The sequence below is a fragment of the Bombus terrestris genome, chromosome 10 (assembly GCF_910591885.1).
Source record: "Bombus terrestris chromosome 10, iyBomTerr1.2, whole genome shotgun sequence".
Taxonomy (NCBI): Eukaryota; Metazoa; Arthropoda; class Insecta; order Hymenoptera; family Apidae; genus Bombus; species Bombus terrestris.
In genome coordinates this window covers 1097749-1386106 of record NC_063278.1, presented here as the reverse complement: position 1 = coordinate 1386106, position 288358 = coordinate 1097749, and the positions used below count along the sequence as shown (strand labels likewise).

Genomic DNA, 288358 nt, shown 5'->3' with positions numbered 1-288358 from the left:
TTATCCAACTTCTCCAACATTCACAGGAAGTAATAATTAATCACCATTGCACAATTTTAACACACAATCGCGTATATTTCTCGATACTGTATCTTCGACAAGAAAAAAATATCAATCAACATTCCAAACTCGGTATTTCCATGCACTACTCATTATACTCTGAAAATCCATCGAAGCGTTTCACAATCGTTCCAATCAGCTTTTCTTTCGCAAGTTTACGGTTATCCTCCATAAACAAGTCTTCCAATTACAAAATTGTATATTTACTCGCGCGCACGGTCGCCACCCACGCGCTCGTGCGCGGCTGAACAGGAAGTCGAGTAGCGGCATTGCAGATGAGCGGAGGGATCTACCCGCGGCGATCCAACCGATCGGGCGACGAGAAAATCCTCTCGAAGGTGTCGCGGCACCGTTTCGATCCTGGCTTTATTAATTTGCATATGCATTTTTCATCGAACGTTCGCCACGAACGCGTCCTCCCCTATATGGACCAACGCCATGCCGATGCCATCCAGGGTTCGCCAACTTCCCGATCCTGCAACCTCGTTGGGATACATCGAAATATACTTTATATCTCCCGAGATACCATCTGGGAGAGGACTGATTCCGTGTAATGATCCGGCGTAGCCACGAGCCGGAAACCTCGTCTGCTTTCTCTTTCGCTGCCGGGTAAGGACACTGACTTTTCATCGTTCGAGCCTCTTTCGATGGGCTCGTTGATAAGCACCCGGGATTGCTCTTTAGATCTCTGACGCGTATTTCTTTTTTTTTCTTTTTTTTTTTTGTTGGATCGGCGTGTACGTGCTGCACTTGGTCGAATTCGGGCCACGCGGCACGGTTTGGCAAGTCTCGCGATAACACGGAAGAGATAAATTATTAGGTTGGTGCATATGAAATTATGTTGCTTTTTGTTCAAATAAAAATTTAATTGTGGGGAATTTCTTTGGAAATGGCATATCTTAGTCGAGGTATGAAAGCCACGTAGATTGCAGAATGTATTTTTTGCTTTATCAATGTGATAGTTTCTTTTAAAGTAACTTGTACTTTAAAAAGTTACGCAAGTGGAATGGAGGATGTCTTTTCTAATTATTTATGATGGAAACTTGACGAATAGTGTTATTTTGCCAAATACAAAGACGCTATATTTCATACGTATCAACCTAATATTTTTGCTATTATAAGGTACACGATCATTAATTAAAATTAATTAATACACAGTCTTCTTTTTTTGACACGTTTATGAGCTAGAATTTTAATTAGTCAAGCGTTGGTAGTGTTTGAGTTAAGAAAGTTTGATGAACGTCGTGATAAAATTGAGAAGAGATAAATAATGTTTATGTCGTTTGAGTAACAGCATAATTTTTTATACTATAATGCTCTGCATGAAAATTTTATATCTCTCTGGTACTTAAGAAATAAAAATCTGACACCCGAAAGAAATGAATCTACAATGTCAAGAAACGTGTTTTTTCCCTCGTGATCTTTACGATCCGAGCCGACGTACTCGACCAGATTTTTCCATCGAATGTTCCCGATAGATCGTAAAGATAACAATACAAACAGGTGGAGCTTTTACGATTTCGTGTTCCCCTGCGTTCCAATTTCAGGTTCCGTTCGCGATGACGTTACTCCAGAAGTATCGCGACGAAAATAGCTTTGATCTGATCCATCAGTCGAATCACTCGTACAGAATACAGAAAACAGCCACCAATTTTATGTAAAAATATTTTACCGAATTATACTAATTCCGAACAATTGATTCAATCCTTATAGATAAAAGCCTACAAAAAACGTTGTGCGTCTATTATTTCCTCATAAAACGAAAGAAACTTTTCGGACAACCTAATATTTCGAATCACTCGCTAATTTAGTAGAGTTCTAATCTGTTGAGTATCCTATGTTTTAAACGATGCAAACGAAGACACATAATTTGAAAGGATACGACACAAATAAATTTGAAAGAATGCAACTTTCCAAAGGAAATTGATTTACAAACGGAACGGAATCTTCGAAGAGGAAATCAAATGCAGAAGGATGCCAGAAGTTTGATCTTCCTTGTAACCTAAAAGGTGGCTGCGATTAAGCGCTCGGTACAGCGTCCGTAATTTATCGCTACCATTTAAAGCGCTATATAATAATACTCTGACGTACGACTATTTCTTAAGGTCTCCGCGGCATCGTAACAAACGCCAGGGAACGGGGGCAGAACGAAACTCGGTGGAAAGCGGTGGATGCTTAAACGAAGATCTTATAAAGTACAGGCACGTATGCATGATAATTACCGGGGAAAGTTATTCAGCAAGATGATCGTTTTGAAAAGATCTCCGAGCTTGTCTTCAGAGATTTTTACATCCTCTTCTTCTTTTCTTTCGTCCTACTCTTTCAGTCCCATAAAATATTCCATCTTTAATTGCAGATAGTAGGGTAATTTCGGGCCAGGCAAATATCTCTCAAATTATATATGTCAGTCCTGTTTTGTTGTAGCGACGTTAAACGAACCAGTCTGTGAATTTTACATCGCGTTTTCATAAAATTTTAATGAAAATCAACGTTCTTACATCTGGTATTAGCGTAGCCATTTTTTTGCACCGTATCTGATGAGGTTTTATATCAGTCCCATGAAATAAGGTTCAATAACACGTTGATACAATTAATGACTAAAGATAATCTACAATAATTTATTCAGGATACACGAATATCGATCACAAATCTCGCGTGATAAAATTTTAAACTTTAAATACTATAGCATCAAAATAGAAGAATATTGAGATAAAGAAATTTTCTGATATGGAAAAGTTTTCTACCTATGTTCCACCTTCATATTTAATCGACAGTAACAGAACACATCGTCCATCTCGTGAGGTACAGGTACTTCAAGAAATACCTCGATTTACAAATCTCATTTTCAACCTTATGAAAAATTCAAATACAGAATGATCTATCGAATTTACGTGGAAGTGAAAAACAGCCGTTTAAGCATTCCCACCGCAGCTTGGCGGAACGCCTGCCAATTACACAGCCGCGTAGACGTTTCCAAACGCGTCCCATTAACGGACGCGATATAAAGGCAATCGCGCGGTATCAATGCACGAGAACCCGTTACTCCATAACCATGAATTCACACGAAGTTCAGCGCACTTCCGCGAATTCGACTGCCTCGAACCGCCCTATCACGGCCATCTCGACTTTGTGTGTACTTCACCTTCTTCGCCGCGGGGCGCAAGCCATTGCTCGATAGTGGCTCGTGTATCTGGCACCGCGTCGACTCGATGACTCATTAATGAAGCTTGTGCATCGCGTATTGCGGCATGCACCACTCAACTCGCTGTATATAACGCTTCTCACTCGTCGCACACTGGCGCGAGTACAGACACCTACACGGGCGGTATATCGTACGCTGTATAGGCGCGTTGCATCGTTCGTAAGATGGACACGTTCGCAGGCCGGTTGTGCACCTTTTGTACGTGGCGGCGGTGATTGGACAGCGGATACGAGACGACCGTGGGTAGATCGCTGCATTTTACCGCTCATTGCTTTCCGATCCAGCGGCTACCGCGGTAAGTAGATCATGTTCTGACGTTTCCAAGTATCGCGACGTACGCGTGCAGCGAACCTTATTCCTGGATCGAGGACCGCTAATCGTACGCTATCGCGATCGAATCATTGATATTCGCCTTTGATGATCCAGCATCGCTTCAACGGCAATGATCTAAATTCGATAGAAAGCAATAATTATGCCGTTAGCTCGCACGCGCGGGCTTTCAAGTCTCTAAAGAGTGGCGCGTTCGACACGTTGCGTTGCGCTCGATCAGAAGATTTTTTGTTTTTTGGTTAATCGAATAAGAGTTTCACTCTTGTCGAATATTTGAGTATTTGATAGTGTTTTGGCTTTATTTTAACTATAGGTGTTCGAATATTTGAGAATGTTTTAACATTATTTTCACCAGAGGTGCGTAAAGAGATGATTGAAACTGAGTCAGCTTGAAATTGTGATTTAAGCGCGTGATTGTAACTGTGAATTAGTAAATTTTCAAATAATTTGCAATTTGAAATTCCAAGTACATGGTTCAAAGAGTTCTATGATTTCTGTATTATTTTCGGATCATAGTGTCTAATAATTATATCGAATCTATATTCTTACATTCTTTCATTAATATCGTATATGTCTTATAATAAATATTTAATACTTTACCAAATAACAACAGCGCAATGAATAGTAATCTGTACACCGTAAAAAACCAGTGGTACTACTGGACCGAAGAAAAAAAGTGGAATCGAATTCCGTTGATGATGGTTGCTCGCATATTTTGCACACCTTCAACTGGTTCGACAACGAATGGCATATGCAAATTGGTATCGACGACATCAGGCGATTATGCAAATTTTTTACTGCAACATTGTCAGCCACGATTTCATATCGTTCGTTTGTTGGCGCGTTCCCTTGTTTATCTTCTTTCGTCTGTTCACTTTGATACGTATTATGTATATTAATAGAATATTCCTCGAATTACTCTTCGTTTAAGATCGATGGTATTATTCTTCGTTTAAGATCGATAGAATTATTCCCAATGAATTTCTATCTTACAATGTTTGCTTCAAATTTTATGGAGAAGAGAATTTGACAAAGACCTGCGAAGTTAATTTAAAAAATGAACGAAAGAAAATTTGTGGAGTAATATTTCACACTTGGTGGATTTCAGATTTCTACTTTTCTGTAATTTGCATATAAATATTTCTCGAGTTCTAGCTACTTTACATTTTATTCGAAATATAATTGGCTTACAAATTCAAATGAAAAATATAAATAAATTTAACAGAGATATAATATATTTCTTTCGGCTTTATATCGCTAGAAATGTATTAACATTAAGGTTGAAGATTCGTGACCTTAGGATAGAAAGAATTTACGAACATAGTCCATAAAATATACTTATCTCTCGATGTAGAAACGAGTCTTTTCTGTCATTTTTCCATCGAATGTAGAATTTTAAGGAGATTCTATCGAACCAACCGCTCGACCAATCTCGTAATCGGAAGAAGGCATTAGCACACATCGATTCTACGTAATAAACTCCTAATAGCAATCCGATGTTTCACGCGAGACTATAAAACACGTCGCTGGATACAGGAACATCTATTTTCTCTTTCGTTCAAAGAAATAGAATTTTAAATGTTTCTACTCTCTGTAAATCTCGATCTTGCTTTCACGATTGCAGAAGAATCGCGATATAAACCTGCTGTTTCATACATAAAGATGACCATACTCGTGCTATTATTTAATCATTTAAATGTAATCTTTGTGCTGAAAGCGACAAGGATGAAGAGAAAAATGCGAAACGAAATCAAATCTGATGGAAGAACAACACTTTCCTTTTGTGTACATACATAAAAACGCTTAAATCACAATATAGTATGTTTATTAAATTGAAAAAATACGCACGTCATTGAAACAAACAACTATCCTAACGAATCAGGAGAATATAATTTCTACGATTTCTTAATATTAGAATCTACTGCGTTTAAAATATATTACCTCGACATTAATTTCACGAATAAACAATTTCTACAAATTTCTCTAATTTAATAAAAAATCTAAAGAACGGGATAGAAATCAGTTCAATTGCGAGCTTTATTCAAATTCAGCATATAATTAGCATCTAAATCTTTTCTATCGATCTTGCAATCAATTCCACCAGCAAAATCAACACCTGTCCTTCTAAGGAACATCTCTTAACGATTAGACTAGAATTTATTACGTTTAAAACGCACCGCCTCGAGACTGATCTCAAAAATCTCAAAACAGAAAAAGAAACCCAACTTGGCCAATCTATCAAGCATAACCAACACCTAATTATTTTTCAATCTTACAACTAATTCTACTAACTATTCCTTGAAAGAACCAAATTTTTCTATTACTTGTTATTTTCAACTATATTAAATTCCTTATTTCAAACACACGTTCCCAACATTAATCGGAAGAGTAGAAGAGCAAAATAAATAGTCACAGATGCAGGTAGAAACTTCGTTCACTTTCAATAAGTGTAAGCAACGTCTAACCAAAATATTTTTCATCGATCCAACGATTAGTGCTACTACGAGTATCGTGAAAATGTGGCGTTCAACAGGTTCGCCTTTTCCCTAATAAATCGTGACGGAGCAGGTTGATCCGTAACGTGTCGTTTATCCGAAACCGTTCGTCACCGGCGGCGACGACAGCGTGGTTCGCGATGCCCTTATCCGAAAAAAATACTTTCGCCAGTCTCGCGGACCGCCGCGGGCCTACGAGCTCTCCGGGGCTCGTTCGTCGCTCGTGGTTTTTGGGGCCGCGACAAATTGGAAATTACCCTTTCGCGCGCACGGTCGCCTCGATTGAGATTAATTGATTTTTTTCGACGGTCAGCCTCTCGACCGTGCTCGCCATTTTCGGCCTGGGACGTCGGCGATCGAGATCGTGAGAACCGTGACGGAGCGCTAGAACGCCTCGGGACGAAGAAGCCCCGACGCGAAAGAGGAAAGCGGCCACCTCTCGACGCGACTCGCTTGCGTCACACGAAAGTCGGTATCGAGCGGATACTACTCGTGTCGATGATCACGATAATCACGATAAGATGGGGACGAAGAGGGACACACCGGTCAAGAGAAGGAAAAAAAAGGGGGCCAATTGGCCGTCGTTCGCGACGCTCTCTCGGTCGCCTGTAATTGCTACTTGCCGAAATTGGACCCGGTCCGCTTGACTCGACCGCCCGACTCGTCTACGAAGTACGGGTGTCGACCGTAAAGGATCGTCGCCACGATCGTTTTCCACCGTGTCCGGGTAATTAAGAGATCATTTAAGCGACGAATGCTCGGGCACCAAGGTGCCGTTGTTGGATAGAGGACTCTGTAGGATGTTTCTTTCGCCTTCTTCCTTTTTCGTGATGATAGGTTTTTTAGCCGTTCGAGGTGAAAGCGGAGGGACGGTTTAGGGAATTTGGTTAAGAGGTGCGGATAAATAGCGGCCTTGATCTAGTTTCGACACTTTAGGCCCGGTGGATGGATTTAATACGAGGAAATTACAAGACCAGGAAGCGCTTAATTTTGTGTATAATTGTAAAGCGGAAGAGTGAAGAAATTTGTCGAGTATATCGTTGGTCTATTTAGATTCTTTGGGAGTTATACTTTTATTGGCGAGCCTATCCCTTTTTGAAGACTCGTAGTTCTAAAAATAAAATATTCCGAAATGAGTCATAGGTATCTGGCCGTATATCGTAGAAGGATTGGCATCATCGAGAATCTCATTGGCTTTCTGGGAGCGATATATGAAGCTAATGCCAAGTATCAATTCGAACGACTTTAAAATTGACTACAGCATCGAAAATTTGCAACTTTTTCTCTATTCGCTAACGATACAGCACCGCGAAAGCACAAAAGCGCGATAGACAAAGTGAAACGTACAATAGTTATAAACGATATGTGTAAACTTTACGTGAAAGTGAAAAATAGAACAAAAATAAAGATAGAGTGAGTCAATGCGTTGCGCAATGCCTGATTATACTTTGCTCTTCCTTTCTTCTTCTACGATTTCTTTAATTCTAAGGAAAAAGTAAAAGATATAAGTTAAGATTTGCCAATACTTCGTATTCCTTTATACCGTAACTTTATTTGACAGAAATACGTCAATATGGATATTCATTATGAAAATACGAAAATACTTTCAAATTATAGTCCACGGAGTATAAACCAATTGGAATAAAATGTCGAATGCATCTCGAGTAAGCCCGCAATCGGAAGATTAATCAAACTCAACTGAACACCTCGAGCAGCCATTACGTATAGAATTCATCTTTCTCCAAGATCAACAAATTATACATTACAATAATTCACTTCTTCCAGGGAATACGGAACACAAACTGACATTTCGAAGCGAGGAACGCGCAAGCATACATACAATGAAACCTCTCTCGTCAAATCTTGTGCAACTCGATATTTTATCGTGTCTCGCATCGATTCGGATTGCCCAATGGGAGAAGGAAGAAGGGAAGGAATAAAAAAAAGAAGACAGGACGGCCGGAGCCGAGAGAAAAACTGTACAGTAGTAGCATACAGATGAGGTCGGACGTAACATTGAAAGAAGCAAAGTTTCTCGCTGGAAAGCCGGTAATTTCCCATTCACGCGACGGGTTGCTAAATGAAGCGTCGTCTGAGAGGCCGCGAGCAATCCACATACACGCGTAATTTTATCCCGAGCGATCCTTTATTCGGCCGCGATTCAACACACAGAGGAAGCCTGGCCGATTAGAATTGCACGCGGAGCGGCTTGTTTCGTCGGTGCCACGTCCTTGATAAACGAAAGCTGCGCCTCGTTTCCAGCGACGTGATTCGCGTACGCTTCTCATCACCTTCGTCGTTAACCGAACAATCTGGTTAATAGTTATCGTCTGCGTTATTGCCGTCGTCGCTCATTACCGCGTTCGTGTTCGCGCGAGCGCGCGCTCACTCGCGAGAAGCTACCAACGCGAGGTGGCAAAAAGGAACGAGCGAAGCAGGGCATTCCACGGTACGATGATTCACCCAGAATCTCTTTTCTTCCCTCGTCCCGCTGTTATAATCATTTGACGAGCCACGCTCGAGTGCGCGACGAACGCGATGGCGCTTGCCATTTATTATCGAGCGACACAGATATTATTACGCGAGCCCACGGGAACGCTATGCTCGGCCCATTCTTTTGCTGTAAATTGAAAATTGAAGACGCCACAGATGCTTTGCTCTTGATGGGAGGAGCTCACCCTTTTTGCCACCTCGCGCACGCTTTCTGTGATTTTTGACAGATGTTTCTGAAACTTTAAATTGATTTGAAAATGGCAATTGCTCTTAGGACGGATATATATATATATATAGTAAAATAGTAAAATGTAACAGAGGAATTTTAAAACATCGATACAGATGAGTTTTCAATTCTAGTCGTATTTTTGGAAATACTTTTAAACGTGTAAGCTGGAATTAATTTCAAAATGGCGATATAAATACGAGTTGTACGGTAAAATGTAATGGAAAAATTTGAGAGATATCGGTATTGATATTTTTGGAATTCTATTCTCGAAAACATTTATTTATTTTCAGTTTTTAACGGTATTTTGCGAATGTGCTTTCACTGGATATTCCTTTGGTCGATATGTCATACAGGTGGAATTTTTACATAATCTCAGAACAGTGAAATAGCAGATTTTTGTAATAAAAGTTGTAAAAATATCTTGTTCAGATATTATTCGTGACGTGAAAATATGTACGAATAAAAATATGTAGGAAATAATACTAATGATGCTCTACGTATATACGAGATAGTGAGTCACAGATGGTTGATTAACGCTCATTGCTGTATACTTTCCTTCGGAGAAACATCATCAGCTGACTTTGTTTTCCGAGAAAGCGATGAGTGTTTGGAAATGGCGATACAAAAATTTCGAGAAGAATTCCAGGTACGAAAAACTGGTCCGGAAGCGGTCGGAAGAAGTAACGTACGTAGAATTTCGACGTCAGAATAGTTACTAGGAATTCTTGCAGATAAAATCTATTTAAGAAGACTTCCTCGTGCTACGTAGTATGTACGTTCAGGAATTAAATAACGCACGATCGAAACTTGCACATGTCACGAAACATCTGTTCTAAATACCACATCGCATCGTCTATCACCACTCACAATCGAGCAGTATTTTCCACACGTACGTACCACAAACTTTCGATGCTCGAATTTTCCGTGCACCTGCAACGTCTCACGAAAGCAGCGGCCATGTTCCTTCCCACGCAGCAGTGGCGGTACACATTAATTGAAATGTCACTCCCGCCGCGACATTTTCACCTGGCATTCGCCAGGCGCGTTCCCTGCCACGGGCTCGGTGTCACTTCCTGGTGTACCTTATTAAACTGAAAATTAACATAGACGGTTGATATGGTCTCTGGAGAGAGAGGCGAGTCTGGTCCGAGGAGAAGCTACCTCTCTCGACAACGAGGGAAAGAAAACGACAAGGAGAGAGCAAGAGGGAGACGGAGAGGAATCGTGCACCGCCAGGGGGAAATTTATCACCATAGAAGCAATTAATGGGATTTTTCTGAAGCGTGCGCCGTCCCACAGCTCACGAGCACGGGCCCCTGCTCCGTGCTCGTCGTGGTCACGTCTTGGCGCATACACCGATCCTCTTGCCTCTCGTTACTTTGTACGATTACACGTATTCGTGAGTGTATGTATGCGAACGCGGCTTATGTAACGTCCTCGTCGGAGGACCGATATTAAGGCCACGGCTGAGAACGCCCGTCGAAATCGTCCCGCGGTTCATTAGGGTGTCTGAATAATCGAGCGGCCGGTGTACCGACGCTCGTCACGCTGCTCGAGCTTCTTGCGTAGCGAGATCTCAGGGATTTAACTCGTTTAATTGAGGCCTCCGGGTGCCACGAGGTGCGAGCTCCGCTGATGGATTTTAACCTTTTCCGCCGTGGCGAGCGTGTAGCCGCTTGTACGCTGGCTGAGCTCATTAGGGGTCTAAGTGATTCTCCGGCTCCGGCGAAACCCGCTCGATGCTAATGTCGCTGTTTAGCGTCGGTGGCCGGTTTTTAGGTTGATGGAAATCGCGTGTGTATGTTGGACGAGGCGCTGACAAATTAGGTGTTACGAGTTAGGATTTGTAATTCTTTAACCAAGGATTGTTTCTAAGTTATTTCACGGAAAATTTAGGTCTCGAGACTACTCGGGCCTTTGAGATATTAAACGACACACTGAGATTGCTTCAGTTCAGTTTCACGTGTTTTCTAGTGGTCACGGCTTACATTTGGAAGCCTCGAGTCTTAGCAGTTGTAGAATCAGACTGTGAACGTCTAATTTTTTTACTCATATTTAAGTCCTTTTGAAGGTCTGATGAATTACGCATTCGATCTTTACCCACGTACATCACATGCGTTAAACTTTTTAAAGATAGTTGATTTACTTCCGTAATGTTATTTATCGCAACGAAGCGATGTAGGATTATAGAGACGATTATTTGTTTAATAGATGAGCTTTGCAGAGATGAAACGCGAGTGTGTAAGATACTGCGATACCATCTACAACACGATTTAAAGCGCAGATAGAAATTGATAAATACATCAAGATGGAATCGATGACAACCCTGCATTTCATCGTCGACTGGTAGGCTCAAATCAGAGATAAATAAGTAACAGATAAATAATTAATTACTAAATGGCTCGACCGACTGATCTCGCGTAACAAAAAAACATCGAAAGGAACGTAATGACAGGTGTAACGCCCTAGAAAACAAAAATAGCGAAAATATGGAAAACGATATACCTACGGCAATTTGATCCACGCTATACCAGCTGAAAGTTAAAGCCATAACGTTGGAACTGCAGAAAACCAATCAGCACTCCATTCTTTCCACCCCTAAATACTTATCGTCAATCTTTATCATCGTTTTAAATCACGCCATAAAGGCTACCATTCGAAGCACCCTCTCTTCTCACCTCTCCTAGAGTCTTATCGATCGACGAAGCAACGCCTCGCCGGCAAAAATGACGAGCGTCGCGTGCTTTTGCCTCGGCCAACACAGCTTCGTATGTACGTGCACGTAAGGGTGCGCAATCTTCGCGCGATAGCATTCTGAGCGCGACGTGCCGGCCGAGTTTGACGTTAATTGGCTGTAATTACGGGGCGAACCGCTTAATTAGGTGGACCCAGGTCGACGGAGGCGCCAATTCCGAAATTTATCGATGCACCGAACGCTTGGCTGCCGACCGGCTTGAGATCGGCCGTCGAGCCGACCGTACGAAAAAACGAGCGCGCAAAGCGCGCAGAAAGGGGCAGAAACAGCTCGAAAGCGCAAAGAGGGAGAGAATCTCGCGGCAGTTTCAGCCGCTATCGCGATCTCGCGATCTCCCTCGTGGTGTTACCGAGGTGCTAGGCGCATGCGCGATTCGCTCGGCGTTAATTAACCGACGCCACCGCTAGAGCCCGCACTCTAGCTTGTGCGCGCGCGCACGCGTTCGACCCAGGCGATCCGATCGATTTTTACGGGTGAACCAACGCGATTTTTTCTCCGGTGACCCAGCCACGGCCCCTATCTGCCGCTCGGAATCGGAAGCACCGCTCCACAGAAGAGCAAGAATAAGCGATGGAAGAATTCGAGGCGCGCGAAAGCAACGTGCGACCGACCCGGTCCCTTGTACTCGCAAGATAGCCGTATCGGGGCCGGCTAATCGCGTCTCGCCGTGTCCACCCATCTCTGCACCCACTACCGGTTCACGCTCAAAGGTATCGGCCGAGGATCGGCCGCATCGATGCCGACCCGCGCGCGATTTACCGGTATCTTGCGGGAAATTACCGGCCTCTCGCGCACTCCCGACCATCACCCTCGACCAGCCGAGTCGTGAGAAATCCGCCGGTGTTTTAGACACGCGAAACGCGCTCGTCTATGGTCTATAGCAGAGCCAACTTCGTAACGTGAGTAGCAAGATTGCTAGACGACGTGCATCTTGTTTGATGACGCTTCAGGGGAGAAACCTCGAGGTGAAAAATGAAGTGAGTAGTTTCCGAGGAAGGAATTTTGCAATTTCATTTCATAAGTCATTGTGCCACCTGCGCCTTTCCTTTCAATAATTATGAGTTCGAGTAATGAGGTAAGAATTACCGTCGCTTCAAACGTTCATTATCTCGTTGTGATTCTTTATTGACAACGCTGAGAGTAATAAAAGTCTCGTGGCATTCAAGTGCGATTGGTAGAGCCGATACTTGGTGGATAGGAAAACGCGAGGTGAAACGATCGATCGTCGTCGATCACAGTTGCGTCCTGTGGGCCTCGAGGATGACCTGGAAGCCAGAGACAGATACCGGTTAAATGTCACTATGAGGTTTACTTAATCGGCGGATCGGTTCACACGACTCATCCCATTTCGTTTTCCATCGCCGTTTAACTGGTCTACCAGGACCATTATCCTCACGCGATGGCTCACTAAGCCTTTAACGCCCGGCAGCGGGTGCGAGCCATCGGTCAGGGACGCGTGTATTTGACGAAGCGAACTAAGCAAAGTATTCGAAGTTTATTTCTATTCTTTTTATACTCTATTATCTTATATTCTATTTATCCATCGATATGAAATACATAATTCGACGCTTAGCGCTTGTTCTGTCAGCATTTGATAATTACAAGTATAAAATGGTAAAGAAGTTGTCCTAAAAGATTGACGCATAAATACACGTGTTGTGACGATACTCTTTAGTTTTTATTTTTCTATTCTATCCTATTCTATTCTATCCCTACCAGCAACGAAAAATTACAATTCGTGAGAATATCAACCCCTTCGAATCCCTTACGTTCTTCCTACGATCGCCACGATTTCCTAAGGTCGTACGACCGAACGTCTTTTACGCGATCGGCCCGCAACGTCCACGGAAGATAGACGAACTCGTGCACGTCTTGTAAAACGTCGGGACGTCATTCGTTTTGACGGTTAACAAGCCTGTGGCTGGCGTTGGACCGCCGCCAGGGAACACGAAACACGATCGTAGATCCGCCGATCATGCCGATCGCAGGGCAAGTCACCACTCCTATGGGTGACTCACAACCGATTTTCGAGTCGCTTATCTCGGATAAAGAACATGGAAGGATAAAAGAAAGAACTAAAAAAGACTTTACGCTTCCCACGTTCCGAAACTCTCGCGTTGCGTCTTGATTCGACCTGGCCCCGGGCGATATCTCTCGTCTGTCTCTGGACCATAAATCGATTTCAATCGGACATCGATAACGTCCGTGCCGTGGATCGAGGAAATATTTCAGAACCTCCGCCTTTGGGGGCAACGCCTGACGATCTTTATCGCAAAATTTTATTGTTTCGGAGATAATAAGTCGTTCGAAGACACGGACCACTAGCCTAATCGCCTCGAAGATCGAACATAGACGGGTGATGAATTTTTCGCACTCTAGACGATCGATGTTCGTTCGGGTTTTAGATCGATCGGGTTTGCTATATAGGTTCGAACTTGAGACGAAGAAACATCGAATTTTGTGGATGTAGAAAGGTTTGTTAATTCCATTAATTCAATTTCACTAATAATATTTAAACTGCGGATATTTATGCAAATTCGTATCTTGACGAACATCATAATATTAAGTTGAAGAAACAACTCCAAACGAAAAGTAACCTGCATCGTCTTTAATAACCTTTGTAACAGCATTGTGGTCATTCAAAGGAATAACAGTCGACCTTTTCCTGGCAGTTCGCGTATAATTGTATCCTTGGTGCTTTCCACGGCGATTCTCGGATTGAAAAATTCGCCTAACCGGGTGACTGGGCAGCGTATCTGATCGTGAACGTAATTGCGTCCTGATGGTGGCGGACGATTGCGCGATTTTTCGCTCGTGGGGCTCTCGTGGCTCGATCGCGACGCAGATTAAACGGCGCGCGAGAGTGCAACGGCCGCGTTCCGATCGCTTTCCATATCGCTCGTTGGCGTAATTTATTAAAGGGATCGCGAGAAACGGTCAAGGACCAGTTGGAGCGCGTTCGTTCGTTCTCTCAGGGCCGTGAAAGTTCCTTGACAGCCATGGAACGGCGCATCATGAGAAACTGGCTGCAGCACCGGCGTCCTTTCGGAATCGGGAATGCCCCGCGAGTCGATTGTCGTCGCCGATACGATGTACTAACCGCTGGCAAACCGGCCGAGATCATTCTCCAACCCGAACCGACTGCTATCGCTTCATTCCAAGGAAGTTGCCAAGTGTTTCGCCCCGGTAATAGAGATCCAATGGTTCGATACGATACGTGTAGTAACTTTGTACTTGTATGTTGGATCGTGTCGTGATCGGATCCGAACCGTTTCGCGTGGCGCCAAATGGTTCGATTCTACCAGTTGTATGAACTTTCGTTCGTTCATCTGTCACGAATGCTCTCTTTCCATTTAATATGTATGTGTATAAGATATAATACACACGTTCCCATATATTGCGATACCTATTTGTTGTATTTATCGAAGAACTTTAATAAATTGTACTTTATTCGATGTTCTATGTCGTAAGACGGATATATTTGTAATAAAACAGCTAGAAAATAAAAGCGTCTACTAGAATTTAATTTTACCCATAGTATTTGTTAAATTAAACATTTTCTTTTACGCCACTTTTTCCTCAAACTTGTCAGATAATTCTATTGTACTTGCACGTATCGTCCTCGTCAACACGTCGCCTACTAAACGACCCTTCGCGTCCCTTGTCCAATCCATTATACCACATGACACATTGGCTTGTCACAATACGCATATTACAATTTCTATAATAGCAAAATACTACAAGTTGTTTTCACACCTATATTATGTTTTCAATATCCGATAAGTTCCTGAGAAGCCATTACCGTTGCTTCATACTGTTGCTTCATAAACGGGAAGAAATTGTTAGAAATTCTTAAGAAGACGATGGAGACTTCTAAGAATAGGAACTATCCATTAATCAATATCAAAACCATGTACTTTTATTCTAATACATCTATACAGTAAATGAGAATTCAAAGTAGAGAGACGTGTCTATATTTGAAATTTCTAAAATAAACTTTCCAAACAAACTGTAAAATAGCCTCAAGCCTTAAAGCCACACGACCACAAAGAAAGTTGCACGTTCATTAAATTACTTCACCCTTTTAAATGTCTGGATCCTAAGCAACAAACGTAAACTATTGGCATCAAGGTGTTCCGCGGAACAGCGGCAGACATAAATTCCGCCTAATGTGTCTACCAATTTCGTTCTCGACGATCATCAAGGAGTTCAGCAGTATTCCAAACATAGTCACTGGAGGCACCCTAAAATGGAGGCGAATTTATCACAATTATGTCATTTTATCGTAAACGTTGTTACGGCTGGCTCTCGCAATACTGGCTGCTCATGAATCGGAGGAGCGTTGAATCAGCGTTTACTAGTTTTTCTCACGATCCCACGATAGACCTTGCTCGAAGGCAAGAATAACGCTACGCGGGACCGAAAGAAGTCAGGAATCCCGTAATCCGCGGCATCTTTGCCGGCGAAAGGCCGGGGGTGGTGTTTATTCCTGGCATTGGCCAGCCGAAAGATTCAGCAAAACGAGTCCAGGTAGCCAAAAAAGCGAAACGCATCGTGCTTGTGTGTATTCTAAGTAACCTGCGAGACCGATCGAGCAACATTAATTGGCTGCTCAAGGCTTCTTCTTCGAACAAAGTTAGCCAGATTGTGGGATAAAAGCAGGTGCAAACGAGCAAAAAGAACGAACGTGAAAAAGAAAAAGGAATTGGCTCGATCGGGTTCTCAGCACGATTACATAAGCGTAACAGGAAGGTCGATCCACGAATTCTTGATATCGTAATTTCTTCTCTCAGAGACTTAGAGAAACGAGTTTCTTTTTATTCGCTTCCTGAAACACGTCCACTTAAGTCGGGATAATTCTACTTTTAGTTGTCATAGAATATTCTACAATTATTTTTCGTAGATCTTTCTACGTCGAATATCGTGGCCAATAGATGCGACTGACTTTCAGTTATACAGATAACGATTCCCTTTTTCATAGTCAAATCAGGCTCGATTTAACGTTCGTTACACATACGTGTGTCCTTATTTCATTAAAGCGCGAGGTAATGAATTTGTAAAATTGTAAGAAACTGATTCAATACCTTGCTCTTTATTCTATGATAAATTAGCTTCTATCACAACTTGCTTTTATTAATTTTAAAAGTAAGAGGAAATTCTTTAACCTCGTACCTTGTTCGCGCGCTTTTTACGTTACTGGTAGGTAATTTCACAATACAGTAGCCGTATTTGAAGCGTGAACATTTCGTTCCAATAGACATGCTTTCCTAATTAATCATAAACAAATACGATTAAACGGTGAATTACTTACATGACCGTTCCGCGCATCGATCACTCGGGCAGTTGGCCGGCAGCCATCGTTTTTCATTGTATGAAAAGCAACCGACTTTCCCTCTCTCTGCCAACGTTGTTCTGGTCACGGAACGATCGCTTCCGCGAGGTTGCGAAACGCGGCCGCGGACTTTCCTGGCTGTCGGCCGACGTGGAAGTTCCACGAAGCAGCGGCCGCAGCCAGAAGACAAAAGGCGCGGTTGCGTCGCCGCCTCGAGGGCGAACCGCGCGCATGTCAATGCTCCGGCAATTAAACCTTGTTTGGAGGCTCGCGCCGACTCGTTTTGTTGGCCGACGTCTCGCGCGTAACCGCGCGCACCCGCCTGTCGACCTCACAACGGGAAAGTACTCGCAGAAGCGCCGCGCTGATTTATTTCCGCTCGTCGACTAAACCTCGCCGCTCCTTTTTTCACCGAGATTTGTACGTATGTCGCCGAGGAACGCCGCGTAAGTCGTTCCTCTGCCATACTTCTTATTTCCTCGTATAAACATTGCTCGAGCGGATGGTAAACTGGAGCAGCTTTTTGTCCAAGAGCGGAGGAAAGTCGCGCGAAGAGGCCTTTTATAGCCGCTGTTCTCCGCTTCCACGCTCGCTCGAGGGGGAGAGTGATTTTTCTCTTCCCCTCGTAGATTACGCTTTTTCTTCACGGGCTCGAGACGTGTCACCGTCGTTCGTTGAATTCTCGTTGCGATTAAACGGCGATTTATCAGCTACAGATTCGTGACAGTGATGAATGCCGATCGGAGGAGCGCGCGCGAAACCGGGTCACGATTCGAGGCGATCGCGCCAGGTGAGTACTCGCCTAACCGCGCGTTCGAGTCTCCACTGTTCGGTTCGCGCCTGACGCGACTGACCTACTGTTCGACTCTTTCTCCGCGATCGAAACGAATTTCGATGCTTTTAGTTTCGATGTTGATCGAAGAAACTCCGCTGGACATAATTATTTCGCGTTAGTAACCTTGTTTTATTTGTTCGCTTATTTATTCGATTAGTGCAGCCGTTGTTTTCCGAATACGACTAGATCTCTGTTTTAGACAATACGGTTTATTTTAATAATTTTTTATCGCTTTGTTCCTCTTCCGAAATGTTTTTCTTCATATGCATAAATCGCCAAAAATACAATAACCGCATCGGCAATATATAATTAATGATAAATTTGCAATTCAGAATGATATTAAGTTATCAAAAATTGAAAGACTGTTATCGTCGCAGATGCTCCGCATTCCAGAGATCACCCTGTTGAAAGTATTAAATAACGATTACTAAACGGATAATCGAGAAGCACCGATGTAATTACCGCCGGAACATATTTGCCAGACGCGACCACGTTCCGTTCCATTTACCACAAAGTATCTTCTCGAGAATTTATGAGCAGCATGAGAGTACCGGCCCGTTCCAGCCAAAATTCCATCACCTCGAACCAGCTGGCAGGTGAACGAGTTTCAGATGCAGACGCTTCAATAAATTCTTTGCCCTTGGGTCACGTTGTGCACCGGTTAAGGGTCGGATATAGTCCAACGCCACTTTGGAACCGTACTTTGGTTCAACGAATTTTTATACGATAAAAAATCAACCATTTTCTTCAATTCCTACATAGAAAATATGAATATATCGAATTGAGATCGGACTTTTACTTTTTACATATAACTTACTTATATTTATTACTGTTAATTTCATTTCTCACTATCTATAATTGATAGACATAGATTCTATGTTAAAACACTCTACTCTAATTAGTCGATTATAACTATTTTCTGCCATAAATAAACATTAGGATAAAAGGGACAAAAATAACGAAGAACTAATCATAATTAAACAACATACTATACGCTTCTTTTACGCTTTACGAGTACAATTAGACACGGCAGCTTAAATTTCCGCAAGATCGCACGGTTGGTTCATCATCGATCGCAAACAGAGCAAAATTCCGGGCGAGTAGTCGTCAAGCGTTGATAAACAGCGTTTATCTAACGGCGTAATATACGAGGTTGCTTAGCTTGTTAACTACCAGCCTTGCTCGCGTCTAACATGCATCAAGAGCCTCTAATTACGAGAAGCCGCGAACCCCGCCACGCAGAAAAACCGATCGCATTACGCACGATAATCTTGGTGGAAGCGTAAACGACAGGCAAACGCATAACACCGTGACGTGAAAAATAACCGGTACAAATCGACCGCGTCGATCGCGTTAATCGAAACGACCAACTTCTGTTTTGCGATTCCGTTTGACGAACTAATTAGCGTAATTAGTGGATAAATCGGAAAGTGGTCGGCCGTCACGATTCATCCTGAGCAACGAATAAAATCGATCGCGAGCATGCGATATCTTCACCCCTCGACGCGCGTGTCTCTTTATCGCGTGAACCAGTTGCGATCGCTCGTGGCATCGTAGCACGCACGATTTCTTCGTTTAGACGTTTATTTTACTCTCGTTTGATCGCTGTAAAGAGCAAAGAGGGCACGGATAATTAATTTGCTTGTCGATGTTAATATATTTCCAAGAATATAAATTATCTATCGCAGAGAATGTTATCGATTGAAGACGAAGAAACGTTAGAAGATAAATGTACGATATTTTTCTATTTAAATTTCGGAATTTTTTAATTTTTATTTCACACTTCCAAGTTTCACGTTGCATTTCTAGTGAAATTAAAGCGTAGTATCTAGAATGTGAAACTTTGCCTTCTGTCTCCGATCGAGTTTGCAATATGATTCCTTCGGTCATAAATTATACGGGAAAATTATGATACGACTCTATCAATTTTTCTGATTGTTATTCTTAAATTTAACCCTACTATGACTTTCACGAATCAATTTTGCTCTCATTATAGCGAAGCGATGGAATCTGAAATGTTTTAACATAACTTTGAAACGAGAAACCGCGCGTACCAAAATGAAACTTTCTTCGTATCTTATTCGAAGCTGAAATATTCTTTAGCGTCGGAAAAATACAATTGAGAATGACTGGAAGAACGCAGCAGGGTTGAAAGGACAAATTTTTATACGCATATCTGGATTCCCATCGAAATTCAATATTTTCCCGCTAGATAGATAAAACGTTACACTGCGCGTCATCTCGGAAAGTTCCCGCGGATTGCATATTCCCATGGCGACGCGACGCGAGCAAACGTGCCGGTAGGTGTCCTGCGGAAATTGGACTCGAAAGCTGTTTGAAGCGCATAACCGCTAGCTTGTATTATCAGTGCCGGCAGGCTCGCGCGTTTTCTGTGTATTCCCAACGGTCTCGGTCCCGGCGTTCTTCCTCATCTTCGGCCTCTAATCGCGTATTCTGGCGCGGCCTTTCTCACAGCTCGCGCGGCGTGCACACGCTGCGTCCACGGCGATTCGTTCTACGCGTCGAACGCCGAGAGGCGATGCGTTCGCCGCGCGGAGAGAATCGTGCCGGGATTATTACACGCGCGAATAACGTGCAGGCACGTAGGCACGCGTGTCACGCGCGTGATTAAGATTTTCTCATTACCCCGGCATAACGCGCCGTATCCAGCATCCAACGTCTACTACCACCTCTCCTTTCCTACTAAGCGATGGAAGCACCGTTTTTCCATCGCGAGGACAACAAGCGCGGAACACGGCTTTTCCACGAACCGGCCTCTGCAATTATTCGCGGATTACACGTCGTCGAAAATATTCGAACGGTGAAAGCTGTCTGACAACGACCGACAACTTTGGAGCGAGTTCTTGTACCTTACACGATTTTTTTCTCCGTTTCTTTTAGCCTTTTTGCGTTCTTTCGAAGAAAGATGTCGGAGCAAGGATTGACTGCGCCGATAGATTTGGAATTGTTGCAGTGGCCAGTTTTTTTGAGAACTTAGGGGAATGTGAATTTCTTTTTTTTTTTTTTGTGAAAAAGAAAATTTTTTCTACAATTAGCCATCTATGAGAGTTTTCTTCGTTTACGTGGAAAAAATTACGATTTTCAATACCGATGGCAGAAATAGGAATTAATAGGAATTAAGCTAAAAGTTTTGTTAGATAGCAACTAAATAATATAACGTTCTAATAAAATGTGATAGATTTCATTTTTGAAAAATTAGTTGAAAGGCCAATTATAAATTATTTTACAAAAGAATGATGATAATGATGGATTGTACAGGAATCAAAAGAGATTGAAATTGTTCGGCGTAAAGATGAACAAACTGAGAGAAAATACCAACTATACGAAAGGAAACAATCCGCTATTTCAAACGGAGAATAGTATATAACAATATCATTGTCATATTGATATAAAAAAATTCATAGAAACGTAATTTCAAAACCTACAGAACTATCCCACACGAAAACTCAATTTTAACGTCTGCCGTTTTCTTTCCACGACTTCGAAGAAAATCAAGTTTCCTAATCGCGATAATATATCTTCAAGCCAAGATATATTTTCGACGTCGTTGAATGGTTCTCGGTTTACAATTCAATAATCCATAACTCACGCTTGGAAAAATTTTACATGGGGAATCGACGAAGTTCGACAGGCACAAAGCTCGTTCCTACTCGTGTCCTTCCATTGAATGACCGGGAAAAGGGTGAGATTACGTAATCGTGGCGGGAACTCGCCTATCCTGAGTCGTTCCCAGCTGCGTATCAACGACGTAAGAGACGCCGTCCGCTCGATAATGTGAGTCATTCTCTCTAATTAACGATGTCTTGAGCTATTCGTAATCCACATTTTTCAATTTATCAAACGGAGGAGAGAACACCTCGGAGAGGCACTGCGACGTCGAACATAAAGATGCTGATGCATGTTTGAAAAGTTTTTATATTTTTCGGGAAGCTATAAGAGCATAAAACACGACCTTGTTTGGAAAAATGCGTCTGACTTCGAAAGGCTGATACTAATGAACGTTTGTGTTACTTGTGAATGTTTCATTGATTAATTATTTTGCTGATATCGTTCCTGCTTTGTTTTTTCTTTCATTTAGATTAAACGTACTTGGAAGATAATTTATGGTACAAAGAACGAATCGATGAACAAGAAAACTGTTTATAAATATTCTTTGGTTATTAATATTCTCTAAAACGAATACTAAATCTATCTGTGATGTAATGTAAAAGTAACATAATAAACGTAAATAATTATACATAAATCTCTATCTCACACACAAATAAAAAGAAACACCAACATTATCAGAAATACTATGTGTATAACGATTACAAAAACAAAAGATCGAGAACCTAATTGACGACTCTAATACTAAATCCTCCTAGAAACAGAACCGAATAACTGACTCACTCACACAACCTCGTTAAAAAGAAGGTACTCTGGCGCGTCTCACAATTTCCTTTCGCGCTTCAATTGCGAAACAAGAACAACATTTAAATTTCGAATCGACAGGTCTACTCTCCGCAACCAAAGCCATTCTCTTCCTCTAATTAAAAAAAGAAAAAAAAAGAATACCGAAACAACGAAGGTTATCGATTCTAATCGCCGATTCACATTTACCACGAATGTGACGAAACACTTTATACTCTTTTCTGCCTCTCTCTTCCTCCGTATTCGTCGTACAAACGCGCACGTATGGAAAGATCAACCATATAACTCAACGTACTCCGCATTGACTCATCGATACCGGAACTTCGCGAAACCAGTGCCGATGGAACGCATTCAGTCACGTCCTTGAACCTTGCCTTCGCTCGCGTAGAATGCACGGACGGAGTAATTGAACGAGCGCACCGATCGATCGTCGTCACCCAGAAGACGGATCACCGTGGATCGTTGCGCAAGAAAACGACGTTCTACGGGTCCTGGACGATCCACTCTCGGCGCCACTTGTCGTCGCTGTGTTTCTTTACTCCGCCGTGAGAGATTTCGCTAAACGGCTTGATGAAGACGTAGCCTAGCTGCGGGATCATCGGTAACAGCATGAAATTCTAATTATCGGGAGAGACGCGGTATAATGATTGGTTGGCCCATCGGGAGATGGATGGTAGAACGTCCCAGGTGAACGTTTCGCATTGGTTTCATCGGTGGAACGCGCTTGAAATTCTGTAAATAGGTTGATTTCAATGGAGTGGTGAAGGTAAAGATGTTCCTTCGGACGAAGATACTTGGACGCACTCGTCAGGAAAAATATGAAAGGGACTTTGAAGAAGGTTTAGTTTTTTTTTCAGGTGGCATTAGGGGCAGCCTTGATTATAGGAAAGTACACGGTGAAACTCGAGAAAAGGTTAAAAAGTGTAAAATGACGCGGAATAAAATGGAAAAAACATAACGAGAAATGTAAGGAAAACATAGTATAGATAAGTGGTACCTGAGAATAAATTGTACTTACATTCAGACTATCGAAATTTACATTCGAATTGCACTTAATTCATGCTGAACTCAATTTCTTTCCCGCCGTTTGTAGAAAAACTGTTATAAATATAAGAAACTGTTATCGCTATTACTTTATCATAATCCTAAAAACTTGTTCCACCACTCGTTCACCACCCATCACGTTCACCTTCTATCAAAAACAATCACCCTGAGCAAAAAGACCATCTTTCCTAAGCATCCTCTCATCAACTTCGCTCAGTCAGACGAACAAAACTTCAATTTCCCATGTTGATAATACAATGTCACGGTAAAATGTTGCGCAAACGTACCGTGAAACATAGAAACAGATGTCGAAACGAGCAAGGGGGAAGCATTCGCCAGACAAGAGAGGCGAGGGAAGTTGAACGTCGCGTAACGACTTAAACGCAGCTGTAATCGCATTGTTTGTCCGGTAATTGCGCATTAATAGATGAGAACTGGGTCTGCGGCGGCTGCAGGGCTACGACGGACCTGTAACCTGCCTTCACTTTGCGTAATCGAAGCGAACTCGTGGCCGGTCGAAATACATATCGGCAGTTCGCGCCAAGTTCCGTGGCTTCGACTGGATAATTCGCGAATTCCACGCTCGCGAGAACGCCCCGGGCCAATACACCGACTCACGATGAACGTTTCTCGAGCTTATCCTCTCTCTAAGAGCCGTGTATTACACATTTTTCGAATTATCTTCACGCGAGGCCCCGGCCTATACCGTTTGTCCTTAATCCAGGCTGTGAGCCGCCGAGGTTCAGGAAACATTTATTATTCCTGAGAAACATGTTGCGAAGCGACTTGTCCGGCGAAACTGTTATTTCGAAGAGGTGCCTTTTCTGATTATTTTCTCCGCTTCCTATCGGTATTCTCGTTCGTCTTCCTTGTGTACTTCCAGCTCGATCTGGTTTCGGATGGAACTTGCAAGTTTGATAAACGAGAATTCGTGCTTTGCTTTGTGGACTTGAGAGACATCGTTTATATAGTTTAGAGTATCGTTCGATTTTCTAATTAAATTTACCGAAGATAAATCGACATTTTCGTATATAGTTATTATCATAAAGAATTGTGTATGGTTTATATACTTGAAATTTAAATTATCCATTGAAGATTTATTATTAGCATTGGAAAAATACACAACCTGTGAATGCATATGTACGCTGATTCGATAACATTGCTCTGGACTATGAACGTAGTAATAAGATGTGTGTTGGACAGTACTATATGGTTTGAAAAAAAGAAAACGTAATTCGTTCTACTGCATAATCGAGAACTCAAACATTTTGTAATTAGTAGACCTTTCAAATAGAAAATAGATTAAAAATTGAAATATCGTATTCAAAAATTCAGTAACGTAACCTGAATTTACACAGGCCATTTACGATCCAACGATATCAACCGAGAATTAGCTTAACACTACCATTACTCTTTCGTTAAATTTGTATATGTTTGTAAATAATGAATATAAAAGACGAAAAAGTCTCTGTTTGTAATAATAAGAAAAATGTATCTCAAATAGCTGTAGCGGATTTCTAGAATCAACGATATCGCGTAGGATCTTAAACTCAAAAGCAGGACAAACTTCTGCACAATTGAAAGGCCAGTTTTTATCGAGCAGTGTGATCCACCGTCTCCTTTTTTACCAGTGTTTAACCTTGGCGTTTAATGGATTAAAATGCCCGGTAGAAGAGGCGTAAACGCTTTACAGAAATACCCGGTGTGACGCGTGAAAGCCGCTAGAATTAGAATCGAATCACTCGCCGTGATTGAACGATTCGATCGAACAGGACCGACGCTCGTAGCTGTCATTAGCTCGACTTCTTCTAACTCGAATTATTCGAATAGTCGTTGCCAGCCAGTGGACTTTTCAAATTACGCACACAACACGTTAACGATACTTTGGATGAGAAAAATAAAAAGATCAACGATTGAGCAGAAGAACGCAAACGTCAAAACTTTTAAGTACGTCGCAAGTGATTTTATCCGTTTCGTGGCCAACGTTGATGGTTTTTACGTGCAACGTGGCCTCAACTCGTCACTTGTATTGAATATGCAACATGATCTAATTGGTCATTAATCGTAGCAAGGACTCGATATGACGATTTATCGTGCAATCTTTTCCTTCGAACGATGTTTGCACTTGGCTTTTGTCCCTGAAATTACTTTAGATCTATACTCATGCTTGGATATATCGTAAGGCAGGAAAACAAAGTACCAATATTTAATTAATCATAAAATCATAGATTCGGAAGAGATTTTTAGAATGGAAAAAATCGAGACATCGAGCACGAAAGGACTTGCGGTTATCCTTCGCGATTAGGCTTCACAGAGAACGTTTATGTAAATTCATATTTTTATAAATATTATTAAAGAAATGTGATCTTAATCGTCTTAATCTTTATCTTAACGTTAATTCACCCTCTAAACTTTACTTTGGACATTCTGTATATTTTTGCATATTTGAATATCCTATAAATACATAAACATCCATTGTAACATTAAAACTGCATCTAATTGACACTCGACCTTCATCTCTGGAAGCATTTATTTTTATCTATATTCTAAAACGCAAAAAGAACGTTCAAGAAGTTGACAACACCACGCATTCACTTTGAAAACTAAATGGTTCTAACGCTGGTTGACAACATAGCGGATTTTAAGAGTGTTCTGGCATAAAAGACAAGAAATGTGACTTACCATTTGTCATGTTTTTCGTCCGTGGACCTCGGGTGTTTTATACATCGTCGATAGTGGAACAAGTGCAAGCTTCACAGCGTTCGGCTCATCTCCGAGAACTCGTTCCTTTCCTGCTCTAAAACCCGAAGACTTTATCTCTTTCTTTCCTCTCAGTTCACCCTCGAGAAGCCGAGACTCCCACGCAGCATCCTCATTTCCTGAACATCACGTTCGCGCTTCGCTTTTAAATTCCCTCACTCCTACACAGCGTCGATCAGCGTTGGTCATCTCCGATCGTGAGCAACCTCGTCAGCCCGCGGTTTCCCAGACTGAACGCTCGCGATCGCCGCGTTATTTTCAACACCGGCGATAAACACTTTCCCCTATGAACTAATCGATTAAGAATCGGCACAACCGAGGATCGTGTGCTTCAATGACGCATCTTGTCCATCTTTTTTTTTCTACCATCGTTGATCGGAGATTACAAAGATCTACCAAGATGCAACGATTCTGTAACGAGTATCGTCGATTACTATCAATATTCGTTTTTATTCATCGAAACATCGAAAGCAATTAACTTTTCAAGTGATTCGTTGTGATGATTTATGCTAGAAGTATCAGAGTAATAGAATGATATATAAAATGACATAGCAATAATATATTTTTAATATAATAATAGTAGTGATAATAATAAAATGATAATCAATTTGCAATGTTTTATATCGTAGAAATTGTATAGACCTACAACGGTGTATTTCAGGAAATTTCAATGACTTTTATCCTAATTATATTGCATTCTATAGTTTCAGTGGATTTAAGAATTCGATTGTTTTAATGCAAACTTTATATATTAAGCATCGATGATTCTATCAGTAAAGTATCTCGATCAGATCCTGTTTCCTCAACTTCAATTGTGAAAAAGAATCACGTGGAGCAGAGGTCGTCATTGTCAGAGCTAACGATTTCATTTACATAATAACCGCGTTAAAATCAATTCTAACAGCGCCTGAAAATAGTTCATCAAGCGTTTCAAACTACGGTCACTTGAGAATAGAGTGAAAAGAATGGTTATCAGAGATGAAGAGACGTTGATAATATCGCGAAATAGAATCAGATGGTTCGCGATACGATCACGAGGCTGGATGAAAAAGGCAACTTACAGATAAAGATCGGGAAACGCGATCGATTCGGGGCTGAATCGGCGTGTGGCCTTGAGCATCCGTGAAGTGCCGAGTAAATGGCGAAGGAGGCGAAAAAGTTGAGAGCAATTCAAGGATATCGAAGGAGGTGTGAAAAAACGACCTGGGAATGTTCGATGAACAGGATCGTTCTTACATATCGCGCACATTGCTTTAAAATCAATCGAGCTGTTCTCCAATTTCATTTGTTGTTTATCGCATTCGTTTTATATTGTCACGAGGTCGCGTACGTCCCTTTGTGTAATCTTTCGAGGTTAGTAGAATAATATTTTATTGGAAAAAAATCCTTCGAACGAGAAAAAAAGACGCGTAAGCAAAGCAACACGAGTGGAAAATGAATCAGGAAAGGAAGGCCATTATATTCCAAAGCTCACGAAGAGCTATACGTTATGTGCTTCAAAATTTACGACATACGATAACATCTTTAATTATGTTGTAACCAAGTATTGTTTACCATTTTAAGCAAATTCTATTCTACTTTTTTCAATAATGATTTATTGTCTCGGTTTTACTTTTCTTATCTCGCAGTTGAAACGACTTCCGCGCAATTATATCATCGAAAAAAAGTAGCCAAAAGTTTAAAATTGTTTGGACCACTTCTCCCAATTCTGTTTGACCACTTAAGAACTTAACAAAATTCGGAATCGTTTCCATCATTTGATTTATTCGTCGATAAAGCGAGGGAATCCATGGAGGCTGTAAAAAGGCGTGAATACACGATTGGAGAGTACGATATTAACGGGCCGATATAGAGAGAAGTTTCCAATGTCCAGAATAAACTCGCGATGTGTCTGCTTTGCAATGGTAATGCGTGCCAATTTAAATCCACAGCCCTGACCCTCCGTGAGCAAGGGGAATTCTATTTGCTCTGGACTTGGTTTATTAAATCACGCGGTTTTTGCGTATTCCGAGATTTTTTTGCCGGTCATTCATTGGAACATGATTGATGGTTCGACGGCGTTACAGACTGAAGCCTTGAACTTGGATTGCCGGTAGCTCTATTCATCTTGGCGCAGTTTTTGCGGCCAGTCTGGGGCACTCGTTATCAAACCTAAATATCAAAGTCTGCCCGTGTGTAATTTATTATTTTCTTTCGAGGACAATCCAATTATCAACCCGATGAAAATTTTACATTAGCAATGTCCTATCAAAACTTCATTAATATTAATATTCGTATCCGGTAAGGTGGTTACTGGTAGCTACGTTCAATTAACGATCTATCGAACGTACCACTTGATTGACCGCCATTGAAACATGGTGCGTGCCAGCCGAGATGCTCGATCATTCTACTAACCTTTCGTCGGATCGACTCTTCCAAGTTCAAGATCCAATTTACTAACCTATTTGCGTAATGTAATGTATCGCTGGTCGGTCGCACACTCCATTTATTTGGATGAACTTGCAAATTGAAAGAAATTTCCACACTGAATGAAAATACTGCTTCTTCGATTGTAGGCTTTCGTCATTCGATTGTGGAAATATTGATCCGTAGCGTGAAATTTCAAGAGGTTCACGCAGAAATCTAAACTGTAGAACATCGTTAAAGACACCGGAGAAGAATGGCCATAAAGACGAACGTCTAAATGGTTCCGTAGCGGAGGATTCTCGGGATGGTAACGAAGCGATGTCGTCAGTGGAAGACGATCGAGAAGAGACGAAGATAGTGCGGTGATGTGCGCCTCACCGTTGCAGCGTGTAACGGTCACTGGAGGCGCGCGTTCCCCTGGACCATTCTAATATCAAGGACTCCGAGACACACGGACCGCGGAGACGGAAGAAGGGTGGGGGCGGTTCTAGCAAATGCAATCGACCCCTGACCCGGCACGCTGAAACCTGGAGGATATCTGACTCATGACGCGCGCAGGCGTCCTATCGTGGCGGCGCGTCATCGCGCGTACTCGCGGCCCTCGTCTTGCGTCTTTCGCGGTAATCTCGAAAGGGGATCCAGGCCTCGTTAATCCTGATCCGCCTAATAATGGTAACCTGACCGGCAACCTGTGCATCTCTGTATCGTTGTTGATACGTTTGTCGGCCCATTGATGAGCAAAAATTTATTATTTTTATTACTGTATTATTATTTTAGAGATATTTGGAGCAAATACGGAGATGGATTTTGGCTCGTTTTTTTAATTCTGGATAGTTTATCAAATTGGAACATTTATTCTTTATTTATCGTAAAAATATATCGTAGAATATTGTACACATAGGATGTAAAATCCCGAATATAGGAAAAATTGAATATGAAATGTTCTCAAATATAGGATATAAAAAATATACAATATCGCAAAGAACAGGATATTTCAAATTAAGATATGCCAAATATAAAACATCGCGAATATAATGTATACCAAATACACAATATTCCACTTTCCAAGCATCCTATAAAAAGAATCGGTCACGAACTTTCGACAGCCTATTTCCCAATTTCTTCGATAGAGGTATAAAAAAGTCATAAAGAGAAGAATACACGCGTGAAAGAGAAACGATGGTAAGTGTCTGTACGGTTTCACAAAGCGTGCAAAACACGGGGACGAGCGGTCTACGTGATCGTCGATGGCAATCGTACACACGCGAATAGTTACATCGCTTGGGATATGATTATTGGCCGATCGGAATAATAATTGTAATCATCGTTGGGAGATAATGACGAGGTGACGAGACGAGAACTACGGTCAGAGGAGCTCAGATGCCAGAGGTGACACACACGACACACGTGACACACGGCCGTCCACACCTCAGCACGTCGAAATGAAATGCCGCGTAACAAACTTGCAAAGGGAAACGAGATAATCGCGTAAACGAATGTACGTCTTCTATCCTTTTCTCGAAGAACGTCTCGATGATGTTACATGCAACAGAGAGTCGAGAATGTCTGATGAATCTATCTTATCCTGTAGTTCTATTAAGGATGTTTATTTTATTGGAAGATCAAGCTGTTCCCCGACTTGGTTCTCGACCTTTAAAAATCTTGTTTCATTGGGAATGGAGCTGCAAGATTGATGGCATTATAAAACTGATTCTACTGATGCAACTATGTATTGTATTCGCATTCAGGATCTCCATCTTAATTTCATTTACCAATTATTATTCAAGAAGAGGTTTCTATACTTTGTGCTGTCAATGTATTTTTATATTTATACAAATTTGGCTTTTGAGACTCCCTTCGGAAAATCCACCTTTTTCCTGTTTACAAAAATTGCATATTTTTATATAATGTAACATTGAATATTACACAAAGCTTGAAGAGATGTAATCTGAGAAGGAATTTATTTTACCTTACACTGTAACGGGTATTACATGTTGAAAATTCTATGTATTCTTGTATATTATGTTGCATAAAAATCAATTAATTTTGTCAAAAGCATTTGTGTATTTCCAATAATTATTTTGAAAGAAAAAAGTCTGAAACCAATCTCTTCGACGAACCTCATAATTTTAGCGTTAATTTCTAAACCACTAATTTTCGTTTAATTCACAGTCGATTTCCAAATCATCGAACGACATGATCGATAAAAATAAAATCGCTTAAGCGGTATGAAAATTATGACCGTGGACAGGTGTTTGGAAGGAAGGTGAAGTCGAACGGTGTCGTTGGGACGAGCCGAACACGAGAGAGTCCCGAGAGTGGCCGAGCGACCCTGAGATTTCGATCCTATCTCGGCCGATCTTCGATCGAAGGACATCTCGATTGACCGAGTTGGAAAACAATGCACCAAGCGGAGGACGAGGGATGCATCGTAGAAGAGAGCTCTTTATTGCAAATTATCCTGGCCTGGTGTAATTATCCGGCGAAACGACGATGCTTCTGATAGACAAAGGGGCCACGGTGTCGTTCGCGATCATCGATGCCTGGTATCGAACGGTACAGAGACGATTATGGAAACCTATGATGTTCGTATCGGTTGCTGAGAACGCGCGAGCGCTTCGTTCACTCAAGCTTTTAAGACTGATGAGCCTTGTTTCGACTGGAAATTACCCTGCGGCCTAATAAAGACAGTCTTCTCTGAGATTGAGTTTGAAAATGCGAAGGAGATTGTTCGATAGTAAATTGAGCAGATTTAAATTTAATTAATGGACCCTTTTTGATATGACGTCGAACGATTGCCGGAGTTTTGGCGAAGAAAAGAAGTTCGGTGAAAGAAAGCGATACATAATTTTTGATGATATTGTAAAATTAGAAGGATTTTATTTGTCTGTCTGTCTATCTGTATTGTCACTTTTTTTTTAATTGGAGGATTTGATATAGATGAAATTAATTAAGAAGACGAAGAAAAACGGAGAAGAAAACGAAGACAGCAAGTGTTTGCCTTACGTCGGGTGATTCGCATCTCGCGAACGATAATAAGCGTATTACGATTCCTCGCTCGTATATACATACATGTTAATGGCGAATCGTAAGGCGCACGTAATTGGAGAAAATTAAGACCGAGCCGAATGAGAACTGGAGATGCACGAGAGGGTCGGTTCAAAGATTATGCCCTACAAGGACCTCTCGCTCGCGGGTTCAGACCGCTCGACTACTTCGCTGGTCACCGATCTTGGTATGAGGAAGAGAAACAGGAAGAATGAGGTACGAGGTCCTCGCACTCGGGAAAGGACCCCCGAGCGGACTGCCAGTCCTGAACGCTGCTAAAGCCAGACTGGACACGAGATCCTCGTGGGTAGAACTTCGCGGTTTCATCTTCTATCCTTTTGTTGAAATTGTTCTTTACCTTCTTCTTTTATTTTTCTGCAGCAAAGAGTTTATCATTCATTTTTGTAGCTAATACGATTGTTTATATTTATCGTTAGAGTATTTGGTTTCTTAACAAATTATAGACAATTAATTCCTTTATTTACCATTGGTAGGTATCTGTATATACTCATATTGATATATGTATATCCATTTCAATTTTTTAAAGTGCAGATAGTAATGTCACAGGTATGGCATAATTTAATTTGCTATTATATATTGTACAAATGACTTTTTAATTACTCTCATTTCATAAATAACTTTTTGCTATTGGTACATTGGCATATTACAGTTTATCATTGCTATAATGAAGTTTGTACGAAGACGTATCGGAGATATATCGAGGATGTAGCGAAGAAAGTCTTATTGATTAATTCATTAGATAGGTTTGACTTTTTGACTAATTTATCATGCAGTAAAGTAGCCCTTACTTCTTCGCACGATCAGACAGGATTTTTCAATTCTATAATTATAAGTTGTTGCTAAATTCCATACTTCTAAAGTAGAATCATTAACCATTCCATTAATTAATCTAATTTTAATCCTACGTTTTAATTGAAGAAGCTTTCACATGACCATAGTCGTATTAAACTTGTAGCGAACACCTTAAATAACTAACCCAAGGGTTAAACAAGATCTCGATGATGATAGACAGGTTTAATCCCTCTAATTGCTTCGTAAGACGATGATCAACCATCTGATGATTAATTGGCAGATCTTCGACGGAAGTGAATACGTGATTCGCGTAAATCGATGTTCACCAAACACGAATCCAATGCTCGTTATATTCTGTTTTCTCCTTCTGCTACTGAAATCCGAAAGAAACTCGCGGAAGTGGTTTTCGATTTCAACGAATTTTCGACGATTTTATGGGAATCGAGGAGCCAAACTGTTTCGTGGCACGGCTATTAGCCACGGTATTATCGGCGTGCACCGAAATCTCCTGTGTCTTCGTCTTCTTTTTCGAGCAATAAATCAAGAGGCGTGTTAATGACGCTGGTGTCGGCGATTGATGCACGCACGGGCGAAAATATTGCGGAAAATAAACGACATTTAAAAAGAAAGTTACGTTTCGAAGCATAATTAAGAGACGTGCCCCATCTTTCTTTTTATTCGTTTATTCATTTGTTTGTTTATTAATAAGTATGAATCTTTTGGTATTGGGAAGTAAGGAAAAGAAACAACGAAGCGAGCACTGGTTTCGAGTTACAATAATTACTATGGATCTTTATGCATATATTTAAATGTGCAAAAATATGCAGAATATGCATAATATTTAAAAATGTACCAAATGTTTAAAGAAGGATGGTCATCATTATATTTACCGTATAAAAGGAATTTCTATATAGGTTCTATCTTTTTAATGGTATTCATAGAAATATGAATTTTTTCGTAAATAATCGTAATCTTCTCGCAATAATTACGGTGTTACATATAAAAAGATAAGTCGTGTGCTCAGCTTTATACGTACGAATACGCTGAATCTGGATTTCACTCGGTTTTTCCAAGAAGCAAAGTTCTCTTTCCCGTATACTTCGCGGAAGTTCAATTTACTCCCTCAAGTGAAGTCCAGTCACGTTCTTTGGATCGCAATATTCCCAACTGACAAGCAAATAATGCACCTTCCCTCGGACCATGTTTCCAAGATCTACTCGTACCACTTTCCTGACACGCAGACTCGATCCACGATTCGATCCAGCGATCGTACGTTTACAGTCGATCGTCTACTTCGAAGGGAACGTGTTCATTTTGTTCATACCTGCTATGCAGCCAACTCGTCCATGTGAACTATTATTTCTTACAGTTTCGAACGACTCTATACCCTATGAACTTTTGTATGGTCTTATTTAAGGAAATTATCATTCTTGAATATGTTTTCTCGTTATACAAATGGAAACAAATAAGAGTCTTCCCAACTACAGTTAGGTAAAGTAAGACGAAACTGAGACAATATTTAATGCAATGTTTTATTTTAACGATGAACCAGACATAAAGTTCTAAACATCGTTAGAAGACTTGAGCTGTTGTAGAGGAACAGTTGATAAGAAAATCAAATTAATTAAGTTAGTTTGAATGGAGAAAATTCACTCGATAAATGGTGCAAATGGATTTTTCCCCCAAGAATAGAACAACGTCAAACTCAACGAAGAAGAACGAAAACTATTTGATTAGCACGTCATTTAGCGGGAGACGACTTGCTTCTCGATCCTTCGCAGTTCCACGCTTCGAGCGACAGTTTTATTTTTCTGACGGCTTAATCGCTATCTGAGTTCTTAATCGTGAGTTCTGGTTGAGCAATATTTCGACCATCACAATCGAGCAGCACGCGATTCGCACGCCGTTAGTATACTTTCGTCTCGACCTTGGCTGTAAAGCCTGCCACGACCGAAAACGGCCACAGGAATCGATAGCAGCTATGCGCTGCACGCTAATTCGACGCTTTAAAATCGAGCCACAATCCCCGCCGCGTTCTTCGTGAGCGGCCCTGATGCGCTCGTCTGAGGTCGTCCGTTGATGGTGACATCGGACGTGCAAGGCCTAGTAAAATCCTCTGAATTCGCGAATCTACGCTCCTGGTAATCCTGCAACGTCTGACCCTGATCGAATTCCTACGGAATACCCAATCGAGAACGAGCAGTCGCTCGTTTTTTGACTTCACTGGCTGATTTGGACGATGGAATTTTGTGTTAGTTGTTGGTAGAATTCTAATCATTGTATTTTCAGTGCGAGAATGCTTGGTATTTACAGTAGAACATTTTCTTTCGGTTGTTCGTTTCAATTATTTCGCAGATTTTATATGTTATATCGTGTATCGTATTATATATATTAAATAAATTTTTGTACAGCATAGCGTTGCATGTATGCGTCGTTTCGATAATCCTCTCTGAAACAGACGAAGAACTCGAGCGGCATTTCGATTTTTTCAAGACGATACAACCTTCGTTCTCGAGCGCCCTAAAGCGGCCGATTATCCCTTACGTCATAGCTGTCGCTTTCATCTCGATTCCGCCCCGGTTGCTCGTCCGAGCGACGTCACCTCGAGAACCTACTCGACCAAGATAGCCGGAGCAAGTGGTCGTACGCTCCGGATAATTGTATCGCGTAAGATACGCGCGCGACGCGAGCCACGGTTTCGCAGCCGCCTCGTTATACGCTCCGGCGTTTATCTCGCTGCAGCATCCCCGCGGTGACGAAGCCGGCCTGTCGCTCAACCGAACACGCGAACACCTATGGAGATCCGATTTTATCGTTTGACCGCTTTCGCACGCAGCGACGACGTGGCGAATATTCGTTCCTTTTTCTCGCTTGTTTGTGAAACAGAGCGACGATAATGCGTGCGAGTACGAAGCTGAAGAGGAATAGAGAATGATGTTGAAGAAGCTTTGTCTCGTTCAATGGGTGGAGTATAAGGAAGTATAAGTAACTGTTTCGAAGTAGCGAATCTATAGTTGTATTCGTGATACCTGATACAAAGCTCGATATAGGTTGATGGAATCTATCGATGACACAGCTATATTAGAAAGGTTGAACTTGTTTTTTTTAATTTATTATTTTTTTCGCAGATATTCGATAGAAATTTAACAGCAACTGTCCTAAACATCGCTAGGACACCATGATAGGAGAAAGATTGTGTTTGCAAGCCGTGGATAGTATCGATAAGACAAGTGATTCATTCAAGTTGAATGAAAGACTAATTTGAATAATTGATGTAGTAGTATGCGATACTATTTATAAACGATCTATAAATTGATCAGGGAATAGCTCGGCTAAAAGCGTTCTATTTGATATGTACTGTCTCAAACCTGTCATTTACCCTTTCACCGTACCAAAATTTATCTCTTTGATTCTTCAAAACTCAGCCAAGCGATACCACCACCGTTCCAGAGCTATTATTCACGGCCTACTCAAAAACACGTGCACTACCAGAGCAAACAATAAGCGTATTCTATGTATTTCTACAGTAGCGTTAGACGTTATATGTACTTACGTAACGAGATTCAGAATTTAATAAAAGATGAAGCGAATCAATTTGAGGGGTTTATTTTTCCTTCTGCTATGATAACAGTAAATTGTCGACATTGATATTTCACATCTTACTTTTAATTCGAAAAATTTATGTCTTCTGATCGTTTTGAAAAGATACAATGGCATCGACTTAATAATCAATGATCTCAGTGGTGGTAAATATGTTAAGCAATTACGATCGAAGTTTCGTTATCCGAACGCTTAATACGCGAAACGATAAATGGAAAATCGCAAGAACAGCGTCATCGGTGTATTTTTCTCCTGCTTTGCATACGCGATGTTCGGTCGATCGCGGGCATCTGTTGGATCGTACAAATCGGGGCAGACGGGGACGAAGACGACGGACGACGACGCCGCGACGTCGTCGCCTGTAAAAATAGCGTTGAAAGCGAATCGGGGAGAGTTCAAGAGCGAAGGTTTGCGAGCTCGAAGGAAGAGAGGCAGACAGAGGGACGAAGAGACAATAGGTCGAATGTAAATGCGGGAACGTGAGTCCCATCTCGATGCAGTCGGTTCGTTCGACGAACGGAAAGCGTTGTTTCTGTCTCGTCCAGTGTTCGTCGTGTCGTTTGCAGCAGGGAATTCGAGAGCCAGAATCGCTTCCTGTCTTAGAGATGGCGATCAGCTGTCGCTTGGGTGAGGCCATCCGGTTCGTGAAACGATTTTTATCGCAGCTGCGTGGTAGTGACTGTGAGATTTGTTCTTAGGCGAGTAGAGGATTTTATTGTTCTATTATTTACTTATTCTTGGTGAAAAATGTGCGACTCGGCACACAACCTCTACGTTCAAAGAAATCGCTTAAGCCAGAATTCTTTGTGCGAATATTCCCAAAACCTTGTACAATTACAAAAATTCAATTATCAATCGGTTGGAAGAAAAAAAAGTTGTATTAAAATGAATTAGAAATCCTGAACGATCGTGTTGCCTAGAAATACACCGATCGTTCCTTTCTAACTTGAACCTATTACCGAAAGTGCCAAAAAATTGCTCGTAAGATCACGGAAATCTATGAAACAGCGAGCAAAGTATCAAAAGCGGCGCGTCTTAAGCGCGGTAGATGGTGCACGCGCGGATTACACGGCGTGTTTGCGAAGCCATTAGAAGGCTCGTTACGTGTCATTGCCAGGGATATCAGGCGTTCGTCGTGGTGGTGACGGTGGTGTATCCCGTCCGGTCGTTCGTCGTGTGTCCAAGCGGCGCGGACACGAAAAGCTCGGACGACTAGCGCTGCTCGCACAATTATGCATCCGCGGAAGACAGAACATTAATTTATGGTTGAAATAAGGGGCCCGGCGTGTGCGCGCGCGTGTCGGCGCGTCTGTTGCCGCGGACGAGCGTGGGCGCCGTGAGTGGCTCGCTTAAAACATTTCTCTGGTTCAGGCCCCGGTGCGCGCCTCCAACGAGACACGGCCGCGTGTTCGTTATTTGTACCCACGTATTTATATGCATATATAACTACCTACGTGTATATACGATCTCGGTTATGGCGTACCAGCGTGAGCGCGGGAATCTTTCTGGCTTGGTGGGGAACCGTGCACGAATTTCGTCTTTCCGTATTTTTCAACAATTTCATTCCAACATGGATTCCAATTTACAAGTGGGCAGATATTCAAAAACTTATCTTAAACATAAACGAATATCATCGTTTGATAATTTTGAACAATCTTTTTAGACACAAATTTTATAACGTGCTTTATTATACACGTGACTTTTATTAGATTAGATTAGAAATAAAATTTTCAGAATATATGTCAAAGATTGGATTTTCTTCGAATACACGTGTTCTGAGGTTAATTGGAATCGAGCTTCCCTTAACGTAGTCAAAATCTTCCTTCTCTTTCTGTATTTTTAAAACAGAGAAATTTGGGAGACTTACAAAGGTCGAAAATCATAACAGGATTAAAAAGGAGAGATAGAAAAGTACAAAACGCGAATAGAGATGAAAACAGAAAAACGATTCACTCAAAAAAGGGTTGACACAACGCAAGAACATAAATAAGTGACGAAATAAAATACAACGAAGGATTAAAAAAACAACAGGAATTCCTAAAAACGGTCTAGATATAATCGAATACTTGTTCATTTCCCCCCCCCCCCAAAAAAAACGGAAAAGCGTATAAAATGTAAAAAGGAACAAGAAGAGCGTTTAAAAGGAAAAAGAAAGGTATAGTTAGAAAGGGAGAGTAAACGTAAGGAAGAGTGTGGACGATAAAAAGAAAAGGTAGAACGAGATGGCCGATAGGAAGAAAGAGAGGGACAGGTAGAGTCCACTGAGCGGACGATTAATAACCGAGGTGTTTCGAATAAATTAAAGCACTTACTTATCTCGCGCTCGAGCGAAACACCGATAGCGGCGAGGCCCATAGTCTTTGTCGTAACACGACGAACATATTCGTTGGATTCGTTCTCACCTATTCACTCGGTACGCCGTGTTGGGGATTGCTTATACTCGGCTACCTGGGTGGTTTCCGCGTCACGCGGAAAAGGGGACGATGCTTCAAACGCTTCGAGAAACGCAAAACTTTGTTGTCATACATATCGTGTAAAATAAGCCAGATTAATTAAGCAAATATTCATCACGAACATTTGAGATCGATCGAGACAATCTTCGTGATACAGGGTACGTTGAAAACATACGGAATTTGAAAATTGCTCTTCGAAAGAAGGTAAGATGTAACGAGTAACGAAAATGAAAGTTTCATTCGTGAATGAGAGTTTAAACTAAAAGAGGAAACAGAAACCAATACTCTACTATAGAAATCTACTATAGAACTACTATATGCCTCTCGAACATTCGATATTTCATTTACTTAAAGAATAAAAGTAATCCCCGACAGTTTCAAGTCTTCTGGCTTCAATAAAAATCTATCGTCGACATTTATCACGAGTACCAATCGATTCCACGATAATCCACCGGTTTCTTCATCGAACGGTTCAAGATTTTCCGATAGATCGGTGAGTCCATCGGTCGATGGTAATTAACCCATAAAAGAGAGGAGAATCTTGTGAACCATGAGCGCGAGTTCGGTGACGCGTGTGCACGTGCATACGATACACAGAAGGAGAGTTCCAAGCGAAACAATGGAACGAGGCGAGTTCCAATCGCTTAACGGTATAGAAATATCCTCGCAACTCGGCCGACAGAGACAATCGCGGCCCGGGAGAGCAGGTCGACGACGTCTTATTCCCGCGGCTAAGGTCGTACCCTTATACGACCGTGTATATAATACGTATACGCGACGGAGCACAGGATGTCGAGGGGCAGAGAAGAAAGGAAAAAGATGGACTTCTCGAAGACTCTCTGCTCGAACCCAGATCGCGCAGCAGCTAGCAGGTTCAACGGGGTTTAACCTTGACGATGATTAGAAAGCAAAAGATCTCACCGACCTACGTTGGTTCGCGCGCCGGATCACGACTCGTCCTCGCTCTTGCAGGCCCCTCGCAGAATTCTAACCGCGCGACGCGACGCGACGTTACGCCGAACAGATATCTAGGCCAGTGTCTTACCATCGCGTGTGAACATCGTAGGAGTTGATCTAGTTGGTCGCGATTGCCCGTGCTTGCCATTCGTCGTTGTCGATGGACTAAGATTGGTGTAATTAGATCGTTGGTGAAGTGTTGGTACTGTTTCGAGGTTCATGGCGGAAAGAAGATGATGCGTAAGGTTGGTACTTACGAGGACTCGAATGTGCATGATTGGTGATATTAGGTCGAACTGAAACATCAAATTTTTGAATTGCTACGTTCAGTATGTTCGATAAGCTAAGTCGATATCAACGTTTTTACATTTTCTTCGAATGCCGTTCTACGAAAATTTTGTATTTCAGAAAAAGAGTATAAAGGATTACCCAGCAGAGCGAATGAGTAATTCAGATGGAGGCTTTAACATGAAACGTCTTGATGAATGTAACATGATCAATTACTATGGTTATAATCATAGGAAGCTATAAATAAGTTTAATATAAGTTGTAAAGAAATTTATCAACTTCGTATCGTATCGTTGTAACACACACAATCATCTAAGAAAAATACAATATTTCGCAAGTTTGTAAGAATTTCTGAAAAAATCTGCGCTACAATCCATTCGCTGGTATAAAGGTACTTCAAACGTCATGACATCGCAATGACACGATGGCCAACTAATTTGTGAAACGTTTCAATAAAAAGAAAAAGCAATTCCCGGAGAATAGTCATTTCTGCAACATTTTCCACCTACGTTGAAATGTCGCAACGAATACTTTCCATCAACGGGAACGTAGAACGATTTCTCGGCGTTTCATACGTCCAGTCGATCGACGCAACAAAGGAATCTCTCCGACGTTATTGCGTCGAGATCGGAATGCAGGTGGAGGCGTCGTGACCGATTGCGATCGTTTCGCACAGATTCTCGATACATTTAAATCGCTTCGTTTGCCGGATGCTCGATCCGCCATCGAGAAGAACCAACCTCGATCCCTGTTTCCTTTTTTTTCTTACCTTTTTCTGTTCTTTTTTCATTCCATTCGAATCGTCCGAGTCGTTCTTGACACGGATGACTTTTCGACCTGGTCCGGTCAATCCAGATGGACCACCGATGTTGCTCGATCCTCCAAACTGATTTCAGCGAATCACATATGGAAGAAATAAAAAGAAAATACAGTGTTTCCTATGGTTTATAGATCAAACTTTATAGAAGAATATGTTATGGCTAGCGTACGAGTATTTATCGAAATTTAGATTTTTTACGAATATAATTGAAAAAGTGGGATCTAGACACAAATTTGTTTTACCTGTTGAATATCATGGGAAATATTACACTTTGGATATTTCATACGGTTATACCAAATTTCTCATAAATATATACACTCTACGGTTTAATTAATCGTAGCAGATGGAATAACCTTACGAAATAAAATAGGATGGAGCGTAAGAGTAACAGAACGAATTTCTACGAGACGATAGTTCGAGGCGAAGGTCCTTTGATCTAGAGATGCTCGTAAAAGGAATGAGTCTAAGAAACGGTAAAATCTGAGACAATAAATTGGACCTGTCTCGTCGGTTACGTGCGATCGTACGATGAGATCGTACAGTGGAGAAACGATAATAGGTTGATTTTATGACAGAGACTGAAGATAAAAATGAGTTATAGTGGTTAAAATGTATGGTAAATAATGTAGAAGTAATAGTAAAAACGTTATTATTAGGTATAATCCAGCGGCAGGTTGTCGGTTGTAAAGGAAACCGCTATCGCTCTTTTTTACAAAAATATTGCACCTCGCTAATAAAATTATATATCGTTGAGATTTTATTATCGATTGCTTAAAAAGCATCAGAGTCCTCCGTTTTTAAATACGACGTTACCGAAATATGTCTTGATCGAAACGTGTGTGTAACGAAATATTAAAAAGTGAAACGTTAATCTCGATCGGTTATATGTGTGGCTATAAAATTGAAATACATACTGTAAGAGTGAAATGGGAGTGCGATTGTTAGCGTTTGAAGTTTAAGACGCCCACGAGAAACCATCAATTACGCCAAATGATTCTCGTAGCCGGTAATTACCGGTAGCCAGGGCCGATTTGTGTCAGCAGCTGCAGCTACGTCGCGAGCCGATCGATTGTTTCTCGCGGACGCAAAGGCGAACGTGAATTGTGCTAGCAGTCGATTGCGAGATATCGTGGAGGACGATATCTATAGCGACGATGATATCATCGAACGCAAAATTAAACATCAATTAGCATTCCAGAGAAAATTAAATATCACAAATTTTTACCTCGAGAAATCTTCTATAATTTGTTACAATATTTTTACTGTTACACAACTAAGGTATAATTAAGTAAATTAAAGGTCGCAAACTTAATGTTAGAATCATCTATCAACACCAGAGATTGCAAAAACCTATCACCTCGATTTTCTTTCTATTTGGTGGATCACCTCGCACTATTGATCGACGAGACAGTGTCGACGACCGAAAGAAACCTGTCACTTTTTTTTCTTAAACTAAACATCGATCGTGTATTTATGCGATGAAATTGAGAAACTGACAAATTAATCACGTTTATAAAAATATCAATTTGCATGTGTATCCGCAGCCTAATCGTCATAATGCCGATCACCAGGTTAAATCTATCGACGACACGATCGAACCATAATTCCGCCGGTCGAGCTTGTTAATCACGTCGTCTCACTGTATCAGTTCGTGTTGATCACTCATAGTTACAAGTAGCGGCGAAGGCAGCGTGCGTGACACTCGTGACGTCTCCTCTCTTTTTAAACCTTTTCTTATCTGGCACGAGATCGAGATCGAGAGCGCTTCTGTACAACCATCGAACGAACGAGAAACGAATCCACCTGTCGACAGGTAACTCGTTATCGTCCACGGTGATCGGTCACCTTTTGATTTAATAAGACCACCGTACGATGACGCGATCTTGATGTCTTTCTGTTACGGTACGCGGGAATCGATATCTGGCCGCGCCGGTATGCGACGTAGCCAACGGCGCGGCGTCTCATTTGAATTCCGATCGAGTATCGTTTCGCTCGATCGAAGGACCTGCTCGGTATGCCAGCTCCTCGTGAACCGCGCGTTTCGCGATTTCGACCACGATCCGCACTCTGTTTTCCACGCAATCGGCGAGCTTCGTATATCGACGCGGAGATCTGGGTAAAACGGATGTTTACCTGGGTCAGAGGGATCACCAATGGAATGTGGATAACTGGATACTGCAGGCTGTGCTAGAATATCGGCAGTTTAACCGAAGACTGGAAATTTTTTCCGTTTAATGTTAGACGTTTTTTACAGGATTGATCGGAGGTATGTCTCACTGTGGACATTTATGAGTTTATTGGATCTAACGGCATGATTTAATTGCAGTTTGGAGATCGTTTCGTGTGTTTGATGTTGAAAGTTTCGAGCGTAAGCGGGTATAAATTGGATTTAACCGATTAGTTTCCGAAAGGATTAGTTTCTAAACAGATGGCTTTGATAATGTTGGATTTAATTGGAGTCTAAAGTTAATCGAAATTGATTTGGACCAATAATCTTCGATAAATGTTTGGTTTACAATGAACTAAGTTAAACATCACGGCGATAATTCTGTTATCGTTAGACGCGCAGAATAAATTTTGTTGAGTTATTAAAATATTACATCGAACGCGTCAACGATCGTTTTAAACGAGAACTTCGAATTTCAAGATATTTTACATTTCATAAATTTAAATGAATGAAATCTATTCACAATTTCACAACAAATGACCATATTCCAACTCTGAAAATCTCCATTTATCTCGTTGTGTCTACGGAAGAGCTGTAACATTCTCGTATCTTACTCGAATCCACCCACTATCTGCATCAACGGCAAAAAAGGTAGCAAATTAGCTAATGTCGAAGATAACGACGACACCGTTCTCCACCTCTATACGTTGCCTGTTGCTGGTTCTAGAACGCGTGCAATCGTTATCCTTCGCCTCCGTGCACACGTGGGTGTTCCATTCGGGGCGTGCATTATCCCGACTGTCGTCGGCCAGTCGTGGTTGACTAATGAGAGAAAAAGCTCGAGATTTACCCTAACTTCGTCCCACATAAAATCCTTACAACCGTGTAATGAGTTCCACAGACAAGCGTGTCGTTTCGTCTCACAGGAGAGAAGAAATCGTTTCCACGCGTGATTGTTACGAGACACCTTGCGTTTTACAGTTTCTGCAGTTAGGCATAAATAGACAATCGGTTTTCATTGAAATCTGCGAAACACGGTGTAGTGCTTTGAATATATACCGTGTCTCCTAACTCTAAACCAATTTAAAAACTACCAATTTTTTAGCGTAGTGCTTAATAGGTAGTTGGTAAGAAACGCAGAGAAGAAATCATATCGCGAAACAATTTTTATCCAAAAAAATGGGTCGTCATCGAAGAAAGAAGACGAAAGGAAACTGCGTCCTATGATTTTATTGGATATAGCCGAAAAAGTGACAGAGATCTGTTGCACTTACTAAATATTACAATGGTCGCTTTAATTTAGACATACTATGTATTTTTGCTTATTATACGCGTTCTGTATATTTTCACATATTTATATTTCACACGCATGAATAAATATCCGCTGTCTGTATAATATATAAAGTATCCAGAACGATCGTTTCAATATTCCAGAGACAACTCAATCGAGAAGCCAACGAAAGCAAAGAAACACGAAAAGAAAAAGCGCACGAAAAACCTCTGAATAATACAAAGATGGCCGCGAAAGCTATGCGGGTGATGCGGAGGACTGAGCGTGACGGCGCGTAGCGGCGAGATTACAGGCTCGATAATTAATATATTGAGCGGTAATTAATATATTGGTCGAGCAACGTCGGCAACGTGTTATTAGAGAGGAACCCTCGAAAAAGAGAACCGACACAGGTTTGCCTCTTTGCGGCGACAGATTCCGCCTTTTCGACGCTGCAAAACATCGAGCGACGCCTCGAGATGAAAAGAGTCAGCTGGCCTCTTCCGCTTTCCCCCTCTTACCTCATTCGCGTCGATCGTGACTCAATTTATCATTGATCATTTGCGCGATACGAATCCATCGCTGTCGCGAATAAACGTCCGCGAAGTTATTACAGCGGCGACGGTGGCAGATACGCGGACGATCGGGAACACGCATCGTCCTTCCTCGCTGCCTTTCATATGCTTGACTGTAATTTATCGATCGACCGCCTCCGATAACTTCGTCCTACCCTCCCACCGTCTCTCTCTCTCTCTTTCTCTCCTGTTGCGCCTTTCTCGATCGTACAAGAGGCCGCCGCCGATCGAGGAGTGACGTGAACGCGAGTCGTTGCTCAATTACTCGTTTGGGATGATATCGAGAGAGTTTTTGGAGGTCGATGGAATTTTTAACGAGAGACGGAACGGAGGAGGAGAAGGCGAATGGGGTGTCGCCTCAGCTATCGCCGAGAATCAACGGGGAATTACAAGTTAATCAAAGATCGTCGGCCGATCTGGAGATAGCTCAGGCGGGAAGCCCAAGATACGAGCTTGGCTCTCGGTGTGAGTCTTTCGGAGAATGATGTCGTGTGGTTTATATTGGGAATTAAAGTATTTCGAAGTAGTGTGTTTTGGAATTTCTAACAGATTTTAATTCCTATATCCTGTGATACGTTAGATTTCCTACTCGTTTGAAAGAATTTTTATGTAAAGTGGAACGTGATTTCTGACGTGATATCGAAAGAGGTCCTCGCTTATATCGAGAACGTTCTTTAACAAGGAATTTTAGTGTAGTTCGTTCGAAGGCATTTGTACCCGAGGCTTATCGCTACACCTCAGTTCGCAGCATACATCCGCTGTAACAGTATAATCGCGAGTACAAGATTTGTGGTGCAATGTTAAATGAAATGCAGATTATAAAGTACAAAATTTATAATAAACTTCATTTTACAATCTTCACAACTAGCCAATTCACACAACGTGCAGCTTTCGTTCAAATTAATTAGAAGAATGAAAGAATTCCAATAAAAACCAAATAAAATTTTTTACTATATGTAACACATTACATATTGCGCTATTTCGACTTTGTGAAAAATTCTACGACAAACAAACAACATTTTTCAAATTGATCACTGACTTCGATTAAAATCTATCCAGGAAAAATTTTCTATCACCAGAATTCTATCCATAGAATAGAAAATCAATAGAAACGCGAAAGAGTTAACATTTTCAATGTCTCAATTTCGTGTACAAAGATACACAAATACTTTCGCGAACAGAATACCACGTGCATAAAAATACAGAATTAATCGAGACTGCACACCGAGCAGAAGTAAAAGAACAGGGAGGTCCGTCCAATTAAGCGTAAAAAGTTAATCGAGCGTTTACGACAGTGTAATTCTCTCTCGTCTGGGAAGTCGTCACGGTTCGCGGGATCGTTTCTCGATCGAAAGATCGTCTCGTACTGGACCAGACGAGCTTTCCCAGATCATTAATATGTCTGTCGACGCACCAGGTAGCCCTAGAAAACGGCAAGAAAAACGGTATAAACCGGCTAAAATATCACGCGATTTCAACGAGATCGGAACTGTTCGATCGTACCGCCGATTTTAGCGGATTTGCCGGATCTAAATCGCGACCGTTTCCTATTTAAATACGATCAAAAGAGCCCCAGCTGACCGGAATGAATTATCCGGTCCACCGATTATTTCCTTACAACACCGCCAAGCCGGCCAACCTTATTTAGAGAACTCGCGACCGCGCCAAGCTGGAAGCGTCCACGCGGATTCCCGACCGCGGATACTCCCAGAATAGGAGAAATTCCCTGACAATCGGCTTGCAGACCGCGATCCTTCTCTTTCTCGATTGGAAGATACGCGCCGCCGATTCGGAGCGTCGTCCTCTTCGTCTACGTGGAGCGTGCTCGTCTCTCCGTAGCTAGAAACCTCGAGAAATCGCGGAAACCGGGTCGATCCGAAAGGTCAACTCGGCGACATTTCGCCGCGGAGGAGGATAGCTTATTTGTTATCGATAAGTAGAATTTAGGTTGAGGAATTGGATGGAGATGAGTCAGCGCTGGAAGTTGGGTTAGGTTGTTTGGAATTGTATTTGGAAACTGTTGATTGCGGAGATTAGGGAATGAATTGTAGAGAATGTGTAAGGTATACGGAGGAAACGTTAATTGACCGTTTCGAAGTGAGATTTTGTTCTGTATGGCGCAAGAGATTGAACAGCTTTTTAATAAAATGCAATGAAATAGATAAATTTTATTAGTGATATAAGATAATATATAAATAAGTATTAGAAGTATAAACGTGGAATCTGACTATCACAGTGAGATCAACGAGTACGTAGATTTGTCTCGGACAAGTTTGAACAACCACGTGAGCAACGTATAGGATCTGAATATCACGATGAAACAGAAGAGTACGTAGATTTATCCGTTCAAGCCAGACAGAGAACGACCACAGTACGTACTATTATCAACCAATCGAACATATTCAAAGGATTCTTAAAGAAATCTAGTAGAAACTGCCATTACCCCATTCAAACTAAGAAAACGCTATACTTTATAATAATAACGTATTTTCCACATACCACGTGTCACTATCATTCTACTTACACCGTTCACACCACTCAATAACGCTTACTAACAAATTCAAACCTCACAACATCCATAATTATCCCCGATTCCGCGATACACGTCGACAATGGCATACTATAGCTGGAAACTAACGAAATTTCTCCGATTGTAAGTGGGCCGCGCGGCGACGTGTTAATTCGCCGCGTTCATTGTGCCAACGGGGTTCTATTTGTCGAGGTAGATTTACGAGCTCGGCTCGATGGATCGAGCGGGACGGTTGCGTGCAGGTATCGAGGGAGCTGTCTCGTTGCCGGGTTCGAAGGTGGCGAATGATGAAACACGCCGCCGCTACGAACAGTCTCGTCCATCAGTAAAATGACGTGGAATTAGTAGTTTCGAATGGGATGGCTGGTTGCAAATTTGAATTTCATCTGGCGGCGCGTGCACTCGTCTTCTTTCGCGGGGTTAGCATTCATTCGCCTCGGTGAAAGGCATCGAGGACACCTATATTCGTTGGATTTCTTTATCGTATTTATATAAAGAACGCAAGAAGTTTATTAATACGGAAGTCTGCGTAGCTAGTACTCGGAGGATAAAAAGAGCCGAGTGTGAAATGAAAATATGTGTGAAATTATTTCTGATTATTGAAATTATTTAACCTTGTTGCGATCCTTAAATTCTTATATTTTTCTTATTCCAACGATGCGCGATAAACATCGTATGATCTTCCACGAGGCAACGATCGTTCGGAACGCGGTGAACGCGGCTTCCACGGTAATCGCGACGCACCTGTGGCCGTCTGTTACTCGTGAGCAACTTACTCGAAAGCGATCGCATCGATCGTGGGTACTCAAGTGCGAACGAGTTGACTTTTCCGACAATAATTGCGGCCACGGTGTGCCGATTGCGGCGTCGGTGATGACTCTCGTTTTACATCTTGGCTCGCCGTGAAACGCCAGAGAGGAGTCGGATTATGCGCGTTGCTGACAAAAAGAACGAGAAAGTTGGGAAATCGTGCTATGTTTACAGGAAACTCGTTTTTTATCCTAAAGAAGCTTTGATTCTTTGTTGACACGAATGAGATGATCGCCTAAAAAGCCAAAAGGGTTTTAGAAGTCTGTTCAGACGTAAATGAGTTAACTCGTCACGCGAAATGTCAATATCTTGGATAAAAATGTTCATCCATGAGGAGTAGAATCAATATAATTGACACTAATTTTTCATCAGCTTGTAATTAACTCGCTATTGAATTTGTACGAGTACGTCCGAAAATATAAGCTACTGAAACTTGCCACTATATTATAGAAATGAAACATTAAAATTTACCATGCAACAGGTATATATTAACCAAATATTGAATAAATATATAGTCGTATATAATAAAATCTACGCAAGACAGCCACTTTTTTAAGTTTTATAGCATATCCTCACTTTAGTCAAAAGTAAAAAGTTAAGAAACGCTGCAATTAACAAGTACATCAAGTATACTGCCAAATTACAGTAACATATCGTAACCAAGAGAGAACAAATGAAGCGATGATCCTAATAGAACGAGGAGTTTCCGTAACATCGATGGGATCGGTAGGATACAGAGGTTGTTTGCGATTGAAGCAGTGGCAAAGTCCTCCGGTAACAAACACGACGTTCTTGGCCACGGCCATAGTCGAGGTTAAAACAGGAGGAAATCGAGCTTGGCTAGACAAAGATAAACGGAAGAAGAGTTTAAGGAGAGCGAGCTGACTTCTGCTCCATGAATATTTAGGGCCCTAGTGCTCCTGCAATGGAGTATTTATTCGCGAACGCCGGTTTTATATCACTCAAGCGGGACGAACCTTCGCGATACGTCCACCGGCGCTGCCGGCTTCTCAAAGGGGCTTTCCCGATGGGGGTCCGTGTGCTCGATCGCCAAGATCGAGTTTCACCGTCCACTTGGTCCCGATCACCGTTGAAATATTACCTGGATCGAAGCCACAGATCGACGATACCGGACTAATCCACGCGTTTGCTAATCGCGGATTGTCTGTTATCGCTGCTCCTTCTGTCTCTTGTCAATTGGATATTTCCACTTGCTTCGAATCTTCGTACAACGAGCGGTTCCTCGATTCGCAAGCAAAATTGGTGCATCCTGTTGCTTCTAGGAACGAATTCTTTTCTTAGGAAATACTTGGGAAGAAGCTTGAATAAATTGTAGCGATATTATAATTGAGTAGAAAGCTTCGGTTAGAGTTGGTCTTAATCTTCGATTAAAATGATTAAAATGTCGTACGATTAAACGAGTGTTTTCTACGTTAGGCGAATGAAAGAGAGAAATACAGAGAAAAGGATCTAATTTGCAAATGAATCACTCGCGACAGTGTTTAAAATTTGATGTCCAAACTAAATCATTTCTTTTCCTTCTTTAAATATTTTGTAAGATAGAACAGGTATAAAGATAACGAGACATAGGGATAACAGGTATAATAAACCGAAACGAATCGACGAATAAACAACTACTTACGATATAACGCGCAATATCAATATGTCAATGTGTTTAATTGTAAGAGGTTCTCAGGATTATTTGTCAATATATAAACTCGTTACTAGCTCAATTTACCGCCCAACAGACTCCCTTCTAACACACCTCCACACAAATGATTTCATGGAGCATTGTCATCGTAATCGTTCAATTAAGTCGATGAAATCAAGCCGGTCGCTAATTGAATGGTCGTTGATGGAACAATTAGCTGTAGCGAGTCGTTAGAAAGGGCATAGTCGACGTTCAATCGTTCTCGATTTCGAGTTACAGGTTACAGGCAGGCGATAAATTAAGTCGCGAGCCTCAGCTACGCGCGTAATTAAGCTTGCCGGCTCGAATTGGGCCCGAGTATTCTCGTCCGAGAGTTTCCCTCTCGCGGAGTTGTCCGTTAATCTCCTTCGATCCAGCGTACTTCGAGGCTCATGCGTGAAGATGAGGCGCGGCGCGACTCGGTCCCTGGATCATCGATCTTTCCGGCTCGCGGCGTTATTTTTACGCCGTGCAATTGAGTTACGTTTACGACGGATCGATATGCAGCGTGTATACTATCTTTCGACGGGATTTCTTTCTGTTTCAGGCGAGATATTACGTCTGGAAGATGGGTGTAAGATAAGATTCTTACTATTTTTATCTCTCTTCTTTCTTCCTTTCCCTTTAAAAATTTGTAAGACTTTTTAAGCTTCCCTGTTTGAGGACTTTTGAAGTTTTGTATACTCGAAGGATGAATATTTCGATTAACAAAACATTTTGCAAGTTCAAAACATATTAAGGTTGAAGTAGTAGGAAATAGAGACATATGGAGTTAAAAAACACGCGAGCAATTATTCCGAAATGATTATCGTTTCGCATTTTAATATCTGCCAGATGATGACTATTATTATCAATGTATAAAAATCAATAATGTTCGCCTTACAAGCCTGAAACAAAATACAAAACCTATCTCGTGTGAATAATTACCAAAAAAAGCATTAAAAGATCTTGAATCCGACACGAACACCATTTAAAATCCAACTCGTAAAAGTCTCACCTGCATCCCATAAAAACTGATGTCTTTTTCTTCCCAAAAAACTTCCCAAAAAAGAAACGAAACTTAACAAGTCTAGATTATGCTTCCACGCGCCTTTAACATCGGTGCGGTACAAAAGTCATCAAGAATCCGCAACCTCATTGCTAGGTACGGTGGTTCTTCCTCCGAATGGTACGCCATCAACGGATGAAATCGAAGAAAAACGAAAAACAGGGAGTAATGCGAACGAGGGCTTCTCGGAGTTAAGTGGGACGATAGGCGGCTCGAAACGGTGGCACGCGTGATTGCGAGCGATCACGCCGTCTACTTTAAAGGTTAATGCCGGGACGCCAGAAAAATGGCGGAATTAATGCGTCGCGTGTGCTACCGGTTGCGTGGCCGATCGCCATTCCCGGAGCGAGCAACGGGAAAAAAGGCGACGTTCTGCTCGTGGCGTGGAAGCGGCGTAAACGCGCGTGCAGAGAAATTCGACGCGGCTCGGAAACTATCGGGAAGTCCGTTAACGGAATCGGTATTACCGGCCCGCTGCCGGCTATAATCCGGATCCACTCTGGGATCAGCACGATTACAGGCTGCCGCCGGTTGTGTGGTCTACAGCTGGTCCCAGGGTGGTTCCGTTTCGTTACAATGTAGAAAAACAGTATACTCGTAGAACCTGCTACTCCACTCGTGTATTCTATTGTGCGCTGCATTCTGTTGCATACCGGTAGACTGTTGCGTACTTGAACTCTACTTCAGACGCGTAAATTGAATTATGTAGTAGAATAACTTGGGTACATACATCTGAATTTTTGTTTACAGTAGATTTATACGTATTATATATCGCATATAAAGAGAGAAATATATCTTCTTTGGTAGAACTGTGATTTTTAAGTGCATGATTTTGTAAAATATAACAAAATATTCTGAGCAGGAAAATAACTTTGAAAATCGAACACATTTTTTGGTATATTTTTCTTGATTTGGAAGAGGTGTTTGCTGGTTGTCCAATTTTATTGTAATTATATATGATAATCATAACTTATGTCATAACCATATAGAACGTATAGAACTCATAAACTAGTTATTCTCGCATGTTATTTATATAAAATATTAGGTCATCCCATAAGTTCGTTCCGTTTTTCGAGCGGTTATATACGTTAAGATTGTTCACATACCTTTCAGTTTCACGAAAAAATGTAATCCCCCTCTCGTTGTACAACTTCTTCCCATTTTTCAAGTGCATTGGTCCCTTATCGCCGTATGTTTATAAATCGACACATGAAATGTATACGCAAAAGTCGGCACGAACTTATGGGATGACCTAATAAAAAGGAAATCGATTATTTGGGTTATACGTTGAATTTAAAAAGTAGTTTATTTGTCTATTGGTAAAGAAAGAAAGTACTTACTTGTGCTAAATTTCTGACGCTTTCATCTTCATGTCCATCCACCTCGCTCGAATTCTATTGACACAACTATGGTGAACTATTGGCGCACAACTATCGCACAAAACTCTTATGGCAAGTAAGACTGGATTGATAGAATTCGGTTTTTATACATTCTTATTTGTTAGTTAAAAGGTTTGAATTTTCGTTCTTCGGATATAAATTGAAAGCGAATTCAGGAAAAGCTTTATATCTGGTATGCTTGAACTGCCTGATTTCTATACCAGAATCCATCCTTTATGGATTTAAGCAGATCTGATTTGGTTGTAACATGAAAGAAAGTATCTGTAATCTGGTACTTGTAGACAGGTTGATTGGTATACCAGAAGTGTTTCCTAATGTGGATTTAATGAAAGTATTCAGTGAAATTCAGAAGAAAGTGAAGAAAAACAAATGCTTTAATTTGACTCCTCTGGTCCTACAAAACCTCTGATCCTTGTTAATAAACTACTTAATTCGAAGATTTGTAGTTCGTTGGAAAAAATACAGCGCATCTTCTCAAAGACATTCATCTTTCTTATAAATTTCTACATGTTTCAGATAAATTTCTGCAACGAAAAATATAAAGTCTCGCTATGAGCTTCGTTTTATCGTCATCAACTTTCTAAACGTCATGCAGTTCTACGTTTCTTGAAACTCATTTTATTTACATATCCTTACTGTATAGCTCTATAACTATAGTACTATAGCATTTTATTGGTAGGTACATCATTCCCATAATCAATCCACTTAAAAGTGTCAAAGGATTGGGGATCTTAAGAAACCCAAAAAAATTGTTCAATCCTTATCACAGAAATATATCACATCTCCATAAAACTTTCAGCAAATCTCTACAGAAGAGCCAGCGATCAAGGGATTTCCGCAATGTTAGCATCTTCTAATCGAGCAGACGATCGTTCGGACGTTGCATCCAAGGCAAACGCCACTTAATAGTTCATAAACCCGCGATACGCGAATCGCATTGCCCGCGGCTCGTTTCGAATCGTCCCGAGGAGATTCACAGATCGTAAGAACGCGACGAGCGTTAGAGAGTCGTACTATAGTTCGTTGGGACAGGGCTGAACGAGCTTTACTCCCGCGAAGGCTCGCAACAGCGGACTTTTGACGCTCGTAAGTTCCCGTGTAATGACTTAGAGGATTGCGGCCGCCACGGTCACGGACGTGTAATTTACGCGGCTCGTAAGTCGCGAGAGGTCCGGCGCTCGCAACGGTTCGGTTACAAAGTCGCATGCCTCCGCCTCTGATAGAACGGCTCGTAATTTTGACGCTAACGATCGGCGAAACGCGGATTGGATCTCACGCGGCCAGTTCCTTCGGCCGTTCCTTCTTGCGGAAGTGCTTGGATAATTGGGAAATGAAAAGCTGACTGGATAAGGGAATTGGATGCTGGCTGAGGCTAGCGGCGAAATGAATAATTATTCGACGATGAAAGTGGGTGCGACTGGATCGTTGAATTAGCGGACACCGAGAGCATGCTGATTTGTCGAGCGAATAAGTGGGGTTTTAGTAGATGGTGGATCGGCTGTATAGTTGAGTTACGTAAACAGATGAAGTACTTAATTTTGAAGCAAATTTTAAAGTGTGAAATGCGTTGTTCGAGGCTTAAGAAAATTAATCAGGATTAATTTGTTTTTTTTTTCTAGCTGAATATTGGTCGGGCTAATACGAAAATGAATAATTACTCGACGGTGAAATCATCGATCGATCGTTGAATTAATCGTTTCGTTACGTGGTCTACTGCTTATAAAATATATACTCGTACCATTCCAAAGTAAAAGTTTAAGTTCGAAAAGATGAAACGAAAATTATAAAGCGATGAATTTAAAATAAGGTGTGTTAGCTACGAATCTGAAGCAAAATTTGTTAAAATTACTGAAAAATCGATCGCGAGTCGACTCAGGCGAGACATCGCCTCGATTACCGTCCAACACCGCGAAAAGCGTATTAGTTTCGCCGGGCGATAATATCGCCGTATATCCCTCTATCCTGTATATCTTCCGATAGTATCTCTACAAGTGCTCACACACCCCCATGAGACTCGCACACCTTGCGCTAGCCGCACCATGAACACGAGTATTATCCTGTAGAGGCGCATAAGCCCAGCCCTCGTAAGTGTATCTATATGCATCACGGCCGGTGCATCTCGAGCGCCTCTTATGGGTTCCGCTGGCGTTGTACCATAATATTATTAGATAAACGGCGCGCTGCTAGATAGTGTGCGCTTCTATATGGTTTACATAAGCGGCTGTGACCCCAAGGGGTCCTCTTCCTTTTCTTCCTCTACCTCTTCCTCCTTAGCTATTCCATACACCTTTCCTTCTTCGTTTAGTTCGCTACGAAACAACCAACTACGTTAAGCTACATCCTCACTGAAGCAACGACGACGAACTCTTCATTGACGTTTCGCGTGAAGATTACAGAGAAAAAACATGTCAAGCCGCATTTCCTACCTTTTTACAGGAAAGCAGTTTTAGAATTTACTATTGTCGTTGCGAATCAATCTCATATTACCAAACCTGTCGGCATGTTTAATTTTAGAGCCGAATATATAGTCCCCCTTAGCATTTGAAAGATATTCCTATTAAGATACTGCTCGCGTTGACATTTATACCTTTGGTATCCATAAAATCGCTTCAACGTATCGGCTATTTTTAAAAGAGTTACATCTTCTTGAACAAATGTCGTATTGAAAGAAAAGCTAAATGTCCCTCCGATTACGTTGGTTCGGTATGAACAAAATGTGTCTAAAACTTGATATTTGTATCTACTGTTACGTTACACCGAGAAGTTGCTCGTCGCTGCTTCAGTGAGCACGCAGCTTTAGAATCTCGCGATCCAACACACCGTAGAACTGGCAAGCGACAAGTGCGATCTTCTACCTTTCTCCCCTTCCTACACTGCCGAGCCTGTCCATCCTCATCCCTCTTTTAAAATTGTCCCACCACCGTCTACATCCACATCGTCGTTCATCTCCGAAGGGTTAATGGGGTTTCAGGGAAATTGCTTCGCGCCTAGCGATGGATAGAAACTGCGCACGACATGCTGCACGTACCTGCATGAGAGATGTTTGCTTGTCGTTGAAAAGAAGATCGAGGGAACGAAGGCGGAGGTTTTAATTAAGCAGGAAGATTTAGCGTCTCGTATAATTTCTTGATTAAGAGAAAGATTTACGTGGGAAGATGGAAGCAAGTGGCAGGTTTAAGACAATTTGAAACTTCTTCGTTGACACTGTTTTCTCCGTTCTTTTTAATTTAATAATTTAACAAAATTGATCGATAATTATCGATATAATAATATGGTCTTCCATTACCATTGTCCTAAGCAAATATTTACGTAGCGCATAACTACTATAATTAGACTGCGAATATCTATACAAATTTATATTGCAAAGAGATTGATAAGGAAGTGAAACTTGAATCGTTTAACAAAGATAACTTTGAAAGTACAGCGATTTAATAAACAAAATTACCAAGTAGTAATCCGAGAGACTATCAGACAAATCGGTAGTAATGACAAAAATACAAACGTTCCTAGTTAAGAGTTAATCAGCATAAGACACCATTATAACGATCCTAATCTCTATGCAACGTCCCGAAACAAATTGCAAACGATTCGTCGTCCAATTTAGGAAAATCATCTCCGGCCAGAAGACCGGATTAGTCGCACGAGCGTTTGCTCGTGATAAAGCGTCGTCTTCGATTCCCGTGCGATAGCACGCACACGCGTGCTCAGTGGACGAGATCGGATCAGGAAGTGTAAGATAGGATGAAGAATGTTCCGGCAGAGCGTCGGGTCCTTCGGATCTTCATTAATAATTGCCTCTCTTCGCATCGGATCAAGTTTCTCCGCACGAAGATGCGTTGCGTACCTAGCGATCTTTCGTGAGCGAAGCACGAGCGTGGCTATCCTGAAACACAGGGAGGAAGACCGAGGATGAAGACGTCTAGCGAGTCATTAACGAATTCATAAGGAAACTCAATTAGGCGCGGGGAGAAAATCGAAAGTCGATCGACGAGATGAGCATTCCTTCCCTGGCGCGCCTGTCTTTCACTTCCTTCTGCTCGTCTGGCCCGATGATTCCGTCTGCTTCTACCTTTTTCTGCCTTGTATTCTTTTTTCGTAGAACGCAGGTTGTCTGCATTGTGCATCCTTAATTACGAAATCTTTTTAGGCCATTCTTTCGAAACGTTTTTCTTTTATTAATTATTCACTTTTATTTTTTGTCGTTCGATTCTACAAAAATTGTTGAGGTTATTAGATGTTTAAAGAGAGAAAAACGCGTGGATAAAGTGTAAGGTAGAAAAAATATATATTTAATTTAATAGAGAAGTGTAATAATAAGTAGGAATACGATTTGAGCTGGTCCAGATCCGCACGCTAGCAGCGTTACCTTATAACTGAAAACCCCGAAGCCAACGTCGCTTGTCTACTGTTTATGGTCTGCCTTCGTGCTAGTCTTTTGTCTATATGCTGTCGATGGCTTCAGTGCTTGAGAAAACTAAAAAGACCAGACGTAGAGTTTTCGTAGAAGTGGTGACCGCTTCAACAAAAATATCTTTTACGGATTATACAAATTTTATGCGAAAAATAACTACATTTATTATTTTAACTGGCGAGTTAGAAATTCGTTACATATCCCGATGTCGTGTAGTTCTTCTGAAACTTATTTCCTCTTACGATAAGCAAGAATATCATAGAAAGGAAATCCTTGCTCCTACGTTTCAACAAACATCGTTCAAATCTCCAAAGACACGCCATTGTAAGTCCAGTTTCGATAAGAATCCTCGGATCTATCGTTTCCACCACCTTAGTAGCTCTATCGTTAAATTTACCACCCGACCTCGATAGAAAATAACCAATAAACTATCTAAAAGCAAGAAAACAAGCTTCACCTCGTGCCACATTTAACTACCAATTTCGATCCAACTTGGAGACTTTTCCACGGTTCCGTAACCTTGTTTCCATGTGAAAGATCGACGGAAAACGACGGTACGTAGCTGGATCGTGGGTATCGATCGAGGCGCGAGAGATCGTCGAAGAAGGAAGGCCGGTGGCGCGCGGCGCAATCGCGAGATTTCCGTGAGAGCCGACGTGATCGAAAAGCCAATATCTGTTGCGCTCGATCCGCTCCGGCCGCACGGAGAAACGAGCCTGATCCGCCTAATGAACCGATCGCTGTATCGATTAGCGCCGGTTAAGAGCGATCGATTGCGTGTCTTGTCAAATTTGTCAACGGGCGCGAACCGGCCGCAGACATAACGATCCCGTCGGCCAGCCTGCCGAGCTTGCGAAACACGAACCATGCTCGACAAGGAGAGCCAGACGGTTCACGAGCGGAACAAGGACGATCGATACTTCTGGCACGCGTAACTCGATTGTTTGGTCCAGCCGAAAATCCACTCGAATTTATAAAAATTTTCTGTTAATAATGCTTGTATATCTAGTAAAGATTATGTTAATATATACGAACGAATGGATCGGTTTAACGTGTTAAAATTGGGAGTTTGACTTTTAGAATGTCGATGGATCGTTTGCGAAAGGGTTAATAAAAATAAATATATCATCAATGTATAAAACGTTCTTAAGGAAGGTGTAGATTTGTTAAAATATGAGTAGAGCGAATAGTATCGAGTTGTAAATTCATAAATCGGTGACGTACTTTGAAATATAATTTAAATAAATATGTTGTAAATAAAGGGAATGATCGAAGAAACACGGGTATACACCATTATTTTTAAGAACCTCATAAATTTCCTAAAATGCTCATCCTTCGAAAAATAATTTTTGATGACGTATGAACTGAATTTAAGATTCTCTACCTCGTTTCTAATCGCACGAAGATCATTAAATCGAGTTCACTCGTGAACACGACTAGTTTCTCGGTCCCGTGTTTAGCCTCAATAAACCACCAGTTGTATCTTTGTGTAGGCTACAATCTGGTAAAAAATTTGAGCAACGGTTTGCTGGTAATAAGACGTTTCGTTTTTCCAAGTATAAGTGGCGGTTTGCTATAGACAGGAAGGAACCGCGCGTTCCGCCGCGTGCACGACCGACCACAGCACGCACCGCAGCATCTTCTTCCGGTTGTTCGAACGGCACGTCCGCGTGCACGTTCATGCCACTCGATCGCCAATTTACGATCATCGAGAGGCGCTAAAAGCGACCCGTCGAAGATCTCTTGATCGCGAAACCTGTCGTCTTATGTTTCACTCGCCTTCGGAGCATGCTCTTACGACGTGGCAGCAAATGACGTATCAGTCCTCGAATTTAATATTTTTATTTAGTTTTTTTATAATCACTCAAGGATATGTAACGTTTGATCCATTCAGATGGCGTTAACGCGATATTTGATTCGACGAGTTTCAAACTTTCGAACCGTTTTAATACTTTAATTTCGTTTATACCATCTTCACGCTTTATTTCATCGTTACTAGGTTAATAAAATATATTTATGATCCGAATAATACAAAGTTGTCAGGGACGTGAGCTGTGCGTCACATGGAAAATCCATGGAAGATGACCGATAGCAACAACTCTGTCTAATACGCAGGGTGAAAATATATCTATCAGACGAAGAATACCGTAGATGCATTACAATAATGCATTTCTTATCGCCACTATTTCTCTCCGCTATTGCTTCGTGGATACCAAGGAGTAACCCGTTCAACCACACAGTGCCCATACAGATGCACGTTTATACTAAAAGGAAACACAGAGGGGAGAAAGAAGAGACCGCGAGGGTTACGAGATACCCCGTGAACGCGGCCCAATTACTATAAATTGAGTTATAACCGGATCAAATTGCCGATAATTGGCGATTGCATAGCTTAATCGAGTGGCATCCCCTAGCCGCACTCTCCTCCCACGTATTCTCTCGAACCACTCGATAGCTTGGCCTCGTCTCGCGTATGAAGTTATTCCAGCAAAGTGGTCTCCGCCATTGGAGAAACAGGGATTAGCTTGCGAGTCCCTCCTCGCAACGATACCATGTACGTATATTGTAATAGACGAAGGAAGAGGATGAAGAATAAGAAAGAGAAACCGATAGATATGTATAGAGAAGAACGTAGCCTTATCCCTCGACAATACAAATTGCTGATTATGCGCCCGGCTTTTACGTGCCTTCTAATTGGGCCGCCTTGCCTCTTGGGAAAGATCGAACGATCGCACGATCGGCCCTCGTTAACCCCTAACGCTCTCCGTGCACGCCACGGTTCCTTCTTTTCCGCTCCCTCTTCTTCCCCTTCGTCCCTCCACCATGTCCTTCGTTCGTTTACTCTTCCTCCGGATCGTACGCGACCGGACGACGCGTATATGGGCATGCAGGAAGTCGTACCACGCGTCGCTGGACCAGTTTCCAGCCTCGTCCCTTTTGACTATCGAAATCTGGATCAGGGGACGACCGACGCGTCTCCTCGTCGAGTCGATTCTTCACTCGTCGATCGCTCCTTACGGGATGATCCCCGTGCCACGGATTGGAACTTGATCTTGCGTGGGTTTTGGACTTGTTGACGGTCAAAGGAAGATTTGCTAATGTTTGGGATGGTTGCGCGTTTGGTTTTATAAGAAATTGTTGGATGTTCGAAGAGATCGTACAGAATGGGTAGTTTTCGAAAGAAATTGAATACGAAAATCTCAGAAGGAAAATATGATAAATAGCCTTTGCTTGATTTTCTGATTTTGACCATCCTGTTTTCGCAAGATATTTCTCACGATGTAGAAACCGACTGTGGTCTGTGGCAGAAGATTAAAAAGTGTGAGTTTGACTCAAACTAATAACAACGCCGTTTTATGCACCGTACTCTACAATTCACACACTACTTCTACCTTCGTGCAGTGGTCTGACAACTAGTCGGTCCACTGATAATACAAACCGGTGTACGTGATTCACACGCGGAGCAATTGACTACACCAGCGAAATATTAAATCATTCGCGTGTTAGGCTATCGGTACATCGTGAATATTTACGCGTTTGTGAAAAATTTCAACACGCACGACATGTAAAGATATATAAAATATCTCTGCTTAGCTTCATAAAAGTATGAATTTGCAGAAACATTCGCGGTCTAGTTATCTTGGATGTATTCAAACACTTCGATTTTAAAATACTCTGGCAAAAGAATATTTTCATATTTTTCCGTATGCAATGTATCGTCTCTGTCAACCAAACCTTATCAACCAACACACACGTGACAACATTACCTGTATAAAGCAATCCTCGCTCTAGGACACGGCTCATTACTCAGCGCCGTGGTGGCCAGTCGTTACGAGAGTATACGCATTCATCGTAATCGATTAAGGCTCATTACACTCGTCCTTTTCCTCTCCCGTTTCTCTCTTAAGACTCTCCGGTCGTTAATTCTCTTAACCGGGAAATGCTATATGGAGGAGAGAGGAGGGGGATAAAAGAAGGAAAAGGAAAAAATGAAGGAGACACGAGATAGCAGGCTGTATATACACAAAGCGAACCACTTCTTATTCGACCCGCGTAGAAGAGTAAGTAATCGATCAATGGCTGGTTGCCCGTGTTCGTTGGACTTCCAGGTCCCTGGAGAGCTGTTGACATCGACCACTGGTGCGCTATGTTCACCGTTTTCTCGTATTTGAACCAGAGTTTCTCCTTTCGGAGAGAAGATCTTCCCTCGAAACGCAAAAGAGAAACGGCCACCGGATCTCGCTCGGTCGCCTTTTGTGCATCTTAAAGGACTTCCGGTTACCGCTACCGGCTTAAGAATTCCGACTATGCGACGTCGTCTCCGCGTCTTCTGGTTTTTCTTTCGTGCAGATGAACCTATCAACGACCACGTTCCTTCTCCTTAATCGATCCGGGTCGTTAAGATGTACCGCTGTACAGAATATCGATCTGGCTTAGAATTTTTATTCGGACGTGCAGCCAGTCTTTAACATTTTGTTGTCGAGCCGTAGCGAATTTCTACGAACTGGTCTCAAATTTCAGACCTATTATAGGATTCGTTACCGTCGAATCATGTTGTGGTTGCTGTGGGCTGGTTTCAATGATTACTGCGATTTGGGAAATTAATTTTTTATTTTAAACATAGCTTGTCAAGATCAAGATTTCATTAACTCTTCTTAAACAGATAGTTAGATACGACAAAATCTAAATTTGCAAATCAATTTTGTTAGTTACTTATATTTAATGGTAAGTACTTTTAAATTTTCATTTATCATACTATTAAATTTTCATTGATCTCAATCTTCTTAAACAAATAATTGAATTTTTCTACGCTAAATTGCAGTTAATTCTTTCGTTTCTAAATTTAAATATATAATTATGGAACTCACCTACAAGTTGAATCGGAAGGAGGCAAATAGAATGCAAATCTTCACCGTGAATTACGCGATCCTTTCGATCGAAACTCGATCTTCGATCACAGCAGAAGGCTCGTCCTCATCTAGATCGCTCCAGTTCCTCCTGCAGCGCGAATCGAAGTGGGCAGTGTCGATCTCCGGATGGCTGACCGGTAACCGTTCGTCGATATTTCACTCGGCAAGAGGCCGTGGAATCGTCCCGCGTGCGCCAGTATTGGCCAACTCTGCTACCAAACGGTAATAAGACCTATTATAACCTACGGCTGTCCAATATGGTACAACATACCAGCTTCACGAATGAAAAAAATTCTCATATTCGAAAGAAAATGCATCAGAGCTTGCCTGAGCATTTACAGATCAGAGCACAGCGGATACAAAAAATACGCGAAAAACGACTTAGCCAACATTCACCGCATCGACGGTCACATTCTAAAGCTAACAAGAAACCACTTCGCGCAAGCTGCGAAGATAAAAGAAAATAGCTTAATCTTCGGTTCCTTATTCCCAAACGACGCATATTACAAAAATACTCTGATAACAGGCTACACCCCCCCCCCCCGAAGCTTTTCTATACCTAGACGAAAGAAACTATCTTCAAGACCAAAATAACATCCCTATAATTTATCATATACAAAGAAAATTAGGGATGAAATCAATACAATACGAGGAAAACTTAGATGGTCGTATTGCAGACACTAGGTGGAAATACAACGTGGTCCTCCCCCAAAGGATACAGAAGACAAGCACAGAAAAAACTGTCCTGTTTTTGTGACCAGGCTTTCAGGACATAAATTAAAATATCGTACATAAGCACAGCGCAATAGCGGTTTAAATTTAAGTTAGAATAATAATATTAAAAGAAAAAGAAAACGTAATAATGCCTGGCTATGTCGTACCGTCGCGTATCGGTACTTTTGCCTGAACCACTCAACAACCAGAATTCAGCGTTTATTCTGGAAAAAACCATGTAAAAAAATATGTAAAAAACCTGGAAATAATAATAAACAAAAGAGAAGTATTGGCCAACTCTCATGCATAGAGTCATGACGGGTCTAAGCGATTGCTTATTGCTGCTGCAATCAGTCGCCTGTGACTGACGCGCTGCCTCAACTATCGGCCGTTTGTTATCCCAGATCCAGGGATCTACATGGTCCAATAGATGTTACGCTGACGTGAGACATTATCCGTATGTTTGGAACGAATTTTGCTCCTCTTAGAGCGTCCCATGATCTGGAGAAAGATCGCAGAATTTTTACGAGCGTGATGGATGAATGTAGGTTGATTTAAGATAATTTAGATGTAATGGCAAGTTAGAGTGATGGACTTTGAGTTCAGTAAGATTCGATGGCGGAGAAGGAAGGAGAAAGTAGTTTAAGAAGCGAAGTTTGCATTCTATTAATTTGAATACATAGATTCGGTTTTATAGGATTTTTTGAAATCCTTACTGTCTAATCCTTACTAAAGTTCTTACTATAAAACGATAGTTTCACGACGAGCGCTTATGACAGAGCCATAAGAAACATCCTCAAAAAGGAGCTCGAGAATTTGATTTTCAAAGTGATATATCTCGATAAAACCTTAATCATCGTCCTTCTTTTTACCAAATCTCTCGTAAATCTATTTATTATACGATAAAACAAAATCGATCTCGAACACTTAGGTAATATTCCCCGGTGAGTTCACCAGAAAACAAACTAGATACCACTGCTGAATACACGTGCTGGAAGTTTACTGTTCGCTAGTTGAACAAATCGACTTGGACGTAGCTACAATTTTTCAGGGTGTACCAGTTTTTTCGAGCGATACCTACCGCGCGCGCGGAACGCGGCCCCTCGTGTCCCGTATACATTACAGCGTGAAACGAATGATTCCCTTCGTACGAGTCATGGCGCCGTGAATTATGGCCATTTCCGCGAAATACGATCCTAGCGAATTTATTGCTAGGACTTCGGAACATAAAGACGCGAGATGTCGTCACGGTAAGAAGTTATTATTGGTCACATACCGAGGTAAATTGTGCTGAATTTTCATCACAAAGTTATTGGCACATTAGGGGTGTTAATTAAATTTACCAGTGTCTACAGATTTAGCTATTAACACATATATAGAGAAAGAAATGACTCTCGCTTGAGCTGAAAATTTACTCCGCTCGTCTAAGAGCATAAACCAAATTTACGCTTCATCCCTATATTCGCATATCCCTATATCTACGATTCGGACGATGAAGAAACAAAAACAAAATTATTCTATCAACTCGAAGATTTTCACATTTCGTTAGAAAAGTTCTACAAATTCTTGGTACGACCTATCGCGTCGTGTAACTTTCGCGTGTTACGTAAAACGATTATCGAGCGGCTTGAACGTGTGTAAGAAGGCACGGTCGATTAGCATCGATGATCGAGGCTCGCGCAAAGACGATGTGTCACGTGGAGCGAAGCAAAGAACCGCGGAAGAGGGGCACGGACGCGAGAAGGTAGCAGCGAGGCGATCGCGTGCTATCCGGACGTGGAAGGAACATTCGACCTGGCAAGGTCAGCCGCGTGGGCAGGTATCCGTAACTCGACGATTTTGCAACGCTCTCGCGCTTCCTGCTGCAATTGATTAATGGCGACTGCGGCTCACCGCGTTATATATACCCGATCGACCGTGTCCTCGCTGCTAGTCGATGCAATCGAACCACCGATGATCATCTTCAAGGTTGATACGTGGATCGGCTGCTGCATTTCCAGAGTCTTTCGCGGGCCTCTCGTGTTTTTGAGGATCAAATGATTCCTTATTTCTTCGTTTTTTATTTCGTACAATTATCGGAGCCGAGGGTTCTGTGTGTAGACTGCCTTCTTTGAAGTATGTTTTTTAAAATAAGTTTCAATTTTAGATTTCAGGAATATATGAAAAAATCATCGTCGATACACGTCATTCCAAATAAGGTTCAGATCTTGTGCGGAAGTTTTTCTTCAAATATGAAAAATTCTTTTGTTTGTCGAAACAAGGAGCAAGATCGGAAGAAAAGTGTTGGAATATCGTAACAAGTTTGACAGACACAGAGCGTATTTGTAACAAAGTTTGGTTCGAGTTGTTTGAATTCTAACTTTAATCTCCATTTTTGGAATGGGATGAAAATTTTGAATAGGAGTTATATATGGTGTTTCGATCGTGCAGTATTACGACTGCAGATAAGTAATCTAGCAAATAAAGTCGTGTGTAAGGTATTAAGAAGCCAGGAACCGGTATGTCGAACATAGATGAAAAAGAATCCGAGCCAGATCGATTGACTTTAGGGAAACCGATCGCGAAATTGAATTTCGAAAAACATTGAATTCTGAACGCGTTACTAGAAAAGAGAATACTAATTCCTACTTGGGTATATTGTTTCGTATATAGATCAGAGTAGTGTACATGAATATAAAAACAGGAATTGATTAAATTGCATCATAATTGCTCATAATAAAAACACATCAGCTCACTAATGCTATTTTAGAATCCTAGAATTACGTATACAACAACGTAGACGCCATATTCCTGTTGGTAACAAACACCAAAGGAAGAGAAGGTACTGGAAAAGGAAAACCACATAGTAAGACACCTTATAGGGATTAAACAAAAAAATATTTAATTTCGCGTTAAGTTTAGGTACTGGCCGCTCATGTTCACCGTTTACATGCTATTATGTACAAAATAAAAGAAATAAACTGATAAGGAGAATCAGGAGGAGAGAACGTCAGAATATAAAAACGTTGTGGTCCGTTAAGCGAATCGAGAGATTCGTACATCAAGCTGAAGCATAGCAGAAGCGTACTCTCAATCGTAGCCGAGTCTCCCCTCTCTAGATTTAAACGCACGTATTATTTTGTATTCCTTCCCCCACCTTCCTTTTGCTTATTTACAAGATGCTCATTGTTTTATGCACCGACGTGACGTCATTTCTCTGGTTCATTTTTATTAACTGGCCTTTCGTTGTGACAGGGTCGCGGATGCGATCGTTACCAATCGTCTTCTTCTCTGCCTTTCTCTCTCTTTCTCTCTCCCTTTCTCTCCCCCCCCTCTCTCTTTCTCTCCCTCTCTTCCTCGTACTCTGTCTCTCCTCGCCTACACACTCTTCACTATGCAAACCATTCACAACCACGAAGAAGAATACAATTTACAACGATGAATCGTGCGTAGAACGAAGATAAGATCTTAAAGCGGTTTGTTCTATACATTTACATATACAATATAGAATATTTAAAATATAAATATATTATATTAAGGCACTCCACTACTGGCCGGTATATCCACGATACTCCGATCCTTTTTATACAGTTAGTTATATTTGATACAACTTTCGCGCCTTAACACAAAGAATTGAATATCGATACACAAATCAATGATAATGTCCTCGGTCGTAATAAATTAATCTCTTGTCGGGCCGTGATCTATGTACAAATTTGAACACATTTTTGTGGTGTGTTATCGGCATTCCATTGCAGTTCCTTAGCGAAACCTGACTTTCTCCTAATAATCAGTTATACAATTTCATCGCCTTCTCGCATTTCGTCTAATTTCCTCAAATATCCATTTCTCCATTCTCGAATCCATCATTATCATACAACATCGATTTTCCTGTTTTCAGACAGACCAACTGAGTGACTAGGCCGTTCGATTCTTCCAGCGAGAACTCAACGGAATTTAGGGTGCGCCAATAAGAACTAAACAAGGCCAGGCGTCGTAGGTCTATCGAACCGTCGGAAGCTTCATAGCGATATAGGTAACTCTGGCCTCTTCACACCTAACTTTAGATCCAAGGGCTTGCTCTTCGTCGTGGGTCTATCAAACCGTCAGAAGCTTCATAGCGATATAGGTAACTCTGGCCTCTTCACACCTAACGTTAGATCCAAGGGTTTGCTCTTCGTCGTGGCTTCCTCTTTCGCAGGGCTATCGGGATCACTAGTGTTATCGTTTAATCTACTAGCCTCTTCTGACGACTGACTGGGTCCCGGAGTGCTTCTGCTCGATCTGACACTAAGATCTATCGGTTCGTCTTGCTCCACAGCTAGACCACCTGGACTGGGACTGACCAGAAGCAGGTCGCCGCCTCTGGGCGAAAGTTGAGACGTTGATGGCGTGACTAAACCAGGTGGAGGATACACTAGGCCTAGACCTTGATGAGGATGGTATCCTGTCGTCAATGTAACCGTAGCATTGATTTTTCTAGGTGGAAAATCTCTTTCGGACAAGGTCGGTGATTCAGCGCTGGTTTTGAAGTAACTCAATGCTGAATTACTCCTTGATTCGATGTCTTGACCATCAGCGCCATCCACCGAGGACGCTCCACTATCGCTTGGTGTGTCTGTTGTCCTTTTATAAGTTCGAAGGTACGGTCTGAAGACGTCCGATGGACTGCTAGGCACACAAACGCTGTCTCTTTGAGCGAAGTTCATTGGGAAAATCGGAGAGCCTGGAAGTCGTTGCTGTTGTTGTTGTTGTTGTTGTTGTCTGTAAAACGGCGGAGGTGTTGTACTAGGTGGCGTACTCGGAGGTTGTTGAGAACTTTCACCGACTCTTTCACGCTCCCTTTGCCAGGCTAACAGACGAAGTTGGTTTTGAAGAGCTACGTCATCCGGGTGGGGAGACTTGCTTCCCCTTTCTTGTTCCTGCTTCAGCATCGCCACGTGCAACAGATGCGATTGGAGGGCTAAATCTTCCTGACTAGGTGAAGCACGATCCGTTCCATCTTTGAATACCCCGCTTTGAGGTCCTTGAGCCTGAGGAAGGAATCCTGGTAGAAAGCTTGGTCCGAACGGCGAAACTGCTCCTGGAGTCATATTTTGATTTCCGTTCGTTTGTTCTTGGAGGAGACAGTGAATCTTGAACCAGTTCGAACGACGACCATACCGCGAGCCTGACTTTGACATCCCGACCACGAGACACTTTCGTAGGCGACACGCCTTGCACGATGTACGATTCTTCTTGTTGATCACGCACACGCCGCCATTCTTGCACTCGGAGATGCTGCCCAGGTTGTTATAGGTGCGCCCGAAGAACGACTGCGAACAGAAGGAAGAAAACAATGGTGAGTCGTGGAAACGAAGAGCTTAAAGAGTGGTGTCGAGCTCGCTCTTGGTTTGATTTTCGTATCGTGAAAGATGAAATACTACGGCATGTTGACAACATTTTTTTAGCAATGTCAAGTTTCTAATTGATCGATTGTTTCACGTACTCTAGAAGCCAAGAATTTGGACCCACCTTTTCAATTGTATTTATATCGGAGATTTTATTCATTTTATTATTATAGAATTTATATTACTATTTACAATAATATCTTTCACCAATCGCGAGATCTGTCTTCTTTTTAGTAATACCAATCCTTAATCCGATACATTCAACAGATTGGCGCCCCATAGCTTTTCCCTATACCCAAATTCTCCGTATTGAACTCACCTATTAACACGTTTGCCACTGTGCGTCATATACGTGACGCATCAGTTTCGCGCTAGATATCGTAAGTATGTGTGAACGAGACTCGGATTCAATGTTTGATAAAATAAAAAAAAAAATGCAGTTTTGTCTGCATTCGACAAAGATATTTCTTTATGCAAAATATAAGCAGTGGTGGATTACATTTGGCTTGGTGCTACACCAAGCGCGTTACGTTGCAGAAATTACTAAATTAATTAACAAGTACAACATATTGAATTCAAATTTCTCTGTAAATAATATAGCCAACGCGTTAAGAAATCGTATGCGCTATACTTTGTACTGAAAGCGAAATACAAGCACAACTTGAGCAAGTGATAAAAAACGAAATAAATATTTGCAATCGGGGACAATCGCACGATCTCTAATCAAATACAACCGATAGAGTATCCCAATTTAAAAGCATCTTATATTCGCCAAGAAATTTTCCAAAACTTCGTTTCAAAAAGCTGCTCTACCAAACTATGTATTAGCTTCGCCTGATAGCATCTGAAAAAGCATAAAAATCTTTTAAACGAATTTTCTCCGATTTTCTCAAAAAAGATAAATTGTTCAGACTTAAACGCGGAAATCACGATTTAAGCAGTTGTATATCAAAAGAGACCGTTCGCCGTATAAAGGTCCATTTGGACTCGTTCAGGCCACGCGCAGATTCTCTGGCGGATTACACGTCAGGCCTTAATGTTCCGCGTGTCACAAGAATTAGCATGCCTCTGTCTAGGAGTGGAAGGTCGAGCAACGGAGGCAGGATCCGCGAAAGGGTGGACAGGGTGGCGCGTTGAAGATGGAGCGTTGTATGCGGCACGGCTGGTCGTAAAGTTAAACGCCTGTCGGCCGACGATAAAACCGACTGGAAAGCGGCGCATCGTGAACTAATTTACGACGCGACGACCCTTCTACCTTGGTGCTCGCTTCGGGGTCTCGACTAGTCGCTAATCGAGTATCTCTCGTGCGCCAAGTACAACTTTTCTTTTCTTCGTGTTTTGAATTATTCCACTTTTATTTTTTCTGTTATCTCTATCCTAGGTATTTTTAAACCGTTCTATGAGGCATTTATAGTTGATATAAATATCTGTTGGGATCGTTGGAACATATAATGGATGGATATAAAGCTTCATAGAAGTAAAGCTTCTATAACAAGCCAAAGCGATTAACTCCACTTGTTATGAATTTTTGTACTTCATTATGTAAGTACACGATGAATATACAGTTGTTGAAAAAAGCGAATGACACGAATCCGTCTATCGCAAGAATAAAACTAGTAATTCAGTAAATTTAAAAACCAAGTTGTGTAACAGATTCCTGATTAACATAAAATACAATGAATCTTGACGTACACGCGAGTCTTGAGTTTTCAAGAATCTTAAGATTATAAATACGTATTTAACGTCAGGGTTAGAATTTAATCAGAAAGAAACACAGCGAGCCAAGTGTCGTCGAAAGCCGGAAAGGCTCTAACTGTGTTCCTCACCTGACGCAGCCACGTGGGCGGTCTGGTAACCGTTCGAAGCTGAAAAGCTCTCATAGCGGTACCTGTTCCAAATCGGATCGACGAATCATCCACAAAAAGTGTCCACCGTATCGATCCATGACCTAAAATTTATACTTCGATAATGCGTCCAGATTACTCGAACGTGCGTCATCAGTGAATCACTCCGACTACCGATAATCTCACGTATATTTCCAACCAACCAGGACTTTCTCGTCTGTCTTCGTACGACTGCAACAGACTCGACGAGTAAACGGGAAGCAAAGTTACACGTGTCCAACAGAAGGTCCATGCGCGATGATCGAGGAGAAACGCGGAATCGAAGGATTCCAGTGTCAAGGAGGCAGATCCGATGGCGATGATTAATCGCCGAGGTTCAGGAACAACGGCGTACACTCGATAAAGTGGTAATGATCGCGAGATGAAAACGGACCAGCGGTACCTCGGGCTGTAATCTCTCGATCTTAGATGAACAGGCGCGAGCTCGAAAAGCCTCCCGTATGCCAGATGATCCCTGGCTGTCACCGCAACTGCGTGAAAGAGGTCACGATGCCACCGTGTGCACGCGAGAGATAGTATGGTTCAAACCGATCGCTTCCGCCTACGAAATTCTCCTTGCCCGGAGATATTTACGATCGAGAGTACGCAGGATATCAAATGTTTTTTTATGTGGTAGATGTGTATATGGTAGATGTGGTAGATGGAATTTGGTATACCGAATGTTAGAAATTATAATGAATATCTATTTGAAAGTATCGGGTTTCTAAAGTATCGAGATTAGTTTGGTTCTTGTATAAAAATTGAATTAAGTTCCAAAATATACATACTTAAGGAAATTAATCTACGATATATAACCCAATTTATATAGCATATCTTTTCTCGTTATTATAAGAGATTGAAAAACATTTATTCCGGACACCTTCCTCTGACTTTGGCAGTAAAATAGTTCTACCATAAGAATGTTTACCAAACTAGGAACACGACCAACTTCATAACCTGCCACAACCTACATCCCCAAATCGATCGATGGTTGTTTCGAAGAAAACGCGAGGGTTGGAGAGCACGTTTCACGCGGTGATTGCGTGTCGCTGCGACTCACGATCAGAGTCAGCTGCTGGGCTTGTGTATCTCGACCGTAGAGAGCAAACGAGGTGGACAACGGGATTCGCGAAGAAGGATTACGTAACAGGCGCGTGTGATTCGTGGCGTTTCCAAGCGTTTTTTTTTTTCTTTTTTCCCCTTTGACTGGTCCTGGTCCGGTCGCGAATCACGTACTCCAGAAAATCAGAATCGGCGTAGAAAACGTTCCTCGACTGTCGTAGCGAGCCATTTAGGGTCGACCGCGACAAATCCGTCATGGACAGGCCACGAGATTAGCGCAAATCAACAGGCACGCCCGGAATCTCGGACCGATTTGTAACGCCTTATAGAAACGCCGCCGGGGAAAACGTTTGTCCGTGATCGTGAACGGCCGCCGAGCGCGGGAAAGCTTAACAAATTGTCGATGAAAAATGCAGCAGATCGTTTCTCCTATAGACTCGGGCAATCCTACGTACAGTTGCTCACGAAGGGATTCCAACACTTATAGACACGTTTTATTAATATATTATGTCACTTCACTAGCACCGTAATGAGACACGATTATCGTTATTGTATTGATATAATTTAAGACAAATATGCAAATATATATAGGGTATAACATAATGAGCTATAATAAAGAATAACATATTTGCACTATATATAATATAAAGAAATTCGGTATTTAGAACCATCTTTAAAATATGTTTACGATGGTTTACGTTGATACTGTATACTAATTATTTTCTAAATATATGTTTGCAACTTCTACCTTCCATGTACATTTCCAGATTAGTTTCTTTTATCGATAAGACCTTAACATCAAATTTCAAAATATTTTGTATAAAAAATAGTATGCATATTCTTCGAATTAAACTCGTATTAAACTTTACTCGCCCATGCTACTTATCTCACTGTACTTATTAAATTCTACTTACAGGAATGTTCATCTATTACAAAATAACTGCTCGATAAACTATGCTTCGATAAAAACAGACGAACAAAAAGGCTAAACTACCGACAACTGCTTAAAAGTCAACCACTTCCAAAAGCGTATTCAAAAGAGTACAATCATCCTCGCACTCCATTTCTACAGGGAGCGAGAACGAGTGCAGAGCCTCGTTATTAACTCGAAATCGTCGTTCGGCCATATACCGAACGCATCCATATTCGTATTAATCGCCGGTCGTCCAGTTCCAAGTATCGGCCGCAAATTTTCCGAACTGCCATTTCAGTCTCGTTCGAAAATTGCTGCTAGCGAACCACGTCTCGGTAGCGGGGCGATTTACAGCGTCGATCAATTTCGTCGTGTGCCGAACACGGGCAACGTTTCCTCGAGTCGGCGTCGGGAATGCGATTGGCACGGCGTGTTCGCCGCGGGAACAATTTCCTCGAGCAGATCGATGAAAAAAACGCGAGCATGCCGATAGTTTCCCGCACGTGACGGGAATCGAACGTCGACCGGCAGTCGGCGCCCGTTTCGAGTCACCGATTGTAAACACGCTCCTCTGGCGAGTTTAGCGGGCTTCGTTGCAGAGAGAAGGAAAGAGAATCGACGTTTCTGGGAACTCAATTTTCGATGGACATGTTGGTCAATTTAACCGAAGTACTCTCGTTTTCGAGCGTGCTCCGTGAATTTTCCCGATCTTCGCTCGCCTAACGTCTCGATCGTCTTGAGCGATCGTCTCGAGCGAGCATCCTCAATGACTTGGAGATTTATAGAAGCAAACCAAAAATTGGGCGATAGAAAATGATCGATCTTGTGATTTTTTTCCGGTCAGACGCTGTCAGCCGTTTTCAAACATTGTACGACGTCGCGCGATCGAGCTAAGTGAGCTTGCAAACATCTGCTTTCGTGAGCCGACAGACGGATGACGTCACGAGTTAACGCGATTAGAGGGGAGTATCCGCCTCGAGGTTGAAGTAATTTTCACCAGATACGCGAGTGTCGATTTTTAAACGCGCCTGTGGATGAACAATAAGATAGAGACTGGCATTATGTAAACGTTGAATCGGAGGTGATTAAAGGAAATGGCTTAATCGGTACGCTCGTTGTATAATACGAGACTAATACTTATTAACGGTGGAAATTTGTCACGAGTTTTGATCGATGTTCGGCATTCGAATCTTTATGTACCTACACGGAGAGGAGAATTAGGGTATTTGTATCGAAAAATGTTGTAATTCCGTGACGAATTACTCGCGTCTGAAATGTCACGAATCGTTTTCTTCGTGTTTGTACTTTCGCTGATAAATGTATGAATATAGACATTACTGTACCTTGCGCGTTATTCAAATTTCCGATCCTCTTTGCAGTAATACATCACGATAATCAATTACGCTGGAACCTTATTCCGCTGGATCAGCCGAAGAATAAACAATTCATACCAAGTCTCTTCTACGTCGCTTTCTCGCCAAGAAATAAAGATCACGTTTAGTTAAATTCGGTTAATCCATACTGCATTTTAATAAACGAAATTCGAAGAAAAGAAATGAAATTCAAAGCCTCGTGAGAATCCGACGAAAGAAAAATTCTCCGCTATTCAGTAACCAGAGACCGCGTCTTAGTCGCTTAATAAAACCTAATCCAAATTCAAAATTTGATCAGCATCGCCAAGAAAAATGCTGTTTCATCGTCATGAACTAGATATTTTTTTTCATTTTCATTCGAGAAACGCGAAATTTCGTCGGAATCTTGAATGAGAACGATCCCGGCCACGCAACCATCCACAAAACGGATGCAAACGTACGAAACCACGATCGAACGCGTGAAACCACGAGACGAGTATTTCCCCACCTCGCAATCCGAAGCGCGTGACTGGAGCGAAGCGTCGTGACCCTGATACGCGCGCGATTCAAGCGGCGGCGATTCGCGGAACACGCGTCATCCTCGTCCCAACGAATCTGTTCGCGTCCACGTTTCCTTCCTCCATGACTTTCCCAGCGAGGATGACTCGTCTCATCGCCTCGACGTTGCATCGCTTCGCTCGCTCTGAATTCCGTGGCCTGGCACCTAGTGGTACCACCTGTTTATGACCACGGATCGATCACCCAAGCCCTCGTCACGCCGGGAAATCGCGTTTTCCTCTGGCTGTCTAGCAAACGATAAAGGCCGTTCCACGTAACGATTTATCTAGATCTGCAATGCTATTTCTAGCTGTCCCGATGACGATTGCCACGCGAGAATAACACGTACCTCGTACTCGCTCTTTTATCCAAGCGCCTCGATTCGCTCGATGCATGATTGACCTCGCGGCACGATCGATATTCCAACGATTGATTCCTCCTCGTTAAGACTTCTGTTTGTTTAACGTTTAGCAGCCTTTGACCGATCTTCGTTCATATCCGATAGATCGGAAGTGAAAGTGAAAATTCAATTTTGAAATGTGAGATTGTAAAAAGTATCAAAGTTATGAAACAGCTGCTTATTGTCTGAGTTTACATATCTATATGATATTACCGAAACCGCAATAGCCTAAGTGTAACTTTATATTTAAAGTAAGAATTTTGAAAGCAAGAAAAATAAAATTGTCGGTTACGTGTCGTTGATGCTCTAATTTCACGCGTCTATTTAACTTTATCGAAGAACTAGAATAGCTTAACTTTATAAGTAATGTTAAAATCATTAACGAAAGATGAAGATAACTAGCTCAAATTCTTTAAAAAATAGTACTTTCTATCTCATCGGTATATATCTCTTTCCAATTTGTTGTTTTCAGGAGGTAGCTAAAGAATTTGGGAGAAAGACGGTTAAGCGCGGTTTCGTTGGAAGATCGAGAGGATTTTTTGGCCAACAGCCAGGGAAACCCAACTGAAACGGGATCGCTGAAAACCGACGGACTGTTTCTGACGTCATGCCGCCACGGAGACCTTGGCTGACGTGCGTCCTGCATGCTGAACACCGGTGCCACTCTCGTTTTCGTTTCGAGTTCGAGCATTGCGTCGCGTTGTAGATCGGACATCGCGATTGCGGCATCGTTCGAGTTCGATGGAACGCGATAGAGAAATTGAATTAGAGACGAAGGTTATTTAAATGTAGAACAATTTTCTACCTATGTTCCGATATTTGCTTCTCTATTTGGATTTGCTTAGGACGCTGTTTTGAGGAACTATTCTACCGTGGACAGTAGAAAATTCCTTTTAGAACATAGCCGCTAAAATGTATGTAATAATATTAAGTATAAATGCGACATGTGGATCAAGGCACATGGAAGAGTGTTTAAATGTAAGAGTCTAAAAATTGTATTTTTTAAATGAATTCCTCAACATCTCAACCCGTGCTACATACAAATAATTAGTAACAAAAGAATAAAAAAAAAAAAAATAATAAAAAATAGTTACACAAGAAATATGAGAATCATTGAAAATTTGAATAAATTTTCCTTTTAAAATTGGATCTTGACAAGAATAGTTTGAACGAAAAGATTAAGACCTACTTGGCTGATTGTTTCGAAGCTTGAAACGTGCACCGTCTTATTCATTGCATAGCCCGTGGTAGAATGAATCGAATCTCTTGTATTTCTTTCATAAAGAAATAAATCTTTGTTACACGCGATTCATGAATAAGAAATGACGAGGCATAAGAAAAAAGCGGAGAATCTTTGAAGTTATTCGACATACATAAACATGATTACATATTTTCTAATCCGAGGTATATATGGTCTACACGGAAGACAAACTCCATTAAGATTGATTGTTCAATTCCTAAAAAATTGAACGCTAATGAAGAAACGTCCAAGAAATAAAATCAACTGATTAATTGATTATTTCGATCTCGATACTTTTTCTATCGCGTGACGAATTAAAATTCTCTCGTGGAAAAGTATTTTGTTGGAAAAAACCTTGCCGATCATAGGATGGCGTCAAGTGTTACAGGGATTTTAATGCCTCGTCATTGCAGTTCACGCGGTTTCGCGCGCTTTTATGACACTGAATGCTTCCATGCCGGTGTAACAGATTGAATTGCAGATCGCGCGTCGACAGTTCCTAACTGCAGGAACAATGAACGACCGTCATTGTATGCTGATGCTTCATCGCGATTTTGTACGTTCGTTTAGCTGGCGCTACGCACGACGGAAACGTACTTCAACGGAACGACACCTGAACATGGAACTACTCTGTTTTCTAAGAAATATCTAGGTTTCACAGTAAAATCATTAATAATTTGATCGATGGTGGAAATTCATGACACGTGTTGATTTAACAGCTCGAAAAACTGCTCAAGATTGATCGCTTCGCGGAGAATGCGGTACGTTTTCCTTAATATAGTTGAGGAACTGGAACTTTTTATCACATAACTCGTTCTTGGGGTTTTCATATATTTTCTTCTTACGAACGATTGTCAAAATATTTGGAACGAGTTTTTATTGAATTTTAAAGTTTAATCATTTTATCGATTCACTTGCAAATTTGATTATTAATTTACGGTTAAAGTAATATTCACGTTCGATGGTAATTTAGAATTTTGACGAATTTGTTATTTAGTACTTTATAGGATGACTGAACATCCGATCTAAACGCTCAAAGATCGAGAATCTGTAGCACGAAGTTGAGCAAAAAGTTATTGGATAAACAGGCTATTAAAAGCGTATTTTCCGATTCACGGTGTGTTAAAGAACAATACGCGCCAACGTATTTCCTGGTCTGAGCACACGTGCACGGCAACATCATAATTTATACTTCTTTACGTACCAAGCATAACATTAGGCGGTCCGCAATTGATTATCACCAGTCTATTACTTCTATCTGAAGCGATAAAATAGCAAAAGGTTGCATTCATTTATGCTAACACGACGAGCATGTATCTAATTTATGACACATCGACTACATTCTTCGATTCGATCGAACTCTAAGAATAGTAACCGAACACCGTGTATTCCCAGAATCCTTCTATTCGTTTTTATTATTCTTTCACTGAAACTGGATTATTTTTACTTACCATATTTTCATTTCTATCGCTATATGTAAATACGTATAGAAAAATTAAAGGGAAAAATTGAACGCAGAATCTGTGCACGATATAAGCTTGATAAAATTCATGTAGCAAGTTACGTACACGTTTGTGACATCGTCTTCTTTTATTTCATCTTTTTAATAAGCGTAATACATTGTGTTACTAGTAATAGCTTGTGTCAATTTTCGTTAAAATTTATAGTATAACGAGACATTCCTTTTATAGTTTACCGATTACCTTCTTGACTGGTAAACTTGTGAAACTAACGATAATATAGAGATAGTATTAGGATGATTTTAAACGTTACGATAGTTGCTCCGGTAGAAAGTAAAAATATTAAAGGCAAAATAACCAAACGAATCGTCCAATTAAAACAGAGAGAAGAAAAAAGAAAAATCTTCTACAGAATACGTTTCTTACAAACATACATACCACTTTCTAAACCGATCAATCTCCAGTTCCACAAAATTACACAGTTAAAGATAAAAAGCAAAAATCGATATAATCGATATTCCGCATCGCCGATTCCTCCATTCACCGTTAAATCCTTCATCTTTCGATAGAAATCAGCCTAGTCCATCCTACAAGAGTCTTTTCTGTGCGACACTCGAAGCTTCTTGGAGCTCGGTGCGCGAAGCGTTCCGCTTCAGGAAGTCATCGATCTTGCAGCGGCGAGACGAGCCAGTGTTTCAATGCTCGTCGCCATCGTCTCGATCGTCGTAGCTGTCTGGAAAGCTCCTCTTGCACCGGGGGCGCTTTATGGCTCCGTGCACGCTCGTACGTCAGCGATTTTTCCTGGGGCCCGATATGGCCGCGGGGAATTTGTCTGCGCGCGAGCTATTTGCTTACATTAGCCGTCGGAGTCGAACGGTGTTCCGCGGATCCGAGCCTCGGATAGCCCAGCATGCGTGTGGATTGATGCATGGCGAATCGCGCTCCAATAGCCAAGAAAGATACGAGCGCGATCGAGCGAGCCGTGCGTCGTGTCGAGCGTACAGCACGCGAATTGTGTGTATTCTGTTCGAAACGAAGAAGAAACACAGAAGAAGAAAGAAAGAGAGATACAGAGAGCTGGAGGCTAGTATACGTGAGAAAAAGCGAAGAGAAGAAACCGTGCGGTGGATCGATGCTCGATAAAGGGAAGAATTATTTCCTCGAGCCGTCGATCGAGCCGCGAGAAAACGTTGCTTCCAACGATGGAAAAGTTATGCTCTGGCGATCGCACGCTCCCAAGTTATTCTTTTTCCTTCGAGTCGCTTAGTATCTCGCTGTATATGAGAAATAATATAACAAGATAGCCCATGATTCTGGTTTAATCGTATCCGATCTAGGATCGTGATATTCAAATTCGATCGGTTTACGAGACGACGACAAAGTGGTTTGGAGAAAGAATATGGATATACTGAATCGAAAGGGGACGCGAGAGATCTGTCGAGGAAAAGTCCGCGCTACCCGAAAAGGATAAAGTCAGAAGACATCGGAGAGAGTTCTCTGGGAGGTTCTAGGAGCGTGATCGATAGCGTACACCTAGGTGATTTATTCGTTGCGTGCGCGTGGAAAATGTCTTGCCGCAGATGTCGCGGCGCAAAGGCCGCGCGCATGCCATTATTCGCGAGATGGATTTAATTGCTTTGATCATATTCAATGGTGGGGAATGAGAAAAGTGCATGGAAAATGTCGAACGATCGACAGAGCCGGGTTGTTTCGTAACGCGCGCGATAAATCGTTAGGCTTCGGGGACTTGCCACCGATTGTTTATCGAACCGCTACCGGACCGTTGCTTAATCCTACCGTAATCTGCGATCGTTCTCTACCTACGTTCCCTATTATGTCTCCGAGGGAAAGAATGCTCGGATCAAATTTCACCTGGCGTGCCGGAAAGGGTGGATAATGAATATCCGCGTCCACGAGATCGAGTGTCGCGATGGCGTAACACTCGCGTTATCTATCATCGATTGGGGTTGAAACGTGGAATTGGGACACGAGATATTTTTAATGCGCATATAGAAAGCAGTTGAGTTAGATGCCATTGTTACGATTTATGATTCGTTTTAAGATCACGATTTACCTTATTGTATCACGTTACTCGCTTCATCTACGTTTTACGCTACGAGAAGAATCGTATACTTTCTCCAGAGACAAATTTATAATAACCAATAAAAATTTATTTACGATTCACTCTCAGTTTAATTCGCGAGATAATTTCAAATTTACTTATTTCTATCGAACATTAACAAAGAGATTACCATCCATAAACTTACGATCTTCGACTTTCCTAAGGAAACGTTTAGTATCTTCGAGTCTTTCTATCCCAGAATCTTCAACCAACGTTCTAAATCCATTGCAACCTGCTTTCACTTTTCAGGAGCCACCAAAGCCTCGACTAACGAACAAACGACGTAGATTTTCAACGGTTCACCATCAGGTACAATCATTCAACGGTAACGTGCCACGATATAGCTAATCTCGAGAAAACAATACCAGCGAGTTTCCTCGTTACATGGTTCTACCTGGTTCATGAAAGACCAAGCTCGAGCCGAAAGATCATCCACGATGATGTACACCAGGCATCGTGAATCGTCCACGGGAATCCGGAAATTGCTCGCGTGAATCTCGATCTCCGCGTGATAATCGTTCGACGAACGCTTTCCACGAGAGCCTTGCGTTCGATATTTCATCCTGAGCTCGCGTGACTACGAGAACCACCGGTGGTCGCGAGCACCAGCGACACGACGATTGTCTCGCGGACAGACAGACAGATTTAGCAGACAACGGGTCGCCGCCAACGTAGACGACGCAACCCCGAGACCAGCGTTTATTTACGAGGTTGCGAGCAGACAGCCGCGTGTCTGTACTGCGTATTTCCGGTGAAAGCAGAAACAACGTGGGAGAAGGTTATCGATTCCTTGAATTGGGCACTTTCAGATTTTAAATGCAGTTTAGGATATCGCAATTTTTATCTAATTTTGATGAAAACAATTTAGACTATTTCGATAGACATACGATTGCAGAGACAAAACGTCTGTTTGGTAATCGCGATACTTCGTTGATTTCGATAAATCGGATTTAAGACAATTTAAGTATTTTTAAAAGTTTTATATTTTAGGAGTTGATTTTCTGTCGAGCATCTGCGACAAAAAAAAAAAAAAAGAAAAAACGATCGTAAGTGTCCGATATTTAAAAAATGCGAATTTAGAAACACCTAAACTTTCTAAACTCGTATCAACCTTCACCTAATTTTCTTAATTCCTAAAATTATCATAAAATCACGGAGAAGAGACTATCACGAGGAACCATCCAGGTCACTAACTGCTTCGGTCATGTCGCATGCAAATGGCACTACGAAACACGCAATCGTTGTACCGAAGGTATTCAAGCAGCGGACAAGAAGTTGAGACGATTTCACGCCTAACTCATCACACGTCGTTTCCGTTTCAGCAAATGTCGCCGATTTTCGTCAGTTCGCTTTTGAAACGCCAAAAAGAAGCGTCGCGTTCAGAAGCCGCGTGAATCTCCTTTTTTCCCGCGAATTGGATTCGGTCTAGGGACTTCCAAGAGCGGTAAGTTTGGAAGGAATCCGCAGGTTGCGTCAATCGGCGGTTTCGCGTTTGCGCAAGCCCGATCGTTCTGAAAAGATCGGGACGTGAGCGTCGCAGGGCGTCGCTCTGAATGCCAAATGAACATCCTCAAGGGCGCGTGGTCTGTGGCAACAACGTTTGGGCGTGAACTGGGCCATCTCGATACCTTCGTCGAGACCTTAACCACCAAAAATCGTCGATTGAAGATCTAAAAAGCCGCAATCTGTCGATAATTTTGTTTCGTTGCGATACGATATAATCTCGTTTAGCTGAAAGTAATGTCTGCATTGTTAATGAGAATAAAATTAGAATTCCGAGTAGATCATCTTGATCTTGAGTTTGATCGATTCGGAATTGGCGATGTGTCGTGTGCGTCGTGTAAAGAATTTCACGATATAGTTAGGATTCCTTGAATTTGATTTCTTTGAAGATTCATGTAGGAAAAACGTTGCAAAGAACATTGCGCGTAATTGGAAACTGATATTAGTTTCAAGATCAAGTATTATCTTTTATTCAGAAATTGATATCAAATGGATTAGTATATGGAATATAGAGGAAAAATATCGTAGATGATAGAAAATAACGTGTAATCAACGAAATATATGCAATATGCAATAAATCGACTAATACTTAATACTTAATATGTAGTAATCAAATACCTATAACATTTAACATCTTTCAATATCTGATAGTTTAATAATCTGTACTCAAACAGATTGCCAATATTTAAAGCCTTTACTCGAACCTTGAAATACATTTACCCTAATCCCCCATCAAAAAACTGAAACTTCTCGTTCCATCGTCTAGCAAAAACTATACGTAATAAAAAACGAAATTACGTACAGATACCACAACTCTCGCGATGATCACGCATCTTCCAGCATTTACATCGAACTAACAAGAGACCGAATATAATCGACACTTCACCATAATCATCCTTAAAGTTCACAGCTCTCATTATCTCTAAATAAAGGCCGGCAAAAACGAAAAGTGCTCCCTGTGAAGCTACCGAAAACTATCGGTTTCGAGGTTCCGTTACAAAATCCGAATGCTTCGATGCGTGGAGAACTAACTAACTAACAATCGTAATTTGTAAAACGACCATAAATTACGACAGGTGTTAAATTATGTCACGGATATTACGCTTTCGAAAGAGGCAAAGAGGGAGCAGGTTCGCAGCGTCGGATCGATAGATGGCGATTTATTGGCTCGTAAAAGAAGCGCACAGAGCGAACGTCGCCGCGATTTGGACCACATAGAAGCAAGGTGGCGGCTCGCGGTAAGTTTAACGCGACTGAGCTACGCTAGCCACCCTGTCCGCTCGTAAATCGCCATCTTATACGAGGGACGCGCCGTGGTTCGCGGTTTCCTCCCCGTTATACGTTTTATGCCATTCCTATGTATCTACTGTCGAGGTTTCGTGTCGCTTGCGATCATATTCGCGGTTGTCATTTTCAAGATGTTACGAGAGACGAATTTTCGTTGCCTCTAAAGTAGATGCAAGATTTGTTCTACATTTTGAATGTCTAGTATCTCATGTAGATCATGATTTATGAAAAGTTTTTCTATCGATACGTTGTTGATCGAACGTACTTCGTCATTTGGGTCGTTATCGATCCGACTACGTTTATCTATCATTGAAACATTCTTTAAGTTGTGGTGAACATCGGGATTGATTTACTTACTTTATTTTATTCGTCGATTATTTTCTTTCTATCATCTTCTTATCATACGCGTAAATTATTTTGAATAACATCAAGAATCTGGTATAGATGAAAGAGTATTATTCATTGAAATAATACGAGATATTTATGTGTAACATTTTGCAATGTCCGTTTAAATAAATGCAACTGAGTTTCTAATATCTTGAGGAAACTTAACGAACCTGGTCTCCTGCGTAATTTTAAATTAGATTAGTAAAAATGATCAATCGCTCGAACGATATACGATTTCGTTAAAACGATAAACGGTGATACATGAACAAAAAGATACATCAGTGTCTTGGAAAAATTAATGACATCAAGTTAAGTCTCGCTCAAATCCATTCAGCTGCTGCTTGAAACATTTTCTCTTACGAACAGTTTACGACTAATTTAAGACGTTCGAATTACTCGACTCGCTTAATATCGTAAATGGTATCATAGATTATCACACGATAAACAAGATTTGTTCGTAACCAAAAGAGATATCGATTCTACTAAACATCCTACGAATAACGAACAAGAAGACACGCGATTCACGACAAAATGAAATTGGCGAAATTGAATGCAACCGACCATTCCAGTTTCTCTGCGTCCCCCTCGACAACGCCGTAAACTCGATTACCGAGCCAATCTCGCCGCTATATCTCCGCCGGTACAATTAACTCCCTCATAAAACGACGCTTGGTCAGCTGTAAGGTGGCGCGTGTTAACACACGCGGGGAATCCGAGTTCTTCCGCCTCCACCGTCGCAACTTTTCCGCGGTTTCCTTCTCCTCGAAGCCACCGCGGCGAAGGTGATTCGGTTCGCAACTACGTTCGCGCATCGTGCCTCTTAACTGCCGCTATTACGTCGCCTAATTGCCGACCATCTAAATACCGCTGCTGCAAATAGATCCTCTTGATAAACAGGCACCGCGATTCTCCATAATGGAACGAACGAACCGCAGCGACCTTTATGAATCTGTCCAGGTGTACGAGGAGCTGAAGGAACGTGAAACCGATGTGCAAGATAATTTCGATGGTTTTGCTTCTTATTTATCTAGACTTTTGCAAAGTTTCTTGTATTTTTTTACGTGACGATACGTACGATTTTAAACAGTGTAAGTTAACGGAGAAACATTTTATGAAAGAGAGATTTCTACTGTGATTTTAGCGCATCTTTTAAACCGAACGAATCACAACGATCTTTCTGAAGAAACATTACGTCGATGTGTTGGTTTTGCTTGTGCATATTCCGCTAATTACAATTATAATATACGTTTAAGCAAATAAAAGATAAAAGGAAAAAGAGAAAACCTTTAGCAAACCTTTTAAGACATTTGTCGCAATGCTACCAATTTTCGACTGTAAATTAGTAGTTAATATAGTTCGGTACAAATTTTTGTTCGTACCCATGAAAGTAGTTTTCTTATTACAGCGAATTGATTCACAAATTCATTCACAAATCTCATATAAAATCATAACTGAACCAGTATCGAAACAATTCAGAACGACTAATTGTCACTAGCTATATACAACTAATTGTTGAATATAAATGTTTCGATTAATTTCGACATTGTCGGCCAGTCAGCCTGCATATGTGGCTCTAATGTTTTAAATTGTCAAAGCGGGATATTGGCAAAAGTTTTCAACTAAAAATAATCGCACCTCGGTAGAACGTGGTTGGTTACGATATCGCCGCTGCGCAAAGCTAAGATGCTATTTCGATACTGTTTCTGGTTGAAGTTCTTGCTCGCCTCGTTCATCTGGTTTTTCTCAGTTTGATTAAAATCGGTTACAGAAAACACATACTGTTAGCGTTGTGGCACAAAAAGTGGCACTGTTAAGACAACATGCACACGCCATAAATCAACCATCGCGTAATTGAATATATTCATAAATTCAGTGTTCCCTGCCAAGTTGCCTTTGTATTTTCAATAACCGAAAGATTTATCACCATCAAGCGAACGTTCTTAGATCAAATTTCCCATTCATAAGCGCCGCCAGAAACGATCGAGGCTCTCCCATTATACGCAATCTTATGCAACAATGCAGCGCAGGCTTCTTTCGTAAAACGAAAAAAAGGAAAGAAAGGAGAAGAAAAATCCATAGTACATGGAATCGGATCCAAGTAGTACTTCGCGTACGTTACCCGTACGTATGTTACATCACGAAGAAGTAGATTACCAGAACGCTTTATGCAACACGTGGGGAGCACGTTCGCGCAAAAGAGAACGCTTCTTCGTTCGTTCGAGTGGCAATAATGGCAAGGGACCAGAAAACATCGGGTGAAATGTTCAATTTCCATTTTTATTTCCATTCGAACATCGTAAGGATAAATCTATTTCAGCTGGTTTCCAGAGTTTGGTTCTACTTGGTGGTTAAAAACATGTATTTTATTATGAAACAGTTGAAAAGGAGATAATTAAGTCGATATATGTATAGGAATTTCAAAAATATCGATTTCAATAATAATATAATATAGTATTGTACATGTTTTACTTTAGACTGTGAACCTTTATGCAAATTTATATGTTTTTAAACATACTCAAAGAAATGGGATACCAGTAGAGATTTGCCTCGCCCTCTAAGTACGATACGATAACGACTATCGTAGCTTGAATATTTTTGAATAGTCACATTCCCGTAAATGCATAAATATCCGCAACGTAGGTAAGCATCTCCCAAGTATCGAAAAGAATGACAGAAACACGTGATTGAATCTAAAAATAAATAAAACGATACATTTCTAACAGCTTGCTAACGTAATAAAATTGTACTTTAAAAATCTTGCTCTTGTAAAGAGTGGACATGCGACGTATCATAATTTTCTCTGCGACCTGCCATCTTCATTGCCACAGAATTACACGTAGATTTTGCGACTCGAGCACGATTAGCGTTTCTCGTCACGTCACGATCGATAGATTAGTCGACCGGTTCGTTCGATTTTTTCTTCGCCTTTTTTCCCCGTTTCTTTTTCCTGTTAGCCATTTGTTGCCTTATTGCCCGGACTGGGAGTGTCTAGTCGAGTAGAGACAGAATATATCGACTCGGTAGTCCCTCGAACAGAACTGTCACGTGCCGTATTTTATCCGAGCCACCGGTGAGAATCGGCCTCTCCTTTCGTTCCGTACACGCTCGTCGCAAATCGTAACGATTCCGCGACCAAGCCGACCGGTTACGCAAAGAGCTGGAACGCCGCGACTTTCGACGTTACCTGTGCGCCTTTGCAATTGTATCGTCGACGTTGGTTTACGAAACTCCGCACCACGGACTCGCGAGTTACGACGCAGATGAATTGTCCACGACGCGATTCCCTTTTTTCCACGAGTCATAACGGGTATAACCCAAATTTCAAAAGTTATAGCACGAGCGTTGGTATCTTAATTTAAACGATTTAGGGCAGGAATAACGATTACGAATGGTCAACGTGTTTTCGGTTATCGATAGACATTATGGACAGCAGATATTATTTTTGGTTATTAGCAATCAGCGTTAGAGTCAGATCTTTTAGAAAAATTGTGGTTACAAACTCAACTCGCTATGCTACGAAGTCACAATCAATTAACATTTGTAGTTTTCTTGCTTTTCCGACACGGTAGGATTTAAATTGGTAGATTCAAAATTATTGCTGCGAATTCTCCGATCGTCACGAGGGAAAGATCTTCATGATTGAAAGAAGAAAGGTAGTTGGTCATAATGTTATAGATATTTGAATTTCTCCAAACTTTATAAAAGCGTAGAACTTTGACGCAAGAAGAAATAGTGAAAAGAAAAGATATTTAAAATTTTCTTGAAGTTCTCTCTTATAAACAGTATTATAAAAAATAGATATCAGTTGCTTAAATTGACTAAAAAATATTGCAAATGGAACGCGTTGACGCAACGTCGGTCTTTAATGGGTCGACACCTTAAAGCAGCGTTGCAAGCATTTCAACCTACCTACCCACTCTGTGCAATAAACGCATAAAACGCACTGCTTGCTTCTCACGTCCGGAAAACTCGACACTTCCAGGCGCTAAGTGCTTTCTCGAGTACTTCCAGCGGAAGTGGTTGGAATTCCAGGCTAAGCGATCCACAGACCGCAACTGGATCCGCCTCGAAAAAAGAAAGGATCGATGAGCTCGGCGTGAAAAGCGATTTCGCCACGAAATCGGCTCCGCGTCCTCGATCCGTCGCAGCTCCATTGTCGCGCGATGAATAACGAGCGTCGAGACCCAAAACGTGAATCACGCGTACGCGTTTCGACGGGGCCACGGAGCGAAAAATTTGTCGCGATGTCGGTCGCGCATAATCGCCTCCGCGGAAAACAATGGTCTCCGAAGACGATTTGCATGAGAACGCGCGGCGAATCCCCGAATTCTCCTCCCCTTCCGGCCGAGACCGTACGCTAACGAGCGTGTCGAGCCTTGCAGATTGGTGCAGCGCAGGAGGATGGAAGCCGGGTCACGAGCGTTAATATTCACGCGCGCGTTCTGCGCTCCTCTTCGTTCGAAACCGACCGAATGGCCTTCCGATGGCTGACCAACCCGATGGCTGCCGTTTTTCATCGACACCGAACGGCTGTGGAATTTGGATGCGAATATGGCACACGACGAAATGAAGCATCGGCAAGTGGGTTTGAGAAATGTAAATCACCGTTTGACGACAGTTTAGAGGAGTTTGAGCTCGATCGGACAAAGTTTCTTGGAGTATAACAGATATCGCGTAATGTAGGATGAAGATTTAGATAACAAATTTTTACATGTACACTGGATACGAGAAATAATTGCACTTACGTATCCTTATTTTTGAGCGAAGCGCTTCTTCATCAGGTTCGACATTTTATTTTTATGATATCAAATTCTCGCAGTTGTACGAAAGTGTTTCTAAACGATACGAAATTTATCGATTAATCTCGAACTAAGTCTAAGACTTAATTGATATATACAATAAGTTCTGTAGCAGATAGAATGGTGTCCAAATATTTTTTGTATCTTGTATAATAAGCGATGGAATAAACCTAACGTACAAACGTATCGAGATAACTGCAATCTTTTATCTATAGTGCCCTACTCGCAAAAACGCACGAGATGAATAATATTCATTGAAAATATTGGACTTTGGACTGAGACGACCGATCAGTCAGACGAGGCCGAAGACTGGATCATACGTCGTCTCTCGCACACATCCGGAGAACATGATGTCACCAAAAATGGAAGAAGTCCAAGCGGAAAAGGTGGCAAGAGGTGTAGAAGGAACGAGGGAAGCCTGTTCTTCGATGTAGCGCCAAGAATTCGAGGCAGTCGTTAGTATGCTAATGAGTGTTCTCCGTTTCTTGGTTCGCTCCCGTAATGCGCGTTTCGGTAAATTATTTCAAATATTTCCCGAACTTCGTCCCCCTCCACTCTCTCATACACGCACATACATATACACGCACGCACACACACGCACATTGTTTCGGATAGACGCCTCTGGGCTCCGTGAGAATGGAGAATCTCTCTCTCACTCGCGGAGTTTCTAAGGAGACGCACGACGTTCTGTGTTGAAACGGAATAGAAGTAAAAAGTGGAGATAGATCGTGTGCGATTTGTCGACGCTCGTACCGACAATGTCAAAGTTGACCCTCATTTTTTCTCCTTTCACTGGACTATAAATGGAAAAGCGGAATTCTTTATGAACGCGCGAAGTCGTACCTGGTTCTATGTTCCCACTTGAGACTTTTTTTTTTGTCGTTTGCTGGAGAGTGTTATTGGACACTAGAGAATACCGTGTATAATCGTCACGCGTAATGGTTAAAGGTTACTTTGCTTGGGATTTCAAAAATTATTATAAGCTGGCTGCTATAGTCATTTCGTCGATTGGCAGATTTATTCGAGTAACATAAAAGTTTGCTTATTCGTAAATCTGATAAGATAAGACGTAAAACGAAAGATTATCTCTTATACATCTAGAAATATTGGATTGCCATTAATTACTATAAATTTCATCTAGAGGAAAAATAGTTTCATTCCGATGATCCTACTAAATCTGAAAAACTTTATCGTATATACTTAACGGACAAGATAAAAATCTCAAGCTTCGCTGTATGTAATTTATTCGAGCCCTCTAAACCAACTAAACGACAACGTCGTGACAAACTTCCCTTCGAGCGCTCAGAAGCGCTCAAACACATTGAACACACATACCAACGAAAACGACTTAGAGGTCGTCGCGTCGATGTGGATGAAAGATGGGTCGTCAGGACCTTTATTTCTTTGCCTTTGATTCTCACCTCTGGACTCTCGCGTCTCGATATCAGGCCCCGATGGCGCCGTTATATATCCCGGCGATAACATCGAAAACGCCGTGAGAGCAAACGTTCCAGAGCTCGGTATTTCTCTCGGGTTCGTGGCTGCCGTGTATACTTACACGGCCACGATGATAATATTAATTCCCCGAGCTGGTATATCGTTTTTCATACGATCTCGCGGCGGTGATCCACCATCATTAATTAAACATTCAATTCGTATGAGAAATTTTCACGATCGAGAGCGCCGGCCTCTCATCTCGCTCCGGGGAACGTTGACATGATCGATGCTGGATCAGGGGCGGGAAAAAGGTCCCGGGAACTCGGCGAACGGCGATTTGTCCTGCTAACGGGAACCTGGGTCGAAAAAATTCGCCTGCGATGATGTTCACCAAAGAACGAGGTCGTAATATGTGGTTCGAGGTTTTTGTATCGCGAGAAACATTAAGAAAGTAGTACATAAATGCATTGTGATAGGAAGGATAAGTAGTTTGTACAGTTAACCCCCTTCCCCTATAGGTATATCCCCTATACCTATGGTTCAGACTAATTTTTTTTTTTACCGTTCTGCACTTCCAAAAGAATCTATCAAATTTGTGGGATTCGTTAATTACATTATATGGCAGAATATGCAACGCATTAACGAAATGCTCGATTGTTGGATCGAGGAATAACAGAAAATTTGGATTTGGCGCTTTGTAAGAAAGATGGGAGCGGACTGATATTGTAAGCAAGATTCTACTGCACATACAACTGTTCGTTAAGTCGAGTGCTCAAAATCCATTTGAATAAAAATGAAGATCCTTTTCGAAGGAATTCTCGAGTGAGATTTCTCGTGGATCGTCAACGGCCTAGTTAACCCACGAAGGATTAATTACCAGAGGTCCAAGACCACATTGGAGAACGATTTATATCGATGAAGAAGTACGATAGTTTATCCCACGCAATATGTTAAAAAATGTAGAAATTTCCTTTAAATCGTTAAAAACGAATCGCTTAAAGCGATCTCGAAATATACATACACTAACGCAATAGCAAAGTGAAGACGCCGTAGGATGACCAAATCACAATTGCTCAAGAGTACCCATAAACCTAACCTGTTCCAAAAACCACACCCAGAACTTGGAACACCTCTCCGCTAGAAAACCACTAATAAACATGTAAGCGTCGCCGTCTTATCTCGGAGGTATCCAGCGTAGAACCCGGGCGAGAAAACCGTAAGAGGAAGGATGGATCGGAGCGCGTAACAGGTCGAGCGAGGAGAAAAGGCCGATCGCGGACAAGGAGGCTTTCAAAGACCACCGATAGGTATCCACACATAAATCCGTATCACGTGTGTAGGTCGTATTTTCCCTGGGTTCGTTCGATCCTAGAGTAGATCCCACGAGTAGAGAGAAGAAAGAGAGAGAGAGAGAGAGAGAGAGAGAGAGAGAGAAAGTCTAATTTACCTAAAACGCGTTATCTGGTGGCTCGGTCTGCGGGAAAGTAAACGCACGCGGCAGAAAACAGAGACAGCCCGTGGCCCGTGGTTGCCTTAATGAGGTCCAATTACTATCGGATGGGTCACTTAGTATGCGGTACCGATATTCCACGGTGCACCACATTAGTGGGACGGTAGACAAGGAAGGGGAGGGGGGAGGAAACGGAGTTGAGAGGAAAGAGAGACGAGAAGAGCAAGGGTCAACACCCTTCGGAGGGAGAGAACAGCGGTCTAACGAGAGAGACTCCACTGGCTTCGTCCTGTCGTTCGATTCGACTCGTACGAGTTCCCGCGAGCGCACGTGCGCCGAGGAATCCACCGATTGAATATTATTCGCGGTCCTTATCGATCGCTGCCGCCGCGGGAACACCGAAGGACATCGCGATGAAAGCGCAGTCCCCGCTTTGCTCTAACCATTCTCCGCTATTCTTGCCTGACGGCTCAACCTGGCCGCTTGTCGTCTCCGCGAGGTCACCATTTTTCACCCTTTCTCAGCGAGGAAATAATAGATGCTCGAAGAATAAGAAGGAAAAGAAAATCGTTTAAACGTATGGTACAAAGAAATATGCTCTTGATTATATTAACGTGGATTTGTAGACTTGTCCATTTGCATCGCGTGGCACGTTGGAGGCCGTATTTCATAATGATCGTGACACCTGTATCAATATGTATCACTTTTGTCGCAGGTGTCTTACTATTGAGATACGTGTAATAAAGATTTTTTCCTATTGATCGCTATGCCGTTATTATAAATTGTATTAGGTGTGTATGAAGTGTCGTTTTTCTGACAAAGGGTTGAGATATACTGAGAGAATTCTAAAGAAAATAAATTCGAGGCTGAAGAAAAATAATACGTGATTCGTTCTGGAATAATGGCTAAATAAATCGAAGGGAATAAACGTTTAGCTCGGTGTTAACTGTCGCACTTGTGTAACGCGCAGTCGTCACTATGAACTTTTTTACGAATTACGTGAAATCTGTGCAAAGTTGCACTGACTTTTCCTTACATTACGCCACCGTTCTTACGTTCTTACAATTTACGAGCCTTTCCCTGGAAAATTATTTATTGAAAATAAAACGCCTCTTGGTTACACGGCTATTTGCATACTGAGTGAAACCTGAAACATTTATGTTTCCACGGAATCGCGAAATGCGGCGAAATTCGCGGATAAATTTTCCATCGTTCATTTGTCTCCGGTTTTCGATATTTTTTTCGAATTTACGCTTCGTCGTAGGTCTTCTTACTTCGCTAAAACTTCCTAAACTTTCTTCCATAAACAAATTTGGAAATAGAAAGTACTAATTTCTCACAGAGGAATGGAAAGTTAAAAGAAAAAGAATTATTAAACCGTCGATCAGTTACTAATTTCTATCTCAAAGCTTGTTTAAGATATTAAAACTTAAAGTTTGTCAAAAGTCGATCAGAAATAGAGTCGATAGGAAAGAGAGTGAAACGTTTCGATTGTCAGCCGTATGGTACGCGAGAAAAAGTTTCCGCCATGTGTCACGTTTTCGAAGACAATCGCGTTATGCCCACGAAACCGTCCTCGAAGGAGGACGATCTGAGATAATCGATTAGTCGCGCTCGATTCTCTCGTCCACTTATGGATTCGAGCCGGGCGAGCGTTTTTCGCATCCATCGGAATGGGACTTTCTCACCTTCCTCGCTGATAGTCCGACGTGTACGTGCCTGTTGTTCCCTGTCGCGATTGGACACGGCTTATTAAACTTCCCGCCTTTTTAAATCGGAGTGAACGCGATGAGGCGCGACTTCGAGCCGATACCGGAGACCATAGATTGCTGTTACTTCGATCTTTCGCCGGTGATTTCAACGAGTAGGTGAAGCGCCAATTTATCGTCGAATTACGTTTTCTTATTTTCCGCATTAATATTCACAGTCACTATTTTAAAATCTTGATTCCTATCGAATAATTTTTTTAACGGTACAAAGACAGTTCATAAGTGAACACGAATTTCGTAAGTTCAATTTCCTTGTTTTAACACGATTTAACTTTCTTCTTTTTATATGTTATTTCCCCTAATGTCTCTTACGCTATCGATCGAAAATTAAATAAATAGAGAGATAAAGAAAATTTCTACCAGCTTTCGTATCGCTATTTACGAAATAGTAACAATATCAGCAAAAAATTACAATATTTATCTAGTATCGAGTAAAAAGCAATTGTTCTTTAACCAGATATTGTTACTGTATTTAATTGTCCCGTTTAAAAATAAAATAATTGGATCGGCTATGTATAAGAAGCTGAAGCCGTTCGGTAGCGTAAACCATCTTACAATACAATCTAGGTTCAAACGATGATTAAACAGATGCCTTACCTTGCACCCCTCGCAGGTGAACGCTCCGAAATGAAAACCGGCGGCCGGCTCGCCACAGACCTTGCACACTTGATTCATCTGCAATTATAGAAATTATGTTATTCGAAGGATAGCGGTGCGTCAGTCAGTTAGCGTGGCTCATCCTTGGCGAGATAAAGAGACGAAGAGGCCGTCTCGTATACCAAGCGGGGAGGAGGAGGTTAGTTGTGGAACAGAGAACGGATGAGAGGGAAGAACAGGGCGAGGAAGAGAGAGGGAGGGGTGACGAACCGGTTCTCCGCGTTCGCTTCGATTTTTATTCCTCCCACAATATCTTACGGATGTTCGAATGCTATTTGGATTACCGGGAAGAGGAGAGCTTGAAAAATTATTCTCCCTCCTTCGCGAGCCGCTTTCTTTACGACCATTATCGCCCCTGACACGGTTCAACGTTGCGCTAATGCTTCAGGCATCCTCCACTCACGACGATCGATTTCGTTCGCGTTCTCATCGCGCCTGTCTTTATTCCCGCATTGTTTCGTTCGACGTGATCTTTGACTTCGGTTCGAGTACAGTTTGTATTTCCCCTGGCAGCCTGCGCTACGAACCATCGTTTCCATCGCGCCCATTCATCGTCGCTTCTATTTAATAAACGCCCCTTCTCCGCGCGATTCGTCGCGAGATTGACGGAGGACCATTAACAGTTTTTCCGTCAACTCGACTCGACTGAAATTTTTTTTTTCTTTTTTTTTCACAGACAGATCCGTTGCCAGCAACAACCGTGAATCGAATCAGAGGACTGTGGCGTTCATAAATCAGCGCTATCTCGGTAAAAGCCATCGGCATCCGCCGGTGCGCGCGACTCGGTGTCAGGGCGATGGTCGCGTTTCTCGGGTAAAACTGGAATAAAATTAGACCATCGATGATCCGATAAGGGAACCTTACCTATGAGGGGCCTCGAACGCACCTGGCTTCCTCTAATGTCGTTATACCACGTTTATCTCGGCCAAAGATGGCTGGCTCAAATCATTCGACCGACACGCGAGGCCTTGCGAAACACACCGAACCGAGCGTTTTCTAATATACCGGCTGAAAAAGGTTTAATTACATAATTGTGACTAGCTTTTTGAAATTCAACGGGGATGTCGAAGTTTCCAATTCGAGAGAATTATTCAGGCCTCTCCCGGAGAACCGTGTGTCGTTGCTCAAAAAATGACTATATTCGGAAGAACCATGGAAAACACGATTGCCTTTAAACCGTCGATCCTTTTTTAAACGTTTCTGTACCACGATTGATTCACGACGAATGTCAGCCGAGGATTACACTGGCAGCATTCGATAACAAGAAACTTGGTATCGCGGTGAAGAGCATTGTATCGCAATAACGAAGGGTAGTTAATCTCGGCAAAGACGCGTTTTTGCGGCCAGCTCGTCTTAACGAGAATTCAAAGTGAGCGTAATTAGAGTCTAGCCGCGACACGAGCCGCTTCTAATCGTCTCCTCGTGATTGTTCTTCTAAAGGAAAGTAGCTGGCGCCCGCGAACGGTAGGCTGTCGGTATTAAACGACGAACAGAGAAACGGAGAAACGCTGTGAAGCTTCAAAGGGTGGGAGACGGTCGAGGAGAGAGGGAGAGATAGAGAAAAAGAAGAGTCGACTCGCAGGTTCGTTAAGGTTTCCAAGTTTTTTCTCGACGCAGTTGTTTGACGCCCGCTCTTTCTTTCATTCCGCTTACTGATGAGCCGAGACCATCCTCTTTTCCTCTCCTTCGCCGCGGAGAAACGGACAGAGCTATAGGTGTCTCTTCTTTTTTCCTTTTCCCCCTTTTCTTCAACGCGACCATCTCGTGCCACGACAATGACCTACTCGTTCGTCCAGACATTTTCGAATCATTATGCCGGAAGTCGTTGCCTTCGAACACGCTGTTTGAAACGGTTAGAGGAGTTTCTTGCGTCTTTGGAATCGTTTCTTGCGACGTTCGAGCGATAAAGCTAGAGCGATTTCAGGAAAACGATGAATCGCTTGAGATGCCGAGGGTAAGTTGCAACTGTATCGTACGGACGGTAAGTAAAATCGCCTAATAAAAGTATCCTTTTAGCACCAATTTGTTAATTTATAATTTTTCATAGAAACTTCACGTTTCTAAATTTTCATCACTTTTTTTGTAAAGTTGATGCGCGAATAAAGATTCCTTTTCTCCTTGTATTACTTACTTTTTCATCTAGCTCGAATCTAGATTCCTTTAGAACGAGTTGTATACGTTAGTGGTCGATAGCTTTAACGTTAATTGCTTCACGAAAAACCTGGAAGATTCGCGCTGCGGATTAGCCTCGATCAAATGGCGATCTTTCGAAAGTAAAAAATTATCACTAGTTTATTACCAGAGGACATTTCACTGGCGAATGATGCATCAAAAGTAAGACGCGAACAGTAAAAGGACGGTTATGTAATGGATTATTTATATTACATTTGATGATATAAAATACGATGCATTTGACGAGCAATGTGCTAAAAGCTGCAATATATTATACCATCTAAAGATTGTATGCATCAACGAGACTTATCTTCCTTCGCCACAGTCTAACCATATTACGTAGATTTCATTAAGTCACATAGGATTTTTCTTCGTTAATCTTTCTCGCTATTACCTAGAAAAAAGAATTTCAATTTCCCATCCATAGATACGCAATATTATTCCACTAAACGTAACACTGGATTGCTCGAAAGAAAGTAAACCTTCGCTTATTTCTCACACAAGTATTCGAATATTTATAGAAATCCTTTATACATATATTATGCGTGTCATACTAAACACTTTGAGATTTCATTAGTACCGTGCATGGTTATAAATTGGTAGCGCTGGTAGAGCTTAAAACAAACCAGGAAATGTACATGGAAGCTGTGAAAGTATCTATATGTTTCTTAGAGATCGCAAAAGTATTTAAACTTATATTCAATGGCATCATCTTGTACGCTTATTGTGTATTTCACACGGCTATTCACACCGCACAATATTCTTTTACCAAATCACCGTAAACTCGTCTCGTAACTTGTATAAATATTTGCAAATTGATTTCAAATTTTACCGATATAATCGTGTCTTAGGTCAATCAAATTTCGATATGTTTTATATAGCACACTCGACATTTACGCAAGCGTTCAAATAGCTTCATGAGCCACTGCGTACACATAGTCAATTGAAATCCAAAAATATTTCGAACTCTGACATTTGATAGCCGAGTGGAATGCTCGAAGCAACAAAATCGAAACACAATCCTGCGCCGGCCGTAATTCCATTTCAAGGCGGCCAGAAACAGCGAGCGGAACGCGTGAGAATGCTCGCGGAGAGCTTTCGGGCTCGTAAGCGAGCGAATCTTTCTCTTTCTTTCTTTCGCTCATAAAGAGAGGAGAGAGACAAGGAGGATGAAAGGTTAAGCGGCGCAAAAACGGGGCGCGGAGCTAATATCGGGACGTGTTGTTTCCATCGATGCGCAACCGCGTGAGGAATATTCGAGCCGTGGCGTGCACGCAGCCAGACGTTGATTAACAGTGGTCTCGCGATTAACAGTAAATCACAGAGCGCATCGATTCAGCCTTCTCGTAACCGTATCCGTGGCCCGTAACCGACCGGTGACTATAACCAGCGAACGGTACCATTTAAGTAGCCGAGCCTATTGATTTTACAAAGGATCTGGACGCGCGTGCACGGACCGATATCGATTCTATCCCACGAGCTGGCCCCGATTCGGGCCAAGGCTGTTCTCTACTTTGCCAAGAATCGATCTTTTTGCCCTAAAGTGTCTCGCGAAATCTGCCATGTTTACGGTTAACCCTTTCACGGTACGACGACGTAAGGAAGAATTCAGAAATTCGATTATATCTTCGTCGTCGTCTCATCTGGAACGATCGAACTAATTTGTAATTTACAAGTTGCAAATCGCAAATTACAAATTGCTAGTACTAGCGAATTTTCTTAGATGATGATAATAAATAAGCGCTGGTGAAATTTTACAAATCGCAACGCAGTTGCTTATCCAATGTTTAAGTTGCAAACGCTATTGCAGGTGTCTATAATCTGCAACTTATCAATTGTCGATTCATTAATGTTCGAGCTCCTAGTAGTTGTCTACAATGATGTGTATACTACCGTCTAATGAAATATTTGATCATTGTACAAAGGATAAGGATATAAGGATCGTTTCTAATATCGAGTAGAGAATCGTGATACTAGATATCACGACAATGGTAGGAATCCCCTGGTGTGCCAGCGAAACAATAGGAATTTCCTAAAGCATAGTCATCGACGTGCGACCTCCGGCATTAATATTCATATAGACCGAGCGAGGGGATTTACGGAAACGATCGCTCCACCTTCCGTGAAATTTCTTCCCATGGTAAAGGATTCCGGTTACCAGTGCTCGGAGCGGTCTCGAGCTCCACATCGGCGAAGAGACGCTTATCACGGGCACGAAGCATCAGATAACGCGCGAACTACCAGCCAAGGAGCGTTCCCGCGCATTTATATGCAAAAATACTCGAGGCCAGTGCGCCGCATCGAGAGAAGCAACAAGACCGACTCCATAATCTGCCCATCGACGTCTCATTGGTCCCGGCGGATGTTGTACAAAGGCAAAACGCTTCGAGGAGAAGCGGCTGGCTCGTGTATGTACACACGCGCACACCTCGTACCCTAGTTTCCACGAGTAGAGTCAATATTTGCTTGGCACTCGTTTGTTAATGAAGTCGATCGACCTGCTCCAGATATCGGTTTACCGTGCCAAGAGGTAGCTTTCCAACTCCTGCAACGAGAACGGTAACGATCAACGAAAAAGGGACAACGAATGGGTCAGGAACGGGAGAACCCCTCCTGTCATCGTTCCGCTCGTCCTGCGACGCACCACGCGCGTCTAGGGGCACGTCGAACGTTTACGCGCCATTAAACTCGAGTCCCGTATGACGTTTATCCCTTTATGAGAGTTTTTTATCTCGACGATCCCTTGGTTGACTTCCTGCCATTGTCCTTTCACCCCGAACAGTAACCCTTTACTTAACCGAGTTCTTGTATCTTTTCTTTAGGGAGCAGCGAAGAAAGGAGAAAATGGTGGCGAAAGGATGGAAGGGAGTGGCGGAATGTCGTAAGAACATCTCGTAGATAGAACTAAATAGTTGACGAAATTTTACTAGTTAAAAGATACGAGTCAGCAGTACCGATAATATCAAGAAGTTTAGCGACGCAACGATTGAAATTTTACAAGTGGCTCTAGCTATTCCACATTTGATGAAAAATTTTAAAATTCTGAACGAGACGAAATAATCGATCAACTATCCTACTTGACGGAAAATTATAACTCTGGAAAAGAAATTTACTATAACTAGTAAATTGTTATGCAAAAAAAGAGTCTCGACGGTGAATGTTGAAATTTTGTATGATGATAGCTATTTGTTATTGATATATTATGCTTCGAATTACACATGTAAACTTCCTAAGAGTTCAAACGCGGATAAACAAAGGGACTTTCTCTGTTTAACGGACAATGTGGCCTTATTTGTCGTTACGAACAACCGATTTGCCAGTCTGTACAGTTAGAGAAGAAGAACGATTTCGAGCGTTAGAAATAGACACGATTATAAGAAAGGATTATTTAGGACATTGAAGATTGACAGAAGAAGAGCGGTAGTTTAGGACGTGGTAAATCGATTCTCGATTTTCAGGTAAACCTTGTACAAAGCTTTGTTATTTATTCTTATTTATTGTTATCAATCATCGTTAATTGTTGTTTAACTCTGTATTTTATCTAAGCATTGTTACAATAAACTCGATTTTCAGACTTAAGAATCGATCCCTGAATTATCCGAGAATTGAACATTATACATATATGGATTATATACGGATTATATGTATAGCGTTATCTATTTATTACCACGTAAAAGTGTCCCCATTAAGCTTTTCAAAGAGTCAGCTTCTGTTCGTAGAAGCGTTCACTCAGTCAATTCCAACGAGGAAACAGGCTTAAAATTTTCTAATACGCGAATAATAAATTCTCACTACCGTTATACGTATTTGCAATCCAGAATCGCTGATATTTCGTTCTTCCAAAATCCAAGAAGTCGATGATATTTCGAAATTCTAGAGAGAAAGAACGATAAACGAGAATACCAAAAAATCGACACCTTCGTTCGCGTGGTCGTTCGAAGAACTGAAATCAACGTCCATAAAGTGGTTAGGCGCGTGTCGTTTCCATAGCTGTTTCGTTCCATTTCCTCGAAATTAATTTTACTGGATTGTAATAGAGGTGGGACACGGTCTGAGTAGGCGACAAAAAGCAAAGAACGAAAAGCGTGCGAGAGGATAATCGTCCAATTAAACGGTCTGGAATAATCTTTCGTCGATTGCGTTTTCCACGAGCGAGCGAGCCGAAGGAAACTAGTTCTTCGGTCGCGTGAACTGTAATTACTCGGTTGACAGGGGACCGTGATTGTTACAATTCTACCGGTCAAGTCTTTGCTAGAGAAAGCGTGGCGCGATTTAATTAATTGGCGGGTATATTAATTCGCGAATTTATGGCCGCGTTAAGAATGACCGCTTGATTACCGGGCTGCCGTTTGATATACGGCTAGCCATTTTTCTCGCTAAGTTAATGAGTTAATGAGTCCGCTCGAAAGAACGGGTCGATATATCACCGGCTCGTACTGTGCCGTGTATAAGCAACTGCGTCAAGGGAATTTCTCGCACGAAAGTCACCGCTCGGAGAGACGGTTGCTCGCGATCTTATCGTTCTGGCGCAGTTACGCGCGCGCGGCCACGAGCGCGTGGATCATGCGGCCTGGTTAAAATATACCGACGATTATGTCCGTTTATCGCCAATTAGGAGGAACAAACGGGACGATTCGGTCGCTTTTACCCGAGGCGCGACAGCTAACGCCAGCTTCCAACAAGGTCGTTTACTACTGCTTCTAGATTACCTTTATCGTAGGAAGATGGGTGTTCCTCCGCTCAAGGGAAATTCCTATGCACCTTGCTTCGCATTTGCCAATTATATGTAACGTATCGTTTTATTATAGAGGCTTCCACGAGTATTTTCAATGGAAAATGAAACACTCGGATAGAACTTTTTAATCTTCGAACAACATGTTTTTATCGTGAATTACGCAATTTGCTGAAAATAAGACCCTCGCGAAGCGAAGAATTCCAAATGATGAAACGAGGAGTTCTACTGAACGTCGACTCTATGACTACATTACCGGTAAACAAGAAACGTTTGAACTATGTATACAATTGTCTAAAAATAAAACTCTTAAGGGGACAAATGCAAACGTATTCCTGAATTACTGAAAAAAAGTTTCTAGGCATTCGAAATTCCTTCGCTGACGAGACTCGCGAGAAGATAAACTGTAACGTGGCTACGATTACTAGTCGGTCGTTGCCAGACCAACGAAGAAATACGAGAAGTCTTCTTCGTCACCGCAGGTTGCCCAGCATCTACGATCTTATGAATTGTAAAGGGATGGAGATCTAGGAAAACGGACTCGAAAGGGAAACTGCAGTGTGTTGAGAATACGGCCGGGCACAGGTCGCGCAATTTGTATCGGCCTGGATGCGTTTTTAACGATCGGTTTGATGGATGATAGCCGCGCCTCGCTGGCACGTCGATCGAGTCCTTGAAAAATGATGCTCCAGATCGTTGTATACGCGTTCAGACACTCGAATCCACGACGTGTCACGCACACTCGTATGCGTGCTACGTGTATACGTCGGTTCCGAGCATATGGCAAGGGAGGACGGCAGCTTCTTTTCGGTTAATATGTTTTCGCGATCCATAAAGCGCCCGGTTGGGAGTCAAAGACAATTAATAACCTTCCGTAGGATCATTTATCGCGACAGTTTAGCCCCACGAGGCCAAACCTGGCTTCTTCTCTCTTTCTCTCGACGTGGATGCGTATTCGTGAAGAAGAGGTTCGCTGACGGACCGACCAGAGTATTGTTCATCTCCTTGGCCCGTGACCGATCCAATTTTTAACACCGTCTATACATATACCTTCGTTGCTCTTCGAACGATTTTCCTCAGCCACTCGAAGTTAATCGACGGAAACCAACCCTTGCCGCGTGTGGGAATTCTCTTCCAGGATATCGTGTATGGAATTCGTTATGCCGAGATATGACGAGACGAGGGGAGGATTTCGAACGATATTCATCGATGTAAATGGATTAAAAAGTGGCCTTTCGGGTTACATTTGCATACTGAGGAAAGTTTAGGGTAGTTTGATTTGGAAAGTATCTCTACGTGTTTTATCGAAACCAATGATTTTAAGAAGAAATCAGTTTAGAAATCAGTTTTACCCTTGACTTTTGTAACATTAATTTCGAATTAGTAAGAAAATTAGACGGTATAATCGCAAATACTTTGCGAGATATTTGTCACGATCCAACGTGAAACTCTTGCTCGCCTAAGAAGACAGTTAATGACGTCTTGCTAAGAAAAACAGTACAGACGAAACAAGATCAGGAGAGGGAACATCGAACACGCGAGTTCACCTATTAACTAGCGCATACATTAGATCATGTGCGTGACAACGATCAAATACGGTAGAGCTAAACGGAATTATCATTAACTAAAAACTCAAATCATCCTTCGTATTTAATCCAGTTTGCAACACGAAAATATTTATAGACGGATTTCACATCTCTTTCGAAGAATATACGTAGTAAGAACAAATCATCGCGTGATTCCTCGTTTTAATCGCGTGCCAGTGATTTTCTTAAAACACGAAAAAACGAAATCGGCACATAAAAAAAGTTCCTAGACCGCAACGAGGTTTGGTAGGGTTTATTAAAAAATCCCTGTCAATTTGCTTGACATACGGACAAATCGTCGTAAACCTCGATTAAATCGTTCGCCTCCGTTGATTTATTCTCGTCGATTTCGAGCAGGGATTTTATGCGCGCGCTTTTCTCGCCGCCGGAACGGTCCGTAGGTTTGCGTCGCGAGTCCCTGCAATTTAATCTCCCTTTATTCGACGATTAAGCGCATCGTCGTTGATTTACGATATCGTAAACGCGCGACGCTTAAGGCCTCAGGAATATCGCGTTGAAATTGTCTCGGAAGCTCGAGCGTGCTCCGCTCGTTCGCAAAGCAAATCGAAAATTACGAAACTACCAAACCTGTCAAATGCTCTATGTTCGTCGTAGAATCTCGAAACTACTCGATCAGATCAATATCGTTGATCGACAAGAACTCGACCGAAATCTACTCATCTACGAAATCAATTCATCTTCGTTATATTACTGTAATTATAATCTCGTTTATGTATGTCATGTTTCAACTGTTAAAAGTATCATTCCTTTAGCTTCGTAGTTAATTAAGTTGTAACTTTATTCTCTACCGCGGTGAGTTTGCATGACTTGGAAAGATATAAATTTTTTATAACAATTTTACGTAAAATAGCAACGATGAAATAACAATAAAGTCAATTACGCGTTGCGAGTCAATTATCCTGACGTTAACTATTACGCGTTTCCGTTGCACGTTACTTGTGATAAAAAATGATCGTTAAATTTCTTTTCCACGAAAACTGCACTATTTTCCTGTGCACACACAGAATGACCAACTATTTTCCTTGACGTCCAAGAAGAGAGAAAATAAAAAGGTTGGAACACATTCTCGGTTACTTTCTAAGCAATTGACTAACTGCGTCGAACATACGCGATAAAAGCGAGTATTACCAGTGTTTCCCCATCTGGAAATGCAAATGGGAGGAAGCTACGAAGAGTGTAGTTCCCTGTAATTCGCGGATTATCGCGAATCGGACGGAGTGCATCGGTTCAGATTAGAAAAGTAACGGGTCGGCCGAATCGAGCCACTCTCTGTACCGTTAAACGCATGTTCCTGGGGACGTACTGTCGAGATAAGGAGTAACTGGAAAACCTGCCATATTCTTAACTTCTATTTTCCTGCATATTCTCAATTATTTCGATACAAGTTCAACGAATAGAGAAACTAACGAACAAATAAAACTCGGTAAAGACGTGACCGGGATCGAAGAATTTAGATTTAGAGGATCGCTGGACATGTGCGTTTCCCGCCAGAGAATACGGCAAAAAAGGAACGTGTAGTACGAATTCGTGCGAAGTTTTACGATTTTAAACGTAGAGGGGTGCACGAACGAAGGCGAAAAGGCGTTAAGTCAGATCACAACCCCAGTCACCAAGGGTTGACATGCAAATGAGGATCGACGATTCCGAGGCGGCTTACGAGATCGTGACCAAGGGAAGCGAACCGTTAATTGTCTTTAAAAAAAAAAAAAAAGAGAAGAAAAAGCGGAATATCCCATCGTAGGAATTAAAGTTGCTTGCAGATTCTCTGGCGTCGATGAAATCCTAAAGCTATTATTTATATTCACGCTTTCTCCCGATGAGACGGTCGTTTTCAAAGTTCACTAGCTAATATACCGCGAGCAACGTGCAGTTTTTTACGGACTTTCTCCTAAAAAACCAGCTCCAAGGCTGCGTAATCCGCAAGATTGTAGCCTCGAGAACACCGTGCGTCGATACGGAGCGAATTACTTCTTTCTAGGAATTACCGTTCTTTCCTTTAAAATACACAAAAGCAAACGTTAAAGGAGGCGACACGCGGTTTATTTTCAAAGGCCGTCGAGAGCTTCTCCCCGTGTACAAGTGGGTAATAACCGTATGAAAGGGTAACAATGATGGCTGACACACCGCAACCAGGCCAAAAAAAGAGAGAAGGCAAAGGTGGAGAATGGAGGGGGGCAATAAATATATTTTGACATGGGAGAACCTGGCCCGGGCACCTATGCATAATAATTGTAACGCTCCGCTCGTTTCGTCTCTCTTTCTCTCTTCTTCCTTCTCTGTCGTCGTACACGTGCGTGTGTGTACGCTTCCGCCACGTCTCTTGCTCGCCTTTATTCCACGACGAACGTGTCGGCCTTTGTGCAACTCGAATTACTTCACTGTCTACCAGTAGGCAAATATTATAGCAACAGGCAGCCACGAGGGGTGACGATAATGTTTTCATTTACGAGTAACCCCAGCCGACCGCATCGTTTCTATCGCTGGCGAGGGTTTCGAAAGCGCGAAGAAAGGACACTCGAAGAGAGGATACAAAAGGAGTTTGCGGCTGATGACCTTATCGCGACAGGATAGGAATAGAAATGGGACGTTCAGTTTGTTTCGAGAAGCGTTAGGTTGCTTAAATTCTCTCGCCAATGCTAGCTATACTTCCTGCTCACTATGTAACTCAGGAATCAATTTCAGGAATCAAATAAAAATGTATTTGGACTTTGTGCATCTTTGTAAGTTGATAATCGTTCGATAATAAACGAACACCTTTGAATTAAATCGTGAAAGATAATACGTACAAAATGCAAACGTCTATAATTGTTTCAATGTTAACGAGAAAGGATAGATTTAAAATAATAATTGGACGATAGCTCTTGACAAATTTTGTATAATATATGCTTTGTAACTGAAAGTCCTCGTACCGTTGAATCTTCCGTAATTCGGGTCGTATTGTCGGTACAATCGATATCATAAAAGAAAAATGACAGCTCTACCGTTTCTACGATACAACGGAGCAAAAGCCAGGTTCGTTACTTTTAAAGATTTTTCAATTTCGAGATAATACGTCGCGTTTCGCTTTATATTCGTCAATTTACGAACGAAGAAGTATGAAAGAAAAAAGCGATTGTAATTCTTGCAGACATCCCTAGATAAGTTTTTAAAGAGGTTACAGTTGTAATTAGTTTTAGAAATTAATTACAATTTGATCAACGTTAACGAAGAAACATGTATTGAAAAAAAAGTTTCGCAAAAGAATTCAAGGTTCATCTAATAGGACCTCTCTATCGCACCTAAAAATTCTAAATTAGATCGGATCTTCTAGAATCTAGAATTAGGCGAACGGTAACGAAGAAGAACGAGTCGTGAAATTTTGTACGAATAAGAATTCATAATAGACCTTACGCTTTATGACTGAAAATTTCTAATCTAATTGGATCTTTTACAGTACGTATCGTAGAAAGAAAAATGTCATAATTAAAGAAGAGTCTGTAATTAAAGATCACCGAGGGTCTATTTAGAAGAACTAGGAATAAACGTCATGGGTTGAAAGCTCGGAACGTGAGGAACAAAGCCGTCAATATCTTCGTTTACCGATAACACCGGTGAAGCGTAGAGCACGCGGTCTCACGGTTTCGAAATTATATTCCAATCAAAATTTACTAGTCGAAGGGGTATTTTTAACGGTCCAGGCGTACTTAGGCCGCTATTAGGTTGCATTATCAATTTCACGCCATGGTATAATCGCGAGCAACGCAGCCACTTTGGATGTAGACTTTAATTTACGAGGGATAAATGGAGCGGTGAATGGACTGTAAGATTGACGAAACGCCGGTGATTACTGGCTGAACGCGAGTGATTTATTTTCTAGTTTTTACAACTATCATTAGTCGAACCTTTTTTTCATCCCCTCTCGCTGTACCCGTGTACCTACAGTTTCTCAGCACGAAACTTAAACTTCTAGTCTCGTTTTAGGATGTTATATTTTCCTTGCGGCATGTCAAAAATTCCTTATGAACGTGAACGAGCGGCAGATCGTACGTATTAACGTATAGGAGAAAAAGCGGCAACTATTTAAGCACTAAATTTCTACAGTCACGAATCACAAACATGGATAAACTATCATGGAAGCGTGGGAGATTTCAACGCCGGTGGATCGCGCCGAACGACGTCGATGCCCGCATAGGAAATGCGATCGCGGAACGCACAGTGCCTTTGCACTTACCTTTGTAGTCAGATGATATCCACACGAGCGGGCTAACCGGTGCCTCGGTACACCACAAACTTAAACCTTGTTTCTCGATTGTCCTCGAGTCCTTTTTCACACGTTACACACCATAACCTTCGTTCATCGATATTCGACGAGCAAATAACCGAACGAGTTTCTCGCGAGAACGTCCGATCTTGTTCGACACACACTGCCCGAAAAATGTTGTTGTTCAGCGGCGATCCGTCACGTGGCGTGGTGCACCGGACACCGTGCGCGCGTTCGTTCGCTTTTATCCGCGGTATCCACGAAACGCAGTCGTTTACACGTTGCTGGGACTATGTCACGCGATCGGCCTCACCCCCTCGGAAGGACACGCGTCTGATTATTTCAGTACCGTTTCCTCGATGCAAATCCTTCGACTTCCCCCGAGTGCTCTGCTCTCGATGGTCCACGCGAATCCGTGTGTGGTTTCTAACTCTCCGCACCGTCTCTTCTTCGTCTTTCTCTCTCTTCCTCTCCCTTTTTCCTCGGCCGTCCCCGATCTAAATTTTTTTTTCTCTACGTGTTATCGTCTGTCTCTGTCTGTCTCTCTCGAACATCCACGAGTCACGGTGCGGCCACGTCGATGGACGGGAGAGAACTGGCGCTTCGCGATCGCTGCGACCTGTTCGACTGCGTCGAAGGCGCCTAAGGAGAACTACGGAGTCCCGTCGGTAACTCGATTTTCCCCCTTTAGCAAAGAACAGTCGTACCTGCCCATAGATACACGCCTGTTTCCTGACCCACCAATGGGCCTCAACTCGGCCCGATCTTTTAACCAATCCTCAGCTGCTGAGCTTCCTCGAAACCGACTGTCCAGGTACCTCCCATCGGTTCCCCACTTTGCGCGATACCACACTCCTCCACTCTCTGTTCGCCAAAGCAACACTGTTCCGCGTGCTCCGCGCCGATGATACCGTCGCGGAAGACTGATTATCGGCTGCTTAAAGAGGACTGCGTTAGCTGACTCGAGAACCTGCCAGCCAGAGATTCTTTCTCTTTAGTATCGCGTTGCCGACGATCTTCTAGCAATTTTTAGAAAGGAATTCGTAGAATTCGTTGGATCGTTTCGTACTCGTCGAGCCGCGCTCGGAATTGAATCGCGATATTTGACGCTGCGGAGGTGAGTAGAAATTTAACCGGGTTTGCACCGTTTAATCGTGTCTTTGCATCGATGTAACCTTTTTTGTATGGGATTTGAGTAAAATAAGATTTCCTTAAATTGTCGCATGTTTTAGGACAAACGGATGAATTTATCGCTAGGCTTGTCAAGATTGTATGCCGTCGTAATTATCCACTGCACGATTGACACGAGTTTTTAGAAAAATAAATTCTTGTTTATGACCCGATAGTGATCCTCATTGTCTTTCAAAATGCACAGTAAAGAATCGACCATAATCGTAAATTTAACAGTTGTCCGAGATCGAGTTTAACGTTGTTGTTTAAAATCTGCTTATGACTTGAAGTAGACTGAAAAATAAATCGAAATCAGTGACTCGACACGAAGTGACAAGATGAAGCTAAAAACTGCTGTTCGATATCTGGTTACGATTTTCAGCGTCTCTCAACATGTAACGCGTAGAGAGCGGATCAAAATCACTGGTTATAGTTTTGAAAGTAAAACGCGTTGAAAGATTTCATTGTGATGTAATGCACGTGTAACGTAATTCCTTTCTTCTTCTTCTTCTTCTTTGTACTAGTATCGAGAAAATCTACCATCGGACAAACTAAAGTTTCGTTTCTGTGATTTTTACTTTCTAGTTCGTAAACATCCGCGATACGTGATCACAATGAACGATTCTTATCGTAGAGTGTAATATCCTTTCTAAAGTTTCAACCGTAAACCGTCCCTAAACCTATCTCTTCTCGAGAGATCTAAAGTCTCGCTCCAATAGCGCGGCAGACCGCTCGCGCGCGCGTCTTCTATCTATACACAGAGCGCGCCAGGCTCACCCATATAATTTAGTCTCCGGCCAGCAAGACGTAAGCGGCCGTAATCATAGCTATTACCCGCTCGCTGCTTCAATTAACGTACAGATCCGATAAACACAGCGAGAGCGGCGAGAGCGTTGCGGCGCGGACGGAGGCGCGGAATCGTTGATCTTGTCGCTTCCACCGGTGGCTGGGAACGAATCGACCTTGCGAAATCAGTCGGAGCAATTGGACGCATCGCCTAATCGCAATCGTTGGAAAAAGGATGAAAATCGAATAATTGTACGAAGTTTGAATGTTCGAAGCTTCGAAGCACGATCTCGTAGATCGTATTTTGAACGATTAATATCGCGTAAAACTCTTTCAGAGCTTGGTCGTCGAAGCTGTCGAGATCTGAGAAAGAGATCGTAATCGTTGCAAAAAGAACTGTAGCGGCACACGAACTGAAATCATGTTGTTGTCTTGTCTCGGAATAGCAATATCGTTAGGATACACATAATGCGATAATAAATAAATTCCGGACAAAGACGAATTTGAATTTTCCGATTCTCTCCCGACCAGTAAAAATAAACGGACGCAACCGAAAAGAGTTCAGTATCTATCGGTTGACAATCAGTTATCGATCGGTTATCAGTTAGTCGCGCGAATCAGTATCTACCGAGTATCTACGAGTTATCAGCGATCTTATTAACGAATTACACACTGTCTTTAACTAGACCGTTAGTACGAGCATCTTGGCGAATATTGTCTGTATATTAATTATATTTTGAAATATATTCGACCGTTTCAACAACGAGCAATCCCGTTTTATAAACCTTTAAGGTTTAGGACTCAACTTTCAAAAGCTCGAGTAAGGAAATTAACCGTAATCCTATGATATACATACCTTATGTCCGTTGCTTATAAGCTTTGAATTTCGTTACTATTAAGATTTCTTCTTGCGATCGAAATATCACTATCACCGTTCAAATTTTTCGGAGGAGGTGTAGAGTGGAATCCATACGAGTTATAGAAACTGGTCGACCCAATAAAATGTCGAAAGGCGTTCAAAGGGGAGAGTAGGAGGGCAGGAAGGCCGGGGTTGGACGGCGCCATAAATTAAAGAAGATGTCCACCCGTAGAAATTAAACCATAGAAACTGGTTTCGAACGTAAAACGATTCTCCTCCTGCTCTCGATCCTTCGTCCACTCTCTTTCTCTCTGTCCCCTGGCTTCATCCTCGCCTCTCTGTCGTTTTCTTCGACCCCTCTACCCGCGTCTTGACCCTATGAATCCTTCAGAGGCCGCTGTTTTTTGTGGTCGTGTCTCTTCCCTCGAACAGCGAACCTATCTCGCTTCCTCGTTTAACGACCGATTTCATTTTATCGAGATAATGCTCGAGGGAAGAAACGAAGAGCGGCTACGAATCTGGGAAAGTCCGCTACGTTCGATCTGGTCGCTTTTTTCTACGATCCTGATAGCCGATGATGTCGATGTCGGACCCAATGTGGTACCGAGAACGATATCGTGAAACGCGTCTTCGAATCACATCAATTGCGTCACCAAGACTACATCCGACCAACATCGTCCTTTCGTCATCGATCGAAATTCGTGTTTTATCTTCGTCGAGTTTTAATTCTAAGACTATGTACGATTGGGCTAAGCGGAAGATATGGAATATTTAAATCGTGTTACATTAGCTTGTAATCGAACGAAGATCAAAGCTTGGTCTTCGAGGCGGACGGAATTTAAATTATCTTGGATTTAAGGTGTATCGATTCGTTGATCGAGTCATTTCTTCGTTAGAAGTTTGTATCATCACGGAACGAAAAGTTGATAAAGGCAAATAACTTTCGATTGGGTCGGCTTTAATCTTTCGCGCGTATCGTTACATTTTTGACAATTTAAATAATCGTTCGTAAAGCTTTTCCTTTACCTTTCGTTTTATTACGAATTACAAAGATACTTTTACGATGTTTTTCAAACAAACGATTTCTATATCTCGATAAAGCCCAAATCCAAATTCAGGCAGAATCATCGCGAATAAACAAGTTTCTATAAAACGTTTCTACACTTCCAACACTGCGAAACAGTAAAGGCTATAGATTTCATAGAATAGTGTGTTTCATCGTCATAAATAATATCTTCGAATGTTGGCAGCGAACAGAAGCGATGTGAAAGAGCTCCACGGTATGTCCGACGCTGTGTAGCAAACACGAGAGGCGCGGCAAGCTACGTCAGATTCGTGATCAATTGGCCGAAAATAATCCGGATGTATTTACGCGTTCGCCCGTCGGTCCTCGTCGTTTTGTCCGTGGTTGTCTCATCCCTGTGTGTCTGCTCGTTCACGCAGAAGCCCTTCTCGAGGAGACAGATGGAGCTAATATGAACTCGATTCTGCCTCCGAAGATATGAACTTATTCTTTCCAGAACGTGTCTGCTCATTGGCACGGAAGGAAACGAGATTTATCGTCCTATCTGAACATGGAAGGCGGTCACATCCTGTCGGGTGAAACGGTTCGTCTCGATACTCTCGAGAACCTGGTCGTTCTAGTCATTCTCGTGTCAACGCTACCACCTTTCTCTGACACGGCGTATTTTTCCGATTGTTTCCTTGTGACAAATGATCTGGACTACTGCGGTCATTAGCCGAGCGTCTACCGTTTTAAATTACTTTTAACAGATGCAAGTTGGTTGAAGTGAAAATCAACTTTATATATATATAGATAAATGGAAGAAATATTGAAAAAAACAAGAAATTTAAATTAACGATGCTTGTATGCTAATACAACATCGGTTTCTATGTAATAATCATATTAGGTTTGTACTATTTCCTAGCGAGTGTAAATTATATCAATTATATATCAAGATTAGAATAACACGCGAGTTATATCTTCGCTTGTTAAAAATATTGGTAGTACAGTTATCTATACAGTTTCGTACGCGTTATAAGAAAGTCATTTTTGTTTAAATAAAGCATTTATAACTTCGTATAATAACATAGCTATTTCTCAACTCATAAATCAGTAATAAAATACCTCTTAATCATCTTGGCATGGAACGCACTTTCACTCGTAGTAAAATTTTGTAACATTTTATTATAGTGGAAATATCTTTCCTATAAGATACACGAAAATTATCGTGTCTCCGGTAAGCCAAACAAATACATGTTTTATAAAAAGAAATACATAATTAATATTTCGCAGAAGCAAATTCTTGAATTTCATAAAGTCATTTTCGGTAAACAGATGATGCAAATGATAGTAAATTCTAAACTAAACCCGAGGAACTAACGTTCGTAATATCATCGTTCCACTCTACTTTCCAATTTACGAATTTGATCAATGCGTCTTGCCAACGATTCGCGTAAATATATCCTAATAAAATGTCATAGAGACGCGAATAAAGACGTAATAAAACAGCTAAATCTTTGTAACAAATATCGTTGCACGTATCGTTAAAGATGCACGATTCGCGAATCCCTCGACGCGAATCTCCGATCACGGCGCGATCAATCTCGCGGCGGCACGATCGAGCCGCGTGATTACAATCCGTTGAAATTCAGGCTATCCGTGCGACTGAATTATGACGTTCAGGCATGGTGGAACGGCGCGCGGAGTGGGATTGCCTACGGTATTCCCGAGATTTCAAGAACGCGGCGACGATTAATTGAATTCCGCGCACTGGCTCATGCGCGCACGCACGCCGCTGAAACCTGGCACTCAATCTCGTTAATCGAACGCACGGCGGAATGTCGTAAGACAGCTCGTGCCGATGTTTCACAGCCGTCGGGACGACGTCCCGACACGACGACGTCTCGACACGACGACGCACCGCGCGAATCGTCGTCGCGGTCGTACGTGAAACGCCGCTGCCGCAATCGCGCGACGTTCGTTCGTCGTCGCGGTAATCGATTACCAGCGGCGGATTATTAAGAGTCTTCCCGGGTTCCCTGCGAGCCAAGAAAACGCGCCAGGAGGTCAAAGGGACACGTACGGGACGCGACTTCTCGCCCCGCGCGTAAACCGCGACGATCTCACGGCCTGTGCGCGTATCGCTTGCGCTGGCGTTTAGGTCTCCGATAGAACGAGCGTGCGTTTCGCGTTATTAATTGCGAGCGCCTCCAGCGTTGCTAGGAAACTCGTGTGGGTCAGACGACGTGCATTCCATTCGCGTGGGTGGAACGCCGATCGATGGAATATCGGCGATTTTGCCGCTCTGTAGCAAAATTTCTTTTAAAGCTGTTAATGGAAATTGAAATCTAATATTTTCTCCGTATAGTCGTGCCAATCGTATTGGACGCATATTAAATGTTTCAACGCCCTTTCGTGTGTTCACGGTAGAAATTGCAAGTTCCCTTTTTATCAATGAGCGACTCCAATCGGTTTTGTATAGCGTTTTGACTGCTGTTAATGTTTATTTTTATTTATTTTTATGGGAATTGACGACTGCTTTACAATTGATATTCCAACTTAGAACAAGAACTTTTCTACCAAGTATTCGATAGAATAATCGATGGAAAATGTCCCGTGAATTCTTATAAACGAATACATCTGAAGACACTTGATTATGCGAGCCATCCTTCATACCAGTTAAAGCAGTTGTTTGAAACATTTTCATCGACGTGGACGGAAGGTTCTGCTCGTCGAGTTGATGGAACCTCCTCTACGTTCTTGGCTCGTTATGAATTATCAGAAATGAATATTAAATACAGGGGCTTTCTGATATTCGTCGGGTCCTATTTGATTCGCTAATAAATTACATTCTTCGTGCAGTTCGTATATAATTAACAACAAACGTTCGTTTGTGCCGTTAGAGAATTATCAACGCGATCAGAATACGCTTTCTAATTAATCCATAAATCTCTTACAACTTTATTAGAAAGCACTTAACAAACGCACTCGAACCTCTCGGCAAATAGAAATCTAATCACACGTTTCATTAGTATTTCCTCTATAAAACTTCTCACCGTGTATGATAAAAGTACATTAAGCGAAATATAAAACGGAAAGAAAAATTACTCGCTAATGAATATAAATTTTCTAGTAAATGAAAACATCGTCTCCTCTTTAACGGACCCCCCTAAAATAGAGGTGCTGTTACCAATAACGTTGTCGGTAAATATCGATAATATTGCCAAGATAACGACGAGCTAAATTTAACTAAATACGATACGCAAATTGTACATCGTGTCTAGATTGACTTCAAACGATACGCGTCATCGTTGAAAACTCGTTTCGTCGAAATAACGATCTTTCTCGATTTTCGAGACCTATAAAATTTGATGCGATGGAATACAATTGTTAGTAACGTCTCTCCACCGAAACAAAAACTAAGGGAGAGCGGATAAAATATGAGCGAGAGAGATGGCTCGTTTACCCGGAAAGGGAAAGGGATGCCTGGAACATCTTTGTGAAATTTACTGGCAGTATTGTGGGCAAACATCGTTCAGTCAGTGAAGAACCCCGTTTTCGAGTGACCATTCACTCCCAGGACACGCACCGTAACGATGATCCTGTGTCAAAGGATCATCATGGGTCACGAAAGTCCAGTTGGAAAAATGGCTCATGCTGTTTCGACGATCTCGAACGACTAACGACGTTTTGACCGGAATCCCTCTCGGGTTCCGAAAGAAATTCACGCTACTGCGAATCCTATTAGGACTCGTTAAAGCGGATTTCTTGTCGATCTGCCAAACAGCAAACTACTTCTGGATGAAATGTTCCTTAGAAATCACCACGTAACGGATATCTTGCCTTACCGACTATGACTGTAAAACGGCAAACTCCCTAGATTTTTCGTATTTTCTTCGCTTTAAATTTCTGAGCTTCCTGCGAACCAAATCTTACGTTTTAAACCTGATTTCTCTTAAGCAATTGTCAGTTGATAGTCAAGTATCGTTTCCGTGAAAGAGTATCTTGGAATAAAATGGGATTAAGAAGGTAATAACGTATCATGGCAGTCATTTTACATAACCTTCTTATATTTCAACTCGAAATTTGTCTATCTGGCCAGCGATTAAGTGATAACACGAAAGAGATATATTTTTTTGCGACCAATACCAAAGGTATTAATAATATCATCGCGATTTAACTTTCACGATTCTGGATTCACCATCAAAAATTCAAGCAATATCTAAATTTAGAAAATCCTACAGCCCCGATATAAATTACAAATATAAAATATAAAATTGTATAAAATTACAAAATAAATTACAACAATTCGATAACACCGAGCACCGAGAAAGATCATCAAGGTCGCGATACTAACGCCCGATCGCGGGGGCGCACAGTCACGATCTTCGGCTCCTTCTTCCAGCAGCACGAATCACTGCTCAACACCGTCAAGCAACGACGACCGTGATCGTCTCAGACTTATCGGTCACTGGTTGCAATCACCACGAGAATAATTCCTCGTCCGAAGGTCCAACCCGTTTCGTCGACGTCGTACATCGGCGTATCGATTTCAGGCTGGTCGACGAATTATTTCGAATGATCGGCGGGAAACAGGATCTCGAACGTGCTCGTGCGTCCTTCGACGGGAGAAGATCCTTCCGCGGGAATGGGCGTAGGCGAATCTTCGATCTCGAAACCGTGCAACTGGAAGTCAAGCGGCGGCCATATGCGACCGGCGCGACCCCACGGGAACTGGGAGTGCACCGTCTTCGTGGTATCTCGAATCTACTTTGTGTCCTTCCAACCGGGCCGTGAGCGGTGCAGGTACAGTCCGCGATCCCCGGGATATACGTTTCAATGATCTACGACTCGGCTGGGTCGAATCCTCCGCTGAAAAAGCGCGGGATTCCGCCGACTTGCTGAATCCGACTCGAATCCTTTTACCGATATCCCGCAGACACCCAGCTTTTTCGAGAAGTTGCGAGATTCGTTCGAACGGTGCACGTGGATTCTGCATCCTTACTCGTGTCTCTCGTTTTTGGCGATGTCCAAGTCTTAGGTAAAGTTTGAGACAATGTTGCGTGGAAAACGCGTGTCCAGTACAAACTTTCGTATTATCGTAATTGAGATAAAGCTGTAATCTATCAGATTGCTTGGTAATTTTATTTATTAAATCATCGTGTTACAGAAATTAATTTGATATAGATAGCTTTATATGGTAGTATATTATACACTTATATATCAGAGTATTAAAAATTCTCCACTAAATTGTGTTAACGAGATAACGATTCAAAGACGTAAGATTTGTATTTGATACATTATGGACGAATGAGATATCTCGCAAGTTCTATCTGTTTGGTAATTGTCAAACTTGTAGCCAACGACCGATTAGCAACAAGATGTCTGGTACCTAGTGCGTTAAGATGCCCGAATATCGTATAACGAAAGATCAGTCGCAAATTTAAATATACAATACAATCTGATCTTTCATATTTCATTCCAAAATCAACTTCTCCATTTTCCTGTATCAGCCCTCGATCACGAAACTTTTACAAAATCATCCCCTAATAAAAGACTCCATAGAACCTTTAACGTAGCAAAGAAAGGAACTACAATCTAGGAGCAGGGTTCTAAATGACGAATCAGCAACGACCAATCTATGATTAACATCGATCGTGACGTTCGAGTGTCGGTGACAAAGTGGCTTGGTCCTAACTAGACCTCGAGACATCTGTTCGATTTGTCACGGGTCGCTTTTCCACCTAAAACGAATACGCGCAGCCGTTTGCGACTCTACCATCCTGTGAATAATTGTTGAATACCGCTAATGAGAGTCTAGTGGTTGAACGACGTGTGCCACGCTCTCGAACCGTGTCGAATCGCGCGCGTTTTGCACCCGCCGGAAGAGAATTCTATCGGCCGTGAGAACAGCGTTTAGGCGACGATAGACCCGATGCCTCCTTTCGATACGCGTAACGAGCCTTCGCTCTCCGGCGCACTTTGTATCGCACCCTTAATCAGTAGAAATTTATGACGACCGATCAGTGCGAAGATGGAGAATCTACGAGCGCGGGCGGTGCTCGTTCCTCCCGGTTTTCAACGCCCGCGAAATCGTCGGCTTCTGATTAATCGTTCGGCAGATTCCGCTTTGAACGTGGCCGATGTGCGCTAAGTTCATGGCTACCGCCTTTCAGCTTGGGATATAGTAGCGGTTGATTAGAGCTACGCGTTGTGTGGTTTGTGAATCGGTAGACACGTACAATGGCTAATAGCGGTGAGGGATGATATGGTATGTCGCTTGTAAGGTGGCAGGATAACAAAAAAATGTATATATATTTGCGTGATAAAATAAATTCCAAGGGAATAACAAGTCTAGAATGACATATTAATATACTATTACATACATGTAATTATTTGTATCGTAGAAAAGCTTCGCACGATTCGTAATCGTTATATACGTATATTTCGCAAACGTTACACTTACATATCTGAATTGCTCGGCAGTCGAGATAACAATAAGAAAGTTGTAAAGCGGCGACACTCAGCAGGCGGTAGTTACAGCACAACACACGACAATGACGATATTTGTCTTCTTTAATCACTTGTAAAAGCGATAGAACCATATGATTCGTTATCAATTTTGTTTCGTGTCGTAGAATAATAATAATAAAAGAAGAAAAAATACAATTCTATGCTTCTAAATAGCATTAAAACTACCAAAATATCAAGTTTCTTCTACTACGCGATACTTGCTTTGTAACTAACGAAATTCTTAGGTCAACGAGGAGATTAAGATCTCAGGCTGGATTTCAAGAAATCGAATCGAATATACGAAATCGATCGATGGTTTAGGAGGTAAAACTGTTGCTGGACTGAAAACAAAAGCATGGATACGAGACCGTGGAAGGCGGCACGAGACCTGAAACGTAATCCGACGATGCGCAGGGACTACCAGGCCCTATCTGAAATTTAATATCGCGTCCTCGCGGTTTTCGCGATAAATCGACTGCCCACCGCCTACCGCCCACTCGCGAAGCCCGGCATATTTAATTACAGAAAATCGCTCGACCTTCGCGCGGACCTCCCCCACGTGTCTATAAGGTTTACGCAGGCAGCGAGGCATCTTTCAGAATCGGACGCGCTGTCCGTGAACCCCACGCGAACAAAGAGTCTTAATGAATTCCCGTAAAGGACGACCGAACGCGAACGAATCGATAATTACCGCTTTCGATCCGAGCTGCCCTCCTGCTACGGTACTCGATCCAGGCTCCACTCTCGAGACTCCGATCTTATCGAAAGGATCTCGTTCGAAAAGTTAACTTTTTCACCTCCTTCGTTCGAGTTTTCAATATACACCGACTCGCCAAAGCGTTTGAACATTTATCGTAGAGAAATTTCTGTATACATGTATTGCGCGTGTTATGTGAAATTATATCGATATTTTATCAACATTGTAACGAAACACGACCGTCGTGGTATCGTTGGAAAAATTTGAAACCAATCTGGAAATGTATATAAAGATTATGAGAAGACCACTAACCCATTTTATTTAAATGTCCTCTCGTCTCTATCGAATTATTTAAGTAAATTCACATTGTGAAGATCTACGATTCTCATCAACTTTTTCTATTAAACGCTTGAAAAACCGATGCTGACTTATTTCATCTTTACACGAGTCATTTCGAATATTTTTTTGTTTCAAGTTCGTTTCACAGGCGATAAAACCCTATAAGTTTCTGTAAAAACTGAAAATACCGAAAAAGGACAAAATACAAATTCTCTTCGTCTTGAACACAAACAATTTCAATTTTATCTCTCCGAGTTGTACGAGACAATTTATGTAAAAGTTAAGTAACTGATATCTCTACGAATCTTTATACCGCATGCAGCAAGTATTTTTATAACAAACAGAAGGTAATAAGCATTCCAATCGTATCGAAATCGAAGATAACGTTGCTTGCTTGTTCGGAAGAACCTACTTTCCCGGTCGAATCGACGACAGGACGCAATGACCCGTTCTGTCGGTAACTAGAAACCCCTCCGTCTAAATACGCTTAATGGATGACAACTATAAACTACCGCGCCAGTACATAACATGGAACCACACGGTGAATATCGTTCCGCACGATCGAGCGCTCCTTCGAGTACGAGGGTTCCCGTAGCAGCCTCGCTTTCAGGCCGATCAATTTCTCCGCTATCATTTCGGTCCCCCATTGTTTCTCCAGGCTACAAAATGCACCCTGTCGCGGCATCCTAGCGACCCTCTGGTGTCACAAATATTTCCCTAGCGTTAACGAATCGCACAAACTGGCAAACAAAACATATCGACGCAGAGAACTTGGAATTCTATTGACGAGTTTAGAATTTCTATTTGATTTCCTCGTATAAAATTGTAAAATTATATGATCAACGTTTAATATTCCGCGTAAAGTTAAATCGTGTATTAATCGCGCTTCCCTCAACAAAAATTCCGATGAATTCTTCTAAAAGCCAACTGCTCGACGCTTTGTTGCCGATAGTAGTCCGAATATAGACGACCAAGGATAAAAAAAGAACAGGGGAAAAAGTGGAGGAATAATGGAGGCAGCTCCTCTGGATGCAACTCCTCCAATATTTTGACTACCGTGTCAACGAGCCAGCATGGAGCATTCAGCATGCTCGTCGGCCCGTAACGCCATTCATTCGGCCGCGTTAGCGCTCCCAAGAGCAGATTTATCGAACGACGTTGTCGCCGCGTTGAACGCTGCGCGTCCGTGCGGTTAGATTTGTGGCCGTTGCGGTTTTGTCCCGCGGGATGAAAAGGGACGTCTCTCGACGTGCCAAAAGGAGCGCGGGCAATTACCACGGCGGATGCAGGCCACCGTGCTCGAGACGCCCGATCATTTCCCCCCAGGATTACCATTGCGCAGGGAATATCTGTTCGCGCGACCATCCGCTGCCTCTTTAGCGGATTTTATACGACGCCCCGTGGAAACAAGTCTGGCGACCAGTTTCTGAACGCCTCGCTGCACCTCGCTATTGTCAGGATCGACGAACTGGCTTTTCCTCTGCGATATTTCTTTTACCATAAAGACAGGTAGATAGGCAGAGGTTGATCTTTGACGTCGACTCGGCACTGACTCGTTGCTTTGTTTCTGACGGAGGTGACGAATTTATTTGGAAGCCAATTTTGTGACTTTTATCTTTAGAAATTAGAATTTTTCACCAAGTTTGATCTTTTTAGTTTAATTTGCAAACTTTAATGCTAGCTACAGATTTGGTCTGATATCAGGTGCAGTTGGAAGCCTCCGAGTTTCGTCTTTTCAAGTACAGTGTTTTAAACACGATAGATTCGTAAACGCACGATAGATTCCAATTCGAAACTTGTGGCTGTTACTATGGTTGGGTGAAATATTTGACGACAATTGTTGTAGAAAAGTTATGATGCAGCTAACCGAAGGGGACGTATTTTAAGAGGATGTGTTCTAAAGAGGGTCCGGATGGTTGCGAATATGGAATGCGTGGAGTGATTAGGGGTTATTGGGTGTGAATGGAAGTTTTGTTTGGTGTGCTCCGAAACGTATTGTATATTGGAAAATAGGGAGTATACATCGTGCTAGAGATTGAGTTAGGAAACCGTAAATTTTGCGCACGCACGTATATTTCTTTACAAAACTTCCAATAGAAGCAAACCGGGTTTAGGAATCGTTCTTAATTCCTTCCTCAAATTTTGAATTCCAATTCGATCGATAACGAAAACACGACAGAATTTAAATAATTGCCCGATTCTGAAAGGCAGCACTTAACTGTCCCATAAATCTTCGAAGCATCGTAATAAATCCGACACCTAGTTATCAATTAAAAGACACGTTGAAACATCGCGCGTCGTTAACACGAACGAAATACGACCAACAAGGAAAAGGCTAACGAAGCTCGAGAAAAAAGACACGTTTCGCACGATAATACGATTATTTCGAATGGTCACGTCGTCCAATAACGGAACGTCTCGGATAATTAAAATATCCAGATTTGCTTTTACGAGTCGAATCCTCTGAAAATCGGAACACTCGCTCGTTAAATAAGCGATTTCCGTCCGGAACGAGGTCGAGAGCAGTGCCATTCTTCGACGTTTAATAGTGACAACCCGTTGTTCCAGCTCTTTTATACGAACACGATGAAAATCATAAAAAACACCGCCAACGTGTTCGCGACAGGCTTTCGAGCCGTTTTAACGACGTACGCTTGGAACTTCACGGTGCAGCGCGTATCGTTCGAATTCGGAACTCCATTCGACCGTGGACGAAAAGAGTCTGAAAAGGAAGAAGGGATAAAAGGCGAGGAAAGGAAAGACGAAGAAGAAAAGGAACGCTCGTTACCAAGAGGACTCGTCCAGGCGCTTTATGCGAAGCTCGTAAAAAAGCCGAGACGATTTATAAGGCGAGCCAGCATAGAAATTGGGCCAGCTTACGACAGACGCTGGAGGAAGACACCGGTCAGGATGTATCGCTTCGTGGTATCTAATCGAGACAGGGTAGAGGGGAATCGCGTTAACGAGAGACACGTGTGTGCGTGAATTGCCTAAGCATCGATAGTTTGCTCTTTCGGTTCTATTTTTTTAATGAATTTTTTGTAAAGTTGAGATAGCCAGAGTTGATATGCAAATCTACCATTTCTCTAATAACACCGAAACTATGTATTGCCTGTGATACTTTTTGCTGAAATTACCAAATGCATACGTAGATTTATCGTTTCTCTATTGACATTCGAATTACTAAATTTATCAAAATAACTAAAAATAATAAATTACTAAAAACGTAGAAGAAATTCTGCTAAAATTGGATACACCTACAAATTGAACCATGTACTGTTTGACCAAATCGATCGAAAGCCGAGTCTTTAGCACGCCGTTACTATTCCCAGATCTCGCGTAGAATTTTCTGCTAGAGCTAGGTTTTCTTCCTTTTCCCTCGTTGATTCGAAAATCGTGGAAATTTTATATTGCAACCGATCGATCAAAAATTAAACATATCCGAACACTACGTCCGTTTCCTACTTCTTTACTTCAATTTGCACAGAGTCCATTTTTATCCAGTGAAACAGTAGCATTACGCGACGAGAAAAACGAATGGAACATATCGAAACTGAATCTTCACCACTTATCTATTAACTCTGGTCATTTCGACTATAGCACTCGAACAAACTCTCTAGGGTCTAACTCTCGATTAATCTGGAGATCGTATCTTTTGGGCGGGAAATGGAGTGGCGACCATTGGATGTCGCAACACGTGGTTGAGAATCCACGCGTGTCTCTGCGTTCAGAGAGAAGATTCTCTTCTCACGCGATAAATTCCACGCCAAAGATGGCTAAGTATAAAAAAGTAGAGAAACTAAGAACAAGGCGGACAATGCGAATACGTTCTTTGTATTTCCGGTATGTGGTGTAATATGTCGCTGTCTAGTTCGTTTTAAATAATTGGAAGACAGTTCTAAACCGAACGGTACACATGTTGAGTTTTATTTTGGAATCTGTGTGTAGTTAATAGCGTCTTTTTCAGTCGCGTTGAATGGTATATTTATATACTGTTCGAGAAGATTGTGTTGGATTAACTATGCGGTTTGAATAAGATTAGGCGTAGGAATGTTGTCAAGCATGAGTATTAGCTGATCCTTTGTAACATTGATCCTTTGTTTCGAATCTCAACATAGGGACAGGCTACGCCGAATAGTCGTGTGAAAACTCATTCAGGTCATCCATCCTTGAACCTGTATTTACCAGGCCTGGTAATTTCTGTAATACGCAAGGATTCTCTTTGTCCTAAAAGTTAAGTCCAGTAACTTTAGAAATACTCTGATTTTAGTTTGGCCGAGCCACCTGTCACCGATGAGTCATACGCCAACGAAAATATGTGTCACATACACTCTAATCTACGACTGGAGATGATACTTTCATCGTTCAAGGTCTATCCGACTCGTTTATTCAGGTTTGACAACGATCGCATTCAAAGTAACATCATTATAAGCTTCTTTAGATTTTTTACAAACTTCATTCTTTTAGCAACTGTTTATTATTTATCCAACTTGATTAATTCAACGTGTACGCCAACAGCAAGGTTGTCGCGGTTAAACGGAAAACGACAGCTACAGTTAAATTCGCACTAATGAATCATACGTTTGACATAAAGTATTCTAATCAAAAGGAATAGATAATTTAAACTCGTAGTGTATCGATACTATAAAAAGACTATAAAAAGTCATATTTAGAACGCGCAAACACTTACGACCAATAATTGTCGTGTTATAAAATAATTTTTAGCTGGAAATTTTATGTCTCATAATCTAACCCGAATCTATGCTACCTTTCGCACACGATTCTATCCTCTCCAATTTCTGCTCACTAAATTTAGAGATTTCTGGGAAGAACAAGCATCGGGCGTGTCTTGTGTCGCATCATGGTTGTTAGCAGACACGTTAATCCAATACGGAGGCTCTCGCGTTAATCGGCTTAAGTCTATGCAAAGTCAAGCGTCCTTTCGATACAACACGGCGGTGATTTAATCGATCCAGTAAATATTAAAATATTGCTCCTAAGCTCGTACGAGTCTTGTAAACAGTTTATCGTGTCATAGGATCGGAAAATTCAGTTATTTGTGATTTTCTTTTCGTACTAAGCCGAACCGGTAACCGACCAATCCTTCCTTCATGAAACTCGATCGGTTCACGGTCGCATCGCTGATCGGAAAACGCGGTCGTCGTATCTTGAACGCGTGCATCCGGCTGCCGATTAATAAATCATCGTTACATCGCAAAAGACGCGTCGTCATCGCGGTTTACATTCAAATCTGTTCGCGGCTTCTTTCGCGATCGAACGACCGGTCGCGCGTGATTGCGTCATCCTCTACTCGCGATTCATCTCTAAAATTATAACGTTCGCGGTCGGTGCAACGCGTTCGATTCTCGTTAACGCGTTGCGTTCGATGATTTTGCAATTTTTCACCCGACACCGTTCAAAAGGATCGAGTTTGTTCGACGCTTCGCGAGGTTACAGATGCGAGGTGAATTAAGATCGAAGAGTGAAACAGTTTCTTTTCTATCGAGAAAAAGAATGCTCGCCAAGCTGTTTGGTAGACGAGCGACGTTTAATGATCTCGGCTTTTGAGCAACGATGTCCGTGCAAGGTTGTGTTTAACAAATCGAAAACTCGAGTCACTTCGTGAAATGGGGCCGGTACGAACGGGGCCGAAGGTCGAGAATCAAATTCTCAAATGTTTATTCTTTGTCTAGGATTATTTTTCCTTGCTTTGTAATATGGTGGTGGGCTCCGCAGTTTGTACTGGTAACGCATTCTAGTTTAAATCCAGTTTAATCCTAGTTTCAAGTCTTAAACCGAAAATAGTTAAATACAATCGGTACGTAATTTTTCAATATTTTATTGTTGACGTAGTGTTAGAGATAAGAAAATAATAAATTTTTACTTAAACCTATCAAGTAACAAAGAAATTGTAAAGAAAACAGTTTGTATTCGGAACAAAGACTGTAAGTGGAAGATACCTGCTAAGGTACCCAAAGACCATTAATCTAAAGCCGATCCCATCCAAAAGCCACTTTTAAGAATCAATTTCATAAAGTTTGTTAGATTTTTGAAAACTATTCCCTGTGAAAACACTTTGTATATAATATAAATGATATAAATAGTATAATCTCAATTCTTTTGAACGAATCATGAAATTTTTTCTCGCCTTACTGATCAATATAACGCTTCGTATAAATTATCGTGTAGATAAATATAATAATATAAAATATAATATATAATATATAAATATATAATATAATAATATAAAAATTCAAACTTTGTCCTACTATCTCGAAAGAAAGTTTCGCACTCTAAATCCCATTGAAAATTATGGTACGATAAAGATTTATGAGCGGTTGTTATTAGATTTTTACATTCCTAGTAGAATGCGGTCACCCACAATGCAGTCCAAATTCTGTAAAGTGTCATAATTTAACGAAACAGGTCGAAGGTAGAAGGATCTACCTTTTAAAGTACTGAGAAAGGGTTGAGAAAAGGTTGAGAAAAGGTTAAGAAAAGATTAAGAAATTTCCCTTTGGTAATCAATGCATGGACACCGTAGCCAATGCAAATGTTTTGAATTGTTGGATAATTTACGATTCTTGTTACGGTAGATCAAGTCATTACTGCTGCATACGGTTGTTGTATAAACTTTTCAACCGACCAGAAATGATAAATTTGTACTTAGACCTTATTTGAATAACTGTCCTATTTTATTATATTTAAATATTTATTAACCTAGCCGAGTTAAGCCTTATTATTAGCACTCGTCTCGAGTAACTTGAAAGCTCATTTGATTCGGAAACTTATTTCGTTGAATTCTCAACTCCGTTGATCGAGTTGCTTCTTTTTAAATAACAAACAATGCATATTTGTTGTTTCACCAGACTTAAAATCATCTTTCAAGTTTGAAACGAAGTTGGGATTATCCCGCGACACTATCTTCTAGAGATCATTTTCCGTTAAATGCCTATTATATCCAAATCAGATTACCCGAAGCCAAATAATTTGACTAGTGCGATGCTTTAAGAACGATCCAGTCGGCGGCCTAACTTCTCAGCTTTTCGAAAGTTTCTCTGTCGAAGGTGACGCATAAACGTCTGCAGGGATTCGAGTGATTGATACCACATTCCGAAACGTTGCGCGCGACGTTAACGAGAATACGTGGAAAGTCTTAGCGAATCGTCGAGAGATTCGAGCCGAGTGCGATTAGCCAAGTGACGGGTTTCCAACGTTGTTCGTAGCGGAAACGCTTTAAGACGGACACCGTGGCTAGAACCGAGCGGTCGTAATTGCTGGATCGCGGCGCGTACTAGATCCAACGAGGGAACGAAGTGGAGAATCGTGTCGGCGTCGATATCGTAATCGCGTGGTCGAGGAACTCGGCGAAATCGCCGTCTCGACGCTTCCAGGAACGAGTTGACGACCACGTTGACCCGTACGATCGTCGTCGAATTTACCGTCGAATCGCGTCCCGAATACTATCGTGTTTCGCAGAAATCACGAATGACGGAGCAAAGGTACCGCTGCGAAATTTCCCGCTTTTACGCGGCTAACCTCCGACTTTCGTCGAAACAACACTCTTGCGCACCTTTCTCCGCGCTACGGATCACGCATACCGATTTTCCGCTCATGATAAAAATCTCGTCACCGTGACATTTCTAATTTAGACGAGGAAAATCCTAAATTCAAAATCTTTGCTTCGCGAGAAGAAGAAAACAAGGAAAAGACGAGAATCGTTTCACATCGTGAAATTTAAGCACAGAAAGCAAGATCTTTGTATTCTAGATACAGAGTGTCGCAAAATATGTGGCAGATATTTATAGTATTTGTGTATGGTCATGTACGTAAATGTCGCTTGAGCGATAATGTCGCTCAAACGATATCATCTCGTACCAAAATATGTCAATAATTTCATATCGTAGAAACCACATTCGTAAATGCGAACCACATTTTGGCAAGTTCTCTTTACGTTCCTGTTACTTCGAAACCTCAGCCATATACTTCTGCAGGAAGAAATTTTAAATATCCAAAAGCCTTGGTATTGCTAAATCTTCCTCATAATGAAATACAATGCATCCTGACCAAGCACCTGAAGTACCAAAGTTCCTCGAATCTCCGCGGTCAATAGGAGGTACCGAAACAAAACGAACGTCCTTCGCTCATCTACGAACCCGTTCACGAAGAGGTTCGTCCGGAGTTCTGGCTTCTGTGTCGACAATTTCACGGTGGCCCAGTGTAACAATCTTCCTTTCCAGATTTTCCTACTAATCCACGCTGTGCCGCCCACTTTCTTCTTTCTTATTAGATCCTTTGTCCACGTGGACAGATCCCATTTAAATTGGGATTAACGCGGCTGTTTCACGGGACACCACCACCATTATGATTTTGCCAATATTTCTTTTCGCTAGGAAAATCTCATGGTGAGTTCGTGGATTACTCGATCTCGGTACACGGTCAATCCACGGATTAGAGACGAACCTGCGTACTGGTTAACCAGATTGCTGGTCAAAGTCCTACAGATAAGATTCCAACAGCGATACCGCACGCGTACAATTCCCATAAATGGATAACATCGGCCGTGCCGGATTAACAGAGGCCAGAGTCGAGAGGCAGTTTTAGATGCGCAGCTTGGTTTAAGCGAATCAATGACGAGAATTCGTCTGCATCGTCGCCTTTGCTCGCCATTCCAAAATCGCATCTCCTTCGAAAGAATTTCTTGCGAATTGCGAGACTGATTGGTTCGTCCGATTCGTTACTCTCGTATTTTTGGACATTTCTCGAAGCACGGCTTATCGACGACAAGTCGAATTGGACGAAGATAAATTGTAGTGGATGAGCGAAGCGTTCTCTCGGGAGCAGATTTTGGCTTTAAATTTTCCGGCATTAGGACAGCTTGCTCCGCAGAAAGAACGAGCTGTCGTCGTGCTTTCTTCAAGGCATCTGTAACGGTTCCTGGTTTAAGGCGGAGGATTGGCTTTTCCTTTCGACCCTTCTGCGTTTTCTCTGTTAGTTCTTCTGTACATCGTGTTGCAAGAACAAACGCACCTTTAAGTATCATGTCCCTCGGGAGACACCGGCAGTACCAGCTGGATATGTTTGCCACTCTTCTTGCTCACAGATTTCCGCTTCCCGAATCGTGAACAGGAGGCGTGCCATCGATGTACTACTACCATACGCAGCCACGTTTCTACGACTGAGATTATCCCAATACTAGTAAATATACCGAGAAAATTGTCGTTGCTTGCCTATCGGTACAGCAAAACGTAGCCCGTCGACGATTACCATTTCTTTAGCACGGTTTTTGCGTTTAATTTACCGACCAAGCACGTTCTTCTTTCCGTTTTCATTTTTCTTATTTAGCGATTTTTCGTGAATTTCTATTTTCTAATCCCATGGCACAATTTTTATTATCCTCGACGCATATTTTGCATCGATGCAATTATTTAACTAGTGCCGCCAACGCAACTGTTGCGTTTTTACATTCGTGCGGCTTGACAAAAAAATTTCAACTATCGAAGAGAGCAACCAACCTTGTGTTTGAACGGTCATTATTTTCAAAGGATACGCGAAAGTAACGCAGTTTCTGTAATGCGCGTTTGATATCGATGAGCTGATAGGATTCATCCCGAAGAATGTAACATTAGAAAGGAGTTTGAGAGAGACGTTGGAAATCACGCAAGTTTTTCTTGTAATAGAGCATTGTGGTTTGAGAATTGTTCGATCTTTGGATTTCTATTTCCGCGAACAAGTACAGGTTTTCAGTAAAAGTTGCGGAGAGATTGTGTCTTCATTGTTGGATAGTTCTCTAGAGAATCTTTCACCGTGGCTTCTGGCCGTTTCTGAAATTCTACCTGAACTCTCAGCCACGTACTTATCTACTTCATCTTTCGAACACACATTACTTACCTATCCCATGTTATGCGAAAATCAAAGATAAAATACCGAGAACACTGCGGTTCGGCTATTCGAAAGTAGTCTTGTAAATATGATATTTTAAATTTCCTATCGAAATTGTCACTTGCCGGTTGATGACCGAATTCGACGACAACGCGATATTACGATATATATAACGCAATTTCGAAACGCACGCGATTACAGAAATGAAAGTTGGTATAAATCACATTTAGGCAAATTGTTTAAATAGTGTCCTCCGAGTTAAAATGGCTATGTGTTTAATGGAAGAATTTAGAAATAAAAGTCAGTTTAGAATTCTGTTACCTTAGATAACCGTTTCACACTGTAACTGTAATAGTACTCTCATGACAATATAGAATAAGGGACTATTAAACAAAAGTACTAGAAGAAGAAAAACAATCTCAATATCTTATTCGACAGATTAATCTCTATTTTTCACAACTTTCATCTATGCATTTGGAAGGAAGAATCTATTTTACTCGACAGCTTATTTTCCTCAACTACCTCTACTGCGTTGTCTAACCAAATTAAATTATAATCCTTTCGCACCGAATCGTAAATCGGTTGGCATCAAATTGTACTTTATTATGTCGGTGTGTATTGTTCAAATTTTATTTAGGGGTATCTCTGAAAGAAGGAAGCATAAATAATGAGAACAAAAGGAGGCACACCATTTAGGGGAAAGGACAAGAAGCTGAAAGAGAGAGAGGATGAGAGAGAGAGAGAGAGAGAACAGCAGGGACAACTCTTTGTCGGAATGGAAGACAGAAGGATGCGTTCGGAGGCTGGACCGTAACTCTCGCGGTTTCATCTCGTTAATTTCTGCAACAAAATTTATTTATGACATTTAGTGGACCACGTCTTCAGTTACTACGAGACAGTTCCTGAAAATCGTAAAGTTCCGATGCAGATTTCCCGAGTAGCTTTTATATGGTTTTCTTGGAAGTTATAGCTTCTTATTACGGCTCTCTAATTCGGCAATTTGAGGGTTTTTTTATTTTTCTATTGTTAATAATTATTTAATTGGCACATATATCATAAACGGGACGTGATACTTAAGACGTTTCGACCAGGCAAACGTCGAACTGTAATTCTTTGAAACAATATTCAAATTGCTTCGATATCGTTTATGATCTGCGTTATTTGTAGACAATGTACATTGTGGCAGAGAAACAATAGACGAGAAACGTACTTCGAAATACAATAAATATTCATTTAGATAACGTTTATTATTACGTTATTACATATGCATAAAAACTGTAGGATTTCTGAAGATTAGGATACTGTATTCACGAAGAAGATGGAATTTACAAGAAGTAGTAAAACACATTGAATATTGAAAGCAGATATTACGAAATTATATATCTACTTGTTAAATAAGAGAAGAACTAATCATCCGATATTCAACAAATCTGTCCAAAGCTATTTTTCAACTAAAGATACCGGATGAGTATAATCTCCGCTTTATCGATACATACTCTTTGATCTGCCGAAGCGTTAATTACGCCAGAGATAGGAAAATCGTTGCCCGTAATTTCTCCGATCCAAAACTCGACACGGTTTTCGAGCTGTCAGCTCGAAATCATCCGCGCCGAGACAAATTAACGAGCGGCTAATAAAAAAGAAACGAATCTACGTCGGAATTCAATCTCTCTTACTAGTGGCGCGTCGATAGCGTTCATGACGTTGAATTATAAAGACCGAATCGAAACCTGTAAAGTGGCAAAAAACCGAGACAACGGTGTATGATAGAGTGTCCCGATATTTCATCGCCGAAACGCGTATTAACCGACGGCGGCGATTCGCTGGATTCCGGCCGACAGGTGAAACACAACGCTATCATCATTAGAATGGTAATATATGGTAATAGAATGGTAATATTCACTTAGGAAAGCGAAATCAATTTGTCTGGAGCAACAAAACGCAGAGCAATGCGGCTAATGGGGCCGCGGGGAACGCTCCTCCCGACTCCATCGATTATTATTCATTAGAGTGAAATTTCTAGCGGTCATCTAATTGTTTTCAACCCGAGCGAAAGTCACGGTGCATAGCCGCAAGAAAAAGACAGCCCCCAGACTCGTGGATTTCCGCTTACGACTATCCTAACCGCAGAACATTGTAAATTCAAACTGTTCGCCGGTCGTTTGGCGAAATATCGCGGCACGATGTGCTGGTTAAATAATGAGATTGCATCTCTTACCTCGAACGAGAGAAATTTGACGATCTTATCGTATAAGATACGTTGATGCACGAGGAAAACGATTTTCTCAGAATTTACATTGATTTTTATATAAGAAATTTATATAAGAATTTTTTTGTAAAATGCCACTCTACCGTTCTTGATACATCTGAATGTCGAATTACAGTATGTTATTCACACGTCATTGTCGTTTGGATCGATATGAATGATCGGACGATTTATACCGATACTTCACAAATTTTTACTGACATCGGTAATGGTATTCCTTTCAACGGTTCTTCGGGGGGCTTTCATCCGAAAATTACCGTCAGAAAAAAAACTGGCACACGTTGATTCTTTTAGATCGTCCTCGTCCATGATGGATTATGGATAATGAGCTATCGATTAAGATCGATATCTGATTCAACGTCGCTATGTTTACCCCGTGTATACGTGTCGGCCTTTAATAATCGATTACGTGAAAATTGAATCTAGAGAGCGACGAATCTGAAGAACGAATACCAGAACTATCAAAGCGATCAAAATGATTAATTCTGAATTTTTTGTAGAAATTTTATAGATTTATAACGGTGCGTTTTTGAAGCTACTACCGATTCACAACTTTGTACAATACGGAGATTCCGTGGTATACAAATCACGTGTTTTGTGAAACTTACGATACAAAAAAATTAGATAGAAAATTAAATAAAAAAAGCTTGGAAAAATCGAAAAGACGACTGGAACTAAAATCTAATTGTTCTTTCTGAATTTTTTCCAATATCAAAATTTGTATGATGTTTATTTGCAAATGTTCCCTCTCGTATTATTTCCCTGAAAAGCTTTTCATTTTCACAGTTATTTCGCAAATCGCGTTATAATACGGACTCTCGCTGTTTATTCTCCGATCAATTTATCCGCAAAATCAGATCGACCACTTTGATCTCCAAATCCTCGAACCATCCGCAACCCCTAAACCGATCCCTAACCATCGCCACGGCCGCAAGAACGGCGTGCTTCGCACCCAATCGGGCGATCACGGTTCCCCGCGGCCCCCATAACCGCAAATCGTCTCGCGCGGGAAGGACGTGACCTCGAGGAAGCGGAGTACGCTCGGCAAGAGGGGAGAAAAAGGAGCAATACGGTACGCGACAGGGATGCGCGCAGCTTGTTTCGTGGCGAGGAGACCAAAGAGGGAGACGCAGGGTTACAACTTGACGTAACTTGACCTTTGCTCGCATCCTCGCGATAGGAGTTCTACGGGGGGCCACAGTAGCACCGGCCAATCCCATCTCTTCGCACCTTCGGTCTGCTTCGACCACTCTGTGTACTCTCTCCGAGAGCTGTTCCCCTATCGTTCCACGATCTCTCTTTCTCCAGCAGCTACGTTTTTCGCGATACCTAACGTCGTTGCATCTTTGCTCTAAGTTTCTTAGAGGTAACAGGCCAGCCTGCTGTTGGTCCAGGGCCCCGTTCCTGGCTCCGGATCGCTGACTTCCAGGCGAACCGGGCAACGTTTACTTTACTACCGTCACGTATAGGCCGTGGCCGAGCACGACGGAGAACACGCCGGAGGAACGATCATGTCTACGAGCGGTACCAAGCTACCAGCGGCACTGGCCAGTCACAGGGTCGGTAGCTACCAGTTGCTCGCGGCGCGCACGAGGCTAGTTAAGATAGCGATCCGACCGGGCCGACGGCGAACAATGCCGTAAAGAACCGGGGCTGCCAGTGAATCAGCCCTTATGGCGAAAACGTGAACGATTAGTGGCCGTCCGTGTTAACATGGATCCGTGAGACGCCGCAGCCCTAAGACTGGTCCACTCGACTGTACGGTAGGCTCTCGACGAACAGCTTCTTCCCTTCTTCCGTCTCGGTAATTGCGAAATAGCGCCCTGGCGATCGCCTAGGTCGAACAACAGGGTGGTCGAGCAGATTTTTCAACTTCTCGGATCGCTAGACGCGTCGCCGCGATTAAGTGTTCGCTGATGACTGCCGGCCACCAACGACGACATCGTGTACTCGATGTTGGTGGATTTAAGGCAGACTCGATGCCCTTATCGTGCGTTGTATCGAGCCGTTCGTTCGCTATTGCCTCGGTAGTCTAGATCGGGTTAAGAGGAGGAACGATGAAGTTATGTCGCGTCCAGAACTTTCTCGGAGGACGTTTCTTGTCGCGAATGAGTGGTCAGAGAGAAGGACTAGGTTGAGTTCGGAGTATACGAAGAACATGCTGGTATGGTGAAAACCCTGTATTTACAGATATAGGGTTCAAGATTCGTTATAAGCTAGAGATAATCCATATAATAACGGCAATAACGAGGGTCGAGACACCTCGAAACTAGAATTCACGAATTTTCTATTCGATGTTTTCACTAGCCATGGTTGCTATATTTACCCGATGATTCGTACAGGATATAAAACTATCTATCGTTATATCAAGACTCTACGAACCTTTTTCTTGCAACGAGGAAGAACTGTCGGTATCCCTGACACGTCGAGTTGCCAAGCGTTCATCGTCGATTATTTATATTCGTCGGAATCCATCAAGAACGGTAACGCGAAGCAAAAAGAAGATCGTGCTCGTTAATCGAGGCCACTCGAAAGGCGGCCGGAATGGAAGTTTACCCGCGTGACGGCGGTAAAGGAAAAAACGAAAAGGCGCTGGGAAGGGCAATGGCGGAGAGAAAGGACAATCGCTCGTCAACCGGCCGTCAAAACATCCCCAAGGATCCATAGCGAATCACATTCTCACACGCGGGTACGACAGACGGAGAGAAGAGTCGCAAAACGCCAACGGCGGAGGTTCCAACGATAAACGAAGAAGTACCTTGGCCCTGCCTGATCTTTCTTTGCTCGGCACGACAATGTGTGACCGCAAACAAACGAATGGCAACGATAGGGGGCGCCAATACGCATTCACGACCAGACAGACTGTCATTTGTCACGTCTTTCACGCTCTCTAATGACACGCACTGCTTTTGGACGCATTCTTATGCCAACCGTCCAAGCACCTGGCATCGACTCGCTTTATTATTTCCTTTTTTCCGCGTTCGACTCTCTTCATCCCGCAGTCGCCTATGTCTTTCTGCCCCACGTCGCGTTACGCGCCCGTTTTCTTCAGCCCTGCCATCGTTTCGTCGCTATCATCGTGCTTCCCGATTCTTTTTCCACGGTGCTCGTGCCGGCGAGACGGTTGAATTCGATTTGTTAGGATTAAAGGACCCAACGATGATCGGGCCAAGCTTGCCGGAAACGAGTGGTGAATAGCAAAGTTCGTTTTTGTACTACGCGAGACGGAGAATCTTTGTCGAAGGTTTGCTTTGGAATTGGCATTGCGACAAGTCGGTTTAATTCGAAATTGTTACGAACGCGTAAACGAAATCGAGTGATGATTATTGCTGATTATTTTATAGTCAAAAATAGGTGTATCGTGTCACGAGTCGTTGATGTCGTTAGAAAATCACCACGACTCGTGTCATTGACACATAGCTCGCGTGCTACGCCAAGCGAATCTACTCATCGCCAAATTAAATGAAATTAAGAATATCTTGGAATTTCTCACCTCGAATTTTTCTACGATAACACATCCGAGGCCTTAAAAATTGTAATCTTCCGAAAATATCCGAGTGAAACGGCGATATTCCATATGGAAGTAAATCCTCCAAGACCTCCGAATCGTTCAAATCCCATGAACCGAAATCGTGAGCTCGGTGGTCGAGAAGAAAAGAGATCGCTTTAACTGCCTGCTACCAGATGAGTGGGTGGTGCTGGGTCGTGAAGCAAGTTGCGTGGCAACCGGGATACGGGGCCAGTGCTCACGAACCCGGTGCAACATCGAGCACAAGCGAGGAGCATTCCCTAGCCCAAGATAGACCGTGTGTTGTGTTGTATGCGTGAACGCGCGTGTCGGACTTGAGCGCACGGACGTGGCACCCAATGAGTTTAAATCATGCCGACTGGCCGAGAAGAAGGCACGGCGAACGTGTCCCGAGGTGCACGCCGGGGTTAAATCATAGAAGAGTAGCAGGAAGCCGCGCGAACAGCGAAACGTTGCGAGGAAACGCGAGGAAGCCGCGAATCGCCGCGTGTCTGCAATTCGTTTCGAACGATCGGTGGATAAGCGACGGGGACGGGGCACGAGTGTTTCCCGTTCAGAGAGCAGCGAGAGCTTTCGAAACGGCCATGGTTACATCGCGAGACTGGATGGTAAATCTCGAGCGGGATTTATAATGGTGAATGAGCGCGGATCGTTAGGGCTACAATGACTGCGGTTAATGCCGCGGCTACGACGCGTTCCTCGGCTAGACTAAGGTAGGGTTACTCGGGTCAAGTTAAATATGGCATTACAATTTGCCAAATTGTAATTTGCCAAATTCTATTATGCGGAATATTTAAGTGACATTTGGAAATAGCGAAATATACTTGTACAGTGTACATTTGACAACTCGACGACCACAGTTTTCGAAAGAAAACGACCCTACCATCGGATTATTCCAATCGTTTTCTCGTTTTTGACATTTGTTCTTTCCGGGTCTAAGGTAGGCCTCGTTCCTTCGTTATTACATTCGAACTTAATATTCTAATATCGTATAACGAGTTTCATTCTATAGCGAAAGGTTTGATAAAAGAAACGCGTTACGTAAAAACGTGTACTCAAACGTAAAGTCCAAAGATGAAAAGATTAAGTAATGTCGTTGGTAAAATTTTAATTGATAAGCGCGTGCTTGGAAAATTAAAAGGTAAGGTCTCAGATAGAAAAGTCTTATATTGTTAGGAATTGTATTCTTCAGATCAATTATACTCTTCGTAATTAAACGTATCAGGGTAGAGCATAATATCGGTGGAAAGGGAAGTAACCGTATATGGTGTGTAAAGACATGGTTCGGCAGATTTGTGATGAGTCACGAAACAATTGAATTCCAGAGCGTTCCAAAGTAAAAATACTTCACGATACTCTACGAAACGATTCAAATTTAAAAATCTACGTGTCAAATTTCTGTTGCTTTGCACAACATTTTTAGTCTTTCCTTCTATTCCATCGATCCGACTAAAAAAATTCTTACACCTATAAACCCTTCAGTGTTTCAGAATAAAGCCAAACCACTATCTCTGCTTCGAATCGAACATACGTAAACCAAGGAACAGTAGTGCACAGACACGGTGGAGGAGTGAAACCGAGCTGCAGCTTTCCTTCAGAACCGATCGAAACTCCGTGAAGCACGAGCTCTGATCCATATCTGTGTGCGCGCGTGCATTTGAATAACAAAATCGTTCAAACCACAAAAGGAACAGCGAAAAGGGCAACGGATGCTCATCATCGTCTAACCTCTGACGCATGTGCTCTCGAGCAGTTGTGTACCGAACGAGCATCGTCTATCAAACGGCGACTAGAACAATGGGCCCGTGACTTAGTAGGAGCGCCTCCGCAACATGACACGGCGTGTAGAACGCGCGCGGACCGCATGCGTCCGTCTGTCGAGCGAGGAAAGCGGGCGCCTCGCTGTTCTAGCTTCCATTCTGTAATGATCTACACGAATCTAGCCCGACGTTTCGTGCCGTAGTCATTCGTGCACGTTACGACCATCTCCTCTTCCGATACTACTCGCCCACGCGTTGTTTTTTCTTTCGTTCGATCGTCGCTACGTACTTGTCCTCGATGTTGCGTGAGAAAACAAACGACCACGCGAATGGTTTCGTAAATGCCTGAAGATTTGAAACGGTTTGATCGGTGTAACCGAGGTAGTCGATGGGAATTTACGAACGTGTTTCGTCCAGGTGATCAAACCAGCTTTCTGTTTGGACGATTAAGAGATATAATATACTCTTCGGCACTCTTCGAATATTTCAACTTGGAGTACCTTCGGTCCCAGAATTATCCTATACGTGGATCTAAGAAAATATTCGCGTTATTTGTATTTCTCAGTTGTCGATCAACGCGAAAACTCAGCCGGACGATTCTACGTATCTCGAGTTAACGAATGAGCAAAGTCGCGCGACGTCGTAACTTCTGAACCGGAACAGCCAGACTTCAAGAGGCAGATACCATGTCGGACGAGTTGTTGCCTAGCGATCAGTGCCGAAACCAATCGAATATAAAGGGGGATAAAGCAAACAAGTTGCACGCTACAGTTTGACCGTATCGTGGACGCGAAGAGATCGGCCATGGTCCATCGCGCGCCGCTTCGCCCATAAAACCAGGAGTTATGGTTATTTAAAAACTTATTGGCCCGCCCATGCGTTGCGGTTTACACGGGGGTGGCTGGACACGAGGGGGAGGGAAAGCAGAGAAAAAGATAGAAACCAAATGACTAAGATAAGAAGAGAGACAAGGATGAAAGCAAAAGAAGCCGTGACCCAGCCGAGATAAATCAAAGGATATTAAGACCGTTCTGTCCTTCTTTTCTTCTCTTTTCTCGCCTGCTCGCTCTCTGGGACTCACTGCTTTCCCGTCCACCCGCTGTCTCCTTCACGTCCTCCGATTTCGCCTTTTTCTTCGCTTTCTTTTCGCTGCTCGCACGGGAGTTCTTAGCCAAACGCATTACGGGGAGGCAGAGGGCCGACATAAAACTATCCACGTTCGCGTTCACGGACACGGACCGCGTGTACCTCGTGGCTGCTTTACGTTCCGATCGGCGACAAGAAACCGGGAGCAATTCACCGGATCCACAAAGTGGATCCTTGATAAACGGATATCGAGTTTCACATGGATCTGCCTTTCCGTTTTATACGCACCTGAGAAATAAGCTTTATCCGCAAGGGGTGGTTCGACGATCCCCTCCATCGTTTACTTAAGAGTCTATTCTTTGCATTCTACAGGATTTGTAAAATTTAGGTGATTTCTTTCGTTTTTCTAAATATGTAGTATGTTACATGCCGAGTATTTAGTAGAATCTTAATCGTTTGCTTGCTATCTTAAAGTGTTGATTTATGTATAGTGGATTCCTGTATAACTCGTTTAGCTATAATGTGGCTTTGAATAGCGCAATGAGAAAATACTCTCGTATAACTCTCGTATAACCTGTTCTCAGATGCTGAAGATTCTAAAATTTTCTACTGAAAATCCAGGCTCCTTTCTGTCGAACATTGCTTGCAAATTCTACTAATGACTAGCGATATCTATGATGTTATGATTTCAATAATTACTAACGACGCGCGTATAAATGCACATTGCATCGCGCGTCATAGCAAAACAAGGAAAAAATTTATCCTGACGAAGGAAATATTTTATTCTACAACTTTAAAGCTCCGAGGAAGAAGAACTTTACGTCGTCGAAAAGTATGACCAGCCATTGTACGTGAACAAGGTACGGCACATTTTGAAATATTCGCTTTTGACCCTAGTCTACCTTCCTATATATTCTATATCTCGATATATTCTTGCATATCGTATGCATCCTGTTCATTCTTTATCGTTAAATCTCCCATAAACCGATAAACATCCACGCGCAGAAACGGCCCAAGCGCCTCGTGTAATTTGATTTCCTATATCACGAAACGTATCCCCGCGTTACACGGAGGTCCGCGTACATTGAAAAATCCGTTGAAATATATCGACGGAATTGCATTACCATTAAGCAGCAATCATCCAATAAAGTAACAAGTAAAGTCCAATCATCCCCGTTATAAATCAAAGGTGCGCGTCGGCTCGAAACACCCAGTCACGAATAAACTTCTTCGCCATCCTCTCACTCCTTCAGCGTACACTCGACACTCGTCCTTGGCGCGAAACAATCCGAAGAAGGCAAGGTTTTCCGTATAAATGCATGGTTCTCGTGGAACGAGCAGAGTTCACGCGGTGCTTGTTCCATGTCGCGTGGTCGTTCGCGAGTAATTACACGTGAGCTACGGTTCAAGATCGAAGTCGAAGGGCTCTGGAACCGCGCGAGCGTGCGCGCGAGTACGCGAGGATTATTAATGAGTGCATCTCAATCCGGTAATTTTTCCACGTCGCGGCGGGTAATGCACGAACCGCGGGGGGCGAGCAGGCTATATTGCCCGATCAATCAAAATGAGCCAGGCCTGGCAACCGACGCTCCACCGTGGCGGGGCTCGAAACGAAACCGACCGCCTTTTCACCACGACGTACCATGAAAATCCTCGACCGTGATCCTGCGCGTCCTTCGTGGATCAAGGACGTGCGATGAACGTTGGCACGGGACACGCGAGTTTCGAATCTCTTTCTTGATACGTGCTCGATATCGTTTGATACCGGCCCGGCCAAGGCTCGTTGAATCGTTAAAAACACGCTGCACTTGTACCGTGGAATATATCATCGGGACTTTTATCGTTTTATCGTTGCGTGTGGTAGAAGAACCGAGAGTAACACGATCTGCACTGTATTTCTCTATCGCGTCTCGGATATACGGGGATGTATGGTAAGAGCGTAAATAAGCTGTGGAAAAATTCGTCGAATGGCCCCGTATCGTCCAGGGCAATAAGGCAGGTTGTAAATTGCGAAGGCAAAATACGCGGGAAATTCCGGGATTTATGTTACGCTTGCGCGTAGCGCGGATTCCAATTGTAAATTCGCAAGGAACAAGACGAGTAGTGGATGTCGGATGTTGAATTTTGAATCGTTTCGTCAGTATGGAAAATAGCGCTCGATTGTGAGTTATGATTTTTCAACGCTTGAAGAAATAATCGAGGAAAATATGAAAGAATAATTATCGGTATACGTAATTTCACGCTTCGATTCTCTACTATAGATGTTTTGAAAATATTAAACGTCTTTCTCTCGGTTGAAAGTAAAAAGTTCGGACAATAGCAAACGCCAGCGTAGGTATCGTAAACATTGTTAAGAGGAGGATGAATAAAATTTTCCATAGAAAAACTAGGTGTTTAAGTAAGCGTCACCGTCTCAGGCTGGTTTCTATTCATTTTAATCGCGGGATTTAAATCATGCAGCCCGTTCACGCAGCTGCGCTCGCACCATTACGCGTATTACTAGCACGACATTAATATCGTCGGAGTAAGCTGCTTCCAAGCATCAACGTTTTACACGCGTGTAAATGACCGCGCGTACACCGATGCTCCGAGGAGAAAGTACGACATTACGCGGTAATTATCCTTCCTTCACTTTTGACTCCGTTTGACTTCTCGGCACTTGCCGTGTAAATTATTTTATTGCGCGGCCCTCCAGCGAGCGACCAATCCACCGTGGGCTCCTTGTCAAGCGGAGCCATGTTTAGAACGATCGCCCTGAAACTCTCAGACTGAGACCCGTCGAGTTTGAACTTTGGAGAAGAGAGGAGAGGAGAATGAAGAAGAATTTTCATTCAATTTGGTGAATGTATGCCGACACTTTGTAGGATAGAATAATTTATCTGCCAAGGATTGGCTCATTTTAAAGTTCAGAGGATTTTATGTTCGTGACGTGGTACGAACAGAAGGATTGGTTTATTTCATGGTAATAATCGGTAATAGAGAAATTTAATTTACAAAGCGCGTTGATATTCCTGCAGTTCAAATTTCATCGAATTTAGTTTAGAATATCCCGATCGAGGAATTAAATAATTTAAGTTTCAGATGAACAAATTTTAGTCGAAAGATTTCCAAATGAAAGTTGCAATTAAAAATTATACAGATTGAAATTCAAATTTTATGATCGCGATTTATATGTAAATTTACGATTTAACGTTAATATTAAATACGTTTAAAATTCTTAGCGTCTTGAATATTCGATGAACATCGGTATCGGTCGAGAATAAAAAAATTTAAGAAAGCAAACGGAAGTATCGATATCGAAGCGCTTCAGGAGGATCTACCTGCGACATTTAACCACGCCTACCGACACGACAAAGGCCACTGCGTGTGAAAGTCCTGGTGAAATGGACTCATTGTCCTCGAGTTAAAACGTTTGCCGTCCTTGCAAAGGGCATCGACTTTCCACCCCGTGGCAGCCAGACTTTTTCCCTCAACGTTGCGTCGTCGAAGAAAGAGCCATCGACACGTTCGAATCGTCCGTAGAAAATATCGAACGGAAGCGAAGAAATATACGAGATATCTGTTCAGTGCAACAGAACATCGAAGAAAATGGTGAAAGATTATATGGTTTTCGATAATTAGGCGTTCTGGTCTAGGGGGGAAGATTTTGATACCAGACCTGATAATTTTAGACGATTATTGCCCAATAATTGGTGAACCTGCGTTTAAACGAGTATCTCTCCGGTGGTCTGGCATAGCTTCAAACAATATAGGAATGCAATACGTTGATTGCTATGAATTATGTCCGTGTCTTAGCACATTGGAGATCGAGGATGCATCAGGTGAATCATACGAGTCATATTTCCATCATTAGCCAAAGACTCGTCATATGGGTCATTGAAAGGAACGATTACTATTAGTTAGCTCTGAGATTGCAGTTAAGGAAGTCATTCTGGAAAGACGAATCGTAAAACAAGATATATGAAGTATAATATTATGTTTAATTTTAAGATCAAATACAAGGGTTACAACGAATCGGAATAAAAATTATAACTAGGCAGGAAATGATTTACACGATCGTAGGGGCACGAACATAAATCAATTTGGAAAGCGAGATGATCTCTCGACTAATTCTCGTTTCGCCGGCAGCGAGCATTTTCGCGGTGATTACGCAATCGTTTCCACAGTTGCTCGTTGTTCACGTCTGTGAAACGACGAAGGCGGTTCCTCGACGAACGGGACGCTGTAATTTACACGGAGGAAAAGCCGCGTTTCGTTGTGTGTGTCTGCATATGTGTGCACGCGTGTGCGTGCCTTGTGTGCCGCCCCTGTTCTCCCTAATGAGCCGACTAATTGTTTCGAGCCGTGCGCTGATTTACCGTGAGAAACGTAAAACGATGCCTGGTGCATGGTGAACGGGCCCCTGCCGACTGGAAACGCGATGATTATAACGTCGACTTGTTTCAAAGAACCGCGTTTAGTCGTTTGATATTCCTTTTCCGATTCGTTCCATTTAATCAGACAAGTTTCTTGATGATTCTCTGCGAGTAGAAGTATAGTAAGTTAAAGTTATCGCGATCAAGCGAACTTCAACCTCTTAAAACTCAATCTTGAACTTTGCACAGAATAATCAATCTCGGTGTACATCTCGAGGTACCATTACACTAACATCATAACGGAAGAATAATAATTTATCGAATCGAATAACCATATGGTAGGAGTCAATGGGAAGGTATCGTACATAAACTAACAATATGGGTGACAAAGTAACTTCGAGAAATGAGTTGTAGTAATAATAATTCCAGATCTCGGCCTAATAGAATTTCTCCTGCTTTAGAAATTTTATCGCCTTTGATTCCCACAAACACATACACGTACACATACACACTAATAAATCATAGCAAACCAATAAAAGTACACTTCTCAATTTTGTTACCATAATAGCAAATCTATTTAAATCTCCTAATTGACAGTACGCGTTTACCACCGATAACGATTGCCGGCAGAATGATCAGTTGAATTACACGGGCATCGCGGAAGACGCGGCAATGGTTCGTGGTTGAAATCGATTTCACGATTCGATTTGCGATCAAGAGGGACTCATCAGAGCTATCGAAGGAGGACAACGGAAAGAAGCAACAAAGAAGACGGCTTCGTGGCCCGAGAAAGGATAATGATCCCGTACTCATTTCGCGATCATTCTATCTGATTGATCTGATTAGTCCAGGTCCGGAACAGGCCGACCGGTAAATGATCTCGGGCGATCTCAATCAGCTTCTGAAAAAAATAAAACGGCATCGATCCCTTTGCTTTCGGGCCAATCCTCCCCTACTCCCTCCCTCCCTTTCATCTTCTTCTGTATTTATCGTGTCTTTTTCTTCTGGCTCTCGTGTGTTCCACGTCTTCCCTCCCCTCCTTCTTTCTGTTTGCCGTTCTGCACGATAATGAGAGCCTCCCATGTAGAGAAAAGGGATTATTTGCGGCACGGGATCGAAAATGCCGCGCGAGCCTCATTATCGGATGCACGACTACCACGATTCTGGAGCGGCTTTCTCGTTCGTCTTCTATATAGAGGCAACCACTCGATCGACCAAAGGGAATCCCACTTCGTCGACGTCCGTCGCGCCGCTATCGGCATGGAGCCGGTGAAACAGTAAATCAACGACAAGGCCGGGTCGTAGGTCGAGGAATTGGAGCGGCTCGGTGCTCCCGAAACGACGTCGTGCAGCGACCGCGAACGCTGATTGCTTAAGCGGAACGTGGCAAGCTTGCAGGTGTCACGCGAATGGGATAGCATAGGAATTGTGTACGGGAAAAATGTCGGACCAATGTTGAATTCAAAAGTTCAGTTCTCTAAGACATTACTTCTTACTTTCTCCTTTTTTCTCGTAACACGTAACATTATATGTATTTGGTGCAACTTTTTACAGCAATCGAAGAGGATAATTGAGTTCTTTGTGAACGTTTATTCCGAGTTTCTAATTATTTTGAACTTTTTAAATCTTCCTATCATATATACATATGGAATAGAAGATTATTACACAAAAATAGTTGTCGATATAATTCTATAAATATTCACGTAATAAATTAACGAAATAAAACAGGTGTTCTATTTCGACACATCGTTCTAACATGTAGCGAGCTCTCAAAGGAACGAGCTTTTGACGGAAGAAAGAAAATTCTAAAGATTTCTTAACGTATACTGAGCGGTAAACGGTAGATTCAAACAAACAGATTCGTGCGATTCCCTAATTGAAGAAATAAAAAGGAATATTCTTTTTACTCGATTCTCTCCGCACCCAAAGATTACACGCTCTCTTCAGAAATCCCGAATACAGATTGCAGCTGCAATTGCACGTTTTTTCGCTGGCAAAAGGAGCATCGTTTGCACGTAGCTTCCGTACATGAATCAACCGCTGAAAGAGCACAAAGTTGTGTTTACAAGAACGGGGCGTTTAACCGAACAGCATTCTTTCCTTTGATCGCCGGCAGTCCACTTTGAATTGTCACGCGTTTCCCTTTCTACTCGTTTTCTACGAATTTTCAAAGGGAAATCATTGACCAGTTTATTCAGTCGTTAATACTCTGTAGTTTAGCGTCGAGTTTTAATCTATTCTCCAATCGCGTCAGTATTCAACTACTATCGAATGTGATGAAGAGCATAAAATTCCGCTTGACTCGTCGTTTAATATTCTGATTTTACGGGAACGTGTAATTGAAAGAAACGTTGGATACCTTACGTCAAAACTTTAGCCACCAGTCTAATACACGAATTACATAGTTAGCCACGGCTGATTGTACGAACGTGCTCGCGCATAATTTGTTTCTGGCGCCATTGTTTCGCACTTCTCGTAGCCTCTTACGAGTTCCAACTTTTGCACTATCGAAACAACTTCGTAGAACTAAACTGTTGCTCATTGGAAAAAATCAAAATGGGACGAAGAAGTTCAACGTAAACGTTTCCTGCTCTTTCGTTTAAAGACAAATAGATATATTTAGCGATTTAGTATGTTTGGTTAATTAGTGGATAAAGAAGCGTTTTAGCCAACCAATACTTTTGATACCTGTTAAGGTTCACTGATGGAGGAACGAGTGGATGAATTTGTAATAAAAAAAATATATTGAAACAAGTATAGGTATAGCGTATGTTGAACCAGATCCTCGCTCTTTCAGTATTACGATACAATAGGAAGTATGACAGGGAGCACGTTCATATATTTATAGCAGAGGACATTACCAAAAAGTTAATCTTAGTGTGTAGCTCTAATCGAAAGCTACAAAAAACAACAATAGAAATCTACTTCTAGCTCTTGTGCTTCTAGATCTTGCAACCCAAAACAAAATTTATATTCAAGGGCACAATAATATGGACCTCTCCTTATTTTTATTTATCTTTCAATGGAGCAGAGAAATCGATACGTTTAATGTAAATATTTTTCGAGAAAATCTTACAACCATATGTAGTGATAAGACAGGTTTGTTTACGTGTAATTGTTCGATAAGGCATTAGATTTGAAAATCGCGGTCATATGAAAAACAAAGAATGTAACTTATCCTGCATTTGCTCCGAGTTCTTCGATTACGAAAGTGAGTGATAGAAACAATTTCGGAGAAATGAAAAACCTCTCGCCCATAAATTCTCGAGTAGATCATCGTAACGAAATATTTTCCCACAGATACTTCGGCGAAGCATAATTCCTCGTAATAAACACCTTCAAGGAAGCAACATCCATCGTTGGTCGAAGAAAAATCAGAACGCAACAAAAATGTGCAGAGGCCCGACGAAACGTTCCCTCCTCGAGTGAGTCGTAACAGCCTCAAGCAGATGCTGAACGTCGACGGGAGAGAGAAAGAGCGTCTCTATTTCACGCGTCGCGTGTACACGCGCAACACGAGATCGCCAGGTCGCAAACACGCGATGCACAATCCATATTGCTCCCGCTTAAACGCCTGGCCACGTTGCGTGGTATTTCCAGTACCGTTCCGGAATTCCGTTCCAGTTCGTTTAATGAGGAACGACTTTTTTAACATTCCAACGTTAAGCCAGCGTGAGAACCGCGAAATGCGGGTTCGTGGACCATAAAATCCGTGACTTAACAGGCACCCGCCTGTGCCTTGTACAACATGCGTGCCAAAGATCACGGTGTATGAAAACGAAAGAAACCACTTTGAATCTACGAAACGCCAGATCGACTTGTGACGTCGATAGCGATAGTCGAGTTTCGTTTCCGTTTCTCTGCTGTCGTGCAATTGATAGAAAGTAGCAACACGAAGAATATCGACGGTGTGAAGTAATCCGTCAACGATAAAATGTTTATCAAAGTTTCGCTTTATTTGTATCTTTAATCGGTACGTTGGCATCCTAAACAGACGACTAAACTTTAAAAGTGAGTTTATTTTCGATCACGCATGAAAATCATAGAGCAGCGACATGAATTAAAATGACATAGTCGAGGGAAAAAACAGGTTCGTCGATTTAAAATTATAAGCAACTTAACAAGTCAAAAACATCTCACGTTTTTATCTACGAGGCAAATGTTTATCCTTTTATACCTAACGGAGAAACTAGATTTCGTAAACTAACCCTGGCAGGTACCTTATTAAGCCGTACGACTTCCTCTCCCATATTTCTCCTGACCGCGATCAGGGGAAGGACTCACCCTCTATTAGGTCTCTATACTCGTTATCTAACCGATCGATGAGTTAATTAAGACTGTTTTCATTAACATACAGATTAGTCGCCACAAGATGTAAGCAACAATCGTATACTGACATCATTTTCAACGTCACCGTTTATCATTACGTTGGAACGTATCTTAATTAACGTCCACGCAACGTTCGTATAAAAGAAGGTTAAGAGGAAAAGGGAAATAAAACGAAAAATAACGCAAGATACGTGGCAATAGTCCTTTAGAAGGATATTTAAGACTTTAGAAAAATCGGAAGAAGCTGGAAGAATTTTTAAACGCGTTGCCTAACTTTGTACGAGAGAGAAAATTAGAAATTTTCGTGTCAAAATTTCAAACACGTTCCTGCGTTTCCGACGTCCAAAGAGTCTGAAATCACAGCGACAGGTGTCAGACACGGCTCGCGATTACAGCTGGCAATTATCGATACACCTAATGATCTGTGAACCGTTGCTCGTGAAACGTCTCGCTTCGTTCCAACAGACGACACGTTTCCATAATTATTTAAACACGGTGGCGTCGAATTAACGTCAATGCCTCGACCCGCTGTCACGTCAACGATGGATCACGAAGGATTCAGTTTTGACTAGATCTTTCACGAAAATTATAGTTTTCTATGAGGCCAGAGGAGTGTCAGATTGGATCATGATTGGATCAGAATCGTGATTCGAAACCCGATCTATCGCTCGTATGATCGCTGGTTTAATTAAAGTATCCAGGCCGACGGTTCATTCCTATATATAGCGATTTAAACTAATTAACGAAAGTGATAAAATTGAATACTTCAATTACCTCGATTATAGGCTGGAGATACGATCGAAGTGTATCGATCTGCATAGTTCCTGTTTCTGTAGCGTGTACTCCATCCTTTTAAATGGAGCAGGCGTGGTAATTGTAAAGCGTAATCGATCGTAGTAAGCGAACCTTAACTCTAGACGATAGACGATCGTTTTAAGGTTCGAATATTTAAAAATTTAATCATTTAAGAATCCAAATATTAAACAATTTTTTGATTCGGCGCTTCGAAAATTTAAAAATCGAAAGCTTCAATTAGAATTTCACTGTCGACTCTAACCTTCTGCCAAACTACTTGAAACCTTTTTACTATTTGCCAGGTCAACGATCGGTCCAAAGATCATTGCCTTAATCTCCTCGACAAACAACGCTTTTAAAAGCGTTTCTTTCCGAAAACTAAACTATCAGCCGCTAAACTAATTTCTCAACTCTGTGAAATCTATTCGCAACTAATAACTAAGCAAAGGAATTCGCGAGTGAAAGACGATGAACGCGGAGGTGCGGCAAATGAATCGGGAACGCGATCGCCGGATCGAAATTAGACTCTGGCTGGCAATAATCTTGGTTGGAAGATGAGTGGTTTCATAGAGCAGAGCGAAGGAAGGACAAACGCACGCGGGAAAGAGGAATCGAAGGCTTGTCTTCCTTGGATAGAGGTCGAAGGGGATTCGAGTGGAAACGACGGAGGGGTCGATGGGGTAGCAGCGAGATGCATTTCGTGGATTAAGAAGGTTATATACCTGGCGGTCTCACGGTGAGCCAGCGCGGTAGGAGTCTAATAAGATGTAACTAAATTATGATTGGATTCATCATTGCCGCGAACGGGATTGCTATGGTCGATCGTTTCTGCTTGAGGAACGAACGACCGGACGCAACTGCCCGGTCAATAATTCATCGACCCTGCGGCATTCTATATGAAGCGTGATATACCGTGATCCCGAATGAGCGATTGCCAACGAACGGCGATGGGAGACGGAAGAGGAAGGGCCGATTTCTTCTGCGTGCGTTCGCTGCGTTTCAACGGCGGCCGCAAGGGGTTGAGGACGCCGAACCATGCCGGTACACGGATTGTTGCTTTTCTTAATTCTTACAGGTAGTTGATTCTTGGTACGAAGGGTATACGAGATCGAAGCGATTGAATATTAACCCTTAAAGTACCTGAGTTCCTTTCTTTTGATATTTTTCCGAAGAATGTTCTTATTGTACTTTAAAAATGATTAGCAGAGAACTATCTGCTACTCTTTGAACGATATACGAAGGATACAAGTGTTTCTCATTAAGGTTAAAATGTTGCAAATAATTATACGTACCTATTAGCGACAGTAGCAATTTCTGCCGATGTATCGATCGGACAAAATGAATTTGGCATTAAAAATTTGGTTCGTTTGAATTTGGTACTAAAACTTTGCCACGATAATTCGTTACTACTCTTTAGATTCTCGAAAGATATCTTTTAAAAACTTTTCTCGGTCCTTCAATAACGTATTACTATTTTATGAATTTATAACTTTGAAATCTTTTCGGTATACGATGAATTTCATAAAATTTTATATGGAACATTATCAAAGTCGTATAAAATTTACAGGTACAAAGTACGAAACATTTCTGAAATACCATTCTCGATGCCCATAAATCAGCAATCTTCCCATATCCGCTTGGAACTTAATATCCATCGAAGATTATACGGTACTTAGCGATATGAATAAAGCTACGATAAATTCTGCTCGAAGAAGTCATCGTCTTAGTGATGTTTGTATATGATGTACTACAGCATCAGGAGTTGGTGCGTGGATGTCTTAACGATACAATTGATAACTTCATAATTACCTGATTTTATCGACAATCATTAGTAGCACCTCCGCGCTATTATAGTCTGTTCGTACGTGGGCAACACGTGCCTGGAAGGGTTCGATGGTTAAAATCGATCGTGCAGCCTGCGTCGTTAAGAGTTTTCGTGGCATGTAATTAATGGCGAGCATATGGTCGCGCGTGGTGATTGAGAGTAATTCGGATCGGCAAGCTGTAAGTTCCGGCCGCTCATTAATATACGAGATAACGAAGTGCCGTTTCGTGGTAACTCGCAAAGGCTGCTGGTGCGAACGTTCTGCCGATATATTCGCTTTACCTTATTTAATTTACGAAATCGAGGAATCCAGAATCCTAGAAATTGCTCTGTTATATAAGATATTACGTAGATTATTAGGCACATCATTTTCTTCTAGAGGAAAAACTAAAAAAACGATTTCCTAACTTGGTCAAGAATTTTTTCGATTCTCCCCAATGAAATACAGATATTATCATATGTTATACGATGATCGACCATTTAGTATTATAAAATAAAGTACATATTTGACGAAGAAATTAACGCCCTCCACTTTATCTAAAGAAACAAAAGTCCGCTTAAAATTCCATTATAGTTCAGAACAATATGCTTTTATTGCTGGTTATAAAGGAATTTTGAAAAATCACTCGAGAATCTTGTCTGGTACGGTTCCTCAAGGGAGCAAAGAAAAGGGATCGACCAAGAACCGAAGAAGGAGTCCACTAGACGACGCGATGAGTAAGCGTTTATGCAAAACCCGCGTAAAACGTCCGTTTTGTTGGTTGAATTAGCCCGACCCGATCTCCGAGGATTGTAAAGGGAACAGGAAGGCAGGATCAGCGTGTTCTTCTCGAGTTTCGGAGCCCAATCACGGGCCAGTCATTCTTGGCTCAGAGGCCCTCAGTTCCGGGCAACAGAAGGGTGATTTTTGCATGTCACGTGGCCAAACGGGCACAAACTGAATGCCCGTCGTTAGGCACTCGTTGTCCTACGATGAGTCGGTTTCACGCAACGATACGTCCGGAGAACGCTCCACTTTGGCGCCCCTTTCAAGGGCTCCTATGGACGTGACTGGTATCCGCCCATCGAATGATCAACACCTTCGTGTCGTTCACCGACAGAGTTTCAGTTGGTTGTATATAGGTGGAACTATAAATTGGAGAAAAATCGTGGAAATGGAAATTCGACGTAACTTGAAGATTTTGGAATTGAAGAATTGAAACCGTTGCGCAATCAGAGTAGTGGAAATAATCCACTACTATTCCATAAAATAAATAGGGGACTGTTACTATGAACGATTCTATTATTTCAACTAAAAGAGAGAGAGTGCTACGTGTATTACAGATCGATATGCCATCGATGCTGTGATAAATAGGTTAAAAGTGGAACTTTACTTTGAATATTGTAACTATATAGTCTGGGCAACTTATTTCTACGTTCCTTTCGCTAATCTATCATTTTCTAGTGAAATATTACAAAACTGCTTCAAATCTTCAATCTGAAAATATTTAACAGTTCGAAATTTCTGCAAAAGTTTTAGATAGGAAAGTTTTACATTTTATATTTTACACTCATTTTTACATTTGTCGAATAACGGCGACATTTTCTCTACATATGGGCTAAAATAATAAACGGAGAAAAATCAGACACGATACTACAGATACGAGAATAGATTATAAAAATGAAAATGATACAAATTACAATCGTCTAACCGTCTTAGAAATGTGAATTCTTCCCTTTACCCAGCGTAATACGGTATAAATGAGGTTCTATTACAGTTATGTACTTCTAAGCTTAGATATAAAACTGATTTCTAAAAAAGGAACCCTTAAGTTTTATTTGTAGCGGCAGTGACCTAGAAAAGTTTTTAAACAAGTTAAAAAAGTTTCTAATAGCAAGATTCATAGATTCATAACAATAGAATTTATGTATATAACTAGGGATAAAATCTGTACTCGAATATTTTTTACGGTGCTCGTAATTCCTTATATTCGTATTGCTTTTCCAGCAGTAATGGTAAAAAGTTGCCTAAAAGTGGAAATAACCGTAAACAACTGCAAATTTTTGGGAAAGGGAACCCTTCTGTCGAAAGTTTTTACGACTTGACACACATCTTTTGTACCTGTCTGGGCATTTTTTTCGACTGGCGCGCGCCATAAAAATGCAAGGACCGTACGATTTTCTTTTGAAAAATAGTCGACAGGAAGATGAAAAGGAAAAAATCGGGCCTCCGTTGCTAAAAAGTCACCAAATACCGTTAGACGGTAGAAAGATAGCCGGACACCGTCCTAGAATGTTTATGCCTGCTTCTGAGGTACATGTGTTTGTTCCAGAGAATATTAATGGTTTTACGACTGCACTCAGGAAACGTAAAACAATTTCGACTAGATAATTCAGGGGCGTCTGGTGAACGACCATAGAATAGAAAAATCATCAGGGGCAGAGACATTCATATAACGAAATATAAACACCATGATTGCACAAACCATTTTTGGTGCTGAAAATGTTATAAAATAAGATTTCGAAAGTTCACTGATTTAAGACCTACGAAAAAAAAAAAAAAAAAATAAGAAGCAGTAGGTAAAAAGTACAATTTTTATACGGAAGAAAATGTGACAACGTAAAATTTTGAAGGTTTATTTATCACCAGATCTCGTAAGAAATAGAATATATAACTGACCATAATAAACATAATGATGGCACGAACGTAATATTCCATAATGTTTCCCTAAATTCCGAGCTCATAAATTTTTGCAACCTTTCTTAAATTCTAACTTTTTTCTATATTTCCGCCTTCCTATCACAACTTTACTTTTCTATCTGTATCATAGTCGATCTCCTTCGACTATCACAAAGCAATAACCAATATAATTGGAATAATATAGAATAGGCAAGGCGAATAAGTCGTAATCGATAATTCGATCGTGCTAACTCCTAAGCGGTCAGTCTTATTTCCTATGACCGCGCACCTAACATCTGGAATTATAGCTCCTTTTGCGTCCAGGCTTTCAGGACATAAATTAAAATATCGTACATAAGCACAGCGCAACAGCGGCTTAAATTTAAGTTACAATAATAATCTTAAAAAAAAAAAAAAAAAAAAGAAAAAATGTAATAATGCATGGCTACGTCGTACCGTCGCGTATCGGTACTTTTGCCTGTACCACCCTACAATTAGAATTCAGCGTTTATTCTGGAAAAAAAATCATGTAAAAAAATATGTAAAAAACATGGAATTAATAAACAAAGATTAAAAAAAAAAAGGAATTATAGCCCCGAACGAAGAACTAACAAAATCCTTGGTGCCATTGAGCTCTAAAAACTGTTCTGAGATGGGTGCGCAAGTGATAAACCGTGGATCTTACCTCAAAATTTTGTGTCCAGGTCTCGTAAAAAGACCGAAACACGTTTCTTCCGGATGAGATTTTATTTTTTTTTTTTTTTTTATACAACCTGGACTGTTTGGGGTTAGGTAAACATTTAATAAATGGTACAACTATTTTTCAAGTTTAGGACTGTATTCTCATTGAGTTTTGGGCTTTAATTTCTTATTTCTTTCTATGGCTAGTCGTACGGAAGAAATTGGAGACAATAAAACGGCGGAAAGAAAGAAATGTCAAGGAAAAGTCCGGAAAGGTCTAAACCTCTTAGTTTCGCGGAAAAAAACGTTCCTTAGACAATTTCGTAACCGTCTTAAGAACACCTTTCCTTCGCGTAAATTCTTTTCCAGTGATTTTTCTATCATTGGCAATTTTTTAGAACTACTACATGTTCAGGAATATCTCTATTTCGCAGACTTCAAGGATCGTAACTAATGGTTAATCTCACTTCGACGTATCCTAATAGAAGACACAAATCAATCGCGACTTCTCAATGCTGTCATAAATCCTACCATTGCTTCATCGCGAAACACGAATGCAAAACACGAGGATCTTGATGCCGGAAAATAACAAATCGATGATATTACAACTTTTAAACAAACCTGCTAAATAAAAGTCTAGTCTCGACAGATTTTTCCGTAAATAATACTATCTCGAAAAATAAGAAAAAGCCCTCCAAGGAAACTTTCTAGAAACAAGCATATTTGTAAAAATAAGGAAAGCACACGATTACTGAAATTCACATTGAAGATCCGCGCATAAACCACGTATCAACTATACTCGAGCATGGGAAAAACGTGCAAAACAAAGGGGTGGCAAAGGGGGACCTGGTGAACGAGCGTACATCCTGCGTCTGAACGCGGATGACGCAGCAACCATCGAGCCATCCTGTCGCGTCTTGATGAGCACGACGAGAGACATCGTCCGTCGATTCAAACTATCGATATCCGACCCGCACGACCCCCGGTTCCATGGGGCTACACGAGTGGAACGCGATATACATGCTGCAGGTTCTGATTGCTCTCCACGGATGTGACAGATCTGCCTCGTTCGCCGCGGGACACGAATTTGTCGATATATCCACCTGGAAAGGACGGAGAGGACGTCCAAGAATCGGTTGGTATCATCGACAGATCGCCGGATGTTCGTCAAACATCGCTAGACACACTCATTTGCTCGGTTCGCAGACGGTCTCGGTCGATTAAACGCGATTCAACCTGTGTACGACGTACAACGCGATGTAAGTACAGTGTACGTGGATGTTTCGATCAATGAAACCTTTCGATGACATTGTTGGATGGTTGTGGTCGGAAAGAATGGAACTCGAAGAGTTTAATTTGTCGTGTAGAAGAATTTTGATTTGGGACTATTAATTTTCTGTAAGTAAACTTTTGTTTAATTGCCAGGAAAGAGGATCGTAGTTGAATGCAATTTTTTGTTTTATAGATCAATAAGGTGCCACGATAGAGTTTCATTTATCCGAACATACAGGGGACACGAACAATTCCTGTAACTGATATTTAATAACATACAGATACGTAATTTCCAAGTTAATACTTTTATTGAGGGTAAAGGACCGTGCCCTCTCAAACATCTAATACCTGAAAAAGAAATAGAAAAGAAATAAATACGAAATACGGAAAAATCGCGCAACTAGTGTCAAACAGAAGTTAAGCCAGATCGTAGGCTGCGCAAGTTAGGTCAAAAAGCCTCGTCACGATCTAAGCGTGGGACCTACCCTCCGACAGTCGACCGACTTTCTTTTTTATTGACCGGCGCGCGATCCATCGATCTGGAGCAACAATGGAACGAAAAAAGAACGAGAAAGGAAGAAGAGCGTGTTTAGTCGAGGTCGAGCTTGACTTTCTTACGAGATCGTAAGCATAGCTCTGCATTCTTCTCTGTCCTCCCCTGAAACGCGCGCTCTCTTTTCTCCTCCCTGCGCATTTCTTCCCTTTTTTTGGACCTGCCACCCGAAGCAGCAGCCACCTGCTGAGAAAAGTGCTCCGTGACCGTTCGACGGTTGCGTCAGGACCAGACACAGTTATTTGCATCATCCATCAGCAGCGGGGGAAAGCAAACGGGGCGACCAGGTCGTGGTGGTCGCCAGGGACGCGAGAGAAATAAGAGACGAAAGAAGGAGAGAACGCTCCCGATTCCCTAGAGGGATTTCGTCCGCGTCGTTGTCCCCTCTCGGTGATATTTTATTGGCTTTATGACGTCATTAATCTGGTCGCGAGCTCCTCCCACCTAGGTCTAATCGTGGCGCATCTGAAAGCGGTGGATATTCCAAGTCTACCTGGTCCTGTCTTCTTGGGAATTTTCGGCTCGCTACCCTGCAGATTTTGAACCAGATATATGCTCCCGAATACGTAAATTATCCGGTTTATGGGCCTTCCGTGCACTCCTTTCTTTCGTGCCAGTGAACAAGCTAGCAAATCATCAACTTTTTTTCTCTCTTTTATTTTACTTTTCAGAGACTGCCCTTCGAAAGGTGAACAAGGATCTGATGTGGCTCGTTCGACGAATCGAAACAGAGAGGATAAATTAGATTATTATATAATTCTTAATGAAATTGCGACGTTTTCAGATTTCCACGGATATCTAAAAATAGGCGACTTTCAAGGCACGTCATTCTCCTAACAAACTAGCCAATAATATACGTAGTATACGCGAAGTATCAACGAGTTACGGGTATGCACGATCGGGCGTGAAACCAGCCAAACGTTAAACAACACGGCTCTCCTAATGGCCGCGACGCTACGTTTCCTGGTTAACTAAATTATTTGTACTTTCACGTTAGAACGGCGTGACAGGAATGTCGGTGTCGTGCTTAACCAGGTCCAAAACAGTCTTTTCACCTCGGCAACGGCCACAAATCGACGCTGATTGCCTGACGAGGGAAGCAGGATAGTTGCACGCGACGTTTCGTAAAATCTCGTGTAGTTTCACGTCGACACTACGTCATCGTGCGGCCGTCGTGTGGTACAAAAGGGTGTTTGCTCAGACCGTCGAGTGTCGCGCGCATGTACGTACTACACGTTCGGCCCATTCAGAGCCAGTCCGGCAACGTTTGACCGATCACAATACGAAATTAAGATAGCGATCGACACCCTGGTATCGGCCGCTCTGACAGAAACGGGCGAAAATAAATAAATAAACGGGCGATAGATCGCGTTGCGAAACGTCGCCAGGGGGACACCCCGCAGATCCCATCGGCTGAAACAACCGCATTCAAGAGCGAACTCGAGCTCGAAAGATAGATTGTCGCTGGAGGGAACTACGGGAAATGTGGATTCCGCGAGTTGTACCACACTGAAAGGCGAACAGTGTTGTTCGCAAATAGGATAAGACGAGGGTATTTGACTTAACAACTTTAAAATCAACCTTAAACTCAGCATAAAATACACAAACTTGCGCAATGGCTACGGAACATATTTGCACATACCCTATTAGTACACGATAGAAACGTGCAAATATTTATTTCCAATATTATGTAACTTCTTTACCAAAAAGTGTATAAGAAATGTTGCGATACTTGATTTACTTGGTATTTATTTAGTTGGTTCAATTATAGGGGTTAGTACTAAAAATTTGACGTAGATTCTCCAATGATTTAGGAGAAAATGGGTTACGAAGTTTGTCAATTTCGTACAAAGACAGAACTCGGTCGTGGATTTCCTTAATGCTGGATTTTTATGCATAATCGTAATATCATTCTCGGTAGCCAAAGCGTCCTGCTTTGTCAAATATCGATGTCAGCTCGACGTACGCACGATCGGACTGTAATTGGAGAGATTTCCGAGGGATGAACACAGAGCCAGAAATTACAAACAAGAATACAGAAAGGGAATAAGTTAGAAAATAAAAGAGAGCTAGTTTCTTCTATCGAGGGGAGAAATTTTTTGGCTCTCTCCCACGGGCCGCCGTTTACAACGACGAAATAAATCTTCCTGTTGAGAAACGACTGTCAGCTCTTGGTTTCTTTCTGCCTCACTCTCTCTCTCTCTCTCTCTCTCTTTCTCTCTCTCTCTCTCTCACTCTCTCTTTCTCTCTCTCACTCACTCACTATGCTAGATCCGCGCCCTGAGAAGACGTTACGCCCTCGATGATCGATCGACGTTTCGATTCTTCGCGAGGAAAGCGGACGATCCGATCCGAGCCGTTCGTTCTTCTTCTCGGTTTCTCGTCTGCTCCTCCTGCTGGTCCGCGTGCTCGTGTCTGCTCGCCTCTGAATCAGCAAATCCTTTGATATCGTTGCGAGGCTGGCGGCAGCTGCCGTGGCCGATCCTCGCGCATTATTTCGTGCCCGGGGCCTGCGCAACGCCGCCGTGAATGCCTCGCTATATACGAGCAGCATGCATGTAGACATCAGATACGCTCGGTATAATATAACTTTTGCCCGCTAAGATATTTGACGCCGCATACCTTCCGCGAGCAACGGATGCCCGGCATACCTCACAACCCGCGAAAACATATCGGTTTCGCTCGAAAATATTATTTCACCGACGAAATCGCGAGTGTTCGATCGTCATGCTGCGAATGGAATTAATCGTCGAGTGATTCTAGGCGAATATCTAAAATAATCTACTAGCGAAAAGTTTCCAAACCCATCGTGCCTCTCGCAGAAAATCATCCCAGAGACTAGATTATGCGACGAGTCCATCGACGTATGACCAAACGACCGAAACCTATACAGATCAACGTAGCAGCCATCGCTCGAAACGAATCGATCTCAGCTTTTCTACGATTCGTAGCGATTTGAAAGATTCGAGCCAGTGGCCTCACCCTGTGGATACGGACGCGTACGATACATCGTCGTCGAAAGTATCTTTTACAGCGCAGCACGAGCGGTGTACGGGTCCGTGAGCAGGCAGCACACTTCTCACGGATCCGAAGTAGTATACGTAGACAGTCGCCCCCGGTACGACCCCGGAACGTACGATTCGTATTGTGCGCGATCGCGGAACGAACGATCGCTACACGATCTCCCGCTGCTAGATCGCCAGATCGCCGATCCGCCGGTACAGCGATCTATTGATCGCGAACAACGCTCGGCACACACGGGGCACCGGCGGCTATCTTACGGCTGCATCGATATGACTACGTTTCCATCGATGCGGAAGTAACAGAGTCGAAAAACGCACATACGATGCACGCGCGTCGTCTTCGGCCTATCGAACACTCTCTCGATAGTCTTTCGAAGCCCGACCCCCGACTTCTTCTTCGTAGGCATAGAAGACCGCCGCGCTTAGAGGCCACACGGCGCACAGAGAGGAAACAAACGTAATTGGCATTCTCTCCTCGGATCACGGAACACTCGATCGGTCGTAACGAGCCGGTGCGATATGCCCGATGGAAATGAAATTTCGCCGATTAAAGGCGGCCGACCTCCAGCCCCGAGGAAAAACCCGTAGCGGTACGGCGAACCAAGCTTACGCGAGTCTAATCATCGATTAAATGGATTACGACGGCTCGTGGTGAATACGCTGATCGAACATGGGACGGGCAGGGGGGATTTATTAATTGCGGAATTCGATCGTAAAGAGAGAAGTCCCGGTGTCGACGACCCTTTGCATGCTTTCTAGTTGGATCGTAGCATTGTGAGGTTTGGTTCGTGATTATCGAGAGAGCGAAACGCAACAAGTGGTATGTTGGCTGAATTTGAAGATTGCGAAATTGTAGTCGTGCGTATAGGGAAGTGACGTACTTGGAAATAGTCGAGGGAATCTTAGACAACTAATTTACGTTAAACAACATTCTAAATATTATTGGAAGGATTTTTGCTGGTAACATTCACTGGTAATTTTTACAAATTATCAAGAACTAATTTGTAAAAAGAATCGGAAAGATGGCTCGATATGTGGAATGTAAAGTCGCACGTAGAAAGGATCGGCAGGGTTAGAAAGGATCTTTACCACGCAACCCAGTCACGTTTCTTCGCGGACGCAACCGGAATTTTTTCCCATTACCCCCAGTGTCTCGATCTACGCGAGATCGATCCTCGTCTCATTATCCTTACGTAAACAAGCATCCTAGCTCGCAGCGTAATTAAAATTGGACATCCTGCGAGGAGTGGCGCGTTACAACACTATTCGATCTCGATCGTTTTTAACCACGAAACGTTCAACCACAGATTTACCAAGCATTATTAGAGTAAACCTGATGAGTTGAATTTCAGGCGTAATTCCCATGAAATAGTCTAGGAATCTAGATAGATAGCAACTGGATTTAAAGGCGAATCAAGCAGCTATGTAGACGATCTCGTGAAAATTACTCCTGAGATTCAACTCATCAGCTTTGTCCTAATAACGCTTAGCTCTTGAGTTTCGATTAAACGAGAAACGAGCCGGAGAAACGACGGTTTCGCGCGAGAAGCGATGCTTCGAAGGTGTAGACGGCCAAAAGGAAGAAAAGGGAGGAGAAGAAGACACGACATCACGGGAGGATCTGTTGACTTAGGCCAACGAATAATACGAGGCGGAGAAAGGTCCTGACACAAAAGGAGAGTGGTGATTCGTGCCAGCCGGGATTCGAAACAGGATCGTCTCCTCTTCCCTTCGTCTTGTTCCACGGCTTCCTTTTCTTAAGTTCCTTTCCTCTACTGGTCTTGTTCGGCCAGCGATGTTTGTCCTGGGTAAACAGAGGGTGAAAGGATCATCGAAGATTCGTGGTCTAATTGCAGAAGATTTTCGACGATCGGTTTCTCGCTGCCGAAAATGTGCTTGGAATTGGTTGGCAAAAGTAGGAAAAAGTAAAATTCGGAGGATTTTATCTTTCAGAAACAGGTGCGCGAATCTTGCGCGCAAAAATTTTCAATGACAAGCTTCTTTGGTAAAACGTTACTAAACGGTTAATTCAGGAACAAAGTTTTTGTCGTAGCTGTCGAGCCTGGTACGTTTTCGATAGAGAGAATTTTATTTTTCAGAAAACAATACGTAGGAATTTCCGATAGAAAGTTTCTTTGATGGTACGTTATTAAATAATTAAATTTCGAAATTGAATTTCTATTATACACGAGCGTACAACAACAATGCCTCTGCTTCGGTCAGGTTTGGATTCCTACATACTGCACAACGTGCGACAATTAAGATTCGTGTTACTTCGTTTAAGATCATGGTCATCGTGAGATCATCGTGCAACAACAAGAGTTATAATTTATAAGTTATTCAAAGTTCGGTTCGCGTCTCATATTGCTCATGGTAAAGAACCATGACGCAACTGTGGTTTTCCTACTTTGTTATATCTTTACCCGATGAAATCATCATCCGTGTAAAACTAAAACAATATTTCTTACGCAAAGAATATCGTGCTTCTAAATAATTTAAGGATCGCAGCAAAAGTCTGAGCACAATTTTGTTGATTTTCAATAGTTTAAATGTGAATATCTTTTCAAGCGAGCATCATAACCAAATTTGATAAACAAACAATTACGGTTAATTGGCAAATTAGTTAAAATTCCTCTTATATGAAAAACAAAAAGTGTGATATATCAGTCTTTCCCCTGTGATATTCGTTTATGCGATAACGAATGAAACAATGAAGTAATATTCGACTTCGGAATGCTATTAGTCTAGCAGTAGCTCGCTCTATCGAAATAGCATAGAAAAATGACAACAAAAAAGAAGAGGGTGAGCCTAAGGTTAATGAGTTTGCTACTACCTGTCACGAATAAAGGTACACTGGCTGGGGTTCGGTGTTTCACCCGATGAAATAGCTACGTATAGCTCGTGGGTTATAGCAACCGACACATACCTGGTTTCCGGAATGCATCCCCATTGGTCGCGCACGAATTACCCGCTGGAAGGGGGCAAAGAGCAAACCACTCGCCGGCAAGATGGCGCCTGTTCTAAATTCAAAACAAGACGCTGCTTAGCATATACATATCCCGGGCTCAGTCGCAGCCTGCACGCTATGACATTCGCAATTCAAATCCGTACATTTCTATTACCATTTTAATTCAAGAGCACTTGGCCGCGACGCGCGCACCAGCCCCATCAGGGTTTTCCTATTGGACGATCGGTGTTCGCGGATTATCGATAGATCTTGTATAATTTCCGGTTAAAAATTGTTGTCTAAAAATTCCAAAGATTCGTCAGAAATTTTGAAGAACTTAAAAAAAATTTGTGGAGCCGATTTTACAAGTGGTCCTTTCCAGGATTTTTCAGTTCCTCTATTCAAGGAAGGGGAAAAAACGATTCGATCCATTTTTATTTGATAGACTCTATTTCTTCTTTAACGAAATATTTATCATATCATGTATTTAGTTATACGATGGCAGAGATCTCATAATGAAAATCTTTATACGATTTCTTGGTGCGTGACACGTGTTATTATTCGATTGTGCCTCGAGAATAGCTTCGAAACGATCCAGTGGTTTTATTGGAAATATAAAACATTGTGCCAGGTTATAATCAGCTTGGAGTAGTCCCGGTTAATGGTTTAACTTAGAAAGGGCGGTGCCGAGATTTTAATTCGAGAAACGTATTTAATTGGACGAATGTATACGATTTCGGAATGTCTGATAGATATCCAGCATCGAATCCGCGATCGCAGAACAAATCGACGAGAAATTCGCTTTACTTCGAGCAAATGAATAATGGAAGAGACCACGGTTGATCGACGCTAAACAGAAAGCCATAAAATCGCGACTTATATGGACGATGAGTGTACAAAGTTTGATACCGAACCTCAACAATTTCCGTTATACTTTTTCCACCTATTCGATCGAACCTTTTGGCAGTGTGTTACTATTACTGTACAATAATAAGTTTAAAGATATAGAACCGACAAATTGAATTCTATTTATTAACCCCTTGCTCTATAACATCGAGTCACACTTGCTACGCGGATTCAACAATAATACTTTGTATTTGCGAGAAAATTTAGTTTCAACTTCTTTAGCAAAAACGAATAAACACGAATTACATAAAATGTCTCGATTTTGTTATATTCGATATAATATCATAGCAACGAATAAGTAAGATCGTAGCTAATAAAACGATTTTAAAGAGAAGGATTTGTTCGCATAAAATTTTCTTTGAAATTCCTGGTAAAGGTCATTAAATGGAATTTTCCATTTGTTTTACGAGGCGATTAAATTTAACCGAGCAAATTGCAGCGTAATTCAGCGAGTGGAACGATGCGCTCGTCGATAATCGCCTCGTTAGATCGGCCCTGAGAATCGGAGACAGCGCGATCGAACATCTGGCGAAACCCCTTTGGACGCGGTCCCGGATTTGTATCGACGAAAACTGACTCGTTGCCGCGAATTTATGTGCGCCGTCAGATTAAGGGACGTGCCGTCCCTTTTCTTGTTCGGGGGCGCTCAGCATTGTGCCACTTCCGTGTACTCGGTTACGCATAACGAGATCCTCAGGATTTCACGGGGCCTCGACAACGACGTGTCGCTATTTCCTATTAATGACCCATCCTGGCTGCCGAAAGACTTTACGAACATCTGTTCAGAAGCCACTCCTTTCAACGTTAAAAACGACCGCCTGCTTTTCTCGATCTTGATAATCTCTCTCCTATTGATCACCTGTCGCGTGATCCTCGCCTTTAATTCGTCTAGGTGCGAAATAACGCGTAAAAGTTGCACAGACGTATCGTTATTTGAGAAACTTGTAGAAAATAGGTCACTGTCTTGCCATAAAACGATCGTCATAGCGCTATGAAATTTATTTGAAATCGATCCGTACATGTATATACGAGCCGCGAGACGTTTAGGAAAATATTAGTATACGGCATGAATAACTATCTTAAACGTGTAAGATGTAACGCAGATGGTCGCGTTATAATTATCGCATAAATATTGAAACTTATTAATAGGTGTAATGGATAGCCAATGGATAATCGACTGTTTAAATGCTTTTATAATCTGTGTGAAATACATACTTGCATCAAATACCTGATAGCTTCTCTATATACCTTTTACAACCTCATAATGTATTCGTAAAAAGTGTCTATAAGTACTCGAATACTTTTATGAGTCACTGTAGACAGTTGGCAATTTCTTTTATCGCGATCATTAATTTGCGCGAGTATACCTACAAATCACTCTAAAATATCGCGATATCATGCATCAACATTCTACTTTTGTTTTTCTCGTGATGTATAGCGCGGTGACTGGCGAACCTTATTCGACGCGTTTACTATCGTTTAAAGGCGTCATGGCGAGCACTTAATGGAGGATAATTACCCTCTGTTCCGCCATGAGAATGTACTGATGTAACCAGAGCGTGATTGACGCGGCCTCAAACGCCTGTTTTTCCGTAGTCACGACGTTTCTACGATACTGAAATCGTATTTTAATACGAGAATTGCTCGTTAATCGAGAATGATCTTTCGAATTTCGAATTTCGAATTTCGATGGGGTGTGGTCGAAAGAGAGGAGCAACGGAGGATCGTTCGGTTAATTGCGTGCATTGAGGGAGCTCGAAGGGCACACGTTGCTCGCACGAGGGCTGATCGTCGCGATTAATCATGGCTGCCGGTCACAATCGACCGCAATCTGTATCTCACATACACGCAGCCTGGCCTACGGTTGAGGAGCAACCGTTTGGCTTTTTCGCTTATTAAAGACATTCAGATCGTTGCCAGTAGTCGACCTGGCATCGATTCATAACAAGAAATTAACAAGCTCGTGATGAATGGCTGGGGCGATGTACCTGGTCGGATATTTCCTTCGTGTAGCCATAGGATCAATGAGATTGAATTTTTATTAGAAATTTAAATTCACGGATATTCCTGATCAAATACTACATATTTCGAAAAATTGTTTGCACCTATTGTAAGCTGCGGATACAGCATCTAGTTTATTGTTTATATTTGTATCATATCGTTTTACTAAGACACGAAGATCAAATAGAATCTATCAGAATGCAAATACCTCGACTTAAATATTGCAAATTTTTCAAACTTTACAAAATCGTAAAATCTTGGCGAAAGGGGATACAGCGACGAAGAAAATATTGATCGAATTTTTGGAATTTCGTTTCTTAAACAGAATATCAAAAAATGTAAATAAAATGTCGTGTTAATACAATATCTCTTAATGGATTAATAACATTTCCATCGATGAGTAATAGAGGCAAAAGCAGTCTCGATAAATCAACATTGTCGTCCAACACCTTACGGTTGAAAAAGTAGCTCACACTTCTTACAATACCGATAATCTCACAAAAGGCTTCCACCCACGCGAAGCCAAACTTACAGTCCACCAACAGGTTTCTTGAGAATCGTTTCAAAGAGCCGGATAAATCGATCCGTTAGGTGTCACGAGCGATCGAAACGGTCGTGCAAAGTGATAATTCATCGACACGGTCGACGTTCTCGATTCGTCTTCCAGCGGTTTCTTTTCTTTCGGCCGCGATCCAAGGAAGAACACAAGAGCGATAGTAGACAATGGCGAGGCGAAAGGAGGAGGAGACCGTGTGGTCAAGACGAAAATCTCGAGTGGAGAAGAAAAACGATCGACAGCTCGAGGAGCGCTCGAAAATGGCACTCGATGCATTCACGGAAACCAAAACATCCATTCTTGGTGTGAACCTGGACAATGGCGACCCCGTTGAATCGAGGCCGACAATAGAGTCAACGCAGCGCCACTGAAAGAGAGATCCGTCCATCGGTTCGAGGACGGCCCACGGTCTAGATCGGAGATAAATTTCGCATTTGTAAAAGATCGCGTGCAACGCGCTGCCGCAGAAGCGAGAGCAGCATTCTCGAAATGGTACCCGTAGTTGATTTTTCTAAGAGAGCACAATGAGAGCACAAAGATCCTTTTTGCGCGAATAATTGTCGCGTTCGCCGGACAATGATTCTAGGGAGCTCGGTTCGGCGACAGACCTCATTCGCTTCGCTGGACAAACGATCAACGAATAGAGACTCACAGATAGACGAGGAACGTATAAAGTAGACGTAAGATGTATAACAGCCGTGCTGTTTAGTATTTAGCTTGATACAGAAATAACGTACGCGAAGAATCTCTCTCCTTCCCTTTTTGAATTATTTCAAATCTCTCACTTACATTAGTTAGATTATTTAGTAATTCTGATTTGAGTTAATATAATGTACGAGGAAGCACGATTTGCATAAAGGCAAAGAAACAGCGCAAATTTGTCTGCAAATAGTCAGTATCTAAAGATCAATTTTTAAAGAAAAAGGCCGGGTTTGTGCATCGGAATCTTGCGGGACTAGCCAATGCAGAAGCGTGTATATCACTGGGCGAGCGAGGCCTGAAGTTGCGATAATATTTTCTCTGGAAATAAAGGCCACTTACGATGCACTTGCACTACGTCGTGTGTGGTCCACGTCGCGTAGACGTGGTATTCTTAATAACTATTTGTCTTTCTAGTTTCTCTGATATTTGCAAAGATTTCGACCGTACAGTTCCTGGATGATTCGATATCCTAGTACAACGATGACGCGTTATGACTACACGCAATCACATTACACACGATGCATATATAAAACAATAATTTCGATCTAATCTCGGTCGTCCGATATCTACATCCCGATCTAACCGGTTTTCGACGATACTCGCTACTACGATTAATCGTCTAATTGGAATTTACGACGTTGGATACATTTAAGATTACGAGTAATAATATCTTGTAATGCAGGAAGTAGAAGAGAATCGATTGCTTTCAGGAAATTTGAAGTTTCCAATGACCCAAGCGACTACGTAATATAGAGATAATACAGTGTGTCATAAAGAAAGCATCGCTTTTTCGTTTTATCGTAATTTATTTCTGTTAGCGTTACGATCACTTGTGGTAAACTCGATTAGTGCGAATCGTTCAATTTTATCGTAATAAAAATTTGTTACCAAAATTCTGTCAAGGAAACTCGTTTTATTGCTCGAGTAATTAGAAATTTGGGAAATTTCTCTATTGCGACTGACAGACCAAGACTGAATGAAGAAATTGGAAAACTAACACAGAATAATATATTTAAGGCACGCACTTGTAAAGCAGCCAGAAGCGTTTATATCGCCGATATCATATTTCATACGTAATTGGAATAATCCAATAAATCATTGGTAAAAAAAATACACGTACCTATCTCGTCCCGTTCAAAGAAATATTATTTAATAACGACTTGTATTACGACAGCCTGTAGATATAAGATTAATGAGAACAATTTCAGCGAGGCGTGAAAAACCAAACAACTAAGAAAAGTTGAAAAGATTCCGTGGTAACAGGGAATTCCCCGTGGCTCATCGCTACGATCCTATCTCGCGTCCAACGATCCAATTACCGCGTTGCTCGTTACGGTTTTCACAGCGGCTGGCTGTTAGCCAGGCAGATCGACCGGATGAACCTTATTTTTTCGCGAAATCGTAGCAAATTCCAGGCGCGAGTGTCGACACCGTATGAAACGCGGCAGGTTGATTGGCGCTCGGCCAAAGAACCAAGAGAGCGAAAGAGAACAGGGCGAAAAGGCGGCAAGGAGAGCGAAGAAGAGACGGCAGAGAAGTCAATCAGTCAGTCAATCAGTCCGTTCGGTGTGCACGCGTGAAACTTGGCGCGAAATAACCTGCGTGCCAGCTCTCGTGAACGTAAGCGTAGTTCGCGAGCGCGATGTTAATTGGAATTACACATGTGTGGTCACACGCGAATGCCTGATCTTGAGAGGCGTCCTGACCGGACTGAGCATGATATACACGCTTCATACCGCGCTATCCACATGAACAGACAAGGACGAGTCGTCCTCTCACTTGAAAGATCATCCTCCGCCAGGATACACAGCTGTCCGATGGTTCCTCCTACGGTTCAGACGCATACGTGTTAGTCTTTCCGACTTTAACCGTGACACGACGGATTGTAACGGATCGGCAAGTTTGGATTTATGGCACGATCATATTCTTCGTACCCTTCGACATTTGCTGCTTCGAGAAAATCTGATCTATAAGCGTTTAGAAAAAATTCTACGAACGACTTTTTCAATTTCTGTAATACGTAAGTAAGTAAGTCGAAGGTTTGCTTAGATCGATAATTTTCGATGTATAGATTATGCATTTTTGAAAAATATTCTAGAATAGTAGGGAAAATATTGGCTCGTAATGATCTGAGAGAAACTCGAATGATTTCTTTAACCTTTGAACAGGTACATTGCCGGCCTGATCGTTGCAACGTTAAAGCCTTGCGTAAGCTAATTTTCGACGTTTAAATACATCACGTTCTTTAGAAAAATGTAGAGCGCCAAAGATGCGCAATGTCGATTTGCAATAATTTGGTGAAACTGCGAATTACTTGTTCAACCACTGTAATAGGTATATCACCCGGATTAAATCTCTGCAACGTTAGACGCTGATCTAAATCGAATGGAATGTAGAGAAAAAGTGACGCTGAAAAACCTGATCTAAATTATACAACTTGGCGATTAATACGCTCGTCGAGCAAAATTGGTATTCAAGATTTCAAAGAAGAAGAAACACCAGGAAGGATTCGAAGTAATCGCTAAACGATTCGTGTATCGGAATGACGACATCGAAATATCTCGAGATTCAGCGAGAGGCGCTCCTAGATCCTTAAAAACTCGGTTAGGAGAGACACGGAGAGGCTAACGAGCGGTGAGTCAGAGGCCATCGCAGCGGGAGAAAAGGTCTCGCGAGCGGCGAACGCATTAATCGTCGTCCTTAATTGGGCCACGTCGTTAGGAAAGGAGCGCGACGAAACTGGATATCGCGTAATTGATCGCGGAGCGCACGATTGCACCGTACAGGGAAGACGAGCGCAAGGTCGGCTCGGACGCGTTTGTATGTACGCGAGCGCTTGTACCTCCGTGTGTCGCAATTACTCCCACGTCACACGGCGCATTGAAATCTCCGCGCGAGGATCAACGCCGAGGACGTGGCGGGAGAGCAAACGCTACTGTTTCCCAATTTTTCGTAATTTTTCAACATGTACTTTCGAGAAGGCCGTTTAAATTTGGCGCGATTAGGATTAAGATCGTCCCTGAATAAAGAACGAAAAATTGATCGTCCTTAATTCATAATTTTACTATTTACGGATGTTTCTAATTAAGAAACGGCCTGTTAACAAAATAGTAATCACATTTATCAAACGAGTCCAAATATTTCGTACCGGTGTGGTAAGGATCGATGCGAAAAATGAATGCAAAATTACAAAAGAGACGACTCGAGGTTACAGAGCGTGCGGTATGTCGCAAAGCGCGCGATCTGCTTCGAGATCGCGATCTACCTTCTCGGCGACCTTTCCCGCTGTGTGAAGGCGCGTTGCCTCCAACAAGCGTGCGTAAGAACGGCTGCACCGTCTAGAAAATAATTATGAAAACGCGGCGGAACGAAGGAGAATAGGGTAGGCGAGACTTTCCACGATCGAGGGTAACCTTAATGTCCCGACCGGTTACATAAACCAGCGCCTATAGGTAGCCGTGCGCGGATGAGCACGTTGGTGATGAAATCCTGTGACAGGCAGCCGCGATACCGTCCAAGTGGTCTTGTATCACCGGATGATCTTGAACTAACACCTTTCAGGGCATATTCCGCCATTTATTACGGACATGAGGTGTTCCAATAATTGCGCAAACGCCACGAGATTGCCTGCATACGTAAGTCACCGGTAATCGTTCGCGAGGAGCCTTCCTCTCCTCATCTTCTACTTATTCCCTCTCTCTGTTCTCATCTCATCCTTACGTCCTTTTCTTTCTCTCTTTCTCTGCTTGCGTTCTTTTTTTCTTTTTTCTTTTTTTTTTTTCTTGCGCTCAGGAACGCGTCTCTACCCGACATGTACGCGCTTCTATTTGCTCTCGTGTCCGTGGTGGTAGCCACGTAGTAGGAGGAGATGAAAAAGGACGAGTTCGAAGACGAACGAAGAGACGAGGAGAGAAAAAAGCGCGGCTACAGTCGATACTCTCGCTGGTACTTGTCATTTCCAGTCGACGAATAGCACGGTCGAGTCTATTATAGTTAACGCGACTATAAATTATTCGAATAGGTCTATCACGCGGTATACATCGCCGCGACGGTGACCTCCTCCGTGTACTCGATGGACATACTCGTATACTTCTATGCGATTCCATGGGAATCGACGGAGAGGGAGAAGTTAGTCGTATACATATTACAGGATGAAATCGACGCGGATCGACAACGATCGAGCTCCGTCCAGAGTCCACCGTGGATCGACTTTCCAGGATTCTAGATTTCCACGGTGATACTCTGGTACTCCTCCGACGCGATTCCTGATGACCATTAAACGACGCCGCCAATCGCGACGCATGGAGCAGGCGTATCGTTGCCAACGACGTTAATGGACTTCTAAGAAGTTGGTCTTCTATTCTGCGTTTCTGCGCTACGGCGTTTTATCCTCGTAATTACTATTATTAATAACGATCGACGGTATCGATATTATTGCGAACAGCCGAGTTGCTCGATTCGCCGCTCGATAAGGTCACGCGCTTACGTTTACGTAACCGAGTGTCCGCGTCGAGTTGCATTATTGTTCGTTCGATAGTTGGACCGTTCTAGTCGAGACTCTGAGAGCGCGCTACTCTTCTTCCACGGGGAATTCTTGGCCTCGCGAGGTCAGGAACGGTCCGCCAGGGGAATCCGGTTGCGAATTCGCGCGCCAGCCGATCCGTGCGAATCCGTAGCGAGGTATAATTCAGTGAGGTTGACTCTTGAATGGACCGGGCTTCTTGTAAAAGGGCTCACGACCACGACGAGAACGCACTCGCGTCTACCAACCGACACGACCCGCGCGAGAGCCCGACTCAATGGCCGGCACTATATTCGTACGCGTGTAAAAAATCGAATTTATCGAGCTGGAATGCAACCAGATATAAACAATCGAAGCGAACTGCGGCTTACGGCGCCTGCGTTTTGCTTCGTTCCCAGCGACAATGCAGATACGCGGTCTTTCGAGGGTGAAACAATTGACCCGTTGATTACGGAAACTGTTTTGGATGGCGGTGTCCGATCCCAGGACTATAATTGCCCGATCACGCAACGTTCCGGCCGGCTTGTTGCGGGAAATTGTTACAACGGTGGCTCAATTCGTTTAAATGGACATTAACAGGAACGGTACCTCGGAAACGGCCTTTTAATCATCTCATTGTGAATAACGGATCGATTTATACCGCGTGGATGCTTTTTCAATTAAATATCGCCTCGAAGATTTCGTTTTGTTCCATGGTAACGGTGTCAGTTGTCGGACCGAGTGGCCCTGACTGCGTGTACGCGATGTAGTTTGCGTATTTACGCGATTTCTATACCTTATGGATCGCTTGAGTTTTGTTAATCAGTCAGGGATTATCGATATTTGTTGCTGTATGAGGAATGAGAATTAGAGAATTAGATTGGTTCTGTTACGAAGAACTTTCGTAAAACTGTTGATATTTTCGCAGATCCTGTCGTTCTAAACTTCGATTTCAATTGTCGAGCATAATCGTAGCTTTAATCAGTGTATTTAGATAATACTTGTAATTATTATAACTTTATGCTTTTATTTCTGTAAATATATAAAAAAAACCTGAAGCCACAATTAAAAACAATCGGTATATTTGATTCTTTTTCAACAAAATATTCATCAAATTACACGGTAGCTGTAAGTGTATCTGTAATTAATTTGTATGTATCTGTAATTTTATCGTACGATAAAAGAACGATGATGTAAATTATAAAATAAAATAAATAAATCATGAAATTATGGAACATTGGTAATTCTAGGCTTCGAATATCGAGCAAATTTCAAAGAACAATTCGATAAAAGAAGACGACTTGTGATACTGGAACACGTTAAACGCTAAAAGATCAGGTCAAAAGGCGAGCGTGAAGTCGTGGTTTTTCACGGACAAGCACGATCGAGGACACGTGGAGAGAGGGAGCGGAACGTAATATTCACGAGCGTAACTTTTATCGTCTCGTGGACATTCTCACGTTGTTGCTGGCGGCACGGGGCTTATGCGAGAGGAGCATCGGCGCGTGTGGGCGCTACTTTACGACGGAAAGCCGAGCAACGCCGATCGTTTTACGCGAAAACGACTTTTTGCCTTGTCCGACCGTGCGTGCGGTCGTCTCATTCGCCTCCGTAATAACGAGCCACGATGCCTGAACGTGATCCGCCCCGAGGATCGAGCGTACAGAAGCTGCCCCGAGGATTATTGCCGCGCGAGTCTATTGTGTCGCCGGAGAATACCGCTCGCGAGCCGATCGTCTCGGTCTCAACCTCGAATCGACTCTCGACGGCACTGTTAATTTTCAATTAACATTCCGCCACACATTTTTTCCACGTGCAACTTAATGTATTACCGATTGGCTAATAACACGTTGCGAGAGTTAATTAAGCGTGATCGACGAGCGAATCCTCCTTCGGAGAATTTATCAAATTGTACGTGGTGAAATGTCGTTGGTGAACGATATGAGATGGGTGTGTACTTTTCGATCGAAAGAAAGCCAGGTAAGAGTAAGAGTTACAAAGTAATTAGTTTGAAACGCGTATGATTTTGAAAGAAATAACCACTCGCTCGACCGAATAAGTACTTTATTCGTAGCGTGGAAACTTTCGATATCATCTCGAAGGAAGAGGTTTAGTTTATACGTGCTATTTTCCTATTTAACACGAATGATATATATTATACTTTGATCAGCTTAGAATTAAACGGTCTGTTGTGATTAGAGAGTTGCATTCGTTACACACAACGTGGCTGGTTCCTTTGTCAGTGGATAAAAGTGTGTAATTTTCGAATAATCAATTCTTACGCGTGAAATAGCTACTTAATCCCGTCCTGTGTAACGTAGCGATCAATTTTCTATTTCATCATCAATATTCCCCTAACGCTATTCGCAAGTAAGATCTTGCAGACGAATGCACGTGTACATAGCCACACTTGTTAACTCGAATACCGAGAATATCAGAAAGAAATTGAAGAGCATTTTCAATATTTTGAAATAAAAACTTTCTCCGATCGCCTCTTGGAATTTAAACGAACGCGTCTAAAATATCCGCGCGGCTCTATTGAAAAAGAGAAACATCATCGTAGATGTCGAAGATCGTAAGATATCGAAACGAGAAATTATTCACGGTTTATCAATGCCGAGAGACGTCCCTGAAGTCGTTGCCGTGCACGATTACAAACGTCGATTAATCGAATCGTTCGAACGTTCCACGCGTTTCCGTGTCTGACAGCACAGAAATATTTAGATTGATACTAGCCGATGGCGGCTTTGGTTAATTTAAACGAATGCCTCAGATTAAATAACAATACCGATCTGTACGTGACTTCGATACAGTCCCGTGTAACGAAGGGGTGCACGAACGACCATTATTATTCCCGGTGAGCAGCTGCAGTCGTGCTCGCAATAATAACAATGTTGGACAAGTATATAATACAGAAAGAGAGTGGCAGCAAACGTTGGTCTGCGCGACGACGAGATCCTTGAGCCGCGAATAAGGATTTATCAGGTACGTAGCAGATCCACAAATAAATCGTCGATCGACGAGGAAATCGTTCCTACCAGCGGAACGGTCTGTGTCGTACATGGCAGATACCTCTTCGATAATCGAGCAAATATCGAGCGCGAGTTTACACGATAGACAACCTCGTTAGCAGTCTTCAATCTCTTTTAGATCACTTTCAAGGGATTCTCAACCGCTTACTATTCGTTCCTACCGCTTAGAACGTTAAAATATTATTAGGTCGCACCGTAAACCATTTCCTATCTTTCTACGCAATTTCAAAACGCAATTTCAAAAATTTTATACGAACGAATAACGCGTTGTCCGCGATTTCAACAGAATGATTTAAGAACAATTACGAGACCTGGCAAGCGTTTCCAACAGCACGTTTCAAACAGAATTTTATCAAACATCGAAGAACATCCACAAAGATTGGTCGCGTCTATACAAGATCGTCGACCAACGATAAATGACACCTCCACGATATATCGTTCCTTATTTAGAAAACACTCAACCGTGGGATGAAAATAGCAACAGATGTCGCGTAACACCTTTCGCATCCGGTTGTATTCTTCGACGCGCGGAATATAATTTTATCTGGTGGAAATCGAGACTCGGGCAAACAGTTCGCGCGCCCCGTGAAGTTGAGAACGTATACGGCTCCGCGGTCGGATACGTGTAGAAGCGCATCCAGTTGCGGTTTGCACAATACCATGCCCGTATCCCATAGAAAATCAACGGTTCGATTCTGTCGTACAAAGACCCGCCATTTGTGTCCCGTTAAAACTGCGATTTTATCTGATTCGAGGGATGTCCAAGACCACTCCGGAAGCTCGTTCGAGAGGAAACGAAGACGTCGAGTGCCGTAGCGAAGGTCGTCGCGAAATTCCAACGGTGTTAAGGTCGATCGTCGCAATCGTTCGTAAAGAGAGCGCAACGTCGATAAATCCGGTGTCGATCAAGCTATCGTTGAGCAATTCCCTCGGCGAATCGTTTCATTCAACTGAAAATACGTTTGTGTTGAATTCGTGTGAGCAACGATGGCATTCTAAAGGTTGAACAGACGTATCCTCTTGGACATCGCGGCCGCGCTGCCTAACGATCGTTTTAACACTTGCGATAATTACAGGGGAAACATGGAGTAACATTTCACAGAACAGCGCAGTATTTCATCGTGAACGTTGGGAATAGATGTCTCGTCTCTTCGTAGAATTCCTCTGTCGAGTTTACTCTAAACGAATATCTATTTAACGACATTAGAAAAATTGTATCCTGCGTGTCGGGCATGTTTCAACACTTGAGGCAAATTGAAATCGCTTACGATATACGTATACGTTTTGTTATAAATATTTGTTACAAACATTTGATAGGTTTCATAGATAAATTGATAAAAAAAAAAAAGTAGAGAAGAAGATTAGTCCCTGTTCGTTTAACCTATCAGTCAGGTAATTTGTAAGATCTCTATTAGATAATAATATAATTTATGTAGAAAACGCGTTGATTCTCTTAATATTAATCTCGAGAAACTGGCAATAAAATAGAGTTGCGATCGGCTTGGCTTCTAAGAGGCTCGTATTACGATCCTTTGTATTAAACTAGTAAAATTCAAATCCACGAGATACGCACTAAATCGACTAATAAAATGATCCAGATCCTAGTCTTAAAATCACTGTACGTGTTCCATCATACTGAAGCATAATTTACGTTTCCATCACGAAGCAAGAGTACATTCGTTGATCGAGCGATGGCGTGGATCCTGTAGCTTTTCTCAAGCAGCGTCGTTCCTTTCTACTTCGAGTCTGTGCCCTCACCAGGACGGCCCGTTAATTTGTAGGGCCGTCGAACCGCTTTTTGTCGGCGACGCCGAGACCGCGAACTCGAGTTTTGACACATTTTGACACGAGGACCACACAGAGCGCTGCTAGCCGCGCCAGAAAACATCACTCGCCCCCGACGAGCCTCGAGTCGGGGGACGAGTATCTCCACCGAGAGCTGGAGACGCCCGATAGACGCGCAAGAACCTGGCCACCGTCTACCGGATAAGTTATTAGCGGCGCCCGGGAAAGAAACCACGCGAATATCAATGCTCCCCCGAACTTACCCCGTTCCGCGATGTATTTATTACCGGCGACCGACTTTTTCCGTTCTCTACGCGCGCCAGAAGATCACGACCGAGTTATTGCCTCTGTGTGTCGCGTCCTTTACGTTGGACAGAGTCCCCTTTGCTGTACCAGGTTCTTTCAACGAGTCAGTCTCGTCGGGATGAACAGTGGGCCGGCTCGTGCTCACACGGACGCATCGAATATGGGCTACGACGTCTCAGAGAACGCGTCGTTTTGCGCCTGTTGTTAAATATTGTATGAGTCGCGGGACTTCTTGCTTACTGTTAGAAGATCGCTGATTGGAATTTTGGACGAGTTGCTAGGTCGCGCAGCGGGAAAGTGAATTAACGTTGATTTTGTTGTTCCGACGAGACACCGGTGTTCGGTTATAGCTTGCCAATTAAAAAGAACCAGATGAAATCTATTCTAATACAGACAGCAGTGTCTTCTGGACAATTAATCACGCCGATGCGAGAAGAATTCGTATTTCAACGAGCTGTTATATTTAGCCTTAGCTCATTAAGACCTAATCTATACTAGACAGGTCGTATTAAGAGGAACCTGTCAAGCGAATCTGCGCAATGCCAGAGTTCGTGAAATACCGGTACCCGAATAAACATAAATCATAACTGGCTCGAAGAAATCACGACACCAAGGTATACGGTGACCAGCCGTTGTCCGAACAGACGTTTCAGGAGAACCGTCGATCTAGCAGGAACGTGGAACGTTGACCTCGGCCCGTGAATCGAACGGCGTTCCCGGGGACTCGTAACAGAATCGCCACTGACCTCAGGCAGGTACGAGGTGTTAGACAAACAGCTGGCCCGAGCGCGCACAAAGACGCGTTTTATACGCTCTCGGGGCCTCGCCGGTATTACATACAGCTCTCACAGGGCCTTACCAACACGTACGTGGATCGAGAAGGACGAACCATGCGCGAAAGAGAGGAGAACGAACCAACGGGGTGGACAGAGGGGGGCATCGTCATGGACGAGAGAAGAGACGACGAGATGGGTATGTAGGAACGTCGAGTACGAGTCACGGAGCTTCTCTTCTCTCGCCTCGCACAACTTGCCAGCTTCTCCTCTTTCTCTATCGCGTACCACCTTGCGCCGCATTCCAGCACGGTAAATCGCTCGATGTAGCGGCCACGTGTCCCACGATCGAAAATTGACCGCGATTCCCTGCCTTAATCCGAGGAGATCGAAAATAGTTTCCGAATTCGAGAGGAAACGGTCCCTGTTTTCTGTGTTTGGTAACAGTCTCTCGGAAATTGAGGAGAATTTGGGCGAAGATTGGACGGTGTGGAAACATCTGATACTGTTACGAGAACATGGTGACCGGAACATTCTTTTCGGGGATTCGTGACGTTTGACGATATTTTTGGTATCATGTGCGATGGATGTAGGTTAAGTGGTTCTTTGAGATTCTTTTTAATATTCCTAGGGTATGAGGGAACGGATACACTTTTGTTCATAAACGTTACGACTCTCACGGTAAATTAGATAAATCAGAAGAATCGTTGCAAACTTGTTAAGAATCATTGAAATTATCAGCCTAGTAGAATTGGATTTATGTTTTTCTCGCGTGATCTTCGTCTTATCGAAACAGTACAGGATGTGTATGTACGAAAGAAGAAAGAATCGTTGTTCAGCGTTCCAGTTTCCTTCCCTGAAGCATCGAAGCTTTTCCTTCCCATAAATTATCCAAATTGGAAACAAACGATTCGGAACAACTCTCAGATTTCCAAGCTCACCACGAACGCTACCCTTTTGCCGGGCTCGACTGGTATCAATTAAAATACAATAGTGAAGAGAGTGAATATATAATGAAGTGGACGTTACGCCGGACCACGTACTAACGTTGTACAAATGGTCGGTCAGAAAACAAGGAGAGAGGGCAGGCTACGACGGAACGCAGGTTCCCATGACTCGCCCACGCCGTGTGGAAGGTGCTCGGCGATGTCGTCGTCGCTCGTCGTCGGGGGCATAAAAGTGTCCGGAGACCGAGACCCGAAGATCTCAAGTGCCGGACCACCTTGCACGCCGCGTGGGCGATGGGCTCGCGAGTAGTTAGCTTGCGCAAGTTGCCCTTTCCTCGAGTTAAGAGGCACCCAGTTATCGAAGGACAATCAAAACTAGAGCAAGTAAACCAGAGTCCTTACGATTTTAATCTTTGAAATTTTTAAAATTTTCCCAACTATATTAGGACTTACGATACATTTTCACTTTTAAAATTACATTTGGATATTTTATCTGTGCATGTAGAATCGTCTGATTGACACGTGTACTTACGCATGAGCTCATCGTCGTAAAAGCTATATATAACTGTGTTATAAAAAAGAAAAATTGTTGTAGGAAAAATGTAAAGAAGCGAGACTACCTTGGAGAAACTTCTTTTTATTACTACGCAAACTATAAAAATCATATAAATAACTCTCAGTAATTTTTGTTCTTTTTTCTGAGAATTCTGACTCTACAAATCTAATATCTTTAAGATTGGGAAAACTTTTTCTCGAAGGAAACCGTTACTAAAGATATTACGATAACTAGATTGATAATTAGTACCACTACATCGCACTTGGCCTGATAAAATTGGATAGAATCAGGCGTGTGTGTTACAGTTCACGATTTTATCTTTCCAACTTCCACCCACGTGTCCTTGCTTCTAAAAGCACGATACGGATAGTACTCGGCGTAACATAAATTGTGCTGGACGATGGAATTTCATTAATTCCACGCGAGCAATACGCGCGTCGTGTTCGGAGCCGACGATGATCGTGCGAACACAATGTCACGACGGAATCCATTCTGTTATCAAGGTGTAATCCTAAACATACGCGTGCGACTGGTCGCGGTATTAATGAACAGCGACGCGAGGCGAACATTAATCTTACGAGCTAGGGATTCGTAATATTACTTCGACTTCCCACCATCCAGGCGATATCTAAAAGCGAGAATCCTGCAGTTCGTTGCGGCCAGATAAACGAGTGATTAGTGTTCGTTCTGGTGAGTTTGCGTTTTCTGGAACATCACGTTCCTGTGGGCGTCGAAAATGTTATCCACCGCTCGAGGATCCCTGACAATTAAACACCCGTTGCCCCTTTGAGAAAGATCTGACGCGTTACATCGTTGGCATTAAGCGAAATTTCCATCTTTCTTGAAAACTAACCATTCTCCCCTGAAAAATGGCTCTTTAGCAATAAATCGATGTGGCAATTTGTAGGCATTTCTCCGCTCGAACGGGAGTTATCTTGGCAAAAATAGTCGCGTGAATGGGTATTGTCAAGTTGAGTGAAAGGTACGTCTGTGGCGACTACACGTGGTAAATTGATAATTTTGTATGCTCGCTGCGAGTTACTGGTAAATCTAATGTCTACAAAAATGGTAGATTACCTTAAACAATTTGCGATAAAAGTTCATGGGAACCTAAATGGAGTGTAACCGTCCGTAGGATTAAGCCTCTATATAATACGCAAAATTCAACCTTAAATTTTGCACGTAGTAATCAAACTGGCATATTACGAGTCACTGTTACGATTCGCTTCGTTCCACCATTTCAGATTGGTTTCAAATTTTACCGACAACGGTGTTTCAAAATGATTCGCGTAACACGCACAACATATGTATACGTAAAAATAAAAGTCTTCTATAGCAAGTGTCCAAATACAATCGCGTGCCATTGCGTAGGTATACGTTCTTGTTTTCAAAGAAAAAGTATCAAAGATGGAAATGCGATTTAAGTAACGCTGCAATAAGGTTATATCTGTAATTAGAGAGAACGAAGGGGTTCGAAGATGCCCGATAAGAAGATCGCGCCCTCTCCGCGTGAGAGTTTCATCGCCGCCAGTACTGGGACGCGATTCTCTCCGCGTAAGTAATTTATCGTTACTATTAAAATATAGCCTGGTCGTCGTCGCGGTGGGTACGAGCTGTTACGGCCGAATATAACCATTTCTATGGGTGCACGAGGCGTCCACCGTGATTTACAATGCCCGGGGAGTTATGACGCGACGCGACGTGCCCACACTCGCGTTCTCATACGCTTCGTTCTCGTGCGGTCGACTTCTTCTCGCGAAATTCTTCGTCCCGAGGGTTCTGTCAATCGAGAGACCTTTTCGCCTGGGAATCCCAATTTTCTCCACGAAACAAATGGTTGCGTACAGTCGTTATAAAAACACGTATTCGTGTGACTGAAATCACGCTCAATCACGATTCAAATATAATAGAGACTCAGCTACAGATGTGCACATTTCAAGCCGAGGATTAATTTGTTCGCGCAAACGGTAAAGATAAATGAGATTTTAATTGAAATTTTTCAATTACGAAGATAAATCAAAGAACGAAGCTTCTTATGGGAATGGATTCTTAGGATAATTTCCATCGGTGTAATAAAAAAAAGTAAGATCTAAGAGGCAGACACGAGCACATCGATCGTTGCGATCGACAGCGTCCGTCGTGAATCGTCTGGCGTCGTTACGCGTGCGTTCTCGAATACGAAGAGGTAAAATACGGCCCAATAAAAGGGCACTTTGACACAGTCCCGTGAACACTGGCTGCCCATTGTTCGGAAGAACTGAACGATCACGACCGCAAAGTTGGTCCGTACTCTGGCGTGCCACAGCAGTTAACGCGAAGAAGGACGAGCAAAGGGAATACGAAACTCGCAAGACTTTTTCACGCCCGGTTTCCGTGCATCGTAAAATCGATCTTGAAAACAGCTAACGTTCGTGCTTGTACCAACGTGTACCAACAAATTCGTACGTCCTTCCAAAGAATTGCATCGACCAAAATCAACCAGAATGATTATGTTCGAAATATATAATGTTTTATAATATACGACAAATTTGATTATTCTAGATTGGCAGACTTCGACGTTGAATTGTTCAAAATATCGAAGCTGAAATGACCGAAATAACACTATCCCACTTGTATTATCCCTATTTATCGCAATTATCTTCCGCCAAAGTCGTAGCCGTCGCTTAAATCTTTTTTCTTAGATTCTAATCATAATACTGTTGCAAAATTCGAATTCAAAGGCGACAAAGACACGCATAGCCGCGATACAAGCGGACTAAGATGAGGAACGGTGCTCGATGCTTTCAAGCGGCCGTAAAATCGCCCTATGAACGAAGAACGGCGAGAATTCCGCGTGGCATCAATGACATTTCGACAGTTAACGTCAAGATTATTGACGCCTGGCTCGAGACCGCGGATGAATCCCGTTGGGAGGTGCGGGACGAACAATTTCACTCGCCTCGTCCAGGCGAATCCCTTTCGTGCCGCTACGAACGGGTTCCATCGTGCACGCACAACAACGGCTGTCGTCAACGGGGTGACGAGTTTTCACCTTTAGTGTCGATAAATATGGTGAAAGGCGGCGGAGCCAGCTCGGTGCCGATAAGACTTTTTTTCGCGACTTCCCAATAAATTTCCTTGACGTTGATCGCGCCGCGTCCCATAATATGATCGTTTACTGTACATCGACAGCTCGCCGGAGCGCAGCGTTCCCACTCCTTTGAATACTTCAATTTGGTCAACATACGCCGTTGTTGTCGCCGTCAATGCAAGATTCACTGCCCGTGAGGGGAATAAAAGACTCTGCCGGTACTTGTACTATATACTATACCCCCTTTGACTCGAATTTCGAAACTGTACTCGTTCCCTGTGTAGTTGTGTTACGATGTCTTATCGAATCATTGTTAAAGTTTACGAATTGCGCGCTGGTGAAAGTTTTGACATTGTATCGCTTCATTTTTTAGAGAAACATATATATAAGTTATTTAAAAAAAAAATCTTTAACTTTTATTTGTCAATTAGGTAGTAAATTCGAACATAATTGCTATACACCAGAAAGTCTAATCGCGATATTATGTATCCTGCAATTTACTAATTTTACGTCAAAAGAAAATTAAAAGCAAAAGCATAAAGGTATTAAAAGAAGTTATTAAAATCTACAACATTTTCTCGGTTAAAACTAACTTAACTAATTAGTACACATTTACAATGGTCTATCGAAGTATATGTAGCAAAACAAATATTAAAAAATATACAAGTAACTCGTCCTAACCGCGATTAAACACCAGTCGAATATAATCTCTCGAAGCAGTGGCGAATTCCACCAAGTTCATTTCCTATAGGTGGACAATATCGACGTCGATATCTATCCGCGATTCCTGCTGATTCAAGCTTCTCTCGCGTGCACATTGGTCGCACGGAATTCCGCGATTTCACGTCCGTCAAACGGGATAGAAGCGCGCGATCCGAGCGTTTATCGGAGGATACGCGTGATCGACGATCGATCGGTCGCGCCACGAGATCCCCCTGGCGTGTTACGAATCCTGCCAATCACGGGAGTGTAATCGATATCGAGCCCGGAGGAGGGCATCGAGTCGATACGATCGACTCCGCCCCGGGCGTGTCGCCGGCCTGCACGATTTATAATGTTAATATCCCGGAGCCAGGTTCCACGCTTTTCTCCCGTTCTTTCCCCTCCGTCGCTCGTTTTATTCTGCTTTTGTGCTGCGTCCTTCTCGTTCGTTGCGCCAGCAGAAAGAGGAGACGGCCAATCATTCCGTGTATCTCGAGCCCGGATTAACGAGAAGTCAGTTTCACAATTTGATATTGTGGATCGAACTCGCGGTAATTAAAGGATCTTCCTATAATTGACTGAATCGATATTGCGCTTCGACGTTCATCGAACCTCGTTTCGCATAATCTGGTGCAGGATGGAACTATCTTTTTTCGACTGAGCAATTTATGAGATATCGAGGTGGTATTTGCGTTGGATGGAATTTAAATTAGTTTATGTTCGGTTTTGATACGAATGAGATAGCGATAGGTTTCATTTTTTAAATAGATTGTAATTTTATAAATTGAAAACTATATAAATGCTATAGCATTAGTTTGGAGTGTTTGAGTTATTTCATAGAAAAATCGTATTAGCATAGGTTAAAGTAACGCGATTTCTAGAGAATTATATACTAAGTATCGTTTTCAGTAGAAGAAACTCGAAAGAGTTACATAATTACGTAGTTAGTCAATTTAATAGCAGCGTATTCGATTTAAAATAACGCGCCATATTGTTTGCCGGTATGCATGTGGCGCCGCAAAACAAGCAACGTCACGGTTGTGATAAATAAAAATTTAGGCTATGGTTACAACGTGTGTGTTTTTACGAATTGAATATCTTATATCGAAATGCATACATTCTTACAAATCTTTATATGTATATACATATTTGATTTCCTTAACGTGTTTATCAAAACACTTATCCACTGTAACCATAGATTTTATCATGTGATATTTCAGAAATACATAACATCATATTGCAATTGTAAGGGAAAAAGAAAGCGATTACAAAAGGAAGAAAATCATGCAGTAAAGTATTTGTATATCGTTAAGAAATGTACATTAATTTGACGTGTCTTTCGTTATAAACAACATATCTTACCTTCGGCATATTCCCCAGGATACAAAAATCGATCGAGTTACAGTATAATTACTCCGGTTTTGCTGCTGACTGCGTTTATTACATTTCGTCCAAACGCTCAGTTCGTTTGTTGTAGTGCTTTCCTTTGCGACGAAACACGATTCACGTTCACGTATGTAATTATGAACAATTATATTTCTTTCGTATTTCATTGAAAATGTATCGCAAACGCGTTTTCGATTTGGTAATCGATATCGTCGTACGAATTACGCACATATTTGAGTATATGTCGTAAAATATCTCGTATTCGAACCGAGCAATACGCACGAGCATCGAAACTGTCAACACAACGATGAATTCCGCGAGATTTAGTTCGCTACGTATGCCTATGCGCACGACGATCTATAAATTTAAACTACTGCGCAGTTTAGGATAATGGTATATTCAGTGTAATATGTCGTACCGTTGACTGAACATTACGCGAATATTAACGCGAATATTTTATTGTATTATTCGGGTTTTTTGCTTCGTGTGTGACGTGATATTAATATTAAAGTTATGCTTACAGTGAACACGTGTTCTGACGATTGACAGTGTCAATGAATAACGAGTCTAAACAATGAAATGCATGCAATGTAAGTAGCTATTCTCATAAGAGTATACATTGGCTTACATAGGTACTTGAACACTTACTATAGAGAACTTTTGTGTTACGAAAAACGTTTTGAATTTTCGTTCTCACCGTAACGAGACACGAATATCATGGTTGTTTGGTCAAATTTGAAACTAATCTGGATATGCAGGGGGGATTTCTTGTTTGTTTGGTATATTTTGACAAAATTCATATATCATAATTGCAAATCCTTTAAACGATTCTACTTCTAATTTGATAGAAGCTAACCTACCTAACCTATCACTTTTCACTGAATATAAAAATACAATTTCGTTCACACAATTCTACAAATTTCCCAAATTCTTCTGTCGTGTAACACATGCATATAATATATTCGTAAAAGATCTCTGCAAGTGTTTGAATACTTTCGTGATACTGTATACTAATATTTGATTGTTCTTATGAATACATGTGCACGTCATTTACATGCATGCACAACAGTTCGTCGAAACGTGTATCCAGTGTAACAATAGCTTGATATCGCTTCACCTTGTGATCTCGTAAGTGAATAAAATACCTAACAATAATTGTGATCATGTAAGAAACAGTAGATAAAACGGATTTTTTAATCGCAAACATCGGTCACGGCGACCATATTTGTGTTTCTCACGACTCGGTCACGAAGTGACTTGCAAACGTCGCGTTACAAGTGCACTCGTTGGTGGTTCAATAGTGTAACGCCTTTTTAGCCGACCTACCTTGGGATGGATGAATGTTTATCCGCGTGTTGAACCGTGCTGGAAACTCTCGTTCGACCTCCACTCCTGGAGCCACTTGAGGGTGCTGCGCCTACCGAAGAATGGAACACCGACGAAGGAATCTCTGAAAGGATGAAGAACTCTAAATTTGAGCCAATAGTCGGAGAACGTGGTGGGCGGCGTGCTGAGTTCCAGATTCACAATGGTCAAGATATGTATATCCGAGTACGAGGTAAGTCGTATATTTCGAGCTTAATTGTCTGCATTATTGTTTTTAGTAGTTATATTTTTTTTGAATTGGCCTTAGGAAATAATCTTAACACGTTGACTGCTGTACGAATTTGTGACATTCGAAATGTTTTAAAATTTATTACTGAAATTATTAATATGTATGCGTATAAAAGATCGAAAGTACATATCTTTTGTACCTAGTGTTAGAAGTGCAAAAAAATGTAATTATATCGTAAAAGGATCAAAGTTGTTATATTATGTATATTTTATTAATTACGATACGAGAGAGAAAGAAGACTCGCGTATTAGTTTTTATGATGACTATTTCATTAAACGATAAAATTGCTTAAACATTTTTTGACAAATTTATATTATTACCTTGTCATAAAAAGCATTGGAAGTTTGATGAATAACAGTTGCTTATTTCACTTGAATAATTCAATTAGTTCTAACATCATCACGCAAACCACATACATATATAGTAATCGATGTCCCTCACGGCAGTCAGCGTGTTAACGATGTACCTATATAACACAAGAATTATTCAATGCGCTATAACCAAGTTCTGTAATATTTCGTTTACGATCGTTCGAATGCCAAATTAAAAGCAAATAAGTCAAAAGCGACTGGGGAAACTAAATCCACCGGGGGGCAACAAAAGCTACGTGTGTGTTGGAAGTAGGTTACACGTGCAACGCATCGTCAGTAATGTGCGAACATAAATTCTACCCTATTACTTTCCATGCCTGCGGTACTTCATCTTGTTATGAAACACAACCCTGATCTTACCGTGCAATAATACATCAACCGCACAATATCTCTCGGGGTAGCTTCTCTATATGTATCCAGTTCCCATGTACACGCACATATACGTAACAAAAAAGATAGGTTCTCGTTCGCAAATTAAAACTCGCGGTTAAGAAGATTCTCGTGCTCCAAAATCAGGAAAAATGAGGACATTTACAAGACAAGGTTACAGCTTAGCCTTCTTGAACGTTGTTCGCTCGCTATCCATACCTATATTTCTGCGTGAATCTCGTCGAGCTTAGGGTCAAGGTGATGCTTCTTTAAGAGGAGCCAGCGTTAATACCAGAACGACGATCGACGCGACACAAGGGAGGTATGTGAAAATGAAAAGGGTGGTTTCATTCGGTATAAACAGTAAATTAGCATTATAGTGGCATTACCGATGTTGTGACACCACCTTACACGCGTACGGATCATCCTTGGCAACTCGGTATGCGTAGGATCAGCTCTCTCTAACTCTGATTTATGCTACGCGACTCGCCGATGTACGCTGTTTATTCCTTATACCGTGGACACCGAGTTTCGTGTAATTTACGATGTCATCCTGACGGCTTGTAAGATAGTTCTCGACTCCTTTGTCTATTTTATTGACGATTCATCCTCGTAGATGTGCGTTTTAAGATTGCTTCAAGAATTCGTAAGAGTTCGTAAGAGTTTAAATTGAAAAATCTTTCAAGAGATTAAGTTCCCACTTATTAATATTTCTATCTAAAGAGATATTTAAGGAAGATTGAAAGCAATCAAAGAATCATTCTGTTCGGAAGAAACTCGCTTCTCCTACTTACCAAAGTCTCAGTTTGTTCGTAAAATAAGATATACTTACGTTGACACATATCTTGCTAGTGTGACGTCGATTATTCCCGATTATGAACGAAGAAAAAGTGATTGCGGAGGTCGCGTTCTTAGCGGAGGCGGCGACGAAGACCGAAGAGGTACGGTGCAGGGACGCGAGGAGGTATGGGAAGGTACAAATTGCAGGATCGGGTATCGGACGGAGTAATTAATTAAATACAATAAAGTTAGGTCGACCCTCGTATCTGAGATCGACCACTCCTCCGCTCGACCGTTCAGCTCGCATCCAGCCGTCCTCGGTCTCGATGCGCTCGAAACTCGCGGAATACCGAGAAAAGGACGGCGTCATTAAACGTTCGCCTCGCGAGTCGATGATTTTTGACTCGGTTCGATCTACGACGAAGGTTCCGCGAATCGACGAGATTTCGCGGGGCTAGAGAGAGATCGACATAGGAAACGAAGAGGATAAGAAACTCGTCTCTCCGACTACGTACGCTTAGTTCGATAAACCACCGAGGATCGTAGATCTTTGAGCGGTGCATTTATTACTTCGGATGACACAGGCGTAGACATCGATTATCATCCTACGTAATTTATCTCGGTATATTAGCTCGATGAATTATTTCCCTTGTAACCCGATGCGTTAGTCGCGAACCAAGCCACGTGTGGAACCGCTCGAGCTGGATTCGCGTGCACGCGCGTCTTTCCGAGTAAGATATCGAGGAGGTCCACGCGAGAGGGTAATTGTGCCAATTTACCAGGGTTTCCTGGTGCGTCGTAAAATCACGATATAGATAGCGTGGTGAAGGCTCTCGTTTGCTCGGACCCTCGCTGGGGTCAAGCGGACCTAGTATGTAAGTAACGTTTATCCGCGAAAGAAGCTCTCGCGTGGAAGGTTATATAAGCTTCGTCTTGGTTGTAGAACGAAAGGGGAAGAGACCTTTCAGTCTATCAGATAAAACCGGGATACTCTAGTGCACGAGATCCGCGGGGCGCAGTCCCAAGATAATTATAATAATTGGCCGATAAATCGATAATTAATCAGAAGGCTAATTACGAATTATAGTCGCGGCGAGACAATGCTTGGCATTGTTCGACCGGGACGCGTATGACTCAAGTGTGGGAAGCTAATGGGTCGTAAGGTAGAAAGTTATAGGTTGACTGGTTCGCAATCAGGTTTTCTTCCTTTCTTTTTGTTTTTCCCTTCGTTTATTTTCGTTTTGCCGGGCGCTGGCTAGGCAATGATAGCAGGTATATCACGCACGCGCGCATCTGCATCGATCTCTGGCTCGTGATTAACGTAACTCGACCTCGAAGGCATCGGTCGGAATCATGTGATTCATGCGTGAAGCTCGCACTTTCGACATTGTTTGCAACAGCCTCGCAGGTGTACCTAATTATACCAGATTAGTATCGTTCGTTACAATGCATCGTGTCGGTGCCAGCGATGCTGAAGATACCGAGAGACGGTCTGACTTTGTGTCTCCGTAACGCTGGTTCGCTGTCTCTCCGTGTTAATTGATGGGATTGGAGGATGGATCGTGTAACTGAATATTACCTCCGAATTTTAATTCGAGTTTGCGTTACACTCTAACCATTCTCCGGCATAGATTGTTATTACGGGTAGATTTAAGCATCGTGCTGACTTAAAAGAATTGGCAATCATCATTTCTCAAATTTCACACGTAATTTACCATTCGAACGACTAATGTATGCAACAAAGCTTACGTCGGACACCTAAGCGTCACCTATGCATCCCCTTCTGCGTCACGAAACCGTGCGAGCTCTTTCTCTCGCGGACGATCATTCGGGTTAGCTGAGAATAGCCTTCCCCGAAGCGGTGTTCAATCAAATAAATAATTTTTAGGGCGAGCTGGGCGGCGCGAAACCACCGCGGCATAAATTATCCACCGACGCAACTTGGAAGCGGCCGAGCTGCATATTTATACCTAGCGTTGCGTTCGTAGGCTGCTACATTTTGCCACGAACCCCCCTTGCGTGTGTAACTTTCTCTTTTTCGGTCGCTACCTTTCCGAGACCACAAACCTTGGTCTGGAACCATAAACCTCGTGTCAGCGGAAACGCTTCGGTCCATATCCACTATGGTTTCGTAGAAATTCTTCTCTACCGTGACCTACGAGCAAAAGTTGTTCTAGAAGGCGTTGGCTCGAAGTAGCCAGAAAATCGCAACCCTACAGCCTTGCAGCGAACTTCTCGTGAATCATCGACACCTGCTTACCTCTCACGACTCCGAGCACTTATCGACTCGGCCGGATTTACATTCGGAAGAACGATGATAGGTTCGATTTACAATTCATGGGGCTCGATGCTTGCAGAAGATAAAGATTCAATCGGATGGGTGGACGTTGGCGTTGAAAAGAGCGTGTTTCGTTATTGGATTCATTTTTTTTCTTCTTTTATCCCCATGGTAGGTTCGTAGCATAAGAACTCATACTTTTAGTTTTCATGTACAGTTCGTTTCTTCTCTGTTTTCTTTGGGATCGATATATTATATGGAATAAGATTTACAAACTTATTCCCTGTATGTTCTCCGTATTATTCCGAGCAAGAATTATCATACGTATCTACGCGTTCCGATTCGATTCATCGTAAGTAGGTTAAGCTACTTGCCTTTGTACAATAATTTATTTAACCCTCTATTTCGTAAAATTTTCTAGAAAAAAGATACGTAAAACAAGAAAGGAGAGAGAAAAAAATAAAACAGTCAGTCAATCGCGAAGAATTCATATCTCGATAAATTGAATGGTTTCTTTGTTCAAAAGAGTCTGCCAAATATACATGTTAACGAAGTACGTCGATTTCGTAGAAATAGTATCCTATACGGATTTTTTCATGAATTAATTCGGACGATATCAAACCCCCGTATCGATATAAATTTGATACGAAAGTGCAAGTCGTTGACAAAAAGAATGACGTCAGAGCAGCAAGTAAGGAAGTCGGCCGCAGAATAAACGGCCAATGTTTCGCTATGGAGGACGTAGGCAGCGGTCAATGGTGGTGGTCGAAGTGGTCGCACGGTGGACCAGAAAAGCCGCGGCGATCCGTGGGTAATGCGCGTTCTTGCGTTCCTCATCATGGATGACGAAGCAAAGGTGCATGCCGCATCCTCGAGTTCACGTCTTCTCGTATAGTCATACGGTGCACCTAGGTATTAAGGTCGATTCACACTTAATAACACCGTGGCGAATGTAAAATTCGTATCCGTAACGAGGTTTCGAGAAACGTCGAATTTATTAAATTTCAGCGTATCGGAAGCGGGACAGAAATGCTGGCAAGCCATCCACGGGAAGCTGCATAATGGAATCACGTTCTCGCATCGTCTCATTTTGTTGATCTCGTGTTACGCGAAATCCGCGGCGAAGGATAATGCCATTAATCATTTCGTCTCACGGACACTCTCGAGATTCATTTCTACTCTACCACAAACGTATTCCTATCCAGAATTTCCGGATTAGTCTGAAAACAGGACGTCTTCATCGTGCTATTCCAACGTGATTGATCATTTTTTCATCATATAAAACACCATTTTCATACTTTGTGACGATCCTAAACCACACCAAGATCGTCGTGCTCGATCGCTGAATAATTTTGTAAACTATTTGCGACGAAGAGAGGAGAGTCACGGAATTTGGCGAGATAACCGGCGATGTGAGCGTTGAAAGCTCGGTTGAAAGAACGGACAGAAAGAAGAAGGAAGAAAGGGCTAAAGAGAAAAAGGGCCCGGTCGTAGTTCAGCCTGTGGCCCATCAGATAGCACCCGGTCTCTCTCTCTCTCTCTCTCTCTCTCTCACTCTCTCGCTCTCTCTCTCTCGCTCTTTCTCTCCGAGAGCAAGGAGAGGAGATATTGGAAGAGGTCGAGCAAGGATAAAGGGGGGAAAAACGAAGGAGAGGAACAGACACTCGGGATCTGTTGGGTTCAGGTTAGACGAGGAGAAGGAATAGATAGAAGGGGGTGTAGAATGAAGGCTGAAGGGGAAGGCAGGGTTGAAAGGGGTACATTGTTTGCCGAGCAGAGCCGATAATTCAGTAATGAACGTAACCGACGCGCGCCCGCGTTCAGGGCTATAATTACCGATACCACGTCGGATAGCGGATCCCTTAACTTCGGGTCCTGAAGCGCTACGAAGGAGCACGAGAGCGCAGGCGCGCGAGCGAGTATATTCCCTCGGTCTGTTCCCGGGCCGTGGTCTTAGAATGGGCAGCTCTAAATTAATAAATCAATAGCCGGCCCCTTATCCGATCCGCGGATGGGTGGAGTTTGTTTGTTTAAGAGCAGGATTTATTAATTTTTCGCTGGGTGGTACGTTCCTACGGGTCCACGCACTCCCGACGGTTATCTTCCACCTTCGCTCTCGCGCTCGCCTCTATCTCTTCCTTCCGTGTTCTTTATGCACGCGAGCTTCTTCCCTATTTTACGAGCCGATAGCTGTTTCGCGCATGCCAGCTGTTTCACATAGGTGGTCGCTTACGTAGCTTTCGAAGATTTTGTTAAAATACTGCAACGTTGGACTAGAGGAATTGGGTTATCGATAAATTGGCAATGGGGTTTGGATTTTTTCACTTCTACGATGATATTACTAATCACGTTCGTTTCTCATTTTCTGTAACGGATTTAGCTTATCATATATCGGTGATCGATAAGACTTGTCTATTCAAATAAACGAATGCAGATAATATATCGTGCGTGTGGTATAAAGTTGACATAGAAAATGAATTTACGAGCGCAATTGGGATCTCTGTTTGATTTTCAAAGCATTTAAAGACGCTAGGTTACTTGAAAAATCTTCATTTCTGGTAGCAACTGATACCAACAAGGGGATGGAGCTAAGGGTCTCTGAATTCTCGCGAGCAGTGCAGCCGGTGCCATCTCTCTATGGAGGCTTGAAGCTTCGCTGAAATACAGTGGAGATTTCTTGGGCAATTTTCGAGAACACCCCTAATATATGAATTTCCCTATTACAATATTTGGTCACATTTCGTAATTTCAAATTTAAGCATCTTCAATGATACGTCAAATCTTTCTTATATTTTTCACTTTAAAACGCAATCGCATCAAATATATTGCTCGAACAGTCGAAACTAGAATTACTACAGTTTCATTGCTACATCTTAAGAAACAATTCACGTAACAACGTGTCATTATAAATCTGGAATTTACTACTTTCGTTTAATTTTCACGCTATTTTTTCACGATTAAAATTAGATCAAATGTCGAAACAATTAACAGAGCATATAAATTACCTATCTGATTTGCTAATAGAGCCATCGATACTCTTGCTAAAGATCCACGATCAATGGATTGAAATCGATCCATCGGATGCCTGAGGCGAGTTTGTGGAATAATTTGAATCCGATCGAGTCTCTGATACGTCGATCGATCGATCTTGTGCCGTTTTCTTGCTCGAAAGAAACGTTCACGCTGCACACCAAGGATTTCTCTTAGCCGTCCGCGCCTCGTAATTCTCTCTCCGCTCGAATTCTCGCGATTCTCGCGTTGCTCGCGCGATAATGCTCTGCCCGTGGTGAGGTCTCGTTTCCTCGCATCGTCGAACCACCGCGGGACGCCTAATATACGATTGCATCGAGCCATACCTTTCTCTCGGCCGTTCATTCTTCCCCGCAGCACGTTGTTTGCTCTGTGGAAATATATATTTCTCATAAACTGGGAAACCTAGAGGCTCGACTTTCCATGGCTAAGAGTTTATGCTCCCTACGAGGATCGTTATCGATGCAAACGAATCAACGTGGACCCCGTTTGATTTACTTCCGTTCTCGTATCTACAACTTCGAATTTCATCGGCCATCCGAAAGGACCGAGAGATCCTAAACGAAGCCGCGTTCCTTCACCGAGCAGAATTATGCTTCTCGTAAACCGGGAACCCATAGAGATTCGACTTTCCAAAGTGGCACGTTAAGTTCATAATTTCTCCCTAATCTTTATCTATACGTATGTAAGAATCGGACGTGATATTAAATATCTTCAAAATCGGTCGAGTTCTCAAAAGTTTTTTTTAATTGTCTATACAGCGTCGCAATGCTGGAAAAAATCTCTTTAAATAGTATAGTTAATAGTAAAGTACATTGCTCAATGACCAATATATATGCTTATTTTTCTAATCGCGTTCCTCTATTTTTAATACTGCATCGGCTCTGTCAGGAATAATCGAATAATGTACGTTCCTCTCGAGAATCTTTCGGTCACACGCAATAAAAATTTGATTTGTCACAAAAATATGGACAAATCTTACCTCGTTATAGACACGCTTTTTCTTCGTCAATTCTGTGAAATAACTGCTTCATCGTTGCGATCGCGCAGGAGGCTACCGGAAGTCTCTGGACAAATCCTTGGGCCGCGGGGCGACTGGTCGCGGTCACGCCACGGTAATGGTCGTGGCAAGCAGAGTGGCACGGTAAATCGGTTAAAGGCCGGGGTCTGCATGCTCGCGGTCCTGTGGACGCAAGCAGCAACGAGAGCGGATTGCACAGCCTACGGCAGGAATTAGACTCGAATCTCGTCTCCTTGCTCCCCGTGTTTTCTGAACTGGCTTGGCTTGATGATAATGACGGTAGCAGGTGCTCGAGTCGATGCCACCTTCGCACCTTGCTTCCCTGATCTTCGTGGCCGCGTACACGTAGACGCGCGCACGTAGGCGCGCGATCATTGTCCCCGTCGGCTTCGTTGTCTTCGTCGTCGACGGGTCATCCGGTAATTCGTTGCTTCGGGGACTGCGTTTCCACCTACCGTCGTACGCGGCCAGACAGGTATATCCTCACCTCGCATCTCTCTTTACGTACATCCCTCTGTGTACGCCTCTGTTCTTTGTATTTCTCTTTACGTATATCCCTACGTACATTTGTGTGTTCTTCGTGTGTTCGTTTATGATGTGTTGGTGCGCGCGTACACATGGCGCGCTTAATATCTCGAGTCAATCTTAGAGCTTGCATTCAGTGGGTTAGTGCCGTAAATGCCAGTAACCATCCACCGGCAATGGCCACTCGTGGCTACCACTATAGGCGGCTAGGCAGGTATTCATTCCATTTGCAGTTATGACGAGTACGAGTTCAGAGGCCGTGAGAGTTTGCCGGCTCGAGGAGCCGCCAGTCTGCGTCCCAGTCTGGAACGTGAACGTACGCGCCGCCGTCAGCGTTACACTTTCGCGCCTCCCTATCGATTTTTCTAGCGTCACCTCCTACGCGCTCATACTTTATGGTAACTTCGTGGCTCCGTGCTCTTTTGATTGACGTTTGACAGCATCTGAGCCCAGGGATACCGATGACACGGGCGAAGAAAGCATTCTTGCTTTATATAGTATCGGAATGTTCAAGGTCTTGTTCAAAGCTTGAAAACGCGCTTTATACATATCTATTTTTAGATATATTACGGCAGGCTCGATCGAGCAACTTTCTAAAAAGAGGTCTCACTATTCCAAATACGAAAAGAAAAGATTTCCAGTATAAGTTAGATGTATCGGTCTGCACCCTTAGCGCGCATATAATCTCGCAAAAATCCTTTTGTACTTATCGCGTTGTCGCGATCGTTGGCGTTCGCCAATTACGTCGAAGATGTTAATCGTATCGGGTCTATGCGTCCACGCGATATTTCACACCGCGTGGAGGTTCTTTCTACTGTTAAAGGTTAACGGCCTTCGATGCAGAATAATTCCACGTTAGGATGCCGACACGACACATCGTGCCAATGGTAAAAAAAAGGACGCGGAGGCAATATAATCACCGCCGCGATAGAAATAGGATGAATACTTTCGAGCGCGAGACATACTCTTTAGCGTTCCTTTGACTCTCTTACACGCGTCGTTCTATGCCGTAGCCCCTGTTATTGCCGGAGCTTTTTCACCTTCGACTTTCTCGCGGATCCTAACCTCCCGGAACGATTCATCGACGAGCGAACCGGACAGCCGTGCAGCCACCACGGTAGTCGCAATTATAGAGTATGACTGCACAGATTCGTTCGGTAATTTGTTATCATTGAATAAACACATCGAAAGGGACAAGTGGGTGGAGGAGGCGATGTCTCGAAGAGGTTCTCCTTTACTCAGTCGAGGATCGTAATCTTCTAACGACCGCGAACCACTTTCTTCGCCCTTTGCCTCGGTCTCGGCCTTCTTTGTATCGATCCAGCTGCGTTCGTCTATATTCTCAGCCACGTGAAGCTTATTTCTAAGAGCATAGAGCATTTCTCTCTCTCTCTCTCTCTCTCTCTGGTTAGAATTGCTATAAGATTGGAACGATCGTGAAACGTAGAAAGATCCATAGCGACAGCCAGCGCATAATCTTTCTGGTAGCCTCGATGACTAACGTGGAATGATAGCCTGGCAAACTAGCGATAAAATCTCGGAGCTGTACTCGTAGCCGACGCATCGATATAACGTAATCTTGGTTTCCGCGAAATAACACGAGGCAACGGAAAGGTTGGATCTCATAGATCGCCTTCGAAGAGCGAAAGATCTTGGTACGGTGGAGATGGAAAAAAGAATCGCTCATAATAAATTCCCGGCGTATAAGAGAGGACGTTTTAATCCGCCCCTGGGCTTGGCCACGGCTCGAGCGCGGCCTGTACGTACCGTGAATAAAGAGATATCTCCTCCTGGCAACAGGCGGTAACGTCTAAATTAAATGTTTCTGGATCGACGAGCCACGGATTCAACGTGTCATGCGCCGCTCTTAATCTGGATTTAACGGCCAGGTCTCCGGCGTGAGGCCACCTTGCGGTGCCTGACCGCTTCAATAGAGCTTAATTGGCGAATACTCGGGCTGTGTGTGCGCGCCCGCGTATATAGAGACCGCATAGAAGGAGCGAACGTAAGACGTTAGAGGGAGATAGGACGAGTGAAAACGTAGGCGCGAAGGCCTCACAGAGGCCCCTGCTTCTTCTTCATCCTTCTTCGAACCGTGGCCGTAAGTCTCCACGGTTCCTTGTCCGCCGCTGCCTCCTCTCTTCCGCTCCGGCCAGATGAGGGCGAGAATGACTTTGCCGATTCGCCCGCGCGTTTTAGTTATTCATGGTATAATAATGACGATAACGATAATAACAACGGTAATGATTACGTTTCTGAGACGGTCGGCTCTCTAACGAACGCTCTCTGTGTGGGAACCGGCTCGCTGGCTTATTGGCCAGAGTAATCGGTACGCTCGTGGATAAATGTTTGTTATTAATTAGCGTTTGCTTGGATATCGTCGATGGGAAATCGTGAATGCAAATGTGCGTACGTTTGACGGATTATCTTGCGTTGATTTCGTTTCGCCTTCCTACTTTCTCTTTGAAAGATTTATCAACGTAAAAACTCTGGAGGTCGATAGAAATAACTCGCGAATCTTTTTTGCACTTTTCAATGTAATTTCAAAGATACCGATCTTCGTAAAAGTCAAAAATTTCTTCAAAATCTTTCGCTCGTGCCCTTTAAGCGAAATTCGCATTTCATTCCTCTCTTAAAAACCTTATCGAAGATACGTAGCATCTTGTAGAAGCTCTAACAACGTTCTTCCAAATAACTTGCAAATTTTGTATAGCTTTTACCTTAATTTCAAACATTCTAATATTCGTAAGAAACCTCGTGCCATAAAATTTCGTATAAGAAACTTTCTACCAAAACTTTTCACCACATCATCCACTTTTTACATTCATTTCTCAAGCTTCGGAGGAAACCAGCTCAGCATCTTAGAGGTCTCGTTCGCAAGAAATAACTATCATCCTCGTCTACTAATCTATGGAACAGCCTGTAGCTCGTGGCACGAGCATGAAAAGACAGTAGCGAAGTTCTCGCGTGAACCAGATACACAGGCCCGAGGCCCGTCACAGTAAATTATCATTTTCATAGCGGCGTGCCGGTAATTTTGAGGCGGCAAGGCCTACGGCACGCCGCGGCTACTTACGTTGCCGCGGTAAGAAGAAGATCGCCGCGGTACTCGCTTCGCGGTTCGTTCGCTAGAGATAAGAAAATCGCAAGTGGTGGACGCCACCGGCACGGTTACGCACCTCGGGAGCGTATTTTTCGCGGTGACTTTCGCCTTGGCCATTGGTCGGCGATCGTAAATCAAGGGGGAAAGACGAGTACCGGAGTAGGAAAAGGGAAGAAAGATGAACATTGCGCTCGCGCGAACCGTGTCTTATAGGTGAAAGATGACCGGGGCTTCCTTGGCGATCGTAGCGAAAGGTCGCCGTCGGAGATTTAACCCTACTGTCAAACGATGCCTCGCTTTTGTGCCACGACGTAGCGCGGGATTAATTGACGTAGCTACTGTGATCGACTTTTCTGATTTGGATAAATTGATTCCGGTAGGGATATGGGAAGGCAGACGGAGAAAATCAATTTCCCTTTATTATTATCGAATCGGTTGGAAAACAATGGTTTTTCGTGAATATGAAATCAATTCGCACTTTATCTCGTTATTGCTTTATTTGATTAATTTCACATAAAATCCATTATTTTCCATGATTCTGTTTTACCGTTCTGTAAACTTTTTGATCTCCGGTATAAAAATATTCTCAAGATTCCTCCACTTAAATTATACAATTTTATGTCGTAAAAAAACTATTCCCTTTTAAATAATAAAAATTACTTTTACGTTTCTGATTTATACAGCGACCTCTTACAAAGCGTCTCTTACATCGACGCGTTTTTTCCGTTTTGACAAAACACTGCGTTTCTCGATATCATCGCGTTTACCTCAACTTAATAGCTTAATCATCTACTTAATTAATATTCTCGTTATCGCAATCATTAAAAATTGTCTGCTATTAACACCACAAACACGATCTCTGAAACAACTACTTTGAATCGCCACGCAAACGCCGCGCCGTAATTATACCTTAGCCAGCAGGATCTACGGTTCGATTACGATCGCTGATCGACAGCGTGTCGATCTCTCGACGAGGTGGGCGTCGTGGCGAAAAGAAACGGGTATCCCGGAAGCGCATAGTGACAATAATTCGTGGCGCGATCGGTCGCAAGATGTTAATCAACTTGACGTCAGCTCCGGAGGCGGACAGAGTGTAGACCGACTGGCGTCTAGCCGCTGATCGATAGCAGCAGCTCGTCCGCGTAGAACGGTCGCGCTTAATGATCAGGCCGGTCGTTTAAATGAAAAAAACCTTTGACCGCGGTGAAATTGTCATGCATTATGCATATCGCGCGCGGCGATCGCAAGCGTGTGCACATGCTCGCCTCGAATGGCCACTCGTTATGCAATTTTGTAATTAATTGTTTTTCTGAATTTGATATTTCACGCGGAGTCCCGCGTCTCTTACCGTTCGTCGACTCGCGCCGCGTGAAACCGCGACCACTGATACCACGACCGTATCCATATTCCTTCGATCAAATTCACGGTGCCGCGCCGCGGGTGGTAGCAACATCTGTCGCTGCCGGAATGCGAGGCTAATTGAACAGCGAGTGTTCGATGGTGACGCGACCAAGATACAAGCGCATATACAGGGTGTATCTTCATCGATGGGACCCATCTTGAAGAACACACGCAGTTACAGTGGAACTTTGATTATCCGAACTAATTAAATACAGAGAAATCGGATAATCGACAAGATGTGTTTGAAAAATCGAGGTGCAATCGTATCGTCTGCAATGTGCACGAATCGAACGATCATTGGAATAATTGTGGGAGAAAGTTTGAAAACTCCTATGGTTCATCAAGTTCACCATCGCTCGATCTTTCTCGCTTCTTCTCCCAAGCTTCGCTTTGTAGTTTATATAACGTGATCATGGTATCGTGTACACTTTTACTTCTCTGCTTACCACTACTAAAAACGTTCCTCGCTTGGAGAATTAAATTTAAGTCTCCCAATTATTCCCCACATTTATCGAAAGTACTTTCAATTTCTTCTCGAAGAAGAAGAAGAGGAAGAAGAAGAAATATCGTTTCCCTGCTTACCTCAGTCCCTTCGGTTTATCTAAAAAGCCGGTCGCTGAAAATATCTTACGGACGAAGGCCATTCTCCTCCCGGTAGATCGCGCGACTTGCGACCCAACGTGGAAAATGAAGTAGTTTTCTTCTCTGACAACGACAATCGTTGGAGCGCCCGGAGCGTTCCGTGGCAGCAGCGGAGATCGGCAATAGCTACGGTGGTCGTACCAGCTTCCTTTCGTTGTGCAGAAGGGATCGGCCAGTGCATTACCCGTTAGACATGGCCCCCGCGCTGATATATTGACTTGGACAAAAAAGCGACTGTTCTTCTGCTCGCTGGCACCGCGGTTGCCGCCGCCGCCGCCGCAAAGTCCTCTCCTCCGGCCTCCGGCCTCCGCCGCCCCTAGGCCAGCCTCGCGTCTCGCTTTACAACGCGATGCACCGAGCCTCCGTGTACAGCTGCCCTGTGCACACACGACGACCAAGCCAGGGACCAAGCACCAAGAAGAACGATCTAACGTCTAATGGAGTTTTCTGTGCACCGCCGTCTTTTCTTTCGGCGATTGGATTCACCTCCCTCGAGATTGGTTTCGTGTTGTCGTCTCTCTTTATCCGACGTAGAAACACGAGAGAGGAGTCTTCCTGGGATGAACTGGTCAGAAGATAAGGTCGTTGGTTGGAAGTATGAGCTATTGGGAAGATAAGAAGCTTCGGGGTGATCCCTTGGCAATGTGCTTAGGTGAAATTGTTAATTACACGACTTCCTCCGGGGAACAAGGACTATTTCCTTTTGGTGTTAATGGAGGATGGGATTGTGGTTGTGAGATAAGATGAGACCGTGGAAGTTTGTTGCGTTATTCTAGACCTTGACGTTGGAGGATGTTTAATCGGGATAGATGGCGGTCTGATCATAGAATCGCCTAATTCACTTACTCGCTCAATGTCTGTTTCTGTCTAAGGTTAGATCAATATGATATGTTTTTTTTCCAAAAAGATCAAACACTCGAGAACCTAAAAGACAAGCGATCTTTTATCGTCAAGATTATGTAAATTTTTGATGCTAGCTATAAAAAATATATACTTTTTATGGACAACACATTCTAACAATTTTGTTACGTGGAATGATGTTAAAATATGATATTTATGTTACGTTACCATATCTCATACTGTGAAAGCCCACTTCGTCTGATATTTATAAAGAACTTTGACGGTTCTGTCGTTGTCTATGATCCGAAATATTCAAGATCAGTTTGACGGAAGAGCATTTCCAGTTTATAGGACAAGGGAAGAAACAACCGAAGAGAAAGGAGGGGAAAAATGTAGCCTAGTAAGAAATACATTGGTATGTGGGAGGGGGGGGAGAAGATATAGGGGAGCAAGAAATATATATAATCGCATACCGAGTGCAGCAGCGGTAGACCACTGGCATGGGGACGAGGAACCTATTATAGCAGGAGCGAGAGTAAAAGAGTCAGGACAGGTGAGATAATCAACCTGCAGCCGTAGCTGCGAGCAGCCTCGTAGTAATCACTATTCACACACGGTGTGTGTCTTTTAATACTTCTATGACTCGCCGCGTGCACACGCAATTGCAGCTTGTGGCGTTCGAAAGTTTCCTTGCAACAGCCTTCGACTATTGTCGATAGCTGCGGTTTTCCTTGGTAACGAGTGATTAGGCTCGTTGCACCGATTCTCTTCATGTCCAACCACACTCGTGTAAATTCTTGTGTTTCCCGAGTAAAAGCACAATCTCTAACGCTCGTATCGGCGAAATAGGACGCGATAACGGTGCGAAATGTGACAGAAAACCGCGTAGTTGATGATTGTGGACTTTCTAGACGAAGAAAGAATTTCTTCGTCTCGACCGTTTGCGATATTTCTTGTTACCGAGATAGAATGTACTATATGGCGAGACTAACATCGGAGATGGATGTTGATTATAGTCTACCGCGAATGTGAGGCAGTTTAGGAGTGTGGGTATAAGCCGATGACAATATTCAATGAGTTTGAAAGATGACGATAGGGAAATAGAAAGATGGGCTCTTCACAACTTGTATATCGATTTCATTGAGAAGAAAATGATGTTTGATATTTTTAAGACTGTCGAAAAGCAAAAAACTTCCTTTCTTAATTCCTTACTAGGAAAACATGTAGTTTTAATGGCTTCGTACAAAGCACAACGTTTTTCATAACTCTTTTTGCAATTTAGTTAGCAGATTAGAATCAAGTCGTAAATCTCGTCAATTATTATACATGTTATCCGATCTTCGCGTAATCCTGCCTCCTAATAATTCGACCTCGGTGATCTTCTCTGACCTTTAGATGATCTTTATTACCAATAATACGACTTCTCCTCTGAACTTTTTAATTGACTTTGAACAATTTCGTAATTTTATCGATGAGTTTCTTTATCTTTAAATGACTGTCCGGACTATCAGTGACACGACCGCGTTGACCTCGTACAACTTTCAAATAACCTTGACCATTAGCGCAAAACCAAAAATTTTCCGTGATCTGTAACTGTTCTTGCTGATCGAAAGAGCCTGGTACGATAATATCGTAGTTACGCCAATCTCCTTTCACCTAGTCTGTTCAGCTAACATTCTTGGATCAAAATGCAGGCGCAATTAGTTCACTAAATTACTTACTTTAAAGCTGTTTCCAACCAGTTAGGAAAGTATTCGTGTAATTCAGGGTGGCTGAATCTGTTTAGTTAAAAAAACTAGAAAAATTCTCACATAAGAGGTTTGAGAAATTAGCTACAGCAATCTGATACGTGTATTCAGTCGGTTGCAACGCATCGATAACGTGTCAGCTGCGCTCTAAGCACGATTTCCGCGCGTTACGCCGCTCCTCTAATCTACCGACATCATGGGAAAATCTGTAGCAGCCATTCCTACCCGCTCCAGATCGTGCTCGAGCTCGAAAACGACGCTTCTTTTCTTTCTTGGCCGAATTTTAGCATTGACGCGACAACGGCCTGGTCGTCGTCGAATTTTCTCACGACACGGCTCGTTATTTCTCCTGACCGAGGCATATTTTATTCTACCGAACCTTCGTCTATTGATATACGAGCTGGGCTGGCTTTTCTCCTCGCGAAAAGGACCACACCAAGATGATACGCAAACCGATCTCGCGGCCTCTCAGTCGTTGATGTCGCCGTGAGCGAAGCAGCGCGTGCACCCAATATTTTATTGGCCAAGCCACCACGAGGCTGGCCACAACAATGCCCACCGTGCATTGTGCGAGCGCGGTGTGGTCTGCTCGATGGCTGATTTACCGCTCGTCTAATTTGTAGGCGGCCGCCATTAAACAATCCATAAATGCGTGCGCGTAAAACACTCCCGAGTTCGGGCGAGTCAAGTCGCCGACCAGACTGGCCAGGGATGCGTGAGCGTCTGGCTCGTCGTTTCCCTGTGTTGTACGTGCACGAGACCGGACAAGAACGTTTTATTCATATTCAAATGGACGAGCTTTACGATCGCGCGAACGCGAGTGAGAACCGCGCCGATACACCACTGGATGGGTTTTAGCTTTTGTTCGAAGCCAGTATTGCCATGCTGCAAACGTTCGCGTTTCCTGTTTTCATCGATGACGAGCATTCGAACATGGAGCAGAATGCGGCCGTATTCGTTCGGTCATTGTTTGATCGTAGGAGTAGAAGCTAATAAGAGGACGAAAATCGTGATTTAATACCAATTGTATCAACATGTAATTCGTGTAAAGATCGCGGAGGAGGAATACGATAGATGCACTTTCGTCAATTTTCTAATTTTTCTGTCATTCGCTGACTGAAAAGAAATATTTTAATACGAAATAGTTGAAAATTAGTTTAAATTGCTGTTTTACGAACAAAATGCAGAGTCTGATTTATGTCTTTGATACGATACGATCTTTTCAGCAAGTTTTCTATTTCTATCGCCCATGTTAGAGTAAAATTGTCGGACATATTTTTTAACAATTCGAGGGTAAACTACTCGAGGGTGACGAATCTCGAGAATAGCTCTACCGTCCAATGGACACCTTACTTCAGGACGTTCGCACGAGCGCAACCGGAAGAGCGCGGCAAGTAAAAAGACGAAAATGAGTAAAGATAACCTATTCCATTGATCGCGGAATTCCAGTGGATGGACCAGGTGTAAATGGCGTGAATGGTTTTCCGGGGCGAGCACGACGAACCCGTTGCTACCTGAAGCAGTTCAGGCCGGCTCGGAATTGCCCATAAACACCATTACGACTAGTGGGCCGACTTACAGCGCACTTTGCCGGACTTATGACGCGGCCATACTTGAATTAGGTACTCGTTACCGGTATTACGTTTCAACCACCTCGTTCGGAAGTGGTCGGATATTCTGACAACAACCAACCAATCTGAACACGTATCACGGTTAGATGTAATTGAGAGTAAGAGAGAACGGGAGGAAGAAAGAAAGAAGAAAGAAAGAAGAACGAAGGAAACGACCCTACAGGAAGAAGGGTTACCTTGCAGAGTCCTTAACTCGTGATTCTGTAGGTAAATTGCGCGGTCGAGTTCAACGTTTGGTTCTCCACGGTGCCATTACCGAGTGTGTTCGCCGAGAAAAGAAGGCACGCTGATGGTTTCTGGATTAGAAATTCGTGCCCGCGCTTTAGACCGTGAGTTTAGGTTCGCGGCGTGTGTCTGGAGGCGTTGGGGAAAGAAGTTGATGAATTATCTACAGTGGGAAAAAGTGGCTATCAGCACCGACGGAACGTCGCGTTCTTGCTTGGCCAGCCGAGCTCTACAGGCGCTTATGGATGAGAAAGAGCGATAGGCCGATGATTTTAATAGTGTTCCCAATTAATTACGGCTGTGCAGAGCCTAGGGGTCTCGAAACACGTCGACCTCACGTCCGATCTCAAGAGTATGAAAATTAGAACGGCGAACCGGTCGGGTTAATGGGCCCGGTGAACCGGCAAACAAAATTTCGCCTCGTTCTCGCGGCTTCTTGTTCCGAATGCCTTCTAAATTGCGTCTCCAGGGAGCACGTTAATCGCGTGATTTATTAAAGTAGATACCCAAGTACAGATAGTATGTTAATAGGGTGAAGCGTTCTCCAGATTTCGTAACTTTGACGAAGAAGCCGTCTTGAAAACAGCAAAAGAAGAATCTTTTATCCAACTCGATGTTCGTCGCAATTTACATTTTAATCTCTCGATTCCTCGGATCCAATGACAACGGTAGTAAATGTACCGTTTTCATAGTCTCATCTTACATTCCCTGATTTAATCACAAAATAATCGTAAAACGTAATTTCGTGATCGAACTACATCGCTCTCGACGCTAAACGAGCGCCCGGATTCTTCAGAACAGTACTGTACTTTAAAGACGACAGTACCGTATAGCGTAACATGGTTACTTACGAAGATCTGCTTACGTCAAATCAGTTTACGTCCAATCATTTATCTAAAGTTGCTTCTCCAAATATTTACCGAGAACAATTCTAAATTCGTCATCCTTTCTCATATTCCATCTACAACCCTTTAATTCTTCTCGTGCAAAAATTTTTCCTCCTTCTAGAACGAGCAATTTTTCTTACTCTCTCATCAGTGCCGTCACTTATACGACTAGACGAGAGAGGACTTTTAAGCTTCGTACGAGTTGGACGAACCCATGAATGGCTCCGGTCCATAGACAGGTCTCAGGCACCCGGACGGCGACGCGTAACACGACGTCGCTTATTGCCAATGCATTTTAAGTAGTCTACCGTACGGGACTCTCTCACGTGCATTGTGCACCTGTGTTGTCCGTGACACCGGATTCGACTCTCCGAGTTACTCTTTCTCTCTCTCTCTCTCTCCTTCTCTCCGGTACGTGCCGTGTACACGAACCTTGCTAGGATCCGTGTGCACAAAGACGAAGACCAAGCAAACGTCATGATACGACGGATTATGGACGATGTTAGTATTATTATTGGACGGACACGACGATCGAGCTACGAGCAACGATAAACATCGGCATGGGACGAACAGACCCGTCGAGATATTTACGAGGTGTGTAATCGTAGGAAAAAATATCAGTCGCGAACGAATTATTTTCTTTGGATCTCCAATGATCCGAAGAAAGACACCGGTTTCGAGAAATTCGTAATCGCAAGGAGGAATCGTGGCGAGCAATATTATTCGTCAGTAGTCCGCCGCTGTTTATGGGTTTATGGAAAAATTGACAGATATAGAATGTACGTAATATGAAAAAATATATGAAATACCCAAAGCGAAGTAGTTGTGTAGTATTTAGAAGGTGCGATAAATCTCTGTTATTCCTTTTATTAAATATCTGAAATTTTGTGCGACGTTTGTTTCAGCCGTGTTTTATCTACGATATTCGCATAGGTAAAAGATAGGTGCATGAATGTTTTCGGTAATATCTTAAATATTTAAATTGTAGTTTCTTAAAAAGTTGGAAAGCATTCGTCACGAACAGTCAATTCAAAAGAGAATCTTGTCTAGCTATATCTGTAACTCGGCAGAGAATCGGACAAAACGATTGGCCGCATGCAAACAACTCGACTGATGAAGCCATTTTCCTGGTAACTCTTAGAAATCGCACGACGAAATCTCTGACTTTAAGTAAGCATTGTATGGAAACCAACGCAGAATAATTGTATGATGCCTGCGAACAGACGGATTCCGCTTACAATGTTTTTATTCATCTCCCACCACAGTACCCTTCGAGTCTCGATCGATGATCAGAGGAGAGAACGATCGTACGTGATACAGATCTGCCTTTAACGATTACGATTTTTTTCGTACGTTTTCAACCAACTTGCATATATCGAAGATTCTGCATCTAGACAATGAAATTATGAAATTTATGAAAAGTAGAGTGTAGCAGTTTAGCTTTCGAGAGGCCCGTACAAAACTGAATTTATTAGTTATTCGTTGACTCTAAAGTTACCATCGTACATGAAAACGTACACGATGCAAGAGAAAAATAAGATACTTTATCAGAAATCATTCAAATGCCCCAAGGTACACGTATATAGTAAACCTACAAAATGTCTATGAAAAATTACGAATTGACGTTGAACGGTCCCGGCTACTGTGATAGTTCTAGCGTTAAACACGTTGGTTGCCTTCCGTTTGCTATTGGCCGTAACAAAGGTGGCCACCAAAGGGGCCTATCGCTCGATTTTCGAAGTAACATACTATCCACCTCTGACACCGGGCAATTTTTAATCCCCGCCGCCTGGCCAATGAATCACTCTCCGATCTCCTCCGGATGCAGCTACCTTGCTCAGCCTCATTTCGTTCTCATCATCAGAATCCGTATAGCCGGGGGTCGTGAGCTCATATTTCTCGAGCATTATGTCCCGACAGCGCATGCACACACATCGGCTGCCACGTGTGTGGCTGCGACGCGTAAGTAGGTAAATACCTTGGCTACCGGCGCGCACGTAGAGTCCGAACGTCGTGCGAGTAGATGCAGCCCCCGAGTAAAAGCGGAACACGGAGGTCTAGTAGAACGACGTCGGTGGCACAAAGGGAGCTGTTGCTCGAAAGACTCGGTCGAAACCAAAGGAACGATAGACCGTGTAAATGCGCTCCCACTGCGAGGACCACAATAGCTTGGACGAATAATCGCTTCGTGGCTTCCGTAACCTCCGCACCAGCGTCTAAAAGTCATGTTCGCTATTAATATGAGCCGACTGCGCCGTGCTTTCGGTAGTATCGTGCCGCGACTTTCCCCTAATTGCGTCCTTTGTCAAACTTCTGCCGCGCTCTGTCGAGGTTGCCGAGGAATCAGGCCCGAGGCGTGCGTGCTTGGAAAGTTTTATGTCGGATAGTTTTATAAAAAAGGATTTATATCGAGTTGCCCTAAATCTCTAAGGGAAGGTGGCGGAGCGTAAAACTCCAGTTTTCAAAGTTGAAAGCTATTAAACTAGCTAGGAAAAATTTCCCAATGAACGCAAAGAAGTTAATAAATACTTTACTTTAACTTGCATCGTTGGTGCTCTATACGAAACGATTCAGCGATCAATCGCATTTCGATGAACAAATATCGAGAGTGTTTTGTTCCGATCGATTTAAAACACGCAATAACTTAAATAGGACGTTCGATACTTTGTCCGATTTTTCGAAAATAATCACGGCAAATAAAACAAGACTCTGCTTCTCATAAAGAGTAAATTATCTAGAAAATATAGAGATCCTAGAGTGCTAATGATATAGAAATGTCCACAGCTGAGAACTGAAGTTATCAAGTTTTCTATTCTTTTATCGTCTTCTTTATAAACAACCCGTGCGATACTTAGGAAAAATAAAATAGGAGAAAAATGGCGATGATGAACATCGATCGAGAGTTTCGATCGCGGCTAGGTACTCCAGAGAGTGATTTATTTATCAATTAAAAAGCAGCCACATTGGTCCACACGCCAGTTTCCTAACCACGATGCGCGGGTCGGTACAGGCCGACATCAGCAGGAAGCCAGTTGTTAAAATGGCACGCGAATTTTACGACTCGCGCGTATAGTGCTATAAAATAATCGTAATCTTTGGGTAATGCATGCTCATGCATTGCCGACCGGCAGCCATGCGTCGTATTCCTTCTCAGGCCCTTCCACGACTGGCACAGCGATCGTGATCATAGTGACTATCACTGACAAAGTAACGCGACGAAGAAATTCGATATAAACGCTACGCTATACCGGTCGATTCTCCATAAACGTGTTATTACGGTCTATACTCTAGCGTCGATGGTATTCGCGTAAATAAATCGACGTATCGGGAGGGCGGTGGTCCTGATAATTTGTTTTTCAGGGCATAACTTGTAGTAATTTTGAGTATCGAGATCATTTGATACGATACAACAATGTTTTCAAAGTGCTGAACAGTTTCATGTACAAAAAGATTCGAATCTACACGTCAAATTTATAGTTGAATCTTTTTACCATTTTCATTACCATGTCAAAGAGACGTCGCGAAATTGATTTTTTATTTCGACGAACAGGATCTAAATTTTGTCTATGGCTAAATTTTGTCACTGTGATTTATTTTCCTATTTTTAAAAAAGATATCTCAAGCATTAATTATTCTAATTGATAAATAGAATTGAAATATCAGTAACATCGAATAGATTAATCCTCAATCATCCCTCACTTTGCCAATTGAAGTCGTTCTTTGATCTTAGATTGACTAAATAATAGGAAAAAGTCGATACGATAAAGAGGTGAATAATTAAATTTTCAAATTCTTCCTCCAGAAATATAAAGAATGAAATTTCTGTACGTCGTAAGATCGTTTGCATAGCTGACGAACAAAAAAGGAAAAAGATACATACAAGTCACGTTGCTTTCTCACAAACTGTTTTTATCAAACTGATACAAGGCATTAGCGATGGTTGAACACGATAGACATTTTTGCTCTGCTATTTATTGGACGTTCGCCAACAATTGAAATGCAAGAAGAGTGGAAATTTTCCAACAAGCATGAAAAGCAAAAGCATCTTTAAACAGTCGTGCAGGTACTATATCGTGAAACGAGCAGTGTTCGACGAGCGATATTAACGTCGTGGTGGCTACATTCGATCGGTTCGATTTGCATGCATAAATGATTATTGTGCTACGGTGGTAGGAAGAAAGAGCACGCGGTATCGATAATCGTGCGAATTCTCCGCTTGGTATGAATTTATAGCCGATGGTTTCTTCGTTTGACAATTTTCTCGCATACCTCGTAAATAGGCAAGGTCGTAATCCGGGAATTGTCACGAGTTTATGATGTACAGGGTGTATCGTTACGCGTGAACCCACAGCTCTGACGATGAACTGAGAACGAAGCACTGTGCAATTTCATGCAAATGCACCATCTGTTTGACCTTTCCTCGACTCGTATCTACCTCTGCAGTTTATCGTTATTTTTAACAAATTACATTAAAGTAATTCGGCCGGCAGCTTTTCCTCGTACATCTCGAAAGTGACGATCACACGCCGTAATTAGTTTCATTGATTTATTTACATCCTGAAACTTGACACTAGAACGACAAACTTGTAGTATATAAAATGCCACGATGGTAAGGAATGAAACCATATATGTACAGTCATACTTCGTTCCCGATAAAAATTCTTTTATTCGCTTTTATAATGGAAGTAAGCGATATCCTTCCTACTTCGATAAAAATTAACATTAATTTCGTCAAGAGTATCCGCATGTTCTTAATAACTCCAGAGGAAAAGGAAAACTGCAACCTTCGTTTCCACTGATTCGATAGTACTATCATTGAGGACGTTATACCTCCACGAACCGCCATTAAAGCGGTATCTACATTGCAACATTTTCCATGCTTTCTCGCTTAAACCGATAATTCGACACTGGGATTACACATTTGCGCACAATCGCATGTATCGCATTGTAAATGAATAAAGGGAGAAAAGGGTCGAAACATTAATAAAATTAAGGTATCCGGAGAGGAAAAGGTTGACAGAACAAAGAGTTTAAGACGGAATCAACTACAACAGTCGCAAGCACTCTACAAATGTAAAGGGAAAGATCGGAATCCTATCGCAGCGACGAGCCGGTCGTTAGGTCAGCGTTAACAATCAGCGTAATGCCTTATCGTTTGCCCACAATTAGATGCGTGATATACACATGCATAAATGTAATACGTAGCCGGCCGCGCGGCATTATCCTTTATGGCTCGCCGGGCAAATCCATAAAACGGTATAACAGAAAGTCAGGTTTATCCTATTCTCGGTTAACGCGTGTACACGCCGGTGTCAACCGGTGGAAACGGTCGGAAGATACGACGAGGTCAGGGAGTAACGGCCGTTTACATTTGCACGGTGCACGTAACGTTCTCTGTTTAAAGAGTGTCCAGCGACGACCCCCCAGGTGCAACGTCGATTTCTGAAAGTCCGCTTAATTTCCCCGGGGAAAGGAATTCCTTCAGCGCGCAAGAACATAGCCGCGGAACGATCTTCGCGGAAGAACCAATCCTCTCCTCCGGTTGAAACGTAACCACGCATCGTCGAATCGTCGCGTCGCGGAAAAGGTTGACACGACGCGCGAAATTATCGAAATGAGTTAAACGAGAGAAAAATTCGTGTCCTGTTATCGAACTGTTAATGCGACTCCGGTGGGTAAGATGCGTGTGTTTTTCTAACGACGTCGTCGCGTTCCCTAACGACGTAGAGCGCAAGACGAAGGTGGTGATGCGAAGCGACACGGTGGAACTCGCGGAAAAAACAAACGTGACGAGCCACGACATCGGAATGAAGAATCGATGATCGTTCTTCTTTTTGTCGTTGCGAGACTGGTCACCGGACGGGTATAAATAGATCTTTTGATTGATTTTAATTAGAAATTCCCGCGCGTGCACGCGCGCGCAAGATGTCGAAAGATCCTTGTCCTTTCGTGATTTTCATCGAACCGCTTACTTGTCTCTGCATACGTGTACGCGTTTGGTACGCTTCCTTTGGTACGCGTTTCCTTTACAGAAACGTCCAGGGAAATGAGATTCTCGGTTATTAACTTTAGAAACTCGATTTATATTTGGAATTATTCTCGGTCGATTTATAGAGATTAGTTTGATCGTGAGATCGAAGAATCGGATACGATAGGGGTGGTATTGACTTCGTAGGTTATATGGTTTCTTGGATAAAGTATAATACTTTTATTTTCTTATATTTTCTTTTATCCTAAAAAATCAACTACAAAGCTATTTGATAAAAACTATATATATTCGTCGTATAGATATTGGTCGTGCGAAGGAATTCGCGTTATCCCTATCGACCAGGTTCTATCGGCGAAGCAATCGGAACAGTAAGACGACGTATAACGACGATGAGTTTATTAAATCATAGAGATTACAGTTAACGAAAACTCCTACCAGCGTTACGAACGATCCACGAGAGTCGCGAGAGAGATTGGAGGAGAAGGATTCGAACGGTGGTTCGTTACGTTCCGGAAAGGAACGTGTGCTCTGATTGGCGTGACTCGATCCACTTTACAAGAGAGTAAGGCAGACCGTGAGTCGAGATAAAAGACCGATTTTACGGGGCTCTCGCGGAACTCGGCGGAGCTGTTTGCGAGCCATCCTGCGGCCTGATCGAGGAAAGTATAAAGGGTGCCGACGGGCATTGTCTGGCGTTTAGTGCTGGCCCGACCTTTGCTACGTGTATCGTGGCCCCCACGGCATCCCGATGGGCTTCTTAAACGTTCCTCTCTGCCGCTTCTCTTTCTTCCTCTCCTGGCAGGTCTTGCGTTTTGCTGCCGAGTCGTAATACCCGCGCTTACGACTTCGCGTCTCGCACCTCTTCGATTCGCGTCACGAACGTCTTGCTCCTTTTGTAATCTTCGAGGACGGGCGACTTATTCCTCCCAAGTTCATCGAACGCGCTCTATTGGGAGCTACGTCGTGATTCTCTTCTGACATTAATCGAGGAGTCGCGAAACTGCGTACTGTCCTTCGATCAAACGTACATCTCTTTCGTGTAGTTGTAATCACGGACTCGTAGAAATTGATCGCGTATATTTTTTATGCAACGGTAGCGACGAAAACTTATTTTATTATATAAAATATATTTATCATATAGAAAAAATAAATTGAACTTAAACTAAATCGAACATCAAAGGTCTATCGGTTGACCTAAAGCACTCTATATTATCCCACTTTTCCGTTATTATACCAAAGTATCTGAATCTTTTCCGTGAAAGATATAAATTTGTGAGGAAATAGAATAAATAGGACGTTTCTTGATCAGGCAGATTTTATACAAGACATTTTATGTATACTCTTAAAAAAGTGTGAATCAAAGACTAACGATGTCTCGTAATACATGCAACAGACTAGATTATTCCTTGCGATGTTCAAGATGAAATTTGAAAATGTGAAAGGCGATTGGAAAAATCTTACTTTGCTGTACGGTCGCTAGATTCATCGTTGTTCGCTGTTAGTGCCAATAAGAGCAACAGAATTTCACCGCAAAAGTTCTAATTAAGCGTGCGATATCTCGCAGCGATAACCCTCGAGCGGACGTATAAAGAAAGGCGCATCGGTGTGATTATCGAGGCACGATCTCGAGCGCCATGCTGAATCGCGACCGAGAATCGACCGCGGAGAACCGACCCCTCCGATCGCGATCTCCGCGCGCGATTTCAGCGTCCCGATCTCTCTTTCCACCTTTCCGAAATTGTAACGAGATCGACGTTGAGCGTCGGCGGCGCCGGTCACGCCCAGCACGGCCTTTATCTTAATATAATCCGGATCGGAAATTCACGCGAGCTCCATACGCGCCTCTGCAACTTTCAAACGTGCCGCTCGCGGTAAAATCGCGGTTCAAGCGGTTATCTCGTTGAATCATCGATGATCCTCGACCTCTACTCGTCGTCTATTGCCGGCGAATTCTCTGTCCATATTTAGTCGAACATCTATTGTCCTCGTGAAAGTAATCGTCTTTCATATATAGATTTAATTTATGATTACCGTGACGTGTACGTGGTTTGGACGATAATTAATTTGTTAGTTGGATTATTTCTTATGTAGAAGCTTCATCGAATAAATTCGAATAAATAGAAACGAAATAGTTAAAAAAGGATTTGTTTTCGTTTAGGTATTAGTTAGATATTTGGCGGATACAGAGCGCTGCTAAAAATAGATGAAGTAGAAGGTGTAGGAGATGATTTTTGACGAAAGTAGATCAAAGGTGTACAATGAATTTTCTTTTCCAAAGCTTAAGACCAGACCACGAATAGAAAAATGCTCGTTTGCACCACTTCTTGTGCTAGACGCCGTATAAAGAGCTTCTAATATCTCTCGCTTTCGACTCGTCCTTTCCATTTAACGGGTTAATCATACAGCATGCGATATTTACGTCAACTGCGTTACTTAATTAATTGACTGAACGCAACATGTGCGTCATTATACAACGGTGAACGTGTCAAAAATAAAGAATCTCGTATGTAATACATTAATAGTACCATGATCCACGTAACGAGTTAACTCGTCTTTTCCACTTACACTGACGCGAGACGTTCGACACGAAATCCGTGGAACATCCACGCGAGGCAGAGCGATCGTCAGCTCGAGTGTTCGATCCGATCTCGAGAGCAGTACGCGCAACGACGCAGTCTGTTCGAGGGACGCGTATTACATAGTATTAATTTATGCGCGCGCTATCGCCGCGCATAAATTATGGAACTCGGACGCGCGCGGCTCGCACGCGAGACGGCTCGTTACACACCGGTGAAACGTGCTTCTCGCGCGTAGGAGATCCCTGCCGGATAGATCGCGATAAAACAAATACAACCGTGCGTAATTGTCAGTGTAATATTATTAATTATCGCCGCATTAATGGAACGCCGTCGTAGCAATGTTGATGAGACGACGATTGTTCTTCACTACGAAGATGGAATGTTGATCGGTACTTCTTGGAAAATCGCCAGTTTCTAGCGCTTTAGGTGAAAGATTTTCCTGATCTCGCGATGATACATAAATTAACAACAAGTAAGTATCCTGATGCTTTTGTCGGTTTTAAGTAAATTCTATAATTAACGACTAAAAGTCCACGTTTGTCAGCTTTTTACGAAATCGATAAATTATACATAAATTGGAATTGTTCGTCGAAAAAACTTAGATAAGATTACGCCGAACTAGTGTATTCAAATTAGATACACGATTTAGCGATTTGTTAGCTGGTTCTACATCTTCCCGATGCAATTAATCATCGTGGTCTTTTTATGCGATTAGAAAAACGCTTTTCGTTTGATTTATAGCTTAGCTGCTCAAGGGTAAGAAGCTTCCATAAATTTTTCTTACATTTCATTTTAGAACATAAGTTTTATCCTGTCGCGTGTGACATTTTCCTATAGATAGTGATAAAAAGTGCGATTAAGAACCAAATGATTTTCAACAAAAATTCTTTCATCCGTAATTTTCTAATCGTTTTACATGTTGCGAAAAACAACCGATTAAGCAATCGATCAAACGTTCTTGAAACGAATATCGCAAGGATCGTTGCGGTTCAAATTTCATTTAAAAAATAATTGCTCGTCAATTACGTAATTGCGAGTGTCATCTCGTTCATAAGCGACGCATTAACAGAATACGCAATTATTCCTGGAAAGCTGAAGCTCTGCTGATGTTACCGCGAGATTTTCTTAATTTGATGTATTGTTGTTCGCAATGTTGATTAATGTTTCACGGGAAATTGTGTTTTTTAACCATCGTGGGTGGAAATATACCACTTGTGCTTTGAGGAGCGCTTGTTTCTTTCTTTTTCTTTTCTTTTTTTTTTTTTTGTCTCTTACCTATTGGGAATGAAATAATTGATGACTCGATGAGACGTATAAGTGGGGACTAATTAATGAGATCCTTGAACCTTTCGCGACCCAGACTCTGGAGTGAATACGGTAACAGGCTTCCGGATGCAAACTGTGTCCTTTTCGAAAACGATCGTTTGTCAATAGATCACAATGAAACTAACGTGGAGGCACGTAATTGAGAGTATAACGTTATTAATGATTGGTACACTAATGGTACGAGCGATTATTGTTACGGGGGACGACGATGAAAGGATGGAATGTTCTTACAAGTGGAAAGTTATTGTTGAGTTGATGTATCGTCCGATGGAATGTTAATCAATGCTCTCGGAAAATTGAATGTTTCTTTCTATCGCTGTAAGTAAAATGCATTGTAACATCAAGGATACACGAGTTAACGAGATGCATAAATGAGACTTTTACGGCCCGGGTCCTTGTAATAAATTCCGTTCAAGGTTTTCGGGTATGAAGTCTGCTTTATTCCAGATGATGCGCTCAAAATCGAATACTTCATCTTGATATAGTATCGAAGGGTCTAATTAAATCGATATTTTAAGTTTTCTTTGAAAATTCTCGCATTGTCTATTTCTGAACAAGTCTATTAGGTGTTCTCGACGTCTCTCAATGCGTAATATATTATTCGATCGATTCTCTTTCTTTCTTACGAATCCTCGTTATTTCTCCGAGAAGATAGGGTGAAAAAGAAGAAGGAAAACAGAAATCTTGGAACACTCTGCAGCGCGTCGCGAATGCAAATTGCCGAGGACCGTTAACGGCCGGCTCTAAATCTTTAACAGCCTTGGTTTGCCTCTCCGAGACCACTAACTTACAAGTCGTAAGAGTTCGCAGGACGTGCGAGACCGACGCGGGACAAAAACAAACTCCGTTACTAAATGAACTCCGTCGAGTTTCTCGTTAATGGATTTATCGTTTTCCTTTTTCGTCCGTTTGGTTTCTACTAACGCGCGAAAACACGGTACAAGCCAAAAGCAAGATGGTCTGATTTTATTTCATTTCAAGAGTAGAACTTTTACCCCACATTCGTCCATTTAATTTCCCTAGAACGAACAAAATCAAGATATCAGGAGAAAAGTTTATCTTTCGAGCTTCAAAGAAGGTAGAATGAAACGCGTTCGAGCAGACAGGAATATTCAATTTCAAGGATAGAGAGACGCGAGATAAACATTTTGCGTAAATTTGCCAAGCTTCAGGAAAGTTACGCACATTTGAGGTTCCATTAAGAAAACGACATTTCATATGCATTAACTCGACGCCGTTTACCGGATGCTGCGATACTACAAAAATTCGTAATGACTTGGAAATGCGTAATTCACCGTGAATCTGACATTGTATCGTCATACGCAGCGTGACGCCTAAGATGTCTGGAAATTAATGTATAGAAAGTAAATATAAGACAATTAGAAACTCGTGAATGGAAAAAATGCGACGATATCGGTGAAGCAGCACTGGAAAATTTGCAATTAGAGAATATCAAAAATTCCTTACGACATTTATGTTATCGAACTTTCAATCTCGAAACCCAAGGAAATTAGCGACTATATTCTCTCTGTAACTCAAAATCCCGTCAAAGCTAGCTAACAAACATCACGTTGGTAAACTAGCACAGTGTCATCGTATCAGGGATAAAACCGTGACTAAATTTCATTTCAACTTCAACTACAAATTACTTTCGAATAAGCAGATTACTAACCATGAAATCGAAATTTTCGAATCGTTTCGAAACTAATAACACAAAATGTACCGAATATTATAACCTGAATATAATTTATATATATTTTCCATATCTTCACATTTTCTTTTTTCATGTGTCATCTACGGGAACCACGATTCGGCGATAAATAGGACTGCGTATTCGAATAAACTGCCATTCTTAAAAGAACGATCCATTTCGAAAAGTCCGAAACGAAATTTAATCAAAATTACCGTTAAAATCATCGATCGAAGCGCGTAACAACGTTCAACGGATCGATCGTGGTCTTGTTTCCGGCCTGATAAAAGTTACAGAACGCGTTGAATCTTAGCGGCGTGAAATCCCATCTGGAAATCGAGCGAAACTTGGCGATCGGTGGAGATTGAGCGGGGATCGGTCGTGGATAAGACCGTGGCGGTATAGTATGTCGGAAATTATAGGGTGTTATTCGCGGGGCATCGCACGAGCCAGGCTATGCGATTGGACGAAGATAGCGTTCGCCAGAGCAGCGGTGCAAACTCTTGGCTGGCAAGAGGAACGGGAAGGGAGAGGAGCACGCGTTTATAAGGTCGATTTTAATAGGGTTTTGGTTACAATTATGAGACTGGTAATGGAGACCGGCGCTCATTACCTCGCTAAACTGGAACTAATTATTATGTTTCACGGCGCGTTGCGATAATTCCTGGACTCTCTAGAGGGCGTAGAAAAGCGAACCGTTGCGATTCCTCGAACGTTCACCTGGAGTACACGCGCCGTGCAAAAATTCCTCGTTACTATTGGGGAGGAACGCGTCGAACGGGATACACTCGGCGAGCGTAATTGGTTCAGACGCGTTTCGCGATTAAAGTCCCGTCGCGTGCTCGAATGCTACACCTGGGTGGAGAATTAATCGCGAACGGAAAGCAATCTTTCACCGGAGGAATTCGAACGAGCTGTGGTTCGATTTCATTGCCACGGGAATGCAACTGATCGATAGGAATTGGTTTCTAGAAAGATTCTTTTCAACTTTTCCATCTTTTCGAACTTTATTCCGCAGTAACATCTGTGCTTATTATTCCGATAAAGAATTCTATTCCGTATATACATATATATATCGTTAAAACTCGAAAAACTGGTCTAAGTTAGTCTGGCGCCCAAGTACGGAATTTCATATTTGGAGACTGGTTGCGTTGTTATTTAAATGACCAGATAACTCTATGTTAAAACCGTCAAGTATATTTAAAATAATTAAAGATACAGAGAATGTTCGCTAAGACGCTCTGTACTGATTCGTCAAGACAGTATATAGATCGCTGTTAAAATCGTTCGAGACTGAAGCTAAAAAACTGATATTGATTCGTCTTCGGTTGTACGTTTTGTTCGGAGTTTATTTATTATTACATTATGTGTATCCCAACGATATTGATATTCCGAGGCAAAACAACAATATGATTCGAATTGTCCTCTAGGTCGTGTGCCGCTGCACATATTTACTAATAAAAAATAATACCGCTATCGATCCATGCAAGAACGAAAGTCTCTCCGGAGCGCGAGTCGAATAAAATAGAGGAATCGCGAGGACAAAGGTCATGAAACAGTCCCCGAATGGATCTCCACGTGGGGCCGGATCGGTGCTGCGCTCGAAAGAAGCGAAGAGTGTGCGAACGTATTAACACCTCGAAGGATTTATGATATTAGGCCAGAGTAAGGCGACCAGGAGGAGGTCGTGAACGAGAAACACCGTGAGTAGGGAGTGCACAGGGCCCGAACGGGCTTCCCTGCGGCACGGCGGGTCGGCTCTCACAGAGGCCACTGGAACAAATGGGCTCGATTTCATATTTTGTAACACCCTTGCTGTTCCACAGCCGGTGCCCGAGAGCACCCACGCACCTGCGATCTATTTCATCGCAGTATTTCTCTGGCTAATGCTAGCCGCTAGCTCCTCGGAATTAAGCATCTGCTTTTAAATCTCCTCTGTTCTTGTATTCTTCTTCTTCTTCTTCTTTTTCTCCTCCGTGCACAAAAATTAAAAGTGAGAACTTGCTTTCGTCTTGCGGATGAAATTAATTTTCTTCATATTAACGTAGTTCTTAATAATCGATTTAGTATGACATCGGGGATTAAAGCGAAGAGAATCCAGCGTAGAAATACGGATAATTTCCAAAGTAGCGAAATATCGTTGTTGGAATAGGTTTGAAGTATCGCGCGATTCCTCGTTCCATTTAAAAATGCATTCGTTTTTAACGAAAAATCTTGTAAGGTAAGCCGCATCGTCGAAAATAGTACCTGTTAGACGCGACGCTTTTGTTTCTATTTCGTATTCTCTCGAAGGACCACGAGGCCCGAAGCCATAGTCTTTTTTCTTCCACGCCTTTGCGAACCCAGGCTCCAGTGATGTATAGCCGTGGAACACGCATGCAACGCGCCACCCCCGCAGACCTATCCGCTCTCGCGCCACTAACAAATTGATATAATTTGTTGTTAACGGGCTGCACAGTCATAGCCCGCGGCTAAGATTCGAGCGAACCCGGAAAGCTACGCGAATCGGTCGTCCGAATAAAGAATTCTTGCTCGAAGTAGGTTAACGCGTCTCCTTCGAGTTGCGTCAGTGGGTCAGTTCGCTTCGTCGCTTATTATTCGATCGATTAGTCGACTATTACCGTGTAAAGATTAATTCGAGGATGGTGGAAAAATTCGTTGATTCTACCCGTGGGAAAGTAGAAATTATATCGTTCGAAAGTATATCCTTCAAATTTACAAAAGTCGTAAGACAGAGGTATCGTAACCTGTATCTGTGCAACAACAAACGAGACGCGATTTTCTAGTAGAACCGCGGGACGTTGACACGCGACAGGTAAACAGGTGAATCCCCGTGGTCGATCAGTGACGACTTTATCGTGGCATCCGTGAGATAGTCAAACAAGCGGAAGGAGATCTGTAACGGGCTCGTCCTTTGTCGCCGGTCCGTTATCGTCGTGCGAACGCGTACTCTCTGACTGTTTGGTGAAACAGTTTGACGGGGTTACATAATTGCCGAGCAAACGTTGACTGTCTTGGACAGCTCGGAGGACGTTAAAGGAGGGCAAACATTCAACGATAGCAAGACGTACCGGGCCCGTTTCGAACCAACGCGGCTCACCGACTCATTGTTACGAGAAATTGTTCTCTTCTGGAGACGTCGACGCGAATCGAAGATCGATCGATTCGAACCGACTATTTATCAATCGTGAAAAGTAACCTCTTTCGTATCGGACATAAAATACATGCGAGACAAGGAGTAGAACGGTTTCGTGAAAACTTTTCGCGAATCCACGATAAACTTTGCTTGAGATTTTGCAAAAATTGCAAACCCAAAATGACACCTTCCAACTGTTGAAAATAATTTCTCGAATTTATTCAAATTTAAGCAATTTCTTGCTCAACGTCGACGAGGTTTCGCAAATTCGCTTAAATTTCCTAACGAGTTCTTAAAAAACTTATTCAATCAATTTTAAAAAATTCGGCGGTTTTTTTTTTTTCTAAAGCAATTTTGTAAAACGCAATAAGCGTTGAAACGGCGAACCAAGCTTTCCACTTCCACAAAGAGTAAAACGACACGTTGCTCCCGTGACTTTCCTCCTTCCGACTGTTCTACTGATCGCATGATTAATTGCCGGTCGATGATTATGCGTTTAACACGTCGGCGAGGAGGTACTTGTCAAAATAACGAACGTAACGAGAGCCGCGGATGATCGGGAAGAGTATCGACGGAAGACGATACCTCGTACAACTCGATCGTTGCCCTCTCGCGGAGGGTGAAAGGGCAGCATCTCGTTATGTAAAAGGGCGGTCCAAATACCAAGCAAATTGGCACGACTCCCACACTATGATCGGTTGTCTCGCGTGCAAAGAAGGTAAGTGGCCAGACCGAGATCCGCTCGGAAACGAACCAGGCGCGTATTATAACGAGCCCTCTGCTACGTACCCCACGCCGTGCGTGCGTCATTATATATTACGTTACGCTTACGCGTATGTAATTGCGAGCATCGTCCACGAAAGCCTTTGATTTATGTCTTCATACGAGAGATGTTCGCGAGCGCGTGGGCAGCGACCTGGACGTCCTTCTGCCTGTCTCTCTCTCTTCCCTTACGCTTTCGACCCTCTTCGCCGAGTTGTTCACCTTTCTGTCGAACCAGAGAATACCCATAGAGAGCCGTTTCCTCCGCGTGCACACGGTCCTGGCGTTGATTATAATTACGATATAATTTAATACAGTCACACCCCCGTTTCTATACGCTGCACCGAACCACGATCATTCGACCTCGCGAAGAAGAAACTCGCCATAGCTTTGGCATCGTTCTTTTCTTCTTTTGCTTTGTTTCTCTTGGGTTTGTCCGCAGAACGTTTCGAGACCACCCACCAGTTTTTGAATCGAATCATTTTCTTTGTTCTTAGCCTGGTCGGTTCTTGGCAAAGAACGCGTTTGAGTCTCTCTCGGTACACGCACGTATATGCTGTTTTAGGGATTAGATCGGTAAAGATCCAAGTCTCGAAAGAATAATCTTATTTCTTCGTCGGTTTCGACGTTCTCGATCTATATGTCGAGTAGCACGATCATAAATCTTTCTGATCTTCTATATAGCCTGTATAGATAGTCTGTAGTTGAAAATTTGACGAGTAGGGCCATTGGACAATTTTTCCGTTTACGTTAGCTAGCGATCGTAAATTTGGTGAAATTAAACTTGAATCAAGAACGTAGTTCGAACAATAATGAAATGAATAAAAATCGAATTGATTTTAAAGTCCCCTAATTAGAGTACCGCTCGTATACTTCTGACAACTCGATGAGAGGAATCGAGCGTTTCTCAAGGCTTTCTGGTTTCCAAGAAATCTCGAAGCCTCGTCACGTCGGCGGCGTCTGTCTACGCATGGACAGCACGAAGTTCTCGCCAATTTGCGAGCTATCGCGAATGGACTCGGCGAAAATCCGCGGCGTAACGAAGAATCTCGAAAAACGGCGCGTACAGATCGAGTGAGAATCGGTAGAAGCAGCCGGTCGCGCGCCTAATTAGAGAGTCGCCGTCAATTTTGCCGGCAACATTTTAAACCGTCCACATAGCGCACGCCCACGCGATTCAGCTCCAGGCAAAACGGACCCCCCGCGGCCACCTTCCGACCGTCTAATTACCGAACAAGCCTATCTTCGAGCGGGACGTTGCCAGTGAGGTCGTCGTCAATCTACGGGGTGTCCTAAATTCGTACATGCATCAATTCCGCCTCGCTTTTCCCGTTTCACTGCCCCAAATCTATATCCGTTACTTTTACTGTAACTTTGTTACATCCTGCTTTGATAATATAATCCAAGATATTAATTAAACGAATCATCCAGTACAGAGTATGTAAAGTCCATGGCACGGTTAATTCTTCCTCGCATTTACTATTCTACTCCTGCCAAACCATGTTAATTCCCTTGTTAATCGTTGTATCGGTAGAATAACTTTAAACTTTAATCAAACAAATCATCCACTACGAAGCGTGTTAAACCTATACGACAACTAATTTCTACCCACGTTTCCTATCGCACGTCTCTCCATCCGTATCTATTCAATGATACTTGATTAATTCTCATCCTAATAGAACAATCTGCAATATTAATCGAAGAAAACAGCCGTTATCTTCTTGTTTTCACCCTGAAACGTCAATTCGTTGCTCTATCCTAAAGACCCTAGCGAACTATCTGTAAAACGTCGAACGTAGCCAAACAGGCTAGAGCAATTTCCGTATTTTCCCGTGAAGAAACGAGCCTCGATAATCGAAGGCGCCACGCTGGAGCTTGCCGAGACGATACGTAACCCCATCGACCCGGCTGTCGTCGGTTCCAGAGACACCCTGTGAGCTGACCGGCGCGTAGGATAAGCCAAGTTGTACGTAAGGCTCGTACACGCGCATGGAACGGTGCGATCAGCTCCGGTCACCCAGCCGGTCGCGTAATAACGTTACCGTGAAATAAGACCGACCGTGCATCCAGCTGCGAAGCTCGCATAAACTCGGCCGATTGGATCCTAAATCGGTGCCGGGTCGGTTGTCTTAAGTCCGAGAGGGGAATGCCAACAACGCACAACACACCCCCGTGTGTCGGGACGGGGTCGGCGCGCACTCGCGATGATCACATCGCGTATTTATGCGGCACGCGTAAATTTCGTCGACACACGGCTTCCCGGAATTTCGCCGCGGCGCAATGCACGCTTGTAAGCCGCGTTGGCCGCCGGCCGAGTCAGGATGATGGAGAGGAAGCGAGATAGCGCTGGAATTAATTTGTTAATGCATCCAGCGTGTGTGTATGTATGCTGGTCCGATCGTTCTCTCTATTCTCTCTCTCCCTCTTTCTCTCTCTTACTCTGCTCTCCGCGTGCCTTGCGATGTACATGGTTCACGCGCATGGGGAACGCGTGCACGTTAGTAAGTCACGCGCTACGTGGAGAACGCGCCGCGTGGATGCTGGATGGGACGCTTTGGATTTAGTGGACGTCCGATAGAGCCGTCTCAATTACGGCACCGGGCTCCAATTTATGGCGGGAGATTTCGCTGGACGGTACACGCGAGCCACGAAGCGCCGTGTCGTTGGAACGAACGTCGTCTTCGTTGCTTTCTAGGACGGCCACGTCGATAGAGTCATCAAGGGAAGCCGGTCGTTTCTTTCCTTCACGCCTATTCCTGTCCTCCCTCTTTCGAAAGTCTTTCAATCGAAAGAGCATTAAGCACTTAAGGTTACTTAGAACGGTGCTAGCCAGCCAGCCAACGAGCGAGCCTGCCTCTTAGCACGCGCACGACGCGTTACATAATCCTCCAACACCGAATACCTGGAGAAACGACGCTTATCTGAAGCTCGTTAGCCGCGTGTTACCGCATAAAAGATTCTACACGGATATCACTGTCGGGCGAGAATAGGTCGAGAGACAAAGGAGAATTGGAGGGGGGCGGGAGAAGGCGGGAGAGAAAAGAAGGAAGAGGGTCGAGTCTGGGTCAGGAACCGGGTCGAACAGACAGAATCGGTACGAAACGGGGTGGGGCTTCACGATCACAAGAGGCGGGCTGACAAGACTGGATGTACCTGTCGAAAGGAGATGCACTTCTCTTGGAGCGCGAAGTGACGTGCTCTCACGATCCCTGAATTCTTCGGCGATCGATTTGAATCTCTGAGAGGGCTGCGTCATGGAATTCTGGATCGAGGCTGTTTCGATGTTTCTATCGTCGATGTTTTTTTTGGTACGTGGTATTCGAGGTTAAGGTGAGTTTGGCGAGTGTGGTAGTTCTTATAAACCACTACGTACTTGTCGATGAACATCGATTCTTGTCAATAAGTATCGTCGATGTATTATCGTATGAGTAAAACGAATACGATGCGAGAATAAACGAGTATCGTATTATATGCCGATAAGTATCGTTAATGTATTCTCATATAAGTAAAATGAGAATCGTATCGTATATCGCTGTGTATCGGTTCTTGTGTCGACGAGTATCGTATAAAAAGTTTCCTAGCAGCGACTGATCGTATGCTATTCGACAATCTCTAAACGCCAAAAGGTATTTTATCAATTGTCGTGATCGAGGTTTTCGAAAGCATCCTCTAACATTCTTCTCGAAATTCAGGCTTTTTCACCAATGTTGCTCCTTATAATAGCTGGCTTCTACGATAATTAATTTGAGATAAAAAAAAAAAAAAAATCGTAAAATCGATATCCCGAGGAAAATCAGGTTGCTGGACCCACTACAGTGACACGGCTGGAAATTGAATCTATCAGAACGGAAGAGGAATTCCCGCCCTGTCAGCCGTACCTCGAGTAACCTTTCAAGGGCTCTACTTCTCGTCCCGGTGCGCGGACAATGCGTTACGGGATACCAGAAGGTCCGGTACCGGCCGCAGAAGGGCCGAGAGCCGCTGACGGGCCATCAGATAAGCTCGTGTTTGCCTAACCTCTCACCTCCCACCGGGGTCCGGCACGCAGCGCGGCTCCAACAGGAACAGCACCGGCCCCGAAGAAGTGGGTGCTGCTCGTCTCCACTGCGACGTGACGGACAGGTTCACCGTGTCTTCCTTCCTCGTGATCGTTTAAAAGCTTTCGAGAGCTATTCCCCCTTTTATACGGTGTTCCTCTCTTCTGTCGACGAATCACGGTTCGCGTTAATAGCTTCGAGGAACCCGCGCTCTACGCTTCCGATCGGAGTTCGGGCAATTGAATCTTCGAATTCGTCGTTCATTTTCCTGCTGTCATACGCGATCTGCGATAAGTAAATAGAAACTTATGCGCGATATTTTTCGCGCTCTATTCATCGAGTAGTTTGAAAAAGTAATGTAGACGTTGGTCAAAGAACGTTTAGCGTTCAGTTAAAGGAAAAACAATGACGCGCAATCCTGGTCACGAATGCGACGAGCCAGAATTTAAACAACGATTTCGATGAGTAGACGTGGAACAACGATACATTAGGATTTACCGAATTAGCGAACTAACATTACATTCTTTCCAATATTAGTTAATTCACGCGTGTGCTGAATAAAATCTGATTCTCCCCGAATTGTATCAGCCGTTTCTGGACTGTGTAGAAAATATCAAACTATCAGATCACTCTCTCGAGAAAACAGTCTCAAACAGCAAAACAGATAACTCTAACGTGATTAGAAAAGCACTAGAGATTCGTTAATCAACGTCGAATTGATTCGTTGGCATTAGCACGCGAGAAAGAAACGACACGAGGGCGAAACGCACAATATCCCCCGAAGAAGATACTCCGACACGGTACTCGTATATACGAGAATAGCTAACAGAGGAGACTGTGAAACCAAATCACCATTAGCGGGAGAACCGTATCTCCAGCTTCGACGTAATAAACCAATTCTCTCCCTCTTGAGTGTCGAGGAAGAAAGTGTGGCCCGGTCGAGCGTCTTCTAATTGGACTGCATTCCACCCGAGTTCTCCTCCGCGTGTATATGCTTTACCGGAATTTTCATTAGCGCGGGACTTTGTCGTGACGAAACAGCTACCACGGTGAGGTGTATCTAAGACCGCGACACTGGTGTACACGCGCGTGAACGTGCTTTACGCCGGCCAGGAATCCTATCGTCTCCGAACCTCTTAACGACTCGATCGAATCTCGATTCTACGAGCAAAGGTTCAACGAATGCTGACCTTTTTCCAAGTACAGCTACCAACGACCAAATTTCCGTGTTCTCCATCTTTGATATATATATATATATATATATATATATATCTTTTTCTCTCGCGCAATCTCCTCTCCCCAAGCTCTTAATCAAAATTGTCCAAAAATTGAGCAATCACTTTGAAGTTGTTATTCTCGAGAACGAACGTGCAAATATATACGATTCAGACGTGAAACCTGCGTAGTCTCGTTCTACCATCAGATCGCCTGGAAATCTGTACTCCTTTCGGCTCATCCTTTCTTTTCCTTCAACTTTGCAAAAATTACTCAAGATTGAGAAACGACTTTGAAAGCAGCAGCATCGTATTCCTAAAATATTCGAATGAAAAGTACAAACGTACGATACGCGCTTCTTTTTACTCGATCGTCGGAACGAAATCGCTGGTTAATTACGATTTATCGTATAACACGCGCGTCGCTGGGCTTGACGTTCGGCGATCTGCGCTTCCCGGCGGCCACGGAAGGCCCTTGTACAATACCGATCCGAGAGAGGCTGGAGCATCAACAGGACCGTGCACGAGGCGAGTGGAAAGATGCCAAGGAGATTTTAGCGGTAAGAGGCACGGCATAAAGAAGAGCATTATGTCCGGCGTATAATGCAGCCACGTAACGGCCGATCGGGTAGAGATGGTCGATCGATGCCGATCGTTTGATCATGGTGGCGATGCCGATCGTGCCGCAGTGGCGGGATCCTTGCGAGGAGAAACGACGAGAGACCTTTTAAGAGCGCAGAGAACGCTCCAGCATGGGCTAATTGTGCGATATTGTGCACCGACAATGCTCTAATGAAGCATTGTCCATGCTCGACACCCGCCTCGGTGTCGCCCGCCTCGTGTCCCTTCATTTTTTCTCTCCTTCTTTTCCTCTCTTCGTTTCTTTCCCATCTTCTTTTCTTTTTTTGATTTTTACGTGGTGTTCGAGATCGACACGCGCGGGACACGAAAAGCGAACGTGTTCCGTGGAATGGTGAGATACATGCCGGTACAAAAGACACACGGTGACGACCTGTTCGACGTCCCGTCATATGCCGGACGTGCCAGGATTCTTGCGGAGGTCAAAGATCGGCCGCGGATATTCTAATAAGCGGTCGCGGTGAAACAACGAGCCTTTGTTGTCCATCGTGCCGCGAAGGCGCCACGACGAATTAGCGTTTGTCAGCGACGATCGTGAAAAATACGCTGCGACTTACATAATTACATGTGAGCTTTGACGGGTTGCGGTGTGCTGGCCTGTCGATATCGCTTCCGATCGTCTTATTTAAACTCACGTTCTAAGTGTGGTTCTTATGGGCAACGTAACATTCCCAAACGTGGACAACGTTTGAATTTTCTCTCTAGTGACGTCTATCGACTTGAAAAGAAAAATGTTCGCGTTTTTATCCCCAATTCATTCGCGTATCAATGTCTCTTTGATGTGAAAACGGAAGAAAGAAGGGAAAAAGAATAATAAAAAGGAGGTATCGTGTGGTACGTTTGGAGATCGTAGGAGGCAAGGCAGTGAAAACACTACTGTGGATTCTACGAGCGCGATTCGTATGAATTATGCGTAGATAGGAGAGGAGAAGCCGACCATCTATTGTTCATGCAAATGTTGCCGGCTTTTCGCCGGCGGATCAAACATTCGCAGCATTCAGCTCCACCACTGGACTCCTAATAGTATTGAAATTGCTAGTTGGACGCATAATCGAGTTATAACTTTTATCGAGGATGATGAAGGTGGATAGCAGGAACTCGCGCTAGCGCGGCTAATGAAAACGAAATCCCTTCGAGGCGCTCTAGAGGCAGACGAAACCTCCTTCCTGGGGAAGGCGCCGTTCTGTCCGTGGCTACTGTGAGAAGCTATTTCCAGTTCCCTGCAATTTTGCCTGCGCCGTTTTCGTCAGGCTTGCACGCTTCTTCGATTTCATGGCAAATGCACGAACGATGCAAAATCCTTTCGCCTTAAACAACGTAAAAATCTTTTCTTCCTTTAACCGCAAGTTTAAGCACACACGCAATGTCTCCAAATCGAAAACCCCGTTAGCCAAACGATTTATCAAAGCTCGGAAAAAGCCGTAGAATCATCCCGCAGCATCGAACAAGCCCCGGCCTATAGACGGACCGGGATCTCCGGTAACTTCGTCACGCACGGCCAGATAAAATCAGCCTCGAAAGTTGAGAGTTCCCCAACCGCAAAAAGTCCATCGATTCCGCGAAGAGGAAAGCACACCGATTGCCTTGCCTCCTAACCCTGCTAAACCCACCACTGATCCCGGTATCAGTGGTCTCGTACGCGCAACGAACAACGGCGCGTTTATCACGCGCGACTAATAGAAAATTATCTTTCTAATTTAAATCCTTGATGGCGGACGGACCGAGCGAAACGGTTCTCGTCTTGTTGAAGAGGATGCGGCCATGTTTGCGGGCGCGCGCACGAGCGCAGAGCTCGCAGGGAACACAGGCCAGGTTGCATCGCGGTGCACGGCCGGTTAACGGGCATAGATATATCCGGCTAGAAATAAAATCGGCGATAGTATCTTGGCTGAATGAACTCTCCCACGCCTATGCCTATTCGCGCTCATCCGGCCTGGTCGCGCGTGCGTGTGCTGGCCATGCTCGCACGCGCGCGCACACGCGTTCACCGTGCGGCTCCGTGAGTACGAGAGCGTGAGGATGAGGCGGAGGAGGAGGAGGAGGAGGAGAGGAAGAAGTAGAAGAAGAAGACCCGTGAGTCGGTGCCTCGAACGCGGTGCTGCGTGCGTTCACGGGCACGAAGATCCAAGTTCCAGGGGTCCAGGGGTCCATCGGGGTTCGACCCTCCGACCCCGGCACGTATTCGCCACACCCGCACACCGATGCTTAGCTTAGGGGCCGCGTTCGGATGCTTAGGTGGAGTCCCAGGCCTATACCCGCCAGCTCTTGCTTCTCCTTCTTCTTCTTCTTCTTCTTCTTCTTCATCTTCTTCTCCTTCCTCTGCTTGGTTCTCGTGTCTTTCTTACTTCGTTGGGTTCTTTCTTCTACTCGTTCTACCTCATTCACTCTTTCTTCTTCTTCCGCTTGTTGTTCGTATTCCTTGTGCTTTTCTTATTCCCTCACCCTTTCGTATTCTTCGCACTCTTCTTGTTCTTTCCTCTTTCTCCCTTCTTCTTCCTACCACTTGGTTATCTTCTGTCGTTTCCTTTTCTTCTTCTGTTTCTCGTGGCTCTTCCGCGGCGAGCATATACGTATGTATAGCCGCGGAATTAATAGCCGGTCGCCGCGGAAAAATCGCGGTAATGTGATTACGACGCTGTCTTTCGCTCGTTCGTGCCTGGCCGACCCGCCTCGGCTCCGCGTACGTGGCCTTACCTATTCCTCCTACTCTCGAGGAGGAGCTCGCTTCTTCCTGGACCTGGCTTACCCACCCCTTCCACGCGCCACCCCTCCTCGTTTAAGCCGTGTACGAGATATTCATCGGGATGTTGCCTTGCCCGGGACAGTCACTTCCGGGGAATCGCAGCGGAAACGATCGACGCACGCCATTCGCGATTCTCGCGATCGTGCGATAATATTGGGCGTGGTTACGTTACCGCGGTAACGACGTTCGAGTAATTGAAAGTTCAAATCATTAGGTATTCGCGATCTTCTTCCTGATAGTCTGAGAATTTCAACCATTTCCCAAATAAAAGCGAGAAAATAAATGTAGAAAATGTAGGAATTCGAAGAAGTCACTGTCCGAGAGACGCTTTGGCCCGCGTCGAGATAAGTCGACACACATTTCGCAAGAACGTAATGCAAGTCGCGCGAGCGAGCGAATTTAAAATGGTCGTTAAACGATGGGTTTTAAGCCGATCGTTACTCGTAGCCGTCCTAAAAGCGCTCTAAACTACCAGGGTCCGAGTAAATCTATAAATCCCGGCAAGTATAACGATCCACGATGCGGTTGCCGCTATAAAAGTCCCCCGCCTTTAAACGTCGCGTCGTTTGTCGCCGGTCGCGTTGGTAGGCCAAGCGGCGGCTTATGGTTTTGCTCGTTACAACGCGCGACGCCGCATTACAATTTTATATAAATCTGGCCCGCGACCATTTCGTCGATGCTCGAGTACCGTACCAAGCGATTCTGGAAAATTTGCGACAGCATAAATTTCGGCTGGCAATCACCCAGTGTTGTTGAACGGTACTGACTTGTTTCTGACTGAGAGAGAGAGAGATAGATAGAGAGAGAGAGAGGAGGAGGAGGAGGAGGAGAACGGTAGCAAGAGGATCGAAGAGGTCAGAGACGTGGAACAAAGAGTAAAGAGGAATAGAAAGATGGAGGAAGCTTGTCTTTATTGTATGGAACGTTTTATATCGGCAAACTGATCGCTTTTGGAGAACTTGGGTCAAACTTTGTACATTCGAATGGATCGATATATCCCTCCGACGGTCTGTCGAAGAGTCGTTAGAGAAAAATTCCGATGCATGTAAGAAAGTATCATCTCGTATATTTGGATAAATTGTTAAAAATTTCATATCAAGACGTCGTTAATTCTATACGCGATATCGAAAGAAAAGAATGATACGATCTACAAAGCAACGTTTAAAAGAATGAAAATTCCTAATACAGCAAATAAAAAAACTTTTAGTACCAAATATGCCTAGTCTCCGTATGAAATTTGTACGGCTATTAAACGGACGTTGGTTGTGTCGGTGGATTTTTCAGTGACACGCGATAGTTTAACGAAGCACCAATGGAATTTGTCTGTAGACAGGGAATTAGATAGTATTTACATAAATGGTAATAAGGTTTGGTGGCCTTAGAAGTCCATATCCATAGAATAGAAGCGCGGCATCTGGAAGGCGAGCTCATTTGTTCCGGAAAAAAGACGGTGAAACGCGACGATCAGAAGCGGATAATAGGCGGGTTGCGGCGAGAGTTCCTTAAAAGGCAGTAAATTATCGACTTTAATGCCACCGCGGCCTGCTATCTTACACCTCTGACGCCCATATGGACGCAAAATCCCCACTGAGAGAATACCTCTTTGATCCTCGCGAGACTGAGGTCAAATCCGCTCGCGAGTCTCCGACCCTCGTTACCGTGGAAGCTCCGTCGTTTGGAATCCGTGACGAGAATTCGCGACTAAACCTCGTACAATAACAGCCTGTGTTTAGTTACACGAGTCAATGATAGAGGAACACCGCGATGAACACCGCGCGTATACCTTCCTCCTTTCTAGAAGAATATTACGAAGTAGATCCAGTGATACGCGATCAGACATTTAGTTACAATGTGGTGAGTTATACGTATACGAGTTAATATTACTTGATGTTTCGTAAAGTGGATCTAGCCGTATCTCGTCAAACGCTTAGCAACAGTGTAACGAGTTAATATCGTCTTGATGTTTCGTAAAGTAGATATAGCCGTATCCTGTCAGACAGTTAGTAATAGTATAACGAGTTAATACCACTTGATGTTGCATCAGATTAACTGTACTCTCTTTTTATTAACGTTCGGATATGTATTTTACTAACTTGGCGAATCTCAAAAGATAAGTACGAATGAGTAATTCAGCAATGAGCAAAAGAGCAATGTAGCAATTTCATTGATTATTTTAATCTAACGATCACGGTAGAACTTTTATTTCAACCTCGCTCGCTTTACCGAAATTTTAGTTGATCGATCAAGTAACCGTTCCATAGAGACACTATTAATTAAATTCGATTAGGCGAACTATCTATTCCTCTCGGAAGAATAATCTTACCAAAAACTTTACACAAATATCGCGCAACTAAAATCCTCCCTCCCCTAGAATTCACCCCCGATCATTACGTCCGATTTGATATACCGTATCGGTAGACGCGTCTCTCGACTCGGTCTTTTATTGGATTCAGGTCCCGTGGATCGTGTAAGTAATTCGACATCCTGTGGCGCCCCTTGTCCACCCCTTGCGCTGGAAGGGAGAACCGCGCGTAAAAAGGAAAAAGAAAAAAACGAACGTCTCAACGCAGTGGTCAAAGGGAGGAGAGGAAAGTGAATCGTGCGCGTGCACACGCGGGGTTTAATAAAGTGCACTAACCGGCGCGTATTAAGAAGATTTAGGTGGCCGAGAGCAGCAGGCGCACTGGTATAAATAGCGGAATAATAGCGAGGTTATGGTACGCGTCTCCGTTGCCCTCCGCCTCCTTCGACGCCTGTTTCGTGGCCGTCCCTCTTACAGCGGGGTCCAAACGTATGGGGTGACGTCGAGGGCCCCTCCATGGGTGGGCCAGCGCGAACCACCGGCCTCGACGCGTAAAATATCATCGCAAACCGCAGCCCGATAAATTTCGCGATATCGCCCGTGAAACCGCTCACCGGTGGAAATAAGAATGCAAATGGCCGCACGTAGGTACTCGTTTCTGGCGTGCATTGCCTGAATCCACGTTGGATCCACATTGAATCCGTGAAAGACTGTCTGCAGTCGCCATACCGTGCGCTGTTTCCTCAATTTTGAGTACGGTTGATTACGAAGGCAGAAGGTGTCTTGGATGGATCATACGGATGGATGCTAGTTCGGCGAGATAGGTTTCTCCGATGGAAAGGAATTCGCCGTGGGAATAGGTGGTAGGAAGTTTACTTTGTAGCTGGTTAGCGCCGACGAACGGAGTAATTGCAGGCCTGCGATAGTCGCCATGGGGAGGCTTTGGGTACCGCGGCAAGAGCTCCGTTCCCTAGTGGGATTCTCGACTTCTCGAGTCATTCGAAGAGTAAAATTATCGAGTAGAATGCTTCTCTCTATCTTCAAATTGTATCCATCTCCGTATCTTATTTGTGCAATATTTTTCTGATAATTACGCACCATCGTGACCGTCGAATGAAAAAATTAGGCAAAGATTCCGCCAGTTAGAACTTGCACGCTCTATAGTCGCTTAATCCAACCGCGTCTATTTCCAATCAACGTTTTCACTCGGGCCTCGTCGAAGAGTTGTATCATTTGTTGTACCATCCACGTCTCGACGTTGAGTGCCGCGCAAGATGATAGGGGAACGTAGACGCGAACCGCGAGATTAGTCAAAGACGATGAAAGTTGTTGACACAGCCGAAGGGACTGGAATCCGCTGCGAAAAATCGTGTTCGAGTCGTATCGGGATGGACACGATGGGACGCGTGTGTACCCATGAGGTGTGAGCGTACCGCGAGACCATAAAACGAGGCCGCAAGAGCACAAACGAACCGGGGTGAACGTGTTTCGGTCACGTCAAGTTCGTTCAGCCGGAGACGTAATCTTATTAAACGGCTATTAGCTGCGAGCCGTGGCTTGTCAACATTTAGACATCTGGCTCTCGACATCTTCGGTCCGCCGTTAGTTTCGTCATTCTTGCATAATCGGAAGAGTATTTTGTGAATATTTTTAAGTAGACAGATTTTTATGAGAAATATGCGAAAATAATGGAGGAACAGCGCGAGGTTTAGGTAAAAAGGATTAGGTAAACGACTCTTGAAATTTTGTAGTTAATATCAGCGAATTTGCGTGCAGCGAGCGCCACTTGTCCAATTTTCTCTCTGAATCTATAAGGTAGCGAACATTGAAATTCCTTATTAGCAAAATTGACAAACGTCTTTGTATCGTGGAATTTACCATTCCAACTGTTTATTCGCAAAAATAAAAAGTCAAAGGCGAATCATTTTATCAAATTTAATAATTTCGACGTTAGAATAAACGGACATGGTCAACCAGCTTCCATCCAAACCAATCGATATTCTCCAATTTTTGCGCAATTTAGTCGGTACCGTTGCTCTTCGATCTTTATCCGAACGGATCAAGCCGACGTGTTACATTTATCGATATCGAAGAGCCGTTCCCGGATGACGTCGTTCGCCGGACGTCGGCGATGCTTCACGGGCTGATCGGCCGAATTCCTGCGCGCTCCTGCTCCCCTCGGACCAGCTGTTGCGTGTTACGATCGAAATGACTGACGTACTGACGGGAAACATCGCGACCCCCCGCTGTCGAATGTCGTCGGGCGGATCGCGCGAGTGACCGATGTGGGTGAATGTTTCTGGGCCGGGGCAACACAGAAAGAACAAGAAACAAAGCGGAACGGGAGGAGAAGAGACGGTCGGGCATCCAGGATGGCAAAGATCGTTTCACGAGCGGACGAACGCAAGCGTGTCGCGAGATCAAGATGAGATGCGAGGTATTAGGATCGCGATATCGATTTGAAAATATTAGAGTATGCGGTGGAATATTTTCGTATTATCGCGTTGCATTTACAAAAATTATTTACAGTTAATGCTACGTACGATGGCAGACGTTTGCGTTGGTTTCGTTGATTCGGTAAGTCATTGTGTTATATAGAACATATTCCTATACATCTATTAGGTTGAAAGCACGATTGTGATATACATTTCGTTTAAACTATTTTATATTCGTATTGCTCCAACTCGTTTTTACTTCATACTTCAAATACTTCACATTTTACTTCAAGTGGTTCGTATTATACTCTCGTACGCAAGATAATTTCAACGATTTAAAGAAGCATCTCACGAAAGAAGTTTCGATCGGTTGAAAACCACGATCACACCACACACCCTAACCGCTTCTGACTCTCACAGATCGGCCGGAAGTAGTGTTTAAAGTGGAAGGCTCGCGAGAGAAGCGAGTTCAGCGCGAACAGTCCGTTCGCTATCTGGACCAGAATCTCGATCGAATTGGCTGCGGAGGTTCGCACGGTTTACGACGTGCAAAGAGGGAGACGGAGATAGAATAAATGGGGAGGCGAAGGTGGAAGGGCGCGGGTGGATAAGAGAAGAAAGGAACGGCGAAGGGGAGGGAATCGGCGAGGGGCAGAAAACGGCAGAGGTCTCGTGTATTCGAACGAGCACGGCCAACACCTTCTTGCTCTTGTTTGCCACCGACTGCGTGTAATTTCTTAGCAAAGGCGTTAATGAGGGGCTTGGCTCGGGACGGTAGATCACCGCGGACCTCGAGAGAGCCGCCGGGGCTGAAGTCTCTCCGTTCTCTCGCACACCCATTCTCTCCCCTTCTCCCGACTCCCTCCTTTCTTCTCTTCTCTTTTCTTCTCGCTTCCATTCGCTCTATCCTCGTCCGTTCTATCCGCGTGCTCTCTCCGTCTCTCCCTTTTCGTCCCCTACGCGAGTTTCCCTCTTCCTCCCTCGGGAATCTACGTTCTCTTTCCCTCTATTGGCCAGAGTCTCCACGGAGGTGGTGTTCACGAGCTGTGCGCCTCGAGGTAGTGCTACCGTGTACCTGAATTCCGATCTACGCTCAGATACGGGACTCAAGCTCGCCAAGGAAGTATCTAGATGCCGGTGTATCCAGGATACTGCTCCGCGCCGTACGCCTTCGGCCCCCGAACCACGTTCCCAAAGAAACGACCACTGGCCTCCACGTCCCATAGGTACCACGGTTCCTGCACGGGACTGCTTGAAAAATTGCCTTCGCGCGAAAAGTCGAGCTCGGACTTTTCTGAAACGGGGATGGCGTATAGCGAAACTTACGAATTCTCTTGGTTCTATGCTTCACCGGGGACAGTAACTCTTGATTCTTGCTGAAATTTTACCTGCGATAGAATCGAACCTATCGATCAGGCATAATTACGCAGTGACAACGACGAGCAACGATAAAATATGGAACCATTTTCTATCGTACAGTTATACGATAGTTCGTGATTCTTGAAATTATCGAGTCTTGCAAATTATCATAATACACGGCTCTACCACGGTCAAAGCCCACTGCGAACGATCTCTGTTGATCACCGTCTAATCCAAAATTTAAAACGCGCTACGATTAATCGCTTACCACATCGTACCAGCAGCCCCGAATATTTATCGAGTCTGACAACAGAAAGAGATATCATTCTACGTAACCAGACAGAAAGCGACTATCGAAAGGAGACGCGAACGAAGAGCCTCGAACGGGACGTTCGTGCAATTTATTAATGCAATGTCGCGACGCCTGACCTTCTTCTGTTGATTTTGTTTTTAATTTATTCCTCCCACCGGCCTTATAAAACCTCGCAACTAAGAATCTCCTCTCCCAACTCTCCTCCTCTTCTCCTTCCTCGTACTACGTCAAAACCTGAACGACTACGATTACGTCGATTTATTAATAACCCTGTTTTCATTGGCACACGTTCTATGAAAAAAATCGCGTCTACTGGTTACGAGTAGCTGACCTTTGACCACTCTCGGCTGTGGTGTAGGTGGCGCGACCAGTTTTTCGAGCGCACGCCAGCGTTCTGAACATTCGTTTTCGCGATATCTGCCTCTCCCAACGTGTCCACCCAGCCGAGTCTTCTTCCAGTCCTCCTTGTCTCCTTCTCTCACCGCGAGAGGAACGACAGCTCCAGGCTTCCCCTGGTCGCGCGTGAAAGAAGAGAATGGAATTCGATCGTAAAGCAGCTGGAGAAAACGGTCTACCATTCATCGCGACCGCCGCAGACCAAACGAACAAGAAACATAGACGAAGAAGAAGAGCAAAGAAGATGGAGAAGCAATAGGACGACACACTTGGCGTATACGACGAAGCAAACGGCGAGGAGGACGACGTTTCGCGTCGCGACGATCGTAAAGACGCCAACGAACCCGCTTCTGGTTGCGTCGAGAGTAATGATTGGCTTCCGCGAGATTGTTTCAGCCCGAAGATGAGATTCGACGAAGAGGCTGCGCATCGTCGTTTCGTAATCGAGCATGGAGGTGCGTAACACGATGTGGGAGACGAATGATGATGAGTGCCAGCCTAGGTTTGTCGAGTCAGAAGCTCCGAGCTTGAGAAGTTTTCCATGTACCAGTGGTAGGACGTTCGAGTTGTCTCGAAAGAGATAACTGTTACGTTGAGTATGATGGGATTGCGGCTAGGTGGACGAGGAGAGATATATCGTAGTTGAGCTGTGTTTGATGATGTTGGAGTCGTTCGATTGATTTGTTTGATGTTATTTTTCTTGGAAACGCGAACAAGTTATTCTCGAAGTTGGCGCTGTATTCGTTGTAACAGTATGTAACAGCTTCTGTTTTATAGTTGTTTCTGCAGTTACGGATCTTTCTTCGAGAGTTACGTTTAGAAATTTTATGTAACTTAAATTAACAAATATTACAATAAACGAAAATTAATTTTACTAGGAAATTTCAAGTAACGCCCGAATTTGTCCGAGTCTCGTTGACCGAATCTACCTCTCCGAACGTGAATTCCTATTGTATAAAATTTTGTATTGTTTTCACGGCGTTTTAACTCAGGCTTTTAATGGATATACGTAGCCGATGATCGACTATCGTTATAAATCTACGTCTTCTGCGGCAGAATTACTACTTCTTCTAGAAAAGGAACGACTTTTATTCAATTTGTCTGCTTTTATCACGGAATTGAATCGATTAATAATTACAATTGTCGTATATAATTTAATCGAATTTCATTTTTACGAATATAAATTCCCTTTAGAAAGTCACGGATTTATTTAGAATCTTTTCTCGCCTATTGGGATTCTGTTTTAAAGTTACGTTGTTCAAAGAAGATTTAGAAGCGACATCGGCGCGGTGCCGTAAAAGAAAGTGAAATTCGATCGTAAAGTCACGGAGGAAATCGTCGGTCGTTAATTATGCAGGTCGTTCCTTTCGGGAGTCTCCTTAATTGCGATTCCGTTTTGATTGATTGCAATGACGTTGCTGTTCGTGGAAGCGTGCATACTATGGAAAAGAAAAAAAGTAACGTCGATTAAAGTGCCTTAGGACGCGAAAGAAGGAACGACGCGATAGAAGAACGAAGAAAAATCGCCGCTAGAAAGTCCGAGTTCAAACTCGACTCTATTCGATAACGTGGACAAGATGTAAGAGACGTACCGAAACGACTTTACCTCGCCGAACGAAAAATCCTATCGCACAATTGGCGTAGACGCTCGATTCAGCTCGGCGATGTAAATAGACAAAATGTAATAAACGCACGAAAGTTGACGAATACTCGATTCTCACGGCGAGTTCGCCGTTCTCTTTATAGAAGCTGCGCTCTCGGTGCGTGCGCTCGGACAGCACCGGAATAAATCAATAGCGGTATGTAAATGCTGAAGTCACAATGGGCCGCGTAAAGGATTGAGGAATCGGCGGAGGCCGGCCACGGTAATTTTCCCACGTGTCCGTCGGTTATCTGTTCGGCTCGGGGCGGCGCGCGATCCGCGGCTGCACGCTCGGAAGCATCGTTTAACCGATGTCGCTCAACGACACGGCATTATAGCGGCGCACGGCGCATAGTTGCAGTCGGCGCGGCGCAGCTATGCGACCGGAGCACCTATGCGCCGAGGCGCGCATCGCTGCTCGCAATCAACATACCTGAAAGCTGCGGAAAAAGCAGCGCCGCCAGAGCCCTTGATAGAATTCAATCTCACGAGATTACGTTTCATGTTTGTTTGCGTCTGTATCTCCGCGTTTGAATAGATATTTTATTACCTGGTATTAATCCTTTCACTATTGAACCCGTACGTCGCGTCGTACGGCTGAAACGTACTGGCTACTAACACTTATAATCGTTACGATGGCACACGAACAATTACGTGTTCCGAATTTGAAAATCTGTTACATAATTTAGAATAAGATATACCGACGGAAGACAGCTTGTTTAAGCTTTGCAACGCAGTCGTTGCGGCATTCGTTGAGATTCGCGAAACTCTGCAAATTTATCTCACGAAACGAAGATACAAGTGAAATCAGGAAAATTCTAATAAGAAATGGAAAGTTTGTACGTTTCGCTGTAAGCGAAGTAGTAGCGAATCGAGTTTTCAGTAGAAAACTAACGAAGGTCCATTTCGTGCCTTCTGCTAGTTTCTGACCAATATGCTAAAGTATTGGCAAATTCTCCACAGATAACGTAATATTTGTGAGTCAAACTCTCTTTCAACGAATCCCATTAAAGATCGAAGAAATACGATTCTCCTGCGAACAATCCTACAGCTCTCTTCGAAGATCAAAGAGTCGATCACGTTGGTAAATAAATCAAGAAGTAGAACATCGTCAGATGTATCGAGTAAGGTCCATAAATGTCTCTGGATCGTCGACTGTTAGATACCGGTACATTGAAAATCGTTCCGGGGAAAGCGAGCGGGGTCGTTGTTTAAAAAGAAAGTCTGAACGACCGGGTTAGGAGGGCCTCGGCTCGGCGAGGTCTCGATTTCTTCTCCTCGTGTCTCCTCCTCGCTACGTATTTCCTGCATCCGCGCGGCGATTCGCAACAACGGACAAAATTTACGCCGCGGCCGCGCAAGAAGCGCGCCGCTCATAAAGCGCATGGCATAAATCAGGAGAACCTACCACCTCCTCCGATCTCCTCGCCCTCTTTGCTCAACCTTCTCTCTCTCTTTCTTCTTCGTTGCTCTTCCACCTTCTACGCGATTGGATTCTCTACCGCGGCAGGTCGTCGGTGACTTTAAGTTCGAACGGGTCGAGAAGCTCGACGGTAATTACCTCGAGACGCTTACCGATCCGACTTATAAATTACGCTGTTCCGCTGCTCGTGACCGAGTTGTTGATCTTGTCATCCGCGGTGTTGCTCGATCAACGCTTCGCTGATAATTAAAAACGTACGCCAAGAGAACCGTTGCTTAAGAAATGTAAGATTTCCGTAGATTCGAAACAGCGAGGGGACTTGTCGTACGTCTTAGAATCGAAAAATTGGGTAGACTCCATCTTTTATTTCGCGTTATTGCCAGGAAGTTTCATGTATGTTGATTTCAAAAGTTTATCGTTTCGTTGCTAATTACTCGATATCTAACGTTATAGGAAACGAAGAAGACGTAATTGTCGATCGAGACGAAAGAAAATAAATTCCACTTAACAATTCGAAAAAGCTAAAGATAATAAGACTGGTGGAAATTGCCGTATCCTGGGATCGAATTGCACCTGTATAAATGTACATCAGTTTATATTAAACGTCCTAAGCAACTCAAGAGAGTTTAGTTAGACCCGCATACTTCGACGCGATTTATCGACACTCGAAATAGTGTAGTGTTTGTTGCAGGCTCGCGGACAGGAATACACAGCCTCTAGAGGGCAGCCACGAACCTAAGGCGAATTACAAGCCGGTACTTTGTCAAGCAGACACGTGACTAGCGGCAAATGAAGCGAGTTACGCGAGACCAAGTCGCATCGCTCCGTGAAAACGCCGTCTTAGTTCCGCGAATGGCTCTTGGCACGCGTTAGAAATCGTCCGTTCGTAACTTTACCTCGCCGCAGTAACTATCGCTACGCTTGCGACTTCCTGTTCTTTTCCTGTAACTTATCAGGATACGTTCATTAGCTGAACGTGTACGCTTCGAATAACGGTTCTGTTACTCTCTTCGCGATAAAAATCGAGTTTCATCTAAATCTCGCGGTTAATCTTTGGTTCTTTCGCAATTATTCGTTTACGAAATTGTCGAAGAGCGTGATTCTTGATTCCACGGGGTATCCGTATTTGGACGAATTCTTTACTTTTCCCCCCAGCAACCGATTCACAAAATTCTTGAAACGTGTGCTTTTTGATTTCGACAAACAGACGGTGTAACCTTTGGTTGAATTCGTGTGCGGCCAAACGTATTCCAAAATGCTCATCTCCGATTCTACTTCATTTTTTTATAAATCGAATGCAGATAGTACACGACACGCATCTCCATATCCTAAAATTTATCCGTCTATAACTCCGTTTATTTCGCTCTTCCATAAGTGAGAATCTACGTAACGTATCGCGCATCTCCATATCAAATCTATCCATCTGCGATTCTACTTCGTTCTTGCACAGATTCAATCTACATACCTAATATATGTATACGACATATTTACATTTACATATTATAAAACTCAGCTACGACCAGTTCTAGTTCATTTTTTTATGTAAGTCAAATCTGCGTCTCCACGCGATGAAATTTGGCCATCTCCAAATTTACTTAACTCTTCCATAAATGAAATCTGCATAACTATTTAACTGTTATAACCAAGCTACGGAAATTTATGCGTTTACGAGAAAATTAGATACGCAAAAGTTTACGCAACATCAAAAATAATCAAAATAAAATATGCATATTATAACATTTACGAAGCAACGCGAATCTCTATCTCGGTTTCGTATCTATAATTCTATTGGAAAAAGTATAAGCGCAATATCTTTAGCCTCCATACAGATCGATTCACTCTCGTCAGAGAACAATCTGGCTGCTTCTCTTCGAGCTTTGTCCATTCTTTGACTCCGATATATTCAGCGGAGCGAAAAAGGTCTTAAAACGAGACGAACGTGAATTTGATCAAGGATATATTTGTATCGAGTCGGTCGTCCAAGTCAGCGGCAGGTAAAAGCGGAATCGAGCGAGGTCGCGGCTTAAGAGCGACATCCCGGAGCGTGGATTTGGTGTCGGGGAATGGCGCGCGTCCAGTTAACTAACACATGCCCCCTTCCCCGGGGGAAGTCAGGGACCCCCACCCGATCTCGAAGAGTTTCGCGCGACCCGAGATGAGGCGAAATCGCGCGTATCGCCTAACCCCGCGACCGACGCCTCGCGACAATGTTACACCCGACGCTTTCACCGGCCAAACTATCGCCGGATAGCTGTTTACTAGCTATCGGCTGACGCGCAATTTCTGCGAACCAGCTGCTCGATTACAACTCGAAATGACGACATAAAACGGAGAATAGGGAAATTGATGAAGGTGTTGAAATCGAAACGATGTCCTTGGAACTGGTACACTCGGATGTTGGAGTATTTCGCTCGATACAAAATTCGCTTGCTATTTACGAGCTTTGTCCGCCCTGGAGCTATCCTACTTTTCAGCCAGATCTCCCATCTCTAATCCATTATAAATCCAGCTACTCCGAAAAACGGAAACCCGCGGAGCGTTTGACCCTAAATGATCAGCGCGTTAGCTGTGAAAAGAAGGTCGTGGGCCGGTCCACGATCGAGTAGGAAGCGGCGCGAGCCGGTATATCGGTTTTATCGGCGCCAGGCTATCTTTCGAATCCCAAACGAGATATCGAGATACGGTCTCGGCGTGGTTGCGCGGATGGTAGCCCGGCATTTTCACGCGGAGGGAAGAAGGCAAACGGCCTCTATAGTCCGCGGTCCATGAGTTGACCATCGCGCGCGATATAGGTGCACCCGTATAGCGGAGTGGCGGGATAGAGGCGGCTGGTGACCCGCGGTAGACTTTCACCCGCACTCGTGGCGACCTCACGCATACGAACGGGATTCTGCGGCATAGTCGACCGTCTCACGGACACCGACGACGTCACTACGAGCACAACACGACGGTGAGTCTCGAGGGCACGAAGAAAAGAGCCGTGGTTGCGCGCGCGCGCGCGCGGAGGGGCAGAAGAGCGGTTGTACGAAAGAGAAACACAGAGTGAGATACGGAGGATGAGAAAGAGAGGAGAGGAAGAAGGAAAAAAATGAAGAGGAGAGGCAGCAGCCGCAGCGTGGCCGTAGACAACGCCGAGAGAACGCGCCGCAGGGAGGGACAAGGAGCCTTTTCAGCTGGAGGTGGAAGCGGAATGGTGAAGAAGGAGGATAAACCGGCACCTGTACCCTCATAACATATAGCCGTGCCCCTCTACCCGGAGTCCAAGCGGACGTCTCTGGCTAGTACATACGCATCCGCGGGTGTTGGACCGTGCGTTTGCCGTTTGTTTGACGGCGAGAAGGCACAGGGCCGTCGCGCGACACCGGCTGCTCTCTCTGCTTCTCTTCTCCCTTTTCTCTCTCATTCTTTTTATTACTCCTCTCCTTCTTCTTCTTCTTCTTCTTCTTCTCCTTCTTCTTCTCCTTACGTTGCCCTCTATCCCGGACACCGATATTCCCTCCGCCGTGTCTACGCCAGTGGAAGCCATCCGTCAGGAGTTCGAGATCTCGCGCGAGGATATACGGCCCTGCGGTGGATGGCCTCGCAAAGAGAACGTTCTCGCTGCGTCTCGCTATTTGTCTTCCTTGCCGTTGATATCCGATACGCCGGCTACCTTCTTCGTCTTCGCCTCGCAGCTCGTGCTCTATCGGTCCCGCGGCTCCACGATCAAATCGAGAGGGATGCTAGGGACACGAACCTAACGATTCCGCGTTTCCTTCTTCTTGGATATCGATCGAAGCGTTATAATATACCGTTTGGTCTTGAGCCGACGCGATAGAAGGGACTGCGATCTTTTCACAGTTTGCTACTCGTCTTTCGTTGTCTTTGCTGGCTACTCTGCGAATTTTTCTCAGCGATTGCGTCAGCGTTACTCGACTTTGCGTGTTCTTCTTCATTTTATCGAGTCGTAACACGCTATTCGCCGTTGAACTTTAGGTGTCTAATTCGAGTCTAACGGATCACCAGGATCTGCATCGTCTTTATTAGCTATTTTTATTAAAATAACGATATTCTTCCCAGCGAGGAATTCGAGGAAAGTTAGCGATTTACGATCGTTTGAAACTACCTGACTAGCGATAGAAAATGAAGCCGATGGAAATTTGTTGAGAAGCCATGGGAAAAAGAGATTCGTGTGGGATGAAACTACGGCCCTGAGGAGCACGTACGCGATGCTGTGCATAGAAGTGTTCGTCTATATACAAAGCGTAGGCGGCGCTCCTAGCAGGTGCTCATTAGATTACAGGGACGATGTTCGAGATGTTAGCCACCTTTTACTCACTACTCGAGAGGCCTCCACGCAAGATTGGGATCTCCGTGGTGTTCTCTCCTCGACGTCGTTCGGGATCACCGTCTCTCCTCTTCTTCCTTTTCCCTGCGTAACACCGTTTCTTTCTTCTTCGTTCTTTCTCCACGATGTTGCGGATTTTTCCTACTTAAAATCTAAAACTTTTCCCTTCGGTAAAATTTCAATAAAGCATTCCCATCGAAGCGAAATATAAATATCAAACGCAAAAGACAAAGTAATAAATTTTAGGAAATTACCGTCGCATAAATTTTCACTGATTCACGATAATTATTATAATAGTCGGACGGCATGATGAGAGGTCATTAAGGAATATGTTAGACATCTGTTCGTCGACGAAGGAACAAAATACCCCAATAAATAAAACGTTATCGTCGTAAGCATCCTATAAATTTTGACCCGCATCTTTCTCGCTGACATACGTCGGTTCTCCTGTATGACGACCGCGCTTACTTTTCACGGAACCAACACTTGATCCACATACGGTAAGAGTGTAAAGAGATTTTTTCAGGATTCTCTTACAGGATCGATATCAGGGATAAGAACTCGAGGGCGCCGCTAATGCGTTTATCGCAGCAGGAAGTCGCTCACAAACGATAATCTAACTCTTGCATCTCATCGTGGTTCCCGCGTTCTACAGATCGTTTCATTGATACAGTTGTGAGCAATTTTTGTGTACACGTATTCGCATGGTGTACAAAATTTTTACTTAAAATTTGTTGTGTAATGAAATTTTTTTGGTAAAAGTATATAAAAATATCAGGTGTGCTTTCTAGCGCGTTTAATAAAAAATAAATGCCGATTTTGGAGGAAATTAGGTTGGATCGTACGGTACCGTCTTTAAAATTCGTTTTGCCAAGGTTTTATTGCGTTAATTGTAGAACCGACGTAGAAAACTTAAACCCGGAGATTCGCGACAATGATGGCAAAAGTAATTATTTTTAAAGTAGTAAAGTGAAACGCGAATTGTCCGACTACAGCGGATCCATTTCTATTTGTCACCGCGTTACGTAGCGCATTATACGTCACGCGGTGAATCCAGTTTCCCGTATTTTCATAGAATAATTTTTAACGTCTATACGAGTTTACGAATTGCTTTAAAAACGTTTCTCGTATTTCTCTCGAGTTCGTCACGAAATTAGTGAAACGTCCTGTAGCTCGATGATGCAGACGTGCGCGCTACCGTGAGCTTGCGCGTGTGAGCCCGCGACCTGGGCGCCAGGTCCAACGACTTGAATTTGTCGCTCCATATCTCGTCTCGGAATTTATGAAAGCCGGCCTCGCCATAATTTACGCGGTCAGAGTTGCGCGCAGTAAATAACACCGGACAAAGCGACGCTGGAAGGTGCAGGAGTCGGTCTACGCCAGCGTGCCCTATGGAATTCACAACCCCGTCCCTCCAGTGGAATCGGTAACGCACCTTTGCTCCCCCGTTGCCATTTCGCGCAATCCTTTCCTTTTACGTATTTGTCTCTACGAGTGAATTCTTCCGAGCGAATGCAACGCGAATAAACAAATTTTTATAACGATCGATACCTGTTACCGATATATCAAATATAGTATATTATAGTAGATACAGTGTAACTCCATATAATATTAAACGATTTTCCAGCTTTAATTCTATTATTTGCATTTGCATTATTTGTTCGTATTAAACGAACTACTTTCCATTGAGTTCGCTCACGAGAGAAAAGCAATGAATTCTTATTATACGAACTTTAATTGTACGAACCGATCCATTGGATTTAGGCAAATCAAGTTCTACCACACTGTCCTAATCCACTCTTCAATTTCACCTCTAACTCGATAGAAAGAAAACGATTCACGAAAGATACCGTACTTCATCACGATACACCGATTAACCGATCACGTGCGCAATCGATCAGCGCAACATCGCCAGGTTAGCTCGATCGTGATCGAAATCACGGCTGTGTCACCGATCCTAACCCAATTATCCCCTTTGATTTCGAACGGAACCGGGTCACAGGCCTTAAGAAATTTCGTTCGGAGCGAAACGTTGCCTCGCGCGTACGCTCGCTTCCGCGAGAAGGTGGCCGGGCACCGCGCCACGGCCAGATGCCACGTTGCGGTGCACGAGCTCTCGAATCACCGAACAGAATCTAATTACCGCCTAATTAGGACGATCGTGTATCGTCGAAGCGATTGCATCGAACAACGAGTTAAGGAGCGGTGCACGGCCTCGGCCGATAGGCCATATTTTCTCTATGCGAACGACTTTCGGTACACGGTGAAAATGATTAGCGACAAAGCAGTGCAACTCGATCGTTAATTACCGCTACACACCGTGTGATACCGTTCCGTGGAATTTTCTTCGCTGTTAGCACTGGTTCGCACGAGTTGACTGGTCCTTCGCTTCGTTCCAAAGCTCGGTAGCTCCTAATACGCGAAGAAAAAGAGGAAAAAAGGAAGAATAGCGTAGGGTGAGGTAGATTCACTCGAGTCGGCATATTTCTGACAAGTCGATTGGCGAATTGGCACGAATTTTATCGTATTCGCACACTTGCTCTCGCAATGATATCTAAATCATTCGCACTGTTGGAAATTTTAGACGATCCACGATAATCTTACTTTAATCGTAAACGTAAGATGGCCATCGTGATACGTGTCGTATAACGTAACGCGTAAGAAATTTGTTCGTTTCGCGCAAAGTGCAAGATCGAATTCCAAGCTGTTGAAATTCAGACGACACTACCTTGCTGTATTAATTCTCGTTCGCACGAACAGACAATTATCTGGTCTTTAACTTGCCTTCCGAGCTCGTAGCTTCTACAACGCGAAGAAGTAAAAAACAAGGAGGAACGGCAAAGTCACGGGATCCATGAACCCGTTACTTAATCCCATTAACATAATCGAACGGTCGATCTAGCGCGTCCTCGCGAATGAAGTACGAATTTAGCATCTGTCGGCTCCTGTAATGTTCCTCTCTAGCAATCAACCGATGAAATAAAGCTGTACATTGGCAAATAGTCGTGGTTTGCTTGTGGCGCGTTTTAAGAGAGGTTCTGGGTGTATATCTTCGTGGGATCGTTGCTAGAGACGGATCGAGATGAGGTTAGGCGAGAGGATAGAGATGCAGAAGGTAGACCCAGTAACTGGCGGCCAGCCGGCTTAATGACGATGTTAATTAATATATTTGAAGCGTCGGCGACGCGGCGAGACGGCACGAAACCGCTCGCGTCGATTAGCATAAGCAAACCAAGCGAGCCGAGCGCTCGGTACGCTGCTGGAAGTGTTAATTCCTCGCTAGGTCGCCGCGTGGTCAGGTGATCCCGTGGAACAGGGTAGGAAGAGGACGAGGACGACGAGGACGACGAGGACGACGAGGATAGAGGTGGATGAGCCATATGAAAGATCGAGGAAGAACTTTGTTGTGGAATATTAATAGTAACGTCGATAATGTGAATGTAATTAACATTAACGACAAACGCTACCGACTTTTAGTATGTATTTCTGCATATTTTATATGCAACTGATTGGAATTAAGGCAATGTTGCAAAAATCAATATGTATAAATAATTACGTTTCTGAATATTTTACATACCTTTACACATTACGTGTGTTCTATATGATTGCGCGCTTTCCACTTTTTCTTTATCTCGGTATTTCAACTTGCCTATTAACGATAAGGAAAGAAAACCGCGTGGAATTGTAAGGAACGGAACAGCGAAGCGATGGAAATGAAATCTTCGAAAAGGAAAAGAAGAATGTTCAGGGTGTAAAGGCGATGTCGAAGAGTTGAAGAGAGTTGTAACGTGGACGTGCAAAAGGTGGGAGGAAGGGGAAAGACGGGAGAATCTTCGAGAAGCAGGAAGGAAAAATCTGAACGATCCGAGAGACTTATGGAAGATGCCTGAGGAGAGGCTACAAAGCAGAAGCAAGACTGGTATTGTTTGGTTAGGAACACGCACTTCAAAGAAGAAAATCGAGTGGAAGAAACGACAGAGCAAGGAAATAAAACAAAAGATACGAATCCTGTGGCGAAAAGCTGGAAATAAGAAAATTAGCGTGAAAACATAAATTCGTCAAGCTTAGAAATTAACCGACAAGCATAATATCTTAATCCTTTTACGCTTGAGGTTGTATATTGTACCGTCGCGTGCTATCACTTAACTAGATGTATCCAATTTCGATAAAATTAATCCTTCCAACGCATTATATAGTAACCAGAAAGTACTTTCTGATACGTACGTATTCGTTTCTGTCGATGATTGGGCGAAGAAGGTTTCTCCTGCGGAGCGAAAGAGAAATTCTGCAAAGGTTAAAGCATACAAAAACCATATAAAAAACGGTAATTATAAAATAACGGTACTTCCATAACAACTCAGAGGAACTTTCAGGAAATCTTTAGATCAAATTGCACGCGGAGATGTGATCAAATAACGCGCAAGTCCTCGACGAAAGCAGGAAACTCGTAATTGTAAAAAACGGGTCGTCGCAAAAAGCAGAGGATTTCTCTCGTAAAAAAAGAATTCTCTCGGTAAAACAAGGGAGAAAAAGAAAAGAAAAGCGAAGGAAAAGACGATCTTGTGCGATGGCGAAGCGCGAAACGACGCGTGTGTCCAGCGCAGCGTAGCTCCTCTTAATGCGTGCCGAGTGCTCGGCAAACAAAGTCGCATTAGTGCGCACCCGATCCATTAATGAAATCAAAACGAAACCCAGGACGAGAGAGAAAGAGAGAAGACGTGTCGTTCCTTTCGCTCAATTGCGTCATTAGAGCTGGCCAAGTCAGTGAATTAACCGTGGGATCAGGCTGCACACGCCCGCCGGTTATGTCACACCATTATTTCATCCGTTTACGTCTTCATGCGACGTCCGCGTATTTCGTCAGAGCCGTGGTCCAACGCGCGTGCACGCGCATCGTTAATGCGCGTAATAACAGCCACGAGCGACAACCGACGGACATCGTGGATATGAATTACGAGAGGGGATGGATATCGCCGGTTCGTTAGCCGTAAATTGCTGCCCGCGCAGGGTGCGATGGAACTTGCGTTTGTGAGTTTGAACGAGGCGAATTTCCGCTGTGATTTTTTATTCGGCGAATCGAGTAATTGCGAGAGTGGAAGATAGATGGGAGCAGGGATGTTTAGAAGACGATAAGTTAAGGATTATTGCTCGTTCGAGGGAACAACTCCTGTTCGACCATTGATAACGATAAGAGTACTAAATTTGATTTAGGTAAATGGTAGCTTTTTGTCGTTTATACTTTCTGATAATCTTCTAACGTGGGAAGAAAATTCAATAATAGTTTAAAGTTATATCGATAAAATTACGTTGCTAATTGACTTATACGTTACTTCCATTTGTTTGCACGGTTAGGATGGATAATTTCTTAGTACAACGTAACACTATGTAAAAACCGAAAACGAATCCAAACGATGAAGAATGGAAATTGAAGTTATTTAGTTATTACGTTATTACGATTGGTCACGAAAGATCGCAAAAGTATCACGTTAGTCACAATTAATCGCACGAGTTTGATTCTAAAAGCAGCTTTTCCATTAAGAAATCTTTTCCGAGCCTTCGTATAAATCATTGAATAACTTTAAGCGAAAGAAAACCTAATAATCCCCGTTTCGGTATCATCTTTAATTCTCGATAAACCCAACGCCGTCGATCATAAGTTCCCATCATTTCCGTTGGGATCGCTCAATCAGCTGACTCTCTCAAGCACTTGTCACTCAATCTTAATTTCACTAGAAACCCGGATGCACTATTCTGCCTATGATCGCGCAAAAACCGATTAATTCTCGCCTTCGAGAACTACCATGTACGACGAATCTTCGTAAACTACGAGATACTCGCGTGCTTCGATTAGACGATCATAATTTAGCCGTCGCGTAGGGACTGCCGTTAACATTATTTTCCATATTTACGGTATTCCTCTATTACTCGAACGATAAAGCGAGGAAGGAGAAAGATCGATCATACGTGAGAGGACTCGATCGATCGCGGACTCAGTTTCCATTTGAAAATCTATGGACAAACGAGTCTTCTTGTTGCGATATTCCTTTTTCATCGATAATTTATAGCCACGAGGAGATTTTGATTGTAAGCCGGTTCAAGCCACTTTACAAGTTTCTACTCAATTTCTGGATTGGTCCGAGTCTTTACGCTGGTATATCGATATAAACTGACTTTGAATTTGACTTCGGTATATTAAACACGTATATTTTCTAAAAGAATCGAAACGCGTAAAACATCAAGCTCGCGAAAGTCGTACTAGAAATTACGAAACTTTTTTCTCAGTGACTAATTGAAATTTACAGTTTTCCGTTTCCATAAAAAAGATTCTGAGGCGAAAAGATGATCGGTGCAATTTTACGAATCGTTTAATTTTAATGTTATTTAGCGGTGAAGAGGGCGTGCCTTAACGTAAGTGTAAAGATATTCGATTCGAAGATATTTTATCGTCCGTAGTTGAAGACGATTTTAGTAACACGAAGCTAGCCGATCTCCTCTCTTCTTTGATCGTCAACTGTTTGCTCGTCGTTTAAATATCGTTGGTATAAATCTGTCCGTTTACCGAAACTGTTTCGATATTTATAAACGGCAGTGTATGTGCTATAAAGAATCGTTAGAATCGGTAGACGAGCTTGAACCGCTCGCAAATCTTTCTACAAGGCGACGAGAACCGTTCGCGAGCGCGAAGCGATACATATACGGACGCGCGAGGGGCCGAGTGAATAATAGCAGCCGCTCGATTTGTACGCTATTAGCACCGAGATCGCTACGGCGTAATTCTCAATCGTACGACCGTTACTCCGTGAAAATCGGTCGTAAAAAGCCGCTGGCGAGTCGACGCTGCTCTCTCGTCCTCCTTTTATTGCTCCATACCTCTCTGGCAACCTACTAACGACAACGACGACCTATCCCTATAGGCCTCGCGAGTTATGTACGCGTAAATTCCCTTATCTTTCCCAAAGATACAACCTGCTCTGCTCTCTTTCTTTCTCTTCTTTCTCTCACTGTCGAGATCTGACTTTGCTCTTCGTCACGCTGTCCCATAGAGTTTCCACGGTTACGGAAGTCCGATAAGACGATACGCTTAGCTTTTTTAAAAAGTGACATAAGAAAGCGAATAGTTTGTTCTCCAGAAAGATAGACAGCGCGTTTCCAGAAATAATGGCGTATCGTAAGAAATTCCTAATTTCACTTAAACTTGCTGGCTTAATATCTTCATTTAACAAATTGGTCGGACGAACTTTTATTTTCTGGCGAAAAATTCTCTAAATATTCGTATCTTCTTCTTACTAGCGCGTTAACTCTTTGCGTCTCATGTTGCGTAACAAATTTCCGTGGAATGGGTGCTATTAGAAAATACTTGGCAGGTATAGTTAGTGAGTAATGCACGAATCTACTCCCATTAGAGGAAAGTGAAGAATATCTTAGCCTGCTTGATGTTAGCACTCTGAGCATTACAACTCCAATTTCATAATTAGATAAAGTAGGTATAATTGATCCCTTACCTAACGATTTTTCCGGGGCTACGCGTGTTAGCATTGGATATTTATCACCCGAAGGTGAGTCGGATGTAAGACGTTGAAATATTATACATAATTTGTACTTGGTAATCCACGATCTTCTAATCTGAAGGTAAAGTCCGCGTTAAAACACAAATATACGCTTCGTTCGTTTTACTTAGTCTTTAATCCACTCTTGGAGTGTGATCCACAATGAGTATTAGGATAGTACGGACCACGATCTTTAGGATAATTAGGACCATAACCTCGATTACAACCGTTGTAATATGACAGCGCTAACTTACGGCATATTTGACGGATTGTTTGAGAAATACTTAACCGAGCCCCCTAATAATAATTTACTAATAATATTCGCTAATATTGTCTTCAGATTTTATCGTTATAATCACGATAGTCGTGCCCCGTTACGGTGCTAATGAAGCTTCAAAGCGTTTTCTATTATAACGCGTGTAATATATTCACAAAAATTTTCTATGACGTTCGAATACCTTCGAGGACAAAAACAAGCGAATTTAGATATTAACGAGATCTGATCGAACTAGATCGTATAGTGAATAATTGAAATTAATATTTACGTTTTCGCGTAAACAAGCCCCATTTAACTAGACTTTGTCGACATCTTTTAAAAACCTATTTGCCCTTATACTTATATCGCTTATTTTTATCCTCGGCCGCGCATCCAAACTTCTAGAGACTCCTTTCTCGAGTAGTTTACCATCGATGAAACGTTTAATCGTCCACCGAAGAAAGGGATTCCTCCGCAAAGGGAACAGTTGTCCAGAAGGCGAATTCCCGCGAATTAGCTCCGCGCGCGGCTTCCGAGCCATGAAATTTTATCGCGATGCGATGTGTACACTTAATTATTGTAATCCAGCGATCGTACGTTGCTCGTAGGTACTGGCGATCGTCCGCATATACGGTAAACCCCTTTATTGCTCCATTCTTTGAAACGCGCCAAGCTACCTAACGACAACGACAACGACAACGACGACGACGACGACCTATTCCTATCGGACGCGAGTTATGTGCGCGCAAATATCGTTATCTCCTTATTTCTTCGGGGCTCTTTCTCTCTGTCTCGTTTCTCTGGCCCGATGCATCCATGCGCGTTTTTCTTTCTTCTTCTCTTTCTCTTTCTCTATCATCTCGGCCGCTTGTTCCGCCGCGCGGCGGTTTTCCTGCGCCGTGGCTCTCTCGGGTCGCCGATAAAGAATCTCCGAGGACGTTGTAATGTCAACGGACATTAGAACGAGAATATCGTAACGAGGATGGTGGTCGTTGCCGATCGCCGACCGCCAGAACCCAGAGAAAATCTTAAATGTTAGGCGGCGAATAAGCCAGGATAAATGCTGGCCAATACGGAATTCTATTACTGGAAGGAGATATCCAGTGACAGATATTCGCCGATAGATGGCCAATGCCGGATCGATGTTAACGAGGATATAAGTCTACAATGAGCACTGGTTCAATTAAATCCGGGGAGAATTATGGTTGCGCTAGTTTGTGTATCCTGTTAACGATGGGTTATTTACTTTCTATGTATATGGAACTTGTTGGAAGTAGCAGTACAGTTATTGCTTAAAAGAGTTGATAAATCTTATTTCTTAGCCCCAGTATAGTCTTTGAACTTTATGACCTAAGCTCGCTTTGGTAATAAGAAGGATCTTTAACGTTCTAGAAGGACGTTTGGTAAAACAAAATGAAGACGAGATACTACTAACGTTCGCGCCAAATTAATCTGCTTGTAAGCATTAACGTACGACCCAACTTTTCATACGTAGATACCTAAAAAGTATACGGGATTAAAGAAAGGAAAATAAGAAATAGAGCTCCTATACATTGATACTTACGAGTAAACAAAAAATACAAAACAATAAGATAGAGTCATAGAAGAAGGTAAAATTGAAACTTACAGTAATGTTCCTCCGTAAAATTATAATCGAAAGGAAAATAACGTTGTGTAAGGGAGAGTCACGATGATCGAATAGGTTCCGTGTCGGTGAGCAAGAACTTGAAAATCGATGCACGCCGGCGTACTTTCGAGACGCGGGCTCTACGTAACTATCCGAGCGCAAGGTGCACGGTATTCTCAACAGTTTCCACCGTGCGCCATACATAATGGAGGTTAGCCGCAGGATGGTAAATCACGAGACGCCATGCGGGCGTAGTTATATCGTGCGTGCGTGATGGAAGATTAGTACGGCATTGTGCGAGCACCGTGGAGGCGCGTGATGATTTATCGCTTACGAAAAGCAGCGCGCCGGTGACTCTGTCTGCCGCGATCACCGAAATGGATCTTCGATGACGATCCCATACACTGTCGATCCTACTCTCTTCTATTTTAAGCGGCTCTTCGGAGTATTCTTTTTAGAATCTTACGACGATAGTCGGAATTCTTTTCTGTTAAAATAACGAGTCGAACTCTCTCTTTCCGCGACGACAAAACTACGCAGAAGCCAGATCCGCTCCATCGAAATTGATCGTTTGATTCCTACGCAATTAAAATTACGTACGAAGTTCGAGTTGCCAAATGATTTCAAAGACAATAATATTCGAGATCGTGGAAAGATTAAGACATCCTCGGGGAACGAGGTTCACGCGACGATACGATCTGGCGCGGCAACGAAGCGCAAGACGATTACTCGTGGAAAAAGCGCATTAGTTTAAAGTCGCTTGGAATCGTGAAAGAGTCGCGGCTCGCGAGAACAACGAGCACACGCGAAAACGTATAGTCGAAAGAGGGGAACGCACTGGTACGAGACAAAACCGCACTACTGTAAATGGTAGCAGCCTGCAATCATCATATTTCTTGACGATGGTCGGCCAGGCTACGTACGTACGTACGCAGGGGACAAGGAGAATAGAGTCCCCGCGGGAGAGAACCGCCGAGTCGAACCGCAAAACCGTTCTGTTCCTTATTGCTCGACCTCCGTGCTCGGCTCTCTCGTTTGCCCTGCGTCACGGAGCTCCTCTCCGACCGATTGAGACCGCAGAACGTTTAAGAACGCCAGACTAGCTATATGAAACAGTTGGACGACTTTAGAGCTGTTTTCACCATTGACCCTGGTGAGATAGCCGCTTGAACCGAGACACAAGACGCGTTGTAAATTGTCCGAGGGAATTTTAAGGACTCTCCAGGCAGAAAAAGAACAATCTTTTGTAATACTTCGATAGTCGAGTAATTTAAATAGAAAGTTATTTATTGCTTCCCGAATGCGTAAGAACGAAATCTTGGAGGATTTTTAAGGTAGATGATTTTGATGATACAGTGGATTTTAAACGAGCAGAATCGGTGAACTCGGATTACGCAAACTCCTTGTCTCCTAACGAGTTCAAATAAGACAAGTTCTAATACCATGATCCGAAACTTTGAATCTAAGAATTTCCAAAATTCTACGCGAAAGAAAGTATCAGATCTTGAAAGATGTAAATGTATAATACTTTCGATCAACTCGGCAATAATTGAGCGTACCAAGAACACAGGCACGCAAAGGAACTGAAGAAGAATACCATCAAATATCTTGACTGTGACCGCTAACACGAGCGAACAATGCAATTTGTAGTCGCGAGGTGGTCCCTGGACCCGGTGAGTGCTCGATTCTCAGCGTTACGTTTCCATGGGGCTTCTGGATCGCGAAAGAGCTCGACAGGGCGAACACTGCCACGAAATACTGGCAACGCTAGCGACCCGCGAAATGTTGCACAGGCCAGCGGGGACTACGAACAACGGTGTGCCGCATTTCTTTCGTTTCGTTCCAACATCTGATTTATGGCGAGAATTCCGTGCGCACGGTTACAAACCATTCAACCGGATTCCGGAGGCCCAGCTGGGGAAAGGAAAGTATCGCCAGCAACTTCCGACTCCGTCGTGCAACTCTTTGTCCTCGTTGTACCCTTGAATTTTTGAGTACTTTGTCGATTTCGTATCGTAAGAAGCGTATAAGAGATACAATGATACTCGAGATTATACATTTAACGGGACACGAGAGAAATTTCATAGACTCACAGACACATGCGTTTTAATGTTCATAGACACGTGTACCGGTTTTTCGATTAATAATTATTTAACGAAAATGAAAATCATTCATTATATGAAATTTACATAACGATCAAAGATCGGATATACGATAAACAGATAAATAAAAAAATGAAATTTCTGTTCACAGGTATCTGTACAAGGATTTGACGTGTCCAGGTGTCCCGTTGTGTACGCGTCTCGCACGCCGCTACACATGTAAGCATATAATTTTTCAACGAAATCATCGAGATACATCTATTATATCGTATATAATCTGAAACTAATCTTCGTGTATCGTGTGTGCGATACTCTATTTAAAGTCACTTGAAGCTATGCGATACTATTTGATTTGTTTCAAAACATTCAAAAATATTAGTTATCGCTCGTAACAATGTCGTAAATTTAGCGTCTAATGTTTAATTCAAACAAATTCAGTCTCCTTACGCTGAACAAAAATATCCGAATAAAATATCTGATAACAAGTGACCGAACTTGACGATATATATTTCATCCGACGACATATATTAACAACTTAATGCAGAGAATATCGCTTTTTTAAATACATTTATCGTAAAATGTCAGATGAAAGGAAAAGTTTTAAATCAAGCAAAAAATATTTGCGTCCAGACACGCCATAAAACTTAAGAAATGGAGAATTGGCCAATATTTTCGAAACAAGCCAGCACGGTATGTTCGCGTCCCTAGAATGAATCAAAAAGTAAAGTAGCCACCATTGAACGGATTAAACTTGTGTTGCAAGAAAGCGAAGCGGAGATTTACGGTAGCACGAAAGGAGGCCGGCCCTTAATCAGGGCAAAGCAGCCACGTGAGATCGCCGGCCGGAGGCCATGCGTCATTGGATTAAGATTGTATCCAAATTATTCATCCGGTAGACGTCGCGCGTGTAAGATAGCAAGAGGAACGGGAGCCGGGTACGCGCGAAGGCGTTGCTTCGCGGTAAGCGATAGCACCGTCTGATATATGGGGACCACACAAACCGTGTAACGGGAACTTAAATCAGAATTAATAGCGCCCTTCGCGGGACGTTTTCAGTCCTCCGCGCGTTTACGCGGCCTCGATAAACTAAAATATAGTAACGAACAAAAGTATCGACGCAAATCAGGTTTTCGTGTAAAATCCTGGACAAATCCGTAAAATATACGATTCTTTATTCAAACTTTGTACAAAATATAACCTTCGAGTCTGAAATTTAAACGTGTCGTAATTAAACGGCAAATCTTTATGCAAATTTATGAATTTCTAAAGAAACAAGAACCGTAAGTTCTAAATCGACCGACATGAAAATAAAAAAATGGATACGAGAACGATATAAGAACCGGATTACGACGGAAATGCGAGAAAACTTTCAATTTTCTATAATAATCGTTCGGAGTAAGAATTCCGTATAATCGTAATTGTCTCGAAGGACTAACTTTGTCGCTGTAACCATTTTCAATACCTTTTTTCGTCTATATAGCTATATAGCTATAGGCGAAAGGATAAACGCCAGAAAACGCAGCCAAGGAAAATTTAAGAAACGAAACGAAAGAGGAAAGAAGAAGCGATGCGAGATTAAAGTCTCGAGAAGTTGACGCAGCATTCTCGAGTAATATCGCGCGCGTTCCACGATGATTTAACACCGCCCACGATCCCATAATTCGTAACTGAACAGCTGTTTTCCCGAGTACCGATTAACGGAGCTGTGTATCCTTACGAGAAAATTACAAACGACCGAATGTTAGCTAAACGATCAGCGTGGCCGCGGGAAAATGATCCGTGGCCAGGATGCTTGTGTCGAAGCAAATCGCCACTTTCCTCGTTCGACGTGGGGGGAAGATCATAAGGATTAGATTATAACGATTCTAGTTGTCGAAGAGAAGTCACGATCGCCTGCCGGAAGCACGAGAACCGTACTTCGCGATGAAGTCAGGTTCTCGATAGAAATAAATCGAAATATTATAAATTGCCTAAATGGTAATTATCTAATGATTGTCTGAATGCTGATATAACAGCTGTTTATCTGAAATTGAAGACGATGCGTCTTTATCTTATTACATAAACTGGGTACTATTATACGAAGAGACTCTGAGAGAGGGAAGGTTAAGAGGAACTTCATTTTACTATGAGAAGCATCTGAACGATTGAAACTGTACATCGCTAGACGAACAAGTCCCGGATATTTATTCTAGATATTCGGAAACTATAAACAGTTTAAATATACGAAAACGTTGAATGTATAAAAATCTGCTACCTAAATATCTTCAGAAGCACGATATAACTTTGCCTAGAAATTCAAAACATAGTCTGCTACCTTACGATGGGATTATTTCTTCGTGCAGTTAAGCACGGTGGCTCTGGGTATTGACCTTATTTTACAACACTCGAGAGAATACGAAAGAAGCAAAGAGCATTTGCAATAGCGAGTAAGAACTCACTCGAGAAGATCGAGTTCCAAATAGATTTTTTTTACGACGATATTTTAATCTAAATGGTAGTACTACGAAGTACTGTGAAAATATAGACCGTTCGTAACTATAGCGATGCAGAAAGAACGAACAAAGATTCGATCCATTTCCACGAAGAGCTAAAGTCGAAGAAGAGAAAAGGCCAGGTACCAGCAAACGTTGAAAAACCTTGCGCGTTACGCAAGTTCGCAAAGCTTCCGAAACGTCAACGTGGAAGGAGATGGAAGTCGGGATGCGTGGATGCAAAGTACCGAAGCAAAAACAAAGCGGACAGCGAGAAGGTTGCGCAGGCCTCGAGAAAGGGACGAGGAAGAAGGAAGTGGACACCGGTGAGTCTTCCGTGGAGTGCGGCGAGAGAGATTTCCTCGAGCGCGGTGAACGTAAACCGATCCGCTCGAGATGGGAGCAAATGACAACGCGTGCTTTGCATGTCGAGGGCCCTTCTAGCGGATACCGCGAGTAAATAAGGCGGAATCTGCACGTCGCATTGTTTGACTTTCCGGACGGGCGTCTAGGGCGACGACGGTAAAGGGGCCGACTCCGCGCGCACGACAAGACCGCGAACAGAAAAGACGATCCTCGGCTGATTTGCCAGAACCCTTCTTGGAAAAGTCGCTAGAGCCGAGCTTCGTTCCACCGTCCAGGTTACCGTTACCACGCCGGACGACCACGGATTTTTCCTCCCACGGCGATTAATCTTCGATCAATCTCGGAATTCTGAAGTCGTTACTTCTCCACAGCGATTACACGATTCGTTTCTTCTTATGGATTTAGTACTTAGAGGCTCCGGTTGAATTTTCAAGCTGCGAGCAAATGTTTATGGTAATAATTACACGGAAACGAGAAAAATTGAAAAAGTTTTTTATAATAACGTTGATAGAATTCAAGACTGGTTTCTTGGAATATTAAGAAACTTACGGAGACAACTTATCGCGCGTGTAGACTAATGTCACTGTCGTTTTGTAAAATTGTCGATTGAGCGGGAAATGTGTTCGTGTTTCGCTCGACAGATTTACAGTTTGTTGGTTATGTAGGAATAAAATTGTTGCGTGCTAAAGTGGTAACGTATACTTACTAATTGTGAGATACTGCTATCGGTGTTCGGCTGACTCGGATGCCCGGTAAAGCTCGATCGAGCGGAAACCACGTTCATACGGCAGGTGCAAACGAAACTTTACCGATACCCGTGTAATTTCACGAATCTCTAATTCTGCTATACCTTTTTCATTCAATTTACATGTTTGAAACTATCAAACTTTCGAAGAAATATAACAATTTTATAGACGTCCAAACTTCGAATCGATATTCACGTAGTTCGATATATCTCTGTACAATTCTAAAATTCCCTCTCGTTTAATCTAAACATTCAAAATTACCTAAAAATCTCAACTACCATTGATTCCACTTTCCATGTTACATGCGTGACACGACACAACGAAACGCTTCATCTCCTTGCTGCACCGCGTTTCGCAATCTTCCATCAAGTTCGATCGAAATCGAAACGTTTCCCAATACGAGAAATGGAGAAAAGAAATTTTCAAAGTCCCTAGATTTCCCGGAACAAAACAGTGTCCACTTTCTATACTCTGGAGAAACGTGGAAACGTCTCGCGAGTAAAACGAGAGTCACGGAACATTCCTTCGCTGCTTTCCATCGCGAAGACTGGCGCATTGTTCTACGATCGATCCTGGACGATTCGCGTGGCAGGTGACTGGTTTTATCGCCGTGGCCGTGATTTTCCTACTGGACGCACCTGTTTATTCGTTTACGATCGACGAGCAGGTTGTGTTCCTGAACGTTGGAAAACACGCTGCACCTGCACGCCCACGGATCGTGACCCGCAGTCGACCTTATCGCGTGTTACAACGATAACGCTATTTACGCTAGCCGAGAAAGTTTCCTCGCAGACGGAATGGGCGCCCGGATTTCTCTTCCGTTGCTACTTCGCGCGTTCGTCATTCGTCTGCGAGCACAGCGACACGCTGCCAGCCAGACTTCCGTACACAGGCTGTGAATTAACGTCATTTTTGACGGAGTTGATTTTAGCGGTTGGGGGCAAAACGAATCGAGATAGACGAATAACCAATTGCACGGATCGATTGACCAAGATTCTCAAAATCGTAGTTGGATCGAGCACATTGGAAACGCGCCTAAAGTGTGAAGATATCACTTATCGAGTATCCTATCTATACCGGATAAATTGTATCTATACATTTAGTACAGGTCTGTACGAAAGATTAATTCGCAGAAAAATTAAGAAAAATTAAGTTCCAAGAGAAGTTTCCAAAACAGCCACCCTAGATACATAACTCTTCTTTGGTGCAACGACAAACTTTAATAATAGTTCTATGACATCCTTTCTCGCTTTATGCGAGCAGGTAAAAGTGTACGTAAAAAAATACTTTCGAAATGGCCGCCTTATACTTCGATGTAATTCTTCCCCGATACGATTGCCTCGTCGCCAACAGATTCTATTAACCACGTTCGCAACTCCTTCGTTCTAACCAAACTAGAATTCTCAAATCTGCCCGCGCACGAGAAAATCGCGTGAATCCATCGAGCAAGTGCAAGAAAGGCATGCCGAGACCCGAGGATGAAATCACGGTTGATGAGCGAAGCGACAGAATAATCCTCGCGATGGGACGTCGTCGGACAGGGGATATGCAGGTGCGGAACGCGATGCCACGGGGCTGGAGAACGGATAATCGATTAATCGATTGTACGCTCATCGATGCCGGGCCGCGGGAGACGTGGAAAGAGCAGCGTCTTCAGGGACGTCTCGCAGAGGAAGAGCAGCCGTTGCACGCGGTATTCGACCGCGTCCCAACAATTAGCCTGAGAACGAACGAGCGAGCTAGCGATTTGTCGCGTAAGATTTATAGCTTCATACATCCCAAGAGGAGACTCTGTTCTCTCGTGGACCCTTCTGGATTTCCCCTCTCGCGACGTTCGACCCATACGCGGCGTGCACAATCGAGAAAGGGACCCCGACCATCGTCCAGGTCTATCGCCATTCCCGTGCGTGGCTGTCTCTACGCGGTTTGACGTTCACAAACACTCGACGATCTCCAACGAGATCAGCGAGATCCGTCTTGGCCAGCTGTCCACCATCCTTAACCGTGACCTACCGGAATGCATGAGAACACGTCCGCGATATCGTCTTCGATCGCGCTCCCTTCCGGTTTCCAAACGATCGAAAAGGAAATTAGGAGGGGAAGACCTTCGAGGAATTTTGATTTCGGGTCATGTGGTAGGGATAGGTGTAGAGAAAGGTGTTAGGTAATAACAGCGCGGCATTGATTTTGGAGGATGGGGAGCAGGAAGTTGCAGGTTGTTGATTTTAGGTCGAACGAGTTTTTTGAAATAACACTCGAAGAGTTTGTTAGGCAATCATCGAAGGCTATTCATCTTTGATGGCGAATTAAGAGACTGCGCATGAAATTTATTTGCGAAAATGTCTATCGGTATACGAAGAGATTGATCGGGAAGTAATCGGCAAACGTTATAACGCACAAATTTTTCTTCTGCTTATCAGCGAATTAAATTCGTTTATAATAGGCAATAATCAATAGCCAACTCGAGTGTGCGACACATTATTTGTAAGATATATGAATATTTCGGTGTAAGATATCGTGGCTTGAATCCATAAAGATCAATGACTAAAATAATCGGTTAAATCTGTACGTGTACCTAGAAAATGTTGATGCAATTTTTTTAAATCTTATTTTATGCTTCTCAAGTAATTGTACTTGGAAATTTTCTTTTAAATTCTACGCGTTTAAAAGTTACCCACATACGAAAAATTATATTGTTTCCGTAATAGTAGAAATTTACTTCTTAGAAAAAGGAAGAAATCCCGTTTCTAAGTACCTATAGACGTTGTTTTTTCTCTCTGAAGAGACAGTCAAGTGTTTAAAGAAAATCTCAAATAGAGAATCGATCACGCAGAACCTTTTGGCGGAGACTAATTCACCTGCACGGTGGAAGTCGCTAATTGAATTCAAAGTGCAGACGTAAACGACGATGAAGACGTGTTTGCACACTCGTTCTAGAGCCATTAATGAAGGAGCGTTCGCTATTAGATTGAAATTGGGAATTTCCACGTCGTGGCAAAACGTAAGCAAGATCTATCTTGGTGGGTTCGTTTCGAACGAACTTTGCTAGTTTTCTATTGAAAGAGTACGATTCGTAATTCATCTTCATTTAGAGTGACGTCTACATTACCGTAAACGTTCTTTGAAGTTATTCCGCGTCTGCTCTTCATGCTTTTACCAACTGTTTAGGAAAAATGTACCCCTCTCGTAACGACTCTCAATTTTAGAAATTACTTCGTACGAGTCGTAACTTCTGCTGATCGTGCGATTTAAATCCATAAAAATCAGTTTCCTAATTAACGTTTAAAGACCACACACAAGAATATGATAAATCTATTTTTGTTCATTTTCCGACTGTTCGCTCGCTCGATGGTTTGAAGCAAGCGTTTCGCTACGACACGCTCAAAAGATGATAAATCTACCAATTTATAGAATGTGAAACGCGTAACTGTGCTACGCAGAAAACAATCTGTTCGGCTCCGTAGAAATTAATTGTCGCGTAAATGTTCTATAAAAACTTAAATAGCTAAAAAGATATACGACGCTTCGTCATATTTTTCCTCTACCATCTTCATTTACAAAGGAGAAAGATCCAGTCAACGTAAATCCACCGCGGTTTCACGCACTACAAAATACTCTTCTCGTTTCGCACAATCCCTCGCGAGCAATCGTGCCAACGTAATTATAGCGAATCCGCGGAGCGATAAGCGTTGGACCGAGCACCGATATTGGCTGGGACATTACGGTCGCCTTTTAATAACCATGGCGTTAGTTTAGTGTCGGCGGTAATGCCAATCTAATCTACCTTTTACACCGAGTACACCTACACGCCTAGCAGGAAGTATACCCTCGCCACGCCGCATTATCCTTATTTACGCCGCTCTTGATACTATATTGCCGATAGGTCTTTATCTACGCCCGTCTCGAACGCGCGCCAAGCGGAATAAAAACCGCTTGCCTCTTGGAACCTCGCGAATGTTCGCGCGGATTTATACTCGCGAGGGACCGGCGTGCGCGGCCAATTCTCTCGGTCTTTCTTTCTCTTTCACCAGCCGATCTCCGGTTACACGGCGATGCGAGGGAGATACCAGTGGTGAGGAAACAAGTGTAAAGAGCGCTGTAAAGCGTGGTAATTATGCGATACAACCAGCCACTCGCAACGAGACGTGTAGTTTATGTCGGCCGTGGACGCGAGCTCGTCAACTTCCCTGGCGGAAGTTGACCCCTCGTGGGATCGACACCGTGCATACTCGCGGAATGTTGCGGTTTTAAGAGGTTTGGTTTTAAAACGTTATCGTAAATTCGGTTGTAAAGATGAACAGAAGGTTTGTGCCACGGATCTTTGTGCAGCCTTTACTCGGCTATAGAGCTACGTGAATTAAGATTAGGTCGCCGATCGTAAAGGACATTACTTTGGATGTGCGTGCGGGGTATTAAAAGCTAGCACCTTTTTGAATCATGGAAGTCTTTCCTTGCTCACGTTCAAATAATTTGCGTGATTTGCCTCCTCATCAAGCCTTGCTTTTACTCTTTACTCTAGTGAAAATAGCAATGTGTCTCCGGTAGTATTCCGAAGAATACAGTAAAACGCGTCGAAAGAAGTAAAATAAATCCGCGTTTAAATTCCACTTTCTCAAAAACCTTAAAGACTCAAAGGACTTAAAGACTCGAGGATATAAATTTGCACGAAAATCTACCATCTACTCGTCTCGAACACGATCAAACTCAACTCGCACACTCTCCTCGACCAAGTGTCCAAAAAACCAACAAATCGCAGGATGATCGTACCAAATCCCGAGCAACGGTCACGGGAAGAAGCTTCAGGGAACGTTTGCGACAAGATGACACGAGACCAGCGCTTCGTACGATCTCGTAAAAGCTGTACACACCGCGATGTCAGGCGTGTATACTCGATCGGAGGGAGCGAGAGCCTAGGTTGCGCAGGTAGTCGCGAGAAAGCAGGAAGGTCGCGGAGTCTCCGGGGCTCAGCGGTCGAGACCCCGCAGGAATGCAACGCCGGCTCGAATTAATAGATCGAGGGACCCGGGCGAATTTATCCGCTTCGTGGCGGCGAGTTTAAAAGCGGCGCGGGTCTCCTTTGCATCTCGATCTCTCGGCGGCGCTGGGGGACGTACGCGCAGGCCCCCGTGTGTATATACGCTGGAACGTACAGCGTACAGCGTACAGACATCGCGGCGAACAGAGAAAGAAGAAGCCGAGGAAGCCGGAGGAGAAGACAGAGCGGACGTTCGAGCGGAGAACCAACCGGGATATGTGGCTACGTATACGTTCTGCCGAAGAAAAGTCTCCACTGGACTCGAGTTTGTTCGACTCTTGCTTCTCCTCCTCTTCTTTGTCGCGTCCTTTCTTCCTTTCTATTGCTTCTCTCTTGTTGTTGTCCCTCCTCGTTCTTCCGTTCTTCTTCTTCTTCGTTCTTCGTTCTGCGACGGTGGAGTAAAGGTTTCGTTGGTGGGATAAGTAAGAGAGACGCCGGACCCGTGATGAGTCCGGACGACGGTTAGATAACGGGGAATCGCATTTAGATAAGAAGCGCGGAAGAGACCATTGGAAATGTTCGAATCCGGGGAGAGGACCCCATTAAGCAGAACCCTTAGTTCCGCGCCCCGCCGCGCCGCCACCCTGGCACGTGCGCCTACCCCGATAACTTCCATATAAGAAATGTCGTCGCAATTAAATCGGGCTGCTGCTTTTACTCTTCGTTCGGAGTCTGGTCTTCCCGTCTTTCTTCGAGGTAACCGCGAAATCCGTGTCCTTGTCGATCGTTTCTTTTAGAGAATTGAAATTAACGCGGGAGTTTGGTAAATTTGGATCACGAAAAGGTTTGAGATGCGGAGTATCGAGTGACAACGGATGTTTTACAATCCTCTTACGGTCTTTATAAAGTGTAGCAACGAAGTTTCTAGTCGAGATGATTGTAGCCAGTAGTTGGACAAATCGAGAATCTATGTGAGATACTCGCATTTCGCTATAGTTGAAGACGAAGCGCCACGATTTGGAAAAGCTTATTATAGAAGAACTCGCAGTCGAAAATTAACGGATTTCGTATTTTACCTTTCGCTCCAAATATGGCCGTTATTTTCTCCTATATCGACAGCTTCTTGAATACCTGCGCGACGTTTGTTTTTGAAATATATACGTATGTAAAAAAGGCAGAAAAATTTATCGATGGTTCAAGGATTTAAGGGATGCATGTAGCATCGATAGTACCCGTATGCGATGCATTTTTCCTAATTAGATAATAATGGTGAATTATGCGCCGCAGAGTCAAGGAGATAAAGAACGAGCATGCAGCTGCGTGCTTGATCACGGTGCGACGCATGTTCGATAATAATCGCTCTTTGAAGGGTCTCCTATGGCAGGCGCCATTTTTTCGATAATAATTCCCTGATACTCGGTAGCTCGAAGAGAATTCCCTCGAAGAGAATTAGCCAAGAAATAAAAGTTACGAATATCAGTCTATTAAAACGACTACAGACTAAATGTTTGGAAATCTGCCGATTTGTAGCTAATTGGACATCTTACTCGTTACGTCGCTCATCGACTTCAACTGTCTCAGTAATCTTAATTAATCCTTACAATTATATGTCATAAACTGAAACTCAAAATTCTATCGAAGATATATCTATTTTTAAGTAATAAGAAATTCCTTAAAATTTTTACATTTTACTATGTACTCTGTACTTTATCCAAAGACAGTAAGAACTTTAACCACTAGCTTTCTTAGTAAAATGGTATTTTTTACGTTATTTTTGCACCGAATAACGATACGAAAGCTTGACGACAACTCAGAAAGAACTCATTTTCCAGCTTCTTATAATTATTATCTTCCTCCGTACTCAAACAGTACACACTTTCTCATCTATCCGATCCCTATGACCAAGATCAACCGAAACCCTCGGTAGAAAGAAACGCAAGTATAGTTGGAAATGTCATCGAGGAACCACGCTGTAACCCGTACTCGGCGCAGATGGCAGTTCCAAAGACGTGAAACGAGACCATGAAAAATGGTGTAATTTAATCGAGCGATTCGACACAGCATCGCCGCGACGTCCTTACCTGCCTAAGCTCTAAGAGGTGAGAAATGTTGCTCGTCCCGTGACCGATGTCTACACACCGCGCTGTCACGTACTGACATATCGCTCTGATAAAACCACGACCCGGCCAACGGTTTCTCCCTCGGCAGAGTCGCGTTCTCGACATTTAAGTATTTCTTACACGGGGCAAACGATTCGATAGCTAATGTCCCGGACGTCTGCTTATAAGAATCTCCACGTCGTCTTCGTCGTCGTCGTCTCCAATGACGTCGCGCGTTAAACCTCGCTTCGTGAATACACGAAGAGCTCTTGACCTAAACCCTGACCAGATCGTTGCCACGATTAATAATCATCCTCGGAGGCGTTGTGTCTTTTTACCACCGGCTTTCCAGCATCGTGTTGAAAACATCCGGTTTGGTGATTCGTCGGTTTCGTGGGATCGGTCGAAAGCGGTTGGGAGCAAGGGGAAAGGTGTATCGCGCATCCCTTCCGGCGAGACTTTCGCTTATTAATAATCTTATTAATTCTCCGCTCGTTACGTGGGACAAGGTTAAGGATGGACTGTCCAGGAAACGTAAAATATCGTAGAAATATCGAGTGTCTGCGAATCCAGGAAATATTAGATTGGTCTGAAGCGCCGGTAAAGATCCGCACGATGGGAAACGTGCACCGAGAGGCTGAAAACATCTTCTACAGTGTTTGCTATATTAAACGCACAGTGTTTGCAGGCGAATACGGTGTTTACGAAGCTATATTTTGGCTATTTTTATCTTCTGCTTCGTACACGATCTATTTATACGATGGATGGAATTTATATTTGCGATATAGATATAGATGTGTAAAATTTGTCGATGTTAGTCAAGTTAACGCGGCCCGTTTCCAGATCTTCCGACATCGAATCAAAGGCAAAGAGAACGAAGCGGAGGCGAGTTTTTCGCGAGTAGGAATGCACGCGGTCAATAGCATTTCCGGCTCGATCCCGTTTGAAACACTAGACGGGCCGGCGGTGTAGCATTGAGTAATGCGGTGCGGAGTGGCAGTAATGAGGCACATTAATATGCAATGAAAATGTCCCTGCGCGGGCCGTGTTACTCGAGTGCGTGGGGAGTGTGAAACGCGCGATACCGTCGAGATAGTGAGCCAATATTAATAGCGGCCCTTCATTGTTCTACGATACGAGCGGAGGGTCGGCTCGACGAATCCCCGTTTCTCGATGACTCGTTCCTTCTCTCTCGAACGAACCAACGGGATAGAGAGGAACTTGAATTAAGCACCAGCCAAGTGTTGCCGGCCGAGGGAAACGTACGGCCGAGGAACGATCGAGGAAGATTCGTCGAATGAATATTTGTGAAGTTGTATTGCGTGCACGACGCGATATTCTTTTGAAAAATTGACATGGTACGGTCGTCTTTAACGTTAGAGTTCCGAATGATTAAAGGATAAAACACGATGTAAAGGACACGACAAGAAACATACGTTATGCGGAAAATAACGAATCGATATAATTTTAGAAAAATATAAATTTAGAAGAAAAACTTACAAAAAGAAAGACTCGCGAATCCACTCGAATAAACTTTCGAGTAACACTACGCTCTGAAAATAGAATCTCGTTAGAATAACATTGAGTCAATTGTCTGGACAGAGATCGTATCTGGAAAAGGGAAAGAATGTTACGTGCACAGCTTGAAAGCCAGTCTTCGTCCGAGACAATAGAAGTGAAAGTGTAATTGTCTTTATTCGGTGAGAGATTCGATGTAATAGTTCCCATTAGAGTACGAATCATAATAATCGGTAAATAACATCTGCCTCCATAAACCGGTCCATTTGCCTCGTGTAATCTAAACCAAAAAGTCTGAACCCTCCACCTACGTCCACAGACCTGAAACCCATCAGACGTCAAGATTCACTAAACGAACTACGCCAAGCTACAAATCGTACAAGCTGCTCGCGAAATGTGTGTACTCTGCGGGCGTAATTAATCCGAGGCCGCTTTTCTATTACCCCCGGCACGTCTGAGCGCGAAAAATGCCCGAAGCAGATCTGACGGCCGACGATGTGGCCAGACACTCTCTCTCAAGAGCGCTTACAATTAGGAAACGGCGTTCGCGCGCCGCGACAGGCATGTAATTAGCGAGGGCTCCGGGGCTCGCGCATATTTCGATGGTTGCATATCCGCGGTATATACTACATACCATGGCCATGGTTACCCGCGGCTACCACGGCCTCTTCGTGCGCAAGCTCTCCGTGCTTTCCGTGTCAGAACGAAGTAGAGAGGTATACTTCTACAGTCGCCTTCGAAAGTAAGCCAACGCTCCTTTAAATGAATTACGTTTAACTCTTCGGTTGCGAGCCATTTTTACGTCTTTTCGTACAAAATCACGAGCGAAATTTTTATTTCGTATTGGTTTATCGTCGACGATACTACGAACGCGACGGGATTCCCCGAAATTTGGTGATTTCAGTTAATAAAAGGAGGATAGAGAAGAACGGTAAATGTCAGATTCAGATGGAACGTCGGTGTGTATCTTTTTCAACTTAGGATTTTTGTGCATAGGGAAAAGAGAAACTGCAGATCTCTTTCACTTTACGGATATTATAACTCTACTTAATATTAAGATATTCCGTTATTTAATTCGTTTATACGATTTTAGTACATACGTACATTATAGCTTTCTATTTCAGGTAGAAACTACGGACAAACTAAAACAAATTTTTCCATAATCTCGTGACATTTTAGTTTCGTTAAAATTCATACGATTCTAGAATATAAACGCGAGAAAGTGATAAGTAACGAAGCAAATAACAAGATAGTTCCTAAAATTCGTAGCAGCGGTATCGAAAGAAGGAACAGGATCGCGTAAATTTCCTAAAATCAAATTAGTTGCAAATAAAATGTAGCGTCCTTAATGGATGAATCTGTCCACAGAAAATTGCATCTGGATGGTTGACTGACTTTCCGAGGCGACTGTATACACACATAGTATCCGTGCACGGCATGATCCACGAGGTCGTACGTTCGTTTTCTCGCGGGCGCGCAACAGTTCGGCGCGTTATAAGAGAGTCGAATAAGAGAGCCGGGAGAGAAAGAGGGCGGCTTTCTGCAGTGGAGCCGAGGGATTTGGCACGACTCGGTCTCGCCTCTAAATTAGTAATTGCAACCTCCGCGTGACGTGGCGCTCCGATAAAAAGCGAAGGGCTGTAATGCCGTGGCGATACGAGGTCACGAACCACAGCCAAGCTAAAGTGAATACTTATCCGTGGCGGGTCGCCGCTTGCTTCGTTCGCTCGTTTCGTTCGGCCGCGCGCGCGCGCGCGCGTCTTTTGCTGCTCGCACATGCACGCGAGATAACGCGCGGAGCCGCGTTCACGTGAACACGCTGACGCTCTGTGTTACCTTGCGCTGACCGGGCCCCTCGTGAGCGTGCGAGACCGAAGCGTATACGAAGAGGGGGCGTAATCCGCGGCGACGTGTATTCCCACGTCGTGCTTTCTCCGCTAAGAACGCTCGCGGTGAATCGGCCTCCGCTGACCGCTAGCCGATCGCTAATCCCGCGGAAGCGCAAGCACCGATCTTCAACATCTTTTCTCCTAGCTCCTAGCTCGCTTCTATCGATCCTTCGTTTGCCTGATGTCTTTCCACGAGCAGACTCCACCGAGGTTTATAGACTCGCGTTTGAAACGAATCTTTAGGTTTGAAGCGGCGCGGCGTTTAATGTTTGATTACGCGGCGAGAGAGTTTCGTGTCATGGGAAAAGCAGCGGGGAGCTTAGGGCACTCGTTATCGAGATTTTAGTGGGCAGGTTGGAATGCTTCCGTGGTGGACTGCCTGACAGAATGAACGAGTGTGTTTGGGTATTAGCCAACAGGTTTTGATCGGTATTTGCGACTCGAGGTGGCGATTGAAGCGTTTTGCAGGGGTAATGGATGAATAGAAACCGTTCTCGCTTTTCGACGATATTTTCTCTCGAAGATTTTTCCTTTCAACGCGCATTTCCTTCGTCAATCTCTTACCGTAATAAATCTATCGAATTATATACATACTGTTATCCGTGTACAATCGCAATAAAGCTGTATCGTTCGTCCGTACTGAACCTAGAATTTTCAAATATCGAGCTACCTAATGTGCCACGTACAAACGTAAAATCCTACTATCTGAACGTCACATTGCTCGTCTTCGTCGAACCTTAATTACACGTGAAAGCAACGCAACGTCGCATCGCCCCAATGCAGATACATATTATTACGCGCAGACAATCGACGTTCACGATCGAGATCGTGCGGCTAACTGTTCCCGGTGGACATTTTTCTAGAATAACAGATGCGCAGCGAGCGACCTGCTAAGTAACGAGCATCGCGATCTTCCCCCTCGCTCGTGCATCGTAAAGCTCTCTCGCGAGGCTGGCTGGAATTCGGCGATGCCTACGGAATATTCAGAGACTCACCGGCCTCCCAACAGATCTTCGGGGATCTACATATTTAGAGTCGTGCACGCGAACGTGACTTCGTACTTTAACGATCGGCGAACGAAGGTGACGTTCGAGAGAAGCCACGTCCACCGTTTCCCCTCTCCGCCTCCGCTCGAGGATGGTACACACGCCGCATAAGTCCAGATTTGCATTCCCGTTAAGGATATTTCTAGATCTGTTTGGCGAAACATTGGAATAGTGCCGCATTCCGAGAGTGCCTAAGCGATGGGTGCTCCGGGTCCTGTATCAATTAATCGCCTCACCGTCCTTCTCCAATAGTGTGATCGACGATGCCCCAGACCTGGTCCACCGGTCGTCGGTAACGTGTTAAAAGGACAGATGTGGAGAAGCAAAATTTAACGAATAGCACAGATATTTCTACGCTGTTCGCCAGGAATTTAGAATCTAGCCGTGTTCTATAGAAATTCTTTTAAAATTTCAATTAGAACGTCCCTTCGTCAAAAATTTATCAGGGGATGCAGATGATTGAATTTGGTGATTGAATTTGAATGTACAAATATTTAACACGCAACAGTATGTAAAATACACAATACAGCCACGATAGAACATTCCTTAGAGAACATAAAATACTAGAAATATTCAGAACTACGAATTTTTACGTAAACATCCTCGGTCCTAAAATTATAGATACGAAGTTTTCAAATTCCAATGTGTCGCCACGAATCTTTCACCTTGATCGAAACAACTCGGTCTTGGAAAAGAATTCTCGGTGTAATCATCACGATCACGTTGACAGAACGCAAGGGTTCAGTGGGAAATAGCGTAGGGCAGACAAACCAGTGGCACAGCTGAGTAATCCTCGCCCTGGTAGAAATAATGCTGAAAGGTGAGCTCGAGGCGCTACCTTCGAGGGCACGTGCGATCGGTCGACACGAGCGCAAGTGCGAATATCGAGTCGTAACTGGTACCGATGGAATCTGAACTAGCAGAGGAGATCGAGCTGTATCGTAACGGTGAAACATATTGCTCACGGAAAGATGGAGCGAAGGAGGATTTCAAAGGACGTGTCAGAGAATTTATAGGGGAGGAATAAAGTATGACGAGGAATAGAAAGTACTTTGACGACGAATTCTTTCGTGGATTATTACGAGGATTCAATGGGTTGGAATGTGTATGAAGGAAGATGAAGGAGAAAGGAAAGAAACTTATGTGAAGCAGGTGCACGAGATGTGTGGACTGCATAGCGAGTGAGTTACAAGAACGATTACCAAGTCTATGGCGAATGAAGAAACTGTGAGTCGTCGTCTGTCAAAATCCATCTATCAGCGTAAAGTTACACGCTATTCGAGAGAAGCTTCATAGAGTATATGTCTTTGAAATTCCAAGTCCACTTATTACCAATTGTCGGGTGTCGTAAATCGTCATATCGTGACACTAAAATAAACTAAAATAAACTGGAGTTGTTGAGCTCCGGCTTGTAAGTTGTTTAAAATTTAAGAACACGATGAACATCGACGAGATCCATTCCTTAAATCGGGCAACAATTTTTCCAATTCCTCGGTTTCCAAAATCTTGCAACATTTTCGCTTTCGTTGGCATACCGCCTAGATATCGATGCGGCGACCAACGGGAAGGCAACCGATAGACGTAACGTAAATCTACGTGCTTCCAACAAACAGATTTGCAATTGCCATTATCTGTTAAAGAAAGCGATACGAGAAACAAGTTTCGCGTAACTAGATCGCGGTTGTTGATGCATTTTCGTATTTTTATGAACATAACCAGAGAAATAAGATCGAAATAAAAATTTGTTTTACATACCGTTACGATACGTAGTTTACTTTACATATTTTATATATTTTTGCGATAAACCCGCGGTCATCTCGTAATCGATCGATACAACGTCGGTGAAGGCCAAACGTTAAACACGGAGCAAACTTCCACTAAACGCAACAACCTCTCATCGACGTAGCTTTTAACGATTAATCCCATCGATTACGTAGCTGGATCGCCCGAAGGGAAACGGAACGCGCAAACAGGAACACAAGGTGCGGCGAAGCACGTGCAAGAAGCCAACGCACGGAAAGGTTGCTGAGAGCGAGGGAAGGAAGATCAACAGCAGTTGGGAGGGGTCGGGATGTCAAGTTTCGCGCGGCCACGTTTCAAACCTGCGATCTGGCCCGTCAAACCCGGCAACGAGCGTTGTAAAGGCCGATTTCAATAAGCGCATACTGTCTTTTATTTATATTCCCTCGTGGGTCTGCCCCTCTTTCAAAAACGGCCAGAGAAAAGGGGTGGAGAGTGGCCGCCTTGTGCCGCGTTATAACCACGGACACGTTAGCATTATTGCATCTTGCGCGCGAAAACTCGAGGATGCATGCCAGGATGCTAACAGAGCCTGAGGCATCGGTTTCGTCGTAGATCAACGCCGTGGCTCTGGCTACCGATAGATCGTATTTTCCATTGAGAGACCCTAGGCAAATGTCTAATGAATGACTCGGACTTTAACTATTCCAAGGAAGATATAGGAAGTTAAGGTGAAGCAGTGTGGGATACCAAGAAAGTTCCTCGAGTTTTGCGTTGCTAATTGTAGAGGATGTTGCGCGTGGAATGGATGGATCATCGTAATCACATCGTAAAAGAGAAATTCTTTTTCTTCCTTCCTCTTTTTTTTTCCTTTTCGAACATGGCGCAAAATTCATTGTGCCAATTCTGTCGGGCTGATTTTTCTAGAGAAAAGTACATAATCATGACGGAGAAGCCGAGACGAGCATTGCGATCATCGAACCAGTCGTAGATAGTTCCAGCGTAATACGCAGATCAGTATACATATAATGTACTATACATAATATCACGATGAAACGCTAAATCGAGTCGATTCAAAGAGCTCTCGTAAAAGTTGCATTTGCTTCCCACACTTTTACCAACCACCGCAAAACACATATACCTCCGATTCTTCCGCTGCACGCCAACCATTCAATTACGAATTCCATTCTTCCAGAACAACGCATAACAATATAATCGTGCGTAGAAAGCGATGATCGAGAGCAGAGCCTCGGTTGAAAGCGAACCACCCGTTCGCGAAGGAAAGCGCGTTCGATCGTTTCACTCTCTGATCGTTTGGCAAAAATTCCGCTTCACACGCGAGCTTGTTCCGCCTGCTATTGAAATCGGGGCCGCAGGACGCGGCAACGATCTTCCCCTTTCCTCTGTACACCTAGTCGATCGAAAATTCAATCTACGCGATTCGATCTAAGTGGATCGAGCCGCACCATCGAGAAGAAGAAGAAGAAGAAGAAGAAGAAGAAGAAGAAGAAGAAAGATCGACGCCTATTACCGAGGCTCGTTTCTCACCTGGCGAGGCTCGTGCGCCAGTCGAGCCAGCAGGAAGCAGCGGACAAAAGCGCGTTCGAGATTCCAATTCGGTCGTGCTCGCGCTACGAATTATGGCGGATGCTGTGCCCTTTTGCATGCACCGTGAACACCACGGAATCGCAGAGTAGGCTTTAACCTTTCAGACAGCATCGGGGATCCAGTTCAGTCGATCTGTGAATCGCGAGCTCTCGCTTCTGGAATGGTCCTCCGAGTCACGGGCGATGGAGTGGGTGCGAGGTTATGTTCCGAGCGATTGTAACGAGGTATTGTTGCTAAGAGATCGTTTATAGCAGAAAGAGAGTAACGGTGGCGTGTGATGGATACGTTTAAGGCTGAATTTAGTGTGTGAGTACGGTGACTTTTGGCGGTAGAAATATCTTTCTATCGTTCACATCCTATTTGTTGGTATAGAAAACTTTGTCGTATAAAATATGCGTAGGCGTAGGACAGACCACTATCGTGATCCTTTATTGGATCTTTAAGATATTCTTCTATACTTTTCCACTGATTTCCTGAATATTCCTTTACAATTACTTTATTCGTATAAAAATTTCTATTATTCAAAATCCACTCTTAATAGCACAGACGAAGAATCTCGACAATTTGTCACTTAATGATGTCCGTTGCGTCACGGCCACTAACTTTTTACCTTAATCACGCCCCCTCTCCCCAATCCCTGCGGAGAAAAAGTAAGCAATATTAATAACAGTCGACGCGCAAATTACCCAGGCATATTAATTATAACGTATTAAACGGAGACAGACTCGCAGTTAATTATTAGCGGGGCATCGATAAATCGCGTGGCAATTGTACACGACGACCGGGAGACGCTTCTCCCTCGTGTAAACGTCCAGGATCGGTATCCGAACGGCCGCTAATCCGCGGCATTTTAATATTTAATTTAGCAGCGGCAGGCGAGCGGCGCGTAAAAAGCAGCCGACAACTTGTAACTTATGTAACGCGTCACCATCCGCGCCGACCGGCGCGCGCTTCGATAAATTACACCCTCCTCGTTCGAACGTTCCCCGTGGAACACGCGCCTCCGACCGGCGCAGCACGGCTGCTTGAAATTCTTCGTAATTTCCTCCCAGGAAAATTCGTTGAAAGCGCGCGGACTCCAAGATCGAATATTACTCGTTCCTCCGTCGGACTTTTTCCCACTAAATCACCGCGTTCAGTTGCTAGACGAAACCAGAGGGACCGCCAAAGAAGAAGATTCTGTCAGAATCTCGCAAGAACCACGCGAATACCAACAGTGGCGATAACTCTGTTGATCTTCTTCTACAGAGTGTCGTAAAAGAAGTTTTACCATTGTGTTTTTGAATAATTTTTAAATTAAACAAGATAGATAAATCAAACAAGATAGATGTTTTATCGATAGATTATCGAATCACTTCTAGCTGTATTACAAATGTGTGTTGTTTCAGTAGAATTTTCATAAGTTTTCTGTTTTATTTATTCCATTTCTTGGCGAATATCGTTCCTCGACCGTTCAATTGTCGTCGTCAGCTTATTTTCGTAGGCCTTTTCTTTAAACACCCCCAAAGACAAAAATCTGAAACCGTCAAATCAGGCGAACAAAGCGGCCGAATTAACGTCGTTACTTTTTGGCATGCTTCGAACGATTGATTATACGATAACAAGTTTTTACTACTAAAGGTAACTGATCCACGTGGCTGATCCACGTTATACGATCGTTGTCGCAAACTTGGCACACGGTTAACGGAGAAGAAACGACAAGAAGACAACGCTTCCTTCGTGACACGCTGTATTTTTCTATATTCTCGTTTTATAAATTTCTTCGACTCTGTTTTCTTCCATTTGGATCTCGAAGATGCTTTTCCACAGAAAATTCGTTAAAACGTGGGGTGAGTCGCGGGGTTAAGGGAGCCTCGGTTCGAAGGTTGTAAGGTTCGAGGTGTCAGACGCCGTAGGGGGTCCCGAGCCTAGCCGGTGCTACATCATCCACGGGGACAGCGTATCCACTTGTTAGCGAAGCGGGCACAGCCACTGCCTACAAATACGTTTCCGCCGTGATAAATGGACTGCAACTCTCGAAATACGAAGGCATTCCGACTCCGGGCGTTGCTTGATTAATGAACTACGGGATTTCTACGGTAAGTCCGCGTACTGATTCCACCTCGGACTCTTCCCTTGCGCATGGAACATCCTCGTCGCGGATATCCTCGCCGAACCGACAATTTTTACCGGACATCTCGTTGTACGATACGCACCCGTTGTAATATCACGTTGGTATCGCGTGCGACCAGACGAAGTTCGAGAACGCGACTGATGCCATTACTAGTAAAAGCTTTACTGATTTGTATAGTTGTATTAGAACTGAGCCATGCGAAAAATAAAATGATCGATTCTATCTCATAAGCAATTCTTCGTTTCGGTACTGAGATATACGTAATTTGTTTGAGAGACATTTCCAAGCTTCTAAAGAAAGGTTTTCTAAGGGAAACATTTTCATAAAAAATTGATTCTTTCGTATTATTTCTAAATTTCTGTATTCGAATTCGACGAAACGAAAAATTCGTATAGCAAAAATATGATAACGCGGTAAACGAATTACTACCGAAAACCGATCGATCAATCCCTAATTAACGTCGTTAGCTTCAGTTACTTCAACAACCTACACCATCGACCATAAACCTAAAAGCCGCCATTTAATCGCACCGAACACCAATTAAAAACGAGTTATCATCGTTCAAACACCGTCATTGCAATTAAAATTCAATATATTTCCACAAAGAAGACGAAAGTATGGCGGGAACGATGACGGCTGGAAATCGCTACGGGGGTAAGCTTAATTTTCTCGCGTCGACTACAGCCAGGAGCGTACATCAAAGAAGACGGGGCCCGTTCGTGGCTAGCGAAGCGTAACGATAAATCAATAGCAGAGACCCCGCGGTATCCTCGGTGGTGCCCATAATAAATTCATGAATTGTAAAACTGCTGCTCTCGCGCTGGACGAACCGTGGCGTATTGGATTTATTGGCCGACCTGACCCCGCTAAGACGCCTCTTCGGGAAAGGCAGCGCGCGAGCGGAGGCGAGAGCAGCGGATCTTCGCGAAAAAAGAGACAGAAACGCTGAAGGGTGAGATAGGAGCGTCCGTGGATGCCGGTGATGTATGAACGAGTTAACGGGTCGCAATCGATCAACCGTGTTACCAAATAATTTTCAATTACTCCGTATGAACGCGATTGACTGCCAGGACGACCAGGGAGACAGAGTATCGACCATTCGATACCGATCCATCGTTTAGCGTGTATATACGTTGACCTCTGCGAAACGGGGTGAATTCGTATGCCTGATTGTCAGAAATCGTATGGAAAGAGGGTGTGATTTTTATATCACGTTATTATTCTATGTGATTGCGATGTTGTACGTTTTATGCGTTGAAATTCAATAGGTGTGTTGAAAATCGAGATAGAATTTGGTTCTGGAATTGACAAAGACCATAGATAGACGAACGAATAATAATTTCGAAGAACCGAATGATCTCGAGTCTTTATAACGCGTTCGTCGTACCTCGTTAAATAACTGCAAACTTGAAAGTGGTAGGAAAGTATAGGAAAACCGCAAAATTAGTAAAATAAAAGTAAAAGTAACGATCAACTACAAAAATATCAATCACGAAGTAAAAGAAAACTTTATCACGAATTTACATGCGTTAACCGCGGAGAGTGGACGTTGCCCATCTTATCCATTATCCGGTAATCTGCATATTTTCTGTGACGTTCGAGCGGATTCGGTCGCAAAAGTATCGCTCGCGATTATGCGCACGCCATTTATCGAGCGTATACCAACACAGTGCTCGGTGCTCGGTGGAAGGAGGAGGGAAAGGGTTCCAGGACCCCGAAGTCACGGAGAGAGATTACACGGCCGGGCAGTTAGAAGTGGTTTAGCGATAATTTAAACGCGCTAAATCAGAAACGCATTTACGAGATCGGCGTGAAATTTATAAATTAGCCGGCTGGCAGATTTGTGGCTGGTATTTATACATTTACACCGCCATGGGGCCCGCGCCGGGGCTTCGGTGCCCTGCTGGCAACGGAAAACCTCCGCGTGGCCCGGTGATTTACGCCAGAGCATCGGCGCCCTGGCGCGGCCGAACGCAGACAGAACGAAAATCTTCTTTCCATCGCGATAAAGCCCGTCTCTATGATTTCCCGACGAAATCTTCAGAAGAACACGTGAATTTTATTCGATGTACTGGCTACAGGTGGATCGCGGAGGGATTGAAATACATTTTATGGAATGATTTATCCGCTGACTATCAACGGCTAAAATATTGGTTTTCTTGTTTCAGTTGCGAAGAAGTTGACGAAGATTACCGTCGAGATCAACGTATGTCGACATATGCATGCAGCTCGTGAATTTTACGTTTAAAAGAGTTAAAATAAATTTAACAAAGACTGAAACAAATTTTGCGAAGACGGTGAAATCGTGTAAATCTTTATCGATAATATTAAAAAGACATTTTTTATTAAACAGCAAGTGTGTAACAAATTAACGTACACTTTTACATTTTACTAGACAGCAAGGGTATTGTTGTTTCGTTAAACAGAGTATTGTACTCGATCGTCTGTTTGCATCGGATCAAAACGCAGAATGCAGATTTCATAGTTTCTCGCAGTTACATATACATGAAACTAACTCGGATATAGTACCGATTGCGTCAATTTTTGTACCTCAAATTGCTAAACGTAGTACCCCTTGGTCAGAAAATTGCAAGACCTCTTCGGACAAAAATTACGAGAGGAAAAAGCGAATGTCTAATCACCATTTTATATAGCGCAATTAATCATCCATCTGTCTCACGGATGGTTTAGAGAATCGTTCCGAAACTTGCGAAATCTATGCAACTCCTTTCCTCATCCCGTATTAAAATCTCTCCCAGTAACCGCTATTAACATTAACTTTCCTACTTTTTCTTCTTCGCGATAGGACAAAATATATAATACGATATCAATTAATTCGACAATTTATTAACTGTTCCTCAAACACGAGAAATTGGCCATAAATCACGGCAATTATCTTTTCACGTTAATATCAATTTGTATTACGTAAAAGGCTGAAAAGGGTATTAGAAAAAAAAAAAAAAAAAGAAAATGGCGGAAAGGATAAGAAGAAGGGAACGGATGGTGAAATGTAATAACATCGCGATAAAAGAGTATTAATCACAATATTTCACGAGATTCCGCAACGAGTGACAGAAAGTGTGCAACCGCACGTTAAATCACGAACGCCGACAAGTGGATTAACCTGGGCGAAAGGCACGTCGACCCTGCGTCGCTTTGTCGCGTAAATCGACGGCTTTCCTTCGTTCAAGCGACAACGAACCTTTCTGCAACGCGTAGAACGATTACGCCTTTTGCATCATTCGCGGCCTGATCGATGAGGTACACGTCGCTCTTTGTAAAGAAATCCTCGTGAACATGGGTTTAATTGAAACCGCCGATATGAAAGAAAATTCCTCGTTCTTTGCCTGTTTAATACGCTTTATCTTCTCCTGGATGTTACTTGCATCCTCATCCTGGAGTAATAGTAGTTTGTCATCTCTGGCGGGTAATTGGTTTGAACGACCATTGTGCGCGGGGACTTACAGTAAAAATTATTCTTTGTGCCTTTCATTTTATTTCAATCTATTTATCGAGTTTCTTTGGATGACCGATTCAGTCTTTAGCGCTATCGTATCTTTATTCTTCGGATCATTCATTTTTCAAACTATTTACCATTTGTGCGAGATCGATTCAATTTTTAGAACTTGTCCTTTCGATTTGTTCTAACTTTACGCGCTAAACAGATCAGCTGTTTTCTAAATTCTTAAGTTAGAATATTTTACGATTGGCAACGTACGAGACATCGGCCAAATTGATCAAAGTTGTTTGATTTTATTCTTCAGAAACCAAATGACCAACCTCGCTGAAATCGATCGGTTTAAGTTTCGCGAGTCGTCCGTTTAATCTTAATTCGATGCGAAAGGTTAATTACTCCATAGCACGGCGGAAATTCCGAAAATGAAACAATTAGAAAGATTAAGAAACGTTCACCTCGAAAGCTCGCGACCGCATGGAGGATAGCGACTTTCGCATGTTGGAGCATTACGCTTAAGAACGATGTTGCGAGCGTTCATTATAAGGATGGAACCCGGCATGGGGTCTCTACGGAGTCGACACCCATCCCTGAGACGCTGTATTTAATTTCTCTTTAAGCCGGCTCTAAGAAACTAATGAGACACGCGTTACGGTTACCGGAAGTGGACATCGCGAATTTATTAATCGGCCGTCTCCTTTCTTTCCCCTCGAGTACTACCTCGACCCTACGCTCTCAGTCGACGTTGTCAAAAGAAAAAGTTAACGGGGAACAAGGTCCTCGTGACTTGATCCGCTATTCGAAACCGTCCCCTCCGTTGTTGTTTCAATCGCAAGAGAAAAAGTTGCATTATCCTGCAGACTCGTGATCCCGCGAGTGATCGCTTCATTAAGGAATGCTTTGACGTACGGGGTCATTGGTGAATCATATGGTGATTTTTAATAGCGTAATTTTTAATAATCCTCTTTCTTTGTATCTTTCGTGAGAAGACGACGCGAACGAATACGAAGCTACTACGAATGAACGGTAAACGCCAAACAATCCTCTATCCTTCAAAGATACCAAAAATAATTCGTATCTTCTTTCCGAGAAATAAGATATTTCTATAAGCAGAGAAATGAATAATAAAAAAATCTCCTAGCCTTCAAACACACCTAAAAGAAAAAATAGTAAACGACAAAGGTACATTCCGCGCACATAATGTAACAAACATCGTAAAATCTAAGAAATCGGGTTTTTCAACTGATACGAAAACGACAGCACTAATACACAATTAACCATCAATACCACACTACATAACGAAAAACGTGAGTCCTTTATGTGCACTTAGTCGAAGTCTAACCAGCGGCTAATTAATTGAAAGAGCATCCTGGGAATCGAAACGATCGAGCCGGTTGGGCGATTGAATCCGGTGGAACGGGGCCGGACAACGATCGTAGCAGGCTCGTAAAACGATCGTACGGATAGTCGAGGTTTACGCCCGGTTCCATTTGTCCGCATCTCGGCACGATTCCCATGCCGGTGAGGGACCGTTAGCCACGCGAAATCCACGGCTAAATTAGATTGATATTGAGCTAAACTCGGACGAAGCGATACGAAGCATACGAGGTATCGTCGAACTGACTCGTCCAGGACGATGATTGGCACCGTTGGGATCCACACCTGCTGTTTCATCGGAATTCCCTTGAGATGAGATTCCGTAATTTTCTCACGATACATGTAGTAACTACGTACGCATAAGAGAAGTACGCGGAGAGTCGTCGTTTGCGTCGATGGCCCGCGACGCTGCGTGTGTTCGCCTCCTGAATAGTCCGATGGCGCGCGTCGTCTCCTGGCGGAACGTCAAAAACATAATCATAAAGGTTAACTGGAAGATTAATAGCGGCCGGATAGCGCGCGAGCACGCTACACTACGAGAGAGGTGCCGCCAGATTTTTAATTGAGTCGTACCGGCTGCGTGAAGACCGGCTTCGTATTCGATCACGTCGAACTGCCGCCGTTTAACTCGCGGCGACAAAATTTTTCCACGGGATCTGTCTAACAGGTTTTCGTTGGTTCCTACTCTCTGTCCCTAGCTCATTGATGGACGTGCGCTGGAAATCGCGATGGAGAATACAGTGTTTCGGATGGATCGTGTGAAACCAGACAGGCATACTTACTCTTTCCGTGCTTTCCTGTTAGGAATTCTTGAAAGTTTACTCAATTATAGACCGTTTTAAAGCTTATGGTTAAAGCTTAAAGTTTCCCTTAAGTGGGAGAACAGACTGTCAGATCGAGTTTCGATTAGATCCCGAAAGTTTCCTTATTCCATTCTTGAATTTCTTACGATTCTTGCTTCTAACAATAAGAATGCCAAACCCGTCAAAATAACGACTTTTAGATATTTCGTTCTATAATTACGAAGAACATGACAAAATTCATATTAATTATCCAGGTGATACTTATTTTCGTCAAATCGCTCCAGTGGTAGACGAACATGAACACGAATTAATCGATCCATACTCTTCAACACCTCTTATTTTTCCGACTCAACAACTATAAACCCAATTCTTTACGTACTACACGCGCCTCTCCCCAAGCCCAATTCAAGTAAACAACAATCGCAAACCTTACTTTCCAGCTTTTGGAAGGACAAGCATCGTTAACCCCATCCAAAATCCTTCCTTCCAGCAGAGTGTCCCCAGTCGGTGAAACCGTAAGGGAGCAGGCAGCCGGAGTAAACGAATATGGACCACCCGTCCTCCCCTGTGCCCGGCAGTCCGTTTCTGCCGCGTCCAGCCAGGCAATTATTTATACCATTCTCTCGAAAGGGGAGGCCACGGTGACTGCCGGTGTGCCTCGGCATCGCCGTCGTAATTCAACTTAGAAAACAACGGCCGTGAGCGTGCATGTGTCCCAGGTAGCGGTAAATTAGTAGCGTAGGGCCCCGAATTTCGACCGCAACGCCCCACCTTAGCAAGGGGTCCCGCGGGGATACGAGCGCAAGTCCTCCTCCTCTCTCTCTGGTCTTCTCGCTTTTGTCTCTCCTTTTCTCTCTCTGCATACGCTCCGCGGAGGACGTCCCGCGGCGAGAGCCGGCACTCCTGATTAAAATTACTCTGCCGAGATCCGGCGAGATTTCCACGGCGAAATTTATGAAATTGTCCCGGTTTATTGTTTTAAATGAGCTTGCGTTCCCGAAGAGATCACCGCCGGATAAGCGGTTCCCTGTAAATCCAACGCAACGGCGACAAGCGAGGGGGGAACGGTATGCCGCGGCGGGGGCGGTCGACCCCCTAGAGAGGACGTCCTCCGTGAAAATCGACCAAAGTTAAATCAGGATTCGCTCTTACCGAGATTGTTTTCGGTGGCTTGGACTCGATACTTTTTGTCGTCTGGGAGAATCGAGGGTGGATCGATTTCTGATCTGAATCGGAACGATCCTCGATTATCTTGGAAGTTACATTACGATTACAGAGGTAGATATTGGAGAGCAATGGGATTATTTGCGAGCGTAGGAAGGTGGCTCGCCGTGAAAATCAACTGGATGCATACAGTCTCGAATAGTAGGGAATAATTTTAGTTTAAGGTTTTGGTGTCTGAAAAAGAAAATGAAAAATGTTGTAACTCGGATGAAATCCGAATTTATAGGATGGCTGATGTAATTCAAAGTACCGTTATTTTAAAGTCTTTTTCGAATAAGATGTTTCACACGGGACTTGTGGCATTGAGAAAGACGCGTAATACGAATATCAATATTTTACTATGTTGCTTATCTTCGTAAGTCATCGACCGACGAATATTCAACACCAAAGTATTCACCAAAAATATTCCAGATTCACGCGTGTCGAGCCCAGACATATTCGCACATCCAAAAAGTATGGAAGCTCGATGCGTTTTTTGTCAGACACTTCTCATATCCACGATATCGAATACATATTTTTCTTCATATCGGCATAAATTATAAGATATTCCGTTAAAAAGATTTCTCGTAAAAAATTAGTTACTATCTTACATATTCACGGACCACGTCATGAGCAAACAGTCCGCTGGTTAAAGATCAGCCAAGCCGTGCGAATCCTCCAGTTCGTTACTCAACGTCGAAATTTACATTCGTCCACAATATTCTGGAAACACGTACGTCAAGTCGTCTCTTTAAATATTGCCGGACGACGACGCTCGAGGCGCGTTTTTTCGGCAGGGTCGCGATCTGAAAAATTTGTCGCCCGAGGCGTCCATCGTTAAAATCGTTCGTCCCGATTTCAAAAGCTCACAGTCCACGGTTACGTTTCACGCGAACTTCTTGCCTACGCTCCTCTCGTGACTACGACATCGAAAAAATCATGGCTATTAATGCCGCAGGTCCGTGGATAGTGTTCGTGTATAAACACGGTAACTGTAAGTCATTGAGTAATCGACAGCCGGCCATTTAGGCTACTCGTTCACGATGGACTGGCGTCACTACGTGGGAAATCGTGGGTGAAAGTTTTTAAATGTGCCGGTTACGCGCCGTTTGTTCGCGCATTCCCGATCGTTCCGTGATTATTTATCGCGGCTAGACTTCCATTCGATTCTAGACCGGATTGACCGAATTCTTGCCACCGATATGGGCGTGCCCGATGATCGCGGAGTCCGGGTGATAAATTTCGATCATGCTCGCCTCCGATAGGCTGACCAGACAGTTTGATCGGATTCCTCGATTCCAGAAGGTTTTTAAATAGTACGACGATCATGCTCTTCTTCGAAAATTCTTTTCGGAACCAGTTTAGAGGAAGCTGGTATATTTTAGAGTGGTCTCGGTCGAGGAACGAACGAGGAAAAAGTTGAAAGAGATAAGGTTCTTTATAAACGACGATAAGATTCTTTCGACATTTTTCAAAGGTTCATCGGAGATTGTTACGATGTAAGAACATCCGTAGTCTAATTACGATATTCGATTGTTCCAACTTTGCTTTTCCACCGAGAAAAGAGCCTCGTAATACCCTAATGTTGATCCTTAATATCAAAAACTAGAGCAACGATTATTCTACTAGCTACTTGTTAATTTGTTATTTTACTTTACTCTAATATTATACTACCACCACATATATAACACATAAAAAATCATATTTGTAATAATTTTTATTCTACCGTTGCGATATATCGAATAAACTCAAATTACTTTCCCCGATATCCTCGACGTATGTATATCTTTAACGTAATAATCTTAACTTCCACAACTTCCACTACACACTACCAACCTAAAATTCACATTATTCGACTTCAATCGAGTTCAAGACGTCCACGAGCAACATGCCAATTCTTAAGCTCTCTAAAAGCCAGAAGATGGAGAGGATTCCCTTATTGTTGGCTGGAGCGCGTTCACGACAACGTTGCTCACGTACGGCAACGTGCTTGGTATCGTAGAAATTGCTGTAACACCACACCGATCACGTAGCAGCGGATGGTCTCTCGACCTCATCCGGCGATGATGATGATGGTGTGCCCGGTCGCGCGCGGGCCCTCGCAGTGTGAATGAAGAGAGGGCTAAAGATTACGAGCGTCGCAAATTGCTGTCAATTTTGGTGATTTTTCGTGGCGCGCCTCCACGAGGCAAAAGCGTTGCCCACTTATCGGTCGCGCGTTAAGCGGACTGCGTGCAACGATCGATGAAAACGTCCCAGTGATCGATGGTAACGCAATTGAAACGACGACCGTTTACACGATGCCTTCGCGGAATTCATAATCGATCGATTACCATAGATTCACGGTTGTGTGCCGCGTTATCTTTATTCGGTAAATTAATACCTGCCATCGCAAACGCGCGCGTTCTTTTCTCCGACGCTTTTAATCGTGCCTGATGAATATTTAATACCGTAACTATCGATGACTGAAACATAAAATTTGTAACTAGGAAATTAAGCTGAAAGATATACGACAAATACATAACTCGGTGGAAGAAACAAATTGTTATAGACGTACTTTGACAAAACTTTTTCGCATCTTCGACAATACGATATTTTTATCGAACGTTATTTTTCAGCAATATTTAAAACACGATAAGCAAGGTCCCCGTAAGTGAGATATCTGACTGTGATAACAAAAAATATCGAACCTTTTATAATAGATACCAAAACCAAACCGCTATTTTATGATCTATACTACTAGAATCATGTTCGGAGAGTATTGCGAGTAAAATTCGAGGTCAAAATCGATCGATTTACGATAGTTCCTATCGACTCACTCGTCGTCAAGACGACAAATAATCAACTAGATACGTGTCTTAAAATCTTCAATTACTTTTTATACATAATATAATATATATAAACCGTAGATGTTCAAAAATAGCCACAGTTACCAATACTTTGAATCTACAGAATCACATCGTTTTATTTTATTTTAAAACGTTGGGACCGAGTAACTCGGAAAAGTCTGCCTTACTGCATAGCATCTGCGCTCTTTCGTTACGATGCAAACGTTGGCGGGGCCATAGCACGTGAAACAGGCCAAATTGACTCTGCTCTCGTGTATCGAAGCACAGGTGATCCTCTGCAAGTCGAAAAGGTCCAGTGTACGCCGTACACGTAGCAAGGTTGGACGGCGTGTAGGATGAAGTCTTCCTCGCAAAGCGACCATTATCGTTATGATCGCGGCCAGGTAGATGCCACCCCGTGATTACCGTATCGGCCGGCGATCGACGGCGACAGGACTCGCCATTATGCGATCGACACCTTCCGAGACACGTTCGCGCCGTAAATCATCGGCTAAACGGAAAAGCCCGTCGGCTGTGTTCACGGCCGTAGCAACGTTCGGCCACGGTAACGTGCACGCGCCTACACGTGCATTGATTTCACGCCAGGACACCGGTGGGTGTGAGCAAACACGCCGACCATGGTGATGCACGCGCGCTTCGGTGGCCAAAGAAAAAACATGTCTGCCGGTTGCATCGCTGTTGGTTCGTTGCATCGCTCGTGGCTAGCCCTCGAGGCAATTGAAATTGCGATGTGGTCTCGCTGCATTGTTTAATCAATTGATGCATCGTTGACGTACTTGATACGCCGATGATATTCCAATCTGTTCTGAATAATTTTGATAAACTACGCGAAAAGAAGATGGCAAAAGTTGCTACTATGGAAAGAAGAGATATCTGGTATATACTTTATGGATAAATTGGATACAGCCATTATTATTATATATATATTTGTCATATCTAATGTAGGTACTTGTGTGATATGTATGCCGTTTTTTGAGAAAGTGAAATTTTCTTGGATTGTTTTATGTTTTACAGAAACAGAGAGGGAGAGAGAGAGAGAGAGAGTTAAATTGAATATTTTATGCATTTACGTCTTTATTATGTCTAGCTTAAGATACTATAACGAGGTACTGTGTTTCTCAATTCTTTTTTAGACGAATCTAAAGGATCCTGTTATAGCAGGTTGATATTTGTATCTACCTATAATTTTCTGGCATGAGAAGAGTAAGATCATGATGTAGTAGTAGGTGCGTGTTTCTTATATCCACCATCGAGCTATTCTTTTATTTGCTTCAATTGGCTCTGTCGAATCTTCAAAATCCAAAGAAAACCTCGCGTGCTTTAATATCGCATAAACGATTTACACCTCCTTGACAAAAATACTCGATCGAACGCTAACGGAGTAGCGTTATTCAAAAGGTGTCATCTTAGCGGAAACAGAGGCCATCCTCGGCCAATCGGATCTATCGTGAAACCGGAGCTAGATCGGTCCGTCAAGGATACAGATGTCTCGTTCATTATGACGCGAAACGAGCGAAAGAAAAGCAAGAGGTGGATAGTAACCTGTCGCGGCCGGGAAAGGCATGAAATTCCCGCCATTCACGATGTCAGCTATTAACGGACGCGCGGCGTCTACATCCTTTACAAGTCAGCTGCTTTGTAGCCGAGCCGAGCTCTATGGGGACCGCTCGTGCTCTCGCGCGCCTCAGCCGTGCGGGTTTAACCGCACAATCATTCCGGCCAGCGCTTGGAAACCGATGGATTATAATAACGTTAACACGCGGAATTACACGTTAAGGGCCGGCTGACTTGCGCGACAAGGACGCACGACTTTTCATCGGCAATACGTCCGTTCGAACGATTTGCGTCAATGCGCGATATACGCCTCGGTTGACGCGTAATCAACGGGCCCGCAAACGATCGTTATTAAACTTCCTTCTTGGGCGATGCTTTTGTTAACTATTTTTATTGTCTCGAAGGTACCACGAGGCATATTTATAGACGCGCGTTGCCGGCTAAGAAGAAACGAGCAGCCACGCTTTCTTCCCCTTTCGACGCTTTTCATACTCGTTTCGATGCCTTCCCTAGAATTTATTAATTACCATGTGTCACGGCGTGTTCAACTTGGCGATAGATGAGACGCGACTGTGGGCTCCGTGGTACGCGGAGATTGTGTGCGAGATGTCTGGCCGCGATGTACAGAGTGTGGGAAGAGCCGTGGTGTCTTCTGGATTTCAATAGCGAATTCGGTCGCGGTGAAAGAAGCAATTTGCTGACTCGGAAGGTTGGTATACAGCTGGATTAATTGGTACGTTCCTTTCTTTCAGAGGAATCAAGGGTGTATTTATAGATATTTAACCCTGCTACTACCCATCGAATTTTAATATTTTCATTTTCCTCCCACTTTCCCGAGCAAAAGGAACTTTAAAGTTCCAAGAAAATATATTTAATTTACTCTAATTACTCGTCATACTTTTTAACGATCGAGAAATACGCTCTTGATCGATATCAAGAATTTAGAATTATTACGTAAAAGACTGTCGTAAATCGATCGAGCTTCGAAAAATCAAATGCCACCTACCAATTCCTAGAATAACGAAAACCGAGCCACAGACAAGATTTCGTCCCTTTGATTTTATTTCGCCACGAAGAGTCCTCGTGGATGGTCGCACGAACACGCCCGTCGACGGGTATGCGTGAACACGACATGGTTCTTATACTCCAATTCCAGTTTCACCGAATTATCATAATGACCGAGGTCGTTCGTCGAGAGATGGAGGTCGATTTCTAATTCCTCGTTTGCGGTGCTCAACGGGCGTCTCCATAAATTCTCCAGTTTACGCGCGTTTGCTTAGTTTTTACGATCCGCCCAGTTTTCAACCGGTGGACCGTCCGAATCTCTCCGATCGGCCGCCTAGTCGTCTCGATTGTCCTCATTCGTCGCTTTCACAGTCGGGTTCTTCTCTCGACACGAGACGTTGAAGAATCCTAAGAGAAGCGTCGCGATGCTACGCGGCAAAACTATCATCCGTAATCGAGTTTATTTTCGAACGATTACGCGAACCCAGTCGACCTTCGTCCATCGATTTCCGTCGTTTTCCCTTCTGGATGTTTGCGAGGCACTCGTTCCAGAACTGGATTCTTCGGATGTTGTCGTATTAAAGTACGCGTGATGATTGAGTGGACGAGCAGGAAGCGATTGCTAGTATCATGAAAGTTTTATTCGTTCGGAGCGGGCAATTTTGGTACTAGTGTGGCATCTTCCGATTCTTTCAGATATGATAGCTGCCACGCAATTTGGAATACGATAGACAGACCGTAGATTTGTATACGTTTAATTAATATACTTTAATATCTTTGATACTTCGATATTATGGCAAGCAATGTTTCGAAAGATTTTAAGAATATAAAAATATATATATATTTAGTTTCAAAACTACTTTGATCATATGAAATTGATTAGTGTCGTAGGTGAATTTTAAAACTGCATCCTTTAATGCATCATACGAGAAATCGTTCAGAAGCCATACCGATCGATTCTACAAGTAATTGAAAAGCAAAAGGTAATTAGAATTTGTTATTATTTAATCTTGTAATAAACGAGCTCGTGGAAGAAAGTCGTTCGTTTTTTAGGGATTGAACATTTATCGTGTACTTAATGTAATTAAATTGAAAAGAAGGTGGAGTTGATCGGTTTGCCTCCTAAGAGATTCCTATATATAAAATACAAAATTTTGAATAAGAGTGACTCGCGAAACTCGTCCAAGTTCCGTTTAATCGAGGCGAATTCGCCGCGATGTCAAGATCGTCGCGGTGGGCGTTCCGAGTATCAGGAATTACGAGGCTCGCATTCTCCATCGCGCCCTGGTGTTTTTCTTTCCCTCGTTCCTAGGCCGGTTGAAACATAAATTTCGCCAGTATCGTCCTCTTTCGTTCTCTACCCTGGAAACCCGACTGCACCCCGTGGCTTTTAACGGGGACCAGAGCAAGATGAACGGATATGAAACAGCTAGCCCATCTTCTCGCGTAAACTGGAGTATCTTGTAGCTCCTTTCTTTTTTCTCCTCCAACGTTAGCCGTTATAGCCGTGTTCGCATCGTAAAAACTTTGTCGCTTTTACGATTTTAGGAGATTGCTCGCTACCTTATACTTACCCCATAAAATACATTTACTATCTCGGAAAATAGTAAACGAAGATTCTTCTTCCATGAAGTTTTAGATTTATTATTATTTTTTGATTCTGTCGTAGATATCAATAATTGACCGATATTGAAAAATTCATCTAACCTTTAGTACATTCTAATTGATATACATGGTTCTTTGCATCAATGTATTTCAGACTAGTTTCTAATATGTGAAGACTCGAGCAACAATTTTATCCGATTTAAAGTTCTTCTCAATTTTCAGCTCTGGCTCTCAGCGACTTTAATTCCAACACTGACCTGTTAACTCTGACTCCTAACAGGTTATAGTATTATAGCGTATTGATCGTAATTGTTTGTACGTGCATTCTTCACAATCGTATATCCTTACGTATATTCTTTGGTTTCCTATTTCTCTATTTTCTTCATTTATTCGGATAATTTATTCATCCATATGATGATTCAGAATGATATTTCAAAAATTATCATTTTATTATTATTTATATATTATTCAACGATTATACGTGCCTCGTCGATATAATGATCTCGATCGTTTGCTTCGTCCAAAAATTCATCTTTACATCTCCGACATTTTATGTATATCAAGTAACTTTTATTCGCATCTCCATTAAATTTTCCTGATTAATTTACATCGATTCCGTAATATTTTACAATATTCGTTCCTCATAAACACTCTAGCTTATAGCTACTCGCTGAACTGTAAAACTCATAAAACATATAACCGAACAAATGAACGGTCTTCACCTTTTCACCAGGCAGCGCATATCTCTTCCGTTCTCCACGCGTCGTGACAAAGTTCAACCACGTGCGGACGCAGCCTTGGCTCGTTCATCAACGAATCCCTCCCTCCTCAGACTCACAAAACAATGATCGTTAAATTGTTCCACGATCTCGTCGAGGAATCTTCCGCTCGTGAACGCGTTATCATTCAAATGTATGTTAGCGTCGCGGCGTAATAGAAAATTTATCGCCGCGTGCGACACAATGCGCTCCGGGACGCGTGCAATCACGTTTATTTCTCGCTTTCAAGGTGCATCCACGCGCGTGTAATTCCGCACACGAAAGTGGAGGGAGAGACGAATGAACGTGGAAAAAGTTTCTCTTTATTTTGTGCCTTATTAATCATCTCGAAATTAATTCTTCTGTTTAACCGTAAAGTGGTATATAAATAAAAATATCAAGAGAATATTCTTACAACGTGGTTTTCGCGCATATTTTTAGATTTGTTCCAAGCTTCAGCAACGTGAACGTGATGTTAAATCCGATATCGGTGTAAACGAAGTTTCAATATGTTTATGAATCCGCGCGCCGTACGGTGACATAACCAAAGATCATTTTTCTTCGTGGACTGATAGCGTTGCATCCCGAGCAAACTAATCCGTCCGACGTTCGAGATGAATAGAATTTCTCGACGCACGGATGTAATTATCAGTCTCGGAGGAAGAGACAAAATCCAAGTGTCGAAGAAGGAAAAACGATAGAAGAAGGAGGATATACGCGATTTCTCTGGGAACGCGGACAACGGTGACATTTCCCCCTTGCGTCGATGTATCGACGATAATTGCCCAACGAACGAGACCGCGAGAGATCCAGCGGCAGATAAACCGAACTACCAGCCGGGTGATACAATCTGATTTATATTGAACACGAGGTGAATACAGCCGCGCTGTTGCTTTTCAACGCGCCGTTACACGCGACCTCGTAACGCGTTAATTGATATTTTATTTAAATGGACCATCGTCCATGGAGAGCCATTCTTGCGATATTTAAGTGAATATTCTTTACGAGGAGTAAGAAGTTGTGTCACGCAACTTTGTAATACATTAATGGGTGATATGATAATTTTTGGACTTTAAGGAAGATATATTGGAATTTTAAGATGTAAATTATGGGAATGGAAATAATAGGTTGCTGTTTTTAATGGACATTGTTCTTGAGATAAATATTAATATATTTTTGGAGTTGTAACAGCTTGTAGGTTGGTGTTTTTATTGTTTCGATGACACTTTGGACAAGTCTATTTTAGAGCAAAATTTATAGCGAACAAAGAGAAATGGTCCGAAAATTGCACGTTATACCGGTAAAAGCGTACAGCTCCGTTGCTTTAGAAAAATGATCAAATCATCGAACGACATAATAGCGTTCGTTTAAACCAAAGTTTCGTGGAAGAAATTGTTCAGATTTAAATAAACTGGATACATTTGAAGGATCGTTAAAAGTAGCCTGCAATTAGGCGGGCATAGTTCCTCCGAGAATCACGAGCTTCATAGAATAACATGTCATTGGAAACGGAAAGTTTCATTCGCTGTTCGTAACGTGTCAATTACCTCCGGTAGCTATGGCATGTCGCCAGTTCCTACGAAACTCTTTACTATTCCCAATCGTTTCAAGGGGATTCCCAACACGACTGAGATTCTCCCGGTCGAGGAATCCCGATCGTTCCCTGTGCCAAAGAAAACTAGGAGGAAACGCGAAGGAAGAAAGAAGAGAGAAAGATAGGTAACCTCGCACTTCGTCACGAGCAAGGCACACCTTCGTCACTGTCCACGTTGTAAAACATCCTATCGAAAGATTTTTAACATCGACCCTATACTTATTCGTCAACTATAAATTCAGATTCGATTAACAGAACGTATCTACTTGATGATCGTATGGTTACGAATAATTTATATGCGAGTTACTAAAATGACCGAATTCATGAAACACTATCTTTTAAACGAGTGCGTTTTTTTATATTTACGTGGAATTTATATGATCCATCGATGTTGATCGTTTCTCTTTAAAAGAAAAACAATTCTGAATGTTAAAACACGGATAAATATATATATATATATATATATACAGACATAGACACACACAATGTGCGTACAGAGAAGACTGGGCAAATTTTTCGTAAATAAGACGCGAAATGAGACCTAAAAGCACTCTAAAAGTTCACTTTAAAAGAGCTCGTTGATAAATCAGAGAGGAAGATACATTAAAAAGAACGGAACGAACGACCGAAAAATTAGAAACGAGACGGTCGAAAACAGAGTGCAGAGAGTTAGAAGAGGTTCTAGGGCGGAGTGTACTGTGGCTGGTTGGCCGGTCATAGGGCGTGAGAAGGTACGTGGTCGATGACGTCACCGGAGACCAACGTGCCGCAAAATAATTGCAGCCTCGTGGCAAGTGCCGTGTCATTAGGCGCCGCGATCATAGAATTTCGTGTCGTTCGCGTACGAAATGGTCATTAAATCATTATGTTTATCCGTCAACCCCGCGTGCCGGCAGCCTCTTGACCTCATCCTGACCCTCGCGCCGCTCTCTTTCTCGCTCTTCCCTCGCGATCGAACAGAGAAAATCTGACCCCGCGGACGAACCTCTCGAACGATGCAACGGGTGTCATTGCTATCGTCCAACTCGTTCTCGATCGCGTATCCTTCGCGACTATCGCCGTCGTTTCGTGGCTGTTCATCTTCTTCTCGTTAACGTGCCACTAGAATTTTTCAAAGCTTCTTCTTTCGCTTTTTTTGTTTCTTGTAGTCGACGTTCGTTCCGGTGCCTGTTAAAATTATGAAAACGGCGGGACTCTAGGCGCGAGCACGAGCTAAACGGCGACGAAAGCACGATCGCGGTGACGCGAGCTTCGGCATGCCGCCTGTCTTTTATGACAGTCAGGTGCCGTATAAATTTACTTAATACGCGGCGACCCTGAAACAGCTGAACCGGTAATGGAATCTCCATATATGCGATTCTTTATTACGTCGAAAATTGCAGAGCGTAGACGGTTCTTCGAAGTCGGTCGCCGTCAGATAGAACACCGCCGTGATTATTTACCGCGTTTTGTTATTGTAAGTAGCGTGATTATCTATCTTCGGTGCGGTCTGTGTGGTCTTCGTTCCACACTTCTACATTTCCTCTCGTAATGAATTTTATACGTAGAATATCGAATTTCTTTCGGACACTTTAGTAAAATGTAAAATTAATGCATTTTAATCGCAGAAGAGCGAAAGATTCATTAGGACATCGTTCAATAAATTGTAAAATAATATTAAATTTAAAAAGAACGATTTAGGCTTACTCGCGGTGAATCTTATATGTAAAATCAAGGATTTTCTTTGCACGGTTTAGCAAAAAGCAAAATTGGCCAATTTTTTAACCGCAAAATTAAAATTAAAAATTCTTCCAAACCTAATTTAATTTGTTAAATTTTTCATAGAATTTGAAAAACGTAACGTTCATAGGTGCATTAAATACTAGCTTGGTGTAGAAATTACACGAAATAGTATTACTTGGACCTTACGCGTTACTTAAAGTATTATTATTAATATTCCTATCGTCTACCGCTCGGGTCGCAAAATATCAAAATTTTCGTCGATATTCGGTCGATAATATTCTCGATATTGTCGAGTATTGACAATGCTATCGATCGTGTGCCGACTCCTTCGCTCTCGATCCATTGGGAAACGGTGGGACTTCTTTCTCACGAACGATCGGGCTCGATTCGATAACGAACAGCCCCGGCTAATCCTCGTTTATCGCTGCGTGGCCGTGGTCCAGCACGTTTCACGCTCGGCGATCTCGATAAGGCAGCAGCAACGAGCGCTGCCACGGCAGCGCCGCCTTCTAAATACTGGTAATGGCGCTTAATATATCGCCGGCAGATAACAATCGTCGGAGAAACGCGGCGATACGCGCCTCCGGACTTTTACCAGGCGTTATCTCTCGCAAAGGGGCCCCCCCCTTCGTATAAAGGATTGCGCGACTAAACGAGCGGACGCAACCACCTCTCTGCCCCCTTCTTCCTTCAGTTTCTCATACCGATCCTTTCTTTTACATCCCTTCTAGCGAATCTCTACCTTCTTCCATGCACCTTCGCGCCCTTCCAAGACAGATCCGTCTCGCGTGCGAATCGCCAGATCCGACCGAGATATCCTGACAAGCCGCGTCGAAGTCGGCAATTAAACGCTCTCCACGAGATTTTAACCCGTGTGCCGATTTGAATATTTGATAGACGATGCTGCTGCCTCGAAGGGAGATGGTCGATCGCTAGACCGAGAACGTTTATACGTTTGAGAAATTTAGAGATACAGGAATGTACAGAATGTCTGGAAATAATGGTACTTCCTATAATACGTTGATTTAAATACCGACGGTGTTTGTAAAGATTGAAAGTTTATTCGAGGATACCTGCGATATAATGTACCAATTTTTCTATTGATTTTGAAGTTAGAGGAATCATATATAAATACAGCGTTATATTTCGAGAAACATCGATTCGTTGATAGAAAAAATGAGCAGAAAATTGGAATGTTTTACAAATCGAAGACAATTTTCAGCTCTCTGTTAGACAATTAAAGTCCTAGCTCTCGACTGGAATGTCCCATAATCAAAGTGTTTTTCGGCGATTAATCGAGATAACGAGAACCGGTCGACCAGGGTCCCGAAGTCGAAATAATTTCGGGCTATAACACGGGTAAAATAACGGTACGTCGTTCACATCGACCAGAACGTACGGTCACTCTTAATATCAGAAACCACCTCCCTGTATCAGATCCAAAAGAATTAAGCGAGAAAGGAAGAAAAAGAAATGAAAAGTTACGAAGATCGCGACTCTCTTTAATATCGTTTTGTGGGAGAGAAAGAGTAGCTTGTATCTGCTTGTGTTCGTAACTGGTTCCGATTTAATCAGGTGATTCAGGATATCAAGTGTCGTTCGTCGGGTTAACTTTGGATTTATGGTTGTGCTCGGATGAAATTTTCATTTATCCTAAACGAACACAGCAAGATGAAACGATAAAGGAGCGTGCACTCGGACCCAACGCTTGTAAATGGTGTCACCA

General features: G+C 43.0%; 1 protein-coding gene, 1 long non-coding RNA gene, 1 other non-coding gene and 1 pseudogene across 6 annotated transcripts; 2 read left to right on the top strand and 2 right to left on the bottom strand.

Annotated features, from left to right (window-relative positions):
• Nucleotides 1-64734: 64734 nt before the first annotated feature.
• LOC100648906 (zygotic gap protein knirps) lies at nucleotides 64735-178130 on the bottom strand. 4 transcript variants are annotated; one of them, XM_048409708.1, is made up of 5 exons: nucleotides 104246-104882; nucleotides 95855-96241; nucleotides 91465-91542; nucleotides 66006-67170; nucleotides 64735-65912 (listed from the first exon to the last, which is right to left on the bottom strand). In XM_048409708.1, the coding sequence occupies exons 2-5, from the start codon at nucleotides 95882-95884 to the stop codon at nucleotides 65878-65880; spliced, it is 1308 nt and encodes a 435-aa protein (XP_048265665.1). In that variant the 5' UTR covers nucleotides 95885-96241; nucleotides 104246-104882; the 3' UTR covers nucleotides 64735-65877. The 4 variants fall into 4 exon arrangements, with proteins under 4 accessions (XP_048265665.1, XP_003398053.1, XP_003398052.1 ...); XM_003398005.4 differs by lacking the exons at nucleotides 95855-96241; nucleotides 104246-104882 and adding an exon at nucleotides 177804-178130 and having other exon boundaries at nucleotides 64735-67170; XM_003398004.4 differs by lacking the exon at nucleotides 95855-96241 and having other exon boundaries at nucleotides 64735-67170; nucleotides 104246-104878.
• Nucleotides 82914-83092, bottom strand: LOC125385886. The gene has a single exon (XR_007225617.1). It is a non-coding gene; the product is annotated as a U4 spliceosomal RNA (small nuclear RNA).
• Nucleotides 178131-178234: 104 nt separating the features above from the next.
• On the top strand, nucleotides 178235-251897 carry LOC125385869. Its single transcript, XR_007225577.1, has 3 exons — nucleotides 178235-178417; nucleotides 178897-179385; nucleotides 248289-251897. It is a non-coding gene; the product is annotated as an uncharacterized LOC125385869 (long non-coding RNA).
• A 4580-nt stretch (nucleotides 251898-256477) lies between these two features.
• Nucleotides 256478-257335, top strand: LOC125385809 (annotated as a pseudogene).
• Nucleotides 257336-288358: the final 31023 nt, after the last annotated feature.

Coding starts and splice junctions, on each gene's coding strand:
- LOC100648906 (XM_048409708.1), bottom strand. CDS start 95,884: ATGTGGAGCTCGAGACCGCTCCGAGCACTG. Junction 91,543..95,854: donor CGAGACCGCTCCGAGCACTG/GTAACCGGAATC, acceptor CTATAATTGCAG/ATGAATCAAGTGTGCAAGGT. Junction 67,171..91,464: donor TCACCTGCGAGGGGTGCAAG/GTAAGGCATCTG, acceptor TTCTGTTCGCAG/TCGTTCTTCGGGCGCACCTA.